Below are 288,358 nucleotides of genomic sequence, written 5' to 3'. Positions count from 1 at the left end.
TTAGTTTGTTTGTTACGCATTCACGCTAAAACTAGCGAATAGTTTTTAATGAAACTGTACAGCAATATAGCTCATACTTCAGAATAACACATGAGATATAATATATAAAGATATATTAATAAAAAAAAACAAAAATTTAAAAATTAATTTAATTTGACATTACCATAAATTACAGATTTCTGTAAAAATATTCTATATAAAATATTTCACGGCCATCTTTTCTGATATACTCAATAAATAATTACAACTGTTATACATTTAAAAAAACAGAAAACCATACATATATTTTACCTTTGTAAAACAATTCTTACGATTATTTCGAGTGTAATAGAAAGAAAGAGTGAAGCGAAAACAGAAAAACCCAATCCTGGACCTGACGTTGAATCAAATAGGCCCTACTTAATAAAACATTAAAATAGTTTAATTCATTCAAAATTTAGTACAACTTAACGTCAATGAGAATTTCATGGTGATTTCTAAGGGTATAGACCAAAATCGATGTCTTTTTGTTCCGCGAGGTATATTAAAAGGAACAATTCTGAAATATATGCTTGAATATCCGCATTTCTATTAATCTTCCTGTGCTCGTTGCATTACAATTTCCAAAGTAGGCTGTATTGACTTTTAGTGTAGTTTGATTATAATTTGACGGTTGGTAAAAATCGGATGATATTTTATGAATATTCGCTCTGCTTATAAAGATCCATAAAATAAAGATTCAATAAAACCGACAATCGGAAGCATTGTCGGTTTTATTGATCAAAATTAATATAACTTTTTATAACTCTTCTTATAACTTTAGGTATCCACTCTTACAACACGCTTATTATAAGCTTTTAGTATTGAGGAGTAGAAAACAGTTTGTTTAACGAATTTTTCTCATTTACTCATTTCCAAAATTTAAAATGGTGCCAAACGGAAAGTGATCTATTTCCATTCTCTACCTGCCAATACCCAGAGAGAATTCCCTGGACATATACCCAGATTATTTATTTCAGGAATATTATTGTCTTAGTGTGCAAAAGTTTCTATTCAGACTTTGCGTTCATATAAACTCTTATATTTGCTAAAATATTATTAATAAAAAAAAAGTACAGAAAAATGTTTTAATATAAAATTAAAAGCATATTAAAAATTTTGTAATACTACAAAAGGTTTTTCCCCGGACTTAGGGGATTTCAGACATAATATCTAGATTATATGTTTGTATGTGAAATAACACATTTATAGATATATGGAAAAAAAGGAAAAGTTTTTATTCGCTTAAAAAGTTTTCCCTTTAAAAATATTTTTAAAAAGTTATTAACTATACGATAGGAAAAAAAATGTTTTCGCACATAGTTTATTTTTTTAAACGATGTTGGTTTTTCACTAATATATAGAGTGTTTCAATGAGTTGGTTTAACTCCAAAAAAAGTTATTATTACGTACAAGTGAAAACAAACAATTGACTGAGTTAATTTTTGAAATACAGAATATAGAAAGTGTTGAATGTGATTTAACTTATTTAAATAAATTAAAAATTGACTCAATTATGATATATTATTGAAATGCTGGCCAAACAGCCACTATTTGTTTTCGAAAATTCCGGGTTTATTTTTCCTAGATTTGCAGTAACCCCTTGCCAATATTACATTATAAAATTAGGAATTAGGGATATTAAAAAAAATCGTAGAAAAGGTCAAGCGAGATTCTGATTTTCAAGCTTTTAACTGTCTTTGTTTAGAAACAAGAAAGTTCCACTAAATATCTTAATGTTAATTTTGAAACAAAAATTTCGTCTCGACCACTTCAAAACTAATTAATATTCTTCACAAACAAAATACAAATATAAAATCCAATTCTTATATTCGAAAATAAAAAGTAATTTTAGAAATTTGTTCTATAAGATTATTATGTCATAAATTTGTTCACTGAAAACTTTTATACATAATATTGTTTGTTTCTAACATGTGTCATCACGGCATAGACGTCGACACATATCAACTAAAAAGAGAAAGCACACACAGAAGTCACATCATATCATCGTGACGCGACAGAGACTCACTGAGCTTATGTGACAAGCATACTAACAATTTTAAGTCTTTTTTTCTACGAAAAGATAGACTCATGAATTGTATCGAACGTTCAATGGGAAGGGTTGGATGTGTATTATAAATTTGTTTTTTTGGCCCAAAGAATACTAATACAGGAGTTTTGTGGAAATATGATGTATTTTTCTCCGCTAGTTTTGGGTCATTGCCTTTTGTTCAAATCGGCTGGATTTCGGCATGTAGAAAAAACTGAGTTTTTTCATATTTTTAAAACTATTTGCACCTACAGAGCCCCTTCAAATTGAGCTAAAAGATTGAAAACCCTTATGTAGATAAAGTTAAGTGTTAAGCTTAGAATCAATAAAGTATTTTGGGTGATAAAAATTCCTCAACACTGTTTCACCTTTTTATAACGAAATAACATGGGTTTTCTCGGTTTTTATGCTTTTCCCACTTCTACAGCCGCTAAAATTGAGGTAAAGGATTTAAAATCCGTTTCTAGGTTTAGTTAGCATAAAAAAGTACTTTTTAGAGTACAGAGTAAAGATATAAAGCGATTGCGCAATCCGCATCCTTATTGTTTTTGAGCATTGAAATCCAAAAAAATATCTTATAATAAGTAGCATTTTATGAGGGGAATGAGGGGAAAATATAGCCTCAGTGATGGAATCTGTTCTACTCACGAGTCTTTTTAGTTATATAGAACAACCAATTCAACAAACGTAGTTATGTATGTTAGCAACGTGCTATTTGATATATTCGGGTACAAGAAAAAGGATATATTTATATCATTGTAAAAATACTAAAAATTTTGAACAGACAGAGACACTTATAAATGCAAAGAGTAAGAGATCAAAAAGCTTTCGAATGCTTTTTACATCATTCTCTCCAATCTATTAACTGAAACACATGAGGTAAGTTTTATAGGCTGGAAAAGGCGTTCCACGTTGGTCCACCTTATAGTCCATAAACACTGCTTCTTCTGTGATAGACTAATTTTTTTTATCAAGAAGATATGAAAGTTCCAATATTATTTTAAATCAGCATTAGTTTTCATACGTTTTACTAGTTTTTACTTGGCTTGCAATGTTTGTTTGTATGTATATGTTTGCTTGTACTCGCAGAAACGAAGCAATGAAATCGAAAAATTTGAGCAGCATAAATAATTTGGATTTTATAATTCCATTTTAAATTAACCGCGTACATATACTAAATTCACAATTCGGTTAACAGTGATTAAAATGATTCCAAACTTGTTACTCGGGGGTTTTGGGGGTATCTGAACGCGAATATCGTCAGAATTAGTCTCCGAAGTACCTGGTGCTCTGGTGGTTTTGGGAATATTGTGATAGAATACATCTTAAGTACCCGGGATACCTCAGGCTAGATACTTGGTGCCCGATTTTGTCACGATATTCGTGTTCAGCCACCATAATCACACACGAGTAACGAGTTTGGATCGATTTTATAACGAATTTCTCGAAGACTTCAGAGGTGACGGGGTTTCCATTACCATGGACACCAGGTACCTCGGGGACCAATTCTGACGTGTTTGTGTTCAGCGACTACTAAAGCCCCCAAGTAACAAGTTTGGAACCATCACTATTAACCGAGTTGTGAATTTATTTATAAAATGAATATTATATATGCAAATTTTATATTTTTAATTATGTAATGTAATAAATTGATGGATTTGATTTTATTTTTTAAGCATTTAAATAAAAGCTTGTTTTTAATAATGTTTTTTACTATTTATTTATTAGGCGAGCTTTCAAAACACCACTGTATTTTAAAACTTTTTAAATGCTTGATGAATGGTTTTTTTACAATTTTGACCATATTTTTCGTCGTCGTATGTACTTCAATAACTATACAATTGTGAAAATACTAATCATCTTTATTATTGAGATTTGTTTTTATATTTTTCTTGAAGACGTGATTCGGTAAAAACTTATCAAATTCAAGAATTAAAAGTTATCAAATTCAAAAATTAAAAGGTAAGTTTCTATATAATTAATCTCTCTCATCAGATAATTTAGTAACTAATTTTATGTCTATATACAAGATGGAGCAAAGACGTGTGCGATTTATAAATCGATGTAGAATGAATACCCATCAATTAATCTCAAATTTTAAATTTTTAACCACCTTAAAATACATAAAAAAGAGAGAGATTGTCGTTGGACACACGGTACGAACTATCTTTTCTTTATAATTAATGTAAGCATTTTTTATTTAAAAAAATTAATTTTGTATAAATTGGGAATTTTATTATTGACATGGATGGGTTTCTATTTGACAACCTTCAACATAAAAAACGGTTCCGTTACCACAAAACCATGGCCTCACTAAGAATACTATTAGTTTTTCAAGATAATAAACTGAGAAAAATGGGGCGGCTGTCGGTGTCGGACACTTTGTTTAAATTCTAGCTACGATCCGGGTAGCAAGGAACATAGTTTCAAAATTTATTTGAGAAAATAACGTACTTCAAAATCACACACCTCTCTGTCCCATCCTGTATAAATAAAGTAAATCATTCTTTTAAAGAAGTGTCTGTAATTCGGTAATCCTTTTGATGTATAATCTTTATAGGGAATTAAAAACAATCATGATTTATTTTTTTTCTTTCAAAGTTAATTATTTTTTCGTAAAAAGCTGAGGTAATTGCTTCAGGTAATTTACCACTTGTGTGGTTTTTGAAAATATTGTACATTTATTTACACCAGATATTAGTGAGCTTTTTATTTAAGTTTGAAAATATAACCGATTGAATTGAGGAATTTAGGTGGTATGTCTATAAACAGAATTTCCGACCGTATTTTCAATGGGTATCCAATTGCCGATTAATCAAGATTTTTATATTTTAACCATGAATGGAATAAAAATGATTATTTAAAAGAATATTACAAAACCATATCTTAATTATACTCAGTCTCAAAAATTCACGGATTAGATATAATAATACTATGTAGTCCGTGAATTTTTTGTGACACTAGGTATACGTATAGAGATATATATATTTTTTTTTGAAAATTGATAGATTCAACAAAAATTGAATGTGTAATTATTATATCTATATTTGTGCGAAGGTATGTTTTTGCAATGGTTACAAAGATCTGGTATGGTTTACTAAAGAAGTGAAAGCTGATTGAACTACGCGAAAAACTCATTAATGCTATTTCACGGATGTTATATGAATACTAGTTGTGATCTTTGAAGATCCACTCTCGTACATTCGATTCCAAAAACATTTCTAAAATAATTGTAAAACGGTCTATCATAGAATTGCTCAGTCCCATTAAATGAATTGGTTAGGGTAAGTCAACATATTCCTGCGTTCAAATTTAATATAACCAATATATATAGACATAAATTTTATGAATAAATTATTCTAGATCGATTAATATCCTAGAACGACATATTTCTTTGTTGTTGTTATTGTTTTTTATTTTTGTTTGAAACGTTAAACACATTTACTCTTTAAAAATACTTATCTCTTGTTGATTGCGCGAATGCACTTTTTGATAAAAAAGTATATACTTTAGTTTATAAACTATAGATTTATATGTTGTAACGTTATATATACGTTCGTTGCACCTGCTCTGACCGTCTCCTGCCGCCTCCAACGCAGACTGAATCCACTTGCAGCCGACAAAACAGTCGACTATACGATATGACCTTAAATCATTGACTGTTTAACTAATATATAGATTGACATAAACTTTATATTTCTGTAATATCTAGCGTAATTATAACTTAAATTTTAAATATTTTAGGCTAGTAGCTACCCGCTCACTTAGTTGGGAAAGTTTAATACCAAAGACTACCGTCTGATAGCCTTTTCTTCCCTTGCTCTTACCTACCCCTCCCTCCTAGCCATAATACTCACTATATAGATAATGCGAATTTTAAAGACAAAACCATCACATAACTGTACTTCAATGCTGTGCTCACTTAAACAGGAACTTTGCTTCCATCCGTTGGACATTTATACAACCTTTGACCTAGCTGTGATTAAGCAGCTCGCTGCACCCACAATATAATACATGCTTTGGTTTAGTATTGGAATAAATTCTTTTTAAAATTGTCTTCATATTCTAGCTATAGTGACTGCTAGGCATTGATCAGATTTTAAAAAAATTCATTAAATCTCGAAATAAACGTGAACGAAAAGTAGTTAATAATTTTATTATTCGAAGGAAACACATAAATTGAATTGCGTGTTTTAAATAACCCATAACTTCGATCTAAATTCTATCATCATAACCAGCCCATAATATCAATCTTTATTACAATGAACCGACAAGATTTTGGGCTCAAACTTATCCATTTTATGGTTAATCTAGATATTTTATTGAAAATCATTTGTCCAGACAGAACACAAAACACATACAGACATTTACACATACAACACCAGCAAGTACATAAGCGTTGCACACAAATGCAATGCAATAGAACTATGGCTGCAACTGTTATGCCATTCAATTGTAGAGATAGATAGCGTAGCAGTTAGCCGCCTAGCCTGGCTAGTAGTAACTACAGCTACTACATACACAACGTATATACCTACGTCATTACTGATAACAGCATGACATATAAATAGAATATATACAATCCAATGAGAAAGAACGAAATAACAATATAATTTTGTAATAATTCTTGCTACATATAACTTTACCGTGTTACCAGACGTATGTATAGGCATAGCATACGGGACGATTTTTTTAAAAAGTTTTCATCCTTATATTTCGAAAATGGAACTGAAAATCAAACAATACAAAAAACAAGTTTCTGTTCATTTTAAGGAGGAATATATAACAGTATCTAGATGTTTAAGCAGTTTCATCTTCATCGTCAAACAGGGCCAACTTGGTTTTTATTTTAAATAAATGGAACTATGTATATTTTGTGGCAGATTTTTTTCTCATAGCCTGTGAAGCAAAAAAAGCAACCTCAACTTTTGGCATCTGATTTCACATGAATCCATTTCCATCACGAAAATTTTAAACTATCAAATTCTCAAAATATTAATCTTTTTTAAGCTTCTCAATTTCCAAATTGGGCAAACAAATTGGGCTTTTGCCCAAAAAAATTAGTTATCAAAACTTAAGAACTTGGACATTTTGATAGAAAAGCGGTAAAAGAAAAATCTTCTATAATGTATAGTTTCATTTCAAAAAACAAATTGTTTTTCACTATTCCTAAAAAGAAGTCGATACAAAAGTCAAAATATTTTTAAAAATCACCTGTATGTGTATATTGGTGTATTCCTGTGCAATTGCAAGTGCATTTTATCAACTCAACCGGCAGAAATGTTGCACAATTGAATATTGATTATGATTTTATTTACTGAGTGTCACTTTACGGGGTAGTTTAATTATTCATGAAAGAAAGATTTTACAATGTAAATAAACTTTCAATAACGGAACAACACAAGAACACTGCGTTGATATATTCTTAATTCGTCTATTGTTGTATTCAATATATGATATTCGGATCTATTTCTAACTCGAACTATTCATCGAGAAGATTATATTACCATGCCGGGGAGATTGCTGTTATGCTTAACAAAATAGATAATTATAATAGTTAAATAAAGTATTACAATCTTTGTTATTAGTTAATTTGTAATTAATCTTCGTTCTGCCAATTTTGCAAATACGTTCAAAGCTCTATAGAAGACGATGGATAAATGGATAGCAAAACCCATACTTACGTGCCATGCGTAAATACCTATATCACCATACGTTTAAATATCTATTTATTTAAAAATATTTAGTTGGTTTGTGTACGCTTTAAAAACTAAAATAGTTATGCGTTGATTGAGCTCGATATACAAACCGCTCAAAAGGTACTTTTTATCTGTTCTTAACCCCCGACGCAAGGGAATAAAGGGGGGAGATGAAAGTAGTGATCAGAAATATAATATTTTCAAAGATAGCTTAAATATGACGTAACTATGCTTATTTGAAAACTCACCACTTTCGAAAAAAACGTAGAGAGAAGCTTGAAGGATTCGCCAAAAGGAACCCACTTACGAAGTTTCAAGTATGTATTTATCACTTAACAACGCACCTTTTCTGTCCCATAGAAAATAATTTAATAATTAAATAGCTTAAATTAGTAAAGCCATTATTCTGCCTGTGTGTGACATCTTGTACAAATCCATTTATTAGAATATACAATCATTTAAAACTAAGAGTTAAGTTTTATTAATCAAATCAAAAGTGGCCGATTGAAGTCGATGATTTCACTAGCCAACTATATATATGAACGTATATATTATATACGTTTGTATTAAATATATATGAATATTATAATAACAACAAAAGTTTTATAATACTTGCCTACCATTTTAGTATGTTACTGTATACTCTTTGAGCATCATACAATGTACTATTAAATCAGAGAGTATAAAAAATTTATTGTAGAGTTATAAAATATCCATGTAAATATCTCAAAAAATATGCACTCGAGTGGGAACGTCGAAAAATATCTTGATACCAAAAGGACTATAACAAGCCACAAACTGTCAGGCATAATAAAAAGTGAAGAATGAATTAGAAATTTACATCTTTTAGTGGAAGCGATGGGAATTATCAAAATTTATATAAAAAGTGCATATACAGTATGGAATTAATCCCGTTTGCTATGCTTATATATAAGAATAAGAAGAGATCTTATGAATGTTAATGCATAAAACAGAAAAGCAGTTTTGTGTTGTACTATATTAAAAATACCAGTTCTCGACTAGTCTCCTATGTCGGTACTAGTAACGCCTGATATTACTTATCTTTGGTGATCGTGTTTTGAATAAAGTATAATCTAGTCGTTTTCAATAGACAAACTTATCTGGTGTATGCCACTTAGAGAAGGTACAACACAAAATCCTGAAAAACGGGATTAATTCCATACTGTATAGATATAAAAAAATTTACAATAAACACACTATGCCCATGCTTCTATATAAACACAAGATATACTTCTCCCAAACATCTTTAACACCTTCTTACACCTCTAAACCATCAGAAAAAAGACGGTGATTCCCCCATAACTGAAAATATTTGATTTGATCTCCAAAATCTGATACAATATCATCCAGCGTATACGAAAAGACGAAGTTTTGTAACAAAAAATAGGTTTGGAATTGATTTATGCGTTCACGAGCTACAATTTGAAATAAGAATTTTAGCCTTTTTAAAGGTTCTCATAAAAACAGGCATGTTGGTTCTCCGCTTTTAGGTTTGCATTTGCAGCTATGTCATCGACAACATAAGATAGCACTAAAAGTGATCTGAAAAACTGAAAATCTCAATCGTTAAACAATCTATATACAAAGTCCAATATCTTTAATATTATTTGATGATTTCTGGATGACTATGCTGATGTTGACGATCTTGCCTGACATCATTTCATACGATCATGTTGATCAGCATCGCACAAAATAATATAACTAACTCACTGCAAGTATTATACGAATGTACGAATGACGGACTGATTATGGCTTTCTTCGTTACATTGTTAAAAGTTATTTCTTGTTTAGGTTCGTTTATGTATTGTATATATTGTGAATGCTGTTTTGTTGTAACGCAATTGCAATGTGTTGCACTTATTGTATTTGTATATTATGCATTTTCTCATTATTGCGTTAGTTTATTTTGTCTTTACACATTTTTTTTCTTTATTTTATTTCATTATTAGACATTTTTTGTTTCATACGTTTTTTATATTGTATGCTAACTATGTATTCATATAATTAATTATTATGAGATAATTATTGTTTATTAAGATTTTTTGTTTGTAGTGTTTTTTAGTAAATGTCTAGAGTTTTGTTAATTTTGTTAAATTAAATAATCTAAAATAAACATCACTCCCAGTTAAAAGGTGCTGGCGGATTTTGATAGGTTAATTTAGACAAACTGACATCGCAGCTGAAAAGAATGGCCCAAAATTAGTGGGTTTAAAAAGCCAATAAGATCGGATCAAATTTGCCTGTGTTATCAAAAAAATCGAATTTTTTAACTTTAAGACGTCATCAGAATCCAAAAAAAATAATTTTGCTCTATTACAAACAAATTTTATCCAATTTTTATAAAACAAGTATGTAATCCTACTATATTTGGGCCATACTTTTCAAATTTGTGGTCCAAATTAACCTAAACCTAATAGGTTTTAAGAATATGAGGTCATGGCACATAATTGACAGCTAGCGAAAAACTGACATCGCAGTTGGAAAGAATGACCCAAAGTTAGTGGGTTTCAAAAAAAATTCTAATGAGATCGGATCAAATTTGCATTTGTTATCAAGAAAATCGAATTTTTTAACTTGATGACGTCATCAGAATCCAAAAAATTTGATTTTGCTCTATCACATCCAAATTTTATCCACTTTTAATAAACCAAGTATGTAATACTACTAAACTTGGGCAATAGTTTTCAAATTTAATTTTTTTCAAAAAATTAATATAGCTCTAATAGGTTCCAAGAATATGGAGTCCTGGTTCCGGAATTAGGCACAGAAGAGATAGCTAGCAAAAAACTGACATCGCAGCTGAGAAGAGTGACTCAAAGTTATAGGGTTTTGAAAAAATCTCCAACAAGATCGGATCAAATTTACCTGTGTTATAAAAAAAATAGAATTATTTTACTTTATGACGTATTCAGAATTCAAAAAATTTTATTTTGCTATATCACCAAATTATGATATTTATAATATTTTAAATAAATGGGCGCCTTTTACACGATTCTTTACTACCTTTTTGTTTTACGTATAACACATATGTTTTGTTTTGCGCCCACCATGCCCTATAGTATAGGAGCTCGCAACGTTTTCGAGAGAGAATTTTATTATTGCTGATTTTATGATATGTTGTTCTTCTTGCTTTTTCAGATAAAGCTTGAGCCGTCTGCCTGGCGGTAGTGGTTGCATTTAGTACTGCGCAGCCTAAATGTACAGGTAATAATCCTAAAATGTACAGGTAATAATCATTTTAAGAGTGTTTTAATATGTCTGTAAGTTTTATGTTATGTAATTTAAGTGTACAAAAAACAAAAATTAATTTTCCAGACGTTAATTCGGTTACTAAACCTTGAATATAAGCGAAAAAGTTATGAAAAATATTGCAAAGCTAATAACATTAGTATTATATACACCTTAATTACATGTGTTTTAGATAGCCGCGGTCGTATAGGCGTCGTTATTTTTATATAATTTTTAGTGAGCACTAGTTCCGAGCTCAAATCCAGCAGCAGTCAGCAATTTTTTTTTTATTATCATATGTAATTTTATTGAATTTTTTAAATTTTTTTAATTTTAGGTTTTTGTATACTTAAATAGCATAATATTAAAATTACAGACATACTAAAATACTTTTAAAAGCTACCGCCAGCCAGATGGCCAAAACTCTATCTGAGAGAGCAAGAAGAACAACTTATCATAGAATCAGCAATAATAAAATTCTTGTTTTGCCGACGTTGCGAGCTCCTGTACCACAAGCTACGGACCTGAGAGAGTTATACAACCTATTATTTTTACGTGTCTAGGATGCATGGCTTCACGTATGCATTGGAATACGGTTTTCTATTTGGATTACCTTTACAAACGAGGACTCTTGAGGCAGATTGCGTTATCCTGTTAATCTCTTCCAATCGTTTACCTTATAGCATTTCCAACTTCCAGCAAAGGTCTTTATTTTTCTGATGAACATTTCCATCATGTCTTCCAGAACATCTAAAACACTGTGTTTCAAAATCTTAGGGAACCGGTTTTCAGACATCGAAAGACATGATGGATAAATTGATAAATCCATATACTTCGACTTCTACGATTTGTTGACCTACTCAAAAACTATTCCTGAAAACATTCAATTCTGAATGTCAACTTTGAGAATTAATTCTTTTACCTTTTCAGTCCAACACTAAATTATATCTGTAGCTAGGTATATGTTAATATAACAAAGAATAAAGTATCCTGTTTAATTAAAAATAAAAAGAAATTGTAGGGGTACACTACAACAAATTTCTCATCTTTTTGTGGCTTTTCTTAAACAACACATACTACGCCCATTTTGTCTTTTCAACCATTCAAAAAAATAAAAACACACTGAGAGTACGAAAATAGTATATTTGAAGACTCGAATTTTAAAAAAGTCCTTCTACATAGCGCCCTAGTCTTTTCTGCACGGAAGAATTTCCATTCTAAAAAACTTCGTAATATAGAAAATACAAATTAAAAATTTACTATTCTGCACAGTTAAAATTTTCGTATTTTTCAGCAGTTGGGTAAAATGTGATAAAATTGTGATAAGGTGATTTATTATTTTTTACTGGCATTTAATCGCTTGAAAAAACACTCGAGTGTTGATATAAAATGCATACCAACTGAGAGGGCGAAAAGAGAGCTTTCATGAATATAAAAATTCGTATTTTTGTTTTCTTAGTATTCAAAAGTTTGATGAAAATTTTTTTTGAATCTATAAATTAAATGAACATATGTTTCTATACCTTTCAGTTGGTTTTTGAAGGATGAACATCCGAAATGATTGGAGTAAGCACATAACTAAAGAAGGATTTTATTACAATTATAAATTTTTCTGTTTCATTTTTTTATAATGTCTTAACTAAACTAAACTAATTTACATCATAAAAGAAAATGATAAAAATTGTAGAATGTCCTCTTTCCATCTCTACCTAATCCCATTCTTTCATCGTACGGATAATTTTCTTAAAACACAATATAAAAAAAAGGAACGACTAGTCAGTTGTTTCTACGTGGAGTAAACCCAGTCTATCTTTTAACAATATAACTATTTTATAATAATTAATGAAGTAATGTACATATACAGCGTCTTCCAGTTATAACAGCTGGACTTTACTAAATGTTAGATAACATAATAATAATGAAAAATTTTCAGTACGGAAAAGTTCGGAACAGTATAGCTCGGAAAACATCCTTTTCTAGGAACAGGATGTTCAGTTTTTAGAAAAGAGCTTTTATTGTGAAAGTATCCTAAAATCGCAGCTTGGAAAAATTGAAATTTTGGCACGCCATGACCCATGCTCCATGAGTTCTTGGCGCTAGAGATTTTTATCTAGAAACTTCATGCAGGCACACCCATTTATATACCACTAGTTTTCGTAGTATATCACATTTCGAAGTTTGTTTATATATTTAAGCCTTAAATTATGAAAGATCCTTTGTCCATACTGTCAAACTACCAATTTTTTTAAAACGGGTTACATTTGATTCACAAACATTTCTCTTGTCACACAAACAATTTCCTGGTTCTGTATTTATTGGCAAATAATTGTGAAAATGTTTACGCTGTCTACCATTTGATATATAAATCCAGTTGTTCTAACTTGGGTCATCCTGTGTAAAGAAAAACGATACTAGATATTTTCAAGCAAACAGTTGGAGTAGACTCTCTGTTAGAGCTTGCATACGAATAAAGCCAAGCTATATTTATCGCCAGATAATATTTCAAATACAGCTTATCAACACATTGGTAAGTATGTGCCGACCTTTTTGACCCTAAAGGCAGTCCTTGTCTTTGGTTGAGAGTGTATGACAACATAAACATTTTATATATATATTTAATATAATTTACTTTCCACACTTTCCCTACTTTTAAGCGGGCGTAATATCTGATATTTATGCCCGATGTTCTCATTGCAAGTGTTCTCATTGCATATTTTGCAGAATATATAAGTGTAGCGCATGGAAATCCATTGCCTTTTAATCGGATGAATGGAAGATAGGTAAAAGATAACGATTCTTGCGAGAGCTTTCGTGGCATGGCTTATGAAAGTAACTGCCACTGACGTACCTGTATTTAATTTATACTACACTTACGCTCGTTAGACTAGAGCGTAAATCGCAAGAACAAAAAAATACTTTTGTTTTGTTATTTGTTTCTTTGAGTCTTTGGAGATTGTCGTAATCATTATTCCCAATCGCCTTAATGAATCTATACGATCAATTAGTTTAAACTTACGATGTTTTTCTCTGTTCAATACATTTAGACACCTTACTTATCGTAAAGACAGAATAATAAGAAGTAATATATTACTCGAACATATTTTATTTTGTTTATGATACAAAAGACTAGTTATTAAAAGTGTATAGTGTATACCTATCTATACTTACCTCTGAGGGTTGAATTACTTCTTTCAACAAGTTGATTAATATTTTTATTATATTTATGTTAGCTTTGAAATAATATATTATAAATGTAACACCGTTTGTTACGTTGTCTTTGCTATAGTACCTACTACGAATGCTTACATTTAGACAGTAAGCCCATAACACAAAAAATTTTGTGTTTTACAATCCTAACAAGTCAAATTTACAAAATTTAAAAATCCCTGATAGATTTTTCGGGTATGAAACCCTAAACTCGCACTTGAAACATACCCAAGAACACTTTCCGTTAAATTACCTGTCAAACGAAACCAAAAAAATTAAAAACGGTTCATCCGTTTAGGCATACCTACACACATCCGTTTAGGCATACACACACATACCGGTCTTATAACACCCTTTTTATTTAGTTCGGGGGTTAAACATAATATCCATTTTCTTCTATTATTTTTGGTGTTTTACAATCCTTTAAATAATATGCATTTTCTTCTGTTACAGACTAATTGAAGGGGTTAGGACGGGTGATACTCCAGAAATTCAATTGGATTATAGTCTAGGGAATCCTTGATTCTTCTTTTTATGTTCTTTTTTTTCCTGACGCTCCTCTAAGCAATTATTCGATTTACATGTTTCCTGTATGAATTATCACAAACTAACCAGGCTTCGTTAATTTGTTGGAATATCAACTGAAAATTTCCAAGAATGCAAAGTTCCCTCTTGACTCAAATTCACCTATTGTCCATCTGTTAATAATTTAAGCTTGTTTTACTAGTGACGAATTTGTGGAGAAGCCGTTGTTTTATATTGAAAGACAGTTATTGACTACATAAAGTTATTGACTACCGTGAAAAGAGAAGTTTGAAAGCGTTGAATTCATTTAAAATAGAATGCAATTTAATAAAAAAAGATGCTAACTCACTATGTCTATCTTTTAACATTATACAGCAGGTAAAAAAGGTCATTCGAGATTCGGTTAAAACCACAACTGTAATTATAACCAAACTATCCTTAAGCAATACTTCAAATGGTGGACAAAAAATTTTTTGAAAATTTGGTGTCATTATGGGCTTACGATCTAGAATACTTACATAGAACTACGAGATGTATCTCTTTTCGTTTGCTATAAAGACAGATATAAATTTATAAAATGTACGTGCATTTAAAAAGAAAAGCTTTAAAAATTAGCTTAATTTATTGTATTTTGTATAAAAGTGACGTATATAGAATATTACTTGAAGGAGTTTTGTACTCACCACTTTACTTTGTGTGCTGATTTAATAAAAATAATAAAAAAAAGTCTCTGTTTATTTTATTTTTTATTTTTGTTTTCTTAGTTATTTATTTATTTTTAATATTTTTATATCTAATTCTTGTAGATCTAGATAATTTATTCATACTCCAAGGTATAAATTTTCCATAATATTAGACAGGTAGATACTCACAGAATTTTGGGGTCGATTGAAACTCTAAGTTTGTTAAAGAAATAAGAAAAGCAATAAGAAAAGCACTATAACAATATTTTAAAAAAAGGTTTAATTTTCATTACATTGATTTTGTTGTTACAGCGGCAACACAATCTGTCAAAATTTCAGATGTCTAACTATGGTGGATTATGAGATTGAGAAAGGCGGGTCCGCTGACAGACAGAAAGACGGACAGATTCCATTTGTAACTTTACTGGTATTAAACTCAATTAAAAACTGTTCTCGTGTGATTTTTTTTAAGGTTTTCTTGGAAAAAATATCAAAATACTATTAAATGAACCTCTCCAATTTTCACGAAGATTTCATTTCAAGCTAGTTTGGACTAAGCAAAAAACCGAATGAATGAATAATAAATCCAAATCAAATAACACAAATTTCAATTGTATTCTAAATAAAAGAATGTAAGTTAAGTTTTAGGAACTAGAGATGAAGATTTTTGCAGAGAAATTTACGTTCACAATTCTAAAATAAAAAATTAAAACTTTATATTCTAGAACTTTAAATTCTGAAATAATATTCTGATGATAAATTATAGTATATTTCCCACAACGTGACGTGTTCCCACGTCACGGGACTTTCTTTCCACTTTAGGTTTTATAGAGTATTCCAGGCGTCTATTTGATAGGACAACCTGTACACATCCCCGCATAGTGTAATCTTCTTCTAAGGTTAGCATAAACGATGACACCACAAGTACTTACTTCGCTTTGAAAAGAAAGTCGCTATGGCTACAATATTATTAGAATTTCAATTGAGTATATAATTAATAAGAAGTAAAAAAAAAAAGTATCTCTCTGTTTTTTTTTTTTTTTTTTTCGTTTACAGACGAACAGATTTTAATTTCATAATAATGATGGTTTCTTTGTCAAGTTTGCGTATTTATATAAGAAACTCTTCTTGAAAATGAATGAATAATGTAGTCTGATTGTCAAGATAAATAGAAACATTTGTAAAAAGCCATTTTTTTTAGGAAATCATAAATAAAATAAAAATATATTTTCTTGAAAACTCCTTAGATATTGCAATTGTATATAAAGTTATATTTACATTAAGATTATACCTCCTTGCGCACAGTTATGTTAGCCCGTTACTGTAATACGCCAGTCAAATTCTACAGTAATTGAAACCCTTAGGGGGGGGGGTAGTTTCACACTCCTCTAAGGGGTTCAAATAACATACCAAAAAAGCATCAATTTTCGAAAATGTTTCAATGCATTTTTTAAAAAAACATTTTTTTTTCGTTTTTTCCAAAATTTTATTTGAGGATACCAATTTGAAGCTACTTACAATAGGTTCATCCGTTTAGGCACTACGTTGCCACAGACAGACAAACATAGCGTTCAAACTTATAACACCCCTTTTTTGGTTCGGGGGTTAAAAAAGAATAAAAACTCTAAATAATCTTAATTCTATAATGGTACCGTTAAAAAAACTTGATACAAACCAAATAGTTAAATCATTGAAATTCTATAAAAATGTCTAGAAAAATATCAGTATGTTTTTTCTATGAGCTATATAAAAATACAAAAATATTATAACAAACTTTTCTGATTTTTTAAAGCCTTTATTTTTACATTTAACTGCCAAAACCACAATTTTTTTTGTCTAGATTACCGATTTATCAATTAAATTAGGAATTGATCTTCCGATTTGGCATAAGACCATCAGCTATTATAATACAGCTTGGTATAATTTAAGCACCCGTGCGCAATATACTTCCCTTTTCTACTATGTTTTAGATAACTTAATAACAGTGTAAATTGGGTTTATTGTTCATAAAATGACTGTATATAATTTTACAATGTGCACTTGCATTGACAGCGATCACTGTATGTATTATAACAGACATGTTCGATGCTAGCTGATGCTGTGCTTAGTGTGTCTATGTCTGTGCTATGTGTGTATGTTGGGGCGGTTGCACTTGTGACTTCGGGGGCGGCTGACAGGTGGCAGCACAATGCATATGTATATATTGTAACATTGCACAGTATGTGTAAGTTAACCAACCAGCTATTTTCAAATGTGTAGTCAAGTTTGTTATATCTGAGCCGCATCATCATCAAGGTATAATCCATGTATATTATATGTCTAAATTTCCTATGTATCTTCATCATTATTGTGGCTGTTCTGTAGGATATTTTAAATAATTATTGACTTAATATAAATTAATAGTATTTGGATGATCCGACTCGACATTTTTTGAGTTAAAAAAACACTAATTTTATCACTATAATAAGAACCGCTTAAAATGTCTCCACACAAAAACCAATTTCAATGTCCCGGTAATACTTAATTTTGTTTACTAGGATATGCCTATATCACATCAGGTATTAATCAACCAAAACTAACATAGCCACACGGATCGCACACTATACAATACATATGAAACGAACCACGTTCAATGTAAATACTCGCTAATAGATGTCAAGAAGAGTCATATTTTGCAGTTTATGTTTCAGTTTTTCCTAAAAACACGAATAAAACGGCGTTTTCTAAAAATGTGAGGTCGTTCGATTTTTCGCCCCAAAAACCCTCTGCATACTTAATTTCATGAAAATCGATTCAAGCGTATGGTGATTCTCTTCCTTGATCAATTCCATTTAAAACTAATTTAAGTACTTGATTGTCGAAAAGATTAAGAAAAACAATGCACGAAAACTGCAAGTGTAACAGAGAGAAGAAATACGATAAGTATTTTAAAAGACAAAGAAAGTATAAAGAAAGTAATATAAGTTTGATTAAAAGCATTTTTTGAAACAAATATTGTTCGATAAAAAAGTTTCAGGGAATAATTTATGCTATCTGAGGACAATCTTATTGGCGATAGACACGCCACTATTTATCCTAATGATAGTAGACATTTTAATGTTGCCGGAGCACGGGTCAGTCGTTTTGTATAAAAATACCTTTTATAATTTTTTTTGGTTCTATAAATAAATATAAAAAGTATTAAGTATGAAAATGACGAGTGTGCTCGATTGAGGAGGCGGAAAGAATAAGGTCGTATGTACCATTTCTCGCCGAATGGTATCATTCAGTGTTATTTATTTTTCAAAGAATTTTCATTAGGATACGATATTAAAATTGAGAAGAAGAAGGCGTATTGGAAAAATTATGGAAAATAGAAAGCTATTATAAATGTAAGATTTCCTTGAAAATAATAAATTGGATCGTCATATTCTCTTTACCTTTATTAGCGTTTTACTAAAATAAACTATGGGAATTAACGCCTTTTTGCCATTCAGCAATTCAATTGTCGTGGGGACCAATCGTTCTCGGATGAATTATTATGTAACCGTCTGTAAGTTTTAGGATATTGGTGTTTGTTATGTTTATGGTTTTTACATGGTGTTTGTTTGTTACATGTTTTCTTACTTTATGCTTATTTGCCCGTCCTCACCATAAAACTATACTTACTATTACTATCAACAAAGACTAAGCAATACACAAACCAACTGACGCGACCTTACGTACGATTTTGCTTGTACTTGCTTAATAACGACTGGTATGTTTGTTAGTAACATAACCAACAACATTCGCTGGCTGGCATGTACGGTACGGTATAATGCTGATTATGATGATACTTTTCTATGTTGCCTACAGTGTCTACATACACAAACTGTAACTCTACGTTTTGCGGATACAATGTATGTAGTGTGCTTCTTGATACTCCAGAGTACAGAGTACAGAGTGTGCCAAAATTAATTTATAATACTTTTAATAAATAACTTTTAAACTGTTAATAACTATTAGCTAAGAATCAGCACACAGCCACCCGGTAGACACTTTCAATTTTTCTTATTTCTTCTTTTACTTAAAACTGTTCTTCAAAGAAAAAGCTGACAATAAGAGAAAAGATGGACGATGATTTCTTCCTGAGTATAGCAATTTCTTAATAGTGCACAGGCTAGCACAAATTTTCTGCGCGATTGCCTCTTTATCGGATTATAGAACTACAAGAATATTACTTTCTTAATCTAATATTGGATGTTTTTATGATAGTTTCATTAAGGAGTGCGTTAAAAGTCTCAATCGATATATCTGATGTTTATTGATGATTGTGTTTGATAGCATTCTGCGATAGCCATCCCTAAAAGTCCTCTGGGAATCAGGGATTTATATTAGACTTACAATAAAATTTCTAACTCAAATTTCACGCCACCAGCTTTCAACGAATATTAGCCATCTCTGGATATGTCTATCTTAGCTGCATGGAACAACCTAGTGATTTTTACAAGCCTGGAATATCAGAAAGCATAGTGCTATTGCTGCATATTAAAGATTTTATTATAATCAAGTCTATCGTATTACTAACGAACCGCGCGGCAGTTGGGAATAGATTCCTAGTCCTTTGCCTTTGAGCTGGGATCCACTTGACTCTAAGGATATTTTTCTATAGTTTTTTAGTAAGTCATTGTATAGTTTTCCACTAGGCACATTATATTTTTCAAACTTCTAGTACATATGATGATGTTGACAGAAAGCCAACCAGGCACCTCTTGCACCAGGAACAACTTTAAACTAAAACGTATACTATGTATAGGTAGGTACTCTGTAAAGTCTAGACAGTTGATAATATACTACACTAACATCCACAAACATTGATGAAACATAACCTGACTAAACGTATACACATCTATGTTAGTACCCTGTGGAACTTTATCTATAGTCTGATTATTTTATTGTTTTGTGGTAAACCGAAATTTGTAATGTTTTTATGGTTTTATTATAAACTATTTGCTGTTTTAAATACACAGTGATGTAACAGGCATTATACATATTTGTTTAAATGAAGTTATCTATGAAAAAATCAGTTTTTCGGTAGTGTTAGTTCAAAAGAATATTTGTTTCGTGGCAGCAGCTAATTCTATTACTTCTTAGAGTACTTGTCATTTAATATTTCTCGATCACTTCGTAAATTCAAAAACCTCAATAAAACCACAATATTAAACGGCTCAAGTTAGTGACCATTATCTAACAAGCAGTTCATGTGAGAGGGCCCTTTATGTTCCACACATAAATTTTTTATAATATTTAAAACACTTCAAAATTATTAATTGTATTGCAAGATAGAAGCGTAGGTTAGAAGTTAAAATATTCGCTTTTAGTGCTACAGGTATTGAGATCAAAATCTGCCACTTGCAAAGAAATTTGTTTCTGAATATTATACAAATTAAAAAAAAAAAAAAAAGGCTTATATATTTCTGTAAATTTTTTTGCAGAAAAAATGATCAGGGAATAAAATTGTTTCAGCTTTCAAAAAGGAAAAAAGAATTGTTTAATCTGAAAAAGCGTGTAGTAATATTCATTTTCACAAAAATAGATTAATTACTATAATATAAGTAGGGACTAATTATTATAATATTACTTTAATATAACCCTTTTTATTATACAAGCCTATATTTTAAGGACTAAAAAGATGACTTTAAAAATATCTAGTCACAATATCTCTACACATCTAAATTTTTAAAACATCCTGGTATAAATATCATTTAAAACAAAATTATTAGATACATAATATACCTACATGTGGTTATTTTATGGTGTAGGCGCAGTGAAGTACATTTAATCCTGGTATTCACATTTATATCATTATTGTATAAATTAAATTTAGGAATATCATAGGTATGTAGTAAGGTCTATTTTCTATACCTTGCTATCATTCAATTTTTTTTTAATTTTTCCTCTGGGCTATGCACTTGACAACGTTTTTTATGGTCAAAAATTTATAAAATCAATTAATTAATTACAATATATCTTATTGGTTATTATTACGATAACAAAATATATTTATTTACACTTAGTGGGTCAAATATTGAGCTGCACACTGAGTGCGGTTAAGATAACATAAAAGGAGGTATTCTAATCCTGCAATGAATGAATGATGTGAAATGTGTCCAGCGTTTGACATATTAACTGTCAACTATAATATTTTCATGCTAGCTCCCATAACTCCCATAATAGTAATAATAAATATTTTTATTGTATTTTATAGATATCTAAAGTATTCTTAATACTGAGACTAAGTAAATTAGTAATGTAATTTAAATAACAAGTTGTTATATTATAATAATATTTTTGCAAAAATCTAACCAATTTATTTGCGAAAAGTTTTTATAGAAGTACGCATTTATACACTTCGAGAAATAAAAACAACAAGATTTTGGTTCTCCTGTTGCACCGTTATATCTTTCGCTAGAATGTGAAGCCGTAAGAAAATGAATTTCTCCAAAACTTTATCGTGTATTTTGTGGCATTCAGGGAAAGTAAGTGAGTATTTAACAGCTTTCTGAATACTTCTTGTTAAAAGCTCATGAACATTCTGCAGTTGCAATAATGATTTTCCATGGCTAGTGAAAACTTCTTAGGCTTTTTTTCAGAATTTGATATACTACCTCACTGGAATGCTTTAAGTGGCCACAATTTACTATATCTGTGCAGTCAGAGCTTGAACTTGATAAAGGTACTGGAGAAATAATTGCTCTTTCACATACTTAGCGATCAGAGGACTCAACAAATACTGCCTAACCACAAAGATAATACAGTCCCTATTTTAAATTTCTATTAATTCACAATTATCAGGTATTTCGATGATATATTGTGTTTCATCAACTAACCAATGAAACTGTTCAATTTTTTGACGCAGAAATTCGAATATATTATTGTTTTTATTATATATATTCGAATATTAAAATATACATTTATCAATCTTGTGTTAATTTTTTTAGTTGCTAATTAATTATTAAAAATATATTTAGTACTATGGGAGTTAGTATGGAAGTATTTTAGTTCACAGTCAGTTAGTATGCTGGACTTTTAAACTGTTAATAACTATTAGCTAAGAATCAGCACACAGCCACCCGGTAGACACTTTCAATTTTTCTTATTTCTTCTTTTACTTAAAACTGTTCTTCAAAGAAAAAGCTGACAATAAGAGAAAAGATGGACGATGATTTCTTCCTGAGTATAGCAATTTCTTAATAGTGCACAGGCTAGCACAAATTTTCTGCGCGATTGCCTCTTTATCGGATTATAGAACTACAAGAATATTACTTTCTTAATCTAATATTGGATGTTTTTATGATAGTTTCATTAAGGAGTGCGTTAAAAGTCTCAATCGATATATCTGATGTTTATTGATGATTGTGTTTGATAGCATTCTGCGATAGCCATCCCTAAAAGTCCTCTGGGAATCAGGGATTTATATTAGACTTACAATAAAATTTCTAACTCAAATTTCACGCCACCAGCTTTCAACGAATATTAGCCATCTCTGGATATGTCTATCTTAGCTGCATGGAACAACCTAGTGATTTTTACAAGCCTGGAATATCAGAAAGCATAGTGCTATTGCTGCATATTAAAGATTTTATTATAATCAAGTCTATCGTATTACTAACGAACCGCGCGGCAGTTGGGAATAGATTCCTAGTCCTTTGCCTTTGAGCTGGGATCCACTTGACTCTAAGGATATTTTTCTATAGTTTTTTAGTAAGTCATTGTATAGTTTTCCACTAGGCACATTATATTTTTCAAACTTCTAGTACATATGATGATGTTGACAGAAAGCCAACCAGGCACCTCTTGCACCAGGAACAACTTTAAACTAAAACGTATACTATGTATAGGTAGGTACTCTGTAAAGTCTAGACAGTTGATAATATACTACACTAACATCCACAAACATTGATGAAACATAACCTGACTAAACGTATACACATCTATGTTAGTACCCTGTGGAACTTTATCTATAGTCTGATTATTTTATTGTTTTGTGGTAAACCGAAATTTGTAATGTTTTTATGGTTTTATTATAAACTATTTGCTGTTTTAAATACACAGTGATGTAACAGGCATTATACATATTTGTTTAAATGAAGTTATCTATGAAAAAATCAGTTTTTCGGTAGTGTTAGTTCAAAAGAATATTTGTTTCGTGGCAGCAGCTAATTCTATTACTTCTTAGAGTACTTGTCATTTAATATTTCTCGATCACTTCGTAAATTCAAAAACCTCAATAAAACCACAATATTAAACGGCTCAAGTTAGTGACCATTATCTAACAAGCAGTTCATGTGAGAGGGCCCTTTATGTTCCACACATAAATTTTTTATAATATTTAAAACACTTCAAAATTATTAATTGTATTGCAAGATAGAAGCGTAGGTTAGAAGTTAAAATATTCGCTTTTAGTGCAACAGGTATTGAGATCAAAATCTGCCACTTGCAAAAAATTTATTTCTGAATATTATACAAATTAAAAAAAAAAAAAAAAAAGGCTTATATATTTCTGTAAATTTTTTTGCGGAAAAAATGATCAGGGAATAAAATTGTTTCAGCTTTCAAAAAGGAAAAAAGAATTGTTTAATCTGAAAAAGCGTGTAGTAATATTCATTATCACAAAAATAGATTTATTACTATAATATAAGTAGGGACTAATTATTATAATATTACTTTAATATAACCCTTTTTATTATACAAGCCTACATTTTAAAGACAGGCAGACTAAAAAGATGACTTTAAAAATATCTAGTCACAATATCTCTACACATCAAAATTTTTAAAACATCCTGGTATAAATATCATTTAAAACAAAATTATTAGATACATAATATCTTTACATGTGGTTATTTTATGGTGTAGGCGCAGTGAAGTACATTTAATCCTGGTATTCATATTCATATCATTATTGTATAAATTAAATTTAGGAATATCACAGGTATGTAGTAAGGTCTATTTTCTATACCTTGCTATCATTCAATTTTTTTTTTAATTTTTCCTCTTGGCTATGCACTTGACAACGTTTTTTATGGTCAAAAATTTATAAAATCAATTAATTAATTACAATATATCTTATTGGTTATTATTACGATAACAAAATATATTTATTTACACTTAGTGGGTCAAATATTGAGCTGCACACTGAGTGCGGTTAAGATAACATAAAAGGAGGTATTCTAATCCTGCAATGAATGAATGATGTGAAATGTGTCCAGCGTTTGACATATTAACTGTCAACTATAATATTTTCATGCTAGCTCCCATAACTCCCATAATAGTAATAATAAATATTTTTATTGTATTTTATAGATATCTAAAGTATTCTTAATACTGAGACTAAGTAAATTAGTAATGTAATTTAAATAACAAGTTGTTATATTATAATAATATTTTTGCAAAAATGTAAACAATTTTTTTGCGAAAAGTTTTTATAGAAGTACGCATTTATACACTTCGAGAAATAAAAACAACAAGATTTTGGTTCTCCTGTTGCACCGTTATATCTTTAGCTAGAATGTGAAGCCGTAAGAAAATGAATTTCTCCAAAACTTTATCGCGTATTTTGTGGCATTCAGGAAAAGTAAGTGAGTATTTAACAGCTTCCTGAATACTTCTTGTTAAAAGCTCATGAACATTCTGCAGTTGCAATAATGATTTTCCATAGCTAGTGAAAACTTCTTCGGCTTTTTTCAGAATTTGATAAACTACCTCACTGGAATGCTTTAAGTGGCCACGATTTACTATATCTGTGCAGTCAGAGCTTGAATTTGATAAAGGTACTGGAGAAATAATTGCTCTTTCACATACTTTCAAAAAAAAAAATTGTGCCTAACCACAAAGATAATACTAATATTTTAATTTCTATTAATTCACAATTATCAGGTATTTCGATGATATATTGTGTTTCATCAACTAAACAATGAAACTGTTTAATTTTTTTACGAATATATTCGAATATATTATTGTTTTTATTATATATATATATGAATATTAAAATATACATTTATCAATCTTATGTTAATTTTTTAGTCGCTAATTAATTATTAAAAAATATATTTAGTACTATTTTAGTTCACAGTCAGTTAGTATGCTGGACACACTCGCGACGGGGCGAAACTGCATGATTAGAATACCTGGTCTTTACATATTATCTTAAGTGCGGTAATGAACTATTTTCTGCTCGTAAAATAAATAAGAAAGGAATTTCTTATCTTTCGGGCGTAGAAAAACTTGCCGCAGTAGAGTCAAGAAAAAATTTTTAATTAATATCACTTATGTAATTTTTCTATAATTTTGAAATTTCAAACATTTAAAATGATTTGATGATACCCAAATAATACATTAGATACAGATTACAAAAGAGAAAGTCTATTTAAAATACAAAATACACAAGTCTATCATTTGATAGAATCCATTCAATATTACATTATTATTCACCCACACTATTAAATTCTTAAACTCAAAATAATACAATGAATTGTATATAGGGTGTTTGGTGAACCACCTTGAAGAAGCTTATACTAGAGCTCATTTGTTACAAATTTGACCAGTTGGGCCAACTTTTTCTAACTGCTAATGAGTTATTGATTCCATTAAAACACAATTTGCGATCAAAATCATCACGTGGTGTGAAAATTATTAAACTTTCCTCAAATTTTAAACTTTCCATAAATGTATACATATTGCAGGTTTGTTCCAAAGAAGTCTCAAAAATCGACGAAAATAAATTTCAATGGGTACTGGTTGTAAATTATTAAGAAACTGTTGTTGGTTATAAATAAATTAAAAGGTAGTACCTAAATCAATTTTTTATTTTTTTTTTTATTTTTAATGTAAAAAATTAAAGATAATTTCCGATTTCAAAAAAATGGAGGGTGTTCGATCCATTCGTATGTATAGAAATAAGTAAGCGGGAGACACGAGAGAAATCGTTCGATCGGTCAAGGAGTTATTTGCTGTTAGATTGAGTAAAGCTATATGCCCCGAGTGCAATGGTTTTGTACTACTTGTTATTTTTTGCAATCATATGAGAAAACCTTGGAATTCAATCTAACTAGAGCACCGAGAATTTCTTGACCAAATTTCAAATGAGCACTAGTATTGCCTCTCAAGGTGGTATTGAATTAGAAAACAGCCTGTATATGTATATATATAAGTTGGTAATATGACCTTTAGAGGGTATACCAATAACGTATCTGATTGAGAGTTAAGCCAATCTAATTTCATTCTTGATTTGGTCATATGCAATAGCCTGATACCCTATCAGGATACCCCGTCAGGTACCTAATTCTGATTAAGACAGTGGTGACCCAAGAAGTTCATTTTTGATAATTCAGGTTTATCGTTTGCAGTCTCTGATCACTCAACTTGATTAAAATTTTTTGCAGTAGTTAGTTTAGCATATTGAATATTTAAAAAAAAATCGTATTACTCTTATTATTATAACTACTACTAAAATAACTATTAAAAGTAAATAAAAAGAATTTAGTACTATAAACATAAAAATATTTGTTTAAAGTTGCAAAGCTACGTAAGTATGTTTTTTGCATAATAATATTTGATGCTGCTTCTTTCTATTGTCGAAAATATTTGTATCTCCAGTTCCTGTTTTGGATCCACAAAACTAAATTTTCTACAATACTTTTTAAAATATAACAATATAATATTCAACCCTATTGTCATAATTGTTAATTTTTAATATTCCCTTCTTGTCCAATATACTTAAAATGATACATTATTGACTATCTCAGACATTTCTTATTATCTTAAAGAGGGCAATAGTAGGTATCATTATCCACATTACTTTTAGTTCTCATTTCCTTTATAATTTCCATTTTTCGAATATAATAGGTAACTTTCTTTCTGACAGCTTAGAAAATAAAAGAAACAACATTCACACAATAAACACAAACCAAATGAACAAAACAACATTACAATCTAACTATATACCTTGGTAGAAGGCAGTACAATTTATAGAGCCAGTTATAATTTAAAATTAATTTGTTTTATTTCCGTATTTTAACACCTTCAGAGTTCTTTATTGTGTATAAATATATAGAATGTGTATAGTATGCTTTAACTACAATTATATTCAAATGAATATAATATTATGTAACGGGTATCACTCACGCGTAAGGAGTATTCATGTTATGGGAAAAATGAATTTGACCATATTGACTGATTGCGTCATAAGTGATTTTCTGGGTAATAATCTTATTTAAAATCAACGAAAATAATAATAAATACCACAAAAATAGTTACTACCTTTACTCTCAACATGCTCAACATTAAAATTTTTCATTAAAAATTTGATAAAACTCGGTATTTTAATATTAAAAATAAATTCCGAGATATCGTTTACTTAAGGAGGTATTCTGGTCCAGAGGCCTACATTTTAGGTAATTTGTAAACTAAGATTTAAAAAAAACAGAAAAACCAATCAAAAAAAACTGTAAAAAAATTTTTTTTATATAAATTTCGGTAGGGAAGAGGTTACAACAAAAAATTGTGCACCCTGGTTGACGCAATTTCAGTCCTTGTAGTGAAAATGACGTCCGTATATTCTGAAATACTGCTTGAAATTTTTCTATTTCTTGAGCTCCCTCATTAACAATCGGAACCAAAAGTAATTGCCATGTCGTAAATGTCGTAAGTGTCGTATATACAAAAACTTTAATAGAACGTATTGATTATTATGTAATCTTTTAAGAGTTGAATATCATTGTAAAAAATATGGATTGTATAATGAAAAAACCATAGAGATACAATAAATATAATTTATAATAGATTCAGTTATAAAATTTATGGATCTTAATATAAAATATCTACAAATATTATTTATATTTATATCTATATATACATATAATATATAAATATATACTATTTGATACAACTTTTATATTATTTATTAGCAGTGATACGAACATTTTATGTTAAGCCATTTATTAAATGCTTGAGCGAGAATATAATATGAATCCAGTGTTAGTCAAACAGTAGCAAACAGAAAGAAATATTTACCAAGATATAACCCGTAAATATTGTAATTACTACTTTAAAAAATAAAATAAAAACACGTTAATTAGTTGTTAGGAATGTAATAATATACAAGTAACTAATAATTTTAAATTATTTTTATACGTACACTTATTTTTTTTTGTAATGTTTAAAACAAAAAAATAAGTTTTTAATTCATTAGCAGAGCTTTATCACTAAGGTAATAAAATATTCCCCCCTCATAAAATGCTTCTTTCTTTTCATGTTTTAAAAAATTTCTACCCATGTTAACCCTTAACACTCCCGTGAATCGGTCGGGAATCTCTATATGATGATGGATTCGCTCCTGCGTTTCGAGCTACGGACTTTCAAAGCTATACACACATTATAGTTATATAACCCGAAGCTCAAAATATACTCGTTAAAAACTTTTGCGTCCGTCAGAGTTATTATCAGAAAGATCTGAAAAACATTTTTGGAGTAATTTGAAAAACTTACACAGAAGGCCATATTCCTTATCATATACTAAAACTATAATGTATTCGTGGTTTTGATCCCCGGTAGCTCGAAAATTACTCCTTAAAAATATTGATGAGCGTGAGAGCTTTTGACCAGAATGATCCAAAGAACATTTAAGAGTAGGTTAGAAAAAGTTTCGCAGAAAGCTATTTTCTTATCTAATAATGCGGAGTCCAAATTTTACTAAAAGGTATATTAAAAAAACTTTAACAAAAAGAAAACCGACTTCAAAAGAAAAACTTTTCCAAAACAAATTAATATGCTCTAAAAATTAAAAAAATTACGATAATATAATGTAGTTAAAATTATTGTTATTTTTGCAGTCGGTGTCAGCCAAGGAAACAAATCTGACAGAATAGTTTGCTACATTAGCTTGGCTGACACCGACTCCAAAAATAACAATAATTTTAAGTACATTATATTATCGTTATTGTTTTACTTTTTTTAGCATATTAATTTGTTTTGGAGAAGTTTTCTTCTGAAGTCGGTTTTCTTTTTGTTAAAAGCTTTTTTATTTTGTGAATTTTCGCGAATCTGATGCACACTAACTAATTTGTCAATAATAAAACAATCATCGAAATCGGTTGGCGTAATATTGAGTAATTCGTCCTCTTGTCGTACTTACTTAATGCAAATTTGCTTTTAAATACATAAAAAAAAGTTGAATTGATAATCTCCTTTTTTTTTTGTTTGAGGTCGGTTAAAAAGCATTTTAAAAGTGAAACTTACAGCTTTATAATGAACTTTTCAGTTAACTGCCTTACCCTATATATATAAAGAGAGAGTTAGTATACAGCTGAAAAAATAAATCTTCAAATTAAAACTTTGGGTTGAAAATCACTGGCATATTCGACTTAATATTACTTAAAGAATAATATTACTTATTATTATAGATACAGCCATTATATTGCTTGCTGTATAGTGTTATCATAGAAATTATTCTTTGTTAGTTTTAAAACAACATTTTCCAGTATTTCTATAATTCATCATAACAATACCATTAACTACTTAAAATAACACTTGAATCTTGTGTGCTAAAGTTGTAGGCAGACAAGATATTCGATCATAAAGTATCCACGTATAGTCTCTCGTTTATTACCAACATTCTCCTTATGTAGCATAGCAATGAAATATTATGAATTACGAAACAGGTGGAACTGTAATAAATGGAATATTGAATAAAGGTCATTATAAAAAAATTCCCATTTAAGTTTTTTTTTTTTTGTCCAAAGTATACGTATTTTTTTATCCCAGTCTAGTCGACAAGTTGAAAATGGTAAAAAATAGAGATAATTGACTTAAAAATATGTGCGATAGCTTGTTGAATTCGAAGGATGTCTTCAAAAATATACCGGAAGCGAATTTTAGCACATAATAAATTGCAACAAACAATAAAAATTGGAAAAAAAGTATATTATTTTTCGCCAATATTTCATAAACTAATAATATTTATGAAATTAAAAAAAAAAAAGATTCTTAAAGAGGAGAAAATTTCGAATAAAAAACTTCTACTCCCGGAAAATTATTTCATTATTCATAATTTTTGCCTCATTTGTAGGTTGTTGTTATAGCGTCAAAAACGCTACCACAAATTGACAAATAGGGCCCAAATCTTAATACATTACAGTCATAGATAGTTACAGATGTCGAAAAAAAACTATTAAATAAAGTTGCTTAGAATATTTGTTTATACCCGTGTACCGATTTTCTTGACAAAACTCGCATTTTTAATTGTTCGCATGATTTTGATCTTTACTCAAAATTATTAAATCAAGTTTTAGAAATGTTTGAATACATAACACTATTATGCCCAGTTTTTTCATTCCATGGAAGCACTAGTTATAAAAGCTTACGAAGCCAACAAATTTTCGCCAATTATTTAAACATTTTTTTGTTTACAATGATGACGGAAATTCGAGAAAGTTTTGGTAATTAATAAATGTCTAAAAATAAACTTGAATATAAATTTCCAACGCAAATAAATTCTTTAATGTGTTCAGAATACAACTTTAAACTACAAAATAATTCGAAATACATTACGAAATAGAAACTTGGATTGTGGCGTTAACAAGAAGAAATTATATTTTATTCGTTCATTTTAACATTTTACTTATAGTGGCTATAAATCCGATTTCCGAAACCTTCGATTTCAATTAGAATTCATCTTTTATTTTGGATTTTAGTTGGAATTATTTTTTACAGTTTTGTGTACATGTTAAAGATCAACAGCTTTTTCGTAACTGTGTATACAACTGATTTAATTTTGTATGTTGGTAATTTTCTAGACCATTTCCAAGCAAAATTTTTTAGGGAAGGGGTGCAAGTTATTATTTAGTTTTACATCTTGCAATTATAAGCATGTTTGGAAAAATGGTATATGTATATATTGATGTATAAAGTGCTTAGTTCAAACGAAAACTATAATTTATTTCCAAAAGATTTAACAAATGTACCAAACATCATATGAAACAACAGAAATTATTAATTTTTGTAATCTGTTTTTTTTTAGACTTTTTGTTATTTTTATATCAAATTTTTTATTCAAACATGAAAATTCATTCAAAACAGCTTGTTTATCTCAATTTACCATATCAAAACATAAAACCAAGGATCTTTCGGTAACATTAAAAAAGCCTATTCAACGGACGAAACGAACTAATTTCGTAGTTTATTTTCAAATACCCTTTTAGAAAAGTTAATATACCGTATTTAACTAAAATCTTATACAGAGTGGCCATAATACACAGTCCCGGAGTCATACTGTACGTGATATTGGAATCAAGTGCTCGAGAAGGATCACGTGATCTCCAGGGATCATTTCGTGTTAAAGATCATATTGTATTTGTCAGTGTTGTAAATAGAATCCTCCACAATTCAATTTTCAATTGAACAAAGAGTGTTTATTCTCCAGATTTACATCGAATGTAAATCGTTTATAACATTCAATAAAATGTTCATGATAAAATATCTACAAACAAAATGATACCAAATTAACTGGCAAAAGTTATCGAAAACATGTTGAGGCGTGCTTATTTGTGTATTTGAGTGCATGGTGAACATTTTCAACATCTCTTGTGAACTATTGAATGCACAATATACTGTTGCTATCTTGACCACTCAGTATAATTTGCGTGTACAAGGTTTTGAGTAGATATTGAACCAGAATTACAAGCTAATCATTTAATTGCAAAATACTCTGTAAGATGGTGACGTGAGAAAATAAGCCACTCAATTGTCTCACTATCCTATATTCTTTATAAACCAAAAGAATTGAAAAATATAAAAGATATGGCAACGGCAACGATTGCTAGGTTATTACAATCTTCTGGTTATACACAGTAGAAAAGTTCTAAGTTCTAGGTACTTGTCCAACTTACTTTGACATGTGTACAGAAGTTCAAGTGTCATATGGCTTAATTTTCCTAATAATATTTTTGCGATAAAATTGTTTTCTTCTCTTTTGGTTCTTGTTTTTAAGGAAGGGTAAAACATTAAGTGCAAATTTGAGACTAAGTCGTAAAACTCATTTTTTCAAGAAATCTTTGGACTTCAAACCAATGGAATATCGCAAAATTTTGCTTCTGATGATCAGTGAAAATAATTCCTTTGCGATGAGCAAAATTAATAAAACTCTATTTGACTCTCTTTATTTTTCAGATTCTGTAACGGGCTGGTGGTTCTTATTTCAAGATCAATGAGATTCGTGGTTAGCATCTCGTGTATATTACTTTGGTTACACAAACAACCAATTGCCCTCAGAAAGTGGATTTAGTAGATTAAAGGCATCAATTAGTCGTTGTTATTTCTTCTCCATATTTCAGCCTTAAAATGTAAGAGCTTATATTTTTTAGGGCTTTTCTATGCCTGGTTCGACATCAAACAAGGTTATTGGACACCCTTTGGCTATGTAACCGTAAAACCCAATGTTTCTATTTTATTTATTTATTTATTTTTATAAATCTTATTATTTAAAATAATAAAAATACATTGTTGGTGATTGTGGCTTATACATATAGAGAAAAATATCCTTTTTTTTTTTTAAATATACGTATAAAACATTACGACTTCCATTTGCCACATTTTATTTAAATAAATGGGTAACATTACTTACAAACAAGGCAATATCTAACCGTACAGAATAAAACATCATCAGATAACCTACACAAACACTAAACATTTACGTCTTACGTAAGTAGTCATATGAAATTGCAGAGAGAAGGAAGAAAATATTATCATTGACGGTAGGATGTTATATTTCAAGAGCCAGATCTGTCTAATTTTGATTGCGCACTGATCTTAGCAAATTTGTTCCTTGCTAAGTCTTGATTTTGACTTTGCTCCTTAAAAAAATCCAAATAGTTTCTTCGTAAATCTTCAATGTAAATCAAATGTAATCTTCTCATTGATGAATTAACTAAAATTTCTTCTGCGCCGATCCCCTATTCAGTGGAGTTACACATCAAAGTGGGTATAAAAGATTAAACAAAATTTTGAATTTTTATTTGTAAAATCTTATAATTTTTTGAAACAAAAACTTTTTGAAATATTAAGACAACATCGCATAAACGGAATGGTCCCCTAAAACCAGGTTATTCCGTATTGATATAGGTATACTTTTAAAAAATTTTAATAAAAAATACTGATATTAAGCGCCTCAATTTTTTACAAATAGTCTGGTATGAGTGACTCATAGATAAAATTATTTTCTATTTTTTAATATAATAAAAGCTTGTCCCTTAAAAAGTAGTTTTTATTAAAATTTTGAATCTAAGACTAAAAAATATGTATATATATATCAAATATGGTGGAAGCGATGGGAAAATCAGGACGCCACAATCTTACCATGCTTTGTCATCCAAACTAAATGTGCATGCAAAATTACAGCTCAATTGGAAACCGGGAAGTGGATCAAATGTCATTTGCAAAATGAAAGCTTATAAAAAGAAATCGCACAAACCAATATGCAAAGGTGGGTGGCTCTTAGAATTTTAAGTATTACTTTATTGTACATTTGTTAAGAAATACTTTTTATGTTATGGGTAAGGTAAATGGATATTCTTAGATATTTAAAAAATAAATCTATGAATGTTTATTAGAAAAGTATTAGGGTTTCGTAAAATATCATTGGAAAAGTAATTTTTAGAATATCATTGGAAATGGTAACATAGTCGAGAGATTGTGGCCTTGAGCCACCCTCAAGTGTAGTTTTATTCACAATCATGTTGCCTTTCTTGAAAAATGTTAAAATGGCACAGATAAATTACAAACAAATCAAAAACAAATTGGTAACAATATTTTTTCGATTTTTGCAATTTTCTTAAGGGGTACCCCTTAGAAAAAATCGGGAAAATTTGTTTGTGTCCGATTTAGATAAAACTCTGTATAGCAAAGCAATTTTCACCCGAAAATATAACAATCGGGGGATACTTTCTGATGAAATCGCTCTTTGTGTCCAATTTTGTATTATATCTCAAAAGCCACGCATCCAATCATTAAATAAACCTTATTTTTGGATTGGGCCAAAATTATCTTATATAATGAATTTTATCAATATCAAACGCATATAATACTCTTCGATCGACAACTCAACGAAGTCGATATCATTTTTTGTTCACGCGATATCGATTAGAAAAAAATGACCACGAATGTACGTTTGTACACACAAACGTACATAACTACTTCTTCTCCAAATTGGTGTGAATGCCTTACCATGAACCGTAAAGATATGTGGACCCATTACAATAACTTTCTATACTGGGATGTTAAAAATAGTGGCATCTTTTACCCCAAATTAATGGAATTAATTTGGGTTGCACAAAAAAATGCATACTCAATTGAAATTATTTTATACTAGGGTGTGTGATCAACCATTATTATTGACCTACCACCCTCCATGAAATAGGTGAGGTTAGTAATTAGTGATAACAATCAAACGTGGTTCAACTGGTAGCTTATTGACTTTCAGTAAGTAACTTTGATTAGAACAACTAAAATTTGATGAATCTGATCCCGGAATTGGTAGGAGAGACAACGGCACATCCCAATAATACAATGTACAAAACAAATGAACGCGACACACACACACATACACACATAGAATACATATAAACAGCCATGCTGTATAATGTAATGTGTGGGTATGATGCAAGCATGCGGGGTGTGAAGACGTTACAAAAATACAATACACATAATATTCGCGTATTATAAATACATATACACTATTACATTGTCACATGATATACATGTATACGCGAGTAAGTTTATTGTACGCGACATGGCGGACGCGACGAGGAAAACGCTTCGTATATATTCGTTTAAAATCGGTTCGTTCAATTTGATCCAGCCATCATCGTTCTTCTATTCTCTGCTCTATGCTGTATTGTAAAGTGTATGTATATGTATGTATTAGCTCTATAGCGTGTATATGAGAGTACACTATAGGAACACACTTTTTGCCTCAGTTAAATGAATACTGTCGATTAGGTGAGATGACCCGCGCGACGTTTCTTCTATATTTTATAACGAGAATAGATTATTATTATTATTATTATGTATAAGAAATATAAATAAATACTTTAAAATTTTGTTAATAATATTTCGTCATCATCATCACTTGGTGTCATCCTTTTTTTTCTGAAATGAAAATACATCACATATTAAAAAGAGCAAAAAAAAAATGTGAATTGATATTATTTAGTGTGTCTAATTTTCAATTAATTTAAACCAAAAAAAAGCGCCCTGTATTTTTTTGAATTTAATTTTTCTTAAATAAAATATTATATTGTTTTTATTTTTGAAAAATTGCGCCATAAACTACAAATTTAAAAGGCCCTACACATTATTCAGCATTGAAAAAAAAACCATGTGATTTTTGTTTGATTAAATAGAAGTGTGTGGCCTGTTAATGCTTTCAAGTATTTTTTTTTTCATCAATCTTTATTTATACACAGTGTATTGTGAAAAAGTACATTTAAATTTAGCAAAGCAACTTTGTTTTAAAAGTGATTATATAAATACTTCACATATGAGAAAAGATATTTTCGGAAATATGCGACTGTGGCATATTTGTAGCGTGTGCAAGGATTAATTTCTTTTGAAAACTATTTTTTTGAATAGTTTTTGTACAAAATATTTAAATTGTTTAAACAATATAATTAACCCCCTGTTTTTTATTTAAAGTGCGATTAAACTTGATATAATCGTGTTTTTAAATTTTTTTTTTTTTTTTTAAATTTAATTAAGGTTTATTTTACTATTAACGACGGACATTAGAGTGTGTATTTTTTTAAAGTTTTTAAATATAAATTTAATAGAATTATATATCTAGTGTTGTTCCCCGTCTAATTTTGTTTTGGCTGGGATCGCAGATCGCAAACCATGAACTAACGCGAGGCGACCGTCACAATACATGTGAGTATATATATAGAGTAGGCTTATGTGTATGCGTATATGTTTGTATGCGTGTATGTTGTTTTTTAAATTCTATAATATTTAAAATCCCTCTATGGTTAAGCGGGAATTTCAATTGAACATTACGCGCTGCTACCATTTAATGTTGATGTAATTTCTTTCAGTTTTATTGGAAATTTTGACTTTTTATTATTATAATACATCTTTGCTATTTGTGTAATTTACTCTTTGTAAATATTTTGTTTACATATTACGTCATATTATTGTATTGTATGTTCAGTAGTTATTTGGCCTTGAGACATAATTATATATTGTTATTGTAATGAATGATAAATAAGAATATTGTCAATTAATAATAATTACATTTTTCACTAAAAATATTATTTTATACTTTTTTTTTCATACACGGTTAATTGTTCAATGTATTTATATTGAATTTGAATTTTGTCTGTTTTTAATTCTGGAATGTGAACTTATAAATGTATTCGTTAATATGTTGTATATTTGAAATTAAATGTCATGTCTAGACAAAAATATAGTTTGTTCACTTTAAAAATACTAATTTTATTATTTTTAATTTATAGTTATTATGACTCTTGATAATTTTCTTCCTCGTGACGCCAAAAATTTTTATTTTGTATTTCAAATTATAAACATGTTGGTTATTTTTATAATCAGCCATTAAGGCTAGGTAAGGTTACAAAGGCTGTCAGAGTTGAAAACAAGGACCTGTGTGGTGAATTTTTCGCTGATTATTTCAGAGAGACCTACCTTCCTCCTTTTGCACTACACCAGCTTATTGCAACTGTTTAAATTTATTTTAGTTGAGACTCCGGGAATCTAGTCCGCAATCCAAGTTACAGCGCTTGCTGTAACTTGGATATGGTACGCACTACCCAATCAAAAGTACCGAATTTGTATCCAATAGAGATATTGCAAGGTATTGCTTTGGGTAGGGCTAGGATTGGCAATAATTGGTTTGAGACTCAAGATTAAGGTCTCTTTGATTTCTGATAAAGGAACAACCTTTAGTCACTATTCCTTCAATGAAGTAACAGCGTTGAGGAATATAGAAGATATTTTAACTCAGAAAGGTTGCCAAAGAATATAACATTCAAGAGTTTTAAACCTCTCCAGCCTTATCTTTATCTTCACCATCTGCAACAGTCGTAGTGTGTCTGGCATTTTTCTCAGACACATTGGTACTGTTGTACTACTATTCCACCTTCCACCTATTCGCCTTTAATATAAATTTCATTCAGAGTGACTTGAAGTTTGCAAGAGGTATGCCAGGATAAAAACGACGACTCTGTATTTATCTGATTATGCCGTGACATCCTTACTCTTTGTACATTGAAACAAAGGGAACGAAAATATCTCTGCACGCTGAAATGATCTATTTTATTCATACCGTATTGAGACTCCACCCATGTTTTTATCTACAGAAGAATGAGAAAAATCATGAATCAACAACACGATGGAAAGAGATTATGATTTGAAGTTTGGCACCATTGTATTTGCAATAAGGCATACCAATAACTAAACCAACTAGGTAAATTTCCATGTACCTATGCACGAATTGAAAGCAACATAGCTCACAGAATTGTCATAGCAATCGGTATATTCAAGTGGCTTAAACAATAAAAAGTAAAGCATAAACAGTTCACCAACTTAGACCAGCAGACGTTATGGCGCAAAAACACCCATTTTCACATATTTAAGTTTTCACTGATCTCCTTAATGACATAATATTAATCAACAGAAATTCTCAACGATTATTATGAAACAAAAAGGCATACATTTGGAAAAATGAAATTTTAAAAGAAAGAAACGTGATTTTTTCATAGTAGAATGAAGCTTGATCGTCGTTTGTTACTAAAGGAAATCTTTTTAGGTACCGCACATGCGCTCGACATATATGCGATGACATATAGAATGTAAAGCAAGATTTAATTAACAACTAAAAGTGATGCAAAATTATTTGCATATGGAGATGAGATTTTGCGAGGATGAAAAAATATCATTAGAGAAGATTATAGGCATTTGACTGTTAAAAGAAATAATCTAGAAAGTGGTTTTACTTATCAGAAGAAGAATACCTTCCTAATTTAATAAACAATGACCTACAGTAATATTGTTACAGACATTAATTTATGTAAAACGATTAAATCAAATTGAAATTGAATCTAGTTTAAAACAATAATTAAACTAGACAATCGATCTTCATTGAATATTCTAAAAGTTTTGCAAGGTTTTTGTTAAACCTATAAAGACTATTATAAATAGATAAAATTAATTTGCTATGTTTATATGTCTACCTGTCTACCGATTTATCCATGAATTATAGACAGGGTATAATTTATTCAAAATTTTTGAATTTGATTTATTATATACTTCTGAGAACTTAAATACAATTTATTACAATTTACGCGATTATATAGATGCATATTTTGAAGTGAAACACGACGTGATTCCAAGGGAGTGTTGATATATTCGAGGATATTTGAACTGATTTTTGGGTTTGGTTTTGGAGACTTGTCGAGAGAGATGTTGATTTGAGCCTATGTATATAATATACACTAGTATATAATAGGTATCCAGTATTGATAATATAAAATTACACAAAATTGGGGAGAGGATAGAGTGGTAACCAGAACTCTGGGCAGCTTATTGCGCTTATCATGTTACCTGTCTGCACAGTCTGCAAGTACTTTGGAATAAACTTTAAAATTGGTGCAAATACGCATTTTGTTTTTAAAATAATGAGGCTATTGAGATAATTTTCTATATAGAAATAGAAATAGAAGATTCAGAAGATGTCACCAAGCCTTTCATAACAGGCTTTTGTCCTAAAATTGAAAAATTAGATAATACGTTATTATAAAATGTTTTTAAAAGAAAAATATTTGTATTTTTAAAAACTAATTCAAATTTACTTCGAAAACAGTGTAGAGTGTCATGGTGTCTTGAATGATATCACAACTTGGTATACAATCATTTTTGTAAAAGCAAGTTGTAAGCAGTTGGTGTATAACAATATATAAAGTAACTTGCTTCGTTTTATTAAAATGTATACAACATTAATAGCAGTTGTGATAGCGTGACGAAATACATTTTGATTGACGTTTGCTGCCACGTGACTAAATGCCAAATTTTAATAATTTTACACAACTAGAAACAACCTGTTATGAATAAACGATTAAATCGATTTTGTTATTGAAGTAAGAAAGTATTACGGGAAAAACCTTTACATTTAATACAAAACGTTTTTATTTAATTAATATTGATCAATATAAATCAGAAAGCAACATGAGAGAATGCTTTTAGAAAGTATTGTGGGAAAGACTTTTGGATTTAACAGAAGACGTTTTTGAATTAATTAAAATCGATCAAAACAAGTCAGAGAATGATGCGAGTACATTTGTATCCAATTCATTAAATATTTTTGGCAAAGTAATGTTTTTAAAAAAAACTGAGGATTAAGAATCAGCGTCAGAAAAAATGTAGTCTGGTCTGTTTGAGAAGACACACAAGAAAACAAAATATACGTAGGTATGACTCGACATAATAATGTTATGTACGTTTGTTTTTAGAACACAATAAAAAACGAACACGATGTATAATGCTAAAATTAAAAATCTTCAGTTATTTTAAACCCCTTCGTCACTACTAAAAAACAATACAAAGTAAACAATATAATATGTATATTATTTACAAATAGTTTTATAATCAAGACATATTTATTATATTGAAAAAAATACAAAGTAGTCAAATGTGAGTTTGCCAAGTCTGGCTAGAATACTTTGTATCCCATACGAAAGACTTTCAAAATTATATTTCATGTTTTATTGTAATATAAATTGGCAGTGCGTCGGTGTGGTACTGAAGTCGTGTGAATGCGACCCCTGTAGTCCACAGGACTAACTTCCCAGAGGGGAAAAAACATTAAAAAAAAGGTTTTTGTAGCCTTCATAGATTATTCTTCAAACATGTACTGCAGCTTATGCCTGAACGATCATTATCTCCATAGATAAATGATGTGTTTTATCCACTTACAGATTGTGTTTATTCAGTTTCTGGTTCGTGAGATTATCGAGGCGAAAGAATCCGAACGAACATACACACATACGTACACACACACACACGCAGACATCACATTGAAAAGGTTGGTTCGGATATTGCGGCCTTGTAATCGCGGAAATATGTAACACTGGAGATTTTCAAAATCGACCCCATTAGATTAACTTCCTATGGGAAGTGAATAAAATAAATACACGTGGTTTACAATAGTATAAGATCTACATAGCAACGTCACGAAAAAATTTTCAAGGCGGCTGGATTTCTGTTCTTATTAAAATAAGTTAAGTACGCCTGGCACTTGAAAGCGACTGTGCTAATTACGTATTCTCGAAACAACTGTAAAAGAGTGTCCCGTAAATTTTTACTTTCCTCATTTTTGAACCATATACTACTAGGTTTTAATAAAGATTCATATTTTTTATTTCCATGTATTAAAACAAATCAGATCGAATAAATAGAATAATGTATTCTTCTTTATTTTTGAAACTTGCTTTTATATAGATATACTTGATTGATGAACAGGCAATTCAAGAAAAAAATTTCAAATAGCAACTCTGAATCTAAAAAAAATGTTATCCACTTTACAATGTCTATGAAGCAAATATAAATTACATAATACTTATTTGAATTCTTATTATTTGTTCAATTCGAAAAAAAAAATGGTATTCATGTTTTTTGGTTTCCCATCAAAATAAGAAATATTACAACATTTTTCACTGTCTTTCTAGACGTTGAAATATTCATGAAGACTTACTTTTTGACGTATTTTTATTACCAATATTTTTTCATTGAAAATATTCTGGGATTTGTTTAAAAACAAAATAAAACGGTTAAAAATTTTTGCTACTATTCTTTAGAAATTCGTTTTAGAAAAAAAACAAATTTGTTAACAATTTTTTTCAAATAAAAGAGGGAAATAATATAAAACAAGACAGAATAACAGTATATTTTGATATTGTTACTTTGTGTGTATCAAGAAAAAAACACAGAAAATATCGGGATGATCTTTTTTTTGCGTCTAATCATGAGATCTGAGACATTCCTTACTTTTGCTACCTAGGTGTGTAATATACTTTATCTACACACTGATAAACCGAACAAAATTACTACATTTATTATCACTGGTGACAGGTAAGCCAATTTCCATAGAAAAGTTCATAGTTTCATTTGAAGACTATGTCTTTTTACCCCGGGTATACAATGGCGAGGGTTATGTGTTTGACCCATATGAATGTATGTTCATCTTTTCAGACCTAGCTTCTAAACTGCTTATCAAAATGAGGTATCGTAAGAAGCGTCTTGATCGCCCGCTGGTTATAGTCTAAGTAAGGTCACATTAAATTGAATACGGCGCCGTCTAGAGAACAAAAAGCTATGATAGTATTTTTCAAATATATGTATAAATGTTGTTACTTTCTCACAAAATTATAACCCCAAAATGGCTAAAATAAAATAAAGTTCGAAAATTAAAACCGTGAAAATTACAGAATCGCGCTCTTAAAAGTATGAAAACAGGAAAATATTTTCATCTGAAATTGTTATGATAAGTAAAATCGACATTACAGGCGAGGGACCTCTAAGATTGAACAGTTTTCCACAGGACCGAAAAGAGGTCTCACGACTGTAATGACGATTTTACTCATCATAACAATTTCAGATGAAAATATTTTCTTGTTTTCATACTTTTAAGAGCGCGATTCTGTAATTGTCGGGATTTTTTTTGAACTTTACTTGATTATATAATCTTTTACATTCTAATAATTTTGAACAGACGATGCCTGCTTTGTACCGCACCTTCAAACTAAACTTCCTCACATAGTGATTGGTGCATTGACACATTTAAAAAGACTTAAGTATAAAAATTTTCTACTATAGTTACTTAACAACAAGTAAATAGTTTTATAATGTCTATATGTGCCTTGTCTCATACTACATATTAATTTGCACCAAATCAGCTACTGAGTATCGTTCTAATGTCATTGTTCTATTGTTTTATTTTCAAATATATTTAGTAAATGACCTTGACTTTTCATTAAGTTTGTTACTTAAATATAGTCATAAACTAACTTAAACAATAGATTTGATCATGAATTTCTTTTAATATTTTGTATGTGTGGGTTGCTAAAATGTCTGATATGTTAATGAACACAGAAAAAAAAACTATTTTTTGCTTTTATGTTTCTTGGAGTATAATATCATTATGATTATTATTATTAATCATGTTTTTGTCTCAACTCTTATAATAATTACGTATTCACAAAGTAGGTGGGCGCCTACTAAGGTCTATTCGAATAATTTATAGATTAAATTTGTATTTCAAATAATTCAATACTTTTATCAGTTTCAAATCATTGTAACAAAAAAGTTAATTTGCTTGAAAGATTCCCTAATAAATGAAGAGCCAAATACACAACATATAGATAGGTACTAACAAATTAAAATGGCTAATATTTACCTAACAAGATCGCGGCAAATGAGTTCAATAAGCCTTACTTTAAATTTTGTAATATACAAATCGAGTTTTTGTACATTGATGCTGTATTTTCTTTGGTGCCCTGGTGGCATTGTTTAATAAACCGCCATAATTTAGCAATGACACATTGTATATAGGTAAATAGAGACATTTCACTGACAAAATGATTTAATTAGTAACAAAAATGGTGTAATACTCCTGTTTACCTCTTAATTCAATAAGTCTCCGTTATATTACTGCCGAGGAAGTTAAAACTCAATATATTTTCAATATATTTTATTTGATTTTTCAAAGCGGATGTATGTCGGTATACAAATAAAATTATATAACAAAAAAGCCGACACGTTTGATTGGCTTTGTATTTTTATTTTTCAGATTTAATTAATTAATTAACTTCAAATGATTGCCAATGTATCAATTAACTAATTAAACAATTTATTATATGCGAAGTATTGAGTATTTATTATATATTTATGAAAATGTACAGCTCGTGTAAGCAAATATACTTCGTGGGACAATCACTGTAATATCTTTACTACAAAACACAAGTTTAACTCAAAGAATTGAGCGTATTAAATAACAAGTGAAAATAAACAATTGACTGAGTTAATTGTTGTTGAAGTACCATGCATAAATGGTGTTGATTACTATCACATTGCACATACATATACAATTTATATAATACATACTATATACAATTTACGCATAATTTGCGCTCTCACGGGTAAACAGTGATGTTTACGAAAAAATGTTTCAATCAAAAGTTGTTTATTTTTTGATAGGGAACATTTTTTACATTTAAACTTTTGTTCTATCTCTAAAGGTTTACAAGATGTATACATAGTAGGTCAAGACCCAATTGACCTATGTTGCTCATTTACGAAATCGACCTCACTTTTTACGTCCTGAGTACTATGTAAAAATTTCAGCTTGATATCTTTTTTCGTTTTTGAGTTTTCGTGCCCACAGACGAACGGACGGACAACCGGAAATGGACTAATTATTTGATTCTTTGAACACCTATATCAAAATTTTGTTCGTAGCAACAATATTTTTAAGTGTTACAAACTTGGGACTAAACTTAGTATATCTTGCATATTACATATATTCATGGTATAAAAATAATCAACTGCACTCTGATGCATGTCTTAGCTTTAGCTTTGTTCTGATTATTCTTAAGAAATCGCAAATATTTAGTAATGCGTAGAGCAATCCTTGCAAAAATCAGAATAATCCTATTCAAAATATGCGTTTCTATCAATTCACAAAATTGATTCCAAAATAATTCTGCAAAACCAACAACTATAACTCGTAGACTTATTTACTTTTATTTTCTTTTAGAAATGTTTCAAGAAAAACAAAAACAAATTTAAAAACCGTTAAAAATGACCGTTTTGAAAATTTTAAAGCTTGTAACTCTCTCAAATCTCATCAGATCTATATTGATTGTAGTGAGTCCATGTAGGATTTACTTAGGCCATTGAGACCATTGTGATATCAAATTTTGACTGACATAATTTCAGCTTTTCGAATTTATTTGGAGATATCATACATCAGCAGGTAAAATTTTTTTTTGACATCGGGTAAATCGAATATGCAATCCTAAATATACCGCATACGGCAATTGGTTCACTTTAACCAACTGATTCAGTTAGATTGACAGATCGTAATGTTGCCCACAACCAAAATTTTTTTCAACGTACTACATTCATTCAATGACTTTGACTTTCACATATAGTACTGAAATAGAAGAAAGTTAGAATATTACAATTCCAAATGAGTGAATACACAACCGGTATATTTATTATATTTATACATATTAAACTTTAATGTTATAAATTGTTTCAATTTTTATGTTAATATATTACTATAGTTAATTAACGTTTAAATTAATTTTATAATTTGATCGTAAAATGTAAACATTTTTATTACAATAAAAGTATTTCAAGTTTTAATACATTTTGTTTCAATAGTCTCATTTGTATGTATTTTGTGTTCAATATATGATTGTAAATTAAATCATTTTGAGTGTTAACTAGCTGTTATACGTCTACTTCTCTGAACATCACCAATCTTAAAAACAAATATCATCACATAATACAGTAAGATATTACTACTTATATGGTACTTATAAGAAAAGAGTAATTTTGAATTTTCTATCATTTCGGGCTAAATATGATCACCCAAAAAAAGACGAAGCTGCTTCCTTCTTACTCCCTTTCGAAGTCATATAGACATATATAATTAAAAAATTACAAATTATCTACTACTATATAAGTGGTACCCTCTACCCTCTGGCTTTCTTGAATAAGACAAAGTGATGCTACGAGATGAAAGAAATGAGACGGTACGATAATACGTCAGTGAGAAATGGTGAATTATTGGATAGGCAGACAAGAGATTGGAGAGATAGGCGATAAATACTCAAAAAGCAGGTGATATATTTTTGTTATTGATTTTTAATCTATATAAATGCAGTAATCAGAAACCGACAATATTTGTTGTATTTTTTACTTCAAATTGTTAAACGTATGAACCGATCAGATATTAATTTTTTTATTTATTTTATTTGAATAATAAAATTATTTTAAACTCCGAAAACGTTCAATGATAGAAATGTGACGAGACAAGTCGATAGGAAACTATTTCAAGTCGAGGGTATACAAGAGATATGCTTCCCTTGCCTCGTTTTGCGGCAGCAGAAGTTCTCAGTTCCGTTTGAAAGCAATATATTTTATTTCTAGCACTAAATATATCCATTTCTATTTTACTTTAATATAAAAACCCATGGAAAATATCCATTGTTTCTATTTCTTGTGCAAGTGTACTTCGTCTTAATATCTTTGTTGTCTCATAAATAGCAATATATGTATATCCAAAAACTGAAGACTTATCCATAGTACGAGGGTACAACACTTTACCGTATTATGTGCGCTCCAATTAATATTAAATGCAATATTAGAATAATAAAATAAATAATAAATTATTATTATGTAGGAAATAATTTATTACAACCTAGATTTACTGCAAGATCAAAATAATCTAGGTTACAACACATGTTACATCATAGTTAAAGTCGTCGCCATATTATCGTCAATGATGGATACACAAATCATCAACGTTTGTCTGCTTCATAAACTCATAATGATCATCACCAGATACATTGACTAGCACTTATACTACTACAGTCATTTGAAAACAAATTATTAGATCAATCTATCCTTTTCTGCAAACAAATTTAACTTTTGGTAACATGTAGAGTTTGATGAATAGAACTCAATAAAAACTTCTCTACATCTAAGAGCGCATCATAAACATATTGTTCCTTTTCTGCTCAGTAATAAATTAATTGCATTATTACCACCGAACTTACCAATAAACGTGAAATTCGAACCCGGAACCTCCTAGTCCAAGTATTCAAACGGTTAAAGGCGATAGCGCCCTTACTCGCTCATTTGTACACAATAATATATAAAATTCAGCTCGGTAACACTAGAAGTTAATTTTTTTGTAGCTTGATTTGTTACAAATTTTGTTCTAAATTATATTCATGATAAAGCTTTGTTTCTCTTGGTTTATAATTTATTTCAGTGCCTTATTTAGTTTTTAAGATATAAATGCTTTGTTAACTTGGTTTTTGTTAGCTTGTAACAATTTAAGCAATATGAGTAGAAAACGTATGAAATATAATGTGAAGAAAAAATCTGTTTTCAATCAGAAATTATTTCTTGGAATGGGAACAAATCGAATTCTGTTAGCATCAGTCCTTAAATTAACTTTTTTTTTAAAATCATTCATGAACTCTATTATCTCTATATATTATAAATGCGAAAGTAAGCATGTTCGTTTGTTTTTTACGCTTTCACGCTAAAACTAGCGAATAGTTTTTAATGAAACTGTACAGCAATATAGCTCATACTTCAGAATAAGACATGAGATAAAATTTATAAAGAAATATTAATAAAAAAAAAAAAAAATAAATTAAATTTGACATTACCATAAATTACAGATTTCTGTCAAAGTAGTCATTTGACATTACCATAAATTACAGATATCTGTAAAAAAATAATCAAAATAAAATATTTCACATCCATCTTTTCTGATATACCTATTTTAAAAAAAATAGAAAACCATACACATATATTTAACCTGTGTAAAATAATCTTTACCATTATTTCGGATGTAATAGAAAGGGGATAAGTGATAGCAATCTTTACCAATCTTTACTTTTAAACCCAGCGAAGCGGGTGGGTATCACTCTAGTAATTTATACATTTTCATTATTTTCATTGAACTATAAAAGTGAAACCATCTAAATAAATCTCCTCTATTCACACAATTGAACATCAAGTAAATAAAATTTAAAAAAAACAAATACATAAAAAATTTACATTCAAATTTGTAAACATTTCCGGTGTAACTATTTAAAATTTAATCTTTGTTGCATTGAATATATTGAACTCTGCTTAAAAATTACATATTTACATTTAATAATAGTGATGTTTTGCTAAAAATAACACTTGCACACCTTTTTTGATATTTTAATTAATAATCTTTTTCATTGAATGGTTTGAAAATTATCTTTCGTTACTTTTTTGGGTGTATGAACTTTAAAAATTCGTTTGTCCTTCTAGTCGGATAAAGGAATACATAAAATAGCCATTCTTAGGGAGTCCTAAATAACAGGTTCGATTTGGATGATTTTTTTTTTTCAAAATGATTCTTTTTGTATATTATTTGAAATCAGAAACATTTCAGATCGGGAAAATAATCTGGAGGGGGAATAGGTAATGCTGCGACTGATATATCGACGCCCAACCTAATCGCTAATGATAGAAGTTAGAAATTTAGAGAAGATATTGATTTTATACTGTAGGTGTCGCATAAGAAAGGATTTTTCGATATTCATCCTCTAAAAGGGTGAAATAGGGGATGAAAGTTTGAATGAAAATATATATAAACCGTCATTACTTAACCGATTATAAAAGTTTTTCTAGAATGCGACATTATCAACAAGTAACATAGATTGTATTTTAGTTTCAAAAAAATCAAGGTTCCGCACCAAAAGTAAAAATTCATTAAATATTGCTTAGCGCTCTTAATGTTATTATATCTTAATGTTATTGTCATACACAAATACGATGGTTTACTTATAAAACTGCCATACACAAAAATGATTTTAAGGCAAGTTGTGATCTCATACAAGACGCCATGACACTCTTTTCTGTTTCCGAAGTAAATTTGTATCTGTTTTTGAAAATACGGAAAATGTCATACAAATAGTGCTTTTTTTATTTAAATAATACTTTTTTGGTGTAAATCAGATATAAATGTAACGTATAAACCAATTTTTCAAATTTAGAACAATAGCCTATTATAGTGTACCGTACTGCGTTATACGTATTAAATGAATGTTTCTATCATTAATTTTTCAACAAGTTTTATCTTGTTTATTTAAATGATATACAATCGATTTCCTTCATTTACAAATCTAAAAAAAAAAAAATCATAAACACCCTTGTTAGTTAGTTTAATTTTTTTGCACATTGATTTAGGATTATAAATTACAAATAATCATATTGTTTGTGCCCTAACAATTTACATATAGGCTGAATTATATATAATTTGCATACAATACACTGTAAAAAAAAAAACCTTACAAACCTCCTCATAATACAAACACACACACACATGTAGGTATTGTAGGTACTTACATAGTGACAGCGTACAAAACTTATATTTCTTTATATAAAATAACATGAATAAAAATATATTTTGTACCTTATTTAAACATGAAAAATACATTATAATTTTCCATGTGTACACACGGCTTAAATAATTTTTAGTCAAATGGAAATGACCATTCAATAAGTAGATTAAAATAGATTAAATTTGAGTTGTGGATTAAGAGCCAGGCCAAAACAAATTCAAAAATTTATTGTCATACAAGCTGTATACCAATTTTCAGTTTTAATAAATACATTTAAATACCACGGAAATCATAATTGAATCTGATGTATTTATTGTTCATAAATGAGGGCTGACTGACCAGCCAGATACTAAAAAATTCGTTTTTTCGAAACCAAATGCGAATTAAGAATTCATAACACCATGGTAGAACAAGTGAACCAAAATGGAGCTCTTATAGTTGAAGAAAGAAAATGTGCACATATGATTAAGAGGCTTGTGACCGTCGAAAAGGTAGCTTTTAATAAATTCAGATCCATCCTGGAAAACAAACCATTTCTAAAGGAATCAAGACTTAAGTGCTAAAATATTATGTGTAGCCTGCTTTCTTGTATATGCATGTGAATCGTGGACAGTGACAAAAATAACAGAAATCCTTCTGGAAACAGCGGAGATCTGATTTTATTAGCGAACTGAGCGAATTTGTAGTACGTTTTTAACCCGCGAACTAAAAAAAGGGGTGTTATAAGTTTGACCGCTATTACTGTGTGTATATGTGTTTGTCTGTGGCATCGTAGCGCCTAAACGGATGACGCGATTTTAATTTTTTTGGTTTCATTTGAAAGTTAATTTAACGGAGAGTGTACTTAGCTATGTTTCAAGTTTAGGGTTACATACCCCAAAAAACTAAAAAATTGGCGACGGTTTTCAAAATCAATTCAGTTTTCAAAAGGCATGACATATAATTTTAACATATAAATAATTACTTTGGAAATGAATGTTCAAATAAACCTGGCTCAATTCATTTCGAAAAGTGAAATGGTATAATAATTAGGGAATTCGAAACAATTATTCAGAAGAACAAAGTCAACTCAAATATTTCAATTTTAATTAAGTTTCAGTATCCTTTTCATTTCATCTGATGTCCTTGACCATTACATTGATGTTGATTTAAGAAGGAGTTTAAAATGTTTTTCTGTGCGTCTGTGTGTTTCTCAGTGGCATCGGAGCCCCTAAACGGTCGAACCGACTTGATTTAGAACATTTTATAGCTAAGTTTCCAAAAATCAGTTTGTCAGAATTAAATCGCATTTGCCGGGGTTTTTTTTTAAATTTTATTAATTTCACTTGTTACTTAATGGCGATACATGAAGTTTGTCTTATAGAAATGAGGTGGAAAAGAGTAAACGAGGACAACGAATTTTTAAAGCGTATTGCAGCTCCATTGGACAGCCCCCCTCCCTGGGTCCGCATTGTAGTTTGTATCATTTTTTTATGATTACTAGTGTACATTTTTTATTATTATTAAATATTATTAAATGCAATTTATTGTACACTACATGCATATGATGTTGATGCATGTGTGTCTCTTTAATAATGATTGCTTAGATGTCGTGGTGAATTTCCGTGATTAGTGAGTTGTGTATTTGTTTGTTTGCTCAAAGTTGTAGTAGTTGTTGTAGAGTTGAGTTTAACATTATATTATATAAAATGCAACGAAGGACATGGGGCCCTCATTTTATATATATTATTATATTATTTATTTTTCAAAGAGAACCTGCTGCTAGGCAATATATGAATAATAAAGTGCAAGCTGCACATACTAGAAATATAAAAAAAAAGTTAGTAGTAGTAGAGTAGTATGATGTTAAAAATGCAGTTTTTATTTATTTATAAAAATGAATTCTACTATATTTATGTAGATGTTATTAACTTAATAGGAGGGTGGTTTTTTTTTCTCCCGGTAATAGTCGTTAATATCTTGTGTACTTCTCTGGTAACCTAAACAGATGTTTAAATATGTAAATAATAGTGTTTTGATAACAATTATTATGTTCCTACAAAACGTTGAAGCATCTTAAACTTTATTTTCCTGATTTCATGTAATTAGATAGATTCAGTAGGTCTATGATGGTCCCTCAGGGTAAAATGATCCCTCGTTGGTTTTAGTAAACCATTAAAACAAGTCAGATCAAGTTAATAGTTGAACAAAGAATTACAGTGATGTATAAGCCAATTTGTATTTCGTAGCCAAAATATTAATTTTACTGCTTGTGATTTATGGTAATTTGTAAGGATTTTGTAAAGACTTATCTATTACCTGTATAAATAGGTCCTAAGCCAGAACGGAAAATTCTTCTTTAAATTAATTCCAAAAACTACTTAACTTGTATCCAGAACAAAGACCTAATCGAAGCTTAAAATGTCTACATCAGATGAACTAATTTTGGTTTTTGTTTTTTGGTAGAAAGGTAATTTGATGTTTCAAGAAGGTTGGTTCATCCATAAAGGAGTAATGTGTCTGTTTATCTGTGTGTCTGCCTGTGGCATCGTAGTACATCCTAGCACTCTCGATCAAATTACCTCTCAAAAAACTAAATCAAAATGGCTTCATCTCTTTAGAAGCTACGGGGGTTTATATATTTTGTTTTTGAATGAATAGAGTTACAAAAAATCCAACCAATTGATTCATAATGTTAACGTTATAATATTTAAAATGATTAAAAGTGATTTTTAGCGTGTTAAAACCAATTTTTTCATTAAAACTTCTAAATTCTTAGAAATAATTATTCGATTATGAAGCTCTAATTGGTTTATTCTTGATAATTTATAATTATTTGGTAATTGCATGTATTACTACAAGCAGTAAAGTAGGTACTTAAATACACGTAAAAACGTAATCAATTAAAATTAAAATCTAATTTCAATTTAACATAAAGTATGTATGCAATAATAATTGTAAAATTGAACAATACATGTGCCTACCTAAAAATTTAAACATGATATTTCCGGAGTTGATGAACTGCCACGAGTATGGCATCAATTACCAATCTGCATGTACTGCAGCCTGAGAGCGTGGAATATATCATATATTTTTCTATAAAATAAAGTTAGTAATTATTGTAATTTTACACGGATTTCACAAACATTCAAAGGAAAATGAATTCTATTAATATGGCATCGTTTCGTATTTATCAAATTACTTCAGTAAGCTCTATTTAATAAAACCATTAGTCAATAAGAATTCACAAGATATTTGTGGAATATAAATAGTAAAAATTATTTTTTAAGAAAATTTTATGAAATTGTGAGCTAGGAAGAACGATTAAATTATTAAAATATTAATTACCTTAATTAATACCTATTTTTTCGATGATTCAAAAAGAGTGGTGCTAGACCCCTATCAGTTCGACCCCTATGTGTGTTTGTCTGTGACATTGTAGCTTTTTAAGCGGATGAACCTATTTTAATATTATTTTTTTTAAACAGAATTTAATGGGGCAATTTTTTGTCTATATTTCAAGTGCAATTTAAGGGTTCCGTAAATTTCCCGGGGCTATCTTTTAAAATATTAAAATTAAAAATCGTAATTTTTAAACTGTATCTCACGTGACCTAAAACGCGGTAAGCACTGCTGTGATGTCATAGCGGTATGAGTCATAGACCATCAGTTAGTTCACTGTGGATAGCTGGGTATAATATATCCATAGATAATAAGTATTTATATTTATTATAATCAGATGTCTATGAATACATCTGTAAAACTTATTTGTGTTATTTCGTGTAATGATACCGATATTACGTAAAGAAGGTTTAAAATTTAATTTAAGTTTTTGGCAAGAAAACGCGTGTATTTTTCCGAAATAAATTTTTGCTTGCTTTTTATTAGCAAAATAACATTTTGAAGTACTTTTTCAAAAATAGTATAATAACCTTTTTCATATGCGCTATTATTTGTTCTTACGACATATGTGGACAGTAAACTCTGAACAGAGGACTTAAAATTCAAAATTATAAGTTAGTAAAGAATATTATGAATTCGTGAGTATAACATTTGATTTGTATACAAAAAAAGGCTATGATTATTTATTATTAATAATCACTATATTTTAAAAAGATCAGTTGTTCCTAGAAAGAATCATTTATTATTATATTCAAAGACTAGGTATTAAATACTAAAGTTAATAATTAAAATTTTCTAAGAAAACAGAAATATATGGATGTTATGATTAGAGAATTGTGTTATAAGCAAGTACACTTCTGTTCAAAAACATTGCGACAATTTTCGATACATTTCTTGTTATTTCTTCTTGTTTTTCTTCTTTTATATATTTTATAACGACCAGCATATGCACGTACTTTCAGTTTAATATAAACATGTACATATTGCTTATAACGACTATCGGTATTATAACGATAAAATTTATTGATCCCTTCAAAGTCGCTATAACCGATTTTGACAGTAATATTTGTTATTTTATGAAATATTTCATGAAATTATTTATTATGCATCAAATATTTAAAAGTGAAAAAATACTTTTTATGGGGTCTATAAATTCTGGTAATCTGAGATGATTCCAGAAATACCCAAATCAAATGTCCTACTTTATCGTCATATGCCGCCCAGAAACAAATGCTTTTAATGTAATAAACTTGTTATTCATGTCATTAATTTTTCATAATCTTATAACTTCGGGCCATTGAAAAGTATCACAAACTGTAATTCGGACCAGCATAAAGTTCAACAAAACTCATCACTGAATTGACTGGTAGTATTGTAATAGGCTCAATTTTTTCCAATTTGAGTGTAGATAGTAATATTTTCCATTTTAAATATCGTGTTTTTATACAATTAAATCTTAACTATATAGTACAAAATTTTTTTTCTTTTCTTGTATATTTTGTATGATCATTTTGTATGAAAAAGATTTACAGATTGAATATAACAGATAATAATAATTCATATTTTATAATATTTAAATAAATAAAATATAACCGTAAGAATAATGGCACAAACACTTATCGTTGCATTTTTTTTAAATATCCCTTTTATATACGCCCCGCCCCGTACAATTATATAATTTTTTTTGAAAGTTTTATATATTTTCCTAAATATGTAAATTCAAATAGTAATAGACATTTTTGGATGTAGGAATCTTTACTTTTTGTTATATTAATTTTAAATTGATTCTTGATTTTACGCTTAAATACTTAACAAACTTTCTGTATTTTATTTCTATGGATAAAGATTAGTGGTTTCCTTGAACGTTTATAATCTTTAAAATTATACTCTTTCTTCGATTATTTACGACGGTGTAAAACCTAGGGGAATGAAACATTGCGTAGTAATTAATTAGTATTTAGTAATGGTATCGAGATTATCTTTTATATTTTTCACTTACGATCGGATCAGTTTTGGAAAGGGAATACTTTTTTGACCATCGTTCTAGCCTATCACAAGTATCAATTAGATTTATTTTTGTTGTCACGGAATTGAGATCACTTAATAAACATTTCGAGTATGGAATTAGAGTTGACTAAAATTGTGTATGACATAACTGTTTTGAAACGTTAAACTCACTTTTGAGTGGAGTAAAATATTTTTTCTCATAATTGGATTACATAAACTTTCCATCGTAATTTTTTTGCAAGAATGAAAATGATAAATTTAAATCCTCATTCGTCATTTTTCTTTACATTCTGTTATCAAAGTATCGTCTTTTTGAGATAGGTTGTTATATTTCGTTTATTGACGTACATTTTACATGTGAAGTAAATTTAAAATTGATTTTATTCATGAAATAAATAGGGAGGTGTACCTTACTTAACTTATTGTATTATTAGGATGTATTCAATAGGTGTTTGATGTTAAACTGTGGTAAATCTTACTTTTAATTTTAATCATCATAAAAATTACAAATTTTAGGGGGAATCCTTTTCTTTGTATATAATATCAGCGGACAGGTTTTGCAAGTACGTTCAAATCAAAATATGCAACACAAGTGAAAATAAAAAAACTTCGAATAATTGGGTGCAAATCTATTAATTCTTATGAAATAAAAAAGATTAATAAATCGCACTCACTGTCATTGCACGAAAAATTGTGCAGAAAGAAAAAAGTAATTCTTGATTCTTGAGAAAAATATTAATATAAAAAACTGGTGCAAATTATCTATTTCACACTTGTTGAACTATAATACTATTTTCTTCTGTTTCTTCACTATTAATTGGTGAATAAAATGTGAAAACGTATACAGAGCGTTCGATTTACCGTTTCGCATTATAACATCCCATGAGTGTGAAAGAGTACATACATATGTAAACCTTAAGCAATGTGTATAAGAAAGATACTATTACAGCCATCTTTGTATGCATGTGCTAGTGCTTTTGTTCCGTGGAGGTCTGATTTTAGATTCGAATTTTTCATCGAACCATATATTCAAATATATTTGGTTCCAAAAAGAATTAAAAACCTTTATTTTTAACCGACCAAAGGTGTTGAATTCCGCCTCAAAGTACAATTTTCAATCCGCTGATTGTTCTTTCATATTGCGATTCTCTATCAGATCTACTCAAAAAATACTTTTGAGTCGTTTTTTATTTAATACGAATCGATAAATACAAGAGTAACAAAAGAATAACTGAATTTTTAATTTGATGTATTTGTTTTGAAGTTAATACTAGCCATCAGTCTTCATTTGTTTATTTTTATTATGGTACTTTGTAAACAATTGATTACCTGCATATTACGGTACGTGCAATGAAATCAAAATAAGGATTCGATATATAACAAGTAGTGATGTGTGAAAAAGGATCTATAACTTACAAAGTAAAACGAGTCAGATTCAAAATGGTATGAAGTCCACAGCATGATTTTTTTTGATGCTCGTTTTGTAGTTAACCAATCAAGAAATAACTCAAGCAAAAGTTGCAGAGTTTGATGGTGGACATCATGTTCTGACATCAGGTTGGATGTAGTTCTCCGGGTTGCTTCAAGAGTCAATTTAGATCCTAAGTTAGAAATAGAATAACACTGTAAATTAGAAAGATACATACTTTGTTTAAAACCTTTTTTCGAAAATTGTCAGCTTTCTGTCTATTTCGATCTCTTACTTTTTCGGATCTAAATTGACAATTAAATCAATCTGGAGAACTAGGTCCATTCGGATGGAAGAACATGATGTGCCGATCAAACTCTGCCACTTGTTCTTGTTTCTTGATATGAATATTTCGTCATAAACATATGAAACCACGTAGGTACAGTTCTTTGGTCGTGTTTCCCTGGATAAAAAACACAAATTTTAATAAGAAACTTTTTTATTAGAGAGAATTTTACGTTCTCTAAATCGATAATTTATTCTTTTATTCAAATAATTTCGTAGCTATGTGCTATTAAAGTTTTCTGGGAAGATAAAGCTCATAATTTTCTTGTGAGCTTGGGAGAGATGTAAACTTTTTCTAATGAAGTCTGCTCATCAAATTTTACATAACATGAGAGTTTACCTTGTATGGAAGAGTTAGATGAAAGCTTATCATAATTTTAATTATACTTAATTGTGTAATTTATATTTTGAAATTTAAAATCAATTTGTTGTAAAATATTTTGACGAATATTGATAAACGCTAGCTCTATATTCGTTAGGTCACCAACCTGTATTTATGGTTTATTTAATGATTTTGATAAAAGTTTAATAACTTAAGTATAAAACGGCATGCAAAATTAAAATTAATTTAAATAAAAAAGGAAATATATTAGATTTAGGAGTTATTCCGATAATATGATTGATGAATGAATGAGTTAGCAGATTCTATTCTCTTATTTGCCATTTGAAAGTTCATACACGAGTGCATTTAATTTCATAAAAATTATATACACGGTGTTCTCTTTTTCCTGTTTTCTTTTGGGTCAAATAATTTTAATATATACAGTTTAGGGGACCCCCTCCACCCTAAAATTTTCAGAATTGATTGAAACTTAATTCAACTTCATATAAAAAAAAATTAAGCCTTTTATCCAAAATTGCCCTGGTGCTCGTATATCTTTAACTGAAAAAACAGTTTTCTTTTCGTTTACACTCAGTCCTTAGTTCTCGCTATTATGGCATTATCGGTCGCATATGCGCATATTTGGGTGGTCTTGTTGAAGATGGTTCCTCTCTAGTCAATGGGTTGTATTGCTTTATGCAGTGCTATGATGAACAGCGTAGTGGTTAGTGGTCAATGTATATGTATTAGTCGTTAAAGGCAATATCGGCTTATAATTTCAATGAATATTGGTTGCTGAAGCGGATATGTCATTGTAACCTACGTTGTTATAGGAAACACATTCATATATATGTTTAAATAGGGATTCGCTTGGGACCAGTCATTTTCTTCGCAATAACCGGTTCGTCGTTATAACCGATTTATACTGTAAAATAATTAAACTCTATTTTCATAAACCGTAAAAAATCAACGGATAAGTAAAGCCTCAATCCAACTTTAGCTCCAAATCTGAATTAAAAGCATGTGATTTTTCAATATATTTGAAACTAAAACTTGAAATTGAACACCGTGTACAAACTAACTTGGAACGATATTCTCTTTTATACCCACATAATAAACTTAGGTCAAAATAATCATAATTTAAATTGTAAAATAATGTATCATTGGTTTGATGAGAAGTTTGATGTACGAAGGAAGGGAGGGGGTACTGTGAAGGTTTTTTTATCTGAAATTTTTGCATGCACAAATTATGTAAATTTATTACGAATACAATAAAATGCATCCCATAAATATATAATCAATGTAAGTTATATTATGCGTAATATTATGCGATACGTGTTTATTGGCTTTCGCATGTTTTTTTCATGTTTGTGTGTGTGTATGTGTGCATAGTGCATGTGTTTTAAATTTTGATATTCCCAAAAAATAAATAATAATTCACCGACCCCAAGAAGAGGCCACCTTTTAGTGTATGTATATATGAAGTTAGCACATTATCATTCGATTTACAAATTTTATCTTATTGATTCATTCTCTAGCCTGTTTTTAGCCCCCAAAATACAAAAGGGGGTGTTATAAGTTTGATCCCCATGTGTGTGTGTCTGTCTGTTGCATCGTAGCACCTGAACGGATGAACCGATTTTAATTTTTTTGGTTTTATTTGAAAGGTAATTTAACGGAGAGTGTTGTAAGCTACGTTTCAAGTGCGAGCTTAGGAAATCGATTCAGTTTAGAAAAAACATGACATTTAGTTTTAACATATAAATAATTACTATGGAAATGAATGGTCATATGGTCAAAACCTGGCTCAATCCTTGAAAAGTGAAATGGTAAAATAATTAGGTAATTCAAAAGAACAAAGTCAACTCAAATATTTCAATTTCAATTAAAGTATTTCCAAAAATTTGTCCCAATAGATGATAGCACTCTAAGTATCCTTTTCATCTCATCTGATGTCCTTGACCATCACTTTGATATTGATTTAAGAAGGAGTTTTATAACTTTAAAGTGTTTATCTGTACGCCTGTGTGTTTCTCAGTGGCATCGTAGCCTCTAAACGGTCGAACCGATTTGATTGAAAACATTTTATAGCTTAGTTTCCAAAAATCGGTTTACAAGGAATAAATCGCATTTGTTGAGGGTTTGTTGTATTAATTTTTGTCTTATCGAGCTGCTCATTTTTTCTGGCATTTTTTTCTTTGTATTGTGTTCTCTTGAAATATATAAGACGGGATAAAATGTTGAATCACGAAAATCAAACCACCAAATTCGGAAATTCGTATTCCATCCGATACCAAGGCCAGACTTAAGCTTACAGATTTTTTATTACCCAATTTACTTTTTTCAATCCTCCAAATTGCAGACAAATGAATCATGTTAATTTCGTTCTTGCAATCAATTTTAAGCAACTTGGGGATAAATCATTTTGTCAACGATTTTGTTGTATGTAAAATTTTTACAACAATATTTTAACTCTAAAGAATGCATTTCTGTTTTAAACTTTTTTTGCTCTAATAAATATCTTATCACTGAATATCATTCATTCTTAACTATTAGTAATAAATAACTCTACATCCAATTAAATGCACATGGCGTTGTAAAAGTATAATAATTATTGGTGATTAAAAATGCATTTTACCTAATTACAGCTAAACATAACAGAAGCATTTCAGTGCAGTAAACAATATAGTATTTTATTTGAATAGCTGATTTATTATTTTTTTAAATTACATTCATTAAAAACTCATCTAACCTAATTACATTACTTGTTGCATTCAGATAAAAAATGAAAAATTTAGATCTCTATACTTATATTCAAGAGCTTTGTGTGTAGTCAAAATAGATGGCGACACCGACACCGACTATAATGATGAAGCCGTTGTCACGACGAAAATAAAAGATCTCAAACAAATCCTTATATAAACTTATCTATTAATGTATCGGATATATCGGCTTCCATTATAAAAACATATCGGCTACAGCGACCGTACTTCCTATAACGACGTAACGGCAATTTGCTATAACGTAAATGAGCAACATAGGCCCATTGGGTCTTGAGTCCGTAAGACCCACCTTGTAAACTGTTAGAGATAGAACAAAAGTTTAAACGTAAAAAATGTTCCTTCTAAAAAAAATAAAGAACTTTTGTTTGAAACATTGTTTCGTAAACATCACTGTTAACCCGTGAGAGCGCAAATTAGGCGCCAATGTATAGTATGTTTTATATGGGAATATCAGTTACATATGTGTGATATGTAGGTGTGTAATATGACAGAGTAATCAACACTGTCTATACATGGTATTTCAACAATTAACCCAGTCAATTGTTTGTTTTCACTTGTTTACTATTTAAAATTAAATAAAAAAGTATTTAGACTGGGTTATATTGGTCCCCACGCGAGGGTCACATTTATAATCATTGTTTATCATAATTAAAATTCATAGGATTTTTTCTTACAGCGTTTTCAAAATCACACACTTCTCTTCCTCACGTTGTGTGTGTGTGTGTGTGTATGCGCGTGAACATATCCAAAATCTTAGTTTGAATAAGAACATATTTACTATACTCACCAATGAATGGTATGTATGATGAGTAAATAATTATGAGTTGCTCAGTGTAGTACACTTTATCACTCAGTGTAGTACACTGAGTGTAAGTCGAAAAGGGTAGTGTTTTTACCAGTAATGGAATGCTATCCTTTTCTTCTTACACTGATTGTAAATAGTGTACACAATCGCCTAAAAAAAGAACAAATGCTATGTTTGTTTATGTGTTTATTATTGTGGTTACGTTACCTTTTTTTGTCATTTCTGTTGAATTGTTTTATTTTTCTTAAAAAAAATGTTTTTGTAACATGACGTGTTATAATGATTGTTTGGTAAATAATGATCATGTAGAATTATTTTTTATTTGCCTCTGGTCGCTCGCTTCGATTGGCAATATATACTTGAAAACAATTACTACGGTTATTTTATTTCGAGTATCGTGGTATTTATTTCTAACTAATTATTACCGCATAATATAGTACCCTCAACTACAGCCACTCAACAGTCATGTAACAATCAGGATCTAGATAGAACGAAAACTGTCGTAAATATTTACTTGATATCTCATTCTATTGTATGGTTTTAGAGGTCGGGATAGAATGTCATTTTGGACAGAAAATCGTTCGCGTAATCCATCGATAGCCCTTTGCACAAAAATTGAAATTGAATGTACTAAATATTTAACAAATGTAATTTTACAATTCAAGTTATCAAAAAGAGAGCCAAGCTTTGTTATATTCAGTGAATGTAATATAGGCTGAGGGCATTTAGACCTTGCCCACAGCCCCAGTTACATTTGAGTGGTTGGTATCTTATATCATATAACTTACCCACTATCTAAAATTCCCACTAAATAAAATAAAAAAAGTGTTATATCTCATACGCATTATTAACCTCATCAAAATTTGTGCGTTTAATGAGAATCCCACCTTGAGTATTTTCAAAATAGTTTGTACCCGCGAATGTTTGTTGCGTGTAGCCGTAGTTTTTTTGTTGTATTGTAGTCCACGATTTGTATAGTGAGTTTTGTCTAAAAATATATCAATGATCTCAAGTTTTTTGGCAACATAATTCAAGATAAAATCATCTTTTTTACACGAAAAAACAAATTCGTTTTGTTCTGTTTTATTATTGAAATTGACTTTTTTCAAAAAAAAATTTTTTTTTTGTATTGCAAATGTGGTACTTTAATAAATTCTATTGAAATGTTATCTAAGGAGTCGCATAATTGAAGCAAGATTGAAAAACTCAAATAAGAAATCGGACAAGCAAAACATATTATGTATAAACATTAATTGTTTGTAAAGTAATTCTTAATGTAGTATTCCATCTTGCAGAAAAATTGTATTATAAGTTTCTGACAAGGAAAAACGCATGAGTAAATTACAAGGCGCTAGCTGCAACGATAAAGGGGCTGGATTATATTTTTTTCGTTTAAGATCTAATGAACCTTTTAAGATTCAAGGTGCATAGTGATTACTTAAACTTTCGAATAAGAAAAAAGAGGCGTCGTGAGACATTCGGTATAAGCAAAAAACATCGAGGTATAATATTAAAAAAAATCGCTATGTCATAAATTAACAACATTTGAAACTAAGTAAAGGCAAATAATCGAAAAGTTCCAAAATAAATAAAGTAATTAGTTTTATTTAAAAAGCAAATACAAACCCTATAAGCATCATATTAATGATACATACACCAATAGCTTGCTCAGATCAGAGGCTTGCTCAGATCAGAGGCTAGCTCCGTGTAAAGAGTAGGTATTCAGATTTAACGTCCAGCTGGGTTATCCTATTATTTTTAATTCAAAAACACTTTCATTGGGGTACCTGGGGACTTATATATCCTGATATCAAAAGCGTAACTGCAATATTCACAAAGCTTATAAATATCTTCTAGAACCTAATGCAAAAAGCCGCATCTCTATTCATCTTTTTTCGGAAATTTTTGAGGTAAAATGCTAAATTTTCACGTCTAAATGTATAACGTGCGGTAAGTAATTTCCGCTTGTACCTTTTTACAAATAAATTTCTATTATGGTTTACCTAATCGTTATATTTTATGTATGATTTTATTTACTTAGTAGGGTGTAATTCAACCCAAAATTCTTTCCTTAGCGTCTTCATCAATCAATCAATTTCAACGAACAATTTAATCAATTTCCAATGCAATACAATCATTATTTCAAACTATTTTCGGAAAATTTATGTGCATATTGTTTTTAAATTGTGAGTAGAAAAGTTGAAAAGGTAATAAGTTCCTTATCGACTGAATTGTAAAATAAATTGCATTTGAAAAAAACTTTATTTTTAAACAAAAACGTGCAAAACAATCGTTTGAAAATATTTTTTATTTTAAACTGGTTAACAAACTGTCACTGTAATGTTTTAATGAATCTTATTGTGTTGCAACTGTTTTGACATTTGGACCATTGTCAAAAAAAATGTATGGGCACTAAATAATAATATGAAATAAAAACTTTATGATGCATTGCGTACGCGGTGCACTCGCATATTGATCACATACCTACCAGTCGCGACCGTCTGTAAAAAGTTAAAAATTGATTTTTTTTTTATTTTGTAATATTTTCAAACTTTAATTTTTTGTATTTTTTTTTTTTACAGATTTTTGCGCCTTTCCACCTTTATTTACTGTAGTCGCTGCTGATCTGAATATAAAAGAAATTAATAAACGAAAATATAAAAAATAAATTTTCAAAGAAAAAATGTTTTGTGATTTGGACACAAATTATTTATGTCAACAATGTACAATATTATATCAAAAAATTTATTCGTATTGCAATGCAATTAATGCAACAATTCAATTTACATTGCTACTATTCCTATCAACAATATTATCGCATATTTCAGAATATAAAAGTATTAAACTATTATTACAATTCTGTGGTATTCGCGACGAGAACAATTCAATTAAATTTTCTACTCGAGAATTTTCGAACTCATTATTATATTATCACAGGTGAATCGAAAACAATTATTAAAATACCAAAAATCAAAATAAAACGGCAACGTTGGGCATTACGTTTACATCTCATAATCATCATAAAACGAATAATATTAAATAAAAATATTATATTAATAGTTATATTAATTGTGGTGGCGTCAATATATGTCGACGAAGTGTTCGGGCGCGATCGGATCACGGCCACGCCCACCAACAAAGTGCGCCGTCGTCAACTACATATATGTACTATATGCGCATGGTGTATTAGTTTTATATGTATTATAACATTTTTCACTAGTTGCGCACAACGTTTTTATATTGCGCAAACGTATAACACATCACGTGATGTTAGTATAATAAATAAATTAAATAATTATAATAATAATAATACTATTCCATTAATAATTAATAAAACAACATCTTCCACAAATATAAATATAAATAATACACAATCATTAATAAATAATTCCATTTTAATAAGTAATATTCAACGATTAATTTTTAATGACAGATTATTATTAGATAGAATAATTAATTTATCGTTGTATGATGATAAAACGTATCAAAAAAAGAAATCTATATTAAAACGTGATAATAGTTTAATTAATAATAATAATCTTAGTAAAATATCAAAAAATACGTTCCAATTAAATAAAAGAGTCAAACGTAATTTTAATACAGATTATTCAACAGTAATTAATTTAGATTTATTAAATAATCAACAAAATAATAGTAATTTAATTAATAAAAAATTAAATAATAATTACTATTATGAATCATTAATTAATAATCAAATATTAATTAATAATAAAACAACAAATAAATTAAAAAATGATGTATCAAAAAATATAAGTGTTCGTGATAATTTAATTGATAATGTGTTTAAAAGTGATAACACAGTTTATATTAACGATAATAATAATAGAAGTGTTGTAACAACATCAACAATTAATCAACATCAGCAAGAGACAACAGTGTCACTATCATCAACGAGTTTATCGTCAACTCATCACTTGTTATCACAACCATCATCAGTGACAACACTATCAAGTGAGGAGTATGTTAGTGATGTGACATCAGTTGTTACAACGACGCAACGGACTCCTTATTTACCATCAACGCATAATCAGTTTATGGAAATACGTAAGTTTTCACACTCTTTGCTTTGATTTTTTTGAAATTTTAATTAGGAAATTTATTTTCTAAAAAATGTAATATTTGGATTAGTAAATATATATTTCAACAATTTAAAACTAACTAGTGGTCAGTTTTAAATTGCTGAAAAAGTAATAGTGGTTAGTAACCACTATTACTTTTACAGCAACTTACAGACGTCGAGGGACAGTCATCTCTTTTGATTTTTGTGGTCGTTTAGACCTAGCCTGCCTAAAGACGGTCACATTTTTGCGTTAGATTAGCATAAATTAACATTTTGTCTCATTGGCTCGAAAGGCAACGCAGCTTTTAATAAAATAGTTTTAATCAAAGAATATAAGATATAGAATATAGAATATAATTAATATGGTTATTTGCTCTCTTATTAAACCCTCTTTTATTTATTTAGTATTAGATCTTTTATTATTGGAAACACCATCTAAGGGGATAAATGATACCACAAAGACTTGGATTGTGCGTTAATCTTCTGACTCCATTTTTTTTAAATACATATAAGAGATTCGTGAGAAGAGATGTTTCAAGAGATTATTAGAAAAGATCAGCAATGCTATGCGATGGAATAATTAACTAACACAGCGGGCGAAAAACAACAAAAGTTAATATATAACTCTCACATGAATATTTTCTTCCGGACACCAAAAATATTCTATTTGATTACCGTAAACCACGAGATGCTAAAACACGACTTAAAAATCTAATTAAAGCAGATTGTATGTAGAGGAAACATATTGCAATTAAAATAAAAATTTTCTACATACACAAAAGTGACATAAATTAAAACAAAAATAAAAAAATAAAATGCTTTTGAAAAAATGTAGGGCACCACACAAGTAAAACAAACTGGAAACATAAATATAAAAAATCCAGATCAAATTTTAAATAAAAAGAAGATTATTTATATATACTTTCATTTTTTATGTTAATTTTTTTTTCATCCTGATTTCAACTTCGGTAAACATACTTAACCCCGCTACCACCCGCTACTAAACAACCACCGATGTATGTACGGATAGACAGGGTGATCCAAGTTATAACCAAGGTGTTGAAATATTGAAAAAAGTATGTTATTCTGAATGGTTGATTAGAAAAAATGAAAATTGGGCATACAATGCTCCCAGCATGGAGAATTGCATAATCTTATTTAATTTGCAAAGATCCTTATGGTCAAATTTTCAATTTTTGAGGTTAAAACTTCTTTAGCGACGTTGGGAACTTTTTGCTAGGGGAAAATGTAATGGGCACGCGTTACCTACTTGCTGTGTGCGCACCGACAGGCTTATAGCAGTATATCTGTAGCTATACACCTGACGTATTGTGTAACATTAGTGCTGCGTATATAACAAGTACATTGAAATTTATGTAAATACAAATACTATCCACAAATCAAATGATTGCATATTAATTGTTATTTCAATTTAATTGTACTTATATTTTGTCATAATCTTGTACAGCCCGTAATCTATTTAAATAATAATAAACCATATAAACATGAATATAAACGTGAAAACTAGATTGATGTTTTAGACAATTTTAATTCAAATATTATGAAATTTCAAATTTTTATACCAAAAATTTTCACTTCTGTTTTTGCTAATGACTGCTAATTTATTTTAAGCAGGTGTTTTGGTATTATTGCTCAAAATTTAGATAGAAAATATATATGAAATGAATACTTTACCAGCTAGCTATAAGAATATTGAAAAAAGATCCTTATGTTAACGTTGTCTACAATTTGATGAAATCTATTATATCGTGGAGCACCCCGTATTCACAATATTAAATCGTATATACACACCCTTCAATTTTTTATTTTGCTCTCTCATTTAAATGAAAAGTTTTTCAAGTACTTTTATCCCGGTTTAGTTTTGTAGAAGCGTAGCACACGGTAAGAGAGAAAATGACGTAATATTCTATGTACGTATGTTTGTATAGAAAGGGCTGAAAGTGAATTTATATATATAAACTAACTGACTGACACACTCACGGTGCTTATCTTTATTATCTATGTACAGGATGGTTCAAAATACATTTGCACTCTGGTATTATACATTTTCATTCTGGTATTAGAGGTGGGAAAGTCACAAAATAGTATATATATCACAAGACGACTGGATTTTGGAAATTTCTGGTCTTATTGAAATTTAGTAGAGATGAAGTATGCCTGGCACCTGCGTACACTATTGCTCATTCTCAAAAAAAAAAACTTTTGGAAAGTCCCGGAAAGTCCTTTTTAGCAATACAAATTATAATTGCCAGATACCTTTGCCGTTGCTTACGCCGATTATTGGGCAATATTCATGATTGTTCTTTTTTTTTTGCTTTAATAAAAGCTTTTTCATGTAAAAAAGCAGATAAAATTATTTTTCGAATTACTATAAAAACAACCTAGAGAAAAACCACCAAATATTAGTTTGTATCTCTTTCTAGCAAAACAGAATTAAACATGGAGTTCTTATGTAAACATACTATATGTATGACGCCAAATAACTTGCCCTATAATATAAACCGTATTTCTTTGCCGATTTTAATTTTACTTTCATATTTTGTCATCTGTTATGACAAAAAGAAATTTGTTAAGAAAAATAGCGAAAAAGAATTTCATCAAACAGAATATTATTTTAATTTTGGCAGAAATTTGGTTGCTTTAATAGAGTGTTTGCTAGTTAATGAAACTACTCTCAGATGTAAGGCGTTCTTCATCTCCAATGAGGAAAAAATATCTGAAACTCAACCATCTTCAAAGAAACTCTCGAAAATGTTTTCATCTTTCAACACGTCTTCCATCATTAAAGTTGAAGACAATGACAAAAATTTTAAATAATTCAACTCTCAAATCTCGAGCATAGAGCTTAATTGAGTGTTCATGGGAGTTATATTTATATCAAGATCAAACTTATTTATGGTCGGAGTAGAAAACATTTTTCATATACTTTCTAATTCTATGTCAATTGAAATTAGCACATAATTAATCTTATCGAATATAGGATAATTTATAATGGCTAAGAGAATTGCGGAATTCACAATCTGTGTGTGTTAAATAGGCAGTATTAACGTTGGGAAATATCGAACCAATATTAGGTTTTTGTAATTAATCATGTCTGTATTTACTTTCCACATTTTCTTCATCGTAAAATATTTACGATTCACTTCATTTTTGTGATTTGATTCCAGAAATCTACAGAAAATTTTTTTTTTGCATGGACATCCCTATTATTGAATTTTTAGAAAAAAACATTCACATATATAGTATAGACCTGAAGTTGTACAACTTCAGGTCACTGGTCTCTGCTATATACATAATGTTTCGTTAAAATTCGGTCCCTTAATACGAAAACATCCGAATAAAAGTGAATATCCTGATAATGTGTACATGCATATATTCTATATACACTCTAGTTGGCAATATTACTGCCACTCCTGACTCCTTTGTTATATTATTCCAACTTGATTCTGATGACTATAGAATACAGTGTGATTTCCATGCTTCATGACAAATTTTGACAGGAATTGTTGCGATTCTAAGTAAAGACGACATACTATGTTTCAAGGATATTTTAACATGCTTCCATTGGGAGGAATGTGTATTAAATATCTTAAGCTTGTAAAGCCGGACTAAATAGCAAACCTCACGATTTTGTCTCGCTTCGTAATCTTTTTTTACAGATTGTTTGAAAGAGTTTTTCAGTACGAACTTATAAGATGTCACATTGTTCACTAAAATGCACTCTTATAACTTTTGGATCGTAAATATCCGTAAAATCTTGAATTTATCTTTGCGGATTGAAAAGAAATTGAAGAATTATTAAGAAACTTGCTTTAACTACACTCGAGTACCATTTAGATAGATTTTCGACCATAAAATTCATTAATGGAAAAAACTTTTCCTACGAGTTGTTTTGCTAGATTACATACGAAATATTAGTTCCGACTTTCCAACTTGACCACATTTTTGTCTGTCATATGGATTTTTTCACTTTTGACATCTTATACAACAAGTTTCTTCTTAGACAACTATTTTAGCAAGAGACTTTATATGTTTAAAACGGGCAAAAATACAAATTTAGATTTTTTTGCAAAGTTGACCACTTATACTCGATTATGATACCGAGCTATTTAGATGGTTCGCAAGGAAAAAATTCCTCAATGGAACTTTACATTCTAAAAGCGCAGGTAACTAAGAGGCCGTAATTTCAAAAATTAGACCTTACGGCACTTATAAATAGGTTTTAGTGAATCCTTAAGAAACATTCTCTCCACTTAGGAGACCCATTTTGAGACAGGCATCCCATTTTGTTTTAACATCTATCTAGCTAGAACAATCATTGCCAATTTAGTGTGCTTATAAATAGAAACCAAAATTTCATCAAAGACCCACCTTGTGAAAGTACTTCGAGAAATGCACAAGGTACCTTTAATTTAATATTCATTTGCACAAAGTTGCAAGCACAAAACAAACATTGGATGTGCGTATAAACTTAGCTAAAGCCTAAAATAAACGAAACTATCACTCTGTATATGTTTCCAGTATTTTCTATTTCATTTTTAAATCCTGCTTTTTACTTTTGCTTGTTGCCTCGCTTGCTTACTGCTTGCCTCTCTATATGATGATTATTGTTTGATGTTTTAAAGCTTAGCTTCATTACCCATAATATTATATGTGCTAAAACAATAAAATGTCAATGATTTGTCATACTTGATGTATTTTTTTAAATGAGGTTTAGTTTGATGGGGTTATTATACCTATTCATTCATAGATCACAAAAATTAATTGTGTTCGATGGATTAATTATAGAACTAATGGCCTAGATTATATCGTTAGTTTTATGTCGTATATTCTATGACGTTTTGAATTTCGAATGTTTGTTTTCTTATTGGATTCAGGTAGGGCTGTCTTGAATCTGAGATCAGTTGTGTTAATCACCCGGAAGTCCTACTAAGATGATTGGGATAGTGCCGTGAAGCTGGAAAAGGCAATTCTGTTGGGAAAAATGATTTTAAAATAATTATCTTAAAATGATCCTCAAATCAGTAATTTTCGCATTTACTATTTCGGGCTTTTCTCAGATTTCTTTATCCAGTCGTTTTAAAATCAGTTTTGTGACGCTCTTATACCACAAGCTTTTGATAACGAAAATGTATTTTTTGTGAATTCCACGAAAATTCATATTTCCAGGAAAAAGTATTTCCTTGAACTAATTAAAATTATATTTCTTTTTGACAAATCGAAATCTCGGAATAACAGTAGTTCATAGACTATGAAAAAAAAATAAAAGTTCAATGAAAAAATAGGGAGAATCTACCTTTTTCTTATATAATAAAATAAATGGGCCATTTGTGTATATTTTCTTTCTCTATGTTTTTATTACCAGTGGCTATTATACTTTTCCTTCACTACGCCTGTGTGTGTATTGAAATGTATTGAAATTATTGTTTGAATGTCAGAAAATAAACTATGTAAAAATTTTTCTATCTATTAAAGACCTAGAACTGTGTCATTAGACTCATTTTGTCATAAGAGAATAATGCGCTAACTGTAGGGACTAATAACTAACAAAAAAACATCATTAAAACAAGTGAAATTTACATAATTTAAAAAACCACAGGCAAATATTTTAAGAACCGAATCCTAAAATTGCTCCTAAAACATATCTAAGAACACTCTCCATCAAATTACTTTTCTTGTTCGAGCTTTCTTCATACTGTATTGATTTTGAAGATCATAGCATATTTTTTAGTTGTTTTGGATAAGGAACCCTAAACTGGCATATGAAACATAGCTAAAAACACTCTTCATTAAATTATCTTTCGAACGAATCAAACAAAAAAACAAAATCAGTTGATCCATTTAGGCACTACGATGCCAAAGACAGACAGACACGTACACACGCATAGCGCTCAAACTTATAACAATCCTTTGTTGGTTCGGGGGTTAAAAACTACTTCATTCAATTTAATAGGTTTAGAGTTTTTCAGTATGAGTCATGCATTGCTTTTATGGTGAGAGTTCCAATTATTTGAAAATTAATAGCAGTTTTGAGTACCTTAAAAGAAGCGTTCAAAATATATCCTGGTGTTAATCTCATAATAACAATATTACAAAAGATACTTTATAAACCAAAATGATTATGGCAATAAAAACAATTCAGAAGGTATATTTCGATCTAAGAAATACTTTCACTAAAGTACCTATTTGTCACAGTTGGATAAAGAATTCTATAAGGATTAAATATGGAAGACACATACTTTTATATGCCAGCATCTGAATGTCAGGTATTTTAAACAAAAATTCTTTTATTTATAAGAAAAATATTTTTTTACCTCAAGAAAATTCATAGACTATAAAAATTTTGTAAAGTAAAAATTTTTTAGAATGTGATAACAAATATTGATCAAATGGAAGTCATTATCTTTACACACATGAGTATTGCACAACACGTAATGATTTTAAAGTGTATTAATTTATTATCGATAATCAATGAATTTTGATGAGAAAACGATGTCTAATTACACAGTATAAAAAAGTACTACTTGTTTCAATATTGTAAATTGCTTAAATTTAATTTTTAGTGAAATATTGATTTTCTTTAGTTAAGCACTGAGATCGTTAACTCAAGAAATATTTACTTGTTTTACTGTGTACAATTGCAAATTGTGTTTTTAATAAAATTTCCTGAATAATGTGTAATTCTTTTTCTACGCCCCAGAGAAAATAACTACTCATGCCACTCATTTGCGTGGGATAAATAGTTTATTACCGCATCCACCTTCATTACAATACGCATTTTCAACCAATCAACATAACCAAATTACTGTCAAAACATAAACTAATAACAAGTTACCATTATAACTTTTTTAATGTTCTAATTTTGTCCATAACTCATGGCAAATTTTAAATTTTAATTTCCGTTTATTTTTACATGTTAGAGGTGTGAATGAAGTTTTGTACGACATACGTGAGATGAAGAATTATTAACGTACTTCTGCGATTGTCTTAGTACGCACTCCTTATGAAAATTTTTCAAATGTACGTTAATCATGCTCTGGTATAACTATTATTATTGGTAGCATAAATAACAAGCCGTGGGTAGGGTCTGGTCTGACCCTTGAGATTCCACACGAATAACTTCCCAGTATAATTATTAGTTAGAAATATAGAAAAATTAAATAAAATCTCGTTTGAATCAAAACGATTCGACCTAATTTTATGAAATTAATTTCTTATCATATTTCCGTAAATACGCTTCATTCGACACCTCAACGAAGTCGATATCATTTTTCAGGAAAACATTTTTAAAAAAAAAGTCGTCCGAGTCGAAATGACTCGATTGAATGTTATGAAATTCTTTTCGGATCTTATTGCTCTTAATACGCTTCGATCGACGCCTTAACGAAAAATGACTGCAGACTTACGTATACCACAAACACACTAAGACACATATTTCTTCTTCAAATTGGTGTTAATGCCTTGTCCTAACCATGAAAAAACGTAAAGATTTGTTGAAAATTTTGATTTCCTAAATCGGCCCCATTACAATAACTTCCTATACTGAGAAGTTAAACAATTTTAAATTAGTTTTTTACTGAAGTAAAATGAACAGAAAAAGTATTCTATAAGTCTATGAAAGAAGGTATATGTATTCCACATTTTCCAAGCCACATTATAGGTATATGAATGAGAAAAATCAATATTGTGAAAAATGTTATATTTTAGTACCTATGTGATATTTTTTTTCCTGTATTTGTTTCATACCAATAACCGCACTAGTAAACCAGTAAACCAATAAATAATAAAATAAAAACAGAACGTGTGAGTTTTTTTTAATAAATATTTTTCATTCTATTAGTCCGTGTGCCCATATCAGAGCGAAATTTCTATGATAATTAATTTTTCCTACGGACGTTCCATAAAGATAAGATTAGAGAATAAACCAATTTAGGGTTAAAAATTTGTTTCGAATGTCAAATTTATGGAATCTTAAATATTAACTGAAGCTATTGACGTAGAAAAAATGACACGTATTTCAGCTGTCAAAAGGGTTGAAAAATTGCTTTTCTAATACTACCATTTTTTTGACTTACGCATTAATAACTTATTTTAACATACACGGCTGACAAAAAAAACAAGGTTGTCGAAAACTCGAATATCGATTTCCAAAACTTAAATACTCCAGCCACTTTATGAATCGTTTCATTATGGGCTCATGGTCTACTATGTATTAAAAAAATTTTACTTATAAGAATAATAATTCTGAGGTATTTTCAGGTATTCAAATATTTATTTTTCTGAATAATTGTGATTTTTATTTTTTTCAAAGTTAATTTGATAATCAATTTAGAAACAAAAAATTTTCCAAATTTTAAAAATCTGGATATTTTTATTTCAAAATTATCCAGAAAATGTGCTCTAGTGGTGTTTTTTTTTTTAAATAAAAAATTTCAAAACATTCTTTAGATTACCTAACTGTAAAATAATCAAATAAGTCATTCGAATTTTTATATTGGATTTTTATTACTCTAAAAATATGTGAATGAGTCTTTATCATCGAGTTATCAAAAATTTTTATTGATGTTATAAACTGATTGTTATTGGAGTAATCATTATTAACCGACTTCAAACAAAAAGGAGGTTCTCAATTCGACTGAATTTTTTTTTTAACGACTGTTACCTCAGAACTTTCAACTGGGTGACCCGATTTTGAAGATTCTTTATCTATTTGAAAACTGGTGCTTCCCGTGTGGTTCCATTTCATTTCTGTCCAGTTCTGACAACGGCATCCATGAGAAAACCATAAAAGTTTTAAATTTACGTAAAGTATGCACGACAATAAGACGAATAACTCAATATCACGCCAACCGATTTCGAGGATTCTTTTTTAGTGACATATAAGTGTACTCCAGATTCACTTAAAATCACAAAATAAAAAAAACTTTTAACAAAAACAAAACCGACTTCAAAAGAAAAACTTTTCAAAACAAATTAATATGCTCTAGTAAAAAAATGACGATAATATAATGTAGTTAAAATTATTGTTATTTTTGGAGTCGGTGTCAAACTAATGTAGCCAACTGTTCTGTTAGAGTAGTTTCCTTGGTTGACACCGACTCCAAAAATAACAATAATTTAAACTACATTTTATTATCGTTATTTTTTTTACTTTTTCGTGCATATTAATTTGTTTTAAGGTTTTCTTTTGAAGTCAGTTTTCTTTTTGTTAAAAATTTTTTTATTTTACATCTATATACTAGTCTACATTTAAAGCATTACCTCCATATATAAACTGTAAATTAAGATGTTTAATCGGGCTAAGGAGACTACAGCTTTATAAAATGCATGCATAATCGTTTTGCAATGAAGATAAATTAAAGCCAGAACAGAGGCAAAGAAGTTTCGTTGGCCAAATCAACTCTCTTCTTTATTATGCAGGTATAGAGTTTTTAATTATTCCATCAGTAATGCCGATACACAGATGTTTTGGACGTATATAAACTGTTTTCAATCCTCATATAAAGTTACCAAAGATCAAACAAGTTTGTTGCTAAGTAAGAAAATTTGATGGATAAAAATCGCTTAAATTTAAAAAAAATTATATATATTAAGACTCATAAGAAACATCCAATCGCTTCAGAAAGAAAAAAATAATTTTGAAATTAAAAAAAAAGTTACAATTTACTTTTGTTTTGTATTTTGCTTAATAATAATAATTCTAAAAATGTTCCCCGTATTGTATTCATATATTGAATATTAAATAGTTGTATTACTATCTAGTACAAATAATCAACTAGAAATTCAAGGTCAACACACATTGATTCATAGTGTTAATAATGTTAGCCATTATAAACTTAGTAACCAATGTTATAAAAGCTGTTTTGTTATTATAAATCTAGTAAAATTATAAACAACATTGAACTTACTAATCGAGAGCACTCAAGAGAATATTTCTTCATTTAAAGAATATTTCTTCACGCGCAAGGCGATGCACATTCTTGCCCGAAGCTCTATTTATAATTGGCAAAATTTTTTATTAATACAATTTCGAATTGTTATCACACCTGTTGAATCAGAGTCCACTTAAGCAAGGAAACATAAATCAAATTTTTACTTTTCGATTTCTTGTCATGTTCAAGTCAAGTCAAGTATATCGATTAAATTTCATGTCACGTTATTAGAACTATGTTTGTTATAGTTGGGAGATAAAACTTAAAAAAAGTGGGAAAAAAAAGACACCAAAATCCGACCAGTTTTACCAAGGTCACTTAGAAAACTAAAACTTTTTCAAACGATTCAGCTTGCCATTAATATTTAGAATATGCAAAACTATTTTTATAATTTGACAATTTGAAATTTTTGTCAAAATATTTATTTTTATTATTTCATATACAATAACAATTATTTCCATGAAAAATTGTTGTATATTTATTAGGACGATATTTGACTAAATTTGTCAAAATATACTTTGATTAACAAAAATAGTTTATTTCAGAACGATAACCTTATTTATTCGATGTAAAAAAAAATAAAGAAGAAAATTTCACTTTTTATTTATTATCTTGCAAATTATTAAGGTACATACATACAAACATAAATAGTAGTAGGGAATGTTGGTGAATTTTCAAACATCAGAGATTAAATTATTCTTCGAAAAACTATTAAAACAATCTGGATAATGGCCATCAAAAAAGATTTGTTTGTATCTCTTTCTAGCGAAACAGCTTTTAAAACGGATTCTTGTGGAAACTTAATATACGAAGTTAAATACTATGTTCAATCTCTCTGTCTAATATCCGTCTAAATAGTGGTTTAAAATGTATCATTCGTATTTCTTGATCGATTTAAATTTTTTAGCTCTCTAGCGGTCGCAATTAAAGTCCGATTTGAATAAAATTTGGTATCAAGAAGGGTTTTGGTATTTGAAAGGTCAAGTTCGTTAATGAGAAAAATCGACCGATAGACAAGGGGTAGGGGATTGCTCAAAATACAAAATTTTGAATTTTTTCAAAAGGAAAAATATTTTTGTGCAAAAAAGTACTCTTGTGATTTTTTCTCTAGGTGCTTAGTTTTCGAAATAAAATTCTTGAAAAATTAAAAATCCAATACAGATTTTCAGAAAGCCATTTAGATTGCTTGACCTTGCAAATAAAGCATCTTTAATTACGGTTAATATTGGTTTTACTAGAGCTATTCTAATAAAGTAACTTTAACACGTAAGCTGCAGCTTATAAACACACCTATTTGCTACGAAATAGCTCATCATCACCATTATATTTATTCTAAGTGTAATATTAATAAAAGCCTATCACTAAAACTAACTTTTTATACTTCTAACGTATAATACATACATACATGTGTTTCTGAACGAACATATAAGCAGTAAATCGTGGAGTAAATTAAAGTCCACGTACCTCAAGTTTGTCTTGTTACTGAGTGAAATCCAATGCTAATAATTTTTTTATGCTTTTATATTGGACTGTGTTACTTGACATATATTTTGATATTGAAATTTTTGTTATATCATAAATAATCAATGCTTAATTTTTGTACTTTAAGTAAATTAAAAATTGTATACATACTTTTTTCAGGTAGTAATAAAATACTATGTTATTGAATAATCTTTATTTACATTTTAAGATGAATATGTGGATAGTTTTAAAGAATATTAAATAAATCGATAAAATTGTATTAAGCGTTAAACTGAATTAATTTCATTCATTTTGCTTGTCTTTTTTATGAAGATCATATACGAAGTCGAATTGCTGGATTTAAAAGTATAGACTGACTCTCTTATCGCCCTTCCATAACACTCAAAATAGGGACCGAGGTTGTTTTACACAGATAAAATATATGTACAGTTTTCATTTTTTTTTTAAATGTAAAATAATCATTGCTTATTAAATATATCAGAGCCGGTGGCCATAAATTGTATCCCGTTCACCATTAGTACAGAAATCTTTAACTTACCTTTAAAATAATGATCATAGAAAGAGCTGTCCTCAAAGATAATTTTGTTTGTTTTTTAAGTACGTTTTTATAAATTATAGCTCATGTGTTATTATGATGAATGATTATATTATTGTAGAGTTTCATTCAAATCCATTCAGTATTTTTTGCGTTAAAACGCGACAAACAAACAAACAACCTCACTTTCACATTTATAATATATAGGGATATACGAAATCGTAAAATGATTTCAGAACGGATTATCCTTATGGTAAATGACTTTCTGTCAAACTTCCTACAGAGGGACAGGAGAAAATCCACTAGAAAACGTTGGTTTTTCAAAAACCATCCAAGGAGAACGAGAAAATTTTGTATCTATTTTTAAAAACTTATCTAGTCTAATTTTGTTAAAAAGGTATTACTCAGGTCTGCCGGAGTATTTTTGAGAAACTTTAATAAAAATCTTCTAACGACTTCTTATTCTCCGGGTGAATAATATGTCACATATGTGTTGTGCCGAAATGTAATGCAAAAATTTTTTGCTGCTTTATATCCACAAATAACTTTCAAATTAAAAATTGTTCACCAAATATTTCAGGATAAATTTGCCAAAACTTAATGTAATGATGTTTCCATTGAAGCAAAGTCAAAGAAAATCTTGCAAAACAATAGAAGACTTAGAACTTTTGTTCAAATTTCTTGAAATAGAAAAACCATTCCATCATCTATAAAACTTTAATAATATTTCGAACGATAAACTAGAATACATAAGTTCGAAAGAGAGACAGGCACTTACACACATACAGACACACACTGGATAAAAACTAGAACATTTTTGGGGTCGTCTTCGATAAGTAGCTATAGTAGATTCCTATACATATAGTATACAATTTTCATCATATCTATTTGCAACAAAATGTATTTCATATTTCCGTTTGTTCCCATTTATGTTCCGTTCTCATTGTATTCACCACTCCACACAATAGGAAACACGTCAATGTTTGTGAAACATACATATATACGATATATACTATTTTCTATTTCACTTTAACATATGCTTTTATAACAAAGATAGATATAAAGTTTTTTGTGAAAAGTCGACGAAGACGAAATAGAAGGTAGATTATATAGAAAATGTAGAGTATTTAGGTACGTATACTCTACTATATTTCTCAATGTAAGAGGTTTGTCTGTTTGTCTATCTGTCTGTCTATCTGTATGTCTATCTGTCTGTCTGTCTGCCGATTGGTTGTTAGAATTCGTTTTTCGTTATTCAGTAGTATGTGTAAGTTGTGTGTCGTGGTGGAAGTGGTCTGATTTCTATGTATACACGGTGGTAGAAGAGTGTGTACGGTGGTGGAATATAACCTTGTTGACGTCATCAGACAACGATGTTGGCTACGGCGGGTCAATAAGCATCGGCAGCGTCGAGACACACAAGCTGCCACGACGTAGGTATGTTATACGCGTCACTATCAAATACTGTTCTCCTTGTCTAACAAATTGGCTAATGTAGATAGCATAAATTTTAAATGTTACGTGTAATATAAAATTTGGTTGATAAATTGAATTGTAAATTATAGGAAAATATACGTACGCACTTTGGTAATAATGAATTGGGTAGATTGAATTTAAGGTATAAGAAGTCAATGTACAACATGTCCCAGGAGTCTTTAGCCACCCTTTTAATGAAATTTTTCTTTTAAGGTATTCCATATACAAACAAATAAATACAAGAAGTCTCCGTATCAAGGGGGGTGGAGGTTTTACAGGTCAATCCAAGATCGGCTTATCTTCGTTAAGAGCAAGAAAATCGACAAGAAACGGAACTGATTAATTGATAAAAATTTAAAACACTATACCTGATAAATGTTTCGAGTACGAAACCTTAAGCTCGCACTTGAAACATAGATAGCTAAGAACACTTCATTAAATTACCATTCACACGAAAAATATCAAAATCGGCAAATCCGTTTAGGAGGTACGATGCTTAGACATCCCTGTTTTTGGTTCGGGGGTTACAAAAGCTCTTAAACATGTGAGGGGAATATTTCGAATTTTGTTTTTTTTTTTTTATTACTTATAGGAAATTTAATGAAATCAAGAGAATAGCTTTTCAGGTAAAATTGAAAAATACTCTCCTTCTATAGATTAAAAAAAATGAAGTAAACTCTGCATACCAAAAAAAAAAAAATTAATTTGCTTTTAAATTTTCTTCCTTTACTTACTTTTAAAACGAACATATTATTTTTTATTTCCCATTTGTAATTACGCTTGTTACAAGAAAATAAAACTTTTCTAGTTATAAAAACTTTTAAGATTAATTTTATACAATTTTTTTTTTTCAATTTTAATATTTTCTATACAAAATAAGGTAGAAACATTCATTTTTGAATAATTTAAAAAAATACCAGGATGGAAATTTTTAGATAATATTCAAATGGAGAAAGAGTTTGTAACTGGGATATTGGTTTCATGTTCGTTATAAGGTTTCTTGAAAATTATTGAAAAAGGAACATTAAAAAAAGATAGATTCCGTAAAAGATATGAAGATAATATTAGACGCTATGGGTTTTTTCGAAAAAGGAAATGTTGAAACATAGCTTTGGAGGTAGGCTGTGACTCCTTCGACTCTTTGTCGAATAAAGCAAAGTAGAGTAAAAAACTTATACGACAACACTGTTTCGAGAGTTGATAAGCTGAAAATTAGTGATGAACTTCCCCGTTTCACCAAGTAACTTAATTAAGAACATCGCCAGAAAATTGTGCTTATTCGAATTATTTGTGTAAAGGCATTACCCCCTGTGTATTGTTTTCCTTGGGGCTTTAAGTTTTAGAACTCTTATGATAATTTCTAGTAAATTAACTCTAGTTTATTTCTTATGGTCTAAGACACGATATAAGGTCGATCTTCACCTATCTGATAATCAAATGAGACATTTGTTTAATGAAATTTTGTTAATTTATTAACACTCCTATCATAGTTATCCTATCGAAGAGTGTTCGTAGCTATTTTTAGTTAAATTAATTTTAATCAATTTTTTTCTATGTCGATACCATTATTTTCGTAATTAAATTGTCTTCCTTCTGATACCAATTTCGATTGGTTAATAGATCGATTTAAATATTCGAAATTGGTATTAGAAGGATCAGATTGGTAACAGATTGGAACCAATCGAAATTGGTTCATGGAATTCATTAAAACTAATTTAATTAAAAATATCTACAAACACTTTTCAATAGAAAAACTACGATAGGAGTAAATAAAAATCAAAGTTTCATAAAAAATATGTCTCATCTGGTTATCAGACGAATGACGATCTACCTTATAACAAAGTTTTAAGGTTCTATTACAACCTTATCCATCATCAAAATTTATTAATTTTATTCTCAAAATCTTATTCGGTGCCACTGAAAAAAAACGCCAAAGAACTTTTCATTTTTTACAACTCAGTAAGGAATTCATAATTAAGCATCCTGTATTGAAATTAAATCATACAACACTAATTTAAATAATGAAAGGGGATATAAATAATACCTGTAGGCTTCAATAGAATATACGGGTATCAACGGCACATGTAATACTAATTTTAATTATAAATATATTTAATCAAATTTCAAGAAAGTTTTAATCTGACAAAGCTGTTCTCACCTACATAAATACAAAATTTCAAATGTTTTATTTGACATTTACGTACACCTAATGTATGTTGAGATTATCCTTATGGATTATTATTTTTCATACTTCAAATTAATTATTGTACTGTGATTAAAAACATTTTAATTTGAAATAGTATATGTTTTTTTACATAATTACAATTCTTTGCCGTAAGGTGTGAAGGGCTTCACTCAAGAAATTTGTTTTTAGTTTGGAAGTAAATTTAAATTGTTTTAGAATGTCAAAAGCTTTAAAACTCGAGCGTCATTTATTCGATATTTAAAAACTGTTTTCCAACCCTTTGCAATAGTTTTTACGTATTGTGCTATCAATATCTTTCTTGTATAACATATACGGTTTTTAAAAAGAGTTATCAAACAAATAATTCGAAAACTCAATTTCTAGAAATGCGATACTCGAATCATGACTAAAAACTTTTGTTTCTTCGCCGTAAGGAGAAATGGAGTGTTGATTTCTAGATTTTTTAAGTAGAAAATTTGTCTTAGCGTCACTAACACTGTTTTAAAATCTATCATTGGTACAGGAGGTAATCAACAAGGGGTAATTTAGAATCATACATTTAGATCTATTATTGTTGGACTGTTTGAATCAAATTAAAAACTCATTCATGAAAGAAACAGTAAAGAAAATCACCTGATAGTTAAAAGCTATCAAAGATTTGTTTTATCTCTTTCTATCAAAGCAGAATCAGCATGGAGTAGTTCTTGACACATTCACAATTTTTATTATTATTCATTTTTTGTGGTTGCTTGGACAAGCTTTAAATTAAACCTGTCTTTTCATTAACAAGCGACGATTTCAGCGGTTGATTTGAAGTATGATGAAATTTCAATATCGTATATAATTCATCATTTTTTGTCGGTATTTATAAAGTCTTTTTGAAACAACGCCCTAATTGAAGAGATAGATTAACGAATTTTATGGTATTAGACACGTAAACATTTATTTCCAGCCATTACAAAACAAAGAAATTAGAAACGAGGAAAATAATTTGTTTGTATTTTGGCGAAAGAAAATTGTCATTTTTCTACATCAGTTTAACGATACGAACATTATCACACGAAATACTAAACAAAAAAATTTAACTACGCACAGATAAAAAAATTTTAGTTGGATAAAACACGCCATTAGGATACAAGACGAAGTAAAAAAAACTATAAAGGATTTCACTAAACTTTATTATTCAAATGACATATCGTCTTGAATGGCTCCCGGTTTCTTAATTTTGTTCGGTTAATTTAATTTTTTAAATTTTTACCAAACTTTGAAATTGCAGCATGTTAGAAACAAATTTTCAGTCCCTCAAACATATTTTCAAATTTACGCTGGTATTTAAATATTTGTTTCAAAACATTTGGATCTTAAATCAGGATCAATATCAACACATTGCAGTCTTCCATAATTTAGGAAAAAAAAGCTTTGTAAACCTTATCGTTATGAGCTATATTTTTCTCTGGAATTTGTTTTGGAAGAATTGCACTTAAGTGTATTAAGTGTATAAGTGTGTATTTGACGATGATAAGAATAAAATTTAATTAAGAATAGAGTGTTTGTATCAACAGAATGATATTTTTCGGTTAAGCTTAGAGTATCTTAAGACAAGTGAACTCAACTATCTCGCAAAAATATTGAATTACATTATTATGAAATAATAGATACCTGGAGAAAGAAAAAGGTACCTAAAAAAAGGACTAGTTTCATCTTAATCGGAGTTATAATTCTTGTATAATTTTATTTTTAATGCTTCAAAATGTTTGATTCCAAATTTCTACCCCTGATTCGATTACAATAGTTTATTATTTATAATAAAAAAGCAACAAAAAATCGTAAATGATTTGGAGTTTGTTAAAAGAATAACTAGGGTGTTATTTATGATACATAATATGCCGAGCCAGGGTGGTGGTGTCATGCCTGCATAATATATATTCGAAAGGCACAATGCCCTCACACACACACCAACACACACTATCATCACACTAGTGGCATACTATATAAGAAGTAACACGGTCGTAAAATTTATCCGTAGGCGAATAATAATACGACTCACTTGTGTGTCGTCATTATATCGTATCAAGTTTAAGGTCGGTCGTTCAGTTTTCCGTGTTGTATTTCCACTGAATCGCTTTTTCTTTCTTATACACATAGATTAATATTATTTACGCATTTTTTTATTCATTCTAGTTTGCTGCTACCCATCATACTACAAAATGATATGAATAGTTTTTTTTCGTCTTATCCCCGATATCTTCATGGATAATATTTTGTATTGTATTTTATTTTTTATATTTTGCGTCATTTTTCTGTATATAAGATAAAGTGTTGTGCCTTGATGATGGTGTTATTGGGATCATCCTTCACAGCTGGAAACGTTTTCGATAGTTTATGTTAAGAGTTTTTATTATTTCTGTCCTTATTAAGCTTAGGTAGGGATGAACAGAAGTTTCGCACCTGTGAGTGGTTGCGTTAATTAAAGCTGTATGTTCGTTAGTAAAGCCACCAAATTTTGACTAATTAAAATTACGTTTTTTAATATTATAAAACGAAATCAAATTAAAATTACAACCGTACTAAAAGGATTTGTAAACTTTTTTATTTATTTATAAGAATAACATTTGGCGTGATTTTACTGAAGGAAAAACTATCTCGAAATACAAAATTAATTTACTAAAATAACGGGAACAAATTTGTATTATTTATTTTTTTAATAATGTTATTAAAATCAGTATTTTTCTTAGCCTTTTTTAGAGATTATGCAACTCATCGTGACGTTGCCAGTAGCTCTTATACCATCAGTTTTTTCTCAGAAGTTCTCCAAGAAACTGCTACTATTTTTAAAAAAAAGTTGTCTTATCATTGTCAGTTCATCAGCAAGACAGTAGATAAGCCAGTTATCATAAGAGTTTGTTAACGAGTAAAAAGAAAGCTTAGACAAATACACTGTCATGAACGGTGAATCCATACATCGGCCTCTTTTAGTTTTTTTTTTTGTTCTTTCTTTATGTTGAAGGGAAAATACATTTAGGTATCACCAGGGGTGGGTTGGATGTAGTGCCTGGTATGTCGTACTGGAAAATCTGCATTTCGTCAAAAAATCTCCACTCCAATCATTCCCCACTCGCAAGTGCGGAGACGACTGGATTGGAACCGCGTTAGCATTACTTCAATCCAGTCAATTTCAATGTTATGTTTCAAGACGTCGGCTCCTGTTATTCGCTTCTTTCCAGATTTTTATCTTACAGAAGCCGTCGCGCGAATGCTGTCGCTGTGATTGTGATCCATGGTTCATTGTAGTCTTGTACCAGTTTGATCCAAGGTACAATAGTCTCCCATGTATTTTTTTAGTGAAAGTTATTGCCTTGTCTGTTGTAAAATGTTTTGTTTTTTTCTGTTCGTTCTGTTGTTCTTTTTTATTATCATACAAAACAATATTTTATTTAATTTTGTCATAAAATTCAATAAATATTTGAAAAAAGGATTCACAAAAAGGTTTTCTATCAATTTAACCATGAAATATGTATATTATAGAGGTAGGTTGTTTTTTTATTGTTAAATGGAAATTTATGATTTTCCATTAGAAGGTCATAATTCATATTTTACTTATTTTTTCTTCGAAAAATTTGTAGTTTCTCTAGAAAAAATAGGAGGAAGTGAATTAAGGTCATTATTTATACCAACAAGAGATATAAGGAGTGTCTCTTAATGATCGTATATAGATAATTAAATTCTTAGCATAAAAAATCTTTAAAAGTTTTTCCAATTCAATAACACTAATGATATTCCATGCTTCCATAAAACGTTTCTACTCATTCTAGTTTTCATGAACATTGCTGAAAATATTCTTTTTTGTAACCTTGAAAAGCAACCTGTATACTTAAGAATATGGTTTTACATGGCAGTATTATCCTCCTTCAATTTCAGTTATTTTTGAAAAAGTACTTCAAAATGTTGATTTTGTTAATAAAAAGCCACCAAAAATTTATTTTTTAAACTGTCAAAAACGCGGGCATCCAATTTGATGACGTAATATGGGTATCACTATACAAAATAACACAAATAACTTTGACAGATATATTCATAGACATCTGATTATAATAAATATAAATACTTATTATCTATGTATACATTATACCCAGCTGTCTACACTGCACTAATTGATGGTCTATAAGTCGTACCGCTATGACATTACAGTAGGGCTTACCCGCGTTTTAGGTCACGTGATATACAGTTTAAAAATTACGATTTTTAATTTTAATATTTTAAAAGAAAAATGTGCTTTTATGACTCGAAATCAGAATATTTAAGTTTATTTTTACATAAATTTTAACTTTTTTCAAATTTCATGATTTATTTTTGGCTAACGATAATACCCTATTAAAAAGTGTATGGAAAGTTTAATTATTATTATCAATATTATATTGTAATCGGACTGAAAACCTCACACTCATTTACACCACATTCAACACACCTATACTCAACATCACATTCACTGTGATATAATGTTAGTACCATGCCATACCATGCCATCCAGTGAGAACACTAACAGTGTTGTACACTGAAATAAGCAGACAAGCAAGTATACAAAACAACACAAGCAAGAAAGCAGAAGGCAGCAGGCAGGCAGTCACAAAGTATACGTTGATGATGATGATGATGATGATAGTGAGCCGCGGGCCGCAGGTCATTGACATAGAGGACACACAATCATCTTATATTATATACTAACTATACATACATATATACTTCCAATATACATAAAATAAGTACACTTATTCACAAAATTGGGACACTATTTTAACACCTGCAAATTAAATTTTATATTTGAGTACGGAGTAATTCTTGGAAGATCCTTTTTACTTCGATCAGTTTGATCTACTGTACCTCTTTTGCTTCAAAAGTGCTCCAGAAGTCGAAGCACTTTAGTAAACTTTAAGATATTCCTGTAGTACATTCCATGATTTTGCATTCACACAATGTATACTAGCTATGAACTACCCTCTTTGCTGGGCAACCCACTTGGATATGGGCCCTCCTCCCATATCCAATTTTGTAGGAGTTACAGTTCTGGAATGTACACGTCATATGCTCTTTTATTTGATACCCCACTTGGGTATATTTGAAAATATACGATTATTCATTCCCATTTTCTCGCTCCACCTTACCACCCCCGAAGTGGTGGATTTTTATCGAAAAATAGATAAAAACAATCCTTGAAGCTGATTTTATATCTTGTCAATATTTGAATCAATTTACAAATTTTTGAGTATTTGAGGCACATCCCTTTCAACCTCTACTCAACGTTTAACTCTAGTATATTATACATAAATTATACTTAGATATTCTTTTAATACGTTCTGCTGAGGGTTTTTGGAATGTAAAGTTTCTCCCCTCCGTGCGGAACGTGTCAACTTTCGTCCAGCCGTACTAAACGAATTTGTCGTTGTTTACCTCCGTCTGGCAAAAAAATTGTATACACACCACGGGAACAAGTAAAGAATGTCTCAGATCACATGTTTGTCAGTGAACATGAGCTCTGAGATATATTTACTTTTGCTCATGATTACTAAACTTTACCTATATATTTTGTATAAAGTAAAAATGATATCATTTTTGCAAGTTTGTGTAATTTTATGAATAGCCATATCACCGCACAAACACAATCAGTAATAATTTTAATATACTCTTCTAATATTATTTAACTATTATCCCTACATAGAACACTCATCGAAGCCATACAAATAATAATCATAATTACATCTACAGAGAAATTGTCCTTTTTTGCTTATCAATTTTTATTATAGGCAATTAATATTTACGGATATTGTACTGCAATTTCATTGTATAAAACAAATCGTTAAGAATTAATTTTATGGTTTTAACGAAATCTATTTTTTTAAGGATTATTAAGAAAAAACTGAAATTTTTTTTTAACTTGGCATGATATACAAGGCATGGCAGGATTTTAAAAAATAATTTTAATCTTTTCCTTATTTTAGAAATGTTATATCGTTCGGGATTCTATCAGCCTTATTTTTATAAAATGCTACAGCATTTCGAACAGTTTAAAGTGAATAAAAAAAGCCATATTTTCAGCGGTTTAATAAAATACACCTATAATTTGTTACCTTTGATGTAGATATCCCCTGTCACATTTTCTTTGTAATTTACTTAAATAACCTGAAACTTCAGTATAGACATCCTGACATTTTTAGAATCCATCTTAGTGTTTCATGTCAATACTTTGAGATTAAGTGTTAAGTAATCCTGCCTGGAGTTTTAATACTGTATAGGCGGTATTCAGGGAGCTTTAATCACAAGAATTATTTTTTCGCTGACTTTGACATACAATCAAAAACGATTAGAACAACATTGAAGTGACGAATAATTATGGTGGTTGTAATGGAAAGTAATTATAAGCGATAGATACATATTTCTATTAAAGTTAATGTTTGCACACTTAGTAGCCTGTCAACTATGAGGCATTCCAAAATAAAAATTCTTAAGTACGGCAAGTTCGAGGTGGTATACAAGCTCATTAGTGCAGTATTTTTGCCGCACAAAATGTTTTACTGTTTAATAATTATTAATGTTATCAAGTGGTCATAGTGTCCGACAAGTATTCGTATTTTTTAACTTTTCGTCTTATATCTTTAATTTAAAACATTATTTACTATGAAAATTGAAAAATTATATATTTTTTTATTTTCTTACCTATAATTAATTGATTATGCACGCTCATACATCCTTAAATGAATAAGTGTTTAAAAATGTAAAAGTATTTGAAAGATGTTAAATTCGGTTTTATATTCTATTGAAATTCATTCAAAACTTTAAAACAAAATACAGGTGGTTATTTTATAAAATTTCTCTTCATTTCCATCAACTATTTGGAAGGGAAACAATTAAAATCCGTTTTGATAAAAAATCAAAAATTAGATACTTCCTTGTTTGAAAATCTATAATAAATTTATTTAATACAAATATTCCAATGAATAATTGTTATTTAAGCACTTTAGCGTAGGTGCCAAACTTTCTTCTAAAATAAAATAGTATTATCATAAACTTTTTGTCAGCACTAATAAAATATGATGAGATAATTACATAAATTTCTGCTGGGATTTTATTGTCTTATAAGAATTTCAAACTAGCCGTGGTGGATTTGATCGTTAGGTGCTAAAGAAAAACTCTTCGAATTAAAATATTAATCATCGAATTAAAGTATCATCATAACAAAATTTATTTTTTTCAATTTAATTTATAATAATTTTTTCTGGTGGATTGAAAATGACCCTGCAACATTAGATAGGAAAATGGCTTTCCGTGAAACTTTTTCAAACCGCCACCAAAATGTTCTTTGGGTCGTTCTGATCAAAAGCTCTCTAGGCCACAAAATTTTTTAACTGGTAGTTTCCCAACTACGGGCTTTATAACTATAATGTATGTATATCTTTGAAAATCTGTAGCTCGAAAAATATCCGATAAAAACTTTGTGGTCGTGAGAGACTTTGATCAGACCAATTCGAAGAACATTTTGGAGGTGGCTTGGAAAAATTTCACAGAAAGCCATTTTTCTAGTCATGTAGATACTATAAAAATAATATACGTGTAGCTTTGATCTTCTGTAGTTCCAAAACTACTCGTTAAACAGTTTTGTGGCCGTTTTTATCGGAACGATCTGAAGAACATTTTGTTTCACAGAAAACCATTTTTCTAGTCATATACTAAAACTACTACTACTCGTTGAAGATGTTTGTGAATGTGAGAGCTTTTGATCATAATGATCCAAAAAACATTCTAGAGTGGGCTCGAAAAAGTTTCACAGAAAGCCATTTTCCTATCTAATATTGCGGGGTCGTTTGCCAGTAAACTGGTGGATTGAAAAATTTGTTTTTTCAGGTATCTGTCTTCTTTGGCGGAATAATTTTTGATTTTCAGTGTGTCTACAATAGTTTTCTTTCAACAACTTAGCAATATTATTATTATTAAAATCAATGTGCCAAAAACCTTCTAACTATTAAATTCACTATTATTATCGACAATAAAAACTCATTTTGTAGTACGTATGAATGTATGCACACCAAATACTTAACTATACAGTTTTAATCGTAAAATTTAATTGTAAATCGTTAATTTGTTGTATTTGTATGCATATATTTACTATTACTACAACAGGAAAAAACTTGTGAGTAAGAGAACTCTACCACTAAGGACATATTATCCCCTTATAAGATGCCTCTTATTTATTTAATGTTTTAAATGCAGCTATTTGTACGGATTATGGAATTTTGAAATAATTTCTTCAAATGTTCATCGATCCTACCTGATAGATGTCAAAAATTACCATCGTTAAATTTATATTTGTATATGTATGCATGTATGTATATACATTTGTATCTATCTGTTTGTGTCAGGGTACAGACTCTAGCGATTTAAGTCCAGACTCTAGTAATTTGAATAAAATTTGATATCAAGAAAGGTTTTGGTATTTGAGAGGTCAAGTTCGTTCGAAAAATTGACAAAAGGTGGGGGTTGCGCAAAGTACAAAATTTTAAATTTTTTCAACATAAAATATTTTTGTATTTCTTGATCAGTTCTAAGTAAAAAAGTACTCATGTAATTTTTTCTCTAGACTCTCAGTTTTCGAAATAAAAATTCTTGAAAAACAAAAAATGCAATAATATTCGATTTTAAGAAAAAAATTGTTAAAATTGTGTTATTTTTTTCAATCTCTGAGGGAATTCGCTTTAATAAAGCAGCTTTTACAGCTAATTTTTTTGAATTGAAGAGAATAGGTGGAGAAGTCCGAAGTTCGAGAAGCAAGGAAACAAATCTACAGTGTATAGAAATATATATTGAACATACCCAAAAACGTGTTTACTCACCCTCGTGCGTTTACTCTCCGTTAACCTTCAATACAAGTCACTAGTCTATATTTTTGGCGGAAATGTTATTTAAAACAGTACCTACATGCAGCTACTTTTTTTAATGATTATTTCGTGTACTATCAATGTTTATTGTTATTGAATAATGTTAATGTATTTTTGTGTTTTTTTATATTTTTTTTTATTATTATTCGATTGAATTCCAATTTTTGATAAAATATCTTTAATTTATACAAAGTGGCATAAGCGAGTTTTCACATACGGTAATGTTTGCACAGGTGTGTTAGTGGTAAAAACATACCTATTTCAAAGTTTATTTTCTTCAAATTTTCGCGCTAATTTAGAAGACTGATTTGATCCAGAAGAAAGCAACACTAGCTTAAAACCGTTCTGACTAAGTTTCCTGAGACGTCTTTAGACTCATATTTAAAAGTGAATGCATTAGCAACTTTAATACTCAAATTATCGGACAATAGATTGAAATTAATCAAGTTTTCGTTATAATTGGTTCTCAATTACCATAAACGATTTTCCGAAAAAAATAAGGGTTTCCATAAGTATCGGAAAATAGAAATAAAATGAACTGAAGCCCTAATTTCTTGAAAAAAAGCCAGCGAGTATGCTCAAATAAATCCCGACTTTTTCGGGTAATTTTCCTTAAAATTGAATCCATGAATATTTCATTGTTTAATATTTTTCCAAATCCTTCTTAACAAAATCGTTAAATGTTGATACAAATCATTTTGAGGGCCATTCTGTAATATTTGAATGAACTAATCGTTAATGCATATTTTAAATTGTTGTCGATTGTGAATTAATTGCCTTTTTATACGTTTTCACTGACTACAATGACAAGTTTTTAGAAAAAAATACTACTTACTTAAAGAAATTACTTTTTTTTAGTGGAAATAAGTGCTTTTAACACATTGTTTTATAATGCCAATTTGTTTTTTAATAATAGCTCGTCATAGAATTATTTTACACAGCAAATAAAAAAAAGTGTTATTTGATAATGTAAATGTTTTTGTAGAATTTTCGATTGAATTTAAATTCCCGATACGTTAGTTAATGTTTTTAATTTACAATGCATATTTTAAATTTTTCAATAGTAACTTTTTATTATCTATTGTTCTTTTTTTCCGGTAAAGTCTGTAGATATGAACATCACCCAAATTTCTGCCTCTTACCAAATATTTTTCCATGGGAGACAAAAATTTAAATAGAGAAAGTGATCTAAATTTTTTTCGTCCAGGAGCAAATTTTTGACAGCACATAAACACGCAGAGACGAATGGCTTAACAAAAATTCATCAATAAGTTGATCATAATCGAAATAGTGGTGGCCTCTTGTAATTTATTTTTCACTGTTTTGAAACAATTAATATTTTCGACGACAGTTAGGTTACAGGAACTTTGTCCCTTTCTTTAAAAAAATTCAGCTTTTTGTTTAAGTTATCGTTTACCAAAAATCATCTTCCCTTGCACGTCCACCGTAATTTTAATGTCTGTACGGCATACAATAGCAGTATGCGTACAAATCGAACGATAACCCAGAAAAAAATTTAAATTCAATATGAGGAAACTCCAAAAATAATTATCCAGGAGCTTAAAATTTTAATTTTAACAGAAAAAATGGATAAGCAGAATACAGTCTATTCTTGGCCGTAACTAAGTTTATGGTTGTAAATGAGATATAACCCCATAAGATATACAGGCAACTTTAAATAGACCTTTCCATCGATTTGCTTTTGTTTCGGACAGTTGTCAAAAAACAATTCTACCTACGAAAGTTATATACATTTTATCTTTTTAAGCAGCGCTTTTTGACAAGGATAGAAGATATTAGATATGTCTTTACTTGATTGAAAACAGTCCGAAACAAAAAAAATCATTTTGTAAATGAAAAGCCCTATTAGAATGATATTTACAAACAACTTGTATCCATAACTAGCTGTTACCCGCCCGCTTTGCGTGGCGTAAAGGCAACATCCCCACTTGCACCCCTCCCTCCACATTTCCTTGCGTTGGATAACAGTTTTGTAATGTACACGTCATGCTCTTTTATTTGATACCCCACTTAGGTATATTTGTAAATATTCGATATTTCCTTCCCACTTTCTCGCTACACCTTTCTACCCTCCGAAGGTTAAAAAAATTTCTAAATGTAATTTAAAACATTCTGACCAAGTTTTGAACTATTAAAAGCCATATTTGAAAAATATGAATTTTTTATTCATGAACACCCCCGCAACCCCCCTTGTGGGTGGAATTTCGTAAAATCCGTTCTTAGCTGACCTCTACTTGGCAAAAGGAATATTCCTCCCAAATTTCAAGTCTCTAGGTCTTATAGTTCCAGAGATATCGTGATGAGTGACTATCTATCTATCTATCTATCTATCTATCTATCTATCTATCTATCTATCTATCTATCTATCTATATCTATAGAAAGTCTCCTATATATTTATAGATTGCCCATTCATTATATTGTCATTACCATGGAAACTCCGGAAAGATAACTCATGCATGATGCGAATACCTGATATGAAAAATAAAGTTTACAACTTAAAAAGTTTTATTTGGCGCTTTTATTATTATTATTCTTATATTATTTAATTGTCAATTTTATATGTATATAAATTATGCTATACATACATATTTATAATTCAAACTGACATAATTTATTATATGAAAATAGACTCGTAAATTAAAACTAAATATTATTTTAAATCATTTTGTCTTTAAAATATCAATAATCAACTTCATTGTAACAGGCGAGACAAGATCATATAAATTTTAATGTACAAATAATATAATCATTTCTTTTTAGTTATTTTATTTGTACAATTTAAATGTGTTCCATTTAAATATCCTCTATAATTTGTGTCGCTTAAGTACAAGCTTTTATTTAGTTTAACTTGTCCCGTTGTCTGTTTGTGATCAAATCTTGAAAGTCAAATTTGATCCACTTCCCGGTTTCCGATTGAGCTGAAATTTTCCATGAACATTTAGTTTGGATGACAATGCATGGTAAGGTTGTGGCGTCCTGATGTTCCCATCGCTTCCACCATATTTGATATATATATATATAAAATTTTAATTAAAAATACTTTTTAAGGGACAAGCTTTTATTGTACTAAAAAGTAAAAAATAATTTTATATATTTGTCACTCATGCCCGACGAATAAATCGAAAAATAATTTGGCATGTGGAGTAGGCGTTCCGATTCATTTTTGATATTTTAAATTGAGCGGCTTAAGCTTTTTCTTTTTGTACACTTCAAAAGAAAATGAAAAAATCAAAGTTTCTATAGCTGAAGAAAAAAATTTGTTTGAAAAACCCTCGAATTAAAAAAGAGTATTATTATAAGTTTGACCACTATGCGTGTCTCTTTGTATGTAACAGCGTAGCTCCTAATCGGATGAAGCGATTTTGATTTTTTTGTTTCAAACTGTTTGGTATTTGAATGGAAAGTATTCTTAGCTATGTTTCAAGTGCGAGTTTAGGGTTTCGTACTCGAAACAACTAAAAAAGAGGTAATAATCTTCCAATCGATTCAGTTTGGATAAGGTATAAGGAAAAAGGTAGTTGAATGTACAGTGTTCTTAGCTCTGTTTCAAGTGCGAGTTTAGGGTTCCGTACCCGAAACAACTAAAATTGATGCGACTTCTCCAAACTCAATCTTCAAAATCGATTGAGTTTGGAGAAGGTTAATAACTTGTTATAAGGACAAAGTTAATTTAATGGAGAGTGTTTTTGTAGGGAGTTTTTAAAATTTTGTAAATTTCATTGGTCTTATTTACTGTAAAATTTAGTTTTTTGGAAATAAGGCTTTATTAACTTATGACGGCAGTATAGGGTACACTTATCATTTTTTTCTACACACAATATTCATTTGATAGACATAAAATAGAATAATTAATGTAATATACATTTATGTCTAAAAATCTTCCTACATGTCAAAATTATAAATCATGTTTAGCAGTTTTATTTTAAAACCATTTTATTGATTTTATACGCTTGTTCTCTGTTTGTGTTTGTGGGCCTTATTAAATTTGTAGACAGGCAGACAGACAGGCAGACATTGATAAGTTAAATACAATTACAATTGAGTATTAATATAGAATTATTATAGATCGTGAGCCCATCATAAAACGAAATCGCTATAATTCTATTTTTCAATTCTCTTTAATTAAGATTACAAGACAAGATGTTTGTCAATATTTAGTTTACGCCTATATGTAGCATATTACATCAAAAATAATCGAATAGACCATGATGTAAATATCGTATGCATAATTATAAGTAAACAACAACAATAAGTAATAATCATAAATAACTGGATAAACAAATTAAAAAATTCATTGAGTTGAAAAAATTGCATTCGTGTCTAGAACTCGAATAGCCTAATTGGTATGGCGCTTGACATGAATCCAAGAAGTCCTGGTTCGATTATTTTTTTCAATACTCTTTAAATAATTCTATTAGTTTGTCCTTTTCAGGACTAATAAAGGCAAGTTTAAAAATAAGAAACTTTTTCAATTTTGGTCCGCGAGTCGAATAAGAAAATCGAGTTTTTTGTTGGCAACGAAAGTTATTGACAAAGCAAAAACGTAAGAAAAATGACAAAAAATGTCCACCAGTTGAGAATGTGAAAAATGGAGATAGTAATTATAAAAAAACAAAACATTTAAGTATTTATTGCAACACTTTGGACATTTTCAAACTTCTAACAAATTTTTTCCACGAAACTTGCCATCAATAACTTTGGTTTAACATAAACGTCATCGCTTATATACGTGAAAATTGAAAACTCGATTTTCATAAATTTTTAAATCGAGCCACAGTGAAAATTTAGATTTCTTTGAATATCGATTTTCAAAAAGTTTGACAAAAAGAATCATGGAAAGGCTTCTGTATGAGCTCAGGGTCTATTATTATAAATTTGTTTTATATTTGTACAGATTTGATTGAAATAATAAATTATTCTATTAAATAAATTATTTTGTGCGTGTATTGAGGTTATGTGTTAAAATTACTCTTGGAATCGATTTAATGATTGACATATTTTTTGCTTTATTGATGTCTGTGGCAATTATTTTTCCCTTAATACCTATATCGATATATTTTTTTTTTTAAATTAAAATCATCCTTTGTTTCGACCAAATTATCTGTAGTTTTGTGAATTTTTGGGATCTTTTAAATTTATTGACAAAAAGGTCTGTATATGTTAGCAATAGAGTTTTATCCCAAATATTAAAAAATTTTTCCCAATGTTCTATTGCCTATACAACCGTAAGCTTTATAAGCAATTAACAAATTTTAATTAACAGCCTGTGTTTTGTATCACAATTAATTCATGCGATAATTTTGGGACACCGTTCAAATAGCCTACAGCTTATATTTTAACATATCGAATGAAACTGTAAATATAGGGTGGAACACAGACATCTGCACTTTTGAAAATTTAATCTCATTAATTTTCCCAAACAATATTGTTATCGCATTAAGATTTTGAAAAAATTAATTATTTTTTAAGGAAAACTCATTGTATTTTTAAGTTAATATTATTAATTAACTATAAATTGTATTGGAAATTAGTAGGTCACGTTTTTCATTCATTCATTCACAATGGGGTGGTATACAAACGAATCCAACAATAATTGATTCATATCTCACTGGATGAAAAATATGTCTACGTCACAAAGACGATATTTTATAATCTTCTATTTACTAAATTGATTGAAAATACTTAAAATTTGCTTTACAGCACCATTAGATTTTCTTAAGTATATAATTTTCTTAAATGGTATTTTGAGGTAGTAACAAGATACTTTGGAAAAATTAAGGCAATTAATTTTTACAGCGCTTACAAAATCCCACATTTATCTTCTCCAAATTATATTTTTTTTTTGTTGAAAAGTGTTAATCAACCTCTACCCAACATCATTATACAGAACTCATAAATTAATTAAAAATTATTGTTAGTTATTACTTAACTCCCTTCCTTATAACAGTTGACCATTAGTGGATTCTATAAATAATCAAGCCGTCTTTGAACTTTATTTCGCCTATTTAATTGTAACAAAATATCATACGATTCAATGAATGATTTTATATCTTTATGTGTACAGGATGGCCTTTTATTTAGTGCAAGCAAATAACAGCCGAAATAAACAAAAAGCCCAAATAAAAAACTTGATTCGCACAAGATTTCAAATTGAACTTACTGTTGACCCTCATTTTTGTTGATTCTTACTTAGCCTAACCGATTGTTTATCTATGAAAATAATTGTGCGATTCAATTTTTCATTTTTTTCTTTTTCCATTAGGAAAAGATCCAAAAACAATATTATTCGATACTGAATCAAAGAGGACGTCCTTTGTCTGGACACTTGAAAATTATTTCTAGAAAAACATTTCTAATTACATTGTAGTCACCTGCTTGCAGAATATATATTTATCCAAAAAAGCTACGTTGGAAATTACGGCACTCTTTTTTTTTTACTCACATTATTTTTGTTTGAAATTCAGAGAATACGACTTTTTTTTTAATTATTCATTTTACGATTATTAATTACTTTTTATGACATCAAACCTTTTTTTTTTAATATTTAAAAAAAAAGAAACTATGTTCCATTTTTACATTAATTGCTTTTAATTTTTTGTAATATCAAAACAATGGAAATTCGAAACAAAAGAATGATTTTTTTCTAGTTATGACGGAGCCACATATTTAACATATAGTATGCAAATTTGCTAGTTGTAAAACCAACGGAAAGAAGAACAAAATTTATATAAAAATAACATTAGAAAAATTTTATCTACATCGTAGAACGGGGCTATAGGACAAATCAATCGGAAATTGAAACTCTGTTAAAACATCTGAAAGATAAATGTAGTAATCTTCTTACTTTTTCAAAATAATACAAACTTCACCTGCCAACAATGGTGATCTAAAATTATTTGAATAATTTTTTTACTGATGATCATAAGTTCCATATCTCGGAAATGTAAGGGGCCACTTAATGCCGTTATTGTTTCTTTTGGAACGCCTAATTCAATTTAGTGATGACACTTTCTGTATATAACTACAGCCATGTAGTTTTATTCTGCCACGAGATCTCTTTGACTCTATTTTCCCAATATTACCAAATGGCCAAAATATACTGGTGTGCATCGTTTAATTAAAGTTATTAATTGGGATCGCCCTTTCATGAGTTTTAATATCTTATCGCTCGATACTTATAATCTTTCCGTTGGATTTGTCCAACTTTTCCGTTGGATTTGAACATCCGCCTGTTGTATCAAACTCTAGAATCTTATCTGGGACAAAGTTCATGTCTCGCAATCGTATAAAAAAATTGACCACACAAAACATTTTAGAAGTCTGTTTTAAATTTTACATTTGATTTTATATGTAGGATTAGAGTCACATTGAAAAATCTGAAATAATCTGAAATGTTTTTCATAATTTTGCCACTTGTTATAAAATTGGTATAATACTCAAGAGCTTTGCAGCTTAGAGTCACGTTTACCCTGAATGAATAATTTTAAATTTATAAGGATGTTATAAGGATTTTAAAGCATGTGGGTCAGACTTATATAATTGTTTTTTCACAAACAGTCGGATTAAACACCATACCAGTGCGGTATTATAAGGGCTTTCCTTCAAGCAGCATACTTTCAGGCAAATATTTTCGACGATATTCTGAACCATAAAAAAATACCTACAGTAATAATATTTTTGTTATTTTAAATTACGTATTTTAATCCTAATATTTGTTTTAAAAATTTAATCAAATATAAAAAAATTGTTTTGACTGTTTAAATTATATTTGTTGCGACAATTTTAATCATATTCAAATTAGTGATGCCGCGGGAAACCACACTCTTCGAAATAGTCAATGAAAGTCGAGGTTGGAAAGAAAATTCAATTTTTATTTCTCTCCGCCTAAATATTTCTACTCATTTTTAATACGCTTTTAGTAGCTTCGTATGTTAGTTTTTAGTATGTAACGGAAACTTTGAACATTATTTTGACCCCCTTCCAAACGTCGGATTAACTCGAAATTTGGCATACTTATCAAGTACCAATGGCAATTGAATAATTTTATAAGTTTACTTGATTGTCTTGACCAGGATTTTCAGGATTAACGATTTTCACACTTGAAAATATATACATTTACTTGCGCTCCTACCATATTCATACTGAATTTTTGATAAATAAATATTAGTCTTAAAAAACTAAAAAACACAAAGTAATAATAATTTCAAAAACTAAAAAACATGCTTTATGACTTAGCCTTTTAAATAATTAAGCTTTTGAAGAAAAACTACATTTATAATATGCGGCACTACGATGTATGAAAATGTATTTTTCAACGAAACCTTAGGCTCAACACTACTAAAGAAACGAGACGATAGAAAACTTGCATTTTTAGAAAGATTAGACGAGAGTATACGTTTCGAGAAATACAAGTGTCGTATCGCGGCAACACTAATTCAAAACTACCCCTAAAGGGATTTTTATTTTATTATGAAAATATAAAAAAATTTCATATTATAATCGTAGAAATGTTTGAAAAATATTATTTTAGGATTATTCAAATTTATTCAACCGCTGTGAGATATTTTATAGGGCTTTTCTTCACAGTATAGAACTTTCAATATGATGTTAACTCATGTAGATATCAGTTTGTCTGTTTTTACCTGTACCATATTTTATGAATTCTTAAAAAATATGTGAACATCTGTAGAAAATGTAAATTTTCCTAGGTACCAATTGATTATCCGGGTAAAAAAATCTATTTGCGAATTGCCGAAGGAAATGGAGCTATTGCTTGTGTACTGATGATGGAATTTTGAAAATTTTTACAAATGTTCTTCGATCCTACATCATAGATGTCAAAAATGACCATCGTTAAAATTTAAATATTACATATGTATATACGACATGCATATGTATCTATACATTTATGTGTCTGTACCCTCTCTAGCGGTCGCAATTTAAGTTCGATTTGAATAGAATTTGGTGTCAAGAAGCGTTTTGGTATTATATAAAGTCTGATTCGTCAATGATAAAAGTCGACAGATAAACAAGGGGTTCGGGGGTCGGTTGCGCATAGTACAAAATTTTGAATTTAAAAAAAATAAAACATAGTTTTGTATTTTTCAATCAGATTTAAGCAAAAAAGTACCGTTGTGATTTTTTCTCTATAGTCGCTTAGTTTTCGAAATAAAAATTCTTGAAAAACTAAAAATGTAAAAATATTCGATTTTAAGAAAAATGTCTTTTTTCAATCATTGAGGGAATTCGCGTAGCGCAGCTCTTGCGCTACGAAGTTTTTTCTACATAATTTCATTTTCCTAGTAGATACAATAAGATAGAAAGAAAATAAGTGGGTTTTTAGTAACTAGCCCTTAAGCATTCGAATTTGAAACTTACACTACCTGTTGTCCAAATAATGAGATTTTCGAAGATCCTTTGTAAACTGAGAAATTGAACTGAATTATTTGAGACAAAAAGTTTATTCTTAATTATTATATTTATGGTTTACACCAAGCTACTGCAAACTGGGCATTTTATCAATCAATTTCTGTTATATAAAATAACCCATTGTTATACAAAACCTAAGCATGTGTAAATTTCAAATAAGAAATGCCTAACTCAACTCATTCCTAGTTTCGTAACGACATGATAGAAACAAAATATCATATGTGATTTTTTTTATATGACAAAAACAAAAAAAAAACATCTCATTAAAAAAATTTTTGTGTAACATGATAAAATATAAAAAACAAAATGTCAAACAAAACCGAAAAAAACGTTTGTCATTTTTAGTTTTGACATATAATATTTAAAAAAATATTTCATACATTCAGATTAACTAACAACAAAAAAATAAAAATAAAAAAATTAACAAAAATTTTTGTATGACCTCCACATAACCTCTACGACACAGTAATATTTCTTACACCATTATCCTTGGAGGAATGAAATATTTTTTGTATGTACGGCTGCATGTATTGGCATAGAATATTTGTATATGCATATTATTCTTTGGCATGCTCTAAGTGATGATTGAAGCATTTGTAATCAGTAATTTAACCGACAATCGCCTTTAATCGTTTGACCACTGACTGTGAGGTTGCGGGTTTGAATTCAGGCAGCGGCAGCCTGATCAATTATAATTAATAGAGCGTTAAATTGATCATCGTCGCTTGGATAAGAACGAAGTAACTGAGTCCATCCACATTTTAAATTTAATGGGATATATTTGGATGTAGTTTTAAATAAAGAAATGATTACAAATAATGATGTGGTGGCATACGTTATAGGTGAATGTCTGAAAAACGGCGATTAAACTCCATTATTGTTATTATATTCAAAAATTTAGACGTAATTTAAGTGTATCAAATATATATGTCTAGTTATTGAGAAAATTTAGGGAGTCCTAGACCACTCACACCAACTACTTTAAAGGCGTAGAAGTGATTATTTAATAAAAAAAAGCCTGAGAAATATTTTTCCTTAGAAACTGCATGTACTAGATGCACTGTAATTGAATGGTGATACTTTGGATTTCTCTGAAACTTTTGATCTAGTTCTAACGGTTCATTTATCGTGTTGACAGACAGACGAGCAGACGAACGAAAACAGATTAATTTGGTGATTTTATGAACACCTGTACCAAAATTTTGTTGGTAGCATCAATATTTCAAGCGTTACAAACTTGGGACTAAACTGAATATACCTTGATATATTTCATAGACATGGTATAAATAGTTCGTTGATTTTATTCCTGCACATAGAGGTGAACAAAAAACATTACTTAGAGACTCATTTATCATTGTGGATTTATTAAAACACACATTATTATTACGTTTTGTGCAAATAAACCAGAAAAATGTGCATAATATGCATGCATTTAAAACTCATGATTGCCTTAACATTATTAATATTATTAAAAAATACAATACAATACAACCATGTACCAAAAAAATACAATATTTATTTATTTTTTTATAAGCTTTAATTCTTATTTATTACACCAACAACTGAATAATAATATAATGCAATAAAGATAATGAAAAATATTAAAGATTGTATCATATATTGTAAAATTTTTAAATAAAGTCTATTTCATATAAGCTGACACTAACCCTACTAAGCTAAGATTTGTCCTCTATCACATCCAAATTTAATCCAATTTTTGATAAACCAAGTATGGAATTCTCCTAAATTTGGGTCATAATTTTCAAATTCGTGATCAAAATTAATCTAGCTCTAATAGGTTTCAAGAATACGGACTCTTGGTCCCGGAAATAAGCACATAAGTGATAGGTAGCGAGAAATTGATATCACAGCTGAAATGAATGACCCAAAATTAGTGGATTTAAAAAAAAATTCCAATAAAATCGGATCAAATTTGCCTGTATTATCCAAAAAATCGAATTTGTTAACTTGATGACGTCATCAGAAAAAAAAAATTTAATTTTTTTCTATCACATCAAAATTTAATCAAATAGTAAACCAAGTATGTAATCCTACAAAATTTGGGTCATATTTTTCAAATTTGTGACCAAAATTAACCTAGCTCTAATAGATTTCAAGAATGTGGAGTACTGGTCCCGGAATTAAATACATAAATGATAACTAACGAAAAATTGGCATCAAAGCTGAAAAGAATGACCCAAAATTAGAGGGTTTCAAAAAAAATTCCAATAAGAACGGATCAAATTTGCCTGTATTATCAAAAAAATGGAATGCATGTTTTTAAGTCATCAACAGTTGTCCGATATTTTGATGAAAATCACAGTAAATTGAAAGATATACTTAAAAACAGTTGAAAATAATAAAAATAAATAGGTCATATAATCGCAACTTACAATGGATCTGCTCACCATGAATCCACGAGCATGTAGAATATCTAGATAGAAAATTAAAAACTACATTTTATTGTCACCTCGTTAAATATATGCAAGTATATACCCCCAAGTGTAGAGTAGAGTTCTTGAAAAATAATTTTAAACAACCGCCAAGATAAAATTGTCCTGGATTAATCTAGAAATTATAAATAGCTGTCTTTTAATGTTAATAATTTACATATTTCTTGTGGCGATGTTTTGAACACAATATGTATACTGTATATGATTACAAATCAATAAAATGTTTCAACTTATATGAAATAAACTATAATTTACATTAAAATATGTAAAACGTATATATTTCAATTATTCGTTGACACGAAAAAAAAATTAAATTGTTATTATTGCATTTTGTAATATAATGTTATTTTACTCTTATTTTTGTAATTTTTTTTTTTATTTTTTTAATATAATTTTTATACATTTTTATGATTATTATTTTTTTTAATAATATATATGTATTTAACATATTTATAAATAAATTAACCTACATAATTGAAATTCCATATTACACATAAATAGTTATTTTAAAAGTCGACATGACGCGACATTAAAGTATTCATGCTTCTTTTGTATTTATTTTTTGATTTTATTCAATTTGAATAGGAAAGACAAATTTTTTTTGAAAATATGAGTCATGACAACTGATGATTATTATTCAATTAAATTAAACATGAAAACCTTGGACCTTGCATCAAATCAGTTATATTTGTTTTTTTGATGTGTTGTTTGCTACGTAAGAGCAATGTTAAATTCAAGTTTTCGAGCTCGACAAACTACCAGATTATGCCGAAAAATAAGTAAAACCTCGAAAATTTTGACCTCATTTCAGTTTTTGTCGATTTTAACTGGCTTTTCTTCAATTCAAATTTTGGAGCTTTACGGAGTTATTTTTTTACAAGCTTTTATTTAATTTCACCCGTCTCGTTGCCTGTCTGTAATCAAATCTTGCAAGTCAAATTTGATCCACTTCCCGGTCTCCGATTGAGCTGAAATTTTGCATGCACATTTAGAATATATATATATATATATATATATATATATATCAAATATGGAGGAAGCGATTCTAAAATCAGTACGCCACAACGTAATTGACATTCAAACTAAATGTGCATGCAAAATTTCAGCTCAATCGGAGACCGGGAAGTGGATCAAATTTGACTTTTTTTTAGTCTTAAATTAAAAATTTTAATAAAAATTACTTTTTAAGGGACAATATTTTATTGTACTAAAAATAAGAAAATAATTTTATCTTTGAGTCACTCACACTCGACTATTGGTAAAAGCTTGAGGTGTTTTATATCAAGAATGATTCGAAAATTAATTAGGCATGTGGAGTAGATGGTTTCGTTCTCATTCATTTGATGGGGCGCCTCAAGTTTTTATAAACAGTAGGGTATGAGTGACTCATAGATAAAATAATTTTCTACGATTTAAGTACCATTGAAGTACCATTTTGTATCAATATATTATGTAACCCTCAAAAACCTCCTAAATTAAATGTAAAAATAAATCATCTTCTGAAATTTTCATCAAAATTCGTAAAGTCGTTTCTAAGATTTTTGAAAACTTACAGAAATACATTTCAATGTTATCAACATAGATTAGTTAGGTTTTTCATGGAATAAACTATAATAATATCAAAATATTGAAATCAAATTAAGGATAATCATAATTGTTTTTAAAGAATAATATCTATTATAAAAATTAGTAAACTAAACGTGCTTTTTTATAATACAAACTATGCGATTGTTCTAAAAAGGAAAATTTTTGATGTTTGTAAAATTATAGAAGATACACTAACTCTTCTTTTGTACTAAAAAAAATACACTATAGAAAAAATGAACTAAATTTCACATTCTATTCAATCTCATATCAATTTAATATTTTATAATAACATTGTCTTTATAATATTTCAAAATATTTTCAATAAGATAATATAATAAAAATACACACTTTTACATAAAATATGTAGCATTTACTTTTATACCCTATACATGACATATGTTAGAGTATATTAAATTCAGTATTAAGATAACGATTAGAAATATTGTTGATACAAACACAAGTGATATTTATAAAATTTAAAAAACCCCGACAAAAAGAAAAACACTCTCCATTAAATTTTTAGTTGGGGAGTTCAAAATTTCTATAAAGGTGTTCATAGAATCACCTAATATAAGAGATAGAACAAATGTTTACATGTAAAAAATGCTCATTTTAAAAAAATTGGCAGCTTTTTCTCAAGTTTATTGATTTTAATTTCATGTTAAATCCATTCGATAAAATTTAGGGGGTCAAATAGATCAATGTACAGGTAAAATTTTTGTTTCAAACCATGTAGAATCAAAAAAAAATAATAATAATAATTGAAACAACCACTGATATTCAACACCGTCTATATAGGATATAGCAACAACTAACTCAATCAATTGTTTATTTTCACTTGTTTATATTAAATATTAGTGCAATTATTTTTCCATTTTTCAATATTCATAGAATAATGTGCACACACCTGATTGCAATGTTCAGTCTACCCAGTGTATATGAAGGACTATTTTGTGGTTTGCTTATAGGCTGCAATACTTGTAAAATGAATAAGCTAAATTATACACGAAAGGGGCAATGTAAAGGCAATGTTTAATTCAAGATTTCGACATCGGGAAACGACCGGATCATGCCAAAAAGAAGAAAAACTTCGAAAATTTGGACCTTTTTTCAGTTTTTGCCGACTTTGACCTAGAAGGACTGTCTTTAAGTTATTTTTAAGGTAAAATTTTCAACAATTTGGGATAAAATCGAATTTTATAGGATCAATAGTTTCGAAGATACAGTTTGTCTATTTTTTATGCTACACGATTTTACGCAAAATTTCATCTTGTAATCCGTTAGAGATAGAACAAAAGTTTAAATATAAAAAATGTTCCTCTTAAAAAAACAAACAACTTTAGATTGAAACAATTTTTCGCTTAAACATCACTGTTTACCAGTTATTTTCTTTTGATGCAATTGGAAAACTTTCAATTCGCTTTCAAAGATATGGTAAATTCCTCTCAAGAAAACAATAGCTAGAGGAACTTTTTTTCATGTCTTTAATTTCAAAATGCTTATCCTTAATAAGCTTTCATTGATTACAATTTTCCATTTTAAAAATAAAACAATAACCAATTTTATTTTTAAATATTCTTCAGCAAAAATTTGCTTATTTTACGCAGCTTCTACGAAACGAACGTTTTACTTATTTTCTGAGAAAATGTTTTAATTATAATATGATACAACCTATATATTGAACAGATGAAGACTAAACATGAAATCGATACCATTTCACATTTAATATATTCATAGTACGAGTCTATATACGCGTCAATCAGGTCGGTGTTCGATTTCCCATACATTTCTCATTCCAAATAAAGTGTATAGAGTGATATAATGTATATTTCTATGTACGTATGTGTACATTACCTAGTTTTTTATTACAGTGTCTTCAAATTTAATTTTCTTTATTCAGTATAAACAAAAATTAAATCAATAAATAATGTTTTGTTCATGTGAAAATGCGTAAAAGTGAGTATTTAAATATTTTATATTAATGTAGAATTTTAAATCGCCTCTCAAAATCAGTTTTTCAAGATTTTTAAAATGCTTTTATTGGCTTGAACATTTGGGTTTGGGTTATTACGCATTTGATCCTCTAATGAAAATTCAAGAAATGTTTAGAACAGTCTAAATATTTTTCAAGGTTTAAATTAAACTTTTGAATATTCGCTTTGAATTCTACAAGCAACGTGAAAATTTCCAGGAAGCTTTCTAATAGTTTCAATCACTGTAATGATAAAAGGCCTCTGTTTTAACCTCCGACAAAAAATGATATAATAAAATTTAGGAATTTATCTGTTTGTATGTGACATCATTAATGCTAAGCGGATGTGCCATTTTTAACCGATTTCAAACAAAAAAGGAGGAGGTTATCAATTCGACTGTATTTTTTTTATATGTGCTACCTCAGAGCTTTCGACTGGGTAAACCGATTTTGATGATTTTTTATCTATTTGAAAGCTGATGTGGTCCCATTTCATTTTGGTATAGTTCTGACATCAGCATCCATGAGAAAACCATAAAAGTCTTAAATTTGCATTAAGTATGCACGACAAGAGGCTGAATAACTCAATACCTCGCCAAACGATTTCGATGATCCTTTTTTTAATGATAAATTAATAAGTGAACTTCACTCAAAATTACAAAATAAAATAAAAAACTTTTAACAAAAAGAAAACCGACTTCAAAAGAAAAACTTTTCCAAAACAAATTAATATGCACCAAAAAGTAAAAAATAACGATAGATAATATAATGTAGTTCAAAGTATTGTTATTTTTGGAGCCACAGAAACAACTCTGACAGAACAGTTTGCTACATTAGCTTGGCTGACACCGACTCCAAAAATAACAATAATTTTAACCACATTATATTATAGTTATTTTTACTTTTTAGTGCATATTAATTTGTTTAGGAAAAGTTTTTCTATTGAAGTCGTTTTTCTTTTTGTTAACAGTTTTATTTATTTACTTTTTGGTTCAATTTCAGTTCGTTTATTTAATATTGTTTATTATAAAATTTCTAATTTTCCAACACTCCCATAGAAATTTGCTGTTCAACGTAGGTTGTTTTTTGAAACATTTTTTATATCAACAATTTTAAAGGGCTTAAATTGTGTGTAAGAAACATGAGACACAGTGTAATTCGAAATAACGTAGTTTTTTTCATATTAATTTTTCTCTCCTATTTATATCCGACAACCGTTGACAATTTGTTTACACAAATTAAATGGAAACATTTTTCCATTCTAAATATATTCCTTGAAATTTAATCAAAACGAAATATAAATTTTATCAGAAAATTGAAAAAAAAAACTTTTTCTCTCTAATTCAATTTGGAGAGCATGTTTTTTTCTTTATATGAAAGTGAAAATGTCAATCACTTGCTATTAAAAAAGATGTTAGTTTTATCGAGGTTACAATATCCATCAATATATTATAATAAGGACCCTTATCAAGAATGCTACCAATTTTATTCATAACAGATGGATGAATTTTCAAATCCTATTTTCAATTTTGAATATTACTTAATGTGTAAATGTTTAATTAAATTTGATAAAATAGTTAATTAAATTTGATTTGAACCCATATCTTAATAATTAGAGAGATGGGATATATACAAGTATACTTTCTTAAATTCAAATAACCTAAACCATATTATCCTTGGAAGCGTCGTTTAAATAATATGATTTATGAAAATATTCCCTTATCTTCCTTATTTTTAAGCACAAAATGCTTAAAGAAGTATCCCCACATAAAAAAATGCCACTTTCTTTATCATATGTCAGCACTCATGTATACTCAATGTCAAAACAATGCTCGTTTTAAAACATTCTAAGTGTTACTATTATAACATAACATATGATGAGTACGCTTAGAATGTTTTAACTGGGCATTTTTTTTGACAGTGAGTAAATGTTAATCATAACTAATTTTTCATTTATGTAATGGTACAGTTCACTTTGGGGAACGTCTCATCATAACCTCACCAATCAACAGTTTAAAATATAAGAATGAATTTTTTGTAAATCTTGCAAAAAGATACTTCAAACAAAAGTTTTTATCTTCGAATAACAAGCATCTTAAAATTATCGATTTTGTGCACTTTTTAGCTCTAAAATACTATATTATAATTTAAATTCAGAATGTCTTTCCGTTTAAGTACTAGCGGATAAACAGAAATAATGATCGAAATTAACTGCACTTTGAATAAGCTTTTTCTAAAATTCGGCCGATAGATTATTTTGATGAGCTTTTGAAAAACCTGAAAAGAGCAAAATTTCTGAGTTAGTTTATTGAGACAATTTCAATTTCATTCAAACAGAGATAAGAAAATATATTTCTAACAAGTGAGACAATGAAATGATCAGAAAACATAGTGATCAAATATCTATCATTACAAAATTCATTTATACACTAAAAGTTCGTAGTACTTATTTCCAAACAATGCAAAATATCGATAAAACCTGACAACATTTTTCAATTCTATTTATAAAATCGAAGGGAACTAACATATTGATAAAAATTTTATCTAAATTATATGTTTCAACATCAATATAAAAACCAATTTAAGAATATCATCTAATCAAACTCAATAAAATATCTCCAATACCCTCAAACATCAGCAATGTTATAGCAAGTAAATTGGACAAAGAGCTTTATAAACAACTTTATACAATTCCTTTGTTAAACATTATAAATTATTGGACCAGGAGCCTGCACAAAAAAGCTGTTCATGTGAGTGCGATCTTTATGGTCTATATCATCTCCTTCTCATTCCTTCTTTCTATATAAGAAGTCTACCTGAAATCAACATCCGTCACTTTCAAAAAATAACTCATTTGTTTAATGAAATTCATTGTAGTCGAAAATATTTCTGTAAATATTCGCAAAACAAGCTGTGCTCCAAATTTTCGGACTTTTTTCAGTTTTCTAAGTATTTCGCAGGCAGCACTGATTTTTTTGCTTATAAAACGTAGTTTCACACTCCCCCAAGGGGTCCAATAACATACCAAAAAAGAAGCTTTACAGCGTGTTTTGCGATTTTAGTTCTTTTTCTGTAAGGTTCTACTGGCGTAAACCTTAAATTCGTTGCAGTTTATACGTATTCGCCCCGTTGAGGCCTTATAGACGTTACTAAGTGATAGGTTAGAATAAATTTACCCTTTCTTATGATGGCTCTCGATATATTACAATTTCTTTGTTACCAATTGTAAACTTATGTTAAACAGTGATTATCAAACAAAATTTATCTCTAATTCAATTATTGAATATCATCTTTATAGGTCTGAAACAGTTCTTGTAAACAAAATACAATGAAAAGTGATTTGAAAAACTTTTGATAGTCAACGATATATCATTGTTAAAGGATGAATGAAACTGTAATAACGAACTTTGTGTAATGTGTGTCGGTTATCAGTCCATTTCCAAATGGTGGAAGGTTGTAGCTCACTTTATGATGATATAAATTTATCTACAGAGTGGGAACAAAATAAGTTCCCTTAAAATGTTCTTTAATTTAAATTAATTTGTATTCCCTTCATACATTAAAATAGTTCCCGAAAACAATCTCCAAAACCAAAAATTTGTTTCTTTTGGATCACAGCAAAAACAATGCCACCGGCAAAAATTGTTTAAAATTATTGTTCGTGAGATATCTTTGTAACGCTATTTCTTGAAATAAACAGGAAATACAAACAGGCAGAAAACAATATTCCCATCATTTTCTGGTTAAAATTGCCTAAGAAAATGATTTTCATTAAGATTGAGACCTAAATTTTTTTCAGATTTCACCTTTTACTCTTAAGAAAAACGTAAAAATTTGACAAAAAAATTTTTCTCCAGTTTTTACTTTTTACGGAAACATTGTTTTAATCTAATTGAAACACAGCAAAAACCGGTTAAAATTCGGTCAGATTTATTGTTCACGTGACATTACCTTCACAGCTGTCAAGTTTAAAATCCAATGAATCGACAACGCCCTATATTGAAACAGAAACCACGGTGATTTAGACCGGATTTTCGTTATTTGTAGATCGAACTTGCTTTACTCAATGATTTTCTTTAAGATTAAAATTTTTCCTTTATTCCATATTTGACAAACTGCTTCCGTTATTGCGAATCCAACATGTTATCGCCCATAGCTTCAAACATGCAAGTTTTGCACCTGTACACTTAGTCATTAAGTCGCCGTAAAAAATATTTGATTAACCCCCGAATTAAAAAAAAGGGTGTTATAAGTTTGACCGCTATGTGTGAGTGTCTGTCTGCGAACAGTGTTCTTAGCTGCGAGTTTAGTGTTCCGAACCCGATAAAACTAAAAATTTGGCGATGATCTTCAAAATCGACTCAATTGGGAAAAAGGTAATTTAATGGAGTGTGTTCTTAGATATGTTTAAAGTACAAGTTTAGGGTTACGAACCCGAAAAATTTGTCGGGGTTTTTTTTAAATTTTGTAAATTTCACTTGTTTAAGTGGATAGAAAACTATTCCCTCTATAATTATTATCATACTCAACTTTTAACTTTGAATATTTTGTCACAATATTGTTGAACATCGTTTTCAAGGTCAAACACCGTCATATTCGTGTGTTATTTAAAATTTTCACATCATATTCCCATAATGATAATTAGTTCTATTTTTTTTCTAACATTCTGTATGATAAACGTTAACAATGAGGTTATTGCACCAGGAGTTTGTGTATAGAAACATACACCTACCGTGCAGTCGTATGTTTGAAACACAGTCAGATCGCTAGTACACTTAGTTGTCGGCACCGCCAAGTGAAACCACCCTTTAATCGTATCATAGATATACAGGTTGTTGTAAAATTTTATTTGAGTGAAAAGTTCGTTAAGATATACTATATTTTTGGTCAAACTTGCGAGCCATAGCTGTGATTTAAGATTAAAACTATGGCAATCTATGTACATAAAGATAAGCAATAAAGGAGTATTTTGTTACAAATCTCACATATGAACGTTTTCTGAAAACTATATTAAATTATTATAAATTATAAGATCGTAAGAGCCCAAACAAGTGAAATTTACAAAATTTCAAAACCCCCGACAATGCGATTTATTCCTTGTAAGCCGATTTTTGGAAACTTAGCTATAAAAAGTTCTCAATCAAGTCGATTCGACCGTTTAGGGGCTACGATGCCACTGAGAAACTCACAAACGCACATATAAACACTTTCAACTTATAACACTCCTTCTGAAATCAATATCAAAGTGATGGTCAAGGACATCAGATGAGATGAAAAGGATATTTAGGGAGAGCTATCATTTTTTGGAAAAAATTTTTTGGAAATATTTTAATTGAAATTGAAATATTTGAGTTGACTTTGTTCTTTTAAATTATTGTTTTGAATTACCTAATTATTTTACCATTTTACTTTTCGAAATGAATTGAGCCAGGTTTATTTGACCATTTATTTCCATAGCAAATATTTCTATATTAAAATTATATGTCATGCCTTATCAAACTGGATCAATTTTGAAGATCATCGCCAATATTTTCGTTTTTTCGGGTACGGAAACCTAAGCTCGCTCTTAATTAACTAATATTTGTAAATTAACGTAAATAGACTTTAAAACCATGTAATCTATGCAGGAATCAAAGAATTATAATAATATTTTTCATAGTTTAAATATTGTAAATTCATATGGTGTTCACGTCCAGATTCTTCTTACTAACATTTATAAGACACTCAATAAAAATGTAGCCATGTGTATGTTCGGTAATCGACGCCGAGAACTAGAAGCAGAAGAGCATCGACCGAATGGGCGTCCAACTATAAGCGTACCAAATCTATAACACCACACACATATATATACTATGTATGGTACGGAAGGAAGGACATTGACGATGACGAGGATGAATACCATGTTGTTGGTATTTGTAACAAACACCCACCATAATAACCTCGAGGAGAGAAACCCGACTTTACAGTCTGAGAGCCGGTCACACTTGAGTGTTTAGCTTGCGTTGTTTATTTTTCCCATTAAATTTCGATTTGTGCCCCAATTTCCTAGATCAGTTTTTTGTATTTTATAGATACGTATTTCGACTACCAAGTAGTCATCATCAGTAAGAATTAGCTAGTCGTGCAGTCCGCCACCAATTTGGCGGACTGCACCAAATTAGCAAAGAGTAACATTCATAATAAGAGTAATCACGACTAGCTAATTCTTACTGATGATGGCTACTTGGTAGTCGAAATACGTATTTATAAAATACAAAAAACTGATCTAGGAAATTGAGGCAAAAATCGAAATTTATTTCGAAATATCCTAGAGTTCTCATTTATTATCTTCGATAATATTTATATACTTTTCCCATGCCTATTTTTTGATACACTAAATAAACCATTTTGAGCTAGCACCAGGACAAGTTTAGGTATAAGACTTGATTTTTTTATATGAAGTTGGACCAAACCTAAATCAATTCTGAAAATTTTAGGAGGAGTTGCTCGATTACTTAAATAAATATATGACTTCAAAATTAGGCATATTTAACATTGGTATTATGGGAAAACGGTAGATGAACGATCGGTGGAAATTAAAAAAGTTGTGCTCGACTAAAGAAGAATGTATGAGCACGGTAGTGGAGACACAAATTTAAGAAAATATATTTTTTCAAATTTGGTGAATTAGTATACAACTTGACAATATAAAACGAAAATTAAGAATACAATTCTTCGATATCTGGAGTAATTTTCAAAATGTCGAAAATTGAAAATTTAATTTAATTATTTAGCTTTCGATATTTCGAAAACCAAGGCAGATATTTATTTCTTACTTTACGTCAACCACAAGTCTGAACTTGCCTTGGCGCTCGTACTACCTTAAACAATTTTTTTAATCATTTTAGATGTCCTTTGGCAGTATAAATTTTAATGGCCACGCAGTTTTGCCGTTGTTAACACCGCGCCAGATATTATACAAATAATTTAAAAAAACAGAACGCATTCAAATTATATTTTAGTGTTAAAGAAATTTAAGAAATTCGAAGTATACTTGCTCCGAGAGCGTTACTCCTCTATATTTCACTATGAGACAAACACACATACGTACACAACCACTAACTAGTACATATGTCCTTAATTCTCGTTTCGTCAAAGTGTTTATATGTGAATGGGTCGTCAACCGTATTTAATACTAGAAATAAATATGTAATTTTCTAGAAAGATATTCTACAAGAAAATTGTGTCTCTAATCTATTTTATTTGAAAACCTTATTCCATTATTTATAATATAATTTTGTATGTTTATTACGCATTTGTTGTCTCAAATTTCTTACATATGGTACTTTCTATATACTAGTTGCTATCTACGTCTATTTATTTCCTCGTAGAATGTAGAATGTAGCCTAGAAAGTGAATATATATACTCTCATTTTCATTCTTATAATTTTACTAAGAACTTTTAAATTTAATTGACGTTCTTGTAATTTTAATTATTAGCATGCTTTTTGTTTTAATTGTGCTCTTAGGAATAATATAAAAAAATAATTCAATTTTAACTCGTATACATATTTTATTGTTAACCTCATTTACATTTTTAGAATATTCAAATATCTTGAATAGATAAACTTAACCACCATGTTCCCAGATAATCAAATAAATTTTCGTATTGCGCACATAACTTTTATAATTCAAAAGGGTTATTGAAAACAATCATGATTTTTTTCTTACGGTTTTCGGAAAACGGTTGACGAAATTCCAAATTTTATTCTTGGTAAGTATTGCCAATCCCCACGGTATGTTTTCTATAAGATTTGTCGGTAAAACGGTAACGATTTTTTTTTTTTGAATTTGATATTGACCGAATCTATTCCAATTATAAAAACTGTTTCGGGATGTCTCAGGATAAAGGTCACTTCTGTTTTAAAATTAGATAGTGGTAATAGTAGTTACCATTCGTCGACCCTATGTCATTGTTTTTGTGAGCCTTATGTTCTACTTCATCATACTTTCGATTGGTAGAATTGTCTCTCTACTTTATAAAAGCAGGTCATAGTTTTGTCATTTTTTAACTTGCAATTATAATGTCTATCGATTTCTGATACGTCTCAATAAAATTCATTCAGTAAATATGAGCACACCTAACTAACGACAAAACCCTAGCTGTACCTAATAATGGAGTGCGTATTTTTTTATATGTTTACCACGCAGTTATCTCGTAAATTTTCCTTATTTTAGTCAACAATGAAGATGAGACTTTATATCAGCTTCTCATTTGTTTTGAGAGTATATATCCTCCTGGAGTTTTCGGGAAATTCGTTATATAATTGGTCCAAACTCTTTAGTTGGGCGTTTTGGGGATCGTTGAGCAAGAAAATAGCAACAGAATTGATCTCCGAAGTACCTGGTGTTCAAGGGGTCCCAAGTACTCTGGGTACCTCGGGCACACGATTTCTATTCGTGCTCAGCAACCCCAGAATCTCCGAGTAACGAGTTTGGACCGATTATATTACGAATTTTCCGAAAAATCCAGAACACTAAAACCCATTAAACCACTAGGGTTAGCAACACTTTATTTACCCTACTATGAATTACAATAAAAAAATCAAACCTCGCCCTATAATACTGATCCATTTTTTCTCGAAATTTCAAAAGAAAATTAAACAATATAATGAATGATTGGTTTTAAATTATATGACAAATGTTTCGTAATTTGAATGATAACAGTTTAGTTCGTATAAAATTAATTTTCCATATAATAATGTTTTATTGATTGTGAAGGTTTTATTATAGCATCATCGTATCGTATACTCATACTCATACTACTTCATTTAGTTACACAACTAGTTAAAATGAAAAGGAAATCAATATCTTTTGTAATGTATTAATGTTGTATTAAGTAAGCACTCGTAGGTATAGATAAGGATAGAAAACTATACAGAATTGGTTTTAGTATCAGATATTTATTAGGATTTACCAGCTAATTTATAGAGGCGGTTGAAAAATTGATATTTAGTTCTGAGGGAAAATATAATTTCTATATAGGAATAATAACAGGGACATTCTGGGAAATAATGAAGCCGGCGAGCTTGATAGATGGCAAAATGCTGCTGGACACAAGCATCAATAGTCATTTGGGAGTTCCATTTGAGAATTGCAAGTTTCTCCTGAAAGAGTATACCTTAAAAAAGGTCAATCTTAGATGGAGAGAGGGATGTAGTTATGATACTTCAAAACAGATGTGGTCTGAGTAAAATTGAAGGCGTTCCGAAGATTTTATATCACTTCCAAGGGCCTCTATTAGTAAAACTATTGCGGCTATTACAGGACACTGGCCAAGAAGAAGGCACGCTGAACGTGTATCATAAATACTGACAGTGTATCATGAATCCTGCAAGAGCTGTCACAGTGAGGAGGAAGAAACGCTGTCTCATCTTCTCTGCTATTGTCCAGTTCTTGCCACCAGGAGGTGGACTGACTTGAGTCAGCCTTTCTTTGACGATCTTTCAGACCTGAAGTCCGTTGATGTCAAAACAATCCTACTGTTCGGTACCACAACGGAACCTATAATCTAAATGTGTCCCACCCCAGGACAGCCACTCTAACCAAAATGAATGATGATACAAAAAAAAAAATAGTTAGTCATTAAAATTTCTAATTATGACGTAAATTTTTTTATTCTCAAGCTCAATAACATACATTGATCGTTTGGAATGCCATTCTAAAAGAATTTGAAATCATTTATCACATTTTCTTGGTCTGTAAATAACGTATTCTGTCATATTAAATGAGCAACGCTACTAAAACTACAACCCATGTCTTCTTGGGAAAATTTTGAATTCAGTTCATTTAGAAGAAATAGTTTTTGTGCAAGTTTCAACAAAATTTTTGTTTGTCATTTTTGGTCCCTTAAATTCCAACACATCCTCCGAATCCTCTAGTAATTTAAATTTAAAAATTGTTAAATATTCTTACTTGATTATTATTAGAGAGGTTAGAGTGTATTTACTTTGGAAATATATAATCACTTTCATTAAAGTGCAATGAGCAATCTCTCATTCTGAGAAACTCATCCTTTATTTTAAATAACATTTCCATGCTTTCCATGCTCTCCGTGCTTTAAATCTTTCTAATTTTTTTTTTAAAGACACTAAACATATTTTCAACTGACAAAATACTGTCATCAAATTTTCGTCACAATTTGTATTTAAGTATTTTTTGATCTATTTGTATAATATCGAAGTGAATAGCATTGTCATATTAATATGGAAACATTGTAACAATTTGACAACCGCAATGGGGTATCTTTTACATTCAAATACAAATCATATTAAATATTAATTTTTCGAAATAAATTAATATATAGAAGTAACCGTAATTGTCACAGCAGGTTGAAAACAGGCTATATTATTAATTATTACAAGTGAACTTTTTAATCGTAGTACTTTGTATTCATTCCGAAAATCGAAATTCCGAAATTGATAACTTTATGTTTTGAAATAAAACCCTTCAGATAATATTGGTTGTGTGATATCTGCGCCTACAGTTTTCATACGCTATATCCCGTGTAAAATTAAGCAAACAATTCAAAATTTTGACAGACAGTGGATCACGATAGGGCTTTGCTCCCGTTAATGGATTAGATTAACGAAGTCAAAACGGCGATATTTACTATTGTAATGATGTTAACCACAAAACAAGAAATTAAGTTAATGCGAAATTTTACTGACTTATCGTCTTATCAAGTTTTTCTAAAGTCTACTATTCACAAAGGCTTTTAAAATTTTAAAGTTTTAAAACTTTTATTTGAGAAATTCTCTGTTGGTACTAAGTGAAATCAAAATGTACAAAATTATGCAATATTAACTTACAATCATTTACTTAATCAGAAAATTTTTGATGTTGCTTCCATAGGTAATATTTATGGCTCGTGTCTGTTTGTGATTGACAATCAGTTTAATATGTTTTGATGGAGGTCTTTAACCCTCTTTTGAAATATAATATTTTTTAATGTGTTTACATCACCCTTACATAGATTTTAACATAATAAAAGAGATATCGTGGAATGTATTCCTTTTCCTTATACATACATCCTTCCGATAAAAATTTATTGTTTTTTACTGTAACAAATGGATCGTTAACAATATAAAAACTCTGACTGACTACTTACTATATCAAACTCAAAGTCATAAAAATAGAAAATATTTCCAAAGGTGAATATCCTTATAATTTTATTTGAATTTTCCTTTTTCCTACATCGTATTTGTTGTTATGATTTAAAAGTGAAAGTATGACTCTATAAGTTTCATTTTTTTCTTTTTTATAGTTGTATTGTCAACACATGTGAAAATTTTCTCTTCTGTGTATACCGTGAGATAATCTTAAAAAAAAGCCTGAAAAGATTATTGCGCATCCATTACTGTTCAGTTAAATAAAATAAAACAATATTTATTTTGTTAACATAAACTTAATGATACTTCCAAGTGATACGCCTTTTTGACTTGTTTCAATCCAAAAAATGTACGCTAGCCTTATACTTGTAGGACTAATACTATGATGTGAGAATAAATGTAGAATATACGAAATCTTTTAAATTTTTAATATTTCTTATTAAAAAAAAAAGAAAAAAAACTGAAAGGTTAATATTCAAAAATTGTTAACTGTCAAGTTTGATTGTTAAAAGGGTGTGTTTATAATAAAACATCTTGTCATTTCAAGGTTAAATTTTTGACATTGCTGCTGTTTAATATTATTGATGACTTTTATGCTATGTATATATAAAATATACCAAGGTACACTAAGTTTAGTCCCAAGTTTGTAACGCTTAAAAATATTGATGCTATGAACAAAATTTTGGTATAGGACTCATAAAATCACCTAAGTAATCCATTTCCGGTTGTCTGTCGGTCTGTCCGCCCGTAAACATGATAATAATAATTTTCAATTTTCAAATGTATTCTTTATAGCGTGTTCAGGACGTAAAAAATGAGATCAAGTTCGTAAATGAGCAACATAAATCAAGGTCTTGGGTCCGTAAGACTCACCGTGTAAACCGTTATAGATAGAACAAGAGTTTAAATGTAAAAATTGTTTCTTTTAAAAAAAATAAACTTTATTTTTTCAAACAAATACACATCTTTAAAAAAAATGATTTTTGGCGTTTTAACTGGCGCAAATTACAACTTGTCTCGGATGGTACCTGCTAATATTTCAGCAAATTTCTTCAATGCTATGGTCGAATAACAATTCCTATTTTAGCACTTTTATGTGAAATACGAAATCCAATGCAAACAGCAAATAATTGTGTTAAACTGTATTTTAATTAACAAATTAACTTATTTTTGAAATATAATTATTTAAATTATTTCTGCATTAAAAAGGATTGTACATTGTCATTTTCAATTCTATAGTCTGGTAACTAGTTCGAAAAGTGTGTCGACACTCTAAGGTAAAAGCTACGTATCCTACTAATACTATTAGGTTGTTTTAAAAGTTTGGTCCACTTTTAATATAATGTGTTTTTGAAACTCCATTTCTCAATAAATATTTATGATACTGTGTCGTGGTATTGATCTATAGAGGATTTTGTACATACATATTAAAGGCGATAATGAGTCGTTCTAATTAAAATCAGAAGAAGACCCGAATTAAGTAGTTATAATTTTGACTACCAGATGGCAATGCTTGTACTTACCATTTTTAAGGCCAATAAAAATATTCAAATTCAAATCAGATAAATCCCGCCCACTGGCGATAGAAATTTGTACCATTAAACAGGAAGTGGGCCGATTTTTCAGTAGTTCTAATTTAGACCACCTGATTTCTAACAAATTTTAATTTTTGCGTCTTTTTAGCTTATTTTTATTTGATTTCGTAAGCGATTTTCGGCCAAAGATTGTAAACGATTTTTAAAAAATAAAAAAAATCTATCGATGAAAATGAGGTTTGATCTGAAAATCTTCCACATGAAAAGCGAGCACTTTAACTACAAAACCACGGCCATTCATTGAGAATACTATTAATATTTCAAGATAATAAACTATAAAAGAGTGTCGGTTGATCGATGTTAAACTGTTTATTTTGCCTTTTTCACCATCTGCCGAACGCGCGCGATATAGCACATAGTTAAAATACAATACAAGAGACATGCTACTTTTCCACTAACTGAAAATAAAAATTGTCAGAATGAGGTAGCATGGTAGCATTCGACCCTTTTATTGGGCTTATCAATGGTCTGTCTAACACAGAATAATTTTAAACTAAGCATATTTCATTAATATATATAATGATAATTAATAATTAAATTACGTAATTAATTGGTATGTTAAAATTATATATAATGTACCTACCTAATCCTTATATAACTTGATGTTAAACATTTGTAGATAATTATCAAAAACTTGATTACTAATTAATTTGTTTTTGACATTTAATTATTATTTTATTTATTTATTGATATATTTATTGACTGACTAGCATGACAGGATAGTTACACAATAATAGCGTATTTGACATCAATTGATTTAATAATAAATTTATTTTATTACATAAGATTTGGAATATATATTTATTATGATGTAGGCTTTTGGTTATATACCAGAAAGCATCGAATGTTGGAGAATGTATTCTACTTTTAGAATTTTATTTTACGTCAAGTTGTAGATTTTTGTATCTTAAATAATAATAATAATGGAGTTTAACCTCCGTTTCTCTGACATACGCCTTATAACAGAGGCCACCCACATCATTATTTGTTATTCTTTATTTATTTAACTAAATACATATTTACAATTACATTTTAATGTGGGTGAATTCGCTTACTTCGTTCTTATCCAAGCGACGACAATGTGATCAATTCTGTACCCACATTAATTATAATTGTTCACTCTGACTCTGCCTGGACTCGAACCCGCAACCTCCTAGTCAGTAGCCAAACGGTCAAAGACTAACGCCTTAGACCGCTCGACCACTGAACCGGACCTTAAATATTGAATACAAAAATGAAATTATGGAAAGAATGATACAAATATATGGTTCAAGTATTATTTTAACAACAAAATGCCAGTAAAACTTTTAATATTTTATTTCCCGTTATGTTTAGAAACAAATGGTTTAGAAGTTCTTTAATCTGTGAACTAGTTTAAAACAAAAAATGTCATTTACCTACACAATTCAATTACAAAAGTTTTTAAAAAAAAAAAAACTTCATTTCCTGAATGAAATATTTATTTAATATTTATGATTACATTCGTTACAACTCAACGAAACATAATTTCTATAATTTTCAACATTGCATGTAGCTAATAATACGTACTTTTGTTAATAATTTTCATCTATTTTTCAATAGTAATAATTTCCTTTACTTCAAATTTGCAAACACACATGCAAATTTTAAACCTTTTCTAGTTAAATTGACGATAATGCCAGGCTCTAAAAAATCCAGTAGGGTATTTGACTGGTTTCTAGAAACCATCTCAGGTATTAGGATAATATTTGTAGAGCCCATAAACAGTGTTTAATTTTTTTATGCATTTTTTCAAAAATTTAATACAGATTTTCAGTGAAATAGGCTTGGAGCCTAGGACATAATAGCTATAGCCAATCGTAGACTTATGATGAGACTGTATATGGCGGAACCGAAAATTAAATTGTATTGGCTTAGCTCTCGCTAAAGCAACTCTAATACTTATTAAATTGTTTTTCCGCGCAACGCTAGTCAATCCAAACCGTTTCCAGTCACGTGATAACGGCTTAAAATATGTTCCGGTTTTTTTTTTTTTTTTTTTAATAAATATTTTTTTAAATATATTTTTGTCTAATTACAAAAAACAGATTTTAAAAGCCATAATCTATGCAGATATCACTAATTACGGCAATTTCCATACTGTGAAATAGAGTTAATAAATTGGCAGTACATAGTCGGTGAGTGCGACCCCTGTAGTCCACACGGCTAACTTCCCAGAAGGAGAAAAAACATTAAAAAAGGTCTTGTTAGCCTTTATAAATTATTCTTCGAACATGTACTGTAGCTTATGCTGGAACGATCATTATCTCCATAGATAAATGATGTGTTTTATTCACTTTTCAGATTCTGTTATTTAGTTTTTTCCAGTTTTTTTTATTACCATTAAAAAACGGCTCAACTAATTCTGTTGAAAACTCTTTCAGTTCTTAAATACGCGATTACGCGTTGAGGAACAAATGTCATAACTGGTTAGCGAGATAATCGAGGCTAAAGAATCCGAACGAACATATGCCCAAACACACACAGAGACATCATATTAAAGAGATTTGATTCGGATATTGCGGCCTTGAAACCGAAGAAATATGTAAAACTAGAGATTTTCAAAATCGGTCCCATTACATTTATTTCCTCTGGGAAGAAGAAAAAAAAGAACATAAAAAGAGCTTAACACAGGCAGAAGAAAACATAACATTTTGCTCTTTCCTTCAATTTTATTTACCTACAATTAAGTTTGACAAGCAATACATGGGTCAACCGCATTAATATACTGATAAATTGAAAACGTTTAATTTTCTGCTACAGTTATAAGAGATATTTGTCCTCAGTTGGAACTTAAACAGAGACTTTTCTAACAAGAGGAATACCGAGTCATTTTCTACGAAATGATCTTAATATTTTGGTTAACATTCATAAGTTTATTGCAGCATTCTATAAACAGAAAACTATAGTCATAACAATAAAATTTCAATTAAATTTTGTTTTCAAAACAGACTATAATTATATTATGTTTAAGATTAACAATTTCCTTGTTTATAGTTAAATAATTAAATTTATGAATATGATTCACTCAAAATATATTTTATTACAGCTTTCGTAAAATTTGTTTTTGTAAACAAGATCATAATGCTAATTAAAATTTTATAGGTCAGTTTCATCATTATTAATTAATTTTAATTATTTACCAAATTTAGTTATAATATTTTTAAATTGTTAGTCATAATATTAAGCTAATTATTAGTTTTGTCGAAAGCTAATTATTAGTTTTGTCGAGATTTTGAATCAAAATTGCTAAAAGTAAAATAATCTTTGAAAACTTTGTACTCCAGTGGAAAGGCTTATTAAACTTATTAAAAGGCTTATATGGGTTATTAAACTTCGGCGATATTATATGAAAATAAATGGTCGCTATAGTTATATATTATTTTTGCTTCAGTTTTCGATGTGCTACACCCTGTTTCGTGAACAAAAACCGCTGGCACAACTGATTTTTTTACAAATACAATAACATTATGCAATGCCCATATACTTGGGTTATTGTGTGCCGAATTTCCAATTTTTCTAATTATATTCACAAGAATACCCTTTTTCTTAAAATTGTAAAGGAAAAGGACAGTTTTCAGGTTAGCAAGCATATTGAGAAATTTCCATTTCATTATTTTAACGTTATCCACCATTTATTGAAGTCCTGCTGTTATAACTTGGAAAACTTTGTATAAATAATATTCTGTGAACAGTGCTTGTACAAATACATACCCAAATGACTATTTTCGTGTTGCGCCTTTTTTTAAGACAGATTGAACCCATTTCGTACTTGGATTATCATAAATCAAAAATAATAATAATAATTACTTTATACATTAACACATTTTTAAAGTATGAAACAAACATTCAATATTTTTCGTTGAGAAGGCGTTTTTGTTTAGTCTGTGATTTAATAATGTTTTTATTACGTCATAAAGGTCATATGTGACCTATTGCCTGACTGGCTGGTTAGTTGTATGCACATGCATTCAATGTGCTGCACAATGACACAAAACGTGCGAATTTAATATCGTTTTATAGTAGCCAGACAATAATAACTGTGAGTGTGTCTACATATGTTTTGTATATATGCACTTTTTTTGTTTTCAGTTTAAATGCATTTCTTTTATTACTCAATCAAAATGAGTTGATCCTTTCAGTATTTTATGCAATTTTTAATCATTTACCTTAATAAAAAATCAAATATTTTATCTATATATACCAGAATGAAAGCTGACTGATCGACCAACGCACACTTGAAACCGCTGGGTCAAATTGGGAATGTAAGTTTATATGAAACTCTTTTTTTTGGTAATGAAGAGGGGATGATAGTTTGTGTGAAAATTCGTTATTTTTGAATTAACTACTTAGCCGATTTTAAAAACTATTTTACTTAGAATAAGTTACATTGTAAGTTACATACCTACATATAAGTTACGCAATATTTGGATGGATTTTAGTCCTATCTCAAAAACTATTTGACCAGTCATCAAATGAACCCGATTTTTGTACTTTTTGGGTCAAAATTACCTAATATACTGAGTTTTACCAAAATCGGAGATAACAAAAAGTTTTCGCAAATTTTTTGCAATTTTTTAGGGGTTTGAAAAAATTGAAAAAAACTCTTTGAAAAAATCAAGAAAATCGAACAAAAAATTTTTGTTTTATAACTTGATGAAACTCATTGGATGGGGTAATTTTGATCCAAAAAGTATAAAAATCAGGTTAATTTAATGATTTAATGATTGGAGTGCAACCTATAGAAAATGCAAAAATGGGCAAAATTTCATTTTCAAAAAAAATCCCCACCAAAAAATTAAAATTGTGAACAAAAGGGAGAATAAGTGAGGGCTATAACGTGATAGTCTTTGTTTTTAAAGGAGAAATTGCCCAGCAGAGCGGGTGGGTATCTGCTTGTTTTATACAATTTTTCATCTAGTAGGTATTATTATTACTTCTAATTTATTGTGAAGAAACTTCTCTAGCTTACCGGCAAAAAGAAGTAAATCGTGTTGATTGATCTCATGTAATTTCTGATCCATTTAATGTCATATTTCTTAACTTACGAGTGCAACCTATTTTAGTTAATTAATTTTTTTTAAATTATAATTTAGTTTTATCTAATAAAAATTTTCTTTGTTTCTAGGTAAGTGCAGTTTGAAACTTTCGGATCGAGTACCATTATACAATTAAGTAAGACACCACATAATAACTTAACTTAAGATTAAGACTTCAAAACTTGGTTTTCATTAATTGAGCTCAACTTAAACAGAAATGATTTCTCTTGAAAGAAAGAGATGATTTCTATTGAAAGAAGCAGATGATAATATATAAAGTTGGCTAAAATTTTATATGGTAACTTATTTATAGTGACTGATATCACGCCTGGTAATGCAATATCTCACTATGAGCGTTTAAGCATTCTGAGATCGAAAAAGTCACACCATACACGGATTGAACTTTCCAATTAACAAAGGACATATTATAAATTTTCGATTAAATAAGAAACGTTGTGGTCGTCTTTCAGACATCCAAAAAATTATTATTTCATCAAATATGATTTTTTCATACTAAATAACATTTTTTGTGAGATTAAAACTCCTAGGGAAAGTTTGAAACAGAGTTTGGAATATTTTATTAAAATTTTTTTAGCTTTCAAATGTATTCTTTATAGCGTGTTCAGGACGTAAAAAGTGAGGTCGAGTTCGTAAATGAGAAACATAGGACAAGGTCTTGTGTCCGTAGGACCCATCTTGTAAATCGTTAGAACAAAAATAAATAGATAGAACAAAAGTTTAAATGTAAAAAATGTTCTATATAAAAAAATATACAACTTTTGTTTGAAACATGTTTTAAATTTATACGTTCAAATATTATGTATGTGTTTGTTTGTTTATCTTTCTTTACTTACATGGTGTAAAAAATGTCTGTACCTACATGGTTTTTCAACACTTGACTCAATAAATTGTTTGTTTTATAACAAAAATACAATACTATTGAAATATTAATTTGTTGTATGTATTTCAAGGCTCAACTCATTTTGGTTGAGTAATTATAAAATTTTTGTGAACATAGTATTATTTTTAAATGCACGTATGCATATTTGTAACACAATTCTCCTCTGTTTTTAATATTTGTATTTATACGTTTAATATTTTAATAATTACATGGCTATTATTATATTCAGGATTGCGTTGATATACAAATCAACTGTGTATGCTGTGCTACGTCTATTCAATCGGCCTTGTCGTATATGCACAATGTTTTTATAAACATATATAGAATTTTAATTGTTGCAATTGAGATTATTTTGCAATTAAGAAATATTATTATGATTATGATTTTTTACAATCTGTTTGTCTAGACATAACAATATAGGTATTATTGTGTGTGTATTATGCATGTAAATACATGCAGCAATGTGAAAATTACAAAATTGATCGATTTATTGGGTGATCAACCTAAGCTTATACATTCTGAAGGAAATGGATAGCTATTGCTTTTGTACTGATGGTGGAATTTAGGAAAAATTTCTTCAAATGTCGATCCTACCTTAAAGATGTCAAAAATGACCATCGTTAAATGGTTTATTTACATTTATATACATATATCCCTATATATTGTAAATATGAAAGCAAGGATGTTTGTTTGTTTGTTACGCTTTTACGCGTAAACTAATGAATGGATTAGAATGAAACTGAACAATAATGTGGCTCATACATCAGAATAGCATATACTGCTCCATCTATGGTCGTCATTTTGAACCATAAATTAAAGATTCTGTAGAACTTTAAAATAGTAAATGTCAAAAAAATCTTGGCCATATTTTCTAATATACTCAATGAATTATGACTATTTTACAATTTAAAAATTGAAAACTGCATATATTTTAGCTGTGTAAAAACAATCCCTTCGAGTGTTATGGAAAAAGGATAAGCGAGATCAAAAGAGGTGGAGGCCATAAAGTGAAGGTTTTTACTTTTAAGCCCAGTGAAGAGGGCAGGTATCAAGGTGGTATATATGTATGTATGTATGTATGTATGTGTCTCTACGTTTATGTGCCTGTAAATTTTATATTGGTCGCTATTTCAGTCCGATTTGAATGAAATTTGGTATCAAGAAAAGTTTTGGTAATTGAAAGGTTAACATCGACCGATAAACAAGGGGCGGAGGAAGAACGTCCTTCTCTCATTATTGTAATATAGATTTTATGTGTAAGATAAGGACACTAGCCAAAAGACAAGGACAGACATAAACGATCACGTAGAATATTGTTTCTCTATATCCAACGATTGGTTCTGAGTTTTTATTAATCCTTCACATTTCCACCTAATAAGGCCACGTCTCTGCTCACCTGTAAATATTTTGTCTTCCAAACAAAGCTATAATAATACCTTTCGTATTAAATTTTTTTCTTTCCTCTTCCAATTCCACGAGAAAAATGGTTCTGTAATTTCAAATTAGCAAAACTTACACACAATTTCTTGGGGTTTAATTATAAGAATTGTTTAGACTCCAAAAATTAAATAACTCAAATACCACCTTTTCAAATGTAGAATAACCCAGGTTCTACTGAGTAATGCAACTAACTAAAAGTATCACCATAAAAATTGGCGGTAGAGATGTGAGAGATATCGTCTGTCGCGGTACCAGTACCTAAATTGTCTACTGTCATTAAAAATGATGCATACAATCACTATATTTTAAAAATTTAACATAATATTACCAATTTACTTTTAAAGACTTAACTACATATCTCAAAATTTCTAGAAATAACTAAAAATTTGTTTCTAAAATCTTCCATTCAAATAAAAATTTATTAATGCATAAACATGATTTATGTAAGTATGCACTGGATGTGATATCAAGTCAAGGCAAGTGTGGTCTAATCAAAGATGACATATTATTGAGTTTACATACAATTTGAAAGATATGCGTCATATTACTTCCATTATTCAATGAAGCATCTTGACTGAAAGTTTCGAATTATTTCTGTATCTCAGCAAGTGGAACAAGTAAACTGCAGGCAATCCCAAAAAAAACGAATGATCCTGTTTTCACCACCCTCAACGCATAAAAAGTGTAAGTTAATGTGTAAAATTATTAAATCTTTACGGTGAAACAACTTTAATGAAAAAAATTCCTTCTGGTTTTAATTTGAAAAATAGGTAAACTTGTTGAATGCATTCACTTTCGAAAAAAAACTACTTCGAATAATTTTTTTTCATATTGAGGTAATGGTAGTTTGTCTATTTAGTAGAAAAAGCAATGCATTTTGGTAATTTGCTTAAATATCAGATAAATAACCCGGTATACAATTTATTGTTTAGTGATTTCAAAAATTACAAAAAATATATATTTTTTTAAACAACGTCAGTTAGTTCCATTAATTTCTCAAATTGTTGCTGCAAAGTCACTAAATATGCTTAAATAAAATTTAATAAACTTGAAAGCCGTTATTGTCTAAATTTTAAAAAAAAAAATTTAACTTTTGGGTTTTGATTTATAGAAAATCTGGTAAACAAACTATCTAATAAAAGTGAAATTTACAAAATTTAAATAACCCCCGACAAATTTTCCCGTTACGGAACCCTAAACTTGCAATTGAAACAAATCTAAAAACACTTTCCAATAAAATACCTTTTTCCTTTAAGCCTTTTCCAATCTGAGCCGATTTTGTTGATTAATCGCCAATTTTTCAATTTTTTCGGGTACAAAACCCTAAGCTCGCACTTTAAACATAGCTCAGAACACTCTCCATTGAATTGCCTTTCAAACAACTCAAAAAAAAAACAAATCGGTTCCTCCGTTTAGACGCTACGATGCCACAGACAGACAGACACACACACATAGCGGTCAAACTTATAACACTCCTGTTTTTAGTTCGTTTTAGTTTTTTTTGAAATTTATTATTCCTACTCGATTCTATTACAAAAAATTAAGTATAGTGAGCGTCGGAGCGAAAAAAATTTTATTTAAACATACTTAAATTTATTCTTATTTTATCAGAAAAATAAAACTTTACTTTTAATTTAATGGAAGTAAAAGTCGTTTAGTTAAGACTTTGAGAACCGTGTCACATAGTTTAAATAATCAAATCAAACTTGTGACAATTTAATATCATATAATTAACTTTATATCTATCTGAGTGTATGTTTTAAATAAAATTTTAGATGATACATATACAGTTTAGAAAAAAAAAAAAAAAACTAAAATGCTGTGAAACATAAATTAGATTAAAATCAAAAGTTCATTAGATATGCTCCACATTATTCATTATTTTTTCTTTATAATATCCGTATGTAAAAGACAAGGATAATATCTGTATATGCTGAAATTCATGTGGGTCTTATGGGTCATATTCATCAAAAATGTAAGCATAAAAATGTTACAATCATGTTCTTTCAGAGTGACCAATTTAAAGAAACCAACATTTTCAAGCTTTTAGGCTTTTTTTTTTTAGAGCAAAGTAACTATTCAAATTTACCGAACTCGGTTTCAGTATCCTATAGTAGCAGGCCCGTGCGCAAGGGAGGGGTTTTTGGCGTCAAAGCCCCTTCCATTGAGGCACATAAATTTTTACATAGATTTTGAACTAACAATATCGTCCCGTATAAATGCACCCATTTATGAGACGCATTTCCACTGGCGAATCAGGTATCCATACATATTTTGAGCTCGGTACATTCTTTGACTTTATCTTTGAGTCGAGTACTTCAAAAAGAAAATCTGGATCATGGCGAGGCTATCTACCTAGCTGATGCTGCGAAACATATTTTGATTGAAAGAAGGGGAAATGTTGGAGAAGATTTCAGGAAAATTTTCAAAACCATGTGTGATATCTGCGATAAATACGACATAGAAGTGCGGAAGTTAAGGTTCGCATCATGACAACTCGGATTTTGAATCATAGCAATATTTTATCAAATTTAGCTTGTCTCTTTCTAAATAAAATGAACAAAAAGGATGAAAACTCTTGCTCGACTTTGTGAACTAGAATATTCAACTTTTACGATGATTTCCGTATGATCTGGGCCGACAAAATTCAACTGCTAAAACACGAAAAAATAATTTCTTGGTCTTCAGGCTACGATGTTCGCTACACATGCGGAATATCTTCATCTAGAAAGGTATACTTTGTTAAATATCTTCTGATTCTGATCTTTGGGAACTTCTGATTAAAGTTGATAGATGCCTTTTGACATAAAATTTGAAAAACATCTTATATCTTGATGACTATGAACAGTAATAAAAAAAAAAATCTGTTTTTTGGTAATTTATCCGCAAGCAAACATCTGTTCGTAAGCTTTTTTTATTATTTTTAGTATTGATTCATGATAGAAACAATTTGAATTAAGTAGATAACATTAATTCCAAAATGATGATTAAATAAGACTAACCTTTTTACTTTGATACAGGATATAGTATTTTTTTTCCTACATCTAGTAATGAACATCTGTAATATAACACTTGCTGATAATTGATAAGAATATTTTATGGAAATTTAATGACCCAAATTAAATGAAACATATTTCAAAGTAGGTGTCCTATCTCAAATTAATTTTTTTTTTTTTGGTTCAAATCTAGACGTAACAACGATAAAAATATTAATTAGATTAAATCAAATTTTTATTTTATATATACATTTATTTGCTAATTGATGTTTTTAGAAAAAGTGAACGTTTTTAATGGAAGACCTTGTATTGTTTTAATAAATTATAAATGGAAGACCTTTATGTGTCTGTTTTCTAATGAAGGTTGATATGTTGTTTGTTGTATTAGAAAAATATAATAGAACTGTCTATCAGGCACAATACAACCATTTATTGTAATTTTTATTTAAGGCTGTTAGTATTATTAATCGTATTAGTCCATTGAAAAGTTATATTTGGGATTGCAAAAGTCAGACGACTCAACTTTTGTTTTTGTTGTCAAGACTGTTGATTTAACTTGGGTTTGGATTGAATTTAGCTTGGATTTAACTTTAGTACTGGTGCGAACTGATTTTTACGTTATATCGGGAAATTTGTAATGAATTTTGTTGTTGTAAATTAACTACTTTTTGTAAATTTTTATCGTAAAACCAAATATCTTAAAACATAGAAAAAACCTTATCTTTTATAGAAAATAGATAAAAATTTGATAAACAATTTGGTCGTTATAAATTTTTTTCTAGTCATTTCACAAGAAAATGACATTACAGCATTTTAATAAATGAGTTTTCAAGAAATAATTTAAATTCCAAACTTTTTTTTCAAATTTTATTTAATTTTGCGGGTTTTACAGTGCTGCGAAATTAACACTGATCTCCAGTACTCGTAGGTATTCATAAATATGAATTATTATCTTTATTCAAAAAATACCTTGATACATTAGAAATAAAAAGCTAATTTTTTTTTATTTAGATAGTTTTCTGAAAATTTTAGGTGTTGATTTTAGAAGTAAAATATTTGTTTGATTCTTTAAATAATTTAATTTCTTAGCTACTTTTAGTTGTTACTGTATCAAATAAATTTAGTATTAGTTTAAAAAAGACGTTTTGGTGAGCGCATTACGTTTGGTTTGATTAGGATATTTATTATGACATAACATGAGATTTGCATTGTACTTACTTTAAATTATGTCGTTTTTCCTAAAAACTTCTGATAACTTTCACAAGCCAAATGATAAAACATAAAATTTTGGCAAAAATACAAATTGACAATAATAAAAAATTTTTTTTTAATTTTATCAAAATTCATGGAAACCTGAATCGATTGAAAAAGTTTTAGTTTCCAAGGTAATCCAGATGTCGGATTTTGGTGTTGTGAACAAACAAACATCGTGCGATAAGGAACATAGTTCTAAAAATAAGTAAATATTTGATACTAGATTTCTACGATAAAATAGTAATAATTAGACATATAAAATGATTCGTAATATAAAATGTTTAAAATTGTTTATAATCATAATAGACATAACAATTAAAATAGCGCATACAACAAACTATAAACATTATGAATCAGTAATTTTGCATTTATAATTTATTAATATTTTGATCCCATATATAAAAATATTTTGATAATATTCAATATAAAATACCATTTAATTTAATATTTACGTCATATACCAAATATGGCATACACATCATATACTCAATCACATCAACATAAGGTGCACTAATTCGTATTTCTTTCTAAACAAAAATGTATATGCCATAATTTATTTTAGATTGATAGTTACGTGACTATTATAAACACACCTTTTATATTTTCTATATTAAGAAGGGCATTTCAATGTCGATTTGATTCGCCGCAACGTACAGAAGTATGGTTATAATGCTTGGTGTCTGATACAAATTAGTTCAATTGATGGGTTCGTGGTTACAATGTGTTTAAATCGATTCATAAAATATCGATAATCGAGAAACGTTTAATAATTAAGTTTAATCAAAAAGGAAATGTTTTAAATTGCAAACCACTTCTTTTATTATTTACGGCGGCATAGCGAGAATTTCAACTTGATAAATTTTTTCGTTTTTGAGTTATCTTGATGACAAACGGACAGACAACCGGAAATGGACTAATTAGGTGATTTTATGAACACCTATAACAAAATTTTGTTCGCAGCATCAATATTTTTAAGCGTTACAAACTTGGGACTAAACTTAGTATACCTTGATATATTTCATAGGCATGGTATAATTACAAAGGGTACGGCTGAGATGAACTCATGCAAAATCGGCTGAAATCGACTAACCCCTCGCAATGAGTTGGTCTATACTACTAAGGGTTTAATCTGTGCAAGTTGGATTTGTTTTTGATAGCCTGTTAACAATTTGACGGAAATATCAATCTTACTGTTGTAAATATACTTTTAAAACTGTTTTTAACTTATATTGTATTCTATTGGACTGTTTTTCTGCCCCAAATCTTGAAATCAAAATTTGAACTAGTTCCAATTGAGACTTGAAAGTGAAATGAACTTTGGTTTTTTATAATAATACAAAATTATGACTGACTTCAATAATATGATCGCATAATGGAACTCGAGAATTGATATGTTTTCCTAACATAACTATGTAAATTTTTCACGGTAGTTTGTCAAAATGTTAAGAAACAACGTCACATTAATAAAAAAATACATTTTTTATTTTAGGTAATGTAAATTTGTAATTTATTTGTCATAATAAAAATGATTCATTTTTCTTAGTCATTTATTACGGCGTCCCCTTTTTTTGATGAAAGATAATCATTGAAATACAAATTTTATTTTAGATGTTTCCATTTATAATATAAAAAAATTATGACTTCAATGAATATATATTATGATTCATCATATCGATATCGAAAATTCAAAGCCCGAATTCTTAGTTTTGAGTATAATTGCTGTTTTAAGTAAAAAAAGTAAATAAAAAGGATATCAAGGTTTCATTTTTAAGATTATTTGCTTTTGCTAATTTTCTTCAAGTATTATTTTCATAGTCTCCTACTATCATGACAAAATTTCTTTACCTACACTTTTCTATTTTTACAGCATTAGCTGATTAAAATAAATATTATAAGCTTTTATTGTTCGTAAACTTGACTTGGTTGGTAAGTAAGCTTTTAAATGTAAATCTATACACTGTATTGAAAAGTTTAGACACTCAAATATTTCAAATGTTCAGAAACTAAGAATTTATATATAAAAATTTATTTATTTATATTCATACATAAAAATATTAAATAAAGTTTCCTATAGAGCATTTCAAGCGTTTTTCCTACATTTATATGGTAAGTATGACAAAAAACGTTGGCATACCCATTTACAATTAGCCAATATTCAAGGAAAAAACTTATTTTTACTTTTTTGACTCATCAAAAGTTTGTGCAATAAAAAGCTTTTTTTTTACCTTCCTCTTCTAGCTCAATATTTGCTTTGACAGTGCGACTTTTAATTTTATAAGTAGTAACACTGAATCCTAAAATAACTGTCAACGTAGTTTGTAAGAACAAAACAGAAATTACTAAAAATTTTAAAAAATCTTGGAAAAGACTCAAATCAAAAAGTTCACAACCGTAAAAGGATGCAAAACAACAGGTTTAAAGACGTTTTACATTGGTTAAATTTCTCATTGGTTAAAAATCAACTCTTTAGTATCTACATTCATGCGACTTGTTTATAGTCTCATATATTGTCTATTATCATTTTGAGTAATTAAAGAAAGAAAAAATATGCTGTTATCGTATTAATTTCTTAGAATTTAAAGTTCAAAAAAGAAACAAAAGGCGAGGTTAAACATGGGACTAAATGGAAAATACAAATCAAAATTTCTCAAAAATAATATCGATAAGTATGTGTGCTACTTCACAAAATTTTCAATTTTCTATTAATTTAAAATTATTCCAAATTTACATACTGTATTCCTATGAACGCATATTACAAAAAAGGTTGGTGAATGGACGTCTTTAGTCGTAGAACGTAGAACGCCCTTTCGAGACCTCGGGTATATCTTATTGAAGATGATATGATTATACAAATAATTCTAAGGCGTTTCAGAAAAGCTCTTTCCAAATATTATTGCAATATAAAATGTTGGTATTTATTTTCTAAGGGTGATATTTAATGACCTTGACATTCAAAACGAAATAAATGTGTGGGTGGTTATGCTAACAGAATACATTTCATAAATTGTTAAAACAACTTTAAAAAAACCATTCAAAATTAATTCGGTGTTTGAATTAGCTAAACACACAAACACACAGAGTGTGTAATAGGTACCCCATCAATAAAAAATAATAACAATGATTGTATCAAACTACGAAATTGTATGGTTAGAAGCTACAACCAGCGAGCGCACACCCTAAATAAATAAAATAGGTGATCCCTTAATAATTTGGTATTGTAGTATTTTACCTCTTCCTACCTCTTCCATTATGCAAAAATGTAAATTGTTTTGGTGGATAATGGCATGTGAAAAAGTGGTTTATTATGTAAATGTGTGTGAGTGTGCTTACAACTGTCTCAAGGTTACCTATATATTTTGTATACCCTGTATATATGAAGTATATATCATGGTATACTAATTTTAGTCCCAAGTTTAAAACGCTTAAAAATATTGATGCTACAAAAAAAATTCCGTCCGCGTTATGCTTAAGGTAGCGATTTCGATTCCCGCCAACGCAACAAAATTAATTTAATTAATAGTTGTGATGGGCTGGAGTAGCGCATAGTATATGCATGAAGAAGGTGCACTCAGCCTGTGAAATTAAAGAGCTGATAAAAGAATTCAGCTCCTCCATAAGGTGGTAAAACATATATATGGTATCACAATGGGCTTTATACCCTAAGTGTGTACTTCGTGGACAGTCAATATAACCTAACCTAACCTAGACCATTTTCCGTCCGTATGTCCGTCTGTCCATCCAGGAACACGATGAATGAAGAATCAAACTGAAATTTCAAGACGTAAAAAGTGAGTTGATTTCGCAAATGAACAACATAGGTCAGTTGGGTCTTGTAAACCGTTGGAGATAGAACAGAAGTTTAAATGTAAAAAATGTTCCTTATAAAAAAAATAAAACAACTTTTGTTTGAAACATTTTTTCGTAAATATTATTGTTTACCCGTGAGCGCAAATAATGACAAAACTTTGGTGTCATTTTTATCAAAAACTATAAAAGATAGGTAGTTCAAATTTTTAGGTAGCTTCAACTAGTTGTTTTTTTTTTAAATACGAAAAGTTCGAAATTTTGAAAACTATTACAAATAGATGGAAAAGATTAAAATATTTTTGTGTCAATTTTATCCAAAACTATCAAAAGTAAGGAGTTGAAATTTTCAGATAGCTTCAACTAGTGGTGGTCTATTCTAGAAAACACGAACATTTCGAAATTTTCAAAACTAATACAAATACATGGAAGGCCTCCATAAATATGTTGTTTTTTTAAACTTTTCTAATTTATTAAAAATAGTGCAAGCACTGATATTCAACATTGTCATATTCAACAGGATATTTCAATAATTAACTCGCTCAACTGTTATTTTTACTTGTTTTTTTTTTTCTTGAATTGAATATCAAACCATCATCATTTCATTTATTTATACACGACAGGAATTGGTTTCTTTTATTATTGTATATTTTTTATTTATTTATTAAAGAACTATCGTTATGATGAATGAAGCTCTCAACCCCCATTTATCTTTCATATCAATAATATAATTTTATTATCTTATAAAATAAGTTTACGAGTAAGATATTCAGACGTCGAAATTTTTATTTAATCTTATGTTTAATCAGTATTGTTCTTCATGTGAGATAAACTATCTCTTTTCGCTCTATTTTCCGAACACCATATACCTTATAGCAAATTGAGTGAAGAAAGTGTACTTGGCACACGAGATTGTTGCTTTTGCTAATAAATGATTTTATGTCACAAGGAAATTTGCCCCACTCTTTGGGAGAAAATAGATTCATTGTCCTTTTTAATTTGATTAATTTGACTTTGTGAATTATAATAATAGAATAGTATTATTAGCATTTATATTTCTATATAAATATATAGAAAAATATTTCTATATACTTCAGTAGATACCATCAACTTTTTATCTCATGAGGGTGACTCAATCAAGATAAAATATGAATTCAAAGTTATTTACCAGTAAAGAAAGAGATTTTTGTACTGGTATTTCCGCGTTTATTGTATGTAGTTCCGACAGGCAATTTTGTTATTGAGCTGTTCTACTCAATTTAATTATGCTTAATCGTCTTTTGATGATTGATTGTATCACGTTTTGAAGTATGAAGTTATTCGTTGTGTGCGTAGTTATGTTAGAGACAATAAAATCGACACCAGCGCTTCCATTGGATAATTTTGGCGTTAAAGAAGGCTGTTATGGCTAATTTGCAATTCTTTACATGTAAATGTATAGTAAATATCAAACTAAAATTATTGACAAATGACAATTAATTAAACTTGTTGCATTAAAAATTGTGAAAATAAGAAACGAAATTGCATAAATATTATTTTTTAAATGTAAATTATCATAATTACTTAATTAAATTTGTTAGACAATAATATTAGATTTTCAATGTATAAGCCATAAATGGAATCCACACAAATATAATGCATCCATAAAAAACTCATGCACGGTGCGAATATCCAATTTTCATACCAGTTGTGATCTAATAAAACCTACATTTAATAGGTGGGGAGTCCGAATTACGATGCCTATCACAAATGTGAATGATATCGAATAATTAACATAAACTATGGAAAGTTCATCCTAAAATTAGTGGATTTTCAAAAAATTACATTCATATTGGATAGAATTTGGATTTATTATTCACAAAAAATTTCATTCAGATTAGATCATAAAATATTATCAAAAATACGATTTTTTAAACGTAAATTTAATTTTGCTGTATCACATCTATACTATATCCAACTTTGATAAACCAAGTATGCTACTAATTTTGGGTCTTATTTGTCAAATTTGTTATCAAATTTAATCTATCTTGAATAGGTTTCAAGAATGTCCTGATATATCTGCAAAAAATTTTCAAGTTTATAATAGGTTTCAAGATTGCTGTTTAACAATCATCAATGAAATGTGAAAAGATTTCCTCCAATTTATTTTATGTCAAATAAAAGTTTCAAAAAAAAAACATACTTATGCTTGATTTAATTCAAATGAAATTACGTACGTACGTTTGCATTATTTTTCTAATACAAAAATAATAATACTAAACTCTCATATATTTAGCAATATAATCATAAAACGTCACAATTATAATGATATGATGAAATGAAACCCGTTCACAAAATGTGGTTTGTATATCTGGGGAGATATACAATTTCATTTGGTTTTTGTATAATTGAGACCAATAAAATTATTGACGATTTCATATAGCAGCATACAGTCAGTCAAAATGAATGAGTTAGCCAGATAGTAGCCAGTCAGTCGAGTTATAATTGTTGATGCCAATATCATTATTATTTTGTAGCGTCTGTCGCATTGTGGTCATTTGCACATACCACGTGCCAGGGTCACCAACTTCATATCATAGTCGCTTTCGTCGAATAATACATATTTTATTTGAATAAAACATATTTCACTTTGTGTGTAAAATTTGGTTTCTTGTATCTCTTCATCGAAAATCTCAATTTTATTTCCTGTTTTTAGAAAAGCCTTAGGGAAATGTAGCCCGTGGTCTAGATTGCCCAATATTTATTAATTTTTTTAAGAATTTATTAACTTCCTAGAGGAGGTTAATGCGAGGGCCGATTTTCTTGTTTAGACGGATATATTTGGACGCAAGTGCAAAAAACAAATAAAATCAAAGGTGCTTTCAAATATTTCAGCCACGCATCATCTAGATCGTGAACTTATACTAAAGGGAAATTTCTGTTTTTATGTCCGCTATTTGGTGGATTGAGTTTCTTTGCAAAAATTGAGATCGTAACCTGAGTGTGTTTTAATGTTCGTCTTTTCCCATGCGCCTTATCTATCGAAAGAGATTATAATATAGCATCTTTGTAAACTACACACCATTTTTCAAGCTTTACTACAACTGCAAGGATATGAAGGCGTTGTGAAAGCGCTGCGAACAATATCAGATATGCTTTTTTATCTAAGAAATTAAAAAAATATATTATTTCCTTGCGCTTCCACCATAATAATATAAACCAACATCTTACCCATAAAAGCTTACAGTGTGATGTCGAAGTCATTTTCATTTATGAAAATTCAACGTTGCCAAGTGAACTTCAATATTTTAAAGCCTCTCTTTCTTAATTGGGTTTTCTAATCAATATCTAGCACCTTCCTCAGAATAATTTAAAGTCACATCCTACCCAAAAAAAGTTGAAGGTATTATGTCGACGACTTTTATATTTGGAATATTTCATTTGTTTTGTCAAATAAACTCTGCTTTAGATGGCAACACATTTAAGTCTCTCATTCTTGGGTATTCTGAGCAATATCATCACTTAATCGATTAATCAATGTACTTTTTACATTGCAAAATCCAAGCGCCTTTTAGTTTTATTTTGTCTGATACATTATAAGTCCAAGTGAAATAGAATTTCATCAATGAAGACAACATACTTTTATTTTATTTTCTACAAAAGATTTCGAAATCATTTTGAAATTACAACAAAAACACAAAAGAACAATAACAAATAAAAAAATTATGTGTTTTTTTTGTTTTTTATTAGTTTGAAATTTATATTCATCATTTCGAAATTTGATGTGCATTCAATTTGTTTACAAGTAGGTAGGAATTAGTCAATTGCATTCCATTGTACTCGTTTTTTTTTTTTTGAGATTGATAAATGGACAAAATAAATTTTGTAATAATTTGATTTTAACATATGTACATAGAATTAATTTCTTAAGTGATCACACTTAACACCATTTAGACTGATTTATTTATTGTATCTTGTGCAAAAATTTTAAGTCAATTACAAAATTAGTTTATCAATATTTTTTTACTATATTATTTTGAAACGAAACGTACATTTATTTCAAACTTATAGTGCTTTTTATGAAAGTCAAAGTCCCCCACATGATACAAACCATTACCAAAAAACTCATTATACAAGCTTTTGTAAACTTCCAACTTCCAACTTGTGACTATGTTTGTCGCTTGGAATCTTACAACTCCAGTTTGAAGAAGATATCTTCAACCGATTGAGCTGAAAATTTACATGCATATATAAATCAAAGGATAATATATTTTTATGGCAGGTAAGCATTACCTAAATTTTCCATCGTTTCCACTATATTTGATCTAAATTTTTTTAATTAAAAAAAAAAAAATTTTAATAAAAAATACTTAGGGACTAATTGTACTCAAAAATAGAAAATAATTTTTTTACTATGAGTCACTCATACACGACTATTTGAAAAAGCTTGCGATACTCCGACTTATTCTTGATATTTTAAATTGTGCGCCTCCAGCTTTTACAAATAGTCGTGTATGATTTCCTACTTTTGAGTATCATAAAAGCTCGTCTCTCAAAAAATGTTAATAATCAATTTATTGTATGATTTGAAAATATTTAAGTATTTTTGAAATGTCACTTAAAATCCTTTACGGAAAGCTTTTTCCTTCGGAGCAATTCTTAAAAATATTCAATAAATTGTAATTTAACTAGGCCTTGGATTTGGAGTCCAGGCAAGGCAAATAAATACAACAATTTTCGTAATATGGAGTGGGCAATCTGATTCTATACAGATAAATTGCATGATGTATCAAATCCCGAATCAAAAGTTTTATTGCAAAACCTGATCCAGCTTTTGCTAAGCAACATTATGTACACATTTTAATGAGCTTGTTTCTAAATTTTCTTATTAATTTTTGTATATTTAAATTTTTTTTTTATTCATAAGTTCAAAAATTTCTACAAAACTTTTATATATTTTAAATTACGCCAATCAAAAAGTTTTTATTGTCGATAGTAAAAAAAATTCCTTTGTGAACTGTATAAAAAAGTTTTTCGATAAAAAAGACCTTTTTCTTGTGTGTTATCTGTCTATTGTCGGAAATAATAATTGTGGTCACAGTTGGTTAAACTTATAAATATAAAAAAGTTTTTTTTTTGTATATATGTGTAATAACATATTTGAATGGTTTCATAGGAAAGCTTTTTTTCTAAAACTTACACAAAGCTCTATTTTTTATATCTGCTTATTAAAAAAATTTTCTGGAAATGTAAAAACATCAAAAATTTTGATTAAAAAGAGACAAAAAACAGTAAATACGTAGAAAATTTCATTTTATTATTATTTTTTTCGAATAATGGATTCCAATAAAAGTTTAGGACTTGATAGGTTATTGTGAAAAATTTATCTATGAAATCGATCGTTAAATACCGAATACATTTTATTAAAAATAATTTTTAATGAAATTGCAAATTTCTATACAACATTGATAAAACGTAGCCATTGTCTATAAGACGGTCCATTTACTTTTCGATTTGTTTTATTATACTTAATTAATATCGGAATGAGGCACTAGGCAGTTGTTATAGGTAAAGGACTTCTTGATAATTTTTATATTTGATCACTCACTTATGAGCATAGCTTATAATATTTGATAAGTTTATGCTTAAAGCATAAGGAATGCTTCAAATTTACTTCTTATGTTTTTCTTCAACATCAGATCTTAAATTTTTTTCTAAATTTTAAGCTTTTTTCATGAAATAAAGTATTTTTCTTTTAGGGCTGTTGAGTTTGATTCGGCTGATTTGTGAGAGAATGAAGCTGTTATCGCTTTACTCTCTGTTTTGAACAATTATGTACCCCCATTAAGAACAAAAAATTATACATTTTCTCATCTCGTTTCACCCGTGTATAGTTTGTGTCACAACTACTTCTTTCTCAGAAATTAGGAAAGTTACGATAGAGTTTTGCAATAAGAAGTGTCATTTTAATATCATAAACAATTGAGTTTCACTTCACCTGTTTGTGGTATGAAATAATGTTTCAAATAAAAGTTGAATGTTTTTGTAATTATTATCTATTAGAAGATTTCCCGTTTTTAGAACTTCTCAATAATGTTCTTAAATAATATTAAAATCTAAGTGTATAACCAGACTTTGAGAAATTACAATTTAAGATAAATTGGACGTTGAAAACCAATGAAATTGAAACGGAAGCTGTATCAAAGTTAACCAGTCGAATAAGCACTTTTCACAAGTAAAAATTAATTATATTTAATTAAATCCTTATTTTAAACTGTACTTCTGATAAAGCATTATGCGACCTTCTGGAATACCGATATAATAAATCGAAAAGTTTTTATTATACGGAACCATGAATGTTTACTTTTGATATAATTGTGAATCATTGAATAATTATTTATCAGTCATATGAGGATCAACAACAAATGATGATGAAAAAGACAGAGGAGGAGGAGGTATATTCGAGTCATAATCATTGTTTATTTATTTTTAATTTATTATTTCTCTTTGTTAAAAGTTCTTTAACCTTAAATTAGATTATGTAATTTTTTATTTATTTATTTGCTACTTACTCTACTTGTTTTCTTATAAATAATATTCCAAATAACACACACACACACACACATATACATTGAAGTCTAGAGTCATTCTTAGGATTTGACAGTCGTTTCAAAATGCAATAAATGGTGGAAACGCATATAAATAATGCATTATATTACCTTACTATGTACTTATGTATTTATTTGCGCTCCCACCATATTTATCTAGAAATGTGAACAGGTACTTGAATAGTACTTGGGTATTATTTATTATTATTCAGGTATCGTGAATAGCTATTTACTGGAGCTGTATGCGATAGCAGCGAGCTTGATTTCAGGCAGAAGGCTTCAACCAGACCGAAGGCCCGTCCTAGAGATAATATTAAAATTTGAATTACGTGAGCGGGCTAAGCAAGGGGTGGGCTTAAGCTTGCTAAATAAAATATAAGTGAAGCTCAACGGGTCATCTAGTAATAAATAAATATGTTCAGTTAATAAAAGATTACACATTTTGTCTAGAGCATGTATGGCCCAGTTGGTTTAAGTACTTGGCGTCCAAGAGATCCGGGTTCGACTCTTGGTATATGTGTATTTTTTTTAAATTATCTTCTCTTTAATTATTGTTGTAATATTCATTGAGGACGATATTTAAATCAGAAGAAGGTTTAACCATACAAACGGACACCTTCTTTTAAATGTGAGACAAAATCAAGTAGCTGGAGACATTTTTGAGGAATTATGCGTGGATTCACCATCAAATTTCTGCCTACCAATTTGCAATTGCACTCTTTGATTATATAAATCAAAATAAATGATTTGATATTCTTTTTATGTATCATTCGAATTATATATGGTGCAATGTTAGCAATGGCAAAATTGTTTGGCGTTTATATTTTACATTGTTCAAGGGACATGAAATGTGGATTTAATTAAATTCTCTTAAAATGATTTTAAATTTAGCAATCTTCGAAGATTTTTTCCCAGATGCCAGGCGTCCTTTATCTGCACCTAATTTCGATTGACTCACAATTGAATATTTTCCTATTTTCTTTTAAAGATAAGAAAAAGTTTTAAGTTGTATGACTTTGATAATAGCCTCTCAATTTTCGAGTCTTTGAAATGATTGTCAAATTCTACGCCCAACTCTGAACTGAAACCATTCAAGTTATGCGCGCACATCAATATTATATTATTTATAATATGCAGTTTGTTTAGTTTCAAAAAAAAAAAAAAAAAAAAAAAAAAAAAAAAAAACAAATACGATGCACATTCAAACATACCCACACAGTCTGTCTGTCTAACTGTCTCCTTGCTATCTATCTATTCATCATAATAAATGGAATATAATCAATTCATGTGTATAAAATAAAGTGAATGTCTCCTTGGCTTTGTTATAAAATAAAATTTTTATTCCTTTTGAAGGTATGTGTTTTGCAATCGTAGATATATATAATAAACAGTGTAGTTGATTATTCGATGGTCAATTTGGGATGTCCCCATAGAATAGAAAAAGTTGAATACTCTAACTTTCTTACGATTAGATTTCCGAAAATTGGAATCCATGAATATGTTTCAACAAAGACACTAGGTATATTCGACACCAGATGAAAATGATGAAGAATTAAAAAAGAGTGTATTTGTTACATCATGTTTAATTCCATTTGTAATACTTGTGGTACTACAAGACAGATATCTCAGACCATAAACAATCCTAGGAGATCTGAAGATCTTATATCACTTCCAATGGTCTCTAACAGCAAAGTTGTTGCGGCTATTACAGGACACTGGCTGTGCGGCAGGCATGCTGAACGCTTGGACCTGGCAGTGTATCACGACTACTGCAGGAGATGTCACAGTGGTGAGGAGGAGAAGACAATGTCTCATCTTCTCTGTGACTGCCCAGCTCTTGTCATGAGAAGATGGACTAACTTGAGCCAGTCTCTCTTTGACGACCTCTCTGACCTAAAGTCCGTCGACGTCAAAGCACTCCTGCTCTTCTTAAACAGCTCCAGATGGTTCATTTAGTAGTGGCCGGGATGACCCTAAGTGTGTCCCACCCCAGGACAGCCACTCTTACCTAACCTAACCTAAAATCATTACTTTTTAAAGTCGCAGTTTAGTGAAAGGTAGTATAAGACTTAAAGTGTCTGGTATGAATTTACAGTCTAAAAATATGGATATTGTCCCGTTTTTCAGTTCAACCTATTAATCTGTTCCTTAAGCTTCTCTGAGCCTCCAAAATTGTATAATTCATCGGGCCAAGATTCACCAAGCTAAGTCAAATGCTTGTCACTATTATTTTCGGTGTTCTTCTAACCATACTGCTATTGCTCGACTATTTTTGAATTATTTGATCCATTGCCTTTTTATACACAAAATTCAAGTTTATTGGCAGGAAGACCAAGCACGCTTCATTTCATGATTTTAGCGGTCAATTTATCTCGCTACTTCGACAGATAATGCTAATCAAGAAGTTCTCAAACTGTTCACTGTTCAATTGAAATTATAATCTTCTATATCGCTAGCATCTCATTCCGAAAATCATCGTAACAGGATTCCTGTAGTTCTATTCGTAGTTTTCTGTGTGGTCGTTTTACAGATATTCGGATTGTTGCAAAATAGATAAGATCTCTTAAGCTACAATCCAAATACTTCTTAATGTTAATTTTCCTTTTGCATACAAATTACACACAAATAAAATTATACCTTGTCTATTTTAAACTAACATAAGGTTGCAATTATTAGAAATCTGTTTAGAAAAACATAAACAATAAAAAAAAATGCATTCATCAAAAGTTATAGTTGGTTGGTAACGCAATCTCCTCATTTTAAAGAGTTGTAAAATAGTACTTAATAATAACATAGACGAGGTTAAATCATTAGAGAGCTACTCATGGTCTTACAATCACTTTGTTGCACTTATTCACTGTGCCAGCCTTTTTGATGGTTTATGTCGTAATCATTTTTATTTAATCATGAAATTTATATTTCTTTTTTAAAGAAATATCATTATACACTGACTCACCGCTGCATTCACATGGATAGATTTGAAGTGGATTGTTTTATCTTATTACTAGTATTATATTGTGTGCCATAAATATTTGGTATTACGCGAAGTAATACCAAGCCATTTCGAACCGAAAGCTTTCAAACTGTTTCTGGGCTAACATATCAAAAACGGGTTTTCTATTTTTCAAACAAAATAGCAGTATACAAGTTTTCTGCGTTATACAAGTAATTTATAAACACATGTGTTTCAAGAGTAGGTACTGTAACGATTACAAAAAAATAATGTAACAACTTCTACTAATGGTCAAATAAGATTATGGGCTTGAAAAATGGAAAACTGAATTTTCGGTTTCATATCCACGCAACTCAATTGAAAATTTTCCATCATTTTAAAACACTGAACTATTTGGAGTGCAACAAATTAGCCAAGCAAATGTGTTTATACATTACAATCTTACACCAAGGCCTTGCTTCGCTTGCATTCAGCGTTTTAGTTTGTGAGTGAATACATACTAATATTTAACTGGCTGCAGGAATTGACAAGAGTACCAAATTGCAGTTTGTGAAATGTTCTCGATTTACAGGAATATGTTAAATTATGCCGCGGAAACAATTCACCCTAAAAAACCGTGATATTCGGAACAAAATTTATATATCATTCCTTTAGTCAACCGAGTTTCTTGTTCGTCTAGTAAACTAAATTATATGAACTTATCGATGCTTCCATCATTTATTTCTCGTTTACTTGACATATCATTTTTTTTTTGTTTTTTTTTTTTTTTTTTTTGTTTTATTAATTATCCTGTTAACTTAAGATACAATTTGAATCTTTTACGAATAATACTTTCTGCTTGGCTTTGAAAATGAATTCTCAAATTTTATCATTGAGCATTACGAATGAATATAAGAATGATAAGATATCTGTAAAATCACACTGTGTTTGCACACCTTCTAAAATGAAATTGAAAAACAGATAATTAAACTCTGATATTAGATTATAAAAGGAGAACAAGTGCATAATAATATTAAATGCAAGTTATTCCAGAGACTATTTCATATAATTATTATAAAACATTAGACCTGCGCTCTTACTATACTAACATACATGCTCTTTGGTATAATGTTATACAAAACGTTGAATGGCAGAGACGGGGCTGAACTACTATTACTACTGACTGACTGATAATAAATAAAGTCACTAATAATTTCAAGTCACATAATATACCGGGAGAATTATTATACATTTATCATAATTCTTGCTTAAACAGGGTCCTGTAACAAAAATATAGTTTCAAAATAACCATAGATACAAGGCAAATATATACGGACCGCAATGGGTTCGGATTGGTTAAAATGACTTAAAAAACCCGTTAAATTATGTATAGAGGCAATCATAGCCAGTATATAATCGGGATTTTAAGAAAATATTTCAGAATTTAAAGAAAAAAATAGCCGAATTATTATTGTAACTCTTAAATGTGACATGCCTTGTATGTTTAAAATATATACCTATGGGTTAGCAATTATAATTCGTTTGATACATTCATTCATCCTCACAAAATTTCACATTGATAATAAATCACGACAATTAGTATTTTTCTACAAAATAGAAAAAGATATTAACTTTGTACCATGTTAAGAGCACATTTGCTTGAACCAAGAACATATTCCTTGTAACTAATACTTCTTTGCAATGTGATATAACGCTTGCGTTTTTGTGCTGGAAAAATCATACATAAATAATTAGAACCATCATCGTATTGGACTTTTCTCCATCATCAGCTATTTGTTTTTATCAAGAGAACATTGAACGTACTTACAGTGCAGCATTATGATGCATCAAAGTATACACACACATGCTACTAGCTAAGCGTAGCGTACAAAAAAACTACTTGTTGTAGTTTGTTCTTTGTCAAGATGTTTGATTAAGTACGTTTTTATCATTTATTTGTTTATTTATTTTTTAATATGATGAATATGTAGTGTGCATTCTTATAAAAAGAAAAATAAATATCTATGCCCAAAGATTTAAATGGGCTTAAAATAAATTTAGATTCGTCTATCATCCTGAAAACAAGGAAATATATAAACGTATTTGATATATTTTGGTCGTAATGATACGAGAGTTGAACAATAGGTAAGGTATACCTCAAACCTGAGAGCGATTAATTTGATTATTGTTTGACGCGCACTAGTAAAACAACCGAAATTTTGTTTGGCTAATTAAATTTTTTAATTATCAAACTAAATCGTAATAAAATAAGAAGAACAAAAAAATTATTTTTAAACCTTTTATTAATTGAACAGTAAGTGGTAAAGCAAGGGCAAAATTGTCTGACAATTATAATTTATATTGCTAAAAAAACATGATAAATTAGGTTATCCACTAGTACACACAGTCACCGCAATCCCTTTCAGGTAATAGTCAATAAGAAAAGAAATATCCAAAATCCAATTGTCTCGAAGTCATCTTTTTCGTAACGTTGCTTTATAAATACTATTGTTTAATCATTCTATAGTATAGTTTATTAAAATACTACATACAATGAACAACAGAGGGCATTGAATCATTCATCCATTAATCTTTGTAAAAAAAATAATAAATAATAATATACTTATTATTATAAGTACTTTATACAAGTTTGTTAAAGCATTCGTGAGACCTCTGTCTATTAAAATAATAAATAAGTTTGTAGATTCCAAAAAAGTTTCGAGAAAATTTATATTTCCTTAATTTTGGCTACAAAATATTATGAAAATTAAGATTTGGTCATATCTAGACATTACTTGATATAGTTGGGAATGATTGCAATTTATTTCTATATATGCTTACAAAAACATCTCTTACAAATGAAATCTTATTCGAAACAATATCTGAAAATATGTATTTTTACTGGGAAAATCATTTTTCTATGCGCCAAACAGTAGCTTAGAACAGAACTATAAGCTTATTAGGTAGACTAGTAGGTAGCTATTGAGAAACGACACTCTCAAATGTGAGAATGAACTAAATACAGTCAACTCTTTTAATAGTCTAATCATCCCTACCGCTCGCGCTGATTGTTTTTAAGTTTAAATCCTTTTATGATTTTCTGAATACACCCTAAACTAAATAAACCAAAACCGAGATTAAAGATTGGCTAACTATTAATAAAAAATGTATTTTTAAATATGATATTCAAGTTTATATCACCTTGAATTCCAGTAATTTCCTGCACTCTCAATTTTGACAAAGCCTACAAATTTTGGTTTTGTACAATCCACGACCCAATATTTTCAAACCAGAGAAATATTCCATGTTATATTAACTTTGGTATGTATCTGGAGGTTCAATACAGTAAATATTACTCTCTATAATTCCATAGCCTAATTGATCAATCATGCAAATCAGTGTCATTGTTTGATTATAAAAATAAAAGAAGTACTTCTAAATATTTCAAACATAAGATACGTTTTTATTGAAAATCAAATGAAAATCTTGTATTGCAAAATTTATTGACAAATTTGATTATTTCATTAACCTGGTTTTACACCAAAATCAGGTTCAGAAATTTGTTACTAACAAAAATTATTATGTTATAAACTTTTTGGTACTCTTCCAGGATCCGGTTTCTTACATTCGGTTTACTTCTTCTTCCCATTTGGGTTTTTTTTTTATAATTAAGCTGTTTTGAATGTACGAAATAAGAGTTTTTACTCTTTTTGGGACTACGCAATTGGAAAGCAGTACTTTACAAAGACGATGTAACAGATACGCAGGCCGGTAGATGTATTGTACTTAGAGCACAACTTTTTATGGCTGGAGTGAAAAATTTTACTCTTATTTAGCTGACAACAAGAGTCATCTTGGAAAATTCTTGGAAAATATAATCTTGAAAAAATCAGCAGTGGTTTATGGAATGACTAGGTCAATCAAAGGTTATTTATTGATCAGCTAATTCAAACATCTGAATGGTATTGTCATAAATTACGATGATGAAACGCAGTTTAAGTTGTCATCGTAGTCCTTTTTTAAAGAAGGAATTGTCGCATGGTTATATGATTTTCAAATTAGTTTGTTCAATAATTTGGATTTAATTTTAAAACAAGCGACAAAAAATATATTTCCTCAAACAAAAATTACATAATTCAGTTGTTCAACAGTTTTCAACTGTTAAATAGTTTTGCAAAATTATTAAACTAAACAATGTGCTTGGCAAATAACAGATCAACAAAAAAACCAATATAATAAAAATAATAAATTTCATGATGTTGCTATGGAAGAAATTTGTTTTGGTGAACATAAAAAATAATATTTTATTATTATTCAACGGTAAAAATAGTTTATAATAAATTTTCAAACCATAAATAAATAATTTCTTATATACATGAAATAAAATAATAATATAACAATATATTATGTATATATAAATATACAAAACAAATTAAGGAAAACGACCTTGACGGCCACGAGTTCGTATTGATATTGCATCATCATTAGACTTAATGTCAGACAGAACAAACACATACAGCTACATAATATTCATATACTTCTCAATTACACACAACAGCTACACAGGCATATTTATAATGGTTTTTTTAATGCTGAAGGTGGAATAGTATTAATAATTATTAATATCTAGAATGTCTTCATTGATTTGACCGTTGATTTTTGGGACTATGATCATTATCGCACGATCTGATTTGTTTGCTGGTTGAGAGGTAAAACCGCAGATTATAATCTGTTTTCCGAAATATATATACTGGCAAATGATAATGATGCTATAAATTGACACCATACTGATGAGTCGTTCCGAAATACACTGGCCAGGGCCAAATTTTCACTGCAATAAATTTCAACAGAATGAAAGTGTTTGCTTTCACAAAAAATTGTTGTTATTGAAACACAATTTAATAAAAAATTATTGTTTAATTATTATTCCAGATACTGTAATGCATACATGTCCGGCAAAATATTTATCTGTCACACTGTTCTCATCAGCACAAAATGATGGCATATCAGTACAATATGGCACCTGATTCATGACGCCATTACTACTGGTAAGTATACTGATTTCGGAAAACACCCATGATGATGTCTAAAAAGCCCTCTGGAGTAAGGCACTTAGAGTGAACAATTTTTTTTTTTTAATTGGCGGAAATTAGGTACTAACAATATAAAATAATCAGTCAATTTTGCCTAATAAGATAGACTTGCGTGTTAATGATAAGTTCAGTTGGCATAATTAGGAAATTTTGAATGAAAGAGTAATTCATTTTAATTCCAAGTGCAGCAGCAAATCTGGCTACTCTCCCCACTTTCATCCTACGATCCCAAGACTGAAAAGTGGGGCCAAAATACGCAGCAATTTATAACCAACGCTTTTATTACGGATATAATACTTTAACTATTTGTCAAGAATCTGAGAAATTTTAAAATAAATCATCTGTCTGAAATTCTTAAGTCTTTATCGATTTAACATCGAACATTCCGTTGAGATACACAAAATATAATTTACTTCATAATTCAATTATTGAAAATTGGCAAAACATCAATAAATTGAAGACAAATTGATATTTAATAATATCTACAATGAAAGAAATTATTTATTATTTTGAGGAGCGAGTAATCTGAAAAATGTTTCAACGTTATTTTCGTTTTCTAATTTAATGTCATACCGGCTTGTAATATCGAAACAATTGCAATTCTAAGGATGCAACAATGTTGTACTAGTACAATACGTAATGGAACTCAAGGAACAGTCTTTGGAGCCACATCCGTTAGAAACTGCACACCCTCTTTGTACATATTATATTCCTACTACCAACATACTTGGTGTACTGTATTTCATAACAAACCATTTTGTCAGATATACCGGATATAATTTTTACTTAAAGTTGTAGAATCCATTTTATTTCTAAATGGCTACAAAATGCATTACCCTTGATTGTTCTTGAAACTCCTGGTATTTTGGCTTAAGTCTAGTATAATTGAGAACATGATTCCGTTTGAATATATGTAGGTAACATCTAAGTATTCTACGATGATGTCTGAATCTGCTAATCATTTTTTGTTTGAGTAGCTATAATTTCATGAGTCGCCAAATAATTACAATTATTTCATTTATTGTTGAAAATAAAATTTTAAAAAAAAGTTTAATTCATTTAAAAATGATTTAAATGATTGTCTGTACACGTCAACAATTATAATTATTATCAACAGTTATTTGCACTCAAATTGACTACAAAAAAATTATTTGTAGAGGTCTTATTTGAATCAATAAATTTTATCATATAGACAGCTGTTGAAAAATGTATTATACTTTGTTTTAACAATTGTTTGATGAAATAGTTACAGTTTAGAAAAATTAAATCTCAATTACTCATATCTATATACAAGAATGAAAGGTGATTGATCGATCAATGCACACCTGAAACCGCTGGGTCTAGAATCCTGAAATTTTGAACACATGTTCTTTAGGTAACGTAAGTGAGCACTAAAGAGGAATTTTTGGAAATTCATCCTCTAAAAGGTTCAAAAGGGAATCGAAATTAGAAATAACAAATATTTTTCGATTTTTTGAAATATTTTTAAGGGCCCTTAAAAAAATCGAGAAAAACGGAAAAAAAATTTGTTTTGGAATCTGATGAAACTTGGTGGATGGGGGTAATTTTGATCCAAAAAGTATAAATGTCAGGTTAATTTGATGATTAGATGCAGAGTTTCTGAGATATCGCAATATTTAGATCGATTTTAGTCCGTATCCCAAAAACTATTCGACCAGTCAACAAATGCGATTTTTGTACTTTTTGGGTCAAAATTAACTTATATACTGAGTTTTATCGAAATTGGAGATAACAAATTTTTTTCGATTTTTTGCAATTTTTTTAAAGGTTAAAAAAATCTTTGAAAATATCGAGAAAAACGCAAAAAAAATTTTGTTTTGGAATTTGATGAAACTCGGTGGATGGGGTAATTTTGATCCAAAAAGTATAAAAATCAGTAAATACAATGATTGGATGCAGAGTTTCTGATATATCGCAATATTTGGATCGATTTTAATTCGTATCTCAAACCAGTCAACAAATGCACCCGATTTTTGTACTTTTTGGGTCAAAATTACCTAATATACTGAGTTTTATGAAACTTGGAGATAAAAAATATTTTTCGATTTTTTGCAATTTTGAAAAAATCGTGAAAATTGTTGAAATAAAACTTTGCTGAAAATTAGAGACAAAAATACTTTACCCGTTTTCAAATGCTATTTTAAACCAAATTAGATTCCTGACACCTGAATTTGTTTAAACTAGAAACATCATAGAATTTGAACTTTCGACAAATTATCTTCAAATATTGCCTAAGAGTTATGCCTTTAAAATTTATTTGGTTAAATAACCACCCGGAAAAATTTATGTATCATGAAACTTGTTTTGTTCAAAAACAATAGAATATAATTTCATAAAAGCTATATATATTCACATTGACACAATAAATTTTTCAGTATGGGTCAACTTAAATTAGGTAATCCCCGCCTAAATAATTGGCATGATTCTTTTTTGACACTAATTAATTACTACTGAGAAGTCTAAAATAAAAATACACACAATCAGAATAAAATAAAATATATTAAATTAAATAGTGAAACACACCTGTAATGTTTTAAAACGCGAACAGAGATAATGCTTTTTAAAATAAAAAACTTGTCAGTTTACACAACAACAGATTCATTGAAAAAATTGTTGGCTTAGATTAAAAAAAAAAAAACAATTACTTAAATTTTTATCAAGGTCTTTATATTCATATAATAAATTTGTAGATGCCAGACAAGATGATTACTTTGTCTGGTTTTTTTAATCTTTAACATACATATTTTTATATAATATTAAAAGTTTACATGACAAAATAAGATATTCCGGCATTATTGTTAAATCAAAAAAGATCATTTTATTTAAGTTCGAAAAAATTGCATTTTTTAATTTGAAAAATTCTCATTCAATTCTGCCTTCCATTTTTCGAAAAAGTTAACCCCTTAGCTCCCGACTATACTTACGCGTACCACTTTTGGATAGTCTTTTTTTCACACAATTAAAATATAAATAAATAAATTTCCCTGGGTGTAAAAAGTAGTGAAATACCATAAGACATAACAAAGTATTATTATCCATTATAGACAAACTAATTATATATCTGTAATATATTTGTAAAAATTTTAAACCCATATAATGAATGATATTTGCGTGAACTATTTTGCTAATAAGAATTATTTAAAAAATATTTAAATAATAATATACGAATAAGTTTTAAAAATTGAAAATAAAATTTAAAAACTCAAAACATGAACTTTCCAAGTTGTTAGTTAATCTTCAGCAGATGGGTATACCATGTATATAACTCCAAAATTGTACAGGCTTTTGGGCTAGAAAAAGATTTTAGTCGACAACAATCAAAGTAGAAATTCATGGTACGATAGACAAGTGTGTGATTTTGAAAACATGGTAAAAATCGTAACAATCGTTCTACCTTAAACTATATTTAAAAAAATTAAGATATTAACTTAATTTTAAAAATTAAGAATTGAATGAATTATTAAGATAATTAATTCAAATAAAAAGAAGGGTGTTATAAGTTTAACGTGTCTGTATCTGTATATCTGCGAGTCGGTCTGTAGCATCGTAGTTCCTAAACGGGTAAATCGATTTTGAATTTTTGCTTAGATTTGTTTAGAGTGCAAGTTTAAGGATCCGTATATGGTAAAAATCAGAAAAGAGGTGATGATCTTCTAACGGCTGAGTAGATTTCTTGGAAACATAGCTAAGAACACTCTTGATCAAACAAGTTTGATCAAACAAACAATAAATAAAAATCGGTTCATCCGCTTAGAAGCTACGATGTCACAAACGAATGAATCAGACCGAATTTGATGCCAGAGGTTTCTTTAAGTTTTTAATTTAATATTTAAACAATATCGCTGATTAAATAAATTATGTTAGAAATTATGTTTTCCCACTCGTCTTTTACTTTTTTCCGCTAATTACAATTAAGCGGAGGATAACCAAGTATCTCGCTAACATTATCAAAGTGTTAAAAATAATATTTGAGCACTGTAAGAGCAGATCCAACAAGAAGTGGTTCAAATCCCACAAGAAATTCTGCGCCATATAGTGAATAACTTACCTCTTAAATAATGCCTGAGTTTATTAAAATGACTGAATTTACTAATACCGATAGAATTAGCTTAAAAAAATTTTTAATTTTCCTCAATAGCTAGTCTTTTAAAAGTTTTTTTTATGTAGTTATGAAGGTGGTAAAAGACATAAAGTAAAACATCATATTTATATGATTTTTGCACCGACAGTAAATTTCTGTTTCCAACTATCTTATAGAATTTTTTAGTAATTTATTATTTAATTATTGAAATTTCAAGTGCTCTGTTATTAAGTATTTTATATGATGTAAGCAGCGAATGATTAACAACTCTTCCTTGTTCGTGTAGTTTTTTTTAACATATAAAATCTCCAAGTGTAAAATTTATTTTTAACCACCTAATTCTGTGTGTATAATTTATATGTTAGGTAATTTTATCATGCTTCAATTATGATGTATTTGGCATATAGAAAAATTATGTGGGTGATTCAATGTCATAATATTATTTAAATATATTAGTACATATACAGTATGTTTTATAAATAATTATCTTTTATAAATAATTATCTGTTTATCTGTAAGAAACAAGTGAAATTTACAAAATTTAAAAAACCCCCGACAAATGCGATTTATTCATTGTAAACCGATTTTTAGAAACTTAGCCATAAATTGTTCTTAATCGAGTTGGTTCGACCATTTAGGGGCAACGATGCCACTGAAAAACACACAGACCCACAGAAAAACACTTTAAACTTATAACACTCCTTCTGAAATCAATATCAAAGTGATGGTCAAGGACATCAGATGAGATGAAAAGGATACTTAGAGAGCTATCATTTTTTGGGACAAGTTTTGGAAATATTTTAATTGAAATTGAAACATTTGAGTTGACTTTGTTCTTTTGAATTATTGTTTTGAATTACCTAATTATTTTACCATTTCACTTTTCGAAATGAATTGGGCCAGGTTTATTTGACGATTCATTAAAACTTTATTCATTAAAATTCATAAAATAATTATATTTTGATCACACTAATTTTTTTATCGCTAACAATATTTTTTTTTATTTGCAGGTAAGTGCAGTTTTATCTTTTCGAGTGCTCCACGTATCCAGATCTAGTAAGATAATAGTAAATGATAATTTTTTTACTTAAAAGAACAAAGGTATATTTGATTTGAATAATAAGGATTTCAATTATGGAAACCTTTAATTGGTCGAATAACATTGAAAAGAAGAAGATTATTGAAAAGAAAATAATGTGAAACTTGTAACAGGATTTATTTTATTTGTTACAGTATTATTTCTTATAAACAATCATTTCAACCAGTCAATTACGAAAATCATTCTGACCTTCTTTCCGACTGCTCCAAGTAGTCGCATTACAGCCGCTATCTTTGTGGTGGTTTTTCGAATATTCGTGCAAAAATTATTTGTCCAAAAAATAGGTAGCATTTACGTAGTTGTAGGTCGATTGAAATTCCAAGGCATAGACTCAGAATACTAGATGTAGATTCATGACCTATAACACTTGTCCCAAGTACCTTTCATTTCTAGTTATAGATGGATGTTTTTAAATCGGTATCTATTAAAGGCGAGGTGTATATTTTAGAGCGGTTTTGGGTTAATTTATACGAAACATTATGTATGTTGAATAGTTTAAATCTATTAAATGAAATGAAAATTTCGTCATATGCATAATTTGGCACTATATTTAAAATATTTAAATGGATTAAATTTTTTTATTTACTTTAGAAGGTTGTCTGTCACAGTAGTTTTTTTTTATTCAAGTCAATTTCATCTCAACAGTCACTTTAAACGTGACATGAATTTTCATTTTTCATAAATTGTGATTTATATTTTATAAGTAATAAATTTTTTATTTATTGTTTTTTCGCTTGGTGTTTATTTGATAGATATATTATTTTGAATCGTATGGATTTTCCAATGTCTCGTAATCTAACCTTTCAATTGGTTATATCTGGATTAATTATCACAGTAAATAATTTTCAATTATTTGTTTATTCTGAATACAAAGTATTGGCGTAGAGTAATTTGGGTATATCTTTTTCCCTCATTGTGTCTTTTCTATTTTAATCGCAATTTTCTTTGAATCAATTTGAAATATTCAATAGATTTTGTTCAAGATATAAAAACAACGAAAAAATCTGATGGATCCATTTTCTCAAAATCATGAACAAGCCGTCGTATCTAGCATCTTAATAGAAAACTTATTCTCAAAATTTGATGTTTGGAAAAAATAAAATTAATAGTGGAATATTTACTCTTATTTTGTCTAATTTCGCCCTGTTCTGGCATAATGCCAAATTTGGATGAAACCCTTGATACTCTCAAATTTTCCCATTCACTCATTCTTTTTAGAAATTGCTTGTCCATCTTACTACGTATATAACAAACCACATAAGAATTGAGCCCACAATAAATACCATTATTTTTCAAATTTTGTAATTCGGTAAAAAAACGTACTATTTTTCGAAGAGACTTTTGTATTCTTTCTTGCTGTGTGCTATAAGTGCTATAAATGATATTCCAAAAATCATCGTCAAAATTAGAAAAACCAAACATGAAAATCATCATATAACTCAATTTAAAAACTCACGATTCTTAATGACTTCCCTTTGTCAATCCTCCAAATACCAAAAATCATGGAAATTTCTTTTAATTATGAGCTCAACGGTCTAACAGTGTACATTTTTTTAAATATTTTAATCAATCGAAATTTAAAAGAAGAATAAAAATAATGTTCCACCCAATCCAACGCCTTTTATTACAATCAATTTAATTTTTTGTTGATACATTTAAAGTTATAAATTTTTTTTTCAAAACATTATTGTTATAAAATTCAGGACAAATAAAGAAAATAATTAAGTTAATATAAATCTTATATTTTCAAGTAATTTAATGGTCTGACATGTCTTCATTATATAGATTTTATGTCCTATTTAAATAGACATAAAAAAGTTTTCATCACCACTCAACAAAAAGATGATGCTTGGAAGACAAGACAATATCAGACAGACAATGAGAATGAGGAAAGTTGTCTAGATAGGGCCACTGTCTAGATCGATCCCTTGCAAGTGTTTAGTTTTTGAAACCGATCGGTTTTTATATTAAACTAGCGGCCCCGACGGACGTTGTCCCGTAAAAACGTAACTCCAATTCATGAATACCTATACTACGTTTAGCCTGTCCGCTAAACCCCAATTTAACTCCTATTTATTGGAGTGGCCTGACCTTCGACCTTTGGCCTGACCTTTGATAGTAGAGCTCGCTGCGCTCGCATATGGCTCTAATAAATGCCTATTGACAATACCTGAATACTATTAAAAATACATAGTACACATAGTATACATAATGTGATATGATTTATATGCGCTCCCACCATTTAATGAAATTTCATTTTTTTGGTACGGAGCCCTCAAAAACAGTTGTACTGGACCAAATTGTAAATCTAAACCATCCTCGAATCCCCTTGAACTCACACAAAAAATTTCATCGAAATCGGTCCAGCCGTCTAGGAGGAGTTCAGTCACATACACACGCACACAAGAAATATATATATTAAGATATGATGGTCAATTCATATACTAAATGATAAATAAGTAATCAACACAAAAAGTTGCAGTTTTATGTGGCGGTCAAATGTAAAAAACAAAGAAGTAAAAATTCCTTTTGTTCAGCTGTTAGGAAAACCATACTGATATTTTTCTAACGCTTTCAAGGTATACTAAGTTTAGTCCCAAGTTTTATACCATGTTTATATGAAATATATCAAGGTACACTAAGTTTAGTCACAAGATCCACTTCCGACCGTCCGTTTGAATGTCTGTCCGTACGTCTGTCTGTCTGGCAACACAATAACTCAAAAAAGGTATTAAACTGTAATTTTTACAGCGTGCTCAGGACTTAAAAAGTGAGATCGAGTTCGTAAATGAGCAACATAGGTCAATAGTGTCTTGGATCCGAAGAATCCACCTTATAAACCGTTAGAGATAACAAAAAAGTTTCAAAATATAAAATGTTCTATAAAAAAGTTTAAATATAATATAAAAAACTTTTGCTTAAAATATTTTTGCTTAACCATCACTGTTTATTCGTGAGGGCGCAAATTATTCGACAATTAGATAGTATGTATTATTTGGGAATATTAGTCAAGCGTGTGTGACATGAACGTATACCTGGCTATTTAAGAGTGGCTATCTCTCTTTACTTACATGACGTGAAAAAACAAACTATTACGCAATCAACACTGTCTATACACGGTATTAACCCAGTCAATTGTTTGTTTTCACTTGTTTATTTATATAAACTGTACCATGTTCCCTAAATAGTACCAGCACAGAGTTTTTGAAAATAATTTATTTATTTTATTTTATCATTTTATCAGAAACATTTTGATTTTGGAGATCAATGAGTGCCTTGTGTATATTACTGGAGTACCATTTAGGGGATGAGTGAGCACCATTTATTAAACTAGTTACCAAAATGATACTTTTGGATACATTTTAATAAACAGTGAAATAATAATTGATAATTATAAAATTAAGTTTTTGCTCGAGAACAAATAAACTAAATAATACTACGTGTTATGCGAAAAAAAAATTTAAGATTAAATCTAAATCATACATTTTTTACTGCCTTAGTTTTTTTTAATGCCTTACTTCTTTTTTAAACGGATGTAAATGAGCAAAGCTAAAAGCTAAGTGATCGACCAACCACGACAACTTTCCCTTACAACAGAGACATGACACACATTTAAAAGTTTAAACAATAATTGAAAATATTTGTAATATTCGTATTACAACAGATATTTATGTTACATCTTACATTATTACATGTTTTTAATAATAATCATGTTACACGCTTTATGAGTTTCTTCTCAAACAATAGACAAAAAAAGTTAATAATTAATTTAATGATCATGTTTTCAAATACAAAAACTTAGCAATACATTTTATTATGGTACTTCTAAATTAGAGAGCAATTGACTTTTAGTTAGTTACTAGATTTCGCAGATCGTAGTAAATCTTGAATCATTAGAAAATCTTCATAATTGTCGAATCATCTATCTTGTGGGCTGGTATTGTAATGGATTAAATGTGTTAAATTGTTTAATTCTTTAATTAAAATTTCGGTTTAATTTTTCTACTAAGCGAAATGAAAGTGACCAGTTTAATTGGTATCTAGTGTATATTTTTTTGGGCTTATTTGGAACAATTCAAAAATTTGTATGGGCGTAGTTCTGCTGCAGTAAAACAACTCCGAAAAAGGTGTTATTAAGAGAGCTCACTTTTTAAGTTAAGTTCTGGGTCCTAACAAATTTTAAATTGCACATCAACAATTCATTAATATTTCCATCATTGATTGATATTTTCTTTTTATTTTATTCTAATAAGAAATACGACACTGTCAACTTTTTTTCGGGAATACGGACACGTTGCTTTGTTGAACTTATTCAGAAATGCTGTGCAAATTTATGAAGAAATTTCAATTTAAAATAGCCTTTTTGCAAATAAGTTAAAATAATGTTCGGTAGCTTTTTACCAAACAATTAACAATGGCTTCAAACCTTTTGCAATTTTTTATGATTACAAGCTAAGAGCAAACTTTGTTCTAGAATTAAATCACCCTCCCTGTATTATACCTCCCTATTTTCTACGAGATTAAATTCGGATATTTTCAAATTAATTAATGAACGTAAAATATTTCTTTGCATAAATTATATACACATAGGGTATAAAAATACAATATGATTTTTTTTAAGAAGTCATGGCTGTATATTATGAATTATAACAATAAGTACTTAAAATAATCCTTTTTGTTAGTTTTTTATATTTGCATTCCTTTAATATCAACAAACCGTGATTAAAGTGGACAATTCTAGGTATTGTATTTAAATTTCTCACGGAATTATAATAATTTTAGGCAGATATGCATTCAAGAAAGGGGGAATGTTTAATAATTCGTTTTTTTTTTTTTTAATAATAAGTCTAGTATTACAAATAGTTGAAACATTAAAATTCGTTATTCATTATATAACTTAATATTAATTTATGCCACTCTTTCCACATCCCAATAACAAAAACATTTAGTTTTGCATGAATATTCCAGAAGAACAGGATTTTATTTTAACATAGTAATATGTGAATTAAACGTTCTCTATTCTTTCATAAAATAGGACATGATCCACAATAGATAAACAGAAATATTTGTTTCCCACTACTTTTGGTCATGTTTGATATGTAGATTGTTTGCTAAGCAGAACAATATTATATAAGTGATGCTTTATTTCAGTAATTTGGGAGAGATTATCTAGGAAAAAACCGTTATCCAAGTTTTGTTCATCTCTACTGACCCTCAAAATTTAGGTACTGGGTTGAATATCGACATGTAATTGGGTTAGTATCAAGGAAGTGCCATTTGAACTTACCAGCTTCCTTTCATGGATTTTCGCGGGTTTTCATTCTTTGCATGTCTCCACATTAGCCAAGTTGATCTAGAGGTTTGAAATCTGTATGTAGGTTAATTAACTGTCAAGGAAATGATTTTTGTGTGTTGATGCTTCCCAACCGCTCCCACATAATAAAAAATTTGATGATTTCTGCGATTTCAGTACCTCCTATGCTCTCCCAAATTGAGCTATGAGGCTGAAAAGTTATTTCAGAGCTTATTATTGTTAAGAAAGAGTCTTTTGGTGATTTTTCTCAACGTTCGTGTCATGTGTCACGAAAAAACAAAAATCCCATTTAAATAGTAAAATTAGATTATAAGAAGAATATCTTATGAGGGAGAAATATTGCCTTAGGGATAGAGCTATGTTGCTCATGAAAGGCCATATCAGATTTTTGGAATATTTGCAAATGAAAAACTTAAGTATGTTATATTTTATACACTTCTTAAATTTGTGTTTCGATTTATCATAAAAGTTTTTCGAATTTTTTAATCTCAAAAAGTTAATTCTTAATTAAAGAGAATTGAAAAACATAACCGAACCTCTTGGATTCATGACAATTGCCTTAGCTGGTTCGATTATACGAGGTCTAAACACAGAGTATAATTTTTTAAGCTCATATCGAATTTCCTTTTTGTTTATTAGTCAACATTAACTTATGTATTTATTATTTATGTTTGTTGCTCAACGCATTGAAAATTGAATATATTTTAAAACGAATTCTCGGACGAAATTATTTTATTTGGATATTTTGTATTTTGTACTTTATTTTATCATCGATATAAACTACTAATACCTAATCAAAATTTAAAAGCAAAAAACACCAATTGTCTGTGGGTGGATTCGAACAATGAAAAACCATTTTTATAATACTTTACATTAAACAACAACAAAAATATTATTATCATAAAACTTAAATTGAACAAATTGATTGGTTTTTCTCTTGATAATAATTCAATAAAATAATCGTATTGTTCACCCCTTAAATTATTAGTATTTAAAATAAAATAAAAATCCTTTTTACTATCAAAAACTCATAGACAAAAAGTACAAGAAAGATGAGATATTCTATAGAATTCATATTTAAGTACTTGTTTTATTGTTTTCATCTTTAACAAATACATATGCAAATTAGTTTAAGAATGTCAGGATTGTATTCAGAAGTAATGTTTTATCAGAAGTAATCGAGAACGAAAATTGAATTTTTAATCAAAAACCTTCAATATTCTCTGTCAATACAGATGTTAAAAATCGAGTATCTTGAAAATTAACTCTAAAGGATTGCCTTTGAAAAGAGAAGCATGGCCTTCGAAGGTCAACAAAAGTCCAAAAAAACAAGGATTTTTTTATTGTAGAATGGTAGAGAAAGGCAAGAAACTAATCTCTAAACTTTAAACCAATTTGTTCCTTTAAATTTTTCAGTGAAATAATAAGTAATTGCACTTTTTTCTTCAATAGTTTCCCATACGTGTTCCCCATGCGAGATGGCAATTAAACGGTGGGGTAATTTTTTACTTTTTTCTACTATTCCACTACAAAAAACTTCACATGTTTTAGAACTATGTTCCTTATCGCACGTTATCGTTCTGATTTGTTTGCTCGTTGAGAGGTAAAACCGTAAACAGTACAACAAAAACACGACACCGAAAACCGACAGGTTACCTAGGAAAATCAAACTTTTTAAAACGATTCAGCTTGCTAAGAACTTGCAAAAATATTTTTATAATGGTCAATTTGTATTTTATGTCAAAATTTAATGTTTTATCATTTAAAAGAATTAAGTTGTGAAAGTTATCAAAAGTTAAAGCTAACAGAGTGTTAGGCCATATTAAATATCCTGATCAAATCAAACGTACACGCACATATTGGGTTGACTACTAAATCAGAAGTACCTATGTCTTTGTTAAACTAATACTAAAATTAATTCATATAGTAAAAACTAAAAGTAGCTATGAAATTGAAGCTACTATGTTAAATTCATCAGAATCAAACAATTTTTTGACTTCTAAAACAAATTCCTTAAATTTTCAGAAAAATATCTTGTAAATAAAAAAAGTGACGACTACATTTATAATGTACCAAGGTACGAAAGGAATATAGTTTCTACCGGGTGTATCACGTCACCTCTCGATCTTTTTTTTACTTTTTTCGACCATTCCACTACAAAAAAATTCACATGTTTTTTTTTTCAGCAAATCATATGAAATTTCATCTAATTTGATGGTACTAAAAGGTCACATAAAATTTTTAGCATGCAAAACAACCGTACATCAATCTATTTTTGTTAAAAATAACCATGAATACAGTTCTGTATAATATTTTGTTGTATGTGTGTTATACTTAGATATTATAAAGGTGTATGAATGAATGTACATACATGTATTTGCCCCATTGTATATGTGTATAGAATATAAGTTGTATTTTTATTACGTCTAGACAAGGTCTAGACAGCTACGGAACAGATTTTATATATTAAATATATACCGTGTGTGTTTTTATGTATGCGGGTGTATCAGTATGTGTTTGTATTTATAAAATTATTGTACACGTCATACTAGACGTTTTCATTTTAAAAACATCATGTGTTTTAATTTTCAGAACAGATAAACATTTATTATTATATAAATCGAAAAAAAAGCCTTATTGCTTATTTCGAGCTTCTTTGGGCATTTAAAAAAATTACTCTTTTTTCTGTTGGTCCAATAGAAACTTTAAAAACCAAATTTTCAACTCGTTCCAATTATGTGTGGTTTTCAGATATAAAGTTATTTATTTTTAGATAATTCGAAAAAGAATCACATCGCTTTTCCTGAACTTTATATGTCTACTTGAGCAAAATTTGATCAAATAAAAGCTTTGAACTTTAATTAATATTATTGATTATGGTGGATCCATGGTGAAAAATCGTTAATTAAGCTGACTTAAGTTTTTTATGTAAATTTCAAATTACGCTAAGAATTTTTAAGTACAGGCGAAAACATACTAAGAGAAGTGATAAAGAATGAAATTTTTAGTATATTTAGTATTCGTAACTATTAGACATAATAAAGAGTGGCAATTTTTGTAAGGCTTTTGGAGCATTGATAGATAATTCTTAAGTTCGGTTAAAAGGAAAATTGAGTTCTTAACCTGGGAGTTTTGAATTTTTGGCAATCGAGTACTTCGAAAGGATTGAAAAAGAATCATTTTCTTTTCTACCATTTTAGCTCATTTTTCAAATTGTTTAACATTACTATACTTCCGGCTTTTTTTCTTTCTTTAATGTTTTGTGATGACACAAAATTTAACGACAGGTACAAAAAAAATAAAATTCATGAAAATTAAAAACCTTTTTCATAAATTTGATTTACGAGCTACGGTAAAAGCTTCAATTTTCTTTAATAACAAACTTACTTTTACCAATTTTCATCTAGGCAGGATAAAATAATGCTTCATTATGGACTCGTGATCTACTTTCTTTTTTGTGACTTGTTCCATAACCTTGTATACAGGTAAGAGGCCGTCACTTCCGGTTTTAAATTCATGGGCTTTTAATTACATCGTTACAATAAATAGTTGTACCGTTTACGTTTTGATAAAGTTAATTTTAAATTAATTATTTAATTAACGAACGATTATTTAACGAACTATTTATCGAAATCCTAGACAAAATTTTCGTTTGCATAAATTCTAGGAAACTGGGGCGAAATAAAATAACTTTAGATAATATCATTAAAATCAATTGTAAATAAATTCTTCGAAATTATTTTAGAGTCTTTGAAATTTATAAACTTTTTGTCAAGGTGATTATAAACGTCTGCTGTCTATAAGTTTGGACTAAAATGAATATTTCAATTTGAAAAAAGAATATGTTCATTATATCATTAAAACAAATCGTTTTTTGCTTAATTAGTTAACAAACTTTCAATGCTTTTTATTTGATCGTATTTATTTACATGGTAACGTAGAAAAAACATTTTTTGAATGTACTTGTATATAACGTATAGTAATTTCATGTAATTTAGACGCTTAATTAAAATAATACTCTAATTATCTTTAAGCCTAGGTAAGTAATTATCTTGTCTCGTGTAGGTAGTCTCGGAGAAAAAACATTCACAAAAAGAAAATTTTAATTTATATTGATATTTGAACAAGGCTCTTCTTAATTCTGGGCTATTTAAACGGTCTTATTTCGACCAATATGGTCTCTGCATAACTCGGTTATAAATCCTTTGATCTCGATTTCGTCTTGTTTACGCAAATAAACAAAAGGAATAAACGAAGGATAAGAACCTGTATTTTAGCTCAATAATAACTGTTTTAATCTCTTTTTTCTGTTTAAAATACAAAAGATATTATTTACTCGTAATTGAACTAACATGTAATTGAACCGTAATTATATTTATTAATAAAAAAAAAATGGCTGTTGAATAATTATGGTCTAAAAAAATTATATAAAAATGTATGTTAACGCTATTATAGGGAAAATATCATAAATAACCTGGCTAGTTTTATAAAAGTTATTAAAAACTATCTAGCCTTTGTTTAAAATGCGTAATTTTTACATATTTTTTATTATTATTTTTTATCATTATTGTTTAATTGTCTTCCATTAAAATGTATTGTTATTATTTAAAAAAAATAAAATAAAAATATTTTCTATATGGAATATTAATTTTTATATTGAGTGTGTTAAAAAATCAAAGTTAAGTTTATAGCAAATAATTATCTGTCAAATTGGCCAAAATTTATCCTGAAACTGTATATCAGCTATCCGTAATACTAAGTGTTGTTCGCATTATTAATGAAAGGTCCAAGTTTCTCTGATCATTATAGTATTTTCGTCAGATTTTTTTAAAATTTGAATAAAATTAACGGCGTTTCTCGAGAAACGTTTCGACCAAACGACCAAAAAATCAAGTTTTCTTAGGATCATCTTTAAAGCATCGTCAAAAATTTTCTTATAAGAAGATTATAACAAGTGAAACTCGTTTTTCCATAAAATACATTTAAAGTGATGAAATGTCTTCTAAAAGTTATCTCTATAAATCTTTACGAATCGATATTTCGAAAAATATAATATATATATCGAAAAATTCTACTTATAATTTTCGTCTTATTTTCCCATGTTTTAAAAGAACTCAGGCTGAAAATTTGAAATGGAAGTCTCAAATAATTTCATACTTAATAATTTCTACATTTGGCGAGGAACGTTCTTAATGTGAAAAATGCATTGTACAAGATTAACAAGATTACAAGATTATCAAAGTTCACTAGAGTGTAATTGCAACATACAATCGGAGTTAAAATGTGTTTCTTTTGATTTCTAAAGCTTTCGTTAATTTAGTACAATGACTAAGGAAGGGTGCGTGTAATCAGAAATAAAAATCTCACTCTGTATAATTAGATAATTATTTTATATTTAAAAAATAAAAATAAAAAAAGGAGTTTAATAAACATTAGACAATGCACATTGTACTTTGTCGTAGGTCATGCTGGCATACTTGATAGACCCTATTAATCAACTTTTGTCTTACATTCTTTCAAGTTTAATCATGCGACGTTTGTTCGATTATGATACAAAGAAATAAAATGTTTTAGCTCAATATTACATTTAACCTTTAAAACAAAACAGCAAAATTAAAACAAAGTCAAATATGCACTTGGATAGAATATTTGGCAATATTTGGTTATCAATTATTATTATTTTTTGAGCACCATGAGTATGGTAGATATATAATAGTTTACACCTGATTCAAATGGCGGTAGATTCGAAGTAACTGTGGAATAACTAACTTAATCGAAAACATTTTTAGACAAATAAATAATTTTTTGATTTTGTCACAATTTCATCTTTACCTACATAATTCTGGTCTCACTATGTTCCTTCACACTTAATCTCTGAAACCGCTCAACTAATTTAAAAGAAATTTAGCAAATATGTATTGGTTCCAACCAAAGACAGAGAATAAACTTAGTGTTCAGCTGTATAGTAAATATGGACAAGAAACTATGAGAGAGATGAAACGAATGTACGCCCAGTAGTTGTCTCTTTCCAGAATTTCTACAGGCCTATAGATTGGTATTGGCCACACAGTCGTATCTCTTTCTACAGATTGGGCAATTTTGTTCGGAATTTGCTTAGTCTATTCTCTATGTCTTGCTTCCAACTTGAGAGATAGGATAGTTAATCCCGATAATTGACCTTCAATATTTTCTATTATAAATTTAAGGATTTTCACACTATACTGATGGATACCGTGATTAATCCATGTAGGTTACCGTGCTTTTACCAAGAAACTCATCGCATCATCCGAGCAAAAAGGACAGATCAACAACAACAATTGCTTCATCTTTTTACTGGGTTTGAATTTGAATGCAAATAATTTATTGGATCAAATCTTGTCTTTCAAATTACTTTTTATGACTAACCTATGTCACAATTAATTCATGTCGGCTCTATGTTATTTCTTCAAAATTTCGAAATTTTTTAATAATAAAAAAGTTATTTTTTACTATTAATTTGATTTGTAAATGTTTATCAGGAAAACTGACCAATTTAATATATCAATAAATTTATACTTTTTGGCCTTTTTATTATTAACTTTTTTTTGTTTAAAATATTTATTGATATGACCATTTATTTATAAACAGTGAATAATTGATTTCTTTTTATTATAGAAATTTTGTAGACAAAACATTTTTTTAATTGTTATTATTGTTGCTTTTAAAAATAGCTATAGTAAATACTACCATTATTTTGAAATAAAATACTATTTTTAATAGCTTATTATTGGAAAACAATTTTAAATACTTTTTGTTGTTCATTTATTCCTACAGATATCGCATGAGTGCCTATTTTTGCTTGTTTTATATGCCTCCATTACAAAGATCAGAAGTTTATTACTTTTCCAGTGCTTTAAAACACGATTCAGCTATGAAAGTGTTTCACAAACGAAACACTTTTTGACTTAAAACATTTTTTTATTTTTTTTATAGGCCAGTTCCTAGCTCAAAACTGTGATATTTTCTCTCACGCTTAATTCGAAATAAAAGAAATTTGATCATAGTTACTATTTATGTCACTAACAATTAAAAAATGACTGAAAAATCACATTTGGGTATTTATTTAAATCGAATTCGAAAAAGCGTCGAGAATTTGATGTATATACTTAACGTTTTGTTCACTAGCTTGTAAATGTTTTTTCCAATTTTCACAGACTTGCAAAATGATCTGTCTAATTCTAAAATATATAAAAGACCTGATGCATTTATTTTGATCCAGTTTTTCATTTTTATCGATAGTATAAACGTTGTCAAAATTCAAATTGCGTTTAAAAAAAACCGCTAAATCGATATTTTTTTAGTGAACGACAACATTCAGGAAATGAAATTGGGTGTTTTGGAGGATTTCTGACAATTTATGTCAGTGATATCTAGAACAAAGTCCGGATTCTTTTTTTCAAACAAGGATGTCGTTCATTAAATTAAAAGCTTTTAAAAATATAATTATACTCATATAGGACTTTATTTTAAGCTTGCCGAGCTTTACATATAATCATATGAGTTTGTTTCAAAGGAAAAATCATTACTGAAACATAACTTGAACATTTAGCTCAAGAAGCCATGAAATTTGAATTTTATAACTAAACGTTTTTTGTAATATATTAAATCAGATTTTTTCCGCCATCACTAGCAAATTAAGTCAACAAAATTGAAGTATTATAGATCCTACACCCTGATATCAAGTAGTAATGATTGCAATAAAAAATAATCTTACTAAGTGGTTTTGTTTTACATTGAATTTCAAAATGGATACAATTATGATTTCTAATGACTACTGTTAGTTGTTCTCTGCTAAAATAATAACCAGGTCTAATTACTTTTAATATAGATTTTTTTTTGTTCTAACAATTCACTTTACATATACATAAGTTATGGTTTAATAAATTCATGGTTGCAAAAAAAAATAATTTTTAATGTTAATATACCTTGGCTATCATGTGATATTCTTTACTCTACTATAGCAAAAACACATCAAATGCCTGGATGATATTGTGACAAACATATCCGTAATATAAAAAAATAAAGAGTTGAGATTGTTTCATACAATCATAATTTAACAAACGATATTTTTGTTTGTGTAAGGTACTAGAGACTGCGAATACAAGGCAATTGCCCACCATCGAAACTTCTTACCCTTTAAAATAATTTACTTTTTTGGATTATGATAAAACTTGATGTACAGGATCATTTTAATCCCTTTAATTCAAAAAAATAGTGTATTTCGTAGTTGTAGATATATCATCCAAAATCTGCCCGTAAAGCTTTTATTTGAGATCGATTAAGGATCGATTAATTCGAAGAAATACGACTTAAGTCGATACTTCCAAAGGTGCTATGAAAGGGCCAATCATCAAAGAAAGAAGAGATTTGTTTTTTTTTCTGGGTCAAAATTACTCTAGAAAATTTTGTTCATCCAAATGATAGACAATTTACACGATTTTTGCATTTTTCTTAAAGAGTACGTACCCCTTCGAAAAAAGACAAAACAAAATTTTGTTTTAGATTTAAAAAAAATTGATTTACAAGATACCTTTGGCCCAAAAAATTAAAAATCAGGTTCATTGCTTTAAAAAAAGGAGAGGATGACAAAAAAATTTGTTTTGGGTTTTTACAAAACGTAGTTTAGAGGGTAATTTTGACCCAAAAAATACAAAACATCATCATATCGAAATACTCATATAATCGTCATGTGAACGATATTATCATATTTTTGGGTTCCAATTATCATAAATAATCCCATTGACATAACCTTGTTGATGATTCTGCCCTCAAAATTTAGTGCCTTAAAAATAATGCATAACAAGGTTTACCTGCCATGTAATGAAGTCAGAAAAAATTTTTAAAAAGTCTGTGTTGGCCTGTGTAGCTATTTTTCCGAGAATGGTTTTAAATAGATATTACCCAGCGTAATCGCTTTTACTAGAAATAAGTTACCCTAAAACATAGTTTTTGATTCATTCTTACATTACTAAATTAGACCGTATGAAATATACTTTATTTATAACATTTAAACTTACTCTACATACATTGTATATACACGTTTTATCTATGACATTATTGTTTGATCTATCATCTTTTCCAACCAGTAAACTGGAAAAAGAATTTAATTTTCATTTAAAAAATTATTTATTTAACTTAAGTATATCATTAAATGAGTCATAGCGAGTTTTTGCATGTAATTCATTTTTTTATTAGTAATAATAATAATTCAAATATTAATTTTTTTGTTTCGGTAGTAATTCTTTATATACTATGTTAAAATTTTACAGTAATGTTTTTAAGTTAGTTGTCAAAAGCTCTCTTCGAAGTTTAGTTATTGTAGAAACAAAGAAGATAATGAAATAATTCTGGAATTCGGAATTTTTTAATGGACAAAATACTGACACCTTGTTAATATAATAAAAAATTTATTAATATAATATTAGGACTGATCGATTCGTTTGTTGTAGCTCCTAAGCGGCTAAACCAATTTTGATTGTTTTTGAAAGGCAATTAAGTCGAAAGAGCTCTTAGCTTTGTTTCAAGAAAATCTATTCCGCCGTTTGTAGCTCATCGTCTGTTATCCAGTTCTTCGGGTAGGTACTCTCTTTTGTAATGTACCTAAGAATACTCTCGATCAAATTACCTATACAAATTATTCAGTCCCATGCTGCGAAATATTAACTAACTAAACCAAAATGGAAACAAAATGCTGCACTCCAGCAAAAATCTGTCCTTTTTCACCGACTTCAAAACAAAAAAGCAGAAATTTATCTATTCGACTGTTTTTTTTTAATGTTTGTTACCTCAGAATTTTTGACTAGGTGAACCGATTTTGATGATTTGATCTTTATCTATTTGCAAGCTGGTGCTTACCGTGTATCCCATTTAATTTTGGCCCAGTTCTGACAACATCATTCATAAAGAAACCATAAAAGTCTTAAATTTGCATTAAGTATGTACGACTAGAGGACGAATAACTCAATATCACGCCAACCGATTTCTTTTTTTTTTCAAAAGAAAAACTTATCCAAAACAAATAAATATGCTCAAAAAATAACGATAATATAATGTAGTTAAAACTATTGTTTTTTTTGGAATCGGTGTCAGCCAAACTAATGTAGCTAACTGTTTTGTCAGAGTTGTTTCCTTGGCTGACACCGACTCCAAAAATAACAATAAATTTAACTACATTATATCATCGTTATTTTTTTTACTTTTTAGTGCATATTAATTTGTTTTGGAAAAGTTTTTCTTTTGAAGTCGGTTTTCTATTTGTTAAAAGCTTTTTTTACGCCTCAACTAGGCTGTGCGTACTTCCGATTCGCTAAGAATCAAAATCTAAAATCTTAACAAAATTAATTTCCTGATTATTTTTTGCACCATGACATGTGGAATAAAAATACATGTGTGAAAAATGATGTTTTATGAACAAATAGAAAAAAAATTAATCGTGTGGATGAAATACCGCAACATATCATCGTCAACATTACACATTCACTGCTTGGAAATATTTATGGAAATTTAAAAAAATTGTTGAAGAGAATGTTTAAAAAGGCATAAATTATGATTGGGTTTTTTTATAAAAATACACAAGTACACATTTATTTCACCTCTATGTACATACGACAAGGTATAGATTAAAGTTTAACTTTTGTTCTATCTCTAACGGTTTACAAGATGGGTCCTACGGACCCAAGACCCAATTGACCTTTGTTGCTCATTTACGAACTCGACCTCACTTTTTACGTCCTGAATACGCTTTACAAAATTCAGCTTGATATTTTTTTTCGTTTTTGAAATATCGTGTTGACAGACAGACGAACAGACGGACAGACAACCGAAAATGGACTCATTAGGTGATTTTATAAACACCTATATCAAAATTTTGTTCATAGCATCAATATTTTTAAGCGTTACAAACTTGGGACTAAACTTAGTATAGGTACCTTGCATATTACATATATGCATTAATTATTCTAAAATCACAGTTAGTTAAACTTGTTGCATTCGAAATTATGAAAATAAAAGACGAAATTGCATAACTCACTTTTTTAAAATGTAAATTAACACAATAATTAATTAAAATTTGTTAGAAAATAGTATTAATTCTTCAATGTAAACCATATATACAAGCCATAGGCTTATGTGTCCATTCATAAAACAATACTTATAAGATTGTCATTACCATGGAAACTCCTGAAATACAACTTATGCACGGTGTGAATGGCTCGACTAACGTTTAATTTAAAATTGACTTATGTTCATTTGAAATTGACTACTTTTGATATTTAATTGACATTCGATAGTGTGTCACCGATTTTATCATCCCGATTATTTTATAATATTTTATCCTGGTTATTTTTGTCGTCGGTCATTTGGACTATTTACCACTGTTTGTTGCGAATTTTTTGTCACCAGGAACATAAACGCATACCCTGCACACTTTTGGTCAATTCTACATAGATGCTTTGTGAGGTTTCCTTCAGATTTCTTTTGGTTTATGAATAATTTTATGGATGTAAAATTAAAAACTTATATTATTGTGTGAGCATCGTATTTTTATTAGTGGGTGTTCACTCAAGGAAATATTATTTTTTATAGTTATGATAACGCACAAAAGATAAAGTCTTTTTGTTTTATGATTTATATAACATAGGAAGTGTGCTTTTTATATAAAAAAAAAATAAATTTATGTAACAATTGCTGTTATGTGGTTTTGATTTTGATCTGTAAATTTATGTGCGATGTAATTTTCTTATACATATTTTCTCACGCATAACATCAGAAATAATAATTAAGTTGTTTACGATTATCTGTGACGACTCTTTGCAATAATATTTAAATATAATCTTCATTAGTATATCAAAGTTTTTAAAAAAAGATCGCGAGATATCATGGGACACCCGGTAGAAACTATAGTACATAGAGGAAAAAGTGTGTTATGTTATTTCGAAAACACTCAATTCGTTACGTTAATTTGAACCAAAATCTAATATTATTTTTCAATTCAATAAATGTATTGTATTTCAAAAGCGTATCTTAATTTGGAATGCAATATTTCCGGGTCGATCTTATTAAATATGAATACAATAAGGTACACGTGTAACGTAGGTATACAATTCAAGGTACCTACCTACATTATATTTATATACACACATAACAAACGTAAGGGCACAAGGTCACACACGACCTTAAATACATATACAAACCCATAACATAATACAAGATGAAGCTGACGACCGATGACGTTGACTCGCGATGCGATGGAGGGAAATATAAAAACGGGTCAAGTGTGAGTTTGACTTCCTTAAAGAGGGTTCAGCCATAAATCAATGCCATGCTTATTACTGTCTATTCTTGAATTCTGTATTGACTCTTGATAAAGTATACTCTATAGGAAGCCGATTGATAGAAGATTTTCGAATTTTGTAATTTTTGTAAACCATTTTAACGAACATTTTCTATTTCCCAGAAAATTAAAGTAAAATAGGATTTTAGATTAGATGTTCATGTCAGACATGAAAGGGGCTATATATATTTTTCTTAAAATTTTTTCATTTTCACAAGCTTTTATTTAGTTTCACTTGTCCCGTTGTCTGTCTGTAATCAAATCTTGCAAGTCAAATTTGATCAACTTCCAATCAATTAAAAAATTTAATAAAAAATACATCAGTCACTACCTAATCATTCACTTATACTCGACTATTTATAAAAGCTTGAGGCGCTTAATATCAATAATGAAATATCGAAAAATAATACGCTCAAGCTTTTACAAATAGTCGGGTATAAGTGACTCATAGATAGAATTATTTTCTAATTTTTAGTACAATAACAGCTTGTCACTTAAAAAGTATTTTGCTTCTTTGCTTTCTGTTTATTAAAAAGTTCCAAGTTTTCATTCGTTCCTAGAAAAAGTTATGAAAAAGTTTCAAAATATGTCGTCTTTTAAGATTTATTCTAATAGAAAAAATATGCTATTATTGTAAGACAGGCACAAGGCCAATCCTCTAAGTGTCTAAGGATTCGTTTTTTTTTCGGAGTTTTGATAACGGAACCCTAATAAAGAAGATCACGTAAGAATTATAATACGGTTACACCATACAATACATATACAAAAACATAATATAATTTTTATAATATCCATTTCACTTTGGAGTGGATATTTTTATTTTAATGACTCGTAAATAACAATAAAAAATTGGTTCTCTTATTTAAATGCGGTCACTAACCTCTTTTTTTATAAATTTGTGAACGTTTGGTTGTTGTTGTTGATGATGTTGGGTTTGACTTGACTTTTGGGTTATATTTTGTGGGATTGGTAGTAAACTTGACACTTTTTATCCGAATTAAAACTATTTAATCAATAAAAATTGTAATTGCGAAAAACAGAAAATATCCATTTTCATCATCCTTGAGCTCATTTTTCAGTTTTGGCGTGATTTCTTGACGTACGTATGTATGCCATACATATGAACGTTTCTCATATAACTCAAAAATCGCAAGTAATTTGGATTTAAGACGGCTTTGGCATCTTAAACTTATTCTAGAAATTTACTTTCTATATTGTTCTTCTGGGCACATTACAGAATCGAAAATTTTCGATTTCCAAATGATCATTTTTAACTCCCGAACGAAAAAAGGGGTATTATAGGTTAGGGATGCTTGTCTGTGGCATCGTAGCGCCTAAAAGGATGATCCGATTTGGATTGTTTTTGTTTCGTTTGAAAGGTAATTTATTGAGGAGTGTTCCTAGCTATGATCCTCAAAATTGGTTCAGTTTGGAGAAGGCTCTAAGGAAAAAGTAATATAATGGCGTTTTCTTAGATACGTTTCAAGTGTCAGTTTCAAGAAATTTGCTGGGTTTTTGCCTCACTAAGAGTGCTCCATTGCATTACATAACCAGTTTGTCAGACAGAAACTGTCGGACAGATTTTGTATTTCAAATGAAATTCTATCGATAGAAATTAGGTTTACGCTGCAATATACGTCATTAGAACTTACTATATTTGCAAAACCTTTACTAACTAGACATAACTAAATGTCTCAGTCGATATAGAATCATATAATAAATATGTAATATCCTCGGTGGTTTGCTCCAATTAAAGTCGTTACTTATATGAGTGCCAAATTTACGTTCGATCTATTTATACTTATGTTGTGTTTACGATATAATAACAAGACTTTTGAAAACCAAACATAACAAAATAATATTTTACATTAACATAATAAAATAATGAAACCTTTGTGGAACACCTAAATATTGTACATAGAGATCCAAAAAAATATAGATTACAGTAGAGTAAAATAAGCATAGCTGACGTATTAATCGATCATTTGAACTCCTTATACAGCAGGTGTGCTGAAAATGACAGATAGAAGTTTTTTCTCAATTATTGGAGCTATGTTCCTTATCGCTAGATAATTTTTTGATGGTTTGTAGAAACCAAAAACTACAACAGACACCAATAATCGACATCTAGGTTACCTAGAAAAATATACTTTCAATATATTCAGGTTGTCATCAATTTCGAGCAAATTTTTTTGTCAAAACTTTATTTTTTATAACTTAAAAAAATTGAGATGTGAAAATTGTCAGAAGTTAAAGAAAACAGAGATAATTTAAGTTAAGTGCAATGCAATTTTTAAGTTATGTCATAATAAATATCCTAATCAAACCAAACATAATGTACTCACATATTAGGTTGACTACTAAATCAGAAGTATGTCTTTTTGAAACTAGTACTACAATTATTTCATATAGTAAAAACTACAAGTAACTAAAATTAAATTTTTTATTTTTTGCCTACATCGCTCTATTCACTTGGAATTCAGTATTTCGTTCGATAAGTTTTAACTAAGTATTGTTTTATTTTGAGTTGGACTTACCGCGGGACAGCTTTCCGTGACAAAATTGAAGCTAAATCAATCTTTTAGAAAACTAGAAACTGGTTAGAATTATTTTTAACAATATTGAGAGAATGAGTAGTATAGCAGTAGGCAGTTATTCTTCCTTGATATAAGTAAAACATAACTGAAGAATAAAAATTTTATAGCGCATTCTTTTCAAATTTTTTAAAATATATATTTTTTTATTATAATTTCTGATAATATAAAAAAAATACAAAATAAAATATTATTATTATATTTTATTTTGTGTGCAGACACTGACTCCACATACAACAAGCACAATAAGGAAATAAAACAGTTAACTTAAAAGAGCTATAAATAATATTAAAAAAATATAAAAATTTAATGTTTTATTTTTTTAAATATGTGTATTAAACATTTTATAATTTACGATATAAAAATATACACAATTAAAAAGCATACAAATTATTTAACGTGATATGAATGGTTATAATAATTAATTATTTTTTTAAATTTTAATTTTAAACCTTCTCCTTAGTAACAACTAGGACAAATTGGACAAAAAACAAAAATCAGGAGTTTACAAACCGTCGTGTGCTCAAAGTCCTTCTAGTTACGTGGGACAATCTGGAAGATCTTTTGAGGTCAGAAAATCGGAACACTTACACTCTTTCAGATTAAAACGGACAGATTCGGCATTTGCTAACCATTTGTTAGAAAATAACCACAAACCAAATGCGAATCTAGTAGTACTTCACGTTGCGAAAAAATGACATAGGCTTGATGTGTTGGAGGGTTTAGAGATCCATAAACATAAAAATGGACCAAACATCTTTGTAAACGAACAAATTGATTGCTTTCCATCAAAACTATTTTCTCTAATCTAAATTCATTTTTATTTCTTATTATTTACTTAATTTTTATACTAAAAACAGTTATACTTTGTAGTAACTCCATTGACGTTAGTATAAATATTTTAAAATTTTTATTTTTATAATCATATAACTCATTTAATAAAAGTGTATTTTATTTATTTACACTTTTATTGAATCTTAAAGAAACTTCATGTTACATAATCGATTTTCGGTTAAAACTTGTCTTCAAATTTTTATTGTATATGACGTATTTTGTTTGCAATATATGTACGATTAAATTTTGATATAAATAGGAGTCACCTATCACCTAACTGTATATTCTTAAATACTGTTTTCGACAATGGATTAATTATCCGAATCATGTAAAACATTGTTTAAATATAAATAACACAAGTGGAATTTGCAAATTAAATATAATAAAATAAAATTTTATAATATTCAATTTAAAAAAAGTTTTTATTTTCTAAAAAAATTTCTGTTAAAATAATATTAATAATAACAAGAAAATCAAAAATTTTCGATAAATAGAAGACTCCACTTCAGAAAAACAGAAAAATCATGAAGTTTTTTCAATCTTTTTAATATATTAATTGTTATTATTTATATGCTAAACTTTTAAATTTAAAATCTGAAAAATATTTTAATTTTCTAAATTGAATACTAAATAATAGCCAGTTATGGAAATTTAAATTTAAATATATTTCATCATGTACAACCCAAAGTTTATAGTGTTCCAAAAAAGTATAATCGTTTGAAAAAACTATATCCGTAATTCTACGAAAAGTTCCAAAATTTTCATGTTTTTTCTAAAAAGTGGGAGACGGAAACTCAAGAAGATTGTATCATACATAGGCATTATATAAGTTGTTTGAAATTATTTTCTCAGTATTTGCCCACAAGATACTGTCCTTTTTTTCTTGGTGTTTCCAGTTCTGTTCATGTTCATAATGAAATTTATTCATACGTACTAAAAAAGTCGATTTTTGAAATATAAAGCAAGCTTTTGTAAATAATCGACACCAAAAGTATAGCTGTAGTTTATCTGAACCAAAAGTGTAGTGACTGATAGTAGAGAATTGTATCGCCCATTGAAGCTAATGAAGAAATCGAATACCTACTGAAAGATCATACAAAAATATTTAAACGCAGACAACGCCCCGAGATATTGGCATTCTTTTTTCAAGTCTAGTTGGTTACGTATTATTACGTAATGTAAAATAAATTTCAATGTTAATTTGGAATCATAACCAGACATATAGGTTGTTATTTTATTTAAAAATATTACGTAACGGGATAAATAATTAATTTCAAGGTCAAATTCTTATGAAAATATATTATGTTAAAAAGTTCCTAATTTATTTTTAAATACATAAATATATGCTAAGAAAATGAATATTTTATGAAAATGTATATATGATATTTTTTTGGTCTTTTTAATTTGCAGGTAAGTAGTATACGTCTCGAAAATGGAGTGAAGGGAGTTTATATCGCAAAGTTAATCAGATCTGGTATCATTTTGAGTTATCGTATTGACAGGCGGACAGACGTACAGACAGATAACCAGAAATGGACTCCTTAGGTAATTTTTTATTTATGAACTACTATACCAAAATTTTTTTCATCGTATCAATATTTTTAAGCGTTACAAACTTGGGACTAAGTTTTGTATACAGGATATAAAAATACACCCTTAAGTCTGAAGTAATTTTGAATAATAAAACTGCTAAAAAAGAATAAAAGTTGAAAATGAAGTAGAAACTAAATAAAAAGTTTATTGGTCTGGCTTTAAAAAGGCATATCAACGCATGTTTTCCTTTTTTTTCGGAACCAATTAAATTTTAAAATGTAAGCTATAGTATAATATAATTTGTATGAATTATACCATTTTTGCGTAGACGCCTTATGCGTGTTCACTTCAATATACGTATACACATAATAGTCTCCTTAAAAATTTACATAAATGTAAAGAAATGTAAGAAAAAATTTTTCTTAACTTACTCTTATTTGTAAGGAAATTTACATTAATTACAAATTATAATTTTATGTGAATTATATTAACTTTAGTATTATTTACTTCAACGTTATAGACCAAAAAAAAGAAAAAGTTTTTCATTACATTATTAGACAAGTGTATTCGAACAATTTTAAATTTTGCTTGAGAATTTTTTTAATACTTTCACCAAACCAACTTTTCTTGTTTTTGACTCATCAAACCTATTTTTTATGTTATTTTGAAACCATGAACATATGAAATGTATCAAGGTATACTAAGTTTAGTCCCAAGTTTGTAACACTTAAAAATATTGTTGTTACGAACAAACTTTTGGTATAAGTTTTCATAAAAGAGTCCCATTTGGGTTGTCTGTCTGCCTGCCAGTTTTTTTGTCTGTGTGCCTGTCTGTCTGTTTGTCCGTGGGTGATCACGATAACTCAAAAACGAAAAGAGATATCAAACTGAAACGTTCCTAGCGTGCTAAGCACGTAAAAAATGTGGTCGAGTTTGTAAATGAGCAACATAGGTCACTTTGCTCTTAGATCCGTAGGACCCATCATGTAACGCTTTAGAGATAGAACAAAAGTTTAAATGTAAAAAATGTTCCCCAGAAACATTTTATATTAAGTATATAGGTATTTTATATATTTTAGATTTATACCTTTCATTTTTTATGCACGTGTTTGCTTATAACATATACTATCTTTATTGACGTAGTGAGAAGAAAGATAATCTTATTACTTTGTATGTAAGAATGGCTATCTTTCTTTTCTTTCAACAAATAATTATCGCTGTGTAATTTCTGCTATCAATTCCCAAAAAACCCGTTGTAGAATAGAAAAATCAACATGGATTATTTGCAATCGTTGTGAATTATTTAGAGTAATTATGAATATATTTTCTTTTTATAAATATACAGAATCTTTCTGAAATTAAAGCATTTAATACATGATTTTAAACGATGTCAAAAACTACTCATCCAAATTTAATTCAATTTATTATATTCGTGGAAGAAAGTGAATATTTCGTAATGAAACGAAATAGACCAACAAATTGTTCGAACTAACTTAAAATATCATTATTCAAGTTACTAGTTTCGTTTTTTGTATGAATATATGTGTGCGCATTGCGTATACACATATCTTTCGTTAAGTGTATTAAAAGACAGCTTTTCAAACTTAACAAAACAACAGAAACCGACATTATACTTAAGTATATTATAGTTACCATCACTTCTCTGAATATAGTAGGTAATATTTTTGGTCGAAGAGCCAGTGGTCGGTAGAAATACGGAATTTTAACAAATATTTGTATCAATTACTCTCGTATTTCTGGCGTACATGACTTGAGGACTCATTTTTCTAACTGAGTGTACCTATTGACCCAGATAAGTCATCGACCGAAAGTTAAAGCTGCAACCATACTAAATATGATCTAATAATATAGTTATTAACAACATACATAAATTTCTGGTTTCGTAAAATTGAAGTGTATACCCATAAATAAATGTACAACCGAAAAACTTCAGCGGACCCTCAAAAAAAAACCATAAACATTCTACCAGATAGTTGGGTGCTTAGCCCTCAGGAATCGATGGAAATGAAGAGGACAGTAAATTAGACGGTCAAGAACTATTTCTTGAGAAATCAAAATGCACAATTGAAACTAAAATTAAAAAATGGGTGATACACGAGCCTAACCTTTCTTGGACAAAAACTCTTTATAAAAGGATTTTCATAGCAAAAGAATTCTGACCGTTTGCAGCTGAAGAAAAATAATTTGAGTATTACTGATCTTCTTACTGACCTTTCTAAATTCATTAAACATACGAACAAAATCAATCTCGCAAAGAACGATTCCTGCAGATTTTGTAACGAAGAGGAAGAGTTGATATGGATTTATTCCTACTCAAGTGAAATGAGTTTATTAAATCTGTAAGACTTCTGGAGAACCTTTGAAGCACAGAAGGTAAAATGGGTCAAACTAATCCAACTGCCTACCGCTGCAGCTGCTATATTATGCCAATAATTATCATATCATAAAATATTCAATTTCAGCTATGATTGTAAAACCTTGAGCTCGATGTTTTACCACCTTTCGAAGGTGACTAACTTCATAGATACCACCAGTTAGAAAAAACCGTCATTTCATGTACTGGAAATATACGAGTGGTAATTTATGAAAATATACGGGGATTATTAAAAAACTGGCTCTTAGACCATACGTTATTTCTACTTTAGTTGGTAAAGAACACTGATCTTCTTTTCTCTATAGCCCGCAAGAAGACGATGTTGATGATGATGAGGACGCCGAAGAAGAAGATCAGCTAGCAAGCAAGCATCACAAAGTGTATTATATTTTAGTATACACATAATATTCTCTACGTTCGTTCGTTGTGTTGTCGGATAATCGTTTGATCTTCTTGAACATGATGCCGCTATTATTTACTACAAACAACAACTAGATCTGTATGTATATATGTTCAAGATATTCCAGGTTTTTGACCTAAACACAAGATCGCTTGTTTTATACAGTACTGTTCATAAAAAAATGGTTAAGCAACTAGTAACGTATAAACTAAACCTGGAATACGAAATGCACAATAGATCATTCTGAGTTGCTTTGAATGGATAAATAAATGCCTGTCGGGCCAGTTAGAGAGATGGTAGGTTTCCAACTGGCTATTTTATAATGGATAGGAAGGTCGAGTAATATTGGAAAATTTCGCTGCGACCTTTATTTGGTTTTAGTAGTAGAGTCTCTAAATACTGTAAACATGACATAAGTCGTAATAAAATCCGAGAAAAAATCGCGCATGTCATAGCAGAGATAAGGACTTCCTACCTAGTCATTTCTAGGATCTTTGTTAACACGCAACTCACTCTACGGTGTTTAAATGTAATGAACTTTTTAAAAATCCGTTGTGTTTGTTAATCAAAAAAGCCCTTTAACTCTTTATCTTGAACCCTTAAAGAGTAATTTAAGCATTGCCGAACTTTTTCCCATCACTGTATAATGTACATTCTATTTATCGTAAACGGCTAAAAAGGACATAGGTTTTTTAGAAGTTATATCACTTTGCAAGTGAAATTTAAAAAATTTTAAAATCCACCGATAAATTTTTCGGGTACGAAATCCTAAACTCACCCTTGGAACATAGCTAAGAACGCTCTCCGTTAAATTACCTTTCAAACGAAACCAAAAAAATTGGTTCATCCGTTTAGGCGCTACGATGCCACAGCCAGACAGACACACACACAGATCCACACACATAGTGGTCAAACATATAACACCCCTTTTTTCTTAGTTCGGGGGTTAAAAATACATATCAAGGAGTATATTTACAAAAGTAGTTTTTTCGGCACATCGAATTAACATTGAAACTGTGGTAACTATGGCATTATTTGGAATCATGGGCTTGTAATATTTATGAAAACCATGTAAATATATATTTTTAAAATCCTTTAGCCACAAGCCCAAAATAAATATAAAAGTATCATATAATTCATCTCAACTGTAAAAAATCAAAAAAAAAAAAATATGATTCTTTTTAAATATGATATAAATAATTAAGTCTCACACATTTACACCTAAATGAGGTTGTGATCTCATAGAAAGCAAAAATCAGCGAAATTATTCTCAACGAATTTTAAAATATCAACAAGTTTTAGTTGTTCGCCAAAATGACATATAGTTGCTAGAAATTTTAAAGATGTTGAAATGCTTGAATGACTTGAATAATAAATAATAATTGTTTCAAATGTCTTTAATTAATTGTGAATTTGTCAAAGAACTGACTATTGCAAAATGAGTATGAAGTTTTACCTTATATGATAGTTCTTTTCAATATGAATATGGCTGTACAGATTTATCGATAGAATTCATATAAACAAAAAGTCCAAGATGTTTTAGTCCGATGACGATCTTATATATAATGACGACAAAAAAACCACTTTTTGTGATATTATGTAAATTTTTGTTTGATCTAAATTGATATAATTTATGATTTTGAAACTGCCTTTTTTAGATATTTTTAACGTTTTTTATTTTTTTTAAATGTTTTAGTTATAAATTTATCGATTTTGATTCAAAACGAAGTTAATTAATACAATGCTCTGAAGTTGAATGAACTGATTTTTTTGTATGTTTTTGTTGTTTGAGTTCCGACATAAATATTTTAGATATTTTTTCCGGTTATTTGTGTTTCCAAATTATGTAATATATTCTTCTGGTATAATATAACCCTGAGAAAGAACATCGATCTTTTCGATTGTATTCTCACGTGGTTTTTGTTTTATAAATCGATCATTGTTTTTAATTTAATTTTAAAAGTCGAATTTACTTATTGTGAAACTTAATATAATTCTAAAACCTTGTTATAAATTCATTTCAAAGAATTTTTATTATTTCGAATCCTTTACAGTAGAAGAAGACGTACTCAGTGCCGATCCGAGGATACATAGCGCTGGTGGCAAGGTTGCTATATATATATATATCGAAGTGGACTCTAACGATTTTGATGAAAATTCGTATACCTATTTAACATTGTATTTAACATAAAAGTAAAGGCAAAATTGGGGATAATAGCCATAATCGTGTCATTTTACTTTAGAGTCTTTAAACTAAACTTTAAACTTTTAACATTTAATTGATAAAATTTTTTAATTTATTCAAACGAGTATAAAATTAAAGAATTCTTCTTTTCAGAAAAGTAAGAATGTAATATAACCAAATTTTTGTCATACTTTTCAAATTTGTGATCAAAATTAACCTAAATCTAATTGGTTTCAAGAATGTGGAGTCCTGGCTCCGGAATTAAGCACATAAGTGATAGCTAGCGAAAAATTGACAGCACACCCGAAAAGGACGATCCAAAATTAGTGAGTTTCAAAAAAAATTCCAATAAAATAGGATCACATTTGCCTGTGTTATCAGTTTCAATTATTCAAGATTTATTTATCAAGATTTAGCTGAAAAAACTATATTTGTAAAAAACTATTTTCGCGACTTTTGATCTAGAATAATTTTTTTAGCTCACATGATTTTCCAATGAACTGTTCATAGGTCGTTTATTGCATCCAAATAAAGATAATCCCGGTGAAAAAACTTCACTTGGATTTTTTAAGCAGGCCGGCTGGTTTTGTGTCCTATTTTCTGGGCTAAGTTGGCTAAACATTAAAATAATAACCCTACCATATTGTTCACGCCATTCACTTGAGGGATACGTTGACTTAGACAGGCAAACATTTAACATCATTTTTGGAGTTAATAAATGAAAACTAAATAACATCGGCCTTATTATACATGAGATTAAAAGAGATAACGCAACAAAAAAAAAAAAAAAAAAATACATTACAAACAGTAGCGAGTGGAAATTTTTCAATAAAAAGTAAAATGAAGTACATACATACGCACATACACACAATTAAATGTAATTACTGTGAAAAGAAAGTATTAAAATAAAAAAAAGACTTGTTCTTCAACAAAATTCCTGTATCTAGTTACTTAATTACAACACATAAATGATAATGTTTTTAAAACTATATGGTATACAAAGAATTAAATCATTCAGTCAGTCACTGTGAAAAGACATAATATAGATCAGATGATATTGGCACATATCAGTTTAAAAAAAACTTCACGAACCTGGCCTCAATATTCCTTCTTTTTTTAATTCTGCCTCGAAAAATCCTTAAAAGTATTTCAAAGTATAACCATGGAAAACAGTACATTTAAGTATTTTTTATGAGCTTCATAAAATTCACTTTCATAGATTCGTAGATGCTGCTTAAACGCGGAAAGTTCCAATACTTCCTTAAAAAGTATATCTAACAAATTTCGACACTTTTATTATTTGTAAGCCTTTTGCTAGTTTCTAACATAGAATTCCTTTAGTAAAAATGGCACAGTCAACAAAATGTTTTGGAAAATTTACTAATTTTTCGCTTTATCATTCATATGGCTTATTCGTAAAATACTCTTTTCAGACATCTGCACGAAAAAATAAGACACCCTGTTTGGTCTGATCTTACCGTCTAGTTTTTTTACGCGATTGAAGATTTAATCTTCTACTGCGATTATTTCAATGCAATGTATCTAACAAATTGTACGAATCTTTCTCTGTTGTATGTCCAACAAATTTGTACTACTAATTTTGATTCATGGCGTAATTTTTAAACTTAGGCAAAGAAAAATAATTTTGTAAACCTCTTTATGTTTGTTTACTAAATTTTGTATACAAATTTTAATCCCCTAAGCCTTTCGATTATTAATGATGTTTGTTATGATATAATGGCGTAAACTATAAGGACAAGTAGCTTGTCCTAACTCTTAATTACAGATAATTGAAGAACTGTTACAGTTTTGGTACTCATGCCAATGCTGCTTAGACTAAGAACTACATAAAGGCATATTATAAATGGATAGTTTGTTAGTTATTAAGAAAGATGGACAACACAAACAAATATCCGACGACGATCAATGATAATGATGATACAATCTTATTATCATCACCAGACATAAACAGGCTCGGTTGTATTTTCTTCATAAAAAGAACGAAGAAATTGTGGCGACAGTAACTAGTTTTACACAGAGAGAAAAAAATCAATAATAATCTAATTATTGTATTTACTATTGATAAAGATTATGTGTGAATTGTTGAAGTCATAACTTAAATTGTCATTAAAATCAGTAAAGTATTGGGTGAGGCAACTTTTAATACATTTTTAAAGTATATTAAATAACAGATGCAACTAATATTGCTCAATGATGTACTGAATGAATGGAATAATATTTCTTAAGCGATTGAAATATAACATATTTTTCTAAAAATCTAATATTGTATTTTTAATTTTTTCAATAATTTTTATTTCGAAAACTAACCGTTTAGAGAAAAAATCACAAGTGTATTTTTTATTTGGAAAAAATTCAACATTTTGAACTGTGCGCACCGACACCACATCCCACCCCTTGCTTTTCTGTCTTTTCTCATTAAAGAACTTGAACTTTCAAATACCAAAACAACCAAATTTTATTCAAATCGGACCTAAATTACGACCGCTACAGAGGGTACAGACACATCAACGTATAGAGATACATGAATACATACATACCTACATACATATATTTACAAATTTCAACGATGGTCATTTTCGACATCTATTAGCTACGATCGATGAATATTTGAAGAAATTTTTTCAAAGTTGCATTATCAGTACAAAAACAATAGCTCTATTTTAGAAAACACCGATTCATAAACTTTGAACATCTAATTTCACATCAAAGTAGTCTAATCGATATATATTTAATAGTGCTGAATTCTGTATTGACTGTTGGAATCGGCACAATCAGAAGAAATGAGGCAAAAGCTACAAATTACCAAATAGTTGAAAAGATGATAAAAGTGATTATTTCAACCACTTGGTCCCTTAGAAAACTAGGACTTTTAGGTTTCCACTGTTTGTGTGTGCATTCTCGAAGTCAGTTAATTCTAATAATAGATTCTGAGAATATTTCCCTACTTCTTATATATTTCCTTAGGTTCAAAAGTTACTCTCGCGGTTTTTGCTAGGTAATTAGGCCAAGAAAACTAAATTATTTGCACTAAGGTAAATTATGACACCTTAGCCACCTCTGCTGTACAACCTCAGGAAAGACATAAAAAAAAGTAGGTTTCTTTCCCAACATTTCTAAATAAAATACAAAATTTGATTTTCAAATTAAAAGAAAATATATTTAGTTAATATAATAAACGAAACTGGTACGAATTTAATTTCGTACGATACCCAAAATTTCTACAGAAATTACAAGATATTCGTATATTGTATTTTAAATTTTTAATTAACACTTTCATATTCTCTATATCAACGGTATCTAAGTGGGTAATTAATATTGAGAAGGGTTGTTAATTATTTACCATTCATTATATAACCACAAAGAAAGGGATGTTGGCAAACCATTGTTTTACGTTTGGGATGATTAGACGACAAGGCGATGAACATAATATAAATAACAAAAGGAAATGTCTGTAGGTTAATTTATGATATTGGTATATTTTGGTTTTTTTTTTCATTTTTGGAGCCTTATTAAATTAATGTTGATTACCTATTTTAATTTTTAAACTATTAAAAAAGTTACAACTAGAAAAAAATTAATGTTTTTATACTTTATCATAGAATTTTGCAAAATAATACCATTTTAGAAGAAATGCGACAAAATTACTTTATTTCACTCATTACTTTTCATGATAAATACTAATATATTCTCTCACAAATTGTCTGTCATATTTTTAACTAACTATAGAGGTTATTTTGATTTTTAACTTCCCAGAGGTAGTTAATGTAATGGGGCCGATTTTGAAAATCTCCAGTTTTATATAGTTCCGCGGTTTCAAGGCCGCAATATTCGAATCAAACTTTTTTTGTTATGCCTCTGTGTGTGTGTGTGTGTACGTATGCGCGTATGTTCGTTCGGATTCTTTCGCCTTGATTATCTCGCGAACCAGTTATGACATTAACACTGGGCTTATTCGACGCGTAATCGTGTATTTAAGAACTGAAAGAGATTTCAGCAGAATTAGTTGAGCCTTTTTTAATGGTAATAAAAAATCTGGAAAAAAAACTAAATAAACAGAATCTGAAAAGTGGGTAAAACACATTATTTATCTATGGAGATAATGATCGTTCCAGCATAAGCTGCAAAACATGTTCGAAACATGATCTATAAATGTTAACAAGACCTTTTTATAACTTTTTATTATACTGGGAAGTATTCGTGCGGACCTCGTAGGTCGCACCAGACTCAATTTATTTTCAAATTTTAATAAAAAAATTAGTTAAAATATACTAACACCTTTCTTTAAAACACACGGTATTTACTTCAATGTGACTGGCACATAAATACAGAAGAAGACAAGACAAGCTACTCATTCACTTAAAGTAAGTATGTATTATGATAATATATAAGCTACTTGTTTATATGTGGTTACTGACTTAATTCAATTCTGTGTTTTGATGTCAGTGCACTGAATAATATTAATAATTATCATTATTATTATTATTATTATTATTGTAAAGCCATTTATAGCAAACGAAGCAAAAGGAATATTAAATTAATGTTATCCATCATCGTTGTGAATCAATTCACTTAATAGTTTAATGCATACATATAAGCGTAGTCTAGATAGTTGTAGATATCATGTGTAATTCTGACTAAACTGAAATCATCATAATTCAAATCTTGTCAATAATTCGTTATATTGTATTATGGTTATTAGTTCGATTCATTAGCTAGAATTACGGGCCTCATGTGGAATCTGTGTATGAACTACTGTCTCAAATATTGTATTTTATTGTCTTGTTTTTCTTCCCGCCTAACAAGAATTTGTATAGTTAGAATTTGTAATGTTATTTAAGGGGCTTTATCCAGTTGCGAGCGCAAAAAACCGTTTTTTTTTTGTATTAATTTTTTTTAGATAGATCATTTATTTCACATGAATATAAAAAACGTATAGATACAGGACATTTCTTGATTTTAAAATCCCGTGGTCTCTTGGAGGTCCTCCAAAAAACGTGTACGACGGTAAGCACCATGTCTCTTACTAACTGTAAAGATCTTTTCAGATGGGGAGCTCCTGGGAGGTGGAGATTATACTTAACTCCTATATTACCTTTTCGCTTGAATATAATAGATTGTTGCCTTGATCAGAAAATTGTACGGAGACTATCGACAAGCGATTTCTTCATTTGTGTGTTCTAACAATACCCACAAATCAACAAACTATGTGTGATCTTTTTTTAAGTTTCATCAAACTTTTCAAACAAAGAGCTATAAGTAATTCAATTTATTTTCATATTTTTTTTGAATTGTCTATAATATTGTTAGTAATCGAACCGACATGATCAAGCAAAATTAACTGAAATGTATCAGTAATATTATCTATAGATAGAAACTCAATGAATGAGATTCATCAATATTCATTATTTTTATATTAAGTGTTCAAATAGCTTGAATATTCATAATATCCAAAACAAAGAAATTGTAAAGCTATTTTGGAAACGGAGAGAAGTAAATCAGATCTCAGTGAATCAGATATTTCAACGATATGTTCTTGTATATTTTATGGTTTGCTGAAAAGTATAAATGTATGATTTACTTTCATGATTTTTACACATCTTAATACTTTACTACTTCATTGTTGAATCTACCGCTTTTTAATTGCAATAAAAAATATATGATAGTTCATTTTGTTGTTGGTTTTTTTTTTTTTAATCTTGGATCTTAGAAATATCAAATTCTTGGAAATTGTACAACAATAAAATGAATTCTTATCTAAGGGTTCTTACCAAAAAGCATCTAAGATTTTTTTTGAAATAAATAAAGTCAAAACACTCTCTCGCACTCTGTATATACATTTCTAGTAAATTATACATACTTTGAAATTGTTAACTTCCCACTATAGGAAGTTATTGTAATGGGTTCGATTTTCGAAATCGAAGTTTTTAACATATCTTTACGTTTTATGGCTGGGACAAGGCATTAACACTAATTTTGAGAAGATGTATGTGTGTGTGTGTGTGTGTGTGTGTGTGTGTGTATGTGTACGTACGTACGATATCGCGCGAACAAAAAATGATTGCGGTGTCGATCGATGCGTATTAAAGACAACGAAAGACACATCAACTACGTTGAGGTGTCGATCGATGAGTATTAAAGGCAATATGATCCGAATAGAATTTCATAACATTCCATCGAGTCGGCCCAGTTTTTATTTTTTAAATTGTTTATAACTTTTTATTATGCTGGGAAGTTATTTGTGTGGACCTCAAGAGCTGTGCCAGACTATATCCACGACTTTTTATTGCTTTTTTTGTGTATCACCCAATATTTCGAATTGTGTAGTTGATTATTAATTCATATAACTATTTACTATACATCATACATATACAACTCTTTCTATCTCCCACTTTGATGATCGACATTGCTTTGACTTGAAATGATTAATTGGTAATTTTTGTTTGCTCATATTTAATTAATGGAATTCATTTATGTTCTCTTAATAAATGCAACTATAAAATTATAACAAACTACAAAACATCATAACACGTACATATTGTAAAATAAATCAAAGGGAGACTCAATGAAATTATTTATTGTTCCTGTAATAAAAAATCTTGTTTATTTTTATTTAGATCGATCTATGTTGTAAATTGTTGTCCTCTCTTATATAATCAGGAAAATAATTAAGACCTTACAAATGTTATCAATGATTATCAATAATGTTCAGTTCAATTATCTTAATGTTTAATTTCCCACGATTATCAAATCCTATCAACGAACTTCTGTGCGTGTTTCATTTCACACTTTTAATTTAAATACCTTATTTTCCTTTATTAGTTAGTCATATTGAAAGACTAGTAGATAGCCTCCCCCTTTTCTGGACAATTTTTCCTTTAAAACCAAAGACTATCACGTTATAGCCCTCACTTAACCTCTCTTTTGTTCACAATTTAATGGATGTTAATTTTTTGGTGGGGAACTGTAACTTTTTTGAAAATGAAGTTTTGCCCATGATACCCGCTGACATTGTAACTTTCTACAGGTCCGATCATTAAATTAACCTGATTTTTATAGCTTTTGGATCAAAATTATCCCATTCACTGAGTTTCATCAAATTTCAAAATAAAAATTTTTTTTACGATTTTCTCAATTTTTTTAAAGGGTTACCTTACCCTTGAAGTAATTGTAAAAATTCGAGAAATTTTTTATATCTCCAATTTCGATAAAACTCAGTATATAAGGTTATTTTGACCCAAAAAGTACAAAAATCGGATGCATTTGATGACTGATTGAATAGTTTTTGAGATACGGACTAAAATCGATCCAAACATTGGAATTTCTCAGAAACTCTGCATACAAACACTAAATTAACCTGATTTTTATACTTTTTGAATCAAAATTACCTTATCAACTGAGTTTCCTCAAATTCCAAAACAAAAATTTTTTTGCGTTTTTTTCGAATTTTTCAAATCGAGAAAGTTAATTAATTATTATAAAAATCATTTGGCATGCAACCAGTGGCTTAAAATAGAACTTCGATTGCAGGCCTAAACAAGGTTTGAGCAGATGTTGAATAAATAGATATATATTAAAAAACCAAAGTAAATTACAATGAAAATTTTAAAATGTATGAATGAACTTTCTAATAAAAAAAGTCCAGTATTAAAATAATTAATAATTAATTATTTATGGTTTTGTCATTCTATAAATTACTGCTGTAATTTTTTAGATTCAAGCCTACTTATGACAGCCATATTGACTAGATAACATCATTAGTGTTTCCTAATAACTGGGAGGGAGGGAGGTAGGCTGTTCGTTTCCTAGTCTATCATTTGTCATTTAATGGCACAATATCAGTCTGCATTTATAAAGTTTTCTACCATTCTCCATCATGAACTCTACGCGTATAATGCTGGCATATTATTTAATGAGAAGATTGCAGCAACACACTCATTCAATTTCTAAGTTACTAAAACTCCAACTCCACAAAGCAGAAGAACAAAAAGTTGTTTTGTACAATATTAAGTTTCTGGTGCTTTTTCAATTCTGACTGAAATATGTTAATGTTTAAATCTAAACAATGAGCTTTTACAAGATGATACTTCACCTCCTTACTCAGAAAGAGAGAGTTTATATGATTCTCCTAACTTACGCTCCAAGGAAATCCAATGGTTCATTCTGTATACAAAAAAAAAATAAAGAAAACAATAAAAGTATTTAAAAAAAAGTTAAGTACTTTTTATTGTATAAACGCGTACATAAATCTTATCATTTAAAATTTTCATTTTAATGTATGTCAAAATTTTTATAGATTTTTTTATGCTTATACTGTGTGATTGTAAAAACGATATTCTTATTCAATTAATATAAAGTTGCTGACACTTGAAGAAAATTCCGAAATATATAAAATCTTATATTTAGTGTCTAGACATTTAGTTCTATGATTGGGTGTTGTTGGAATTTGTCATTTTCCATGACTTCAGATCAATCCTTCATAGTGACTGTTGTAAAAATGGTACGAAAACTGTGAGCATTGCCGAGATTGAATTGAATGCCGCTGAAATTCTGCAATAAAACTGTTCGGAAATAAGTAAGTCTTGCACTTGTGAGCGGTTGCATTGACTAGCGGGATGCGCACAAACAAAGAAACGCATTTCTATTTGACAAATTAAATTCTTTTGTTATAAAACTAAATCACAAGTGAAATTTACCAAATTTAAAAAACCCCCGACAAATGCGATTTAATTCTTGTAAACCGATTTTTGGAAACTTAGTTATAAAATATTCGTATTCAAGTCGGTTCTACCGTTCAGGGGCTACGGTGCCCTTGAGAGACTGACAGGCGCAGATAAACACTTAAAACTTATAACACTCCTTCTTAAATCAATATCAAAGTGAAGGTCAAGTACATCAGATGAGATAAAAAGGATATTTAGAGAGCTATTTTTTGGGACAAATTTTTGAAAATAATTGAATATGCCATGCCTTTCCAAGCTGAATCGATTTTGAATATCATCGCCAATTTATTAGTTTTTTCGGGTACGGAAACCTAAACTCGCACTTGAAACATAGCCTAGAACAGTCCCGTTAAATTACCTTTCAAATGAAACCAAAAAAATTAAAATCGGTGTATCCGTTCAGGCAGTACGATGCCACAGACAGACACACATACACACATAGCGGTCAAACTTATAGCTCCCCATTTTTTAGTTCGGGGGTTAATAATAGTGGTGCAATTAAAATAACAGCGTCACTAGAGCAGTGCAATTAAAAATCAGCGGTTTTCCCAGTTGTTTTTGGGGATACGCACTAGAAAACGTATTACATTCCCAACCTGTTTTAATAAGAAATATACAAAGTCTGTCTTGGAAATCAACTTTTTCGTAAAGTTGCACTCTTATATCTAAAAATAAGTACTTATTACTTTATGGAAACGAAACTTACGTGGAATTTCAAAGACTTATTTGAAAACATCTCTGTATAATATTTTTTTATTCACTCTGTATATAGTTTCATTATACGAGGACAGTTTTATGTTTACTATGCCACTTAATACACAATATAGATACTTTATATTTTACTATAACCATGGCTTGGCTTATAGGTCAGACAGTCTGTGCCCTTCCTCCATACACTATAATCATAATTATACTTAAAGTGTGTGAGTACTACTAGAAAATTCTATCAAAACCAATCGATAATATAAAAAAACGTTTAGATAGTTAATTAAATTTTAATATTACAATTTTGGTAAAAAATTTCAAACATTTATTAAGTATCGATATTTGATATAATTGATGAAATGAAACTTGGATAGAGTTTCATAATTAGCACCTCTTTGATTTTTTCTGTCTACATCTTTCGTTTTTTGGTTTATAGAAACTGTTGCCATCAAAAAAATAATGATTTGTTCAATTGTTTGGGTGATTTTTAACCGACTTCAAACAAAAAAGGAGGAGGTTATCAATTCGACTGTATTTTTGTTACATCAGAACTTTCGACTGGATGAACCGATGTTAATGATTCTTTATTTATTTGAAAATTTGCATTAAATATGCACGACAAGAGGACGAATAACTCAATATCACGCCAACCAATTTCTTCTTTGATGATTCTTTTTTTAGTGACAAATTAGTTATTGTACTTCAGATTCACCAAAAATCACAAAATAAAAAACCTTTTAACAAAAAGGAAATCGACTGCAAGGGAAAAACTTTTCCAAATCAAATTAATATGCACTAAAAAGTAAAAAAAATAAAGATAGTATAATGTAGTTAAAATTATTGTTATTTTTGGAGTCGGTGTCAGTGTAGATAAATATCTAAAAAATTCCCATCCATTAAAACAAAAAAGTAAACAGAATTGTTCCTAGGAAAAAATGAATAAAATTTCGAATTTTTTGTAGTTATTTTTGTTATGAGATTATGAAACATTTCATTATAAAAATAATATTTAAAGTATTCAAATTAGTATGCAATCATTATATTTCGTCACATTTATCCCAAACTGTTATCACAGCTAGACAGTTTATCATTAAATTTTATGACATTTTTAATCAATTGTTTTAATTTTTACCACAAATTTCCTGTATATTTTAAATAAAACTATGAATGCACTAAAAATAAAAGAATTATATAATGTTTGGTCGTCTGGAAATAATAATTCATCAGGAAATTATAATTTTTTTTTTTAAATAAATTACTGTCTGCAGTGGTTATCATGGAAAAACGATAGGGAAACCCATCCGTAAATTACAAAAATTATGTTTTCAAAATACTTTTGTGGAAATTTTGAATGAGTGTGGACATGGTTTCAAAAGTTTATTTATTTTAAAGTATTGTTTATTTTTATCTATGAATTCATTCTTGACTTTCATTTTATTAAATATTTTAAGTGGTTTTTAATCATGAATTGGCCACAAGGCGGGTAGCAAAGAATTGAATCAACAGTGATTAATTTGAAGCATTCACTTATAGATGGGAAGTTAAAGTAACACAGTTACTATTTGCTTTATTAAACCTCTAAAGATTGATTTCAATACCACATTTATTTATGAAATTGATTCAGTGTACAATAATCTACATGGGTAAAATATATCCGATCATAGAGGCTATGCTCTGTTTGATCGTCACATAGCGAGGGTAATCAATGCGTCTCCTTAAACTGCATTTAGATTGTATTTGGAAAAGGGTATCTCACTTTTTGGCCTCTGTCCCTGAAGGAACTAAAAAGTATATTATTGTTGACTAAAGTGGGGGAAGGGGGGAGATTTTAGTGACTTTTCCGCAAATTTTCTTTTTTGCCGTCTCTGTCACGTTCACTAAGTCCTATTATTGAACTGTTATTTATAAACTTATCTTATATTCGACTCCATAATGTTTTTCTAAGTCTCTAAAATGTAGAAGTGAAAAAATAAAGACACCCAGTCCATTTAACTCTTTTTCAATCCGTTTGTATAAATCGGTGTACTTGTACAAAATAGTAATTTTTTATTTGACACGACTTATCAAATAATTTAGAAGAAATTACAATTGTAATAAATAATTAAATTAGTATTGTGAAAATAATTTCTTAAGTATTTCAACACAAACTTAAAATGATTTTCTTATTAAAATTTTTTTCTTTTTTTTGACAATTTTGTTATGAATGACTTAACAAAACAACGCGTTTAATTTCTCTTTGTAATACAAAAAATTTTGTGAGCTGTAGAGATCCTTCACTAAGGTCATATTTTCCTCCTCATTTAATGCTTCTTATTATTAGATAGTTTCAAGGGTGCTAGAGAGAGAGTTGACACTATCAAATGCATTTACTTAGTATTAAAGAATTTACCCCAAAATTATTATTGTGTTACCAATTTAGAGAGGGTGTAGAAGTATTAAACCGAAAAAATCCCGACATAATAGCTGAGGAAAAAAGAGCTGGAAAGTTGACACCTTCCAAAATGCGCTTCCATGAGAATACCTACTACAGACATGCAGCGTGAAGATAGACCTTGTATCGACATAAGAAAAGGAAAAATGAGCTAGCCAGCCTCAATACCAATTTTCAACCCTCTGACTCAATTTGAATGGGCTCTAAATATATGTGTAATTAAAAATAGTGATGGGCACCAAGACCAAATCAGGGTTAATTTAACAGTCTATATCTTACACGCGTAGGCTTGTACTTTGCTCTGTGCCGTACTCCTTAGTCCTGTTGTAATTAACTGCTTCTGTCTAAGTCTTCGTTCATAAAATACGCCACGCTAAAATTAGGATTTTGAGACCCCCCTCCCATAGAGAAGCTAGACCTATTAGACTAAATTTGTTAAACAAAGACATTCAAATACAGTCTTGGTTTTGGTCTTGGTTTAGTCTCGCTCATCACTACACTAAAACGTCGAAAAAAGCTATTTATGCCCTCAAATTGTTGAATTGAACCCCTGCTTTTATGACATAGATCCGACTATTATAAAACTTCATATCGAATTTCAGCTCATTTGAGCAAAAGAAGACCTTTGATGAAGCCCAAATTAGTGGGAAACTATTATATGTAGTTAATTTATATACTAGTTGTTTAATTTACATCTTGGTATAGTACATCTCCCACGAGTATGAGAGAGTACTTATATATACATTAAGCAATGCGTACAAGAAAGAGGTGTAGTAGGCATGTTTTCTTGCTCCGTGTTGTATGTAGCTTCGATACGGGCTTAGTTATACACAGCACAATAAGATTAAAGGGAACCAAAGCTACAACTTTTGCAAGAAACATATAACACTTCTACCTATGCCTAGATGCCTATGCCTATGCCAAGATGAAAATAAATGGATGGTATAGTCATCCCCAAAACTCTGTGGGCTATATAATGATACACTGCATAAGTTTATATTTTCGGAGAAAAATATTATTAAAAACAAACCTTTTGAAGTAAAAATATTGTTCAAGGTATATTTATTATATTCATTATTTTTAATTATAAATACTCGCACACATGTATACCTACAAAGGGAAATAGGTTAAAATATGTGATGCCCTATAAAATACTTTTAATACCTACAACACAACATACAGAGTTTTATAATCAATTATTTTACAATTCAATGATCAAAAGGAATTTTATGTTTGTTTGTCGTTTTTATCCATCCATCGTCTGTACTAGATTAAATAAAAAAACAGTTTTGTTCGCTATCTCTAGCTCGTTTGTGGATAAAGTATTTTATCTTGTTTCGAGTATGTCGAAAATAATTGTATTGATAAAAAAATCGTGTTAATGGTGCAACGAGGAATTTTTCTACCTAATCGGATAATATTCACCTATTTACACATTCTTATCGCATTCTTTTACGTTTAAAAAACGAATACATCCTTAGCAAATTGTAAAAGATGATAAAACATAAGTAGTGTAAGATGGTGTACAATTTACTTTGAATCATACTATAGTTTCTCGGCGGATATATCTATAGACTAGGCAGAATTGATATTCAAGTGAGCGTATTATAATCGACTGAAGACTGCTTGTCAAAGCGGTATTGTTTTTGAATAAACTAAAAGAAATTTTTTTTTTTTTTTTTTTCAAAGGGGTACTCCAGTTAAAAAATTGCAAAAAATTGAGAAATTTTTGTTATCTCCAATTTCGATAAAACTCATTATATAAGGTAATTTTGACCCAAAAAGTACAAAAATCGGGTGCATTTGATGACTGGTCGAATACTTTTTGAGATACGGACTAAAATCAATCCAAATTTTGCGATATCTCAGAAACTCTGCATCCAATCGTTAAATTAACCTGTGACTAAGAGTAATTTATCTTTCTTTACTTACATAAAGTAAAAAAATAAATGAATGCATAATCAACACTGTCTATACATGGTATGTTAACAATTAACTCAGTCAATTGTTTTTTACTTGTTTATACTTAAATTTACCCAGCTACTTTATCAATTAAATATATATTATTATGAGGGATATACGAGCAATATTAATATTTTATGTCTCCGAACCCCCCCCTCTTCACATTATCAACAAAGGAATATACATTAATAACGAAAATTTTCTCTTCATTGTTACAGTGACAGAAGGCAGTGTATTATTGTTAGTAGTGTGCCTTGTTGTATTTAGTACAGCATTAGGTGTATTCACATGTGTGGCAAAACGACCGTCTCAACATCATAATCAACAACAACATCATCAAGCGAATACAACACAAAATTATAATTCCAATCAATCAATTACATCATCATCAATAATAACAGGTGGTGGTGGAGGTGGTGGGCATCATTATCAACAACAACAACAAGGTATTATCATTACAACTGATTCAACAACAACAGCAACAAACACTACAACAATATTATCATCATCATCAACATCATTATATTCAACGTCAACTGTAACGGCAACAGCTGCATCATCATCGAATCATCAATTTCATCATAATTTATACAATACGGCAGTTACCGCACCGGTAAGATTACGTTTTTATATCTATTTTTCTTAACGAATTTTAAATGTGTACATAATTTTTACCAATTGTCCCTTAAAACAAGCCTATAATTATAAAAATAAAAAAAACCAGCTAAACATAAATACTTGCTCCAAAAACTAGGAAATCGTAGCTGCAACAACTCTCAACAAGAATCTCTAACTTCGAGAGATAGTAAGCATTAGTTTCTCGCCACGATTTGTTGTCATTGTTAACACAAAAACTTCTCGTGTAGCTTAATTATGCATTGCTTAATAATTTTTTTTCTCTTCAAAATTCACGACAGAAGACCGTCTTTTAAAGAGCACATTGTTGATTGCGTCGGTAATTTTATAGACGCCAGTTATCTCTCTTTTCCCTTCTAATACGATGATAATTGAAATAAATCTAAAAATCATTTTGGCCAACACTCGGTCGCAATGGAAAACTCGTTTTGCATCGCAATTATCTGCAATTTTATTGAAGCCAGATATCGTATACTTAATTTAATTGAGATGATTCTTCCAGTTTGTATTTGATTGTCTTCATTTTAAAACTAACAAACGAATTAGATTGACGTAAATTTAAGTTTACTTGCGAAATAAAACACTTTCCTAATATACCGACTCACTTGTCGTAGAATTCGAGAACTTTCGCAAACAAGTTGTCGAAGCATAATTAAACAAGTAAAGAAATTACTTATAGCAAAATAAACGAACAACTATATACTTATTACTATCTAAATATAATATTCAATTAAAAATTTTAAGAAACTCGACATAAATTCTTTGAAATATGAATGATTAATTAGAAACATAATGCTACGAGTTTCATAAGTATCTTAATTTATCTTTTTTGTTTCTACAGATAATAACCGCTTATAATAGATTTCTCCCAATATTTCGTACGTCTCAATCCTCTAGGAAATACCAGAATTAACAATATGTGGCCTAAATTAACCTATCATCACTATTTGTTTCACATTGTAAAACAAAAAAAATTTCATTTTATTTTTCCAAAATAAATAATTTTCTACTTAAAATTTTTGTATATAATAAACCAGACAAATTTTACTAATTTTAAAAAATCCTTTTGTAATTCATTTTAATTATATAATATAATTATTTTTAACTTTTACTAATTAATAATATACACGTATAAATATTTATTTTTATAGCTACCCCGGCTGGTCGGCCTACGAACCTACAAAAATAATGATTTAAAACTTTATAAATAATTAACCAAATAATTTTAAATATTTCAAAAAGCTTGTAGTACAACTTTGTAATATATCCATAACTGAAACAAAATATTATAGAATATAGTTTTAAAACATTTTAAATGAATTAATAATGTACTGATTAATTCGTTTGTATATATACATGTAATTAGGAAATGATAAAAAAAAAACCGATTGATAACCAAAATCCCTAAAATGTCATACATTTGTTTAAAAATATATTCAAATAAAGCTACGGTCAGGCGAAACGAAAATTGACAATGGCCAAACAGTATACAGAACATCGCAAAGTGAGTACAATCCATTCCTTATGCGATGTGATATTCGCACCGTGTTGTATAGATGCATATATAATTGTATAGATTGCAGTTATGATTTACATTGAAAATTTAATATTATTGTTTCACAAATTTAAATAAATAATTATGATAATTTACATTTGAAAAATAATATTTGTGCAATTTTCACAATTTTTAATGCATTAAGTTTAATTAATTAGTATTTTTCAATAATTTTAATTTGACATTTTCTATAACATTAACATGTAAAGAACTGCAAATTAGTCATAACAGCGTCCTTTATCGCCAAAATTTTTCACCGGAAGCACTGGCATCGATTTTATTGTCCCTACCATGACTACGCACACAACGAATACCCATTTGATGCTTGCCTTTCGTCGTTGTTTGATGTTCGCCTTCGTGTTTGATTGCAGTATCCGTCTATTACTCATATCTTAAAAGCTCACAGACATATCTTAATATATATATTTCTTGTGTGCGTGTGTATGTAATTGAACTCCTCCTAGACGGCTGGACCGATTTTGATGAAATTTTTTGTGTGTGTTCGTGGAGATTCGAGAATGGTTTAGATTTACAATTTGGTCCAGTACAACTGTTTTTGAGGGCTCCGTACCAAAAAAATGAAATTTCATTAAATGGTGGGAGCGCATATAAATCATATCACATTATGTATACTATGTGTACTATGTATTTTTAATAGTATTCAGGTATTGTCAATAGGCATCTATTAGAGCCATATGCGAGCGCAGCGAGCTCTACTATCAAAGGTCAGGCCAAAGGTCGAAGGTCAGGCCACTCAAATAAATAGGAGTTAAATTGGGGTTTAGCGGGATGGGTTTAGCGGACAGGCTAAACGTAGTATAGGTATTCATGAATTGGAGTTACGTTTTTACGGGACAACGTCCGTCGGGGCCGCTAGTTTCTTTATAAAATATAAACTTCAATCATCCAAAAAAGAAACAGTTTTATGGACTTTAAATAAGCAATATTATTGCACAATAAACACTTTCAATTGGTTCCACTTTGCACAAGCATATAACAATAATTAGTAATTTCCCCAAAAATTAAATTGCAAATATCAATTTCATTGACATGATATATTCTATGGAATAAATTTTACGTTGGTGTTTAGAGTTTAATTTGCGTGTTTTATAACGCTTATATTACAAAATCACTGATATGAGCTATATTGAATTATTCTGTAGCTAATAATTTCAAAATGTTAATATTAAAATATATCCATATTTTCATAGCAGATCTAAATACCAAACATTCGTATTTGTAAAATAAATACTAGCATAGTAGACAGAATTATAGAAAATTCCTAATAAATTCAAAGTAGAATTTCATTTATTACGTTTCAAGATTGATGATGGGTTCCACTTCATTAGATGTATCTACAAACTGATTATTCGAATCTGAAATCGAAGCAAACAATTTATAGACGTAAAAATTTGAAAAATATTAGTGTTCTCAAGACAAGTTCTTTATACATATGGCTGACGTACGATTCATAGGTCAAAAACTAACAAAGCTAAGCACGATGACAAAATCAACAAATTTTTTCTTGGTAAATGTCAAGTATTTGTATTTAAAAATCATTGAAAATATTTTTGTTCTATGAATTGAGGTTCTCAAACTATTTTCGCCAATCGCTCACTTCGAGAATAAATTATTTTTAGCACCCCCAAAGCCTTTTATACCAGTCTTATTCTATTACTTTAATCCTATACAAATAAGCCCTACCTCTAGCGCCCATAGGGGGGCTCGAGCCTCAAAGCAACAAACATTCAATATCTATGAAAGAATATGTATACAAAATTTTAAATCAAAGTGACAATGCCTCTTTGAATCCTTTATAAAATCTTTGTATTATGGCGGTAGTAAACTTTATGAATTATATAATAATATTGTTAAATAATTAATCATTTGTATTAAATTAATGTTATAATATCATCCATAATACCTTTATAAAGCTAACTATATATTATTAATAAAATTTACAGAACGTTTCACCAAAAAGTGAACTAGCCATGATCAACTTCTCAAAAAAAAATAAATAAATAAACATTGCTATAAATAACTATATACACTATGTTTAGTTTACATCTTCGCATAGGCATCTTCCACGAGTATGACGGAGTACATGCATTAAGCAATGAGTGTAAGAAAGAGGTGTTATATGTTTCTTGCAAGTTTTGTAGCTTCGATTCATTTAAGTTGTACGATGGTTCTACTGCTGCTGTGTACAACTCAACGCGTATCAAACCTACGGTCAACAAATAAGAAGAAAACATGCCCATAACACCTCCTTCTTGTACGCATCCTTCATCTATACACACGTACTCTCTCTAATACTCGTGTGAGAAGTACTATGCAAAGACGTAAATCAAACAACCAGTATGTAATATGCACTCCTTTAATTCCCACCCTTTGTTTAATAAATGTATAAACGACCTTGAGTTACTTGTAAAGAATTCCCAAATTTACTTGCCTCACTCTATAAGCAACATTACTCTCAAACATTGCATAGTAAATCGTGCAGAAAAAGTCCCATTCATAATTTAAAAAAAACGGGATACTCGTGTGGATAAATTGTTAAATAAATAAAAAATCGCCGATATCAGAAGACGATTTCTGATCAAGAAATTATTGATCAATTTTAGTAAATTCTTTATACTGCTTCGACCAAGAATTCAATATTTTTCAGACAACTCAGAATTTCTTTGTATAATATAAAAATTAGTGTCCTTCTGTCTGTTGGTCTGAACAACTCTATTTCAAGAGAAACTCAACGATTAACGTGATTCTAAGTTTCAATATAGATGTATTTTCGGAAAAATGGGGCAGTTTGAATTTCCAACGGCCTGTTAGAGAAGTTTTTAAGTGATGGGAGCCTTTCTGTACATTCATTTATATAATAAAATATTTAATATAACAGAGATATTATATATTTGATATATATTATTTGTAACTACGTATATATATTATAATTAATAATATTCAATATTAATTTAATTCAGATCATTAAAACTTTGTTTTTGTACCTATTTATTATTAATTATTTTATTTGCATATTTGGTTTTATCATTGTGACAAAATTTATTACACGTTGCATATAATATGGTATTTATACAGAGTATATAAAATTGTATAATGTTATCTGATAACTTCGGAAACCAAAGCCCAATTTCAGAACATTAACATTCAATTTAATTGCAAAAAAAAGACAATGCCCATGTATTCTTCCTTTCTCATTTATAAAAATGACAATGTTATTAAATTAAAAGTACCATAGTGATATACAAGCGAAAAAAAAATCGTAATCAATTACATTTGGTTAAAGAGAATTGAAAAAAATACACTCGAACCAGGACTCGAACCCGGACCTCTTGGATTCATATCAAGTGCCCTACCAATTAGGCTATTCGAGTTCTAGACACGAATGCAATTTTTTCAACTCAATGAATTTTTAATTTGTTTATCCACTTATTTATTTATTATTATTACTTATTATTGTTGTTTACATGTAGGGCACTTGACATGAATCCAAGAGGTCCGGGTTCGAGTCCTGGTTCGAGTGTATTTTTTTCAATTCTCTTTAACTAAGATTACTAGGCAAGATATTTGTCAATTTAGTTTACGAATGTGTAACATATTATATATCAAAACTAGTCGAAAAGACCATGATGTAAATATTGTGTGCATGATTAAATGTAAACAACAATAATAAGTAATAATAATAAATAAATAAGTGGATAAACAAATTAAAAATTCATTGAGTTGAAAAAATTGCATTCGTGTCTAGAACTCGAATAGCCTAATTTTTAGGGCACTTGACATGAATCCAAGAGGTCCGGGTTCGAGTCCTGGTTCGAGTGTATTTTTTTCAATTCTCTTTAACTAAGATTACTAGGCAAGATATTTGTCAATTTAGTTTACGAATGTGTAACATATTATATATCAAAACTAGTCGAAAAGACCATGATGTAAATATTGTGTGCATGATTAAATGTAAACAACAATAATAAGTAATAACAATTACATTTGGATTGAACTGGCTTTATATCACGACTTTACCACTTCAGGGGTTAAAATCTTACTATTGCCACTATTTAGTTACGAATAGTCAATGATTTCAACACGCTTATAGTTAAATAAATTCTAAAAACTGCAGAAATATCAGATTATTAACGTTTTGAGATGATATAACAGCTTCCTTTGCTTTATTTATTTATTTATTTATTTTTTTTTTTTTTTTGTGTTTTAATTTAAGTAACTCCAAATCTGTTAGTTTTATCACGCGTAACATATCTCTAACGCAATAACCTCTATCGCAATATAGAGAAACCAATATTTTGTTTTCAAATCGATTTGCAATCGTTTTCCTGTTGACAATTGTTAATTTTCATTTCTTATGTGCTGCTTCTTGCACCGTCATCTCTTATTCAATCTTTTTTTTTTTTAAATTGGATTTCAAATACACATAAGTCGATTCTTGTGTAGAATCTCTAATGCCTAAAGATTTAAATCTTCTCTAATGTTTGTGTTTTCTTAACATTTATTAAACAAATTATTTTTACAATTATATCTTCGCATCAAAAGATATCAAGTGTTAAACTAATCGAAATTTCTAACTAGCAAATATTTGATTTGTTTTTTCCCGATACTTACTCAAATATATATTTTACAGCGTATTTTCGATATTTTTTATGATATTTACATGTACTTGAAAACATTTCGAAGCCAGCGTAGCTGCAAATACAAACTTAGAACTATATTTTTTATCACACTGAAAAAATAAGCTAATAAAGACATTTAAAAAATTAATTTCTTATATAAACGTTGAATAATTGAATCTGTAAAAAACTTTTATTTAATTAATAACAAAAATATGTAAGACAAATAAATGAAAAAATAATGTGAAAAATATAGGAAAAACTCTTAAATTAAAAACAGTTTAAAATAAAATATTTATGTCAACACACACAAAAACTTATAAAGAAAAACAAAAATTTGTGAAAAAAAAAGGTTGAGAGTTGTTTATGTATGGTGTAATCTATTTTATATTTATGTGATTGTATATGTGAGTGTTTGTGTATGATGGCGTCTAGTCAAACGTCGGGACGCTGTGTCTAGACTAACTGTATACATAAAGTTTTTACTAGTGATATTAACATAGGTAGAATATACAAAATTGACCGTGATCCTATAATGAAGCAAAATTTCTATGATTCTTTTTATCTATCACTTAGAAGACTGATAAAGGTAAGTTTAGAAATGGAGAAAAATGAGTTTTTAATAGTCAATTGAATTTATATAAATCGAGTTTATCGTTTTACGTTTTTTTGATCATGTTTTTTTATCTGGCCTATTTGTTTGTACGTTAAAAGAAAATCATTGACAATACCATACGTGCAAAAGGCAGGAAGTTTACAACTGTAAAAATAATTGTAACTTGTCACTCTATTTTTGACTCTTTCGGTAGTTGTAAACTTTCGACTATTTTGGACATGTTGTGATGTCAAAGGTTTTCAATTGAAAAACTCGATTTACATGAATTCGGCACTCGAGCCACTATTAAAATCTTGTTTTTTGTGCGAGAACTGGCAACGTTTTCGATTGTTTATATTCAGATGGCTGAATTTCGGATATTTCTTACTTTATTGAACTTATGTGAAGTACGTCTTAGTTATGTCTGAAGCACATGGGATCGGTTACATTAACTTAACGCTGGAGATAAATTACTAAAGCCATTAGAGCCACAATAAAACGATTTGAAAACGTCAATCATTGGAATAGTATCGGGAGCGGTGTTCGAGTAATGTTCGCATGTGTGCGTTCATTACGTTTGGTTTGATAAAGATATTTATTATGACATTACATAAAAATTCATTGTACTTACTATAAATTATCTCTGTTATCTTTAACTTCTGGTAACTTTCACAACTCAATTTTATTAAATGATTAATCATAAAATTTTGACAAAAAATTGAAATTGAAAATTATAATAATATTTTTACATTTTCTCAAAATTCAAGCTGAATTGATTGAAAAAGTTTTTAATTCTCTCGGTAACTTAGGTTAATGAAAATAGTCTGTTTTTTGTGTCACTTTTTTGCACTTTTTTTTTTAATCTCCCAACCAGCAAACCATTCTGATCTATAACGTGCGATAAGGAACATAGTTCCAAAAAGAATCATAGAAATCTTATTTCATTATGAGCCCACTATCTAATACATATATTCATACATACATCTACCCAATAGTCAGAAGCAGTTCCCTAGAGTAATCACACGAGTTTTATTCAGAGACTACCGTTTTTGTGTCATCACCGAGTGCGCGCGAGTCTATATGCTACTGTGTATTCTTCATCTTTGTCTGACATATACATTCGTATATTTTGGATGGTTTATTTTTCCTTTTTATATATAATACAATTTTCATATATTTTTCCGTTTTGTAATAATTTTTGTGTGTGTGTATTTCACCTTTTCGTCAGCGTATATCATTCTACCCACGAAACATTTTTTTAACGCTTTTTATTTAAATTATTTCAAATATAAATATTTTTGTTAAGTCTGACATTTTTATAAATGTTAAATAAAGGGTACAGATGAAAATGGTAGAATGTCGTATAGTTTGTGTTTAAGCAAAAAGATGTCGATTGAGCAGTAAGAATAAGTTTTTCTAGTGTGTGTGCCGATGTATGTATGTCTATTTTAATAGGTCTTTCTCTAGCCTAAATGGCTCGATGGATTTTAGCGTATGATATGTTAGAATTATCTAAAGTGTAGGAGTTACCTATGGTAATATGCTGTCTGAAATATGGCGCCCATTCATAAGAGAAGGGGAATCGAAATTTTTTAACATCGTGAAAGGCAACTTGAAATTCTACAAAGAGTTTCAAATTATATTTCTCCTCGAAAGTGTGTTTTTCTAGATTTGAGATATTGGTTAGCTTAGCAATGCTCCCATTCCTCTATAAAGGCTGGCCGATGAGAACTATTTCCTTAAATTGACCTTTAAATTATTCATTTTATAACTTAAAAAAAAAATATTTGTACGCTTTAATTTCATTCCAAGCTGCTATATTTCTGAGACTTTCCAAATTTGTTATGACACAAAAAGAGTTCATCATCATTAGAAACATTAAATAGCGTTACATGTAGTCGATGGATTATGCTTTCCTATTATTTATATTATTTTATTTTCTAACTATGTATGAAAACATGTAAAATAATGTCAAAACATTTAAGAAAAAAATGGCTTCAAATTTTCATCCACAAAATTATTTTTAGGAAATTTTTTCGGAACTTAAGCCATATCTTTTAAAAAAACATGATGTTTAATTACTTTCAGCGATAATTTTGAGTGTCAGATTCGAAAGTTATATCAGTATAGATTTAAACCAGAATAAACTTCGATATTATAATAAAATTTTCTCACTTCGAAACCATAACTGAAAATAATTTGACACAAACCCATTCATTCATAATCTCACCAGTGAACGCTATCATCTGTTTAATAACTTTAGAATAACATGGCGACAATTTTCTATATCTTCTAACAAAACACAGCTGTGTTTATCGCACATTTATTGTTATAAAAAATATATTTGAAAATATATAGGGCACATATTATTCTAACAGAATTGTTCATAAAAGGGCTTCCATACATTTAAGACGGAAGATCGATAGTATGAGAGAAGGTCGTAGGTAAATTCATAGAAGCTATTCGAATTTGTTGACATTATTTTTCTATCCAAGAATTAAAAATAAAACACAAATATTAAAAATTTTTAAGGAAACGAAAATGAAAAATTCCGTTTGTGCCATCATATCTCCTAATCGGATGACCAATTTTGATTTGTTGTTTGTTTCCGCGTGTTCTTAGCTATGTTTCAAGAAAATTTGCTTAGCCATTTTTATCTCATCATTTCTTTTCTGGTTGTTATCGGATAACCATAAAAGGGAACCATATACTCGAACTTGTAACATAGCTAAAAACATTTTCGATTAAATAACCGTGCAGAGAAATTAAAAACACTCCTTCAACACCCCTCTTTGTTAGCCGGAAGTTAATATAAATGTACCATCAGATACCCTGAATTATTTTTTTTTAGTTACCAATCCATCGTCTCCCATTTGCAACCAACACAACATAATCAAATTACACAAAATCTAATGAAATGATTGGGGAGAAAAATCAGTCATGTGGTCTGACAGTTCTTGCGAGATTATACCTAGGGCAGCAATAACAATGCTCTACAACAAAAGCTAAGATGATTGTCTCAGTCTCGCAAGAGACCATTTCTCCTTTCATTTGGACCTTTGTTGAAGTGCCAGAACTTCATAAGAATCTAACTCTCAATGGAAGACTTGGATTTATTTACCATAAAACTAATTCAGCTGCTCTGAAACCATCAAAGTTTATCTAAAACTTTAACAGTTGCTGAATTCACTTTCTACCAAAAAAAAAATAGGGTGAAATGGCTGTGTTCTCAATTTAGCTATAAAAAAATTTTATTGTAGACGGAAATCAATGGAATTTACTTACGATGGAGAAACAATGTGGAAGAAATGTTATCATAAGGGTGAAAGGATAGTTCTTATCATTATTATTAATATACGGGTGGGTAAAGAAAATCGTGTGCTTGTCTTTTAACAAGAACTTATGTTCACTTCTTTATATTTTAATAACGTTGGCAGCCATATTTAACTAGGATGTATCTACACTTAACTATGCTGTTGGTATCTTTTGTATACATTCTGATATATGAAAAGGGAAAGTTATGGATGACGGAAATGCGGGTAATGGTGTAAAGTATTCTTATATGTATACATTTTATATTACAAAGGGAAATCGATTTTGTTATTATACTTTATTTATTTAATGAAGAACGGATTTTAGGTACTGTTAAAAGGAAGCAAAATAGCCGAAAATCCTTAAAAATGTTAGTCGATTCGGGGACATTATAATGAATGGCTTGTACAACAGAAAAGATATGATTTAAAAACACAAGGCTCCTTTATGGGGCTACGCGAATTTTGGTATAATATTCCCAATAGTTCGAACGAGGGCGTAAAAAACATTTCTAGAAGAATACAAGTCTATAAGATAGCTGTACAAATAACAATTGTAGAACGTGATTTCCATGGAAATGACTTATATGAAAATTTAAAGTTATGATTGCTGTAGAAATAATAGTTCCCTACGGACAGTCCATGTCAATATGGTGGATACTACACTGCAGTACTAAGAATAGTGGTTGAATTGTTGTAAGGCTACCGATACTGTGTGTAATAAAATTAATGAACCTTTGCTATATAAACATTAAAGTATATCAAAATTTTCTAAGAATTCATCTAGCTATGTTCTTTTTTACTGAACCTACGGAGATAAAATTTTATAACATAGCCAGTATACTGCTTTACTTATATAAAATTAAAAAGTTTTTCCAAAATCCGCTCTCTATTTATCAAGTTTAGATAGATTTAATTAGTATTGATATATTTAGATGTAATCTGGCTTCCTTGATTAATAACGTTCGGTTAGAATAATGTAGGTCATCGATTCTGAATATTACAATCACAGAGGTTGAGGAAGGGTATACTAAACGCACTGCAATAATTATCTCTATAATATATCTTATCTCGATCATAATTTGATAATTTACATATTCCCTAATAAGCTATCCCTGTTTTTGAAATTAAGCTAAACAAAAAGAGATCAAAATATGTAACTCTCTTGGGATTTTTGAACTTAATATTTCATATTTGAAGAATATATTATACAGGATGATTTATTAATTCCGCAACAGCCTTGTTTGAATGAGTTACTAAATCGATAAAATACCCCGAAATATTTTCAATAAGAAATTACTTATGTTTAGAGAGATGATAATAATTTCTTTTCCAATTTGAATATGCCCTCGAAGTAATAGTATCCTGTATGCAAACTAATTGATACAGGACTATTATTCGAAGGACGTCAGTGGTCTACTTTGTAACTGGCCAGCCTATACCATCGAAAATTCCTTTATTTAAACAACCAGAAAGACCGCAAAATTAAATTATACAATTATTACAAATTTTATTCATATTTTATGATTTTTAACGTCAAAAATTCATAAACAAGAGCAGGTACTTTGTAATGTTTCAAAAAATTTTAAATTTCATAAACAGGCTAGAAAAGTTTTAAAAAATTTTTTTCTGTTTTATTATATTATACATTAAATTTAATATATATTTTAATAAAAAGATAAATGACAAAAGAAATATTATTAAAAATTTTGAAATGTTTACACACACTATATCAACAAACAAAAATATAATCCTACAAAGTATTCAAAAAAAAAAATTGTTTCGTAATCCAAGTAAATTCGATGATAACTTTGATCAAGTTAGTGGTGTTAGTGGTGGTATGAAAGAAAAAAATATTTTTCTACAAGCCAAAAAATTAGTAAAACTAATAAACCCAAAATTAAAATTTTAGTTAAGAACATTGAAATCACAAATAAATTTATATCGGAGTCTCTCGATTAGCGGAACACGTCCAGTTGATCGAATAATTTTCACACCCTGCTCTCTATAAATCAATCAAAAATGATATTATTTATTTGTATATACATCTAATATGATTAATTTCTATGATAATAAAAACTTGTTTAATGTGTGTGTACAGTCTTGCTTAAATACAAACATTCCAATGCTGTATTTTATTTCTAATTAATCCACACAATCTCATTAATCGGCACTCTCTTGGTCTTTCTACAGTCCCGATTATCGAGGCTCGGTTGAATATAAATACCAGACTTGGTAAGAGAAAAACTGATCGGATATAGTTGGCTCCAAAGAGACTCCAAGTAGAAATAAGTTCCATGGGTTATGAACTCAAGGGTAAATATTTTCACAGAAATGTCTATATAATTACCTCATTTATATAAATCTATTGAATAAAAATGCAATTCGCAGCATCGCTTCCCGTACAGAACTCTTACATAACTTAATTTTATTTGGCTCATTTTCTATAAATTTTTATTTAGATGATACCACATATTTTTAACAAAAAAATTTAAGCAGTGAGTGATAAAAGATTATGTAAAAAAGCTTACCCTACAAACATTCTCACGATATTGGTAACACAATAACGTCATATGAAAAAATGAAAATTACAATGCGTAGGCAGAATATCATCCAATATTTCTGTAATTTATTCAGAGTGGGGCAAAACAAATTGTGACTTTGAAAACGCTGTAAAAGAAAAACCCATCAATTATTTTTTTACTGTCTTAAAATAGATAAAAAGGCATTTAAAGAAATTTACCAAAAATAACAGAAATCAAAACCTAACTCCACTAAGATGATATCCATTCAGATGTACACTTTCATTCATTCTTCGGTTCTTTCTATGCAAACTTTGGCGGTCGATTATCTAGGAACTGTTTCCGTCTCTTGATACTCTTTTTTCATTTTAGAAAAGTCAGTAGTTTGTAGTTCCAATTAACTTTGTTTAAGTAAATATATAATTTACAACATAATTTTCTTAAATGGTTTCTCGTGTATTTTAAGATGGTGTAAAGTTTCAAAATCGTATACTTTTGTGCCCGACCGAGTTTAAAAAAGTCATATCATAAAAGAAAATTTAATATAACTAAAAAACTCACAACTTTAACTAAAAAGTTTTTAGGGAATATTTAGGTAGGTACTGTTTTTTTAATTATTTAATATTTAACAATAATTAAATGAAAAGGTGTATTTAAAATAAAGATTTTGCTAAAAGAAAATTACAAATAATCACGTTAGACATTATTACCTACTTAAAAAGTTTTTCGCCTCTATTGTTTTTTGTTTTTTTTTTTTGTAAAGAATGCGTATACGTACGTAGTTTAATTAATTTTTATTCATATTAATATTGAAATAAAAATTAATTTATATATTTAATCCAAAAACTTCGGTAAAATAAAATCCGGTATGTCTCTTCGATACCTACATCCCAAACGCCTTATGAAGAGGCCTTATAGAAACGTTAGATTCATTGTGACAAAAGTAAAATTTTTTATTTGCGAGAAAACCAAGACAATGCCTCTTTGTCCATGAGGACATTAATAATTTTATAGATAACCGTTATTGGAATAATGCGAAAACAATATTTTATTAACTCATTTTTTTTATTTTTAAATACATTCATTTTTCAATAAAAATATCAGTACTTCAAGAAGCAAAAGGTTCGTATTTGTCGGGAAAACAGTGTTGAATGGTCCTTGGAATTAGAATTGCATCGATGAATTATGTTTTTTTTCGTGCTCACATGGATCAATATGCTCACATGGATCAATATTGTTTCGAGTATCGTCTTATAGTACAAAGTAGAAAAATTTGGAAAAGTAAAGTACACAAGGAGACTTCAACGTTTTTTAAAGATATTCAAAGTATTCAGGATACCAAATATGTTTGCTAAAAATATTCACGAATTGGAAAAATTCACGTTGCCATTAGAATCAACTAAAGAGACGTTCAATACCATATTATATTTAGCAATTTAACCGTAAACGAATGAAGAAAATACTTTTGTTTATGACACGCACATTGAAATTGTATTTTTTTGACAGTCTATTTCTAAAAATGTGAGTTACAACGTGCGTTTTTAACATTACAATGTGGATAACAACGTCCATTTTTTTCAACGGTCTATGAATATTATTGACAAGCAACTTTAGTTGTTTTACAATTTGGTCATTTTGTTAAGGATTCACATACAACGAATAAAATAAAATTATATGCCGAATCTGCGTAAGCTTAACAAATTTTCTATAGCAAACTGTACAACAACATTAGTTCATTATGAGTATGAATTCAATTTTTTAATACATATAATTCTAATAGTTTCAAAGTTTTTATTATAGGACATCAAAAAAGCTAAGTAAATATTTAAAAAAAACTTATTTAAAAAAAAATTATTTTCTAGAACTTTGTTTATTGTAAACATTTTAATTGTACTTAGTCAAGAATTTTCCAGAATTGAAATTCCCTTTCCATCTAGCATTGTGTTTTCTTTCTTCTAGGATCGTTTTTCTATTCGCTCCCATTTTGCCCATATCAGTTAACTTAAACTTTCGATCAAGATAGCACTGGAATCTTTTTGATGAACAAATAGGTTTCTATTTTTTTCCAAAAAAAAAAGAACAAATCTGTCATAAAAATTTTCATTTAGAAACTTTTTTATGATGTCTATAATGCATTTTGTGGAAATTCAATCATATCGAGAAACTTATAATAGATGTATGCTCTTTCAGAAAATTCGCTAAAATGTTTTTTAAACGGCCACCTGAAGAAAAACCTTGTGGCCTCAATAAAAGCAGCACGTGCTGTAATTAGATACAACAAAAAACCCAACGTATTCATTGAAATTGCACCAATTTTACTCAGAATTTCCATATTAGTACTAAACATTAAATAATATAAGGGGAAGATGTTGTACCTAGAATCAAAATTTACATTAAAGAGTTTGTTTATGGCTCTGATATTCATCGACATCACATTTTTGAGAATTTAAATACTTACCAATTATCGATAAAAACTTGTGAACTATGGTAAATGATGTGAACTTAAATTTGGTGGAACTATTTACTCACCAATAAACAACACTTTACGTCTGCCTGTTGATCGCTAATTAATTTTAAACCAGGAAACTGATTTTGAGACAGTTTTCAATGTCGTGTGTTTTTCCGAAAGGTTTTTATGTTTGGTACATTCTTATTAAAATTTCGTTAATTGTGTAAATAATTATAATTTCGTAAATTCGGCTTCTGCCGAAGGACATGTCTTTTCGAAGGTAAACCGAATGCATACTTGGTGATCCGTACTTGTGGGGTGTCATTTATAAAATAATAGCAATGGGCGGCAGCTGGTCAGTAGAGAAATAGATGACAATCAAAGAATCTTTTTAATTTTTTTTGCACACAAATTTTATTTATTAAAATTATATTTTTCGAAAATAAAATCTCATTAACAACCAGTTTTCAGCCTACCTCCATTTTAATAAAATATTCACATTTCAATACAAATTCTGTTGTTCAATTAATATCAATATCTGCCGAGGACCGTAGAATAAGGACCGTGACTCAAGGTACTACATCTTACCCTATAACAAAAAAAAAAACATTCATAGTAAAACATGTGCGCCCATAATTATTAAAAACGTGACAAACATAATAAAACTTAATTAAAAATATCTATATCTATCTATATCTGCGTTTGTTGTAATAGAGCTGTTCTCTTGCTAGGTTACTGTTGTGTTTGTCGCCAGTTGTGTGACGCATCCGTTGTTCCTCATATTTTTTATCAAACAAAACAAAACACACAGATGATAAAAATTTTTGTATAATTAAAAGACAAGAAATTTTTGTTTTACTCCTGGCGCTAGGCTTGATGGCTAATTATTCTTGATGGCTCACGAAAATATCGTTTTATATGTATTTTGATCCGAAGATCGATTTTTGATTGCATGTTTTTTTACGAAAATATAGATAACCATGACCATAACCATCTTTTTACACATTCAACAAGTGAAAATAAACAATTGACTAAGTTAATTGTTGAAATACCCTGTATTGAAAGTGTTGAATGTCAGTGCTTGCATTATTATTATTTTTTTAATTCGAAGAGTTTAAAAAACCAACACAATTGAAGAGCTTAGTGGATGAAGATGTTATGAGACAATTAAGTGGAATCGAGATAATCAGCTGTAAAGTTTTTAACTTGCATAACAAGTTATGCAAGACATAACAACTTTATCCACTGAAAATAGCTTTATTTGAAAGGTTAGCGAAAAGGGGAAACATGCTATGTTTAATGGAGAGCATAACATGTTCATCCACATGAAAATCTCGATTTCCTCAAAAATGTCACTTAACATGTTCATCCACTAAGCTCTTCAATTATTAGTGACGGCCATTTATTTGGCTTTTGAAAATTTAGAAAGTATTTTTTTAAATAATTTTCCTTTTTTCGAAAATGTTTCACAAGACCACTAGTTGAAGCTTTATACAAATTTTCAACTTTCTATTTTTTATAGTTTTGGAGAAAATGGACATCAAATTTTGTTCCAATTTGTGCCCTCACGGCTAAACAGTGACGTTTATGAACAAATGTTTCACCACGAACAAAAATTGTTTATTTTTTTATGAGGAACATTTTTTACTTTTAAACTTTTGTTCTTTCTCTCACGGTTTACAAGATGGATCCTACGGATCCAACACCCAATTGACCATAGTTGCTCATGTATGAACTTAGCCCCACTTTTTACGGCCTGAGCACGCGCTATATAATTTCAGCTTGATATATCTTTTCATTTGTGAGTTATCGTGTCCACAGACGGGTCTACGGACGGGTCTACGGACGGACAGACTGACAGATAGGCAGAAATGCAGACAAACAGACAAACGGACAGCCAAAAATGGACTAATTAGGTGATTTTGTGAACACCTTTACCAAAATTTAGTTTGTAGAATCAATATTTTTAGGCGTTACGAACTTGTGTCTAAACTTAATATACCTTGATATAAATTACTATCATATACACAGGGTATAAAAATATTAATTTCGTTTGGGTCAGAAACTGACAAAGCTTGATTCTACAGTATCTACCAAAGAAATTATATGACTCCCTGTCCACAAGGCCTAGAGATAATGTGATGTTACATTATTTAATAGTAATAGTCGGTAATTTTAACCAAAATTTTTACTTTTGATCTTCAAATAAAAACCTTTTTTGTCACCGGGAGAACTGGCAACACAAAATCAACGGTTTATGAATGCCATGGATGGTAATAGTTTTGAGTTTGAAGCAAGTTTTGTACAATAGGCAAACAGCTATGTAACGCAAGTAATGACCCGAGAAGATTTAAATATATTTTTAATTAAAAAAAAAATGAAATGATAAATAATTATTAGTTTGAAAATTTGATGGCAAATTCAATTATGAATTCATGTAATTTTGTTAAATTGGAAATTTATAATCAATGTATGTAATTAATAGTAGATTACTCAATTTCTATTAAAATATATTTTACGTTATCAGTATTAATTTTTTTTTTTGTTAGTACATGTATGAAATTCATAGAAATAAATATATGAATAATGATATTAGTCATTTTTTCTGTCTGGTTTTGATTCCATTAATGCATGTCAATTTTTATTTAAAATAGAAAATAAATAAAAATTTGTGATATGACCATTTGTAATTGTAAAATATTTATTGTTGACGAATTATTACATTAATCATTGCAGACATTAGCTGACAATAAATTTGAGCTCTTTCCTAGAACAAAGAACGTTACGTTAGAAGGAAAGCATCTATCTACTTCTGTACATAAATAGCCATCAATCATATTGGCTCTGTTTTCATTTTTTTCGTTTTTCATTTATTCGAATTAGTTGCTCAAAATACAAATTAATGTTTCTCTACTAAATAAGAAAGTTGATCTCCAAATGGTCTTGAAAATGACTTTAATATTAGCTGTCTGGTAAGGATATTAATAATCTACCAGTTAATAAATACAGTGTTCTTCTTTATCAGTTTATTACAAAGTTAATTAATCTAATAGTTAAATTGTTAAATTATTATTTATTAAATAAGATGGAAAATTTACAAAATAATTAAATTCGAATTATATTCCCGTAATAAATAATTACTTTTATGATGATATTAAATTTATATGAATTAACTGGGTGGTATTTCCTACAAGTAAAATATACAAAATTTAAAAAATTCCCTGCAAATTTTTCGGGTACGGAACGCTAATCTTGAACTTGAAAAATATCTAAAAACACTATCTATTTAATTACCTTTACCCTTAAAGCTTTTCACAAACTGAACCGATTTTGAAATCATCGCCAATTTTTTAGTTTTTTCGGATATTAACTTGAAATTCGCAGTTGAAACATAGCTAAGAACACTCTCCATTAAATCAAAACGTTTCATCCATTTGGCTACGATGCCGCAGACAGACACACACATAACGATCTAACTTATAACACTCTTCTTTTTTTTTAATTCGTGGCTTAAAAAAGGATATGGAGATACGATTGAGTTTTTGGCAATTAGTTTGGCAATAAAACGCAAGTTTCAAATGCTGAAGTAGATTCTCAAATATGACCTTGATTATACGTTAATCCCTGGGGCGTTTTGAAGCCGGTAAAGAATACTTATTGATACAGATGAGGATGTCACTGATAATATTATCAGTATCAATATAATTTTTGATTGATTTGCAATTGCTAATAAAAAAACCGGTAAATGCTAGAATTTCATATGTATCAGACTTATAAATCTTTTTTTTAGATTTCTGGGAAAAATTAAGTGCTATCAGGAGTGTATAATAATTTTAATCAAGTTTGTTTTAACGTAGATAGATTAAAAGTCGCCTAATTTCACGGAATTGCTAATTAAAAAATGATTAACAATGGAGTATAGACTGGTAATTTAAAAAAAAAGGATTTTTCGTTATATAATCCCCATAATCAGTAAAGTACTTAAAAGACTTAATACGTTAAAATGCTTGTTTGAAAAAAAAATCTATCGTCTATAAAAATATTATATGGAAATTTTAATTATGGAAAAATACACTTTGATAACAAAAGCACCATTTTAATTGTGTATAGAATTATCTATTCAATTACGGCGTGTTTCATTACACATGACGCAGTAATATCAATACTATGTTCGCTAGATCAAATCAAGTTTTATATTCATTAAAAGGTGAAATTAAAATTTTGAAAGCAATAGCCAGGATAAGTCATATAAATCACCCAATCTTATTTCTGTTTGGAAAAAGCAATGAACTTGAAAAAAATTATGCTTTCACTCCCTCGAAACTTTTTCAAAATCGGAGTTTATGGTTTAATAAAACTTACAAGTTTATGGATCAATTTGAATCCTTTTCAGGATCATTTCCAAAATCACAAAATTTTGATTCATTATCGATTTATCGCAGTAAAATATTGCTCTTATACATACTTTCAGCTGATATTCTGAATTGGGTGAATGTGAATTGATAGTCGTATGAACTGATATTGCTAAAATTGAAAAAAAACTTCTGTTTTTGAACAGTATTATCTAACTGGAACTCTAAAACATCAAATTTTTAAACCAATTAAATGATAGTTTAAGAAAACTAAACAAACACGCTTTTGTGACTAGCTGAACTTAAAAAGCGTGGGGTGCTAGATTTCAATCACTGTAAGTATTTTCTTTCCTCTACAGATTATTAGTAAAGTCATTATAAAGTATCTAAAAGAGGACACCACCCTACTTTTTAGTTCACCTGGTTACAAAAGCGTGTTTTTTTAACTATTTTTATTTTCTCCTCTTTAGTATAGCTAGCTACAAAAAAGCTTTATTTATTAATATTATGAAATGTTATCTGCGCTTCCACCATAATATTTTGTCGTTAATTCTGAAGATCCTGATCTGGAAAATCGGACAGCTTATTAGATTATTGTTTTGTTTATCGGTGCTTGATATGTGTGCGAAGTTTCAATTCAATTCGAAGTTTTGAAGTTAGTGAAAATCATGTCTTATTTTCTATGAAATAATTTTTATTTCTTTGTAAATTCTTTCATAACAAATTGGAAAATGAAAAGTGAATCAATGATAGTAGTATAACTTTTTGTTTTTGTTTACTTTTAATCATGTATACGATATTTATTTACATCATGGTCTTTCGATTATAATTGATGACTTTTAATATGATACATACAGCGTAAACTAAATATTGACAAATATGTTATTCAATTCTCTTTAATCAATGATAGTTGCTTTATGCAGTTATTCAGTGATAATGTAAGAAAAAAAAAAGATTGTCTTTTCTTTCTCGCCTCTCCGTATACGTTCCATAAATATAAATGTTTATCATAAAACCAGAATTGCGAATTCATTTCCTAATGCAAATTAAACATAAAATGCACTTAAAATATAATAATTATGACCTTGAACAAATTTTTACTGTATTATTTTCATACATTTAAACAATTGAATGTTGGATTTTGTACTTTGTGGGATTACATTCAATGTCTATTCTTTAGAACTTTAATCAAAATCAAACATTTATTTTAGAATATTATTTTTTGTAAAAATAATAAAATCTTTGTTACCATATAAAATGTGTAATGATTAAATAATTCAGGAAATGTAGTGGATAAAAAAAAGTTAAATTGCAGACATAATTTAATGTAATTCTGCGAATTTTGTCTGGCATTACTCGTTCTATATAAATTCTGAGAAATTGTATTTAATTTTAAAATGTATTTATAGTAATTAATTCATTGCAGTATATAATTATTCTTTTTTTAAACTGGTACCTAGAATTCACCATATGTGTAAAATTGGTAAAAATGATATTTTACAGAAATCAATCTAATAAATTTTGTGGATAACTCATAGAGACTATCTTAAATTTGTGGCTTCACTCATGGAGTAGAATTCTAATCGTAAATAAAATTTTAAATAAAAAGCTTGATTTTATTTATATGAAGTTGGACCAAGTCTAAATCAATTCTGAAAATCTTAGGAGGGTTGTTCGATTATTTGAATAAATAAATGACTTCAAAAGTAGGCATATTCAACATTGGTCTTTATGGGAAAACGGTAAATTGATGATATGTTTGCAAAAAAATTCTCGAAAATTGGTGGGACGAAATTAAAAAGCAACTATTTTAATTAAAGTTAAAACCTTAATAAATTATTGAAAACACGATATAAACACGGTAGTAGAGTCACAAATTTAAAAAATTTTATTTTTCAATTTTTTTAATTGGTGAAAAGTAGGAATAAAATTTTTCAATATCTGGTTTAATTTTCAAAATATTGAAAATTGAGAATTTTGCTTAATTAGTTAGCTTTCGATGTTTCGAAAACTAAGGCAGATATCTTAATTTTATTCTTATTTTTCGTCTACATTCATGAAATTGTAACAAAATTCATTATCAAAGTTACAATAAGCTACAAATAGTTTCAACTACAAGTCTAACCTTGCGTTAGCGCTCTTACTAGCTTAAGTACGGATAAAAATTCGAAGTTTCTGTATCCTCATTGTACACGTAAAATATATGAATTACTTGTTCATAAAAAGATAAATTTCCTGACTATTTTCTCATACAGGTCAATCCATAGACATAGAGATATAATCTTAGTGGCTCCTTTAGGTCAAGAATACAATTTTTAGAGCTTTCCAATCAGGAAGAAAATAAAATAAAATATAATAATTGAACCAAGGAAAATCCAACTTAATTTTCAAAACAACTATAGAATAAAAAAATTTGTTATATTATAAATTCAGTAGAAAAAATTTTATTTTTGAATAGAATCAAATTTATTGTGAAAATATTTTTAAACATTTTTTCCGCATACATACATATAAGATTAATTACATCCGTAACGACTTTTGACCCAGACAGAAAAATCAATCCATTCATGTAATCAATGGACACAGACATCCATAAAATACAAACAACAAATGAATGTGGTTATTATTCCATTGCGAGGCCAACACATCATTCAAACTCGTGTTTAAGGAAATATAAATTAGAATTTGGTATAAAAAAAATTACTTTTATAGAAACGTCACGTGACGTCTATATTCATATTACAAGATTCTCATTGTATTCCCTTTACAGAGGAAAATTGTGCCAGGTTTCATAGATGAGTAAACTGTATTCTTTTTCTTGCAATGTACGATATACTAAAAGTGCAATACTTGCGAGAATACAGGCGTTTAATTAGCATAGCTTCACTTATCTATAAGATTTAACGTTGCCAACCCAAAATCTAGGTGGTCGATCTAATATTATATCTAGTTACTTATTATATCTAGTTAAGTATCTTTGAGTCAACTTAAGGTACTCAAAGTTAATATATATAGCAACTTTCTGTTTTAAATATACTCAACTAAAGATAAAGGTTGGTAGATCTACCTAAAAAAGACATGGGCGAGTTATTTTAAGTCGAAGTCACCATTGTTATAGCTTTATTGTGTGTTTCTTTATGAAGAAAAAAAAATGTTGTCTCTCTATCTTAGTCGTATTTTAGGTTGTCACTGTCTTACTCGTATTTTAATTAAGGAGTCCGAGGGACTTCTGTAAGTCCAATTTGCCCATGCCTGACCTAAAAGTTGGTAGAGTTGTCTAAGCGCTGCTAGGATATCATTTTCGTCCTTGCTTAGATGCTGATATTTTAAACATAACATAGAGGTAAAAAACTTTGTTTTCAATTATTATAATAATATTAGTAACTGTTTACAAAATCACGTGATCATTATGGATGGTGTACATACCAAAAAAAAAGACTAAACATTGTGTTATGTTTGTGTATAACAACTTACAAACATTCATTTGTCATATTTTATTAATTTGATGGTCTGTGAATCACGATGAATTTATTTGAAATAATGTATGTTATATACAAGGTGTAACGTTAAAAATATAGAAAAGGAATTGGGGATAATCCTGATGTCGAATTGGCAATATTACTCATAACAAGTGAAATTTACAATATTTAAAAACCCCCGACAAATGCGATTTATTTTTTGTAAATCGTTTTTGGGAAACATTAAAATGTTCCCAATCAAGTCGGTTCGACCGTTAAGGGCTACGATGTTAATGAGAAACACACAGACGCACAGATAAAAACTTTTAACTTATAACCCTCCTTCTTAAATCAATATGAAAGTGATGGTCAAAGACTTCAGATGAGATGAAAAGGATTCTTAGAGAGCTATCATTTTTTGGGACAAATTTTTTGAAATATTTTAATTGAAATTGAAATATTTGAGTTTACTTTGTTCTTTTGAAATATTATTTTAAATTACCTTATTATTTTACCATTTTACTTTTCGAAATGAATTGAGCCAGGTTTATTTGACCATTCATTTCCATAGTAAATATTTATATGTTAAAATTATATGTCATGTTTTTTCCAAACTGAATTGATTTTGAACATCATCGCCATTTTTTTAGTTTTTTCGGGCACGGACTAAGAACACTCTCCGTTTAATTATCTCTCAAAAGAAACCAAAAAAATTAAAATCAGTTCATCCGTTTATGCGCTACAATGCCACAGACAGACAAAGACACAGACACACACACATAGAGGTCAACTTATTACACCCCTTATTTTAGTTCGAGGGATTAAGAAATAGAATTTTGTACATGTATTTTACCCGTGTAAAACCATTCCTACCCCTATTTTGAGTGTTAGGGAAGGGGGGTAAGCGAGAATAACAGAGTTGGAAACTACAACGCGGTGATCTTTACTTTTAAACCCTACGAAGCGGGCGAGTATCAAACCAGTAAAAAGTGAAAATAAAAAGTAATAAATTTAAAAAATGTTCATTAAAATTAATATTTTGACTTAAGTATTTATCTAAAGACTAACATCGGGGTAAATTAATCAAAGTGTCATACATTGATTTGAGTGAACACTAGACCTTTCAGAATGATATTACAATGCGTTTCTATAATTTAACATAAACTAGACCTTTCAGAATGATATTACAATGCGTTTCTATAATTTAACATAAATCTATTGTCTATAGAATCACGCTTAAACACTCTGTAAAATTTAATATAAATTTATAAACTAAAGAATTTATATGATTTGTGTGTACATTTTTTATTTAACTTTCGCGACAATTGACGTCACAATTTTTTTGTGCATTATACATTGTATGTGTTATGCATCATAAAATAATAATAAAATGGATGATGGTGATTCAAGAAGCGTTGCAATTATTATGATTATTATTATTTATTTAATGACGAACTGACGACTCACGTTGAATTGACAACCGTGTTGTGTGACGATTGTGCCATGATCGTGTCTGGCTGGCTGACTGACTGGCCGGCTGGTTGACTTTGTGGTGTTACAAAAAAATTTTAATTTGTTTAGTCATTTTTATTTTGTTTTTTAAAGTTCCAAGTCTATGTTTTTTTTTTGTTATTAAGAATTGGATTGTAATCATCTACTCCACGACAATGATTTATTATAAGGTTTAAGTAAAGTTCGCTGAAAAATATATGTGCATGTTTGCTTATTAGAATTGTTTTCCTATTTGCAATGCAAGGTCGTAGTAATTGACTTTGTACTGCCACGAGCTAAATCTCCAAATACCAATGGAATTTTGTTCCTTTAGTTTTATTTAACCACCTTTTGAATATAAAAGCAAAAATGTTCCACCTTCCCACTTCGAATGCATTTCTATTACTAAGAGAGGGATATTAATTGATAACACAATACGTAAAAAAATCGGCAACATTTGTTTACTAAAAATTGCTTCCATTGCTTTCATATTGGAAAATTAAGGCTCGTTAAGGAATTTTGAAAGTTGATTATAATGCCGGCCATCTGTTGAAGTGTGTCTTAGATCATAGATTAGGCAATATAATTATATATGTCTTAGATATTCATTAATTTAATAGGCAGTAGCATGAATTGATATGGCCAAAGTCGTCACTTCTCACACTTTGATGCATATTTTAACATTGACTATTAATCAAAATTCCTGATACAAAGTCAGTTGCTATTATAAAAAATAAGGCGTTGCAAGCTCCTACTTTTTTTGTTGAGGGAATTAATTGATTGCATATGCGTGAAGTCTTAGTTTTTTCAAACCGTTATATAAACCACCATAAAGCATTGTTTAAAGTCTTAGAGACTCCAAGGGTTTGAGCTGTCTGGAACTCGTAAGTAGGAGCTGCCTGGAACTCCTACTTCCAATTTGGATGGACATAAACGTATTCTACAATTTGAGTCTGATGTTTTATTCTGGGACAGTGAATGTTGAACGGATGTACATATGACTTACCTCGTGTTGGGCTTTTGTTGCGACTGCGTACAACATCCACCCATCTGGCATTTTAATGTAGAAATAACTTGAATATTAATATTCCAAAGTGTATACATTTCCCAAATAGATTCAGCACACAAAATTCGATATGCAAGAATTTAACTACTTTCTGCAGCGCAACTGTTTCGAATCAATGAAAAAATGAAAATATTCCGAAGATTGGAGACATATGTATAATTTTATAGTCACTTGTTGCATTAGCTTCCGACATAGTTAACAAACCACAAGTGTGGAAACATTAATAATCTCACACTCCAATTCTTAAAAAATTTTCATAATCGATTGTCTGAAGGCATTTAACAGAAAAAAATTAAACATATAAAATTCCTCTAAAGTTTAAAAAAAAATTTTAATGATATTTCAATATAAAAATAAATATAATAAAAAATAACAAGTATAATAATATGTTCATAAAAATTTTTTTGCGGGAAAAACGTTAAAGAAATTTTAAAGAAAAAAACTGACTAGTCGTCGACAGAAATTTTTTTTAGGTGTGTTAAAAATTAATTATTTACGACCAGAAGAAAAACTTCTGTTTATACAGGATGTACGATGAACGGTAAGCACCAAAATATATTACTTATGTTCTATGATGACTTCTCACAGTACCTATTGGTGATGGGCCCATCACCCAAATAGAATTATGATTCAGTAACGTTTAAAAAAACAGTGAATCGCTTTAAATAGTTAGTCTATTGTTTTTTATTTCCTACTAAACCCCCATTTAATAATTTTTAAGGGGAGGGGAGGCAATTTACATACCCCTATATAAGATTCCGTTATCAAGTAACCGAATGTTGGTGTCAAATACTTGAATGTCCAGGTAGTGAAAAAAGTGGTTCAGATGTACCGGCGATTCATTAATGACAGTGAATCAATTATTATAAATGAATAATGACTCTGTATGGCCAATGGAAAACAGAATGTGCAAATAATTACGCCATATCAGGGTTGGTAGTTCATCTCATTGAAGCATGCGACCAAGATTTGTCGGATAACTCTTTCCGTCAGCGTATCTACCGCAGAAATCGTTTTTTACACTTCACGGGGTAAAATCTTGGTTGTATTTCTAAATAGGAACGTACAAATTTGGAAATCGATGCTATTATCAACACTCGCGCGAAAAAACCAAACCTTGAATTAAGAACCTAAACAAAATTTTTTTATGCAAAATGAATACTGGCGTTTAATTTGATTTGAAGTAATGTGACACTGTGATGTGTAAACAAACATTTACTTTTGTAATTTTTGTGAGCGAACAAACTAACATTTTACAGGTTTTTTAATTTACAAATACACTGTACAAAATATTGGTCAGGGCGTCATATATTTTGTAAACATATCCTTTGTAGGAATGCACTATATCGATCGTGAGCGAGTTCATGCTCCGATTCGCATTTGGCCGATTTTTGGTTGCTATGCCGTGTCCATCAGCTTTTTTGAGGGCTGGTTCCACGCTTGAGGTAAAAGATTGTTTAGAATACCTTTCTAGGCCATTTTACCGACGCCAGTAATTTCCGTAACAATCTGTACACATTAACGAGTATAAGATGATATTGTCATGTTATTCTTGTTGATAGAACTACTCTAGTAAAACTCTTCACCAACCATACCACCATTACCTACCATCATTTACCTACTCCAATAAATAAATATCTATACTATATCTATATCTGTATATACGATGGTGAATGTTATACACTTAATTCTCTAGCTATAAAGCTCGTGTGTAATCATTATCTATAGATAAAACATAAATATGAAATCGTCTAGACATCACATCACTGTATTAACCTTGATTTTGTGTCTTTTTCTATCACATACATTACATAGGTAATACCTACTTTATATATGTTTGTATGTATGTATATATACATAATAGGGCAGAGACGTGTGCGATTTTGATCTGTAACAAGTGAAATTTACAAATGAAAATTTTAAAAACCCCCGACAATTGCGATATATTTCTTGTAAACCGATTTTTGGAAACTTAGCTATAAAATGTTCTCAATCAAATCGGTTCGACCGTTTAGATGCCACTGAAAGCACAGACGCACAGATAAACACTTTAACCTTATAACAATCTTTCTTAAATCATTATCAAAGTGATGGTCAAGGACATCAGATGAGATGAAAAGAATACTTAATTAGATGAGATGAAAAGCATAATTATAAGAGAGCTATCAGTTTTTTGAGAGCTATCAATTGCCAGATTTCTCTCTTGTGATCGTCTTCTTTTCAGATAAACATAAAAGAAACAGTCGCTGTTTGATCCGACATTTATTACTTACTTAAATAGATAACTTTGTTTAGTTAAAAATACAATTAACAAAATAATTTAAAAATAAATTTTCTTAAATGTAAAATTTACGATGGTAAAAGTCATTTGGGAAAAATGAAATATTTTCGTTTTACAGTGTTTTTAAAATCCCACACTTCTCTGCCATTTTGTATGTGTGTATGTATGTTTTTAATACATATTAAGTATTATCATCGATCACCAGAGTATTGTTATACTTGTTGTAACACCAATTTTTTTTATTTATAGATATTTTTGTAACGATTATCAAGAATTTTTATTATCTTTAAAATTATTGTTTAAAAATTATTTCATATAAGGGTTTTAGAAGAAATAGTTTAATGGTCTAAACGACAAAAGAGGAGGAGTTGCAATCTCATAGATTTCAAGAAGCGAAAGAATAATGTTACCTAATCACTTAAATTAGAAACATTTAATAGTGTAGATCGTTTAAACTGAAATGAGACGGTTGTAAACAAAGATTGTAGAGTGTGGTCTACAAAAAAAGGTCTCATTAGCCTTAATAGATTATTCTTCGAACATGCACTGCAGCTTATGCTGGATCGATCCATATCTCCATTGATAAATGATGTGTTTTATCCACTTTTCAGATTTTGTTTATGCAGTTTTTTTATTACCATTAAAAAACGGCTCAACTAATTCTGCTTCTCTTTCAGTTCTTAAATACGCGATTACGCGTCAAATAAGCCCAGTCACGTGTTAATGTCATAACTGGTTCGCGAGATAGTCGAGGCGAAAGAAGCCGAACGAACATACGAACATACGCACATACGTACACACACACACAGACATCACATTGAAAATGTTTGATTCGGATATTGCGGCCTTGAAAGCGCGGAAATATGTAAAACTGGAGATTTTCAAAATCGGCCCCATTACATTAACTTCCTCTGGGAAGTTAAAAAGAAATCGATCTAGTTTTTTACCTTTGTAAATAACTATTGTCTCTCCTACAACTGTTTAAATGTGTAGCTTAATGTATATAAAAGTATATAAATAAGCATTTGTAAATTTTTCAGTACTAAATTCAACTACAAATAATTTAAGGATATTCTAAAACAAATATTATGTGCTCGATGTTATGTCAACAAAGATTAAAATTTGCATTAAAAACATTTTTATAACAATGTTATCACGCTAAAATAATGACAATACCTTGAAAGATTTTCCATCTTTTTATCACTGAATATTATCATTTCAAAAAATACAATTTGACTAGGAAATTTTAATTAAAAATTTTGTACTCTACTTATCACAAAAGTGCTCAGCCATTTTTCCACGTTTTCCTGTAGTTATAAAAACGTGATATCTTTTCATATAATTGACACATCTATTAGACTGTTGCTTTTTTGCATTTTTTTTTAAATAACTGGTTCATTTGAAATATGTAAATTTTAAAATTTCTTCCCACATAAAAAACAAAGATATCTCGTCAACTGTTAAAAAGGGAACAAGACTTACTATGCAAGAATTTTAAAAGACTTGTCCACATAGAAGAGCATACCTATTCGACTGTTAAAAATGATCGTCGCTCAGCACGGAAGCACTGGGAAATTTCAAAAATTAAAAGTATAAAATTATATTCCCCAAGGAAAACAACATGATTTTAGTTTTTATCAAACTAAAATAATTTAAGTAGTCTCAAAAAAAAAGAAGAAAAAAGCATATGAAACACCGTTCATTCTTCTAAGTGCTGCGACGTTAGAGGCAAAGAAAAACGTATGTAAACGCGCTTCAAATTTCGAAGACCCATCTTTGTAATTTAAAAATTACGCAATTTTTATCTAAATCAGTCTCATTAAAGCTTTGAAAGGAAAACCGGCAAGTCTACTTCCTTCGATAAAAAAACCAATTCGTCAAATACTTGACAAAACTCTTACCAAAATAGAAAAATGCTTTTCAAATATAATTAAAAAAATAACTTAAATAATTCGAAGAATACTTACCATAACAATTGAACAATAAATAAATTTTAGTTTGGTAATTAATTTTCTAATAAGTGATAAATTTTATAATATCTGAAAATAACTAGTTTTAACAGTATACACAATGTAATTTATCATTGCAAGTATCAGTATTTATTATTTTTATCTATTTTGAAGTGCATTTTTTGCTTCCAAATTGATTATTATAATAAATATAACACCACAATCGCCTTGCTTGCATTGTGTACTTTTATTTTCAGTACCCGAATTATGTTCCTATAATGTTTATACTCAAAAGTAGTACCGGGGATTATTTACATTAATTTCAAAGACATTTTTCAAACTTTTTCAATGGAAATTGTTTATGTTTATAGCATTATTATTTCTTCACACTATGTATTTTTTTAGTAATTGAAATATTAAACAGGTTGAAAAATAAAATTTGTGATTCATGTGTGAGCCAAGGCACAAGATATATGAAACAAAGTATAACATTATTGATAACTGAAAATCCTCGAAAAATAATTTTTCTCTGTTGCTTATATTATTAAGATATTCATTCCATTTTCTAGGAATGGCCAAATTCGGTTGTTGGTGATAACACATTATAAGAAAATTCCTGTGTATTATAAATTATTAAACTTTGAACATTCATGTATTAAGTCTGATTGTGAGTGGGAAGGCTACGTGTAAAATTATTGTTTATTTTATAATTAGTTGGAGTACTTAAATACATAATATTTAGATTAGACATTTACTTTGTACAATAAATATATGTAGTTTAAAAAAGAATGATTCTTATATGTATTTTGTTTAGTTTTTTACTTCCTTGTACGAAATAAAGAAAGTATCGGGAATAAATGGCCATCATATAACATTTGACTTCTAGTTTAATTGTCTTATTTTCATGATTCAAGAAATTTCTTTAACTGCCTATATTGAAATGAGCATGAAAAATACTTAACATCTCTAAAACTGTTCACTATTTTCTTTGTGTTCATTGAGACATTTATTCAGAATGCTTAGAAAAACTAAATATCAAAGATTTAGACAATTTATTTGGAAGCAATTTCAATAAGGTTTGTGCTGCTCCATCCTGTGATAATGAGTCTGCAACAGGAAATCCATTTTAAAGATCCTTGAATACATTCTGAAAAGTTTTTCACATAAATCATAAAATATAAGCCGTAAAATTTTGAAATTTTAAATTTATTGAAACTACTATTGAACTTCATTGTACGTAGCGCTATCGAAAATTTTGGATTTTTAGATTACAACAGAAATTTTGACTATCACTGTTCATTTTGACTATTTTATAAGCGTACAAGGGAGTGATGTGATGTCCATCATTTTTTTGTAATATGTTTTTTTTTTAGATTTAGATGATGAGTCATATGTATTTTCTTCCTTATTCGGTCTGTGTATGCCGGAAATAATTTATATTATTGATGTCTTGTCAATTATAATAAACTACTTTGTATATTAAATATAATTACTGGTAAGTCATTCTTACAATGATGTAACACCCTGAAGCAAGTGAAATAAATTATTGAGACTGTTCAGTAATTTACGGTCACACTAGACAAGCAAGAATCATTGTACATACTAATTAATTTACGGAGTTGGGAGAAAACGATATTGAATGAAAAGTGGAATTTAGTAGGTAGCGCAAATGCAGCTGCTTTTGAAGTACCCAAAAACAAACCCTAAAAAAGTCTATATATGTATCTGGTTACTTCTTCTTATCCGTTTGTCATATTGAACTGTCTCTAACGGAATTTGTTTTCGCAATCTCCCAGTTCCAATCAAGCAAACGTTGAGAGGATAAACGTCTTAGCGCTTCTATTTATTCTTCCTTTTGACGTACTTGAACCGTAATCAAACCTTGTTCAAACTTAATCAAATGTTTTTCTAAGCATTGAATGTATTTAAAAAAATTTGGAAGGGATGCAAACTTTGAATTATAATTGACTAGCTTGATACACTCGCGTTTCACTTAAAAGGCTCAAAAGTAAAAATCATCCTTTTATAGCCTCCACCTCTCTTGATCTCACTTATTCCCCTTCCATGACAGGCGAAGAAATTGCTTTACACAGCTATAATATTCGCAAAATTTTCAATTTTCAAGTGTAAAATAGTCGTAAGTATATTGGTCTTTAAGTATATTGGAAAAGAAGGTCATGAATTGTTTGACGTTTACCATTACAAAATTTAAAGAAATCTTAAATTTATGTTGATTATCATAGATGTAAATGATTATCATAGTTGGAGCAATAAATGTCAGAATAAATTAAGTTTTTTTTTTTTTTTTTTTTTAATATATCTTTATAAAATTATTGCTCATGTGTTATTCTGATGTATGAGCTATAATGTTGTACAGTTTCATTCAAATCCATTCGCTAGTTATTGCGTGAAAGCGTAACAAACAAAGAAACAAACGTTCTTACTTTCACATTTATAATAAATATAAAGGGACGAATTCGATCAATTTGTCATATTGTTATAATACAATCTATTTTAAATGAATTCATATTTATCGCAAATTAATTTTGCTATAAATGAATTGTGAATTAAAACGTACCTGATATAATATTGCTTATATTCTTGTAAGATTTCAAAATTATATTTCTTAAAAAAAATTCACACTATTATTTCCTAACCATATGTCAACTATATAAAAAAAAATCAAATTTTTGAAAGTAAGTAATTTTTTTTAATAATTGCTGATTTAAATATCAAAATGTATGCCACCAATCCACATGACAAAGACAAAAAAAAATACAAACCTTTATATTTATAATTTTTTGTATGTTCATTTTCGCTTCATTTCATTTATTATTGTTTTGCTCAATCATCATGATTCCGCCACAAAATTTAATATACAATTCATTATTATTGTCTGGATTTTGATGGCTGACTCTTACATGTTGTTACTTCATTCTCCACGTCTTTGCTGCATAATAATCATACTCTCTTGTCTGAGTATTTATATCGAACTATATATCTTATAGTTCAGGGCTGCAATTGTGATGATAATGCAGTTTTTAATGAAATCTGATGAGTAATTTCGCCACGCTTTTTGTACGTCTGATATAAAATAGACCCAATAAAACCACATTTTTTTTCATGTGTGACTTCGAAAAAATTCTGCACAAAACTTTTTTTGATGTACAGAACATTTCTTCAGAAGAGAGAGAAAAAATTCATTTGGTATTCAATTATTTTTTCATGAATATTGCCTCAAATTGATTTATGCCAATTCAAGCCCTCTAACGCAATTAAAAAGTTGTTGTAAGCGTCCTGGATAACACTGCCTACTGTTTATAGTTCTTAATAAAATCAATTGCCAGAATGTATCCTGGTCTAACACGATAAGAAGCACAGTGTACTTTTAGAATGATGTAAGCAAATTTTATTTAAGGATGTACGAGCGCCAAGAAAATGTTGGATTAAAGGCTTAATTTTTTGTATATGAAGTTGGGCTAAATCTAAATCAATTCTGAAAATTTTCGGGTAATGGGGTTTGGTTTGCCCGATTATTTAAATAAAATAAATGACTTCAAAAGTAGGCATATTTAACATTGATTTTATAGGAAAACAGTAGATGTGTTTTCATAGATTTCCCCAAAACTAGTCGGTGGAAATTTAAAAAAAAGCTATTTAAAGATAAAACCTTGATAAATTATTGAAAACAAAAAAATCCGTTGTGGCCGACTAATTAAGAATGTATGAGCACGGTAGTAGGGATATATAAGAACTTTCAGAGATTTCAAGATTTTTCAATACTTGGAGTAATTTTCAAAATATTGAAGTTTGAAAATTTTGTTTAATTATTGAGCTTTCGATATTTCGAATACCAAGGCAAATATCAAAAAATTTTATTCTTATTTTTCGTCTACATTCATGATGTTATAACAAATTTCACCATCAAAGTTGAAAATAAGATACAAATTATTAAATTATTTCCAAGTAAAATCTACAAAATTTTGTTTTATAAAAATATTATCTTAAGATAAAGAATTGAAGCGATGAATCTTTGCAAGAGATTGTAACGGGTATTCATCGTTGAATACCATAAACTGTTATTTAGTCTGCCACAAACAAAATAAATTAAGTCAATGTTTGAGGGCATTAACTTATTAAAATTAATTAATTCTCCAAGCACGTATGTAAATAAATCAACTTAACAATTTTTGTGAATATTTTTCCCAAAAATAAACTTCAAGTTGATATTGATTTAGTGGATCTTTTTTGCAATAACGCCTGTAAAATACGTAAAAATTGAATGTTTACTTGGACCTCAATCTATTTCAATGTAATTTCCATTTGATCTCGAAACGAAATTATTCTAGTACATTTTTTTGAGTACTGAACGTAAATACCGATACTTAAATGATGCATGTACTATTTATATTTGTCTTTTGTATAACACGTATTCATATTTTGTAAGCGATATCGAATCAAATCCAACTCGATTTCAGCAAATTACTTTATGCAGAAACTGTGAATTCTGTTGAACTATTGTAAAGCTTTAATATAAAAATTGAAAAAAATATGATGGTATTGAAAATAATTGGATTTTACCTTCATTTACTAAATACTTGATCCTTGCATATTCATTGGAAAAAGGAAATAGTAAGAAAGATGTTTTAGCGCTTGTAAATGATTTTTCGATAGACACTATGACAATATTGGTCCGATAACAGTTTGTGCAAAATTAAAAAAACCAATACCAGCACATTTGATTTCTTCGTGCTTACTCATCAGGCAAGTTTTATACTCGAAAATTTTTCCTGCTACTATTAAAACTACGATTTTGGAATTAATTAATTAAAATTACTAATTAATGAGAACGACTGATTATTTCCGATATTAAAGTCTCAAAAACTTTTATATTTAAGTTCAACAGTCGTATCTGACGATCCGTCAACTGTTGCTTGTATTTCTTTATACATCGTTCAAAAAAACCAAAGCGGGTTTCTACTAACCAAACCAATTTCCTGAATATCTAAAACAGTAATAATCATAACATTGAGAGCATTACCTTTTTATACAAATCAAACAAAAGGTCACCCGCATAATGTTTTTCCTTTATTTACTTGTCATTTAAATGTAAAGGAAGAATTATGCCGTTATTCCTATAGATTTGGTGAAGGAAACGTAACGCAAAACGGAATGACTTTTAAATCCTGTACGTTTATTATAATTGACAAACCATCAACCTTCCAGTTCTAAGTTAAAAATAATGCCAATTTTTTACTATCTGATTAGGAAAATCTATCATTCTAGTGACCTTTTTATTATATTTGATTAAATATAATTTTTTATTTGGTACTCTTAACACGTATTAATATTAATCCATCATGATGTTGTTACTTAGTTTCATTTAAATTAATATATTAATTACGTAATCATTTGAAAAGTGGTACTAACAATTTAAAAATTTGTCCTAAATTACAAAAAAGTTATGATTATATTTTATTACAAATTTGCATAGAATGTGGGTGATTTGGTCATAATAATGCTTGAATATTATGTTGCTAGACATTTATGTTATCCAACCGTAATACCATAATGAGCCAAAAATTTATATGATTGTTTTTGTCATCATGGCTCGATTTTCGTATTTATAGAGATCCAATGGTAGTACAAGAGACGATATAAGGTCGATCTTCACCCATTTGAGACATACTAGTTGAAACATATTTTTTATGAAATTTTATTGATTTTTAAACATGCCTACCATATTTTTTCTATCGAAAAATGTTCATGGCTATTTTTAATGTAATTAATTTTTTCCATGAATAGTTTTTTTCAGGCAAGCCTATATCATTATTTTCGTTATAAAATTTATTTTTCGGTGTAGTTACCTATATTGACTTATCTGTTCATACTTGACGAGGTAATTTCATCAATCTGTTATCTAATGGAAATTAGTACCATAAGAAAGATAATTTAATTACTAAAATAATGGTACGGGCTGGCCTGAAAAAAACCGTAAATGGAAAAAATTAATCAAAATTAATTAAATTAAAATAGCCATGAACACTTTTCGATAGAAAAATTGTAATCGAAGTGTTTAAAAATCAATAAAATTTCATTAAAAATACTCCTCATGTGGTTATCAGATGGGGAAGATCGACCTTATACCGTCTCTTGGACCATGGTTTTATTCTCGTGTTTTTCAAGGAATTTTCTCAGTCTGTCATATATGTTTGAAGCAAGTTAATGAGACCCTATTACCCGAAGGTTAACTGACAGAACTCTATTACTAAGATTTCGCTGTCCGTCTGTCTGTCTGCGAAATTAGACAGTTTTTTGAATCAACGAAATGACGAAATTTTGAAAGTTTCATTATTATTATTGCCGCTTAAACAACAAATAAAAGCCAATATGGTGAATTCTTAATTAAATGTCAATAAAGCTTTAAGAAAAATCGACTATGTCATTGAACACGAGAATTCACTAGTGTATTATCAATGCAATATAAGGAACCCATCGTTATTTGCGAGTCCAACTCTCACTTGACTGGTTTTTCTTTACTATTCCGAACTTATCTTTATCAATTCTTCAAATGGCAGACCAAAAAAAACAATCATAGAAAAATTTTGTTTCGTTATAGGCTCACGGTCTATTATGTCAGAAACATTTAACTGACAATATAAATGGTTTTTATTGTTAAATTTATATAGCATATTTCTCAACTGTCTGGTCTGGTGACTGGTCTCACTATAATAATTGTTAAAATTAATATAAAGTTGTAAATATATTATAAATTAAAAAATTTTGAAATACCTAGTTTCACTTCAATTTTTTTATGAAAAATGTGTCATTCAAACACAATTATTTCGATCTTGATTTTATCTTCTGACGAAGTATCATTTCATGGTCAATATAGAAAGACTTTATAGCTTATACTATAGTACCTATCCAAAGCATTTTATCCATGGATTTACTTTAATTTGTTGATGACTCAGATGACGCTGGGCAAGAAATCACGTTGTCGCATACAAATTTTGCCCCAGGTTTTTACCCCTTTAAGGGTAGAATTACGGAATTATTTCTTATCGAATGCCTACGTCATACAAAGAACACATTCTCCAAGTTTCAGGTCCCTCCAATCAGCGATCATTGATCTGTCAGTGATTCAGGACAAAGCATTTTATATGTATAGAATATATTTGTTGTAAGTGACTTGGTAATGTTTCAAAAATGTCAAATTGAACAATAACGCCACCTTCGGTTCGAATTTCGAAATCGAAATTTTCAACATAATCCTTACGTGTCTGGTAATTTTTTTTCTTGTTCGATATCTTGCGAACAAAAAATGACAAATACTTAATTGTCAATCAAAGCGTTTTAACGGCAATACGAATTTCATAACATTCGGTCGAGTGTTTTGGAGAAAATTGGCACCAAGTTTTTGTCCTAGTTTGCGCCCATGCCGGTAAACAGCGATTTTTACGAAAAAAGGTTTAAACAAAAGATGTTTTTTTTTTTATACGGGACCATTTTAACCTTTAAATTCTTTATTATACTGGCTTCGCTCGTACGTATGTTGACCTCACGGGTTGCACCTGACCCACCATACGGCTAGTTTAGCTTTGGTTTTCGTAAGGTATACGGATTTTTATGAATTATAAATTTCTATTAGCCACAAGTTGAGTAAAAACTTTTTTAATGAAAAAAAACTATGACAACTCCTAAATGTGCCAGTCACCTAGCTCGCATTTGAATTGACTTATTGTGTGATAGATAGTTGTAAAGTTTATGCAACAAATAATGACATTTTTTAGTTTTTTAAGCTATTATTTTTGGACCAAACGCTCTATTTATAATTTTTAGTGCGTGCTAAAAGCATGTTTTTTAGTTTTTTAAACTATTTTATACTTATTATTTTTATCTTATGCACGACTTTGCTCAATAATTAATAAATTTTTCAATTATTTTCTTTCTTTTTTTTTATATTTTATTTGTAATAGTCAACACAACTAAATCATGCTTCAGATAATTAAATGGAGTTTCTTTCGAATTAAATTTTCAAATTTCTGCCTAAATCGACTGGTGATTAACTAATTTAGAGTTTAATACAATTTTATTAATTATTTTCGTATAAAATCATTTGTAAATTGAAAGTTAGGTTTATTTCATGTAACAGTTTTTTATTTGCGTTATCTGTAAATACACAGACGAACTTGTATGTATAAAACTGATAATAATGAAATTTATTAATGTCTCCATGATGTTAAAACAATGAAGTAGTTTATATGTATATTATTATTTTTTTTTTTAAATAAATCATATATCATAATCTGTCTGAGAATTTTTTTATTTATTATCAGAGAAAACTGTTTAACAATAAAATATTGTTCTCATTTTTCAACAAATTTTTACACCCCGCTTAAGTATGCAGGTAATAAATATATGTATATGAGGGGTTTAGTCTAAATATTTTCCAAGATTAACGTGAATTTTCATTCAAATATAAGATGTATGCAAAAAAATCATTTTTACATTTTCTCCAAGGATAACCTTAAGAAAATCGTAAAAATTCTAACAAAAATGTCTTTACCCGTTCTCTTGAACTGTTTAAAATATTTTGAGGATAAAAATTAATAAATAATACACTATTGCCCTTATGGAAAAACATCAAAAAAAGACACATTTTAATAGCTTTTGATAATTTTAACTAGGAATAAATTTAGCTAGAATAAATTAAATAAATTTTTAATAGTAAGAAAACGTATTAGCAGTGACATAGAATTTTTTGAACTTTGAATATTTTTATTTGTCTTTAAACAACAGAGACATAGAAAAGAAAAAAAATCTGGTGTCTCCGTATACATGTGCGAGCAGTGTAGATTTCTTAAAATTATATTCTCAATTTTGATGATAAATTTAGCTATAACTTCATGAATGTAGAAGAAAAAAAAGAATATAATCTGTCTAGGCTAAAATATCGAAAGCTTAATAATTAAAATTTTCAATCTTCAATATTTTGAAAACTACTGCAGATATCGGAAAATTCTATAATATAACATAATTCACAATCAAAATTGTTTATTTTCGTTAAAATTAAATTAAAAAATTATACATCATGTAAGTTATCCAAGGTAAAATAAATTTTAGTGATTTACGGTTTAGTTTAGGGGCTGAATGTCTGGATGTCATAACACAATAATAACACATATAAATCTTCCAACTATATATCCGTATTTATTTATATAAATATAATTTGATATTTTAAGATAAAATAAAATATAATTAAATAAGTATATTAAAAATAAGAAACAATATAATAATTATATTTGTTTATTTATTATTTACATAGTCTAGACATTTTAACATTTTTTTTTACTCTACTAGCAGGCATATATAACATTGGTGGTGTTATGTACAAATTATAATTTAGGTATAAAGCTAGCTTATATTTTTGGATTTATTTGCGTTAAGTGCATTATTAAGGAGGTTGTGTTTTTCTTTTCTGGACCCGGAAAGTTTTTAATTACGCTCCAAGGCTTAAAATTTATGAATTTCTACTTTTGTTCCGCATTCTAAAGAGAAGATAATTTTGACTTTCCGTGATTGTGAATATACTCAATGACCGATACTCAAAGGTACAAATCTCATGATGTCAATAAATCGATTAGCTTATTAGAATAAAAAAAAAAAGATAAATATTATATATATATTACTTTATGTGGCTCCTTCGATAACGCCTTTGTTCAATGTTAGTAAACTACTTAAGATGTACGAACAGCAAGGCAATTAAAGCTTGATTTTGATGAAGGAAAAAGCTTGATTTTTTTTTATATGAAGTTCGACTAAGTCCTAATCAATTCTGAAAATTTTAGGAGAGGGGGGTATTGCTGATTTTTTAAAATAAATAAATGACTTCAAAAGTAGGCACATTTAACATTAGTTTTATGGAAAAACGGTAGATGGATGATATGTTTTCATAGACTTCTCCAAAACTAGTCGATGGAAATTAAAAAAAAAAAACTATTTAAATTAAAGTTAAAACCTTAATAAATTAATAGAAAACAAAAAAAAACCGTTGTGCCCGACTAATTAAGGATGAAGTACTTTAATTTTACAAATTAAAAAAAAAAATTGCCATCAAAATTGGAAAATTAAATTAAATTAAAATTAACTTTACAATAAAGGACGAAAAGTTAGAATAAAATTTTTCGATATCTGGAGTAATTTTCAAAATGTAAAAAAATTGAAAATTTTGTTTAATTATTTAGTTTTCGATATTTCGAAAACCCAGGCAAATATCGAAAAATTTTATTCTTATTTTTCGTCTACATTCATGAAGTAATAACAAAATTAATCATCAAAATTGAAAATAAGGTACAAATAGTTTCAACCCTAAATCTAAAATTGCTTTTGTGCTCATACTACCTTAAGGACTATATCTACATACTTTTTTGACTTGTTGAAAGCAAGACAAAAAAATGTACGGTTGCTTTACACTTATATAAAAATACTATCTTGCTCTCTTGTACATTGTAGTAATATTGTTCTTAAATACAGATAATACCATTTAATTTATAATAATTATATTTTGTATTAAAAATATTTATTTAAAAAAAAAAGAGTAAGTTTGAAACGCTAACACGACCTCCATACGAAGATAGAATTAGAAACTTATATTACAGAAGATATTTATATAGAAAGATCTAGCCAAAGGAAGTATTTTGCTATTTATTTCCCCAAATTAATTAAACAGAAAATGAAAAAGAAATATGTGTTAAAAGAATAAAATAGTTTAACTAAAGTAGACCCTTTTATTATCTAGGATGACCCATCACAAAAAAATTGTTGAATTTTTCTACTTCAATATTCATAATTATAATTCGAGATAATATAGATCGCCCACATTTTTCTTATATTGCTTAAACTTTCTTCAAAATATCGCTGTAATGTATAGTCTAACAATCTGTGGGCTATCGTTGCTTTTAGTGGCTCAAGTAGTATTTAGTTCAGCTGTCACATGACTAGTCAAGTTAGCAACTAATTTATATTCGTTAAATTTAAATCTAAGTTATTAATAACAAATTAAAACAAACAATTGATTGAGTTAATTGTTGAAATACCATGTATAGCCAGTGTAGAATACACTGTCACATTACACATACATACATGACACGCATAGATAACTGATTCTTCCCTTATAATACAAACTATACAATTTGCGCCTTCACGGGTAAACAGTGATATTTACGAAAAAATGGTTCAAACAAAAGTTGTTTATTTTTGAGTTGTGATTTTATGAACACCTATCTCAAAATTTTGTTGTTAGCATCAATATTTTTAAGCGTTACAAACTTGGGACTAAACTTAGAATACCTTGATATATATTTATTACAAATATACATGGTATAAAAATTAATATTATAAATAAAAATTATATTTGTATCACGTGAATGTAATAAAATGCTTTAAAAATATCCTTAAAGATAAAATTCATACGTCAATTTGACTAGTTTTGTACGCTTTAACGTCAAAAGCCAAATTTTTTTTATGTTTTCTTTTTTGAATGTATTTTAAATTTGAATTCTATAAAAATGTTTATTCCTGCAACCGTAAATTCAAGTACCACAAGAATATATTAATAATAGTAATAGGGTTTGACCTCCGTTTCTCTGACATATACGACTATAACAGAGGCCACCCACATCATTATTTGTTAATCTTTATTTATTTAATTACAAACATATTTTACAATTACATTTTGATGTGGGTGGAATCGGTTACTTATCCAAGCGACGACAATGTGATCAATTCTGCACTCCCATTAATTATAAATTGTTCACACTGCCGCTGCCTGGATTCGAACCCGCAACCTAAGTATAAGTAGACAAACAGTCGAGGGCAAACGCCTTAGACCGATCGGCCATTTAGGCTCTGTTTATTCCTGCAAGCGTAAATAAATAATAGGTCTATGGCACCGTATACGGATAATAAATACAATCTACATAATTCAATAAGATTTAAAATATCTACATCCCATATTTACACATTGATTAGTTTTGTAAATGAATAATATACCAACATTTATTTGTTTCATATACTTACCTATCTACCTGTGTGTATTGTTTTTCTTGCTTTGTTAATTACCATACTTATTATTATTATTATTAGAAATTTGTTTCTATTGACGTCATTTATCATAATTAACATTTCTTTTGTTTAATTAAATTATATTTTACAGGAAAAACAACATAACACATAAAATATATAAGCAACGAGATATAAGTATTCATTATTTGAATTCGTTTTATAGTACCTACCTAAAATAATTTTAACTGTCATGTCTCATATGTTTACAATATTATTAAATGTTAATTAAATGATATTTGTTTTAATTTTTTGAAACGTATATAATAATTTAATTTATACATTATTTTTTAATCTGATATTAAACAGGATGGTCGTACCGAATATTATGTTAGAAAAAAAACTTTTAACAAAAAGAAAATCGACTTCAAATGAAAAACTTTTCCAAAATAAATTAAAATGCACTAAAAAGTAAAAAAAATAACGATAATATAATGTAGTTAAAATAATTGTTATTTTTGAAGATCGAACGTCCACGCTCTTTTGTTTCGAGTAAAATAGAATAAATGTTTTTAGTGCGAAAGTCAATAATTTTTCTTTTACTCTTTATTTAATTACAATTTAACATCAATCGTACGGCGTACGATCTTGTTTGCGTGCCTTGCATTGTGGTAAGGCGTAACCAATTCCATCCGCGGTATGCTTAGGGTAGCGGGTTCCATTCCCACCGTCGCAACAAAATTAATTTATTTAATAGTTGTGGTGGGCTGATGTAGTGCATGGTATGTGCATGAAGGAGGTGCACTCAGCGTCTGAAATTTATTATCAGCGGAAAAGTGGTAAAACACATATATGGTATCACAATGGGCTATGGGCACAATGGGCTATATGGTATGGCAATGTAGCCTGAGTGTGTCGTTCGTGGACTGCCAATATAACCTAACCTAACATTGTGGTTAATAAACTTTGTCTTCACATACTCAAATTATCAAATAATTATCTCACAGATAGCAATCAATAGCTTTTTAAGTGCCACACTATACCGTATTTCTTATTTTCGATGCATCGACTCCGTCGTATACTACTCTATATTTAGTGAAACATGATGAGTAATAAAATATTAAAATATTTGTCGTTCATTTTCAATTTGTTTAATTTATGTTTTGATTCAAAAAGGGGATGTTGTGAGTTGTTGCTGATTTTATGTTTATGTTAAATTTATGTTTATATGTAAGTTCTATGATTATATTCAATTATTTATATTTGATACAAATTCGAATCTACAGAACGTAATGAAATCATACTGAAATATGTAACCTAATTTTCATCCATATAAACCGAATAGCACAAGCAAAGCAAGGAACATCCTAGCCTGTTCAATAATGAATTTGATAAAAGGAGAAAATTTATATTTGTAATTTTACGATAAAATCATAAACAGTACAAGTGAAATTTGCAAAATTTAAAAAATCCCCGAAAAATTTTTTGGTTGTGGAACCCAAAACTTGCATTTGAAACGTATCTAGGAACACACTCATTTAAATTGCCCTTTTCCTTAAAGTATTTTCCAAACTGAGCCAGTTTGGAAGATCACCGCCAATTTTTAGTATTTTCGCTTACGGAATCCTTAGTTCGCGCTTGAAACATAGCTAAGAACACTCTCCATTAAATTACCTATCGGACAAAGCCAAAAAAATCAAAATCGGTTAATCCGTTTAGGCGCTACGAAGTTAAGTTTCTCCGATTATCCTGTTCAGCATCTTCAGGTTTAACCATAAAATAAGAACCTTTGATGGTGGAAGCCCAAATAACTTTCCATAATATAAATAATAGTTTTATAAAAATTAAAAACACGCTTTTGTAGCATACGGAACTAAAACGTAGAAATTAAGTAATGTTGCAAAAAATTAAAAAAACAAGCTTCTGTAACTAGCTAAAATAAAAAGTAAAAATTAATAAGTTTACAAAAAATTCTTTGATTAAGAAAACAATCAGTTTATCGTAAAAAATCGTGGGGTGCGCTTTTAGATATTTTAAAATGATTTAACCAATACCTACCAATAAAATATTTACAATATTTGAAATCTTAACACCTCACGCTTTTTTACTTATAGAAATTATTTTTTTTGAAATTTACGAAAATTATTTTTTTATTGGACATTTTATCCATGCATCTGAGCAGTATTATTGTAAGTTGCTATGATTACCATAATTTGTTTAAAGGCCTAATAGTAACATCGTAAAATTATATTTCCAATTTATAAGTATAAATCTTTCATAAATCAGAACTCATTACTCATAGAAAGTTGAAATGTAGGTTGAAGGACTATTATAACATATTTCCGTATGAAATTTTGGATAAAGACTGTTTTACCATATCATTTCAGAATAATTGCAGAAGAAGTATTATTTTTGACTAGTTCATAACAGTCCAAGTCATATGTTATCCACATAAAACTTTTTAAATTAACACAAGTTCTCATTTCTTTTAAAAAACCAGTTATATTTTATTTAACAGAATATGTCACCTTTTTGCATTTAATTATAAAATCGTGATTTAAATAATTATTAAAAAGTCAAATAAGTCATAATTTTTTTTTAGAATCAAATAAATAAAATAACTAAAATGATTATTATTAAGTATTTAGAATCGTGATATTTTTATAGGTGTTGTGTTGTGCCCATTTATTTTTATTAATTTTATGAAGACATTAAAAATATTACATAATTTGTTTAAATTGCATTTTTATAATATGCAAAAATAACAAAAATACAAAAATTAATAATAATCATGTCGTGACTGTTACAATACACTTTGTAAATGGTTACCTATTAAGGTTGTTTGTACAAAATATAATAATAGTCGATAGTCATTATTTATTCAAAAGGATTTATTGCAAAATAAATAACAAAAAGTAAATATAATAATTTTCACGATGTTTTGAATTGATGAAAGTTAATCCGTAAAAAAACCAGGAAAATATACCCAGAAACACGGTTATTTCAATAATTAATGTTTTGAGATATTGCATTAATTTTTTTATTAGTCAAATACAAACATCAAGTTAATTTCGCCCAATGTTCTACCTTTTAAAGGCGGTAAATTATAGAAATATGTTGTTCAAATCTGCAAGAAATTATACAAAATTTACGTGAAAAGGTTAAAGAATTATCCTAGCAAATCGGGAATCATTAGGAAAATTTGAAAGTTGATCCTAATGACTTCCCTGTCAATGCTAATCAAAATACCGTTGCATGAACTGATTTCTTTGCGGAAATCCGCCACTTTTCGCATTTTGGTACATTTTTTGAATTGTATAGTAAATAATTTCAGGAATTTTAATCTTTTTTTTTTTTTTTTGAATTGATGATTTTTTTAGATTCCTCTTTACCGGATCTATCGCTTTTTGAACGGAATTATCTTTAAACCCTGGTAAATAAGTATAGTAAAAACTGTCCAGTTATCCTATTGGGCAAAATATTCGCTAAAAAAAGCTTAGCCAAATGATTTTTTTATAACTAAAGCCTTAAACGACAGCAACATACTTTGGCAAAATCTCAATGGTTTTCAAAAGTTTCTTGAAAAAAGTTAGTTTATCTTTATTCGTACCGTGGATGAGTTTTCTTTTTGGCATTTTCCACGTTAACGATACACTTTATTAATATAATTGTATGGATTGATATATAAGTTTATGGATGCTATACCTATATGAATTGCTTTGAAAATTTAATATTATTTTCTAACAAATTTAAATAAGTAATTATGTATATTAACATTTAAAAAATATTATTTATGCAATTTCGTCTCTGATTTTCACAAATTTCTAAAGCAAGAAGTTTAATTAATTTATTTTTCAATAATTTTAATTTGACATTTCTATAACATCTACGTGCAAAAAATTGAAAATTAGTCATAGCAATCACCTTTCACGCCAAACTTATCCACTGAAAACGCTGGCTTCGATTTGATTGTCCCTATCATGACTACGGACCCAACGGATAGATCAAAAATTTCAGAGGCTTAACTCTACGAAAACACCAACAACCTTAAATTTTACAAAAAAAAGTCATTTAATTTTTATGTTTAATAAATAACAATTAGAAATAAAATACAAGTAGTTATCGTTTGAACACCAATCATACAACAAGATTTTAATGAAATTAATTATAGTATTGTTTTTGTGTTTTAATTAAATCGATTGATTTTCTATTGAGTTTTATCATCTTCACCACACCTACAAAAAAAAGCGATATTAAATGCCATTAATTATTTTGTAAGTAATTATATACAATTAATTTTTATTTGATTACGTATATAATGATAATTTATTTATAATTTTGTATAAAAGGAGTCTTGTTTTTAATTACTGTTAAATTATAGAAATCGTATTAAATTCGAATGTTTTTGTAGAATATTGGCCTCTCATTTCATTTGTAAAATGTGGGAATTGCTAAAATTTTTATATTCCAATTAATTCACTGTATAATTTTTATGGTTTTTTTCCTTTCGTTTGTTTCAGTATTTTTATACAAATGCACAAATTATCAGAATTTTGTGCAAATCAATGCATGCAGAAAATTTTTTGAGTTAAATAAAATTATTATTGATACAAGTGAAATTTACAAAATTTAAAAAACCCCCGACAAATTTACTCCTTGTAAACCGATTTTTGGAAACTTAACTAGAAAATGTTCTCAATCGAGTCGAGTTCTCACAGACGCACAGATAAACACTTTAAACTTATAACACGCCTTCTTAAATCAATATTAAAGTGATGGTCAAGGACATCAGATGAGATGAAAAGGATACTTAGAGAAATATCATTTTTTGGGGCAAATTTTTGGAAATATATTAATTGAAATTGAACTATTTGAGTTAAAGTTTGTTCTTTTGAATTATTGTTTTGAATTACCTAATTATTTTACCATTTCACTTTTCGAAATGAATTGAGTGGTTTATTTGACAATTCATTTCCATAGTAATTATTTATATGTCATGCCTTTTCCAAACTGAATCGATTTTGAAAATCTTCATCAATTTTTTAGTTTTCTCGGGTACCGAAATCTAAGCGTGCACTTGAAACATAGCCACACATCAAACTTATAGCATCCCATTTTTTAGTTCGGGTGTTAAAAATGCGAGGAAACTTAGATCTGTTTGGAATTTACCAAGCTAAAAAACTTTGTATTCACAATTTTTTTAGTGTATTTTTAGAAACCACGGGTATAAATTAGTTAATATTATTCAATAATTCCTTTATATTAGTCATTTTTAGTGTAAATTTTAACATATTTATACTATAAATTTACATAGAATTCATTCGTTTTCCTATTAAGTAATTTTATTTATTATTTTCTGAGTATTTATTGTAATTTTGTGTAAACATTTTATGTAATTTGAATAAATAGTTGTGTCTATAATTAATAATTTTATATAATAACTCTGATTGATAAGATTAGTTCAAAAAATTAATACTTAATTAATTTTTTTTAAAAGATTTATCTTAATTATGTATCTTTGGTGTTATTTAAAAACCATTCAATACATTATAGTAAAGAATGCATTATAGTCTGTAGTTTGTCTTGTAGGTTCAGTATATAGCTATAGACGCTACTTTTGATTTTTATTATTGATGCTACTGTTGGCACCCGTTAGATTGCGTATGGAAAACTACTTATAAAGCAATTTTAGTTTGCTTTAGGTTTGAAACTGTTTAAAAACTAGTTTGATTTTGGATTGTTTAAGGTAAAAATTTATTGGGACAAGCTTTTATTGTACTAAAAAGTAGAAAATAATTTTATCTATGGGTCACTCATACCCGACTATTATTAGGCATGTGGAGTAGATGAAGCGTTCCGATTCCTTTTTGATATTTTAAATTGAGTGCCTCAACCTTTTACAAATAGTCGGGTATGAGTGATAGATAAAATTATTTTCTACTTTTTAGTGCAATAAAAGCTTGTTCCTTGTCTTGTGTACACTATTTTCAAAGCAATCTAGGTACACAGAGATTGGTTTAAACAAACCCATAAACTAATTAACCATTCATGTAAAATATTATGTTTCATATTTTTAATAAGTCTTAAATATCAATTTCAATGTTATTATTCTAACTAATTTGAATATTATTACTCTTAAAATAATTATGTTAGAGAAAAAGATTAATTGTTGCATTATCATATCACAGTTATTATGCCACAGCTACCAAGTGAAATTTACAAAATTTAAAAAACCCCCGACAAATGTGATTTTTTTCCTTGTAAACCGATTTTTGGAAATTTAGTTATAATATGTTCTCAATCAAGTCGGTTTGACCGTTTATTAGACCATTCATTTCTATAGTAATTATTTATATGTTAAAATTATACGTCATGCCTTTTCTAAACTGAATCGATTTTGAAAAACATCGCCAAGTTTTTAGTTTTTTCGAGTACGGAACTCTAAGCTAGCACTTGACTAAAAACACTCTCCGTTATATTGCATTTCAAATGAAACCAAAAAAGTTAAAATCAGTTCATCCGTTTAGGCGCTACGTTGCCACAGCCAGACAAACACACATACACACACATAGAGGTTCAAACTTATAACATCCCTTTTTTAGATCGGGTGGTTTAAAAAAATACCGAGCAAACTCGATCATCCAGGTACTATACTATTATGGTGTTTCATGCCCTATTATGTGATTAGTTAACATTTAATCATATTAAAATTTAGTCGCACATATTACAATTTTTTATTCTCAATAAAGTGGGCTTATAATCATATACAAACACATAATTTGTAACAACATAATTTCTCTAGTACAAAAAAAAAACTTCACATTTACCAAGGACATAGTCACATACAGTCATGTTTATTTTTTTTTTTTAAATAATAATATATAGTTTATTTTATTAATAAAAATAATATTTTATTATTATAAATTTTAATAAATTGTTTTTAAATTTGGGTTATCACTAAAAAATTGTTGTGTTATGACTAGAAAATAACATTTTCAGTCCGAGTCAGTGTTATGTGTTGACTATGTAGTTAGTATTCTATGCTTTTATTATTATAGCTAAACGAAACCCATTGAAAAACATTAATGGTTCATGAAATCGTAACGATTTGCGAAAATAGTTCAATTCAAAATTTTGGAAATTGACGCATTTTATAAAATCGTAATTTGTACATATTAAACATATATAAATAATAAACAATATAAAATTAATGTCATATTCTTCGTAAATATATCGAACTGTTCATACCTATTAGGTAATAAAATTGTTGTCAAGTATTATTGAATTGATTTTTAATAATATCAAACGAAACTTTAAAATATACATAGTGTTCAGTGAACAATCAATCTTTAAGTGAAAGTGGAAAAAAGTATTAAATCACGCCTGTGTTCTGAAACACAGGTGTGTTTGTGTTCTATTTTAAGTGATACATATGTCTTTGAAATTTAATGTAGTCTCTCCTGAGCTTTACAAAGCACCTTCAAAGCGCGATGCATCTTTTCTTGATTCTAATGTACGACGCGAAACAAAAATGAGGAGAACGAACACCTACTCTACCAAGCAAACACAATTTCAATTAAATACGCAAAACAGATTTCAAGCATTAAGCGACCACTCTGACTTTGAAGACGAGGACGATATAATAAGAAGGCACCTGCAAAAGAGCCAAAACAATGAGACTGAAGGCGGAACTGCCAACTCCTCTCAGGCACCAGCAAATATTAGTTCAAAAATACCACCAATTGTAGTTTATTCTTACTTCCAAAACCATTCTGAAACCCTCAAACAAATAAAATCTTGCTTAAAAAATGAAATCGACATTAAATTCAAAGGCAACAGAATTTTAATATTTCCAAAAATCAGCGAAGATCACAAAACAATATGTGAACTGCTCAAATCTAATGATATAGAATTTCATTCGTACACTCTACCTGCCGATAAGGTACTGCGGCTAGTATTAAAGAATGTCTCACCTAATGTCTCGACCGAAGAAATCAAGGAAGATCTGGAAAGACAGAACATTAATGTAAACCAAGTCAAACAAATGTTTAAATACAATGAAGACCGGACAAACAAAATACTATTCCCATTATTTATTGTATCCTTCGGAAAAGAAGTCACATTAAATGAAGTTTTAAAAATCAGAAAAGTGTGCGAGTACCTTATTTCATGGGAAAAGTATAGGAATGGTTCTGGAATCACACAATGTTACAGATGTCAATCTTTTGGACATACTGCCCAAAACTGTAACAAGAAACCTAAATGTGTTTTATGCTCCGGTCCTCATAAATCCGAAGAGTGCAAAGTAGTGAATGTGACACATCATAAGTGTTGTAATTGTGGTGAAAATCATCGTGCTAGTGACAGACAATGTGCCGAGTATCTTAAACGCCTGCAGTTCAAAAGTGTTCAACAATCTAAACCTAATTTATCCCCTAGTTTTAATATTAATCTTCATCATTTTCCTAATGTGTCACCTAAAAGTGTCTTTAAACAGGACTCTCAACCCCCAAATTGGGTTCAAAGAAAAAATAGTATCAATAACAATAGTGCTCCCCCTAATAGTGAAAATGGCTCATTTTTGTCTGAACTAAAAAATATTTTCAATATGATCAACATACCAAAAATAATGCACACTATTAAAACATTAGGTGTTAAACTTCGTACTCAAACCGACCCATTCTCTAAAATAATGATACTTATAGAATGTATTACAGACCTGTTCAACTGTGATGGCAAATAATAATAATGCGAACATTAAAATAATGAATTGGAATGCAAATTCTGTCAAGTATAAGAAAAATGAACTCTTTAGTGCACTTTTATCGGATAATATAGATATAGTGTGCTTGTGTGAAACAAAACTTAATGAAAGCGATCAATTCACTGTCCCTGGCTACATATCTTATAGAAAAGATCGAAGTCATCATGGTGGAGGTGTTGCCATCTTAATAAAAAGTAACATAAAACATAATCCTGTTATAATAAATAACGACCTAAATTTAGAAGCAGTAGCAGTAAATATCAAATTAAAAAACAATCAAAATATTATAGTTATATCGTTCTATAATCCCCCCAACAGAACCATAAATCTAAACTCACTGAGTCACTTATTACGTCTTGGGAATAGAGTTCTAATAAATGGAGATTTTAATGCCAAGCACACCAGCTGGAATTGCTTCAACACAAACAGAAGTGGTAAAATATTATTAAACTATTGCACCAGAAATAATATACATATTTTACACCCCAATGAGCCTACATACTATCCGTCCAGGAATGTCCGGGCCAGTGTGATAGACCTTGTACTCTCCAAAAATATTTTAAATATAACCACACCCCAAGTAGAATTTAAACTTAGCTCCGATCACAACCCTGTTTATTGCAATCTTACCTTACAAGCTGAACTTAAATTGAACACTATGTATATATTTAAACACGCTAACTGGAACAAGTTTAGACAAATAATAGACACAAATATTAATAACAAATTTACAATAAATAATAAAAATGATCTTGAAAGCAAAATACATTCCTTTGAAAAAATAATAAACCAAGCCATGTCTGAATCCATCCCAAAAGGCATTATGAAACCAAAATATTATAACTTACCCCCTAAAACTAGGTACACTATTTTGGTCAAAAACTTCTATAGACGTTGTTATCAAAAAAGAAGGTTGATGCACGACCGACAAATTTATTTACAACTATGTCAGGAAGTCAAAACACAATTAAGACAATGGAGGAATGATTGCTGGGGTAACTTTTTAAAAACTTTAAACCCTAACGATGGAACGCTATGGAGAATTACCAAATCCATTACAAAAAAAGTCAATAACATTCCTCCATTAAAAAATAACAATGATTATGTATATAGCGATCAAAATAAGGCCAATGTATTTGTTCAACATTTTGAAAATATACACATCCAAAACCATAATTTAAGCACACCGAACCATATCAACAAGGTTAATGCCTGTGTACACAATTATTTAGAAAACTCTATTCCAGCAGAAGAAAAGTTCCTGGGAGCAGAACTGACCTCTCCAAAACAGGTACTGTCTGTTATAAAAAATCTTAAAAACAAAAAATCTCCTGGCATCGATAACATATACCCAATAGTCATAAAAAACTTGACACGAAAAGCAATAGTTCATCTTACAATTCTTATAAATCTTATGACACAATTTGGATACTTCCCTACTATTTGGAAAATGGCAAAAGTCATACCTATTAAAAAGCCTGGCAAACCTGCTGGTGATGTCGGCAGTTACCGACCGATAAGCCTGCTAAAAGTTTTGGGAAAAGTCTTTGAAAAAATAATTGCATCGCAACTAGTCAAGTTTCTAGAAACAAACAAGACTATAATAAATGAACAGTTTGGCTTCCGTAAAAGTCATTCAACGGTAATGCAACTGGCCAGAATTACTGACTTAATTACAGATGGTTATAACCTAAATAAGTACACAGGTATGATCTTGCTAGATATCGAAAAGGCGTTTGATACCGTTTGGCACGAAGGGTTAATATTCCAGTTAATTCAATTAAAATTACCTGACTATATAATCCATTTGTTATACTCTTATCTCAAAAATCGTAAGTTTAGGGTATGTATTAGCAAATCTTGCTCAACAGATGGATCAATTGAAGCTGGTGTACCCCAGGGCAGCATTTTGGGACCACTTTTATTTAATCTGTACATAAACAACGTACCCAAAATTCCCAAAGTAAATCTAGCATTGTATGCGGACGACACGGCACTATATACGCAATCTTGGAGGATTGACACCATTGCCAACAGACTGAACACCGCAATTAAGAAAATTATTAAATATTTTCAACTTTGGAAAATCAAAATTAACACTCACAAGACAGAAGCCATCATATTTACCAAACGAAGACCCACCCTCAATTATCATATATATGTCAATGACGAACAAATACATTGGTCGAAGTACGTCAAATATTTAGGAATACACCTAGATTCAAAACTAACTTTCACTAAGCACATTAATGAAGTAAGATCGAAATCTTTAGGAACTATTAAAACTCTATTCCCAATATTTAGCTCTAAATCCATCTTGAGTGAAAAAAATAAACTTCTTATATTTAAAACTATTATACGACCAATCTTGACATACGCTGCTCCTGTTTGGAGTAGCACTTGCAAAACAAATTTAAAAAAAATACAGTCAGTCCAAAACAGGGCTCTAAGAATCGTTGGAAATTATCCACGATTTTATAGCTCAAGAATCATTCACAAAGAGCTGGACCACCCATATCTAAAGGAGACAGTTTACGATATGACAAAAAAATTTTTTGAAATGTCCTCTGTCCACGAAAACGAAGAGGTAGCCAATATCGGAAACTATACTAAAAACGATTTATCACACAAGTATAAAAGTTATAAACATAGAAGAACTAAGCATCTACTATTATAACAAAATTCAAATTTTAAATTTCATCATTCCCAAAATAAATAAATATCAAATTCACTGATAGCTTTCTCAGATTTGTTTCAAATGATACATTTACATAAGAAGTAGGGTTTTTTTATATTATGTTGCACATCCTTTTTTCCCTAAATCTATCCTTAAGAATACATTGTAAAAAAAACATAAAAATTGTTAAAATTAATACGTAAAACAAAACTTGGAATATACCAAAGATAGCAATAAGAGATGGTAATAGAACATTGGAACATCTACGAATATTTGTAATACTTAATTGTAATATTATAATCTGGCAATAAATTCTTTTTATCTTTTATCTTATCTTATAAAATTAATGAACATATAATACATAAATTTATTTTAGATACTTGTGATAAACTAAATAATGTAATATTCTACTTCGAATGACGTATACATATATGAAGTAGGTGCATTTAGCCGCTTAAAATAAATAACAAGCTGGATTAATCAGCAAACCAAGTGAAATTTACAAAATTTTAAAAATCCCCGACAAATGCGATTTATTCTTTTTAAACCGATTTTTGGAAACTTAGCTATAAAATGTTCTCAATCAAATCGATTCGACCGTTTAGGGGCTACGATGCCACTGAGAAACACACAGACGCACAGATAAACACTTTAAACTTATAACATTCCTTCTTAAATCATTATCAAAATGATGGTCAAGGACATCAGATGAGATGAAAAGGATACTTAGAGAGCTATCATTTTTTTGGGACAAATTTTTGTTTGAAATTTTCACTTTTCGAAATGAATTGAGCCAGGTTTATTTGACAATTCATTTCCATAGTGATTATTTATATGTTAAAATTATATGTCATGCCTTTTCCAAACTAAATCGATTTTGAAGATCATCGCCAATTTTTTAGTTTTTTTCCGAGTAAAGAACCCTAAGCTCGCACTTGAAACATAGCTAAGAGCACTTTCCGATAAATTACCTTTCAAACGAAATCAAGAAAATTAAAATCGGTTCATCCGTTTAGGCGCTGCGATGCCACAGACGGACAAACACACAGACACAGCGATCAAACTTATAACACCCCCTTTTTTAGTTCGGGGATTAAAAATAGGTAATTATGATGAAAGTGTGCCACACGCCTATAATCGATATAGTCAAACTCAACATTATACAAGTATCAAGCCTAAACTTTGCTGGAAAAATTTGAATTAAGTAGAAAAAATTACTTGCATCGTTTTCGAATTTTATTCTTTTCAAATATTTAAATAATTTATATTATTTATATAATTTGATAACTTTTAATTTGTAATAAATTATTTTTTGGATCGAGGACATGTTCATCGGACATAGAAAAGTAACAGAGCTATGATTGTAAATTAACATTATAAAATTATTATTTAAAATAATAAACTTTTAAAATTTGATGTGATTTTGTTATGACGTTAATTGGGATCAACATAAATTTACTCGGTATAAATTAATAAGTATGAATTTACAACTTATTAAGGGGTTCTGCGCCGTCATCTCGCATGCGTTGATGCAGAAATATATTAACTCCTTTTCAAACTTGGGCATATTAGCCTTATACCGTTTTGAGTTTAACACTTTCTGCTCAGCACTGAATCGGGCTTTTCAAGACTCTTCATGTAACTTGTCTACGGTATAGCTTAAAAATAACAAATTTTTGCTATTACTTCCAATGGTCATTTTTATTAAAATAAGTATCAATCGCTGATACACAAGATCACTACTATTACATAGATATATTATATACAGTTATACAGTTGTATCTCGATACTTTTAGTAGATTTTAAAAAATTTACTCAAAGATATAATGTGAGCTTCGATTGTATTTACATAGATAAATAAAAACTTAATCTAACTTTTAACGTTCATGTAATTGGATGACGAAACATTTGCTCTTTAAATCAAGTAAAAAAATGCGAAGTTTCAAAAGATGAAACATAATTTGAAATTATTTAATCCGCATTATTAATACAAAGTTTTTCATACAAAGTCAATGAGCTAATTTCGTGTACAAAGTTTAATGTCAAAATGTCACCATTAAAATCAAATATTATGGAGATATTTTTAATATAAAATAATTTTTTTTTAATAGATTTGACGTATTTGTAAATTTTAACATTATTTTTTCCATTTTAATATCATTTATTATAATTAGAAAATATTTTCAAACGTACCGACTAGTGGAAAGATTTTTTATCATAATTGCAGACTTAGGCAATTTCTGGTCAAAACACTGTGTACTTTTTGAATTATTTAAGAAACAAAAAAAGTACGCAACGAATCTACTTCAATAATGATGAAACAAATTTTCTCTTGATTCTAAAGTCGCCAGATTGGTAATTTTGAAAATGAATAATAGTTTCTGACATGTTTTACTCGATGTTTCGTAATCATTACATAAAGCGTTCGAACGTGAACAAAAGAAGTTTAACATAATTTTATTCAAAACAAGGCAAAAGCAATTACAATGATAGGGTCAGTTATATTCATGAAAGTTTTCGCATTTCTTAAAAAAATATGAAAACCCCGTAAAAGGGATGACAAAAAACGAAATTAAAATCGGTCATGAAAGGATAATATTTATAAGCATTTAAAACTACAATTTACAGATACTAGACAGAGAGATCGGACACAGTGTTGCCAACTTAGTGGTTCCACGTCTAAAACTAGTGGCTTTACCCTTCCTTTACTGGGCACAAATCTAATATCATTATACTAATTATTGAAAGTTTTGTGGGAGTACCCGCGAGAACAACCATACTGCTTTGACCATCGAGTGAATACCAACAAAGGCCATATGTCATAGCAGACGAATTATTGCAGTATGGACGTCAGACCCATACTGATTGCCAATATCATAATACTTCTGGTGCATAGATACCATAGTATATATCTCTATACCATTCCAGGATTGTAGTAAACGCCATAAATATTTTACCGTGTGGTTACACTACTGTCTAGTAGTTTTTATTGGTTTTTCTGTCGTCTGTTTTGTTAAATTGAAGGTTGGCAACATTACTCGAACAAAGTATTTTACGTCATATGCACTAACTTTGCCATAAGAATTCATGTTGAACAAATATTTAATGACTTTGATGGTTTGTTCCAGAACGAGCTTTTATTTAAAAAAAATCAATGAATATTTCCCAATATTTTCATTTTTACTCATTTCGATCCAAATAACCCTGGTTTAACATTGTGTTTTAACACTCTGTAGATGTGTCCTTTTGTGTGATAAATTCAATTGAATTATTTTGACCTTTATACTCAGACTTTGTTTGCAATATTTACGGAAAAGTACAATTGTACTTATATTTAAAAAAAATTGTCATCATTCATTCTTTCTTATCAGGCATTTTGCTTAATTTTAGAAGGTTAAAAATACTTGTTTTGGTTTTATACTGTCTTTAATTAGAACTTAATATGTCATATAAAATTAATATTGATTTTTACATTTTTTAAAAATTACATTTAAATTATAATAATTCCTTTAAAGAGTTCATGTGTTTTTAATTGGTGTCTTTTAATTGAATGAAAACTTCTCTACAAACAAGTGAAAACAAACAATTGAGTTAATTGTTGAAATACCATGTAAAGACATAGTTGATTACGCAATCGTTTTTTTTTACGTGACCAAACATACATATACATACACACCTAACTGATATTCACATATAATACAAACTATATAATTTACGTCTCATTTGCGCTCTCACGGGTAGACAGTGACGTTTACGAAAAACTGTTTCAAACAAAAGTTTATTTCATTTTTTTATACGGAACATTTTTTACATTTAAACTTTTGTTCTATGTCTAACGGTTTCCAAAATGGGTTCTACGAACCCAATACCCAATGGACCTATTTTGCTCATTTACGAACTCGACCTCACTTTTTATGTCCTGAGCACGCTAGTCAAATTTCAACTTTTTCGTTTTTGAGTTATCGTGTTGACAGACAGACAGACGGACAGCTAGACGAACAGACAATCGAAAATGGACTAATTAGGCGATTTTACATAACACCTATACCAAAATTTTGTTACAAACTTGGGACTATACTTAGTATACCTTGCATATTTCATATACATGGTATAAAAGCCTACATTTTTCTTTCTTGAGAGGCTTATATAAATTTATCTTTTTTTCTGGCTAAAATTTTTTTGATAAAACACAATGGAATGATGTATAAATGGTACATTAAGGTATTCAATACCAAAAATGGTACATTAAGGTATTTCAATACCAACTATTTTCTGAAAATATGAAACAAAGAATTTTTGCTTTACGTAAATTCATATAAGTCTTACATGCCTATTGTTTAAAAAATATTCAGGAAAAATCCTTTATATAATCATATTAAAAATATTTTAAATAACCTTTCAACCTTTTATATATTTAGTTTATTATTGAAGAATTTATAACACATTTCTAGAAATGATAAAAATGACGTAAATTGATAACGTTAAAAATGAAATTAACGGTACAACGTGTTAAAGGATGGATAGTAAATATTTATGAAAAAGTTATTTCGGTATTCGTAAATTGTACCTAGTATTAATGTTTGGCCCACATTATGGCTATGATTGATTAATAATAATCTAGGCTTTCATGTAATTCTTAAATTATGCATAAACGATAATCTTTGTAAGTATAGAATTCTACACTAAGAGATTCGGAAACAGAACATTCGTTTTTTATTTCCTTGTACCTAGTGAAAGAGGTGTTGTAGTCGCGGAATAGTTTCGGCGTGACGCTTGTGCTAAGACTTTTCCTAATATTAAGATATGCTCCTCGTTTGTACTTCAGTTCTTAATTAATAGTCGCAGAAACGAAACACTAAAAACCGCCCAAGTTCGAAAAATTTGAACCAAACGGCATTCGAACCAAACTCGTTGCTCGGGGGTTTTTGGAGCTGAACACAAATATCGCGACAAAATCGAGCACCAGGTAACTCCTCGATAGATCATCGGACTTCATTGCTTCGTTTCTGCAACTATAAATACATGTATCAATTTTAACGATCCCTGAATTCATTTTGATTTGTTTTTGAAGTAAGTTTTGTAGTGACCACACTAGACTTTTTTGTTTCTTTATTTCGATGATAATATAGAATACTCATACAAAAGGCATTTTGTTCCAAGAAAATGTTGAATGTGCCAGATGAAAGCCTATTTTTATAACGCCTCCATGCATGAAGCCTCTCAAATTTGCACGTTCGATAGCGCAATTCATGTATAAAAAATTACTCTGGATAAAAAATAAGAATACTGAATCCTAAAAACAATTTTCAGCTTTTATAATATGCCATTAAGTTAAACTTCTTGAAAAATCGGGTATCGCTCCTCCTGAAAGATTTTGTATAATACAAAAACATCATGAATAATTGAAAAATTGATAAAATTAAAATTGACTGAATGTTTGCAGCCGCCCGTCATGTTGATAATAGTCTTTGCATATGGTATGATGATCTTTTAAAAATTTACGGTTCATTTAATTGAATCACTAAATTTTTATTAGGTATTACACCATTTTTTTGTGTGATAAGTCTATAGTTTTGTATATTTGTATCGAAAAATATGTTATTGAAAGACTAATTGACTTTACATCATTAACATATCACTTAGTTTTTATTTGTTATTGCACCACTTGTAAAAGTGCTAATTCATTATTAAAATCAAAGACCAAAGTAATTTGGGGTCAAAAAACTTAGGTAACTGTCTCAAATACGATCTAAAAATGAAAAGCATTGTTTCTCGGTTGAGCTTTATTACGCTAAGTATTTATTTTTTGCTTCGATTCTAATGAATTCATGAACAAATCCAGAGGCATAAAAATTGCTCCACAATATTATTTGTAGATACTATTTAAATAAAACTACTTACCTTTTTTTCAATTATACTTCAAATAAAATATACTCCTAAATAATTCTACTCAAAATAAATTTTAGTTTAAAAAACTAAAAAACACGCTTTATTGTACCAAAAAGTGGATAATAATTTCAATTGTAATTAAAAATTCAAAGCGTGGGATGATTTGACAAATACCAACCACCTCACGCTTTATATTTTACAATACAATTGGAATTATTATCCACCTTTTAGTGCAATTGAAAAATAGTTTAAAAACTATAAAACACGCTTTATTGCATCAAAAAGTGGACAAGAATTTCAAGTGTAATGTAAAATACAAAGCGTGGGGTGGTCTCCACTTTCATTTTTAAAATTAGTAGATATCGACGAGCCCCACTCTTTGAATTTTACATCACAATTGAAATTATTATCCTCTTTTCAGTGCAATAAAACCTGTTTTTTTAGTATTTCAACTATGTATTATTTTTTAGTCTTGCTTAGTGCAAAATTGTACACTCTTTGGATAACAAAATAGATTATAAAATGTAAATAAAATCCATTGCGTGGGTGGGTTTCGATTGACGACCTTCCCTGAGAAAAGACGCTCCCTTTGATCTCCCCTTTGACGACAACTGAACCACCAGACCGTTGAGAGTATCTTTAATAATTCTAGATCATATTATTAAAACAGTAACGACAAGATCGGTTATCCTGGCGATCCTGATCTAGATACTAGGATAAAAATTTTTAAATTATTGTATTGTCATCGGACCTATATATGTTTGTCCCTTTTCAAGTGAATCGGACAATTATAAGTAGATCAAAATTGACATGCAAGATTTTATTATTGCAATTATTAATTAATCCAAGTTAATATAGGCGTGTTAAAAACTACTTTAAGATTTTTCTATCAAAGATCTACTTTTGAATATTCGCTCTCATGATTGCATGAATTATTCAGTGGGTCTCTAAAATAGCCCGGGAATATAGACCAATGTTTAACATATAGTGATCAAAACTAAGTTTAACTTTTTCCGACTTGCTATCTCAAGATGTATTGATATCATCTGATGTAAACCCAAAGCACAATGAATTTGACATGGTTCTTAGAATGACTCTTGATAATCAGTATAACATACAATGTATGTCTTTGAAATGACCAATTTCAAACGAACATTTTTTTATCGTAAAAATTGATTTTTTAAAACATTGGCCGTTAAAAAGTGTGAAAAATAAAGATTTCATCAATTTTAAATATTTATTCAAATTTTATAGGCACAGATTTTCTGTCTGAAATACATTAAAATAAACTTGACTAGACATTTCAAGACACCCAAATGGCGATAAATATATCACTCTTCAATCAATTAATGCGTTTTTGATTATTTCAAATAAATGTTAATTAGTTTTTGAAAAGAACAAGTTCACTTCTCATCATCGATAATAAAATAACAAACACATCAGTCTGTCTGTACAAAGAATTACAAATACAATCATATTATCATCATCAAGCCCCCACAACCAATAATATGATCTTGTCGATTGATGAACTGCAAGAAATAATTTATGAATAAAACGAGAGCAAAGCACTCTCGATCATCATCATCGACATATAAACTCAATTGAGAAATAACACTATAAAGACTCTGAATAGTTCAGTTGTTATCGGTAAACAACGCGGTTTTTTTTTGTTATGACTGAGATTGTCACTTGTCTGGTAAACAGCTGAACCTCAACGACAGACTCGATGAATATAACCGAAGTATATTATACACTACACATATAGACACAGCACAGGCAGGCGGTATGTTCGTGTATTTGTTCGGATGGACGATTAAACCGATCGGTGTATGGTGTTATATACACGATAGCATGTGTGTATATGTGGTAATGCATTGAGCATTCGTTGTGACTTCGTATCGAGATTCGAGACAATCCGATCTACTCAGCGAGTACTACACGACAACTCACATACACCACGGTCTCTAAATTTTGTTGTTGACTGTCGTGTTTTAACTTCACTGAATACTCGCGTCAGTATCATTCCAGCGATTGTTTAAATCGCATGTGTGTTAGTTTTATACAACTAAGAATTATATTATAATACAGAGTTTGTTTATTTTTTTAAAAGTAAAAAAATGTCTACGAAATTTTAGTGTGAAAATATTTTTTAAAAACAAATTTTGTAAACTAAACACTGCCAAATGTTTTAAAGTCATTTATATTTATTTTTTAGAATATTATAATAATATATATTATATACATATATTTTTTTAAAAAAACATAATTTTTTCCTTGTAAAACTGTGATTTGTGCGAAAAATTTTTATTAATTTTTCTTCGTTTATAATATTAATTCGGTCATGTTTATAATAATTATTAATCGTGATAAATAATATAATTTTGTATGTGAAAAATGTCAAATAATATATCGTGGCACGAGAAAGAAAATAGTTTTAATTATATAAATAATAAAAATAGTAGTAATAAGAAAAAGAAGAATTTCAATTTTTTGAAAATATTTAAATTAGTACGGCATAAAATTTTAAAAACGGTAAGCAAAATTTTTTTCTTATTTTATGCGTATAAAGTGATCCAAAAATAGAAATATTGATAAACAAAAATAAATTGACGTCTGGAGCTTTTAATAGTTCAAGATTTTTGAACTTCAGACTTATTTATTATCAATTAAAATTTTTCATCTGTCATGGAAATATACTTCCCGCTTCTATTTAAACTCGCGTGTGTCTATAAATAGGTTCATTTCAAAAAATGTTTCTTTTTCAAATTGCAAATTTTTTTTAAAAATTTTAATTTTTATACTGTTTAATTGATAAGATAAAACCTTCAAAAAATATTTCAATTAGCAAATAATCTCTTCCCACCTAATTGCAATACGGTACTTATTTTGCTAAAAATAACAATCTTATCTTTGATATTGTTATCATTGAAAAAAGACACCTGTCATTTTAATATTTGATGGATACAAATTGAAATCAATTTAGTAGACAAGATTGTTTTATTTACTTTGTATTTGTCCTTTGATAAACGAGTATTATTTTGATTGTCTAAATCACTTCGAGCATTTTAGATTTAATAAACATTCTCATTTTTAAGTACAAATTACTTTCAAATTTTTGTGATTAAAAAATTCTGTTCAAACTAGTATTTTTAATTCTTGAGATAAAGTTGTTTTAATTTTTATGTTGTGGATTTCATTATTTAGTGGAAATCGGTTTTTGTCAATGTCTATAATTTATAACAACAATTTTTTTTTCTTTTCGTTAAAAAAATTAGTAGTTTTTAATGGCTAAACGGTGTAGTGCACTCGCGGTGAAATGTTAAAAATTATATATGGCAATAGACGAGGCCGCAGGCGGGCTACTATAACGCTAGTTTGTAATATTAATTTCCTATACTCAATTTTATTGCTAGACAGTTTTATTAATTAAATTTATCTACCTATAGAAAAAAAGATCCTGCAATTTTATGTAATTTTTTGCTTAAAAACCAGACTCTTAAATATAGAAATGTTTTGTAAAGGTTATACCGAGTATAATAAAATTTTGTCTTGTTTGGACATAGCAATTGACTAAAAATAGAAACAAATTGCAATTACCTTGGTATTTTTTAAGCAATTCACTTATAAAATAACTGCAAATTGTTACAGAAAACATAGATTTATGTTTAACCTCATTAAAGTAAGACCCCAAAAATGACCTTCGTTTTAAATTTTACACGTTTATCTGCCAATAATAATTTTCTAATCTAAATGTAGAATTTTTCCCAACAATAATAGTCTTCCATAAAGCCGTTAGTGGAATCAAATATCACACGAAATTTATATAAATAAGTTTCGATTACCTAAGAATACTATGTAGTTGAATTCGAAATTTCATTATAAAAAAATTAATTTTTCAATAGATTGATATCCTGATAATTAGAAATTGTTTGCGTTGACTGAACTATTAAAAATATTAATGACTGAGTATGAAAAAATAAAACACCTACTAGAATTCCGAAAAGTTCGCCTAGATTCCTAACAAATAACTTGTTGCATAATTTGTGAGGTTAAAAGTTATGAACAACAGAACAATCGAAATAATTTTTTTAGAGAATATAAAATTTGCTCTCTGGCAAAGATAATTCATCACATACGTTTATTTGCAAAACTTATTTGGAGATTAGGGAATCATTTTCAGTAATTCCTACATAATATTAAATTAGACAAACATACCTATATGTCCGCTGCCTGACGTACTCTCATATTTTTAAAATTGTATAACCTAATTCGCTGATACTGTAAAATAGAGACTTTCAAACTTATTTTGTCTACCGCCCACTTCAAGAATCAATTATTTTTCAGCGACCCCAAAGCGTGATATATCATTCTTATCTTTATCCCAGTCATCCTATACTAATTAGCCTTACCGCCCCTTATAGGCCATTAACGCCCACAAGTGGACATTATCGCTTGCTTTGATAACGACTGCTGTATTTGGATTCTAACATTTTAAGCTATACCTAACCTTAAAAAAGTGCACTTGTAATAATTTGCCACGGCGGTTCATTTAAATTTCCGAAAAAAAAAATGCTTAAAGAAAAATTATTAGGAATATTAAAAATAAGTATTTGTATTACCTTATTTACATTTTTAATATGTTTTTGATCAACAGTGAATACCTACATAAAATTTGTATGCAAGTTCTGTGTAAATTTTAATTATTAATAAAGAAACTTTTAACAAAAAGAAAACCGACTTCAAAAGAAAAACTTTTCCAAAATATGCACTAAAAAGTAAAAAAATTACGATAATATAATGTAGTTAAAATTATTTTTGGAGTCGGTGTCAGCCAAGGAAACAACGACAAAACAGTTTGCTACATTAGCTTGGATGAAACCGACTCCAAAAATAACAATAATTTTAACTACATTTTATTATTGTTATTTTTTTACTTTTTAGTGCATATTAAATATTTTGGAAAAGTTTTTCTGAGTTATTCGTCCTCTTGTCATACATACTTAATGTAAATTTAAGACTTTTATGATTTTCTCATGAATGCCGTTGTCAGAACTGAACCAAAATGAAATGGGACCACATGGGAAGCACCAGCTTTCAAATAGATAAAGAATCATCAAAATCGGTTCACCCAGTCAAAAATTCTGAAGTAACAAACATACAGTCGAATTGATAACCTCCTCCGTTTTTGTTTGAAGTCGGTTAAAAAGAAAGGTTATGCAACAAAGTAGACTATAGCAAATTTTTGTGTGATATGCAAATTTTAAATCAACCATAGGTACAAATTTTAAAACGTACAATTCATTATAAACTAATTTGACGTGAAGTTCTAAAGTGAAATTTTCTACTATCAAATATTATCAATGACTCTTTAGACATCAGTTCTACAGGATGTTTATTATATACCATTGCGATGCCCGAATTCTTTACGATTAGCCGGGGCACAATATTTGGTGGCACCATGATTATTTATATATTCTAGACTTAAAAGAGGCTAAGTGGCCGATCGACTTAAAGCGCAATCAATTTTAACCGTTTGATCAATTATAATTAATGGGGCGGTAAATTGATCACCCTGTCGTCGTTTGGATAAGAACGAAGTAACCGATTCCACCCACACTCTAAAAATTTAATTGTAATCGGATGTAGATTAATAAATAAAGATTGTGCCCGACTAATTAAGAGTGTATGAGCAGGGTAGTGGGGACCAAGAATAAAATTTTTCGATATATGGAATAATTTTCAAAATATCGAAAATTGAAAATTTTGTTTTATTATTTATCTTTCGATATTTCGAAAACCGAAAGGCGGATATCGAAAAAACTTCTAACAATATTCATCATCAAAGTTGAAAATACTGTACCAATAATTTCAACCATAAGTTTAAATTTACCTTGGCGCTCTTTCATCCTTAATTTTATAAATATTGAGAATAAAAAAAAAAAGTTTTTCTACTTGTTTTCCATTTCATATCTATAATATGTAAAATACATGAATGTCTATAGTAAGTAGTTATATAGTATATAAAGTCAGTGGTTGTTGTTTGGTGAATGTGTTTCATAAATTAGAAATTTCACTATAAAATAATTACTTCACTGCTGACTTGACTGAATGTCTAGACATCACACTTGTATTATGAACCTATTATTGCTTGTTGACTGATGTTTGCTTGCTTACTTGCCTGCCATGCCATGCCATGCTATGCCAGTCGGACGCGTCATCATCATCAACATCATATAAAGTTAAACCAGCAAGCATTGAACGAGCGCATCTCTCTTTTTTTTTATGTTCATACATTATTACATACGAATATAACATAAAGAGAGTGATTCTTTTCTTATTATACACTTATGAAGTCGAACTTGGTGAAAATTCTTATAAAATATTCAAATCTGAAATTGAAGCAAAATTAATTTCAAAAAGAAAATGTTCATACTACAATAAATTTGATAAGATAAAATTTTTTATACTCATATACTTTAAAAGCTATTATGCATGTACCCATTATTTTGATTTCATTTAATTTCCATTTTTCTTATATAATTTTCTTGATCACCTGGTTTGTAGAAAATCTTACCAAAATGACCGGGTATTTTTAGAATTAAAAAAAAAATTTTGTATTTATTTATATAAGTACTTTTGCAATCATGTTGCATAGTTAAAATCCCTCGCAAATTGCGGAATGGTTTATTATCTTCATTTTCCAATATTTAAGTTTACTTTAAAAAGTTGACTTAAAGATATTTTTGGAAACAAAAAAATTTATATGCTTGATAATTTAGGGGTTCTAAAGATTCCAATACCCTCCAGCCAGGTCTGCATTTTTGTATTAGGATATTATGGGAAAAGTATTTCACGAATTTTCAGAATGCCTCAAACACCTACCCAAAAAATGTCTACCAGCTGTCATACTATTTCTGCTAAACCACCCTTTTCAAAAAATAAAACAAAAGATGGCGCAAGGGACATTCGCCAAAAATACTTTACTAGTGTATAAAACCGTATCATTATTTATCAAAAACAAACAAACAAACCTCGCAAATGCTCTAAAAACCGAAGAATAATATTATCTTATCTGTGATATACGCTGTGACATAGACAGAATTTAGATTAGCTGGGAAAAAAGGTCCTAGCATGGTCCCCATATTACTGCTTAAAGCGATATTATTTCTATACAAAAAAATTTTGTTGAGAAAATATTTTAAAATTCCAAAAATTTACATTTTGAACTTTAAAATAGCCGAATCTAATATTTATTTTTAAATATTTACTCTTTTGTTTCTATGAAAATAAATAAATTCTTAATAAATTGACACTTTGTTTCTCTGTATGAGTCAAGCAGTGGCGGGGAACTTTTTGATCACCTGTATAAAATTACATACACATTCCAGTAGACTAAAATTAATAGTGTCGTGATTTTACTATCTAGGTATCCCTTCCTTACTACATAATACATTATTTACTAGATATAGAAACAAATGAAAAGGTTTTCTACATAAATTATCACATTTATTCTGATAATTTTGTTGAATGTCCAATACAATTTATCCATCTAGGTACATCTTAAAATCGGACGACAATCCGACGATTATAGTCTTTTTTATATCGATTTGACACAAACACGATAAAGTAAGAGTATGTAACTTTTATGAAAACAGCTTTATACTCATTTTATGCCGTGATTATCGTTTAAGTTTAAATTTTTTGGGTCGAATTTCAATATAAATTAGATCTCAAACTAAAAATCAATGCTGTTATAATGCTTTACAATATACAAATTGTATATACGCTAATTTGTCAGGCAAACAGGGCCATATAACGCCTTATACACTTCATGTCAGCACTGATCAAATTATTAATAAATAAACAAGGAAATTTGAAAAAACCCCAACAAATGCTGTATTTTCCTGTAGCTCTCCTAACTGAACCGATTTTGAAGATCATCGCCTCCTTTTTAGTTGTTTATGCAACAATAAACTCGCACTTGAAACATAGCTAAGAACACTTTCCATTTAAAATAAAAATCTGGTTCATCTGTTTAGGAGCTATGTTGCCATAGACAAACACACTAAGCGATCAAACTTATAAGACCCGTATTTTTGATTCGGGGTTTAAAATGAGCGTAAAAAATTTTGTTCAAATGATTTCAGGAAATATTTAAAAAGGAAACTTTGTACTGCTTGTTGCACTATTAATTTTTCAACGAGTTTCAACCAGTCTCCCAACTAAATTAAATTAAATTTTGTAGTAACACTAATAATAATAATCCGAATAATACTAGTTAATGAAAACATCTATTCAAATTTTAATGTTAATTTAGTTTTAGTAATTTTACTTTCACCAAAAAACATATAAAATAAATTCGCACATGAGAGAATTATAACAATATATAGTATAAAAGCGCGCGTACAGCCACGTTATAATCAGTCAACTGAATGATTTATTTATGAAACAAACACACACACACACTCACACATCTGTATTAGAATTTAAATAAGGTGTTTTTTTGATTTGTTTGTTATTTTGTGAATTGTTTTGATATAGTATTTAGCGCGTGCTAATAATATACGTATATGTGAATGTTGTTTTTGTATCAATGGAATGAAATATAAATGTGGACACAAAATGAAATATCTAAATTTTTAATTTGAATGTATCAAAAACCAGATTGGTACCCGCCCGCTTCAATGGGCTTAAAACTAAAAACCACCGCTTTAGTCTTTACTATATTATATTTTTTACTATATTATTACGGTGTAAACAATGAATTAAAAATATTTAAAAAAAAAACATGAATATTCCCTATTACTGAAGATGTTCCGATTACTAGAATTGTATAGAAAAATTTAATGGAATATATGCATTTAAGCGAGACTGTACAGTGTACACACAGCATTGAATACGTGCGGGCGGACGAAGTGTTCCGACTACTGCACGTTTTCGATTATCGAATGTTCCGATTATCGAGACTCTACTGTAGGTACCTACTATTCTATTATTTTCGTCTTTGGGCAACTTTCCGCCTCCGACGGGGAGAAAAATAGTATACACACCACGGGAGCAAGTAAAGAATGTCTCACATCTCATGTTTGTCACCCTAGGCTTCACTTCGGGCAAAAATGAACATGAGATCTGAGACATTCTTTAATATTCAACAATTTTAAGTTTCCATGCAATTAAAAATTTGTCATTTTCTACGCCTGATCCTAGATCTATATATAGACACAATTATAAAGCCTGTATAAATTTTTTTTTTGAATTATTTGATACCAAGGAACAAACTTATATAATTTGTAATATAAAGACATGATTATTTTATTATAATTTATATCAAAGAAATTAAAATACACGCTTTGAAGGTAATAGTTATGAATATATTAAACTAAAAAGTGAGGAAGATAATTCGGTTACGAATTTTCAAAACGTGGGCGCTTTGTATTGAATTTAAACCATTATTATTTTAAACCAAGGGAAATTTAAAATATACAAATCATCCTACACGCTTTTTAGTTGTAAGATTATTTTTTTCCTCTAATGAAATGATGGTTTTCTACGCATCCAGTACTGCTTTTAGTGGTGTAATTTAATCATTCCTATTTGATTACCATTGAATAGGTTTTCATTGAACCAAGTAGCTAATTTGGAATATTATATTATTATAAATAATAATTTTGATAAATATTTTTAAAATTATTAGTTGCAGAAATTATTAACAAGTGGAAAATTATTTTATTATTTACCAAACGTTATACATCTACTGAAAATCTAGTTTCGGTGAACAGAAGTAATAAATTCACTTCAAATTAATGATAAAATGCTTAAAAAATGAAGCGATATATTTTATTTGTATTTAATCTTCAAAAGGTTTTCGAAGTATTAAGTTTAAGTAAGAGGCAATCAAATGAACAACAGCGCTTCCAGTGGATAATTTTAGTGTTAAAAAATGCTGTCATAATTCAATTCTTGTCATGTAAATGGAATAGTAAATATCAAATAAAAAAATTTAAAGAAAATAACAATTAATAAGCATTCTGCATTAGAAATTGTGAAAATAAGAGACAAAATTACATAATTTATATTTTTGATATGCAAATTAACTTATTCAAACATGTTAATTCAAATAGTTTTAAATTTTCAATGCAAACCAGACATACAAACCATTGACTTATATGTCCATCCAAAAAATTATATTAGACGTGTGAGATTACCATGGAAACTCCTGAAATAAAACTCATGCACGGTGCGAATACGCGGATATATTTTGTTTTAACTTGCCTATGATAATCTTACACCTAAAATATACTTGTTGGTGTATTGTTGCTTTTTGAACAGATTTAAACTACAATAATTAATAATTAGTTATAATTTTTAATAAAAGTTATCTTTTAAAAAATAATATAAATAAACAGTTAACTTAATTATAAGATAAAAAAATGTTTTTTTAATACTTTCGAACAATTAAATTGTAATTTAAAAACAAAATAAAATATGAAAACAACACGTCTAAAAATTACATACAAAAATAAAATACATTATTTTTTAATTATCCCTAAAATTTAATTATAATTCACAAATAAATATTATTATACACCTGTGTTACACTCACTGTCAGTGTCAGTATAGACTTAAAACCAGTCTCAGTACCTACATTAAAAATATGTAAGTAAGATGAATATGTAATAAGTTGCTGTATATAGGAGCTGACATTAATTTTATGTCAAAAAGATAATCGTTTGGCGATTGATCAGTAAGGCAAAACTTGTCTTAGCTTCCTTCCGTCACGTTTGACTGAGAAGCCTCGATTTGTTGAAATATCGGATATTGGGCTACTGCAAAAATTTTCAATAAAAATCTAGGTCTAAACCAGGCATGGGCAAGCGTGGCTTTGAGAAGACACTCAGATTTCTGTAACTAACATATGAGTAAGACAGTGATACCCTAACCAGTGAAAACCAAAAATACAAGTAATGACAAAGAGACAACATTTTGTTTCTACCTATCTCATTACTATAGAGAAACTGAGATAGGTAGAAGAGTCGTATACCCGTCTCGCTCCATCCTCTATGAGCAATGCGGACTTGCATAAAGAGACACACAATAAAGTTATAACAATGGTGACTTCGACTTAAAATAATTCGCTCATGCCTGGTCTAAACTCCTTACTGGGTGTACCAAATAAATCTATAACAACCAGATAAGACAAAATTATTAAAAAAAAAACCTTTCCGTTAGTAATTTTTTATGTATTACTAAACCGAATCGCTTTATGGGTGATAATCCAGAGGTATTTGATCGTAATATCGGACGTCGGTTGATAATTTTCCATTGGGCTTGCACAAAGGTAAAAACTAGTATAGTTCGTTACAAAATCAGCCTGCATATGTCTCTCTTCCCTTCATTTGACCTATCCTATTATTATGACATGTTCTGTACAGTGCATATATTGCTAAACGCTACATATAGAGGAAATTAACAGTTTTGTCTCATATTGCTATCAAGCGGTTAGGATTTTTCATAATACTTAAATGCATGTCAGCTCCTTAGCTACATGTGGTCTTATTATTATTATTGGTTCAAGTTGATATTGTTATTCATTGTAATAAGAATTTGTGTACAGTGCAATAACAGACATGTAGTCGTTTCGTTATGTTATTATTTTGTTGTCAGGAATGAATCAAAGTACATACATACATTTATAAAATATTCATTATTTATAACTTTTATTTATGCTGATTTTATAAATGTTAAAAATAGGGTTCCGTATCAAGTTGCCTTCTTCATGTGGGCTCTCAATCATTCTTTACGATCATTCCTCAGTGAGTTTTCACTTAGAAGGCTTCATTTATCTGTGCACTGCAGAATCTTGACTCTTCATTATTCATTTCAAAATAATTTTTATTTGTTCAATATTCTATTCAGAATTATAAAAAACCATTATCTTTTAACTATTGATTGTCAGTCTGAATGTATGTGTAATTTATGAATTGAGGCATGGGCGAGTTATTTTAAGTCAAAGTCATCATTGTTATAAGTTTATTGCGTGGCATAAACTTTATTGTATGTCTTTTTATGCAAGTTCGCATTGCTCATAGAGAAGAAAGCGAGACGGGTATACGAATCTTCTACCTATTTCAGTTTCTCTAATAGTAATGATATGATGAAAAATGTTGTCTCTCTATCTTACTAGTGTTATTGGTTGGCTTACTCGTATGTTAGTTACAGAAGCCTGAGTGGACGTTTGCCCATGCATGCTGGGCCGCTCAATGTACAATTTTTGCATTACTGGGGATATATTTCTGTCTCCCTGCCTGTTGAAATTCGGCATGTTTAAATTTCGTCTTTCTTAAAATAGCCAGCAAAGCAAAAAAATAAGAGTTAATTTGAAATTTTCAACTCAAGCTGATTGATTGTGGTCAAACAGAGAGCTCTTCTCTATGATTTTTTTTGCGATTAAATACGGTACCTTCAAGCGACGAATTACCTTTACCTACACTTCCCACTCAACCAATATTTTTTTTTTGTTAAATATTATTTTATGAATCACATGAAGATCAAATGAGTAGTCTAGACTTGACTCGTTGCTTGTTTGGTTGTTAAATTTTTTTTTTCAAGTTATGTTTCTTATGGTGTAGACACAGACAGACAACCAAACAAAACAACACTATCATTACACACAGACTTTTTGTGTGTATGTTTGTTGTTTTTTTTTATAAAGTCAGCAGAGTAGCGCAACAAACCAGACAGACAGGCAAGCAAACCAAGCATTCTGTATATTATAAAAGTCGTGTGTGCATTATCGTAAGGTATTATTATTTATTGAAGTTGCATTTCAATATCATCGTAAAAAACAGGTCAAATTTGTACCATATAATATTGGGTAACAGTTGATTTGTTATGGTTGTTAAAGTTGATAAGCTTAGAATAATGTTGGCTGGAAGGTGTTGATAGATTTCACTTGACAATTTTCTCGATTATGTCTCTGAGAATATTGAAGTGTAAGTAAAACAAGTGAAATTTACAAAATTTAACTCCGATAAAAGCGATTTATTCCTTGTAAACCGATTTTTGGAAACTTAGCTATAAAATGTTCTCAAGCAAGACGGTTCGACCGTTTAGGGGTTACGATGGCACTGAGAAACACACAGACGCACAGATAAACGCAGTTATTGTTAAAGTTTACTTACAAAATTAATAAATAGGCAACTTGAATTACGTATATGTTATACATGTATAATAGTTTTCGATTATTTGACAAACACTAAACATTTACGTCATAAAAGTTATCTATTTACTAGTTTTTTAAGTGAACTTTAAACATTGATCATTTCATTGAATTAAAAATTTATTGTTTATTAACAAATAGAAACATTTGCGCCACTACCTCATGCCTTACTAATGATATTTGACCCTTAAGAAACACCTTCCATGGGGTTTTAGCAAAATGCTAGCGGTTTCCTTCATTTTCCTTTATTAGCCGATTTTTGTAACATCTTTTACTGTACTATTCTTTTTCTACCTGTTTTTTCGATTGTAATCAATCAACTGATGAATGAAGATTTTTGACTAACGTGACTTTTGAATATGTGTGTGTCTCTTTAATAATTCTATAATATAATGCTCATTATTATTAAAGTTATGGTAACACAACTCTTCTGCTTTTACAGACAATTTTTATTTAATATTTTTTTATTATATTTTGTGTGATAATATAATATTTTTATTTTATATATATATTTTGAAAATTATACAGGAAATATCATATATGTATTATCTCTTTTGTTGGCTTGTCATTTCTAGAGCGCAGACTATTCTTATTTATTTATTTTTGGAAATTGTTTGTACATTTGTACAATAAAATCTTGAAAAAAAATGATATAAAAATATACTTTTATATAAATGAAAATATTGACTTGTTAGTATAATAATAGATATAGCCATTTCACAAAATTTTCGGTGAATTCAAAATCACTTAAACTGGATATGAACAAAATTGTTTCACAAAAATATTTTAACATTTTATTGGATTCATTTTGATATAAACTATTAATGTGTGTATAAAAATCTAACTGAAAAAGCAACTAAACACACTATTTATAATCGATCACCCATCCTAGAACTAAGTGTGCACAATGTTGCTTAACTTTAGTGATCGGATGAGATTCGTTGTTTTCAATGTGGTATGTATGGTGACGATGACGTGAGTTCGATGATTTTTGTCCACACAAAAAGTGCTCATCGTGCCAAAAGAAGTTTTCACTTCAAAAATTTTGTGGTAGTTTTTTATGAATTCTCTGAGGCTGAGAAATGGTCTTTGGTGTCACAATTACTTCTTAAAATAAATATGAATTCTGACCGTGCGAAGCTATTGTTAATCACACACGTGAGCTAGTGACCAAAATTGCTTTTCAAAGTCATTAAATCAATTAATGACTATTTTTAAATTTATTTTAAAAAAAACTACTTATAATATTTCCCATATAATTTAAAAAGTCGGATATCCATCCGTTACTCATGTCACAACTGCGCATAAAGTTAAACCATCTGTTCAAATTAAAATTGTTTACGACAATTTAAAAATATGATAACAAAGTTTTTATTCTACATAAAATATTAAATATATATAAAATAAATTGTGAATCGATTGAAGTTTTTTTGTTGTTGTTGTAACTGACAAAACCTAAGTAGTTGAACAGACCGTAACAAAATATATTTGTAACAACCATCACACACAGGACTACAGGAGGGTGGCAGACTTACTTTTAATGATAGTGGTTCATGACGGTGGTGGCCAGTCAAGTCAGACGACTGCGAGAGCGCTTAAGAAATATATATGTATTATGATGACTGTTGTTTGTGAAAAAGGGGTGATCTTACTTATATATAGTATTACAACCATGTGCTGGTGTAGGGGTGTGAGTGAAAGCGACTAATATGAATGAATTGTGTGTGAGTGGATAGAGAAGAACACGAAAATCTATGATGTACCGTGTGCTCCTGTAAAAAGCATTAAGAGGGTAGTTAATCAACTTGGAAAATCTCAAAATATTGGGGAATTTTGAGATTCTGTATTAGTCAGAATATATTGAAGGGAATGATAAAACAAATCGTCTCTAATATTATAGGTAGATAGATATCTCGGTAGATTATAGGTTTTACAATCTATTTGCCTTGCTTTTAAAAAATTTGAGAGTTAAGCCGATACAATTATGTGTTATATGCAATATATTTTTGGAAAAATACATGAAATAATTTAAACACCTTTTATGGGCTCTATCTATTAATCTGAGATGGTTTTCGGAAACGAGTCAAAGACTGCCTTATAAAGATCTCAATTTTTTATTGATAGTTCAGAATGTATCTATTCTGCACTAGTTTTAACCACTAAATCTCTGTTTTTAGTTTTTACCTCAAATATCGGAATATGACGAAATTAGAGATTTCTCTATTTTTGGAAATGAAGAATTTGAAGTTATACTAAAATAACTGTTAAGGAATTTCTTACGACATTCTGAGAAAAGTCAGGGAATTACATAAAAACTTTTCGGACGCCAACCTGATTTAAAAGGGTATTTTCTAGTTTTGAACCATTTTATTAGAGTCTAATAAATACATTTGAACGGTCTTAGTTATACTATATCTCAACAGAAAGTTTGTCATAAAAGCACCCGGTATATTACTTCTAACGATGTAACTACGTATAGTAGAGGGATCAAGGGTGGGGGTAGACAAACGACTAGACAACATATAATATATATATATATATATATATATATATAGAATAGTGAAAACACTTATCGAAACGGCTAGACTATATCTACTATTACTACTACTTTTGTAATAATACCGAACACAAAAGTCTGACTATAAATTATGTACTGTGTTTTAAATACAGTTATCATCACCCTCATCGATATGAGATCGTTTCCTTGCATTTGTTATTCTGTCGTAACTCTTTTACGAATTATTATTTTATTTTATTTGTTTAAAAGTAATGCTTATACAAAGAAAAATATTTACAAACAACTCCAATTTTATTCTTACAAATTAGCAATGAAGGACGTAAAAACAATAGGGGTTAATTAATGAATATCAGATCAACATTTATCGATGGTTTTATAAAGATGCTATCTCATTGAGACAATTAAAGTGAAAAAAAAATTTCATCCCCGTTCGCAATTCTATTTTCTGTGATTTTTTCTCATTTGATGGCTGTGATTTTTTCAAATTAAATTCTGCTTTTGTAATCTAAAAAAAAAAACTAATAGATTCTGTATTTAAAAAAATTTCGAAATTTTTTTTAGCTTGGATTGACTGTCTGAACTGCCGAAAAATTATTAAATATTACAATTTTTCATGGCCATAATGTCTTAGCTGTTCCTTGAACAACTCTAGTAAATATAAGGCATTTGGGTTTTTTGAAAATAATTTATTTAATTTTTATAACATCACAAATTTTAGTGCTTTGCTATCTATATAATAAATACGGCTTTAATATTTAAATCGAGTATTTTTATTTGCTATTTTTTTCTAAAATACATAAAATAATGATAAGGAAACACTTTTTCTGGGCTCTATATATATGATCCAATAATCTGAGTTATTTTTCAGAAACCAGTTAAATACTATTACTTAAAATGGACAAAAGTTGTCATAAATAAAATTATTTTTTAAAATTTGCAACTGATAGGGTTTTATTAAACCTACAACGAGAATCGGCCTTTAATCGAGTTAATGAATACTTTCTAGTAGAGATTAATTAAATGATGTAAGAAACTTATTTCAATCAGATTTGAATCAATTAATATTGAAAAAATAGCTTAAAATCATATGCAATTATACAGATAAATGTTAAATTCAATGTCAATAATGGTTTTATTTTATTTATTTACAGATGCTGTCGGTTGTAAGTGGTAATACGGGTGGTGCAGTCGCTATGGAGCGGCTGCGTGGCGGTGCTCCAGGACGAGGTGGTGCACCACGACATCATCACCATCATCAATTACAAGTAATGGTAGCTGCACAACGTGATCGTGCCGTACGATTGCATTCTGTTCATACAGACTTAGAATTAGATTTACCGCCAAGTATAGCGTTACCTGATGGTGAAGAACATCCATATGGTACATCGGCTAGATTAAAACTTCGTGATTCAGAACAGGTAAATATAAAAAAATTCTCATTACCAGCCAAAAATTACTTAAACTACGTCGTTTAAACAAATTAATAACAGGAGTGATTCTTGTGGAACACCCGAGATCAATTCAAAGAATTTAGATATATACTGAATCAGAATAGAAACTGAAAAGTGAATCGAATTCATTTCAAATTAATTCAATTTCAAAAGTTTAAAAATTTCTCAAAAACGTTTAAAATTGCGGCTTAAATTTATATTTGAAATAGATCTTCTTTACTTGTCTTCTATATCGTTTTAATTTACGATATTTCTAGTATTTCTTGCTTGAGACCTATAAAATTATAATAAATCTCAAATTACAAAATTATTATATAAGAATTTCTTTTGCATGTTCATTAAATTCTTAGAATTAAATAAGTATTAAATAGTTCAATATCAAATTTCTGATAGATAGATATAAAAAGAAGAAAAAATACAGTTCAAATTACTAATTTAATAAAACTTTTTTTTTTTCGTAAACTAATTTTTTATTGGTAAAAAATAGACTAATGATATAAATTATATTTGACATATAACAACACATAAAAAATTTACATAATTTTTTTTCGTTCAGTAGAAAAATAAATTCTCTGTCATTAAGTTCGTAAAATTATATAGAAGACAAGACTGAACTAAACTTCTCTAATTTTATATATAGGTACTTATTATTTAACATATTAATGCTTCATTAAATATGACGTTAAAATCAAATATTAGTAGAATTTTTCACTTCCTGATTAATGTTTACTCAAATGTTAATAATTTGATGACAATAATTTTGTTTTGTCCCCTTTCATATTACCTTTTCTTTTTTCAAGTAGGTACGTCTAAAAAATGAAGCAATTTTAATCATGTTACAATTCATAATGAATCTCTGAAAAATGAATTCAAATCGTTGTAAATATCGTTTATAATTTTAGAGAAAAAAATCAGATGTCAAATTGTTGTAAAATTGAAAATGATTATTGACGTTGCCCTATCTCGAGCTTGGTATATAGAATTGAATCTTAGTAATAATAATTTTTTATTCTTGTTTTAGGAGAGTGAAATATATCAAAAATGTGTTCGTCCACCCCCAAATCGCACCGTATACGAATCAGAATCCCCACCACCATATCGATCGAGTTCAGCGGGTTTATTAGGATCCTTGGGCGGTGGTGGTGGTAGCACAAGTAGTACGAATAGTAGTAATTGTTCTGGTAATAGCATTAACGAATGGTCCACAACGGCTACCGGTATTGGGGGTAGCAATGCACCATTAGTAGTTCGATGTCATTCATTATCAAGTGGCACTAGCACAACAAAGCGTAGTAGTGATTATCATCATTTACATCATCATCAGCACACGTCATCGTCATCGAGTACGACAGCCGCCACATCACATCACCATCCACATCAACAAATGTCAACGACAACATCATCGCCATCATTTAATTCAACAAAATCTGATTTCATACAAAGAACTGTGAAAATATTCACTGGCAAAAAGTTTAATAATAGTAATAATAATAGTAATAGCCAATTAATATCGTCAACATCAACTACATTAAATTCTAATCCTCCAAGTGTAAATGTACCGTGTGTAGTGGTGCCAACGACATCTAGGTTACGGCCGCAACAACAACAAACTAATAACAGTCAATTATCAACAACGTCGCCACCTACATTATCCACATCGTCTACGCAACAACCATCAGTAGTGACATCTAGTAGTAATTTAAATAATTCAAATAGTGTAACATCAACTGCAATCAATAATCATCGATCATTAAAATTAGATCAAACGAATAATAAAACTAATCATAATGTCTGACCGAAAATCAAAAGTTTTAGGAGTAATAATTATTCAATACATTTTAATCCTTTGAGATAATTCCAATATTTCTATTTGATAATAAACAATTGTTATTATTTTATTCTTTCTCTCTCTCTATTTCTTTTTTTTTAAATTTTATTTCTTCTGACTCTTGTTCTTTTTTAAAAGAGCTTTTAGTGAAATCTCATGTGTTCAAAAAAACAAAAATCAATTTTTACTTCATTTGAAAACATTTTTTTTTTCAAGTCAATGTATCAAAAAATTGTAGACATTTTAAGAAGCATTAATTTTTTGTACTTAATGTCTATAAATAAATTTTAATCTAAAATTATTAAGTTTTTAAATGTGCCATTTTTTATTAAGGTTATTCGTACGGGTAACATGATTAGTACAAATTTTTTTAAAAATAATTTCAAATAATTATATTTTCAATACTTAATTTTATAAAATTGGAATTGATAAGTTTTATAATTTCCAATTCAATGCAAATAGTTGATTAATCGTATTGTAACAGTTTAATTTAGAAAACGCATATTCTCATTGTATTTCATTCCTCTTTTTCACATTGCTATAAACTCGGAGAGTTTTCATAAAAATAATAATAAATAGTTGCACAATTTTTCAAATTATATTATTATTTTTGTTATGTCTTTCAAAAAAGATGATTACACTCTTAAAACATTTTTAATTAGCACCGTCATGTGTGTTATTCCATGTAGTAACTTTTTACAAATTTTTTTGTGTAATTTTTAATTCATGAAAAGTATATGTAACTTTATAGCATCCGCAGTGCCTAAATTTTAATAAATTAAAAGTGTAATATCACACAAGCTATTTGTTTGCAATAGTTTATTTCAAAATTTCATTACTTAATGCACTAAAGGATCTATACTATTACCCATTTTTTATGGATAAGAAATAATACCCACATACTTAACCCAATTGCATATTGATAAAAATGATACAAAGGTATGCTAAGATTGAAATACAATGTTAAGTAGCATAATATGATTTAATTATCTGTAATCTGAAATAAATTTTGGAAGAATTATAATTGAGAATTTTATTGTATTTAATTTTTTTAAACCTATTTTAAATATTCCACTTAATACAATTGTGTAGAATTTATTTACGAAACTATCGACTGAAAAATTATATTTTTTTACATGAATTATCTTGTTCGAATAACCTTAATGATAACAAAAAGTTTAAAGTTTTAAATTAAAATTTTATTTATTAAATATTAATAATGTTATTCGGTATTATGACCACTCGAAACATTTTTTTTAATTTCATTGACTTTTAAAAAAATAGAATCATGTAAATTTTGTAGTGTCAAAATAAATGTACCTTATTTCTCAAAACTATTTTAAGTTCATTATTCGAACTAAAATCAAGCAGTCAGTATTGTTCAAATTTTTGAGCTTTAGCGGGAAAAAATGTATAAAAAAAATAATAAAAAAATTTTTAACTAAATTTTTGTTGCCAAACGCATATAAGAAATCAATTTTTATTTATATTAGAAGCCTAAAAGACAGAATTATAATAAAAAATGCTGTGAGACAATTTATTTTTCATTCTTTATTGAGTATTGAAATACTTTGATTTTTCAATGGCCTTCTAATAATCGCTTCAATAAAAAAAAAGTAATAACTAGTAAATTAAATGTCATTATTTAGCTTAAATATTAAAAAAATTATATAGGTAGTAACTTGGAATAAAAGTTACCTACAAAAAAAATATTAATTGTTAAAGAAATTTAATCAAAAAAAGTAGATTTGTAATTAGAAAAAAAAAACTACTTATAAATGTTTTATGAAGGTCTTTACTATTAAAAAGTTCGACAGATGAGATTTAAATATGTACTCCGCCGGCTTTAGATGATATATCGTTGATTTTGAGAAAGTAAAAAAAAAACAGCAATTTCAATTAGTAGCTTTTGAAAAGCCACAACTTGGCCTAGTGGTGTTATTATTCTTTTAATTTCTTTAATTTAGAACTAAAACCGACGGAGAATATGCCCGAGATAAATAATATAGTCACTATTAAATAAAAACTACACATGCGATTTCAAGACTGATATGAAACAAAAAAAAATAACGGCCATTATTTATTTAAATAATGGAAAATTTATAAACAAATAGTAAAAAAAAATATATTTAAATACACAATTTATTTAAAAATATATTAATTATATGGACAATTAGATGAATTTTAAATGAATTAATTTTACAATTATTTAATTATAAAAAAAATCTTGTGTCTTTCATAAGAACTGTGTGCGTTACGTATTTGGTTAAAAGACAGAAGATAAGATGCCCGCCCGGTAAATATAAAAAAAAAACGTTTAAATGTGATTGTGTAGAAAACTTGAGAGTTTAAGTGTGATGGAGAGCAAAACATTGAAGAAACTTTGTGTGAATTGTTTTACTATTATTTTCAAAAACAAATTGTGCTATGTAATTTTTTTGATGTATGGAAAAAATGAACTTATTTATGGCCCGAAATTTTTATTAAAAGTCTTTGTATTTAAAATATTTTTTCAATTTTTATTTTCATTTTCTTTTTATTTTGTTTAGTAAATTATTAATTTCGACATAAATATTTAGACATTTAATAAAAATTAGGAAAGAACGAAAATTTTCACTAATAAATCGTCATATTTTGAAAGAGATGTTTTTTGTTAGGATTCTGTGAGATTAAAAAAATGATGAGTAAGAAATATGAAAAGACCATTTTAATATAATCAAATAGGTTAGTGTGCTCGAAAATTTCGATGTTTCACACTAATCTTAAATAAATTATCAAATTTTTAATAGCCAAATAATATCCATAAAATGCGTTGAAACTTAGTTAAATTTGAATCTCTTTAAAAAGTTTAAAAAAACATCACAAAATGTTTATAAAGCGTTTGAAACTTTTTTGCATTATTTTTGATCTCATTGATGGTACGTTTTCATTGAGATAATTTTAACGTAATAGGAGAAAGTGAGATATCAGTTCTGTATTTTAAACAGAATGAATTCGCGTTAAATATACAATTTCCGCGTTTTTGTTTCGTTGTGGTATAAAAATAAATCTACTTTTTATTTTTATTCTCGAGAAGATATCTACATTCTCCACGAATATATACATTTTAAGAATTATCCTTTAAATAAAGTATAGTCCTAAATAATTTTACATAACAAGAAACCTACGTTAAATATTTTTCTACTTCAAATAAAACAATTATATTTTTAATAATTTTTCTAGAAATATTTAAAACTGTAAATGTTGTAGAGATTTCAGTTTAAAAGTGAAATTATTAAACGTTGATTTTTTTTGGATTAGAAAAATATTAAAGTAGGCTTTTTTGAGAGTGAGATTATATTTAAATGGAAAAATTGTGGAGTAGAAAAATAAAAAGTAAAATTATTTCTACGCTAAAAGTGTACAATGAAGATGTATCAAGATATTTTTTTCTAAAGTTAACTAAAATACTCCGCCCATATTAAAAAAGGATAACCGATTTAAAAAGGATAAAATATAATGAAACGCTTATAAACAATTTGTTTGATAAATTATTTAAATAAAAATCACAGAAACCATTGAACTTATTTCATAAATTTTATGTATATCAAAGTCTTCATAAATTTGAAAAAAAGAACAAAAAAAAAACAAATGTGATTAAATTATTAATAAATTATATACTAAAAGCAAAACACTAAATAATTAAACAAATTAATTAATTATTAAAAGTAAAAAATTTATTATCATGTGAAAAAAAAAATTAAATGTTTTTGTATTAGCAAAAATTTTATTTGATTAACCTTTCTTGTAACGATATAATGTTAAAAAAAAAAAAAAAAATTGACAAAAAGGTTAATTCAAAAAAATCGTAAAAAAGAATATAAACTTCTCTTTTTTTAAAGAAAAAAGTATAATTATTTTCTGTTGTTTCCTATGAGAAAGGGACATGTGTAATGTAGAATAAATGTGATTTCTAAATATGAGCGATTTAAATAAAAATCACTTAAATAATATAATTCATTTTTTGTTTTACTTTTGATCCGATACCTTTTTCCGTAACCTTTGTTTACAGTGAACACAAATCGTGAAATTGAGAATATGGGCAAATCAAGGAATATCGTTAACAGGTAAAAATTATAAACTGATGGAAATAAATGTATGAAGAATCAACAAATTTTGGAAACAATACAATCAACAATTATAAAATCAATCTGTTTAGATTATTAGATTTTAATGCTAAGAATTTAATACTCCTCTCTCTTTAATCACTAAAATAATCAACTGATTGTAACGAGAATGGTTTACATTTTGCTATTCGTGGCGCTGATATAATTTGATCAGCGTTCAAAAAATTTTTTTTTTGTCTTTGATTTTGGAAAGCACACTTAAAACAAAAATAAATGGACTTTATTTAACGACTAGATGAGTATAGGTTTCGAATAACGTTTGTAATAATTTCAAACTTATTAAATGGATGCGACTTCTAATAGAATTTGTGGCGCTATCATGGAAAATACGCAATTACTTAATCGTCAAATGAATATGATTTTTGTAATTTTGGGTTAAAATTACTCTACATGACGTCTTTTCTTAAAAATGGTACCCTGACGAAAATAAATAAAATCGAGAAAAAAATTTCCCACATAAAGATCTATTTCTTAAGCTTTTTAGGATTTCCTTAAGAAGTATGTGTCTAGTTGTTAAATGAATGTGAATTGAATTATCTTTCATAATTTTTGGGTTCTAACTGCGCTAAAAAATAAGAAGCCTAGACAAATTTTTTTTTGGATGGCTTGCAATTTTGGAGTTAATTGATTAAATCCCTAACAAATCTAGAGCAAGTAGAATCTTTAAATCCAAGTAAAATAAAAATTTTCATTTCGATTTGTAAAAATACAGATTAAGATTAAAAATTAAGAATAATTACCATGGAAAACTAGAAATAAATGAATACTGATATTTTATAAAAATAAAAACCTGAAGAAAATTGATTTTAAGATATTTTATTTTTATTTCTACAACGATGCGACGCGACACCCGAAGCATATTTAGAAACACAAATTCATACGACTAAGGTAATACAGGAGTTGCTTTTTCGTAAGTTCTTACGGAAAAGTATAGATGGACGCAAATAAAACATAATAATTTCTAAAATTGCCGAATATATTATTACAATATCATAAACATTGTACGCCAAGTTATGAACTAGCAAAATTAAGATTTACGTACGAAATTACATGGATTAAAGAAATTCGCAGCACAGGAGCTGCGTTAGCTAAGCGAATTCTCATAGAATTGAAAAAATAACTCATTTTTCTAAAATCGAAAATTGCATTTTCAATTTTTCAAGAATTTTTATTTCGTAAACTACGTGCCCAGAGAAAAAATCACAAAAGAACTTTTTTTGTTTAAAACTTGCTCAAAAGACACAAATATTTTTTGTTTTTAAAAAAATTCAAAATTTTATACTTTGCGGACATGCACAATTCCTGTAGGTTGAGTAGCTAAAAACGATTTGGTTGTTTTTAAAATAGTGGCTCGATGGTTCGATAGTTTTGTAGCGCAATTTTTACGAGGACATTCAATTTTTGATAATAGCTGGTAAAGAACGTATCCATAAGCAAGCAACAAGTCAACCCTGGCATCAAATTTACCATCTAGCGTCTAAAGTGCACAATTAGCTAACGGCTAAAATTTAGAATATCTTAATTATTATACTGCCCTGCAAAGAACATTTTTCATTGGAACCCTTAAACTCCATTTCCTCCCCTAAAATTTTCAGAAGTGATTTAGACTTAGCCCAATTTCATATTAAAAAAATCAAGTCTTTTATTCAAAATTGCCCTGGCGCTCGCACATCCTTAAAAAATGATTTATCTAGATCGCGAAGGTCTAATTCCTCGTGACTTGTTTCTCCGTTTCTTTTGTTGCAGGCTATAAATATAAAGCTCCTACCTAAAACAGTTTAAACCTTATCAACCACATATTCACCATATTCACCACAGATGTAAGTTTATTTAGTTCGTTAAAAAAGAAGATGTATAAAACATTAAAAATTCTTCAAATGTTTACTTACAATACGTAAACAAATAATCCAAGTTTTGAACACATCAAACAAAGTTATTCAGTTGATATAGAATATTTTCTAACTAAATAAAAATAATCTCTGAATGTTTGAAGTTGTTTAGTATGTATTTATTAACCAAGCTTAGAATAACAATTGACATCAGACTATATATTTCACAGCTATAGATTTTAAAGTAATTTTGTTAATGTTAATGTTAACGAGAACAGATCTAACAAATTTTCGTCCTGTACTGGACAAATAGCAAAGAGTAATCTTACGCGTTACGCAGTTTCTTTGTTTTAAGAATTCTGTTTGATCGTAGATTTAATTCTATATTTAAAATGTTGGTGGTCACATTATTTTGAATGAAAGTTGTGATATCGTAGAAGTGTCTAAGAGCGGCTTAGAATTTTATCAAACAAAAACGATTTGCCCTTTAAGTCCTTAAAACAGAAGATGAATTTTGTATATGCATGCCACGGCAGAGTGAAGTCTGAGCCTGTTTGAAGTAGTCACTGATAACTTGCATTGGTAGACGTAGAATAATACCTACAAACTCAATCCAATTTTGAACTGATGATGAAATTTAGAAAAAATTTCTTCAAATGTTCATCGATCCTACCGAACTGATGTCAAAAATGACCATCGTTAAAATTTATGCATATGTATGCATACACATATGTATCTATACGTTTATGTGTCTGTAAACTCGCTAGCGATCGCAATTTCAGTCCGATTTGAATAAAATTTGGTATCTAGAAGGGTTTTGGTATTTGAAAAGTCAAGTTAGTTTATGACAAAAATCGACATTTAAACAAGGGAAGGGGAAGTCCAGGTTTTCTTTTCTCTTAAGCCGTAAATCGCTGATTTATCTCAAAGGCCCGAAATGATGCAAGCCGACGTCACGGCCGTGGTCACTCAGTTCATACGAAATTTCCAGTATTGTAATATTATGATGGTATTTGCAATTTCTATGCTAAAACTGGTAAAACCTACTTTTCGATAGAATTTAACGATTTTTTTACAGATAGATTAGGGCTTACTATTAAATTCCAATTTACTTAAAAATGAATATCTCAAAAACAAAACGACGTGGTGCTATTTTTTTTTTATTCGTCTGAGTTTGTGGGTCAAAATTCAAAAATGTATTATGATACACTTTAATCATGAACAACCTGCATAAAATGATACAAATTAGCCATAACTATCTTAAACCAAAATATTTTACATTAAAACATTTAAAATAAGGTTCCTGTACGAAGAAGGATGATGTGTGCGCGTGTATCTATTTTGAATAACCATTGAACAAAATTTGAAATAATAAATCTTTGAAGAATTTGTGTCACCTGGCTTAAGAAACATCATCATCATCATTTCGTTCGCCCATTGATAATTTTTTTGTAAATTTGTAAAATATATACAACATTTAATTTTAATGTGTAAAATTTTCAAACGCAATATTATTGCTATTTAGGTCACATTTATATTAAATGTTTAAAAATATATTTTCATAAATTCAAAGAAGTTTATCCGCTGCTGTATATAATATTCGTACACGAAAAGTCCGAATTGGTGAAGGAAGATATATATTAATTGAATTTGTGTGAAAATCGGTTTAATTAATTGAATAGTAGAAAAATTCGTAGCACAGGAGCTTCGTTACCCACGCTCTTAAACTTTGTCAAAAGATTTGTGAAAATTTGTACATGAACTGTCTTCGCAATTGCTCGCTTCGTAATAAAATAATTTAAAAATTAAAAAAAATTTGTTACCCACCCGCCTCTCTGGGTCACTTCGATTCTAAATACAGGCAAGTACTTTAAAGATGACAATGTTTCATATAATCTTTATTCCCTATTTACCCCATTGAAAAATGAATTTTTCCAAAATAATCATACAATAAACTTTTGTTTTTAACCATGAGCTCGTATATCACTTTTTTCATCTCTAACTCCAAAATTGACCTAGTTTCATGTAAGCTTCAATCCTTATTTGAACACTCTAGGGGAAGAATTTCTGAAAATCCCTTCTTAGTGCGCATTTACGTCATATAGACAACGCTTGTGCAAAATTTCAATCGGTCAGTCAGTCAATCAGTTTTTTATATATTAAAAATATTGCAAAAAATGGAGATTTTTTTTTATCTCTTATTTCGATAAAACTCAATATATAAGGTAATTTTGACCCAAGAAGTACAAAAATCGGGTGCATTCGATAACTGGTTGAATAGTTTTTGAGATACGGACTAAAATCGATCTAAATATTGCGATATCTCAGAAACTCTGCATCCAATCATTAAATTAACCTGATTTTTATACTTTTTAGATCAAAATTACAAAATTACGTTTCTTAAGGAACGTGTGTACAAAATTTCAGGATTCTAGACCAAGCGGTTTCAGCTGTACTTTGATCGATCAGTCAGCTTCCATTCTTATATATATATAGATAAGAGCGCGGCAAAGTTTCGCTACGATTCAAACCAATTCAGCTAATAAAGCACGGACTTCTACAGTAAAATATTAAACACGTCACAAAAGTTGTTTAAGTAGTAGTTTTTGCTTATTTAATTAATATACTCAAACGTAACATTACATGGCATTTTTAACGGGAAATGTATCCAGATATTTCGTGAAAATAAATAAATTATAATTATTCTTAAAAAATTTCACATATGGTTTAGTTCTACTGGAGTTTTAATTGTTGACTCACTTAGAAATACAATCTTTTACACCGTGTTAAAAATAAGTATGCAGAATTACGACTTCAACTTATTTTTGGGCAGACAAAATAAAAAATTAGCTTACTTAATATTATTTTGGAAATGCTTTTTAATTTCTGATTGATGAAAAAAACATTGCAATTATTGAAAATTGTTAAATACTTTGTTTCTTAACAAAAAAGTATTAGTATTAATATTTTCATGAAATGTGATAAAACTAAATGGTATTTTCATGAAACGTAATAACACCACTAATCAAAAAATAAGAATTTGGATTTCAAAATTGTTATTCAAGGTTTTGTCATGATTTTGACAAAATTTTTTGGTTTCTATATAGGAATAAAGTAAACTTTTAAAGGTAATTTCACTGATATCCGTAAATTAAACAAATATTTTTTTGTTATTTACGACGTGACGTCTTTCTTCGTGTTAATTTTATGATAGCTTGGAGGTTGGTAAAGAAATATTGTTTTGGCATAAAAGCAAACCAAAACAAGTGAAAACAAACAATTAACTGAGTTAATTTTTGAAATACCATGTATATACTGCGTTGATTACACATACATACATGTCACACATACATAACTGATATTTCCATATAATACATACTATACAATTTGCGCCTAATTTGCGCTCTCACGGGTAAACAGTGATGTTTACAAAAAATTGTTTCTTTTTTTTATAAGGAACAATTTTTACATTTAAACTTTTGTTCTATCTCTAACAGTTTACAAGAAGGATCCTAAGGACCATAGGCCCAATTGACCTATGTTGCTCATTTACGAACTCGGCCGTTTTTGAGTTATCGTGCTCACAGACCCACAAGCGGATAACCGGAAATGGAGGACTAATTAGGTGATTTTATGAACACCTATACTAAAATTTAGCATCAATATTTTTAAGCGTTACAAACTTGGGACTAAACTTAGTATACCTCGACATGTATTATATTTATACATGGTATACAAAAAAAAAAAATAATAATAATAATAATTCGTGGCCATTTACTAGAAGAAGAAGTTTCCGAATATACACACTTAAGCAATCTTCTCGTATTCACGCACTCAAGGTATGCTTCCTCTATTTATAGACGTTTGTTTAGGATCATAAAATACCGTTAACAATTATGACTTTTCATAAAAATTCTAATTTATTCAATAATAAAAAAATATTGTTTCATTAATAAAATAATTTTTTTCTAAATCTTTTTTACAGTTCATTGAGCTGATGATGGCTTAAATAAATTGAAAAACGTTAAATGTGTATTAAAGCTAATGTAAGTGATAATACCACTTATATAATAATTGTTTGTTAAATTTTTCAAAAAATTAATTTTTTTTTGGCACTAAATTAGAATACTATTTTTTATATTTTATACAAGACTTTTACAAATTAGTTTACACAAATCAAACACCACCTCTGTTATTAAAAATAAAAATATTTAAAAATAGATCAAAATATAATAAAATAAAAAAATTATAAAAATATTATTCTTATTTTAAACGCCAAACACACCTTTTTTCTCTTAATTATGTTACATTTTTTATTAGAATGTCCCAGGAGGAATGCCTTTTTGGTGAAGTTTACAGCCTACTAGTCATGATGAATTTTAATAAACGAGATGGCATTGGAAGAAAAATCTTTATTGTGGAGTATTGAATCTATTTTTTGAATAGTACTATTAGATTTCTAGAATATGTATCTGTAAAAAGTACGGCTAGCTAACTTTGACTAATTAACCGATGTGTGGAAATTGCGACAGAATTCTCTTGGGAATTTCTAAAGTCAAGATTCTCATTTAGGGTTTCCAATTAACTAGGAGTCAGATTCTGTATTCTCTATTCTAAAAAGACTATTATATAAAATACAATTTTTTGTAGTTCGCATAATACGCTCTACCAATCTGCTTTTGGTGCACTTGGTCTGGTAGTGCACTTAACTTTTTAACTTAGATTAGCTAGTTTTGTATATACTCTGCCACAAAAGTTTTTTGTCTTAAACAAAAGTTTCCAGGGACGAAAAAATCTATTGAGTGAGCATATTGAGGAGTCTTCCATGGCGACATTTAAATCACCATGGAAGACTCCATGTAGGTTAATTGCAAAATTTCAAATTCGAATCCCTTTCTTGTTGCCAATTTGTGTTAAAGATATTTAAAAAGGCATATTTATTTTTAATTGTTTTTTGTGAACCGAATAGATACGGCAGAAATTGAATACAAAGTTTCACCTAGAAATAAATGAAATATAGATGGATATTACGTTAAGTTAGTTATTTGAAACTGAGGTCATTCCTAAGTAAGTTTCAACAAAGAATTTGAGGGTGATCTTTTTTTAGAAAAATGCTACTCTGAAAAATTTGTGAACCTTGTTACTTTTGTGACACTCGATATATACCAAAAGTCAACTTTTTGCATTCTCAATTGAATCGGAAAAAATACTATGCAAGAGACGGTCAGAGAGATACCATTGCAAAGGCTCCAATTTCCCAAGGAACAAAATTAAATACCTTTAATGAATATCAGAAACTTTAAAAACTACCAAGAAAAAAATCCATAATGGATAAAAATAACTTTTAGTTATAGATCCTTACCCTTTCCGTGCAAATGGATTAGTTCATTGACCATATGTATTATATAAAAACAATAATTGTATATACAAAAATCGATTTCGAAGAATAGAAATGAAGCAAAAAGTACCGAAGGTATTATTAGACTATTGTTTATTTCAATCATCGAAGTATTTTATTCGAGGAATATATATTATATATTGTAACAAACTTATTTACTGTAAATACTAATAATATTATATTATTTAATATTTTTCTTATGTTACATTCATTCCAATTTACAAAACCTTTATCGTAGGGTAGGCTTAGGTATAGTAAATCGAACGCGAAAGCGTCACTTCGTATGTCTAATTCTTTAACATTTATGGCGAGTCTGTTTCTTTTTGGCCAACCCACGATGGCGGCTATAGCAACATGAATCTTAAAAAATAGTGTTAATAAGTGAAATTTACTACAAAATTTTAAAAACCGTTAAATAAAAAGTCTCCGTTAAATTACCTTTCAAACGAAACCAAAAAAATTAAAATCGCTTCATCCATTTAGGCGTTACAATGCCACAGACAGACACACATACAGACACATACACACCAATCGCGGTCAATATTATAACACCCCTTTTTTAGATTGGGGGCTATACTTATCATGTTATACTCATGAGCGATAGAGCTCCATTACCAACGTCATATTTTCCCTCTTAAGATGCTTGTTATTACTTAACGTTTTCTATTGAAATGGAATGATTGTCTTTTCATGTTTTTGCACACACGAAATATTTACATAAAAGGGTGGGAAAGAGGGTCGGAAACTTGAACCTTAAAGCGTCTTCTTCCAAGAGACATACCGATTTTCAACCTCCTAGTTCAAGTTTTACGGGCTGAAGAGTTGAACAAAACTTTACAAACGCCGAAAAAAACTTTGTCTCCTGGAAATCTATTTCAAATTTTGATAACAAACCTCCGCTTTCGTAATAAAAATTTGCTTTGTATATTACCCTACATACCGAATTTCAGCTCATTTGAACTAAAGGGGATTGTTACAGAAGATTAAACGTTAGAGAATTGTTGCATGATTGTTGCACATTTGCTTTCAACGGGATGAGAGCAAAACCATGTTCTTAAAATATCTGAGATGAAGTTGCCACTAAACAGTTAACTAAACAGATGAGAACGTATAAATAAAATCCAACAACACTTTTGCTCGGTGTTATAAATCTCGTGCAAAGCCCAAATTGTATTTGGAATAAAAATGGTCTTATTATATTAAATGAATCACACAATGGCAATATTGCTGATGATATTCAGACAATAAACATTTATTAAAAAATATCGGTACCATTCCGAAACTATTAAGATATTCATAGCGAAGTATCATTTTTTAAATTCTACGTTTAAAATAAAAATTTGGCACAAGGGCGGATGATTTACAGAAAAGCCGTATGTAGGACAGAAAAGAGAAAAAGCTTTTGCTAGGCAACGAAACTCGCAGTTTTAAGTATAGCTTAGAGTCAATAATCGATAGATACTTTAGATTTGTGGATATTATTCCGATATGGATACCAGTCCGATATCATTCTAGAGCACATTCCATAAAAGTGTCGTAATAATTGTGCTCAACGCTTCATGCTCAATAAACGGAATAATGTTTATGAATTGAGTGTGTGTTTTAATATTAAGTTCGAAAATATATATTTATATTCGTATATGTCAAATACATTTAGAACATACTTAAGTGCTTTTTGCAATAATTGACACATGTTGTGCACGACAGTCGGTCTTGTCAGTAGTTGGCCGTCCCCGTCCGTCCATCGTCATAACTATCATCTTCACTCTACGAGATGATACTTATTGCTACGCTATTGCTACCGCTTACCACCTACGATGTCAATAACGATAATAATCATCACTATCAACAATAACAACAACAAAACACTAAACAAATGTGGGAAAGTTGTCAAGGTCGTCTGTTTGATTGATTTTTGCTCATAATTGGATATAAAAACTTGTTTTCCATATGATTGTACCAGATTATAATTCGAGAGATACCATAAAGGCCGCAGTCATAATTATAATATTTTGACGAAACTTTCTTCAAATTTCGCCGCAAATTAGTTCATGATAAATTTTACGGCGGGGATGGTTGTTTCTGGAATTTTTCGTTATTTCACGTTATTTGACGTTTAGCACAGCATTTCACGTTGACAACACAAATGGTCCGTATTTGGCTTTTCAAAGTGTTTCCAAAACTAAAATTTCGTGTTTTCAAATTTGAACTGCAATGAACATTCACAATAATTACCAGGATGATTACACATTTCCGTTTTACTTATAAAAAGTATCAGAATGTAAAACACATGCTAAGTCTTTGTAGTGCCCCAAAATTGGAGTATCACGATTGGCGTATGTCTCGTCACTTCCCAGCTCTCCCCATAAGGAGATGGACTTACTTGAGCCAGCCCTTCTTTGACGACCTCTTCGAACTAAAGTACGTCGATGTCAAAGCTCTTCTGCTGTTCTTAAACAGCTCCAAATGGTTCACGAAGTAGTGGCAGGGGATGGGCCAACCCTCTTTCGGTATCACAACGGACCCTATGGTCTAAGTGTGTCCCACCCCAGGACAGCCACTCTAACCTAACGCCTAACTCTTGAGCCTACCTAGATTAATTTCTCCTATGAATGGAAAACCGTAGCACGGCTGTTGTTAAGATCATTATAATATTGTCGTGTATTTATTTATTTAATCATTTTCTTACTATCCATTAACTATTAGGTATGTCTAATGTTTGTGTGTATTTAATAAAAGACCACCCTGTAGTTTGTTAATGTATTGTTCTAGTATACAAGTTTGTTTTATATGTTTCGGAAAGCCATGAATACTGTTACACAAAATGCATTATAATGTATTTGATTATGAAAATGATGCGGGGGCTCTATATCGGGATCCAATAGAATTCGTTGTGAGAAAACTGACGTTTGCTCTATTTTGATCTGGAAGTCCAAGCGTATGGTTTTCGTTGCGTCTACCTGATCACACTGAGCTCCAAGCAGTAAAATAGTAATTTACATTTGAATAAATAAGACTGAATTTTCTTTCGTGCAGAGGTATTGCTTTTTTTATTGATAATAAAACTGAAGGGCTACATTTCTTCAAAGGTTACATGGAAGGTTTTCGATTAATGAGCAATAAACAATTGGCAATGTAAACTTTACAAGATTGTTGAATCAAAGCTATCACATTGGCAAGTTTACTAGGCGTTCAAATGTGCCCTTCGTAATTCGCAGACTGCTTGCAACGGATTTGCTATATTGCAAGACAGATATATAGAACAGAGTATAATTGAAGTAGGTCTGAGCAGATGATCATTATCTAATGGGCTTCTATCTGCCACAAATTGTATGAATCATTTCATGATCTTGGTTCAGTGGAAACACATTAACGTTGCAGTCTAATTTGCAGGAGTTGTCACAAGCAATCTGCAGAAAAAAGGGACGGATCGAGCCTAATTTGCAGGAGGGATGACTCACTTCCACTGTAAGTGCCAACATCTTATTATATGAATTGTTTCAGGGATCAATAGTTAGAGAAGTTTTAACTCGAATATGTATGCCAGTGTTCTTTTAAGAATAAATTTAATTTCGTGAATATAAAAAATAATTCCTGGGTCCTTTGTTAACTCGCTTTCTTTTGTTATATTTCAGTATACATTGAGTGTTCAATCAGTTAACTATGTTCACTAATAAATTCTTTGTTTTTTTTTTTATAGAAAATTCATTGACCAATTTATACAGTGGACATGCGCATAGTCAATCACTTGATTGTGTGTAAAGAAAAGTCATTGGCAAACAAACACATTTAACATCTTTAATTAGTACTATTATAAATATTCATAATTTTCATTCGTTATTAATAAAATATCATGCTAACGCAACTACTAAACTATTTTTAAATTAACACATAAAAATTAACAAAAAATAAATGTGTGTTCACAATCGTATTTGTATATACCGGGTGTCCGATTATAATCTGTCACACTGAATATATGCATAAGGGGAAACCTTCTATAACGAAGCTCCATTCCGCATGTTACACATTCGGTTGATGATGACTAGACAGAATAGGATACCGTTGTATAACGCGTTCGAAGTCAGGTGAACTAGCTAATCAGCCATCTTATGCTATTGTTATGAGTATCGTTAAATTTACTGTGGTGTTTAATGTTGCGGTTTGTATTTTTTTCAATTCCAATGAAAATAATTCGTCATTGATTTGGGACAATTATTTTTCACTATTTACAAATTTATTTCGTTTCCACCGGGTGCCTGAGGCACCTCTAATACTATTTTTTAACTGGTATATTATGGAAGAGCAAATACATTTGATTAAATAAATCCTGATTAAACAGCTATCAAATTAAAAATATTACATTGAAATGGCAACTGAGATGAAATGATTGAAAGACTCACCATCGCGTTAAACATCATACTCTATAATCATATATATATCGTTAAACATCAGACTCGTCGCAAATTAATTCGAAGTTAAGCTTCTCCTTCAAATACTCATTTTTACTAGATTTGTCGTTCAGTTTGCTCAAGTATACTACGTATATATGAAATTATGGATTTGCGACTGTTGTTAGTATCATCACTTGTACACTTTCGCTTTTTCTCCTCATTCATTGTGGGCGCCAAGTTTAAGTTTTTAGATTTCAATAGAAATATCTGCTTTAAGCGTACAAAACAGTCATCTGGTGCTCAGCTAATCTTAATTTGTCTCTTTTTATCTATTCATTAGCATGATACCCACCCGCTTTGCTGGAAAATTTTAATTTCAATCGTAGAGATCACCCTGTTATAGCCTTCACATTCATTGCGCTAACTTATCCCCCAGAATATTTAGTCTTTGTTTTTAAAATAGAAATTTTCCTGCAGAACGGGCGATTAAATAATTTTTTTAACCGTCTAACAAAAGGTGCTGGTGACTGTTATCTTTACAAATAATAGATTTTGTGTTATTCTAGTGTATGAGCTATATTATTGCAAAGTTTTATTGAAATCCATTTAGC

At 28.9% G+C, this 288,358-nt stretch overlaps 1 protein-coding gene across 1 annotated transcript; it reads left to right on the top strand.

Moving 5' to 3' along the window:
* Positions 1-62,362: 62,362 nt before the first annotated feature.
* LOC123298719 (serine-rich adhesin for platelets-like) lies at positions 62,363-272,041 on the top strand. Its single transcript, XM_044880812.1, has 5 exons — positions 62,363-62,616; positions 63,455-63,744; positions 193,471-193,865; positions 269,836-270,102; positions 271,157-272,041. The coding sequence occupies exons 1-5, from the start codon at positions 62,363-62,365 to the stop codon at positions 271,928-271,930; spliced, it is 1,980 nt and encodes a 659-aa protein (XP_044736747.1). The 3' UTR covers positions 271,931-272,041.
* The last annotated feature ends 16,317 nt before the right edge of the window (positions 272,042-288,358 follow it).

The sequence above is a fragment of the Chrysoperla carnea genome, chromosome 4 (assembly GCF_905475395.1).
Source record: "Chrysoperla carnea chromosome 4, inChrCarn1.1, whole genome shotgun sequence".
Classification (NCBI taxonomy): Eukaryota; Metazoa; Arthropoda; class Insecta; order Neuroptera; family Chrysopidae; genus Chrysoperla; species Chrysoperla carnea.
Note: the sequence above shows the minus strand (reverse complement) of the source record. Positions and strands in the feature narration are given on the sequence as shown.

Excerpts from the sequence above, each read along its gene's own strand:
- LOC123298719 (XM_044880812.1), top strand. The coding sequence starts at position 62,363 with ATGTTTTGTGATTTGGACACAAATTATTTATGTCAACAATGTACAATA. Across the intron at positions 62,617-63,454 it reads TCATTATTATATTATCACAG|TGTTCGTGATAATTTAATTG; the intron begins GTGAATCGAAAA and ends AAAAAATATAAG. Across the intron at positions 63,745-193,470 it reads TAATCAGTTTATGGAAATAC|TGACAGAAGGCAGTGTATTA; the intron begins GTAAGTTTTCAC and ends TCATTGTTACAG.